Source organism: Aspergillus aculeatus (assembly GCF_001890905.1).
Source record: "Aspergillus aculeatus ATCC 16872 unplaced genomic scaffold ASPACscaffold_1, whole genome shotgun sequence".
In the NCBI taxonomy this organism is placed as follows: domain Eukaryota; kingdom Fungi; phylum Ascomycota; class Eurotiomycetes; order Eurotiales; family Aspergillaceae; genus Aspergillus; species Aspergillus aculeatus.
This window is the reverse complement of record NW_017962976.1, coordinates 2,785,350-3,040,894: the sequence shown is the minus strand read 5'-3', so window position 1 is coordinate 3,040,894 and position 255,545 is coordinate 2,785,350. Positions and strand designations below refer to the sequence as shown.

General features: G+C 52.0%; 76 protein-coding genes and 6 non-coding genes across 82 annotated transcripts in view; 36 read left to right on the top strand and 46 right to left on the bottom strand.

The window, feature by feature from the left end:
* The window catches only part of ASPACDRAFT_1878204 (RINT-1 family protein), a 3,197-nt gene extending 2,395 nt beyond the window's left edge, over positions 1-802 (bottom strand). The window contains exons 1-3 of the mRNA XM_020198130.1: positions 600-802; positions 269-516; positions 1-212 (exon numbers count right to left, since the gene is read on the bottom strand). The exon at positions 1-212 is cut by the window's left edge and continues 94 nt beyond it. Of these exons, the coding sequence (XP_020061515.1) occupies positions 1-212; positions 269-516; positions 600-749 (610 nt within the window). The 5' untranslated portion in view covers positions 750-802. The remainder of the gene's footprint in view (positions 213-268; positions 517-599) is intronic.
* A 201-nt stretch (positions 803-1,003) lies between these two features.
* ASPACDRAFT_56565 (putative DNA ligase I) lies at positions 1,004-3,508 on the top strand (the record flags this gene model as incomplete). The annotated part of the gene is made up of 1 exon (XM_020203143.1): positions 1,004-3,508. The coding sequence occupies one exon, from the start codon at positions 1,004-1,006 to the stop codon at positions 3,506-3,508; it is 2,505 nt and encodes an 834-aa protein (XP_020061514.1).
* An 802-nt stretch (positions 3,509-4,310) lies between these two features.
* Positions 4,311-6,137, bottom strand: ASPACDRAFT_110464 (uncharacterized protein). Its single transcript, XM_020195480.1, has 2 exons — positions 5,827-6,137; positions 4,311-5,738 (listed from the first exon to the last, which is right to left on the bottom strand). The coding sequence occupies exons 1-2, from the start codon at positions 5,884-5,886 to the stop codon at positions 4,728-4,730; spliced, it is 1,071 nt and encodes a 356-aa protein (XP_020061513.1). The 5' UTR covers positions 5,887-6,137; the 3' UTR covers positions 4,311-4,727.
* Positions 6,138-10,840: 4,703 nt separating this feature from the next.
* On the top strand, positions 10,841-13,461 carry ASPACDRAFT_20590 (zinc metalloproteinase family protein; the record flags this gene model as incomplete). Its single annotated transcript, XM_020198958.1, has 5 exons — positions 10,841-11,149; positions 11,212-11,307; positions 11,376-13,116; positions 13,168-13,294; positions 13,365-13,461. 5 exons carry the CDS (start codon positions 10,841-10,843, stop codon positions 13,459-13,461), a joined length of 2,370 nt encoding a protein of 789 aa, XP_020061512.1.
* Positions 13,462-20,164: 6,703 nt separating this feature from the next.
* Positions 20,165-29,760, top strand: ASPACDRAFT_38741 (grainyhead-like protein; the record flags this gene model as incomplete). The annotated part of the gene is made up of 6 exons (XM_020200496.1): positions 20,165-20,255; positions 27,123-27,177; positions 27,266-27,400; positions 27,518-28,039; positions 28,090-29,384; positions 29,441-29,760. 6 exons carry the CDS (start codon positions 20,165-20,167, stop codon positions 29,758-29,760), a joined length of 2,418 nt encoding a protein of 805 aa, XP_020061511.1.
* A 7,530-nt stretch (positions 29,761-37,290) lies between these two features.
* On the top strand, positions 37,291-38,175 carry ASPACDRAFT_38740 (uncharacterized protein; the record flags this gene model as incomplete). Its single annotated transcript, XM_020200495.1, has 4 exons — positions 37,291-37,360; positions 37,413-37,472; positions 37,535-37,561; positions 37,628-38,175. The coding sequence occupies 4 exons, from the start codon at positions 37,291-37,293 to the stop codon at positions 38,173-38,175; spliced, it is 705 nt and encodes a 234-aa protein (XP_020061510.1).
* A 257-nt stretch (positions 38,176-38,432) lies between these two features.
* On the bottom strand, positions 38,433-43,148 carry ASPACDRAFT_74692 (CLH domain-containing protein). The gene is made up of 4 exons (XM_020204275.1): positions 42,773-43,148; positions 42,689-42,715; positions 39,276-42,633; positions 38,433-39,100 (listed from the first exon to the last, which is right to left on the bottom strand). Exons 1-4 carry the CDS (start codon positions 43,115-43,117, stop codon positions 38,796-38,798), a joined length of 4,035 nt encoding a protein of 1,344 aa, XP_020061509.1. The 5' UTR covers positions 43,118-43,148; the 3' UTR covers positions 38,433-38,795.
* A 428-nt stretch (positions 43,149-43,576) lies between these two features.
* On the top strand, positions 43,577-45,012 carry ASPACDRAFT_38738 (RMD1 family protein; the record flags this gene model as incomplete). Its single annotated transcript, XM_020200494.1, has 2 exons — positions 43,577-43,897; positions 43,984-45,012. The coding sequence occupies 2 exons, from the start codon at positions 43,577-43,579 to the stop codon at positions 45,010-45,012; spliced, it is 1,350 nt and encodes a 449-aa protein (XP_020061508.1).
* Positions 45,013-46,240: 1,228 nt separating this feature from the next.
* ace2 (putative C2H2 transcription factor (Swi5)) lies at positions 46,241-48,651 on the bottom strand (the record flags this gene model as incomplete). The annotated part of the gene is made up of 2 exons (XM_020203142.1): positions 46,241-47,895; positions 47,955-48,651. 2 exons carry the CDS (start codon positions 48,649-48,651, stop codon positions 46,241-46,243), a joined length of 2,352 nt encoding a protein of 783 aa, XP_020061507.1.
* A 1,414-nt stretch (positions 48,652-50,065) lies between these two features.
* ASPACDRAFT_74688 (ubiquitin-ribosomal 40S subunit protein eS31 fusion protein) lies at positions 50,066-51,108 on the top strand. The gene is made up of 3 exons (XM_020204274.1): positions 50,066-50,432; positions 50,515-50,795; positions 50,861-51,108. The coding sequence occupies exons 1-3, from the start codon at positions 50,339-50,341 to the stop codon at positions 50,948-50,950; spliced, it is 465 nt and encodes a 154-aa protein (XP_020061506.1). The 5' UTR covers positions 50,066-50,338; the 3' UTR covers positions 50,951-51,108.
* Positions 51,109-51,131: 23 nt separating this feature from the next.
* On the bottom strand, positions 51,132-53,099 carry ASPACDRAFT_110441 (glycoside hydrolase family 18 protein). The gene is made up of 7 exons (XM_020195479.1): positions 52,751-53,099; positions 52,594-52,694; positions 52,270-52,523; positions 52,179-52,208; positions 52,076-52,125; positions 51,967-52,027; positions 51,132-51,903 (listed from the first exon to the last, which is right to left on the bottom strand). Exons 1-7 carry the CDS (start codon positions 52,934-52,936, stop codon positions 51,245-51,247), a joined length of 1,341 nt encoding a protein of 446 aa, XP_020061505.1. The 5' UTR covers positions 52,937-53,099; the 3' UTR covers positions 51,132-51,244.
* Positions 53,100-55,955: 2,856 nt separating this feature from the next.
* Positions 55,956-57,208, bottom strand: ASPACDRAFT_110438 (uncharacterized protein). Its single transcript, XM_020195478.1, has 4 exons — positions 56,943-57,208; positions 56,582-56,816; positions 56,350-56,515; positions 55,956-56,278 (listed from the first exon to the last, which is right to left on the bottom strand). Exons 1-4 carry the CDS (start codon positions 56,953-56,955, stop codon positions 56,150-56,152), a joined length of 543 nt encoding a protein of 180 aa, XP_020061504.1. The 5' UTR covers positions 56,956-57,208; the 3' UTR covers positions 55,956-56,149.
* Positions 57,209-58,781: 1,573 nt separating this feature from the next.
* Positions 58,782-60,012, bottom strand: prs2 (proteasome core particle subunit alpha 1). The gene is made up of 5 exons (XM_020204273.1): positions 59,909-60,012; positions 59,777-59,836; positions 59,572-59,666; positions 59,300-59,512; positions 58,782-59,230 (listed from the first exon to the last, which is right to left on the bottom strand). Exons 1-5 carry the CDS (start codon positions 59,913-59,915, stop codon positions 58,844-58,846), a joined length of 762 nt encoding a protein of 253 aa, XP_020061503.1. The 5' UTR covers positions 59,916-60,012; the 3' UTR covers positions 58,782-58,843.
* Positions 60,013-60,221: 209 nt separating this feature from the next.
* ASPACDRAFT_74682 (WKF domain-containing protein) lies at positions 60,222-62,072 on the bottom strand. The gene has a single exon (XM_020204272.1). It carries the CDS (start codon positions 61,888-61,890, stop codon positions 60,511-60,513), a length of 1,380 nt encoding a protein of 459 aa, XP_020061502.1. The 5' UTR covers positions 61,891-62,072; the 3' UTR covers positions 60,222-60,510.
* Positions 62,073-62,236: 164 nt separating this feature from the next.
* On the bottom strand, positions 62,237-66,308 carry ASPACDRAFT_110431 (tubulin gamma complex associated family protein). Its single transcript, XM_020195477.1, has 2 exons — positions 64,660-66,308; positions 62,237-64,604 (listed from the first exon to the last, which is right to left on the bottom strand). Exons 1-2 carry the CDS (start codon positions 65,930-65,932, stop codon positions 62,728-62,730), a joined length of 3,150 nt encoding a protein of 1,049 aa, XP_020061501.1. The 5' UTR covers positions 65,933-66,308; the 3' UTR covers positions 62,237-62,727.
* A 328-nt stretch (positions 66,309-66,636) lies between these two features.
* Positions 66,637-69,381, bottom strand: atfA (bZIP transcription factor atfA). The gene is made up of 3 exons (XM_020204271.1): positions 68,916-69,381; positions 67,346-68,495; positions 66,637-67,282 (listed from the first exon to the last, which is right to left on the bottom strand). Exons 1-3 carry the CDS (start codon positions 68,947-68,949, stop codon positions 66,979-66,981), a joined length of 1,488 nt encoding a protein of 495 aa, XP_020061500.1. The 5' UTR covers positions 68,950-69,381; the 3' UTR covers positions 66,637-66,978.
* Positions 69,382-72,535: 3,154 nt separating this feature from the next.
* Positions 72,536-74,310, top strand: ASPACDRAFT_74679 (ArsA family ATPase). The gene is made up of 4 exons (XM_020204270.1): positions 72,536-72,623; positions 72,704-73,144; positions 73,218-73,807; positions 73,877-74,310. The coding sequence occupies exons 2-4, from the start codon at positions 72,758-72,760 to the stop codon at positions 73,923-73,925; spliced, it is 1,026 nt and encodes a 341-aa protein (XP_020061499.1). The 5' UTR covers positions 72,536-72,623; positions 72,704-72,757; the 3' UTR covers positions 73,926-74,310.
* Positions 74,311-77,130: 2,820 nt separating this feature from the next.
* ASPACDRAFT_56551 (eukaryotic translation initiation factor 3 subunit E) lies at positions 77,131-78,553 on the bottom strand (the record flags this gene model as incomplete). The annotated part of the gene is made up of 2 exons (XM_020203141.1): positions 77,131-77,353; positions 77,409-78,553. 2 exons carry the CDS (start codon positions 78,551-78,553, stop codon positions 77,131-77,133), a joined length of 1,368 nt encoding a protein of 455 aa, XP_020061498.1.
* Positions 78,554-79,043: 490 nt separating this feature from the next.
* ASPACDRAFT_56550 (mitochondrial 54S ribosomal protein mL49) lies at positions 79,044-79,837 on the top strand (the record flags this gene model as incomplete). Its single annotated transcript, XM_020203140.1, has 3 exons — positions 79,044-79,203; positions 79,338-79,714; positions 79,787-79,837. The coding sequence occupies 3 exons, from the start codon at positions 79,044-79,046 to the stop codon at positions 79,835-79,837; spliced, it is 588 nt and encodes a 195-aa protein (XP_020061497.1).
* Positions 79,838-81,102: 1,265 nt separating this feature from the next.
* ASPACDRAFT_21185 (putative ARID/BRIGHT domain protein (SWI1)) lies at positions 81,103-84,051 on the bottom strand (the record flags this gene model as incomplete). Its single annotated transcript, XM_020199007.1, has 1 exon — positions 81,103-84,051. The coding sequence occupies one exon, from the start codon at positions 84,049-84,051 to the stop codon at positions 81,103-81,105; it is 2,949 nt and encodes a 982-aa protein (XP_020061496.1).
* A 2,345-nt stretch (positions 84,052-86,396) lies between these two features.
* Positions 86,397-87,202, top strand: ASPACDRAFT_49400 (sugar O-acetyltransferase; the record flags this gene model as incomplete). Its single annotated transcript, XM_020202245.1, has 3 exons — positions 86,397-86,540; positions 86,679-87,029; positions 87,095-87,202. The coding sequence occupies 3 exons, from the start codon at positions 86,397-86,399 to the stop codon at positions 87,200-87,202; spliced, it is 603 nt and encodes a 200-aa protein (XP_020061495.1).
* ASPACDRAFT_110411 (Zn(II)2Cys6 transcription factor) lies at positions 86,978-89,504 on the bottom strand. Its single transcript, XM_020195476.1, has 7 exons — positions 89,246-89,504; positions 88,795-89,178; positions 88,423-88,730; positions 88,224-88,354; positions 87,532-88,168; positions 87,095-87,478; positions 86,978-87,029 (listed from the first exon to the last, which is right to left on the bottom strand). The coding sequence occupies exons 1-6, from the start codon at positions 89,256-89,258 to the stop codon at positions 87,431-87,433; spliced, it is 1,521 nt and encodes a 506-aa protein (XP_020061494.1). The 5' UTR covers positions 89,259-89,504; the 3' UTR covers positions 86,978-87,029; positions 87,095-87,430.
* A 2,242-nt stretch (positions 89,505-91,746) lies between these two features.
* On the top strand, positions 91,747-93,529 carry rpt3 (proteasome regulatory particle base subunit RPT3). The gene is made up of 6 exons (XM_020204269.1): positions 91,747-92,005; positions 92,060-92,101; positions 92,159-92,257; positions 92,310-92,596; positions 92,675-93,338; positions 93,393-93,529. The coding sequence occupies exons 1-6, from the start codon at positions 91,848-91,850 to the stop codon at positions 93,409-93,411; spliced, it is 1,269 nt and encodes a 422-aa protein (XP_020061493.1). The 5' UTR covers positions 91,747-91,847; the 3' UTR covers positions 93,412-93,529.
* A 526-nt stretch (positions 93,530-94,055) lies between these two features.
* ASPACDRAFT_110400 (uncharacterized protein) lies at positions 94,056-96,085 on the top strand. Its single transcript, XM_020195475.1, is given in 6 exon segments — positions 94,056-94,457; positions 94,543-94,693; positions 94,753-95,407; positions 95,459-95,474; positions 95,490-95,499; positions 95,515-96,085. The coding sequence occupies 6 exon segments, from the start codon at positions 94,356-94,358 to the stop codon at positions 95,745-95,747; spliced, it is 1,167 nt and encodes a 388-aa protein (XP_020061492.1). The 5' UTR covers positions 94,056-94,355; the 3' UTR covers positions 95,748-96,085.
* Positions 96,086-97,066: 981 nt separating this feature from the next.
* On the top strand, positions 97,067-99,683 carry fcpA (protein-serine/threonine phosphatase; the record flags this gene model as incomplete). The annotated part of the gene is made up of 3 exons (XM_020202244.1): positions 97,067-97,314; positions 97,409-97,495; positions 97,559-99,683. 3 exons carry the CDS (start codon positions 97,067-97,069, stop codon positions 99,681-99,683), a joined length of 2,460 nt encoding a protein of 819 aa, XP_020061491.1.
* Positions 99,684-99,939: 256 nt separating this feature from the next.
* On the bottom strand, positions 99,940-101,091 carry ASPACDRAFT_74670 (uncharacterized protein). The gene is made up of 3 exons (XM_020204268.1): positions 100,921-101,091; positions 100,556-100,833; positions 99,940-100,362 (listed from the first exon to the last, which is right to left on the bottom strand). The coding sequence occupies exons 1-3, from the start codon at positions 101,076-101,078 to the stop codon at positions 100,259-100,261; spliced, it is 540 nt and encodes a 179-aa protein (XP_020061490.1). The 5' UTR covers positions 101,079-101,091; the 3' UTR covers positions 99,940-100,258.
* A 1,035-nt stretch (positions 101,092-102,126) lies between these two features.
* On the bottom strand, positions 102,127-103,753 carry ASPACDRAFT_110393 (arginase). Its single transcript, XM_020195474.1, has 3 exons — positions 103,266-103,753; positions 102,570-103,153; positions 102,127-102,515 (listed from the first exon to the last, which is right to left on the bottom strand). Exons 1-3 carry the CDS (start codon positions 103,350-103,352, stop codon positions 102,212-102,214), a joined length of 975 nt encoding a protein of 324 aa, XP_020061489.1. The 5' UTR covers positions 103,353-103,753; the 3' UTR covers positions 102,127-102,211.
* A 150-nt stretch (positions 103,754-103,903) lies between these two features.
* ASPACDRAFT_110390 (glutamyl-tRNA(Gln) amidotransferase subunit PET112) lies at positions 103,904-106,241 on the bottom strand. The gene is made up of 4 exons (XM_020195473.1): positions 105,708-106,241; positions 105,575-105,651; positions 105,369-105,510; positions 103,904-105,313 (listed from the first exon to the last, which is right to left on the bottom strand). The coding sequence occupies exons 1-4, from the start codon at positions 106,045-106,047 to the stop codon at positions 104,055-104,057; spliced, it is 1,818 nt and encodes a 605-aa protein (XP_020061488.1). The 5' UTR covers positions 106,048-106,241; the 3' UTR covers positions 103,904-104,054.
* Positions 106,242-107,546: 1,305 nt separating this feature from the next.
* ASPACDRAFT_56541 (uncharacterized protein) lies at positions 107,547-109,187 on the top strand (the record flags this gene model as incomplete). Its single annotated transcript, XM_020203139.1, has 3 exons — positions 107,547-108,633; positions 108,695-109,079; positions 109,145-109,187. The coding sequence occupies 3 exons, from the start codon at positions 107,547-107,549 to the stop codon at positions 109,185-109,187; spliced, it is 1,515 nt and encodes a 504-aa protein (XP_020061487.1).
* A 1,504-nt stretch (positions 109,188-110,691) lies between these two features.
* On the top strand, positions 110,692-112,403 carry ASPACDRAFT_1878187 (Zn(II)2Cys6 transcription factor; the record flags this gene model as incomplete). The annotated part of the gene is made up of 3 exons (XM_020198129.1): positions 110,692-110,827; positions 110,898-112,245; positions 112,344-112,403. Exons 1-3 carry the CDS (start codon positions 110,730-110,732, stop codon positions 112,401-112,403), a joined length of 1,506 nt encoding a protein of 501 aa, XP_020061486.1. The 5' UTR covers positions 110,692-110,729.
* Positions 112,404-113,394: 991 nt separating this feature from the next.
* ASPACDRAFT_49393 (uncharacterized protein) lies at positions 113,395-116,091 on the bottom strand (the record flags this gene model as incomplete). Its single annotated transcript, XM_020202243.1, has 2 exons — positions 113,395-115,804; positions 115,868-116,091. 2 exons carry the CDS (start codon positions 116,089-116,091, stop codon positions 113,395-113,397), a joined length of 2,634 nt encoding a protein of 877 aa, XP_020061485.1.
* A 794-nt stretch (positions 116,092-116,885) lies between these two features.
* On the top strand, positions 116,886-120,707 carry ASPACDRAFT_1852092 (uncharacterized protein). Its single transcript, XM_020197232.1, has 2 exons — positions 116,886-117,095; positions 117,155-120,707. The coding sequence occupies exons 1-2, from the start codon at positions 117,006-117,008 to the stop codon at positions 120,557-120,559; spliced, it is 3,495 nt and encodes a 1,164-aa protein (XP_020061484.1). The 5' UTR covers positions 116,886-117,005; the 3' UTR covers positions 120,560-120,707.
* A 106-nt stretch (positions 120,708-120,813) lies between these two features.
* On the top strand, positions 120,814-122,106 carry ASPACDRAFT_1852091 (putative mitochondrial methylglutaconyl-CoA hydratase (Auh)). The gene is made up of 2 exons (XM_020197231.1): positions 120,814-121,261; positions 121,345-122,106. The coding sequence occupies exons 1-2, from the start codon at positions 120,906-120,908 to the stop codon at positions 121,913-121,915; spliced, it is 927 nt and encodes a 308-aa protein (XP_020061483.1). The 5' UTR covers positions 120,814-120,905; the 3' UTR covers positions 121,916-122,106.
* A 2,665-nt stretch (positions 122,107-124,771) lies between these two features.
* ASPACDRAFT_20752 (LipA and NB-ARC domain protein) lies at positions 124,772-129,388 on the top strand (the record flags this gene model as incomplete). Its single annotated transcript, XM_020198971.1, has 4 exons — positions 124,772-125,080; positions 125,185-125,818; positions 125,906-126,043; positions 126,279-129,388. 4 exons carry the CDS (start codon positions 124,772-124,774, stop codon positions 129,386-129,388), a joined length of 4,191 nt encoding a protein of 1,396 aa, XP_020061482.1.
* Positions 129,389-130,356: 968 nt separating this feature from the next.
* ASPACDRAFT_74664 (uncharacterized protein) lies at positions 130,357-131,099 on the top strand. The gene is made up of 2 exons (XM_020204267.1): positions 130,357-130,661; positions 130,738-131,099. Exons 1-2 carry the CDS (start codon positions 130,454-130,456, stop codon positions 130,965-130,967), a joined length of 438 nt encoding a protein of 145 aa, XP_020061481.1. The 5' UTR covers positions 130,357-130,453; the 3' UTR covers positions 130,968-131,099.
* A 514-nt stretch (positions 131,100-131,613) lies between these two features.
* ASPACDRAFT_110378 (uncharacterized protein) lies at positions 131,614-133,434 on the top strand. The gene is made up of 2 exons (XM_020195472.1): positions 131,614-132,183; positions 132,271-133,434. The coding sequence occupies exons 1-2, from the start codon at positions 131,690-131,692 to the stop codon at positions 133,256-133,258; spliced, it is 1,482 nt and encodes a 493-aa protein (XP_020061480.1). The 5' UTR covers positions 131,614-131,689; the 3' UTR covers positions 133,259-133,434.
* Positions 133,435-133,823: 389 nt separating this feature from the next.
* Positions 133,824-136,861, bottom strand: ASPACDRAFT_110377 (uncharacterized protein). Its single transcript, XM_020195471.1, has one exon. It carries the CDS (start codon positions 136,685-136,687, stop codon positions 134,036-134,038), a length of 2,652 nt encoding a protein of 883 aa, XP_020061479.1. The 5' UTR covers positions 136,688-136,861; the 3' UTR covers positions 133,824-134,035.
* Positions 136,862-137,355: 494 nt separating this feature from the next.
* Positions 137,356-138,537, top strand: ASPACDRAFT_38709 (uncharacterized protein; the record flags this gene model as incomplete). Its single annotated transcript, XM_020200493.1, has 1 exon — positions 137,356-138,537. One exon carries the CDS (start codon positions 137,356-137,358, stop codon positions 138,535-138,537), a length of 1,182 nt encoding a protein of 393 aa, XP_020061478.1.
* A 244-nt stretch (positions 138,538-138,781) lies between these two features.
* atg11 (autophagy protein ATG11) lies at positions 138,782-143,524 on the bottom strand. The gene is made up of 3 exons (XM_020204266.1): positions 143,395-143,524; positions 143,117-143,228; positions 138,782-143,041 (listed from the first exon to the last, which is right to left on the bottom strand). Exons 1-3 carry the CDS (start codon positions 143,460-143,462, stop codon positions 139,271-139,273), a joined length of 3,951 nt encoding a protein of 1,316 aa, XP_020061477.1. The 5' UTR covers positions 143,463-143,524; the 3' UTR covers positions 138,782-139,270.
* A 416-nt stretch (positions 143,525-143,940) lies between these two features.
* On the top strand, positions 143,941-144,846 carry ASPACDRAFT_38707 (centromere protein H; the record flags this gene model as incomplete). The annotated part of the gene is made up of 3 exons (XM_020200492.1): positions 143,941-144,118; positions 144,215-144,386; positions 144,477-144,846. 3 exons carry the CDS (start codon positions 143,941-143,943, stop codon positions 144,844-144,846), a joined length of 720 nt encoding a protein of 239 aa, XP_020061476.1.
* Positions 144,847-148,741: 3,895 nt separating this feature from the next.
* On the top strand, positions 148,742-149,211 carry nhp6 (high-mobility group nucleosome-binding protein; the record flags this gene model as incomplete). The annotated part of the gene is made up of 4 exons (XM_020200491.1): positions 148,742-148,802; positions 148,854-148,949; positions 149,003-149,124; positions 149,179-149,211. 4 exons carry the CDS (start codon positions 148,742-148,744, stop codon positions 149,209-149,211), a joined length of 312 nt encoding a protein of 103 aa, XP_020061475.1.
* Positions 149,212-151,668: 2,457 nt separating this feature from the next.
* On the top strand, positions 151,669-153,830 carry ASPACDRAFT_1884717 (uncharacterized protein; the record flags this gene model as incomplete). Its single annotated transcript, XM_020198378.1, has 8 exons — positions 151,669-152,120; positions 152,153-152,578; positions 152,627-152,704; positions 152,758-152,990; positions 153,041-153,158; positions 153,212-153,316; positions 153,366-153,544; positions 153,605-153,830. 8 exons carry the CDS (start codon positions 151,669-151,671, stop codon positions 153,649-153,651), a joined length of 1,638 nt encoding a protein of 545 aa, XP_020061474.1. The 3' UTR covers positions 153,652-153,830.
* On the bottom strand, positions 153,814-155,285 carry ASPACDRAFT_110357 (CCDC174 family protein). Its single transcript, XM_020195470.1, has one exon. The coding sequence runs from the start codon at positions 155,090-155,092 to the stop codon at positions 153,932-153,934; it is 1,161 nt and encodes a 386-aa protein (XP_020061473.1). The 5' UTR covers positions 155,093-155,285; the 3' UTR covers positions 153,814-153,931.
* Positions 155,286-155,823: 538 nt separating this feature from the next.
* On the bottom strand, positions 155,824-157,539 carry ASPACDRAFT_38703 (heme-dependent oxidative N-demethylase family protein; the record flags this gene model as incomplete). Its single annotated transcript, XM_020200490.1, has 4 exons — positions 155,824-156,054; positions 156,165-157,000; positions 157,230-157,374; positions 157,429-157,539. The coding sequence occupies 4 exons, from the start codon at positions 157,537-157,539 to the stop codon at positions 155,824-155,826; spliced, it is 1,323 nt and encodes a 440-aa protein (XP_020061472.1).
* Positions 157,540-157,872: 333 nt separating this feature from the next.
* On the bottom strand, positions 157,873-158,684 carry ASPACDRAFT_74654 (uncharacterized protein). Its single transcript, XM_020204265.1, has 2 exons — positions 158,507-158,684; positions 157,873-158,414 (listed from the first exon to the last, which is right to left on the bottom strand). Exons 1-2 carry the CDS (start codon positions 158,570-158,572, stop codon positions 158,127-158,129), a joined length of 354 nt encoding a protein of 117 aa, XP_020061471.1. The 5' UTR covers positions 158,573-158,684; the 3' UTR covers positions 157,873-158,126.
* A 776-nt stretch (positions 158,685-159,460) lies between these two features.
* On the bottom strand, positions 159,461-162,436 carry ASPACDRAFT_56528 (putative DUF221 domain protein; the record flags this gene model as incomplete). Its single annotated transcript, XM_020203138.1, has 3 exons — positions 159,461-161,683; positions 161,746-162,294; positions 162,356-162,436. 3 exons carry the CDS (start codon positions 162,434-162,436, stop codon positions 159,461-159,463), a joined length of 2,853 nt encoding a protein of 950 aa, XP_020061470.1.
* A 2,177-nt stretch (positions 162,437-164,613) lies between these two features.
* On the bottom strand, positions 164,614-164,686 carry ASPACDRAFT_t20. The gene has a single exon. It is a non-coding gene; the product is annotated as a tRNA-Thr (tRNA).
* A 91-nt stretch (positions 164,687-164,777) lies between these two features.
* Positions 164,778-164,850, bottom strand: ASPACDRAFT_t19. The gene has a single exon. It is a non-coding gene; the product is annotated as a tRNA-Thr (tRNA).
* A 1,449-nt stretch (positions 164,851-166,299) lies between these two features.
* ASPACDRAFT_t18 lies at positions 166,300-166,372 on the bottom strand. Its single transcript has one exon. It is a non-coding gene; the product is annotated as a tRNA-Thr (tRNA).
* Positions 166,373-166,988: 616 nt separating this feature from the next.
* ASPACDRAFT_19765 (fructose-bisphosphate aldolase FBA1) lies at positions 166,989-168,264 on the bottom strand (the record flags this gene model as incomplete). The annotated part of the gene is made up of 4 exons (XM_020198893.1): positions 166,989-167,549; positions 167,606-167,908; positions 167,970-168,080; positions 168,157-168,264. 4 exons carry the CDS (start codon positions 168,262-168,264, stop codon positions 166,989-166,991), a joined length of 1,083 nt encoding a protein of 360 aa, XP_020061469.1.
* A 1,488-nt stretch (positions 168,265-169,752) lies between these two features.
* Positions 169,753-171,895, bottom strand: ASPACDRAFT_74652 (RCC1 domain-containing protein). Its single transcript, XM_020204264.1, has 3 exons — positions 171,490-171,895; positions 170,841-171,346; positions 169,753-170,768 (listed from the first exon to the last, which is right to left on the bottom strand). The coding sequence occupies exons 1-3, from the start codon at positions 171,734-171,736 to the stop codon at positions 169,902-169,904; spliced, it is 1,620 nt and encodes a 539-aa protein (XP_020061468.1). The 5' UTR covers positions 171,737-171,895; the 3' UTR covers positions 169,753-169,901.
* A 572-nt stretch (positions 171,896-172,467) lies between these two features.
* On the bottom strand, positions 172,468-177,365 carry ASPACDRAFT_49386 (bifunctional saccharopine dehydrogenase/ubiquitin carboxyl-terminal hydrolase; the record flags this gene model as incomplete). The annotated part of the gene is made up of 11 exons (XM_020202242.1): positions 172,468-174,403; positions 175,672-175,953; positions 176,013-176,101; positions 176,140-176,219; positions 176,270-176,366; positions 176,419-176,594; positions 176,653-176,679; positions 176,738-176,978; positions 177,040-177,056; positions 177,128-177,208; positions 177,305-177,365. The coding sequence occupies 11 exons, from the start codon at positions 177,363-177,365 to the stop codon at positions 172,468-172,470; spliced, it is 3,087 nt and encodes a 1,028-aa protein (XP_020061467.1).
* Positions 177,366-179,505: 2,140 nt separating this feature from the next.
* On the bottom strand, positions 179,506-180,747 carry ASPACDRAFT_38697 (uncharacterized protein; the record flags this gene model as incomplete). Its single annotated transcript, XM_020200489.1, has 1 exon — positions 179,506-180,747. The coding sequence occupies one exon, from the start codon at positions 180,745-180,747 to the stop codon at positions 179,506-179,508; it is 1,242 nt and encodes a 413-aa protein (XP_020061466.1).
* Positions 180,748-182,021: 1,274 nt separating this feature from the next.
* Positions 182,022-184,825, top strand: ASPACDRAFT_38696 (putative RNAPII degradation factor Def1; the record flags this gene model as incomplete). The annotated part of the gene is made up of 2 exons (XM_020200488.1): positions 182,022-182,322; positions 182,403-184,825. The coding sequence occupies 2 exons, from the start codon at positions 182,022-182,024 to the stop codon at positions 184,823-184,825; spliced, it is 2,724 nt and encodes a 907-aa protein (XP_020061465.1).
* Positions 184,826-186,918: 2,093 nt separating this feature from the next.
* ASPACDRAFT_t23 lies at positions 186,919-186,989 on the top strand. Its single transcript has one exon. It is a non-coding gene; the product is annotated as a tRNA-His (tRNA).
* Positions 186,990-187,229: 240 nt separating this feature from the next.
* ASPACDRAFT_49385 (uncharacterized protein) lies at positions 187,230-188,485 on the bottom strand (the record flags this gene model as incomplete). The annotated part of the gene is made up of 2 exons (XM_020202241.1): positions 187,230-188,354; positions 188,420-188,485. The coding sequence occupies 2 exons, from the start codon at positions 188,483-188,485 to the stop codon at positions 187,230-187,232; spliced, it is 1,191 nt and encodes a 396-aa protein (XP_020061464.1).
* Positions 188,486-189,172: 687 nt separating this feature from the next.
* ASPACDRAFT_49384 (RTA1 domain-containing protein) lies at positions 189,173-190,127 on the top strand (the record flags this gene model as incomplete). The annotated part of the gene is made up of 2 exons (XM_020202240.1): positions 189,173-189,344; positions 189,424-190,127. The coding sequence occupies 2 exons, from the start codon at positions 189,173-189,175 to the stop codon at positions 190,125-190,127; spliced, it is 876 nt and encodes a 291-aa protein (XP_020061463.1).
* A 139-nt stretch (positions 190,128-190,266) lies between these two features.
* Positions 190,267-192,241, bottom strand: ASPACDRAFT_74646 (OSBP family protein). The gene is made up of 4 exons (XM_020204263.1): positions 192,076-192,241; positions 191,623-191,948; positions 191,517-191,571; positions 190,267-191,456 (listed from the first exon to the last, which is right to left on the bottom strand). The coding sequence occupies exons 1-4, from the start codon at positions 192,142-192,144 to the stop codon at positions 190,662-190,664; spliced, it is 1,245 nt and encodes a 414-aa protein (XP_020061462.1). The 5' UTR covers positions 192,145-192,241; the 3' UTR covers positions 190,267-190,661.
* Positions 192,242-194,352: 2,111 nt separating this feature from the next.
* Positions 194,353-196,007, top strand: ASPACDRAFT_20596 (putative MFS transporter; the record flags this gene model as incomplete). The annotated part of the gene is made up of 3 exons (XM_020198960.1): positions 194,353-194,773; positions 194,811-195,049; positions 195,120-196,007. 3 exons carry the CDS (start codon positions 194,353-194,355, stop codon positions 196,005-196,007), a joined length of 1,548 nt encoding a protein of 515 aa, XP_020061461.1.
* A 520-nt stretch (positions 196,008-196,527) lies between these two features.
* ASPACDRAFT_1862124 (uncharacterized protein) lies at positions 196,528-199,098 on the top strand (the record flags this gene model as incomplete). The annotated part of the gene is made up of 9 exons (XM_020197792.1): positions 196,528-197,033; positions 197,089-197,128; positions 197,198-197,677; positions 197,725-197,849; positions 197,898-198,092; positions 198,145-198,383; positions 198,454-198,510; positions 198,611-198,694; positions 198,781-199,098. Exons 1-9 carry the CDS (start codon positions 196,787-196,789, stop codon positions 199,096-199,098), a joined length of 1,785 nt encoding a protein of 594 aa, XP_020061460.1. The 5' UTR covers positions 196,528-196,786.
* A 449-nt stretch (positions 199,099-199,547) lies between these two features.
* On the bottom strand, positions 199,548-200,516 carry ASPACDRAFT_56517 (amidohydrolase family protein; the record flags this gene model as incomplete). The annotated part of the gene is made up of 1 exon (XM_020203137.1): positions 199,548-200,516. The coding sequence occupies one exon, from the start codon at positions 200,514-200,516 to the stop codon at positions 199,548-199,550; it is 969 nt and encodes a 322-aa protein (XP_020061459.1).
* Positions 200,517-201,394: 878 nt separating this feature from the next.
* ASPACDRAFT_56516 (BTB/POZ domain-containing protein) lies at positions 201,395-202,316 on the bottom strand (the record flags this gene model as incomplete). The annotated part of the gene is made up of 4 exons (XM_020203136.1): positions 201,395-201,408; positions 201,467-201,977; positions 202,035-202,161; positions 202,225-202,316. 4 exons carry the CDS (start codon positions 202,314-202,316, stop codon positions 201,395-201,397), a joined length of 744 nt encoding a protein of 247 aa, XP_020061458.1.
* A 621-nt stretch (positions 202,317-202,937) lies between these two features.
* On the top strand, positions 202,938-205,980 carry ASPACDRAFT_110316 (putative beta-N-acetylglucosaminidase). Its single transcript, XM_020195469.1, has 4 exons — positions 202,938-203,080; positions 203,145-203,267; positions 203,336-205,390; positions 205,484-205,980. The coding sequence occupies exons 1-4, from the start codon at positions 203,045-203,047 to the stop codon at positions 205,859-205,861; spliced, it is 2,592 nt and encodes an 863-aa protein (XP_020061457.1). The 5' UTR covers positions 202,938-203,044; the 3' UTR covers positions 205,862-205,980.
* Positions 205,981-206,620: 640 nt separating this feature from the next.
* On the bottom strand, positions 206,621-208,808 carry ASPACDRAFT_20392 (uncharacterized protein; the record flags this gene model as incomplete). The annotated part of the gene is made up of 7 exons (XM_020198943.1): positions 206,621-206,846; positions 206,902-207,016; positions 207,066-208,072; positions 208,146-208,236; positions 208,302-208,327; positions 208,400-208,663; positions 208,726-208,808. The coding sequence occupies 7 exons, from the start codon at positions 208,806-208,808 to the stop codon at positions 206,621-206,623; spliced, it is 1,812 nt and encodes a 603-aa protein (XP_020061456.1).
* Positions 208,809-211,104: 2,296 nt separating this feature from the next.
* On the bottom strand, positions 211,105-212,997 carry ASPACDRAFT_110314 (uncharacterized protein). The gene is made up of 5 exons (XM_020195468.1): positions 212,923-212,997; positions 212,706-212,870; positions 211,743-212,638; positions 211,535-211,689; positions 211,105-211,482 (listed from the first exon to the last, which is right to left on the bottom strand). The coding sequence occupies exons 1-5, from the start codon at positions 212,938-212,940 to the stop codon at positions 211,253-211,255; spliced, it is 1,464 nt and encodes a 487-aa protein (XP_020061455.1). The 5' UTR covers positions 212,941-212,997; the 3' UTR covers positions 211,105-211,252.
* Positions 212,998-213,519: 522 nt separating this feature from the next.
* On the top strand, positions 213,520-216,739 carry ASPACDRAFT_110311 (uncharacterized protein). The gene is made up of 7 exons (XM_020195467.1): positions 213,520-213,876; positions 213,943-214,045; positions 214,106-214,270; positions 214,333-214,394; positions 214,451-215,165; positions 215,343-215,400; positions 215,460-216,739. Exons 1-7 carry the CDS (start codon positions 213,627-213,629, stop codon positions 216,381-216,383), a joined length of 2,277 nt encoding a protein of 758 aa, XP_020061454.1. The 5' UTR covers positions 213,520-213,626; the 3' UTR covers positions 216,384-216,739.
* A 764-nt stretch (positions 216,740-217,503) lies between these two features.
* On the top strand, positions 217,504-219,376 carry ASPACDRAFT_49376 (uncharacterized protein; the record flags this gene model as incomplete). Its single annotated transcript, XM_020202239.1, has 3 exons — positions 217,504-218,542; positions 218,595-218,935; positions 218,993-219,376. 3 exons carry the CDS (start codon positions 217,504-217,506, stop codon positions 219,374-219,376), a joined length of 1,764 nt encoding a protein of 587 aa, XP_020061453.1.
* Positions 219,377-220,221: 845 nt separating this feature from the next.
* ASPACDRAFT_38684 (F-box protein) lies at positions 220,222-221,064 on the bottom strand (the record flags this gene model as incomplete). Its single annotated transcript, XM_020200487.1, has 1 exon — positions 220,222-221,064. The coding sequence occupies one exon, from the start codon at positions 221,062-221,064 to the stop codon at positions 220,222-220,224; it is 843 nt and encodes a 280-aa protein (XP_020061452.1).
* Positions 221,065-221,704: 640 nt separating this feature from the next.
* Positions 221,705-221,776, bottom strand: ASPACDRAFT_t17. The gene has a single exon. It is a non-coding gene; the product is annotated as a tRNA-Ala (tRNA).
* A 473-nt stretch (positions 221,777-222,249) lies between these two features.
* ASPACDRAFT_t24 lies at positions 222,250-222,349 on the top strand. The gene has a single exon. It is a non-coding gene; the product is annotated as a tRNA-Thr (tRNA).
* A 1,237-nt stretch (positions 222,350-223,586) lies between these two features.
* Positions 223,587-225,392, top strand: ASPACDRAFT_1852063 (uncharacterized protein). The gene is made up of 2 exons (XM_020197230.1): positions 223,587-223,875; positions 223,932-225,392. The coding sequence occupies exons 1-2, from the start codon at positions 223,642-223,644 to the stop codon at positions 225,234-225,236; spliced, it is 1,539 nt and encodes a 512-aa protein (XP_020061451.1). The 5' UTR covers positions 223,587-223,641; the 3' UTR covers positions 225,237-225,392.
* Positions 225,393-225,659: 267 nt separating this feature from the next.
* On the bottom strand, positions 225,660-227,368 carry ASPACDRAFT_110305 (DUF2855 family protein). The gene is made up of 2 exons (XM_020195466.1): positions 226,188-227,368; positions 225,660-226,100 (listed from the first exon to the last, which is right to left on the bottom strand). Exons 1-2 carry the CDS (start codon positions 227,187-227,189, stop codon positions 225,777-225,779), a joined length of 1,326 nt encoding a protein of 441 aa, XP_020061450.1. The 5' UTR covers positions 227,190-227,368; the 3' UTR covers positions 225,660-225,776.
* A 448-nt stretch (positions 227,369-227,816) lies between these two features.
* On the bottom strand, positions 227,817-229,016 carry ASPACDRAFT_38681 (uncharacterized protein; the record flags this gene model as incomplete). The annotated part of the gene is made up of 2 exons (XM_020200486.1): positions 227,817-228,383; positions 228,519-229,016. 2 exons carry the CDS (start codon positions 229,014-229,016, stop codon positions 227,817-227,819), a joined length of 1,065 nt encoding a protein of 354 aa, XP_020061449.1.
* Positions 229,017-229,295: 279 nt separating this feature from the next.
* On the bottom strand, positions 229,296-231,284 carry ASPACDRAFT_38680 (uncharacterized protein; the record flags this gene model as incomplete). The annotated part of the gene is made up of 4 exons (XM_020200485.1): positions 229,296-230,335; positions 230,403-230,632; positions 230,692-230,927; positions 230,991-231,284. 4 exons carry the CDS (start codon positions 231,282-231,284, stop codon positions 229,296-229,298), a joined length of 1,800 nt encoding a protein of 599 aa, XP_020061448.1.
* Positions 231,285-233,600: 2,316 nt separating this feature from the next.
* ASPACDRAFT_1852060 (oligoribonuclease) lies at positions 233,601-234,747 on the top strand. Its single transcript, XM_020197229.1, has 2 exons — positions 233,601-233,672; positions 233,767-234,747. The coding sequence occupies exons 1-2, from the start codon at positions 233,625-233,627 to the stop codon at positions 234,280-234,282; spliced, it is 564 nt and encodes a 187-aa protein (XP_020061447.1). The 5' UTR covers positions 233,601-233,624; the 3' UTR covers positions 234,283-234,747.
* A 204-nt stretch (positions 234,748-234,951) lies between these two features.
* pgmA (phosphoglucomutase PGM2) lies at positions 234,952-236,980 on the top strand. The gene is made up of 3 exons (XM_020204262.1): positions 234,952-235,119; positions 235,182-235,483; positions 235,554-236,980. Exons 1-3 carry the CDS (start codon positions 235,067-235,069, stop codon positions 236,864-236,866), a joined length of 1,668 nt encoding a protein of 555 aa, XP_020061446.1. The 5' UTR covers positions 234,952-235,066; the 3' UTR covers positions 236,867-236,980.
* A 72-nt stretch (positions 236,981-237,052) lies between these two features.
* ASPACDRAFT_110300 (Gfo/Idh/MocA family protein) lies at positions 237,053-238,915 on the bottom strand. The gene has a single exon (XM_020195465.1). The coding sequence runs from the start codon at positions 238,783-238,785 to the stop codon at positions 237,091-237,093; it is 1,695 nt and encodes a 564-aa protein (XP_020061445.1). The 5' UTR covers positions 238,786-238,915; the 3' UTR covers positions 237,053-237,090.
* Positions 238,916-239,371: 456 nt separating this feature from the next.
* ASPACDRAFT_38676 (uncharacterized protein) lies at positions 239,372-240,922 on the bottom strand (the record flags this gene model as incomplete). The annotated part of the gene is made up of 1 exon (XM_020200484.1): positions 239,372-240,922. One exon carries the CDS (start codon positions 240,920-240,922, stop codon positions 239,372-239,374), a length of 1,551 nt encoding a protein of 516 aa, XP_020061444.1.
* A 5,387-nt stretch (positions 240,923-246,309) lies between these two features.
* eb1 (microtubule-binding protein BIM1) lies at positions 246,310-247,992 on the bottom strand. Its single transcript, XM_020204261.1, has 6 exons — positions 247,837-247,992; positions 247,666-247,737; positions 247,541-247,575; positions 247,403-247,480; positions 246,849-247,333; positions 246,310-246,784 (listed from the first exon to the last, which is right to left on the bottom strand). Exons 1-6 carry the CDS (start codon positions 247,848-247,850, stop codon positions 246,728-246,730), a joined length of 741 nt encoding a protein of 246 aa, XP_020061443.1. The 5' UTR covers positions 247,851-247,992; the 3' UTR covers positions 246,310-246,727.
* Positions 247,993-248,187: 195 nt separating this feature from the next.
* On the bottom strand, positions 248,188-250,903 carry ASPACDRAFT_110293 (F-box/WD repeat-containing protein). Its single transcript, XM_020195464.1, has 2 exons — positions 249,418-250,903; positions 248,188-249,365 (listed from the first exon to the last, which is right to left on the bottom strand). The coding sequence occupies exons 1-2, from the start codon at positions 250,416-250,418 to the stop codon at positions 248,393-248,395; spliced, it is 1,974 nt and encodes a 657-aa protein (XP_020061442.1). The 5' UTR covers positions 250,419-250,903; the 3' UTR covers positions 248,188-248,392.
* A 1,762-nt stretch (positions 250,904-252,665) lies between these two features.
* On the bottom strand, positions 252,666-253,814 carry ASPACDRAFT_1884693 (dihydrodipicolinate synthase family protein; the record flags this gene model as incomplete). The annotated part of the gene is made up of 2 exons (XM_020198377.1): positions 253,728-253,814; positions 252,666-253,674 (listed from the first exon to the last, which is right to left on the bottom strand). The coding sequence occupies exon 2, from the start codon at positions 253,671-253,673 to the stop codon at positions 252,666-252,668; it is 1,008 nt and encodes a 335-aa protein (XP_020061441.1). The 5' UTR covers position 253,674; positions 253,728-253,814.
* A 542-nt stretch (positions 253,815-254,356) lies between these two features.
* Positions 254,357-255,545, top strand: part of ASPACDRAFT_49371 (Gfo/Idh/MocA family protein) — a gene marked incomplete at both ends in the record, with an annotated part of 1,516 nt that continues 327 nt past the window's right edge. The window contains 4 exons of the mRNA XM_020202238.1: positions 254,357-254,380; positions 254,444-254,606; positions 254,689-255,387; positions 255,456-255,545. The exon at positions 255,456-255,545 is cut by the window's right edge and continues 1 nt beyond it. Coding sequence (XP_020061440.1) covers positions 254,357-254,380; positions 254,444-254,606; positions 254,689-255,387; positions 255,456-255,545 — 976 coding nt within the window. The remainder of the gene's footprint in view (positions 254,381-254,443; positions 254,607-254,688; positions 255,388-255,455) is intronic.

Below are 255,545 nucleotides of genomic sequence, written 5' to 3'. Positions count from 1 at the left end.
GGTCCATCGTTCCTTGGAGCCGCTGCGAGAAATGGCTCTTCATTTGCTCTCTAAGCGCCGAAACCAACTTCCCCACATAATCGACCAAGTGAGGGGCGGCCCCTTCTGCTGCCGGCTGGGCCTCGTGCAATGATCGAGAGATGTTGCGAAGCCGAGTATATGATTGAATCGCCAACCTGGGATCACTTCCGGTGTCCTTCATGGTTTGCTGGCTGTATCCAGTTTTAGCAATCGAAGCACAGAAGGCAACTTGAAGCTATTTCCCCACCTTAACTCCTCCGCTTCCTTCAACACAGCCATGTAGCCCCTAGAAATCTCAAGCCTCCGCAGCTTTTCGATACTAGCCTCGAACCGTTTGGCCGCGTCATCGCTGGAGTCGGATCCAGTGATTGTTTTCAGGCGCCTGTCAATATCCTCTTGCTGCACGTTGAATGCTTCGGCTCGCTGGCGAGTGGCTTCGGCGTGGTCGTTGGAGGCCTTGGTGGCATTGGAGAGAGCTTCTTGTGCTTCGGCTAGCTATTTTGAGTCCTACGTCAGCATAGTAAAAGGCAAGGTGAAGTATAGTATGGCCGTTGAAGCAAAGGGGCTAGGCAATGTACCTGCTTGCGTTGCAGCTCATGCTGGGATCGTAGACTTGACAACAAGGAGTCGAGGCTCTCTAGATCAGCAGAAACCTGGAGTTTATCGTTCAAGTAATCCTCCACTCTTGTCCTCTCATGCGATGACAAGGCAGATGCAGAAGTGGCCATTGTTCGCGAAGTGAGATATTGTTTTTTGGAGAAGTTGGCGGGGGAAAAAGTACAGCGTGGAGTCGCAAAGTGGACGGCCGCTACGGTGTCTCCAACGGAGAATTAGCGGCGGGAAGCTCTGGACTTCCCGCTGCCCGTTCCGTCCAACTAACGTCATCGTTTCCCTCCCGTAGCTCAAGACACTATGAAGCACGTCGCAGCACCTCAAACTCAATGGCTTCTGCTTGACAAGACCTTTGTCCTCGGTTTAAGTGATGGCCAGTCCAGCGAAGAAGCGTAAAAGGGATGACCTCGAATCCTCCGCTCAGCGCAACCGGAGCATAGCCTCATTCTTTCAAGGTCAAGCCAGCAAGCAGGCGGAGAAGACCCAGCAAGCATTGCAGACTCCAGCTGAAACTGAAACCCCAGATGAACAGACTCTATCTGACGAGGCTCTTGCTCGCAAGCTTCAGGCTGAGTGGGACCAAGAGATTGCCGCTCCAACATCGCAGGTCGATACTCCCACTAGCGAGCCTACGCCGGCGCCTCTAGACTCGGAGGTTACCGACCTGAAACCAATCACTGGACAAAGTAAAGGCATACTATCTCTTCAGTCATCGACGGGAACAGAAGATACAGTTTCTCTGGCTGTACCATTCGACCAGAGCCCCATCACATTTGACGCGGCCAAATATGCGCAGGAGCTGAAGGGGCACTGGGCCGCGCAGGGAGGCGACGCTACATACGCGCTTCTTACCAGAGCTTTCGTTCTTGCGAACGCAACAACCAGCCGTATCAAGATCGTGGATACTCTAGTCAACTTCCTTCGGGCCTTAATCGAGGGCGACCCTTCGAGCGTTCTTGCCGCAGTCTGGCTTGCGACGAATTCAATCTCACCACCGTACGATGAGATAGAGCTAGGCCTAGGCGGGTCCTCGATCTCTAAGGCTTTGAAGAAGGTTTATGGTCTTAACAGCCAGGGTCTCAAGTCGCTTTACGACAAGCACGGCGACGCAGGCGACGTGGCCTTCGAGGCCAAGAAGAGGCAGAGCTTCACCTTGATGAAGCCCAAGCCACTGAGGATCAAGGGCGTGTACCAAGCTCTTAAGAAGATTGCCCTGAGTAAAGGAAGTGGAAGCCAGGAGGCCAAGCAGAGGATAGTCGAAAAGCTACTGCAGGACGCTCGTGGTGCAGAAGAGAGTCGATACATTGTCAGGACACTCGTCCAGAATCTGCGCATCGGGGCTGTCAAGACGACAATGCTTATTGCGCTGGCCCGAGCCTTTCTATACTCCAAACCAGAGGGTGCTGAGTTTGCTGTCCAACCTCAACAAGATATGGCGCGTTTGAAGAAAGAAGAACTCGCCGAGGTCTACAGCAATGCAGAGGAAATTGTCAAGGCATCCTATGCTAGACATCCGAACTATGACGATCTTGTACCATGCCTCCTCGAAAGCGGCGTGACAGAGGAACTCCTTGTGCGCTGCGGACTACAACTACACATTCCCCTCAGGCCGATGCTAGGCAGCATCACGCGCGATCTATCAGACATGTTAACCAAGCTACAAGGGCGAGACTTTGCCTGCGAGTACAAATACGACGGACAACGCGCCCAGGTTCATTGCGACGAGGCGGGTAAGGTGTCCGTCTTCTCTCGCCATCTGGAGAATATGACCGAGAAGTACCCGGATCTCGTGTCTCTCGTGCCCCAGATCCGGGGCGAAGGAGTGTCCAGCTTCATCTTGGAGGGCGAGGTGGTTGCAGTCGATCAGGACACGGGGGATCTGCAAGCCTTCCAGATCCTCACCAACCGCGCGAAAAAGAACGTCGACATAGGATCTATCAAAGTGAATGTGTGCTTGTTCGCTTTCGACTTGATGTACCTGAACGGACAACCACTGCTGGATCGCTCATTCCGCGAGCGTAGAGAGCTCCTACGGAGTCTATTTGTTGAAGTGCCCAAACGGTTCACCTGGGTCAAGAGTCTCGACGCCACATCCGCCGATTCCGAGGCCGTCCTCGACTTCTTCAAAAGCGCCACCGACATCAAATGCGAAGGCATCATGGTGAAGGTGCTCGACAACGTCCTCAAATCGGACCTTGAGCCGAACGGTACCACCGCGCCGCCCATTGACCCCGCCCCTGGCGAGAAACCCGACCCCAAATCCTCTTCGACATCCAAAGCGGGCGGAGGACGACGCAAAGCCCTGCTGTCGACCTACGAGCCCGACAAGCGCCTGGAATCCTGGCTCAAGGTCAAGAAGGACTACAGCACCTCCTCGGAGACGCTGGACCTGATCCCCGTCGCCGGCTGGCACGGCAACGGCCGCAAGGCGAAGTGGTGGTCGCCGATCCTCCTCGCGGTCCGCAACCCGGAGACAGGCGGCCTCGAGGCCGTCACCAAGTGCATGTCCGGCTTCACCGACAAGTTCTACCAGGCGAACAAGGACAGGTACGCCGAGGGGTCGCCGAACGTGATCTCGCGGCCCAGCTACGTCGAGTACTACGGCGCGCCGGACGTCTGGTTCGAGCCGCAGGAAGTCTGGGAGATGGCCTTCGCGGACATCACCCTCAGCCCGACGTACCCGGCCGCCATCGGCCTGGTGAGCGAGGAACGCGGCCTCAGTCTGCGGTTCCCGCGCTTCCTCAAGGTCCGCGAGGACAAGTCCATCGACGAGGCGACCACCTCGGACTACTTGGCGTATCTGTGGCGGAAGCAGTCTGAGAAGAGTAGGTTGGAGGGGGAGCCGCCCGCACCAGCGGACGATGCTGATGAGTAGAGATCCACCTTTGGCGACATACGACATAGGCATGACCTAGAATATCAAACCAGCTATTTGGCGTAGATGAGATGATGACCTTCTGTTTTGGGAATGAATATATACGAGTACGGTACTCTAGACACGAGCAATTCCAACCAAAACTCCCCCCAACCTCCCCAATATAAACAGCCATAATACCTAGCTAGGACAAATACTCGACAGCTCCAGCCAAGCCCGCAATCTATCCCAAAATTCCTCTTTCACCTTTCCAGAAGTACATACTCCAAAAAAACCCCCCCAGGCAAAACCAACATCACGTGCCCGCCCACGGGCGCGCGTAGATCACCAAACCACCCTAACCCGAACAAAGCAAAGCTCGCCAACGGCCTAAGGCTAGCAAGCCCCATTAACCCCAAACTAGTCTAGCGCCGACGCGAAATCAACGCGACAGCTTGCTCCTTAACGCGTTTGCGGCTGACGCGTTGATTACTTTTTTTGTTGGTTCCCGTGCCGTGGCCTGTCTTTGCCTTTCCCCGACAACGCAACACCGAGGCAACGCCCTCGCCTACGAATACGATGCTCGGCAAGAAAGGAAATCCTGCGTAGACGTCATTTGTTTCTTTGAAGGCCTGAGTGTGGGGGGAGGGGGGGGTTTGGTGGGTTTTTTTCCGTCATGTCTTTCGTCTGGTTTAATTAATGTCTGCGAATGGGTTCGTGGATACGTCATCGATTTTCTACTAGCTAAGTTCTGGATTGCCTATCGGATTTGATTGTTCTTGAGGTTTCTGTCTCTGACCCATGTGATAAGGACTTTTTTTTTATGAATAGTCCATCGTCAGTGAATATGATGAAAAAAAAGTAATCCAGTGGGAACTGGGAAGCCATGGTATGGTAAGGGAGGTCGAATATTCACCGATGGATTGGTAGGTCACATGGTTCTGTTTTTCGCACACAAAGAAAAAGCATAACCAGGGATCCCTTGATCGTAATTGCGACACAAGAAAGAAAGTGATATGGAGAACAGGGAAGTAATTTCAGACATTTGTAGCCCGGTATGGTTTCATCGAGTTAAAGGGGGGATATGGAAGCAGAGAAGGAGCAACACAGCAAAAGGGGGTATGAGACTAGGACAAAAATAGGGAAAATGTGAACATAACAGTCATCAAGAGTCGTAAGTATTAAGCCCGAATTGCAGCCATAATTGGAAGCGGGCATATACATCCAATGGACGATGGGGCTACGGTCGCAACTCCTCCCCGAGTTGCAAGACAGTCGTCGGTCCCTTTGAGCGGATTTTGGGGCTATCCGCCCCTGGTGGTAGCATGCTGTCCAGGTTGGAGCGCCTGCGGTCTTTATTAGCCAGGGGGGTCCTTGACGGCCCCCCTGGTGTGCGGCCGCCCCAGGCTGGCTGTGCTGGACTCGGCGTCACGTTCACAAAATCAGCAAAATTGAATTGTTGATTTGGAGTGCCGAAGCTGGGAAAGACACCACCCCCGAGGGTTGGGGTCAGCGATGGTAAAACGGCATGCTGGCTGGGGGGTGTCGAAGGAGGAAAATCTCGGGCCTGGGGCTTGCTGACACTGGCTGGCGTGGGAGAGTTGGCAAGGTATAGAAGCAGATCGGCCCCGTCCTCATGGCGTAGGTTTCGTTCGTTGCGGGACGAACGGGTGTGCTTGGGAGGGGGAGTGCGCGGGGGGGAGGAGCCCACCATGGAGCTTACAGCTTGGAAGCTGTGGACAGGAAGATCTGGATCATTATCGTCCTCAGACGGCGGAGGATATGCGGGCGATGAATATTCTGGAATCGTAGCTGAATCTGGCATGAAAGGGAGGTGGAGCTGCCGGCCTGCTCGGTGTCGGTTGAAACCCGGAGACGATTCAGGCAGATGATATGAAGCCTTCCAGGAAACTCGGGGTGCCTTCACAGTCTGCTCGGTGACTGAGTCCGACCGTAGACGTTTCCGACTGGCTGACAACATCGGCTGCATCACTCGAGAGTCGAAGGTTGCTGCATGTTTGTTGCGGGACGACCTGGGCAACTCCTTGGAATAGGACGGATTCGGCAAGGGCGGCGGAGTCAAAGGCGTCTCACTACGACCGTGGGAAATGTCTGACGAGGAATCCGATGGCTTGTCACTTCCCAATGAAGCCTGTCTTCCTCCGTTGACGTTGGGGTCAATAGCATGGAGTCGACCATTCTGGTACTTGACCTTGGCGAGGCCGAGACGATCTTGGAGGTTGAGGGACACCTACACACAGAAGAAAGCATGCCGTTAGTTGGTGTCTAGATAATGATGCAGAGGAGCCGTCCAACATTGGAGCTGGTAAATCACATACTTGGGCAATGTCAATTTTTCGAATCGTTCGCTCAGCGGTGGGCGGATGAGTGAGGGCCATTGTTCTGTAGTAGTCTTGACGACAGCAGATGCACCGGGGATTTGCTTGCAGGAAACAGGATTGGATGGGCGTGGTCACAGACCACTCGGAGGCTAGTGAGGATGGAGAGGGAGTGAGCCTGGAGTGATGACAGCAGAAAGACAGGGCCCCAGGTCGGTAATGTTCAAAGCAAGGCCGGCTTGTGACAGAGTTTCAAGCCGGAAGAAGCAAGGCTGGGCTGAGGAGTGGAAGTCTGGGAAGTAAAAGAAGAGGGGACGAAGGGCTGAAAGAACAAGCAAAAGATGGAATCCAATTGGAGGAAGATCGATCGTGTAAAGCCCAGAGAAGTTTAGTCGGTTTCGATGTCGAAGTTGGTTTAGTGAGGAAGTTTAGTCCGTAGTCCGGCTTCAATTGGAGTCAGCACCAACAACAACTGAGATGGATGGATGAAAGGACTTCTAGAAGCTGCAAAGCTTCTTGCTGACGGTCAAATTAATGGGAATTCAATCGAATTAGTGAATGAATACAGTCACTGTTCCAGGTGAGAAATTTGCACTGGAAGGTCTCTGGAGTCAACCGTTCTGTGTCGAAAATTCAACGGGAGGAAAAAAGAGAGGTTTTTTTTTTGGAGAGCGGGTGGATAAGCGCCATTCACTCCTCCATCCTCCCAATGCATCCATCCCTTGGCTCGGCCTGGCAACTTGTAACTTACATCAATACAACACAACCACTATCGTCAACCAGCAAGTCTCTTGTACTCTACCTGCAAGCAACAAGAATAGTGACTGGCAATTCTCAACTTCTGATTGTCTACATTGAACAACACTGCACAAATCACCGCTTGGTTAACGACATACTACGTTACGGCCTTTCTGCTGATTTGAATTCATTCTCTCTACCAAGGATTGCCCTTTTTGAAGCACTACTGAAACCCGATGTCAATCTCTGAAGCAACGAGTGAGGATATTTGGTCAATCCACAGCCAATGGTACAGTACCCGTTGCGCCCATCGGAATGTTCCAGGACTGCAGTCGTCGCCAATCTGATCAGTTCAATATGCTGAAAGAAAATCTTCCGATCTCTCCATCCATTCCTTCCAGTTCCTCCCTTCGTTCTCCCGCCGCCTGCCTAGATACATACATGAGTAGACTCTACCTAGATGTCCAGCTGTCAACCCCAGGCTGCAGGCCCTCTGCTGAACCGGGGTAATTGACCATAACTAAGTATGCTGATGCATCGATGCCAGGTGGGCAAACACTGTCTGGTTGCCATGGCCTAGCCGCTGTCTCCGGCGCCCCTCCGCTCTTCAGGTCCCTGCCGCACCCACCGAAGGGGTTCTATGCCCTGCGCTCGGTTTCAGACCATAGCCATCTATCAACCTCCGTACAGCGGAAGGGTCCGTAGAAAAGATCTAAGGGTCTGGAACTTGGTAAAGCCCTTCTGATACACAGAATAACAACAAGAGTCGGTAGCATCTATCATGGTGGCTGCTCACTCCCCCGACGGGTCCCACTGTCCGGCATCTGTGGTTGAATTTGATATCCAGCATGTAGGGCTCCGCATAGTGACACCTAACATTCTCCATCAATTCTTATCCTTATTCTTATCCCCGGAAATGTTCTTGCGCCATTGCGGGTTTTCCGCAGGCGGAGAATTTTATCTGCTGGTTACTATCGGTTAGGAGTTTATATACCAGAAGAGTTCTGTTCTGCATGGGGCTCCAGAATATGAATCGTCTCAAAAGAAAGCAGGGTTAAGGCTGATGGAGACACCGGGGGGACTAAGGTGGTGGAGTGCACCCTGTTGTCCTGCAATAATCAATCAGGTCGAGCTCTCACGGCAAAGGCCCCCAGGGAGGGACCCAGATAGGAAGAGCTACTCGGAAAGCAAACGAGGAGAAAGAGTACGGAGTACGGGGGCACAGCCGCTGGGATCACAATGGGAAAGAAACAAGGAACTCGCGAAACATGACGTGGACCTGGTCCGGAACATTGGATTTTGCGAATAGCAGCAGTAGCACCACCATCGCGGAATCGGAGCCGTCTATCAGCAACTTAATGATTGAACAGCTGTCACTTTGGGAGCTTCACTGCAATCCATGTGTGCATATAGAAGAAAGGCGGTAGGGCTCGATAGTAAGGGCAGATTGTTCTTTGTAGACAACCACTTGTGTTGTATGCACACTCTGACAGCTGAGGGTGGTGAGGGCGATGGAACAACACAACAATGGGGCTGTTTTCTCAACGCCATGATAAGGGACAAATCTGTCGTTAATTAGGCCGTTCACGGTGGGCTCTTCTCAACTTCTTTGAGACTAGCAGGACCAAATCCAGGTTCTGGGATGGATCTAGTCTCAAGGCTCCATGGAGGCTGGAGCTGGGGGCGCTCCTGGCGCCAAGCTCCCTCTTACCGGCAGGCGCCATCCCGTCTAAGTTGGGTTCACCAGCTGAGGCTTGGAACCGCAGTAGTGACCCGGGCGAGCAACGATGCCTTACGAGTCACGACAGACGGGATTTGCAGAAGGAAAAAAACAACAAAAGACAAAACAAAAGAAACGCTCCAGGAAATTGAACAGTGCGACATCAATGTCTGGAGCTGAGTAGACAAGACTTGAGAGACGAGGTCGTTAGTTAGCCCTTGTGTAAGTGGGGAGGAAATCAGGGGAATAAGATAGGGGGATAGCAATTGTCTCTTATCTCGCTGTGAGACTTTGAGGTATTTAATAGCTTTGCATAGCTACTCCGAGGAAGAGAGGGAAAAGGGGAAGGGATCCAGAACCTCCCTCCCTTTCTGCGGGCTGCATCCTGCATCCTGATAACATTCTGATTGTTCAGTACAGTTGAGTCCCAAGGTATGTGCGCCGAACGGCAGCCAAGAAATATCAACCACCATCAAAACACCTACTGCCGTGCCACTCAAACTGTTCTGCCTGCCGGCGTGGTACGTACAACGCTAGCAAGGAAGATCCGAGATCCCTGCGATTACGCTGCAGCTGCTGCTTTTTTTGCTCTTCTGCGCATCACGGATTTTCCATACCGACCGGCTCCTGCTCAGTCAGGCCAAAGCGATATTTTGTACGTACATAAGCCTTAACTGGCCGACCGCTCTCGGCTCCTATATCGATTCTCGGAACGGTAAGATAGCAGCAGTTTGCGTTGCTACCACGGAACTGCAGCAAGAGGTTGAGGATAAGACCGAAAGACAAATATAGCAGACGATCGTCTAGCTAGGCTCCACCGGACCGGGATGGTGAGACGGTGATGCTAGGAAGACAGCGAGTGGTTAGTAGTTAGTCCACCCTCCACCGTAGTTTAGTCTGGTAGAGACCACTATCTCACGTTCTTAACCATTCTTTCTGCACTTATGCTCCCTCCCCCTGTTGGCCAGTGGCATCCAGCCTACGTAACACACCCTTGTCTATTCGCAACGAGCCCCCTCTGGCTGCAGCTTGGCTGTGGCCCCTCCCCTCCTCTCCTCCTACCCCCCCACCTTAATCGCCGATGGCAGCAAATACTTGTGATTAGTATCGCTATTTCTGACGGTCTGCTATTCTCCTTTAATTCGGGGTTATCGACCTTGTACCCATTTACAGGGGCACTTCTCGGTCTCGGTCGCTATCGGCTTGCATTCAGGGACCACCGGGGCAGAAGGGCTCAACGCCAGGGCTCAAGGGTCTGTGGTTCTCTGCGGTTCTGCAGCGTGGCACTGAGGATAGCATGTCGAGGTGAAACAGACGGAGACAGCGAGTTCAAACCAAAGCCGAACAAGCTTTTAGCCGTGGTAACGGAAAGGGAATGGGATCTGGCTCTGACCGGGAGTGATTCAGATAACCCGGTAGGAGATTGGCCGTTGCAGTTCTTTGTTTTTTCCTTTTCTTTTTTTTTCCCCCCTCTTTGGCTTATTTTGCTTGTTTTGCTGGACCATTTTGCGTGTCTCACATACCAATGACATAACTGACTAGCACAATGGCTGGCGATTGTTCTCTTTAGTTTTAGTTCCAGGCACTAATCGACCCCATCCGGCTTTTCCACTTCTCTCACTTCCAATCTCTTTTCTTCATAGTCTTACTGCGGAGTACTAGTATCCCGTCAATACTGTCTGTCCCATAATCCATTATTCTCCTTAGTTTCCTACCCCCAAGAAACCCAAGAAAAAGAGAGCGAGAGAGAGCGAGAAGAGCGATAGACGCAACCTAAGCACCAGCTACCAGTTCCATTCGTTGATTATCACCCAATTTCCCCTTCTACTTTTATTTCTACCCTTATTTTATTTTTACTCATATTTTTATTATTTTTATTATTATTCTTATTTTTTGTTGGCCCTCCTTTACACCAAAAGTCCCTCCTTCCTTGGTCAAGCCAGCCTCTGGTCTGCTTCTTGTTCCTAGTTTTTCCCTCTTTTCTCAGCTTCTCTAATCTTTTCCCCTCCCCGCCTTCGACTTGGCTGATGATTTCATTCTAGTTGACCCCATTGTTGGTCCTATCTCCCCTCGTTTCTTCTTCTCTTTCCTGCTCTCTTTCTCTCCTTCTTGTCTCTCGCTTGTTCAATTATTCTCCAGACCAACTGTCAATCTGTGAAGTACCGTTAAACTTCCAGAAATTCCAGTGATTGCGGGGTGCTTATTCCAGTTGTTGATCAATCGCAACCGCAAACGGTTGCTTTTTCCCTAGCTTGCTGTCGGGACCATCACCGAACAGCGCAGAGCAGCAGCGTGTTAGCCCGCGCAGGAATCCCAGCAATTATACTCAGTTTGACGACAGCACATCGGCTTGGAAAATTGACAGTCGTTCGTTTATCCCTGGAGAATCTCTAAACCTCTCATTGGATGGTCGCAGAAGAAAACATCCCCCAAAGCAGTGAAAGCAGAAGAGACAGACCGGCCAGCGCTGCTCAGCCTCTCTTTCCCTTCCCAGTATACTTCCTCGCCCTCCTTCGACCCTCTTGATTCAGCAACAACCAAGAAATATCGTCCACCATGCCGTTATTCAAGACGCTACGTCGACGCTCGAAGGCTAGCTTCACTACCACTAAGTCGCCGGAGACTAAGTCGACCGAATCCCAGTCTAATGGCGATGTAACTCCGGGGCAATCGTCATCAACGCTTGAAACAGCTTCATCCAGCTCCCTCACGCCTCCTTCCTCGATCAAGCCTACCTTGTCATCTCCCAACCTTCCGTCGCTGAGTGAGAGCAGCAGCACACCCAGCGCAATCTCACCCCTTGCCGTGCCGCCACAACGACCGGGCCCCCTCACTACTTCTTCTTCTCAGCGGAACAGCGCCTATGTATGTGATCTCATATCTGCGCGAGGTAGACTTGCTTACTGATGGTCCGGGATCCCTATTAGTTTGGTAGTACTATGTCTGTGAATGGAGTAGGACGGTCGCCCACGCCTTCTTCCCCTTACGCACCCCGCATCATATCTGTCTCGGAAAACTCTTGGGTAAGTGATATGATCTCTGGTGGACCGTGAGTGGGCTCGAGGTCTGACTTTCGGTGGACTATTCATAGGTGCACCACAAGGTACTGCTTGTTTACGGTCAGGTTGGAGATCCGCGACAACATCCGCTGGACGGAACTGTCACAGTCTACCATCACCAAGATAGCTTCCCGTCGACCTCATGGCCTGTCACTTCTTCACACTTCAAGACTTTGGTGCATCTAGTACCCGGTCCCAATCGACTGCGCTTCGAATTTGTGTCGAGCAAGCATTCGTCCGGTAGCTCGCACCAATCGGTTCATTCATCCTGGATTTGCATCAACTATCTCCCACTGGTCAATGCTCCACCTTTGCAGTTGGTGATACTGCTCGGAAAGGATTCTGATGGTACCTTCGACACCCCGCCAGAGAAACAACAACGGGATGGAAATGGCCTCGAAACCGCTATCCAAAAGTATCGGATGGCAGCATACCTGTGGCAAGCATTCACCGGGGAACAAATGTACCGCAACAATCTTGGACGGCGCTGTTTCCGGCTTGAGGATGAGTGGCAATTGGGTACGTCAAGTCGTCGCGATACAACTACTGGCCAAATGCGAAACGAGGCCAAAATCCACGTTGTTCGGACCGACAAGACAGTCGCGGAACTTCGGGACCTCGACATTGCGCAGCAGCACGGCTCTGCTACTCAGAAGGATGAGCTATTCCGGATCGCGAGAGATGCCGTGAAGGACTACTTTCACCTTCAGCCAGGTCAGAAGCAGTATGTCTCCGTGTTGCTTCTCGACTCACACTGGGACACGGGCTCTCAAGTGATCACTGGTCATGCGGCCCTGGGCTCCGACTCCGGGGATCTCAAGCTAGCGATCTTCGGCTCCCATAGCCTCCACAGCTACCCGTCTAATATGGAAGAAGTCGTGGATGCCTTCACTGATTGCACTAGAACAAACACCGACTTTGTAGCTAATGATTGCGGAGAGGCTGGATCCAGCTGGGAAGCTGCCAACATTGGTATTGGAGCGCACCTTCATGAGGTCGGTCACCTCTTCGGGTGTCCACACCAAGAGTCGGGCATCATGCTTAGGGACTATGTCCGCCTCAACCGGTCTTTCCTCACACGCGAGCCCTTTTCCACCCGAACGAAGACTCAGGGTCTTAAATTGTGCTTACCACAGGATGAATGTGGCTGGCATCGACTTGACGTTCTGCGGTTCCGGTTCCATCCCTGTTTCCGATTGCCCAGCGATGCTCCTATAGGTTCCGATGACAGCATTCAGGTCTGGCCCGTCGAGAACGGCAAAATTGTTCTCACGGCTCCATCGGGAATCGCGTTCATCGAACTCTATGCCGAAGGTGACACCGTTTGCCATAACTTTATTGAGTATATGAATAGTGAGTCGAGTAGCAACGGGCTTCCAAGGCAGATCACCGTGACGGAGACTGAACTGCGTCAACGCGTCTTCGGCAATGATAAGGAGAAGAAGAAGAGCGTCAAAATGATCATCTACTCTGGAGCTCTTGGCAGTCATACGGTGGAGTCGATCAGTACTCTGAAATCGAAATTGTCCCTGGTGAAACTACCTAAGAGCCATACCGGCTACAAGGGTAGACAACTAGGACTTTCTCAGCTGGAAGGCAGCCAACCCGAGCAGCTGTTGTTGGATTGTGCCTTCATCTCGACCAAGCTTTTGACATCGGTCCGGATCTACCACGGTGCCGCAGTCAATGGACTTGAATTCTTCTATGAAGATGCAACGAGTCAGCTCTTTGGCAACAGAGAAGGGAAACCTGGCGGTGATGATTTCGTGCTCGGTAAATATCCCCGTATCCCACCTAATAGACAGGCGCTAATAAAGAAACTAGATACTCGGAGAGGGGAGATTTTGCTCGGTTTCTATATTCGGGCCGGCCACTGGATTGACGCTATTGAGATCTTGACCAGTCAAGGGAGGAAATCTGGCATGTTCGGGAATGCCCAGGGAGGCTCAGGGTAAGAATAGCCCTTCGCGTGATCTCGTCGCTTTGGATTGCAGTGCTTTGGGACTGACAAGTTGGCATAGACACACTTTAATACCTCCTTTGGGATACAAAATCGCCGGAATCACGGGATCCAGCGGGTCCTGGATTGATGGATTCTCACTAGTCATCATGCACTGATTAGACATTGTGTGATGACCATGAGATATCTCACATTTCCTTGCTTGGGTTTGCGGGCCCAGGTTACCCAAACGGAAGGGCAGCTGGGTCCCTGCGACTGACCGATGCAGTGCCCCAATGGCCGGGTCCGTGTCTCGATTACGAGCGACTGTTGCTCCTCCGAATACATTTCTTTCACGCCTTCAGTTCGATGAACAACGCAGGATACCCATTTGAATGCGTCTTTTCTTCACCCTTATTTATTTGTGTCTGGATGTGCTTGCAAATTGATCTTCTAACTAAATACCCGAGGCGGTGACCATGTTGATCCCGCGAGTGGCACTATCCGAGTTTTATTGCATACTCCAGCCCCATGTTGCATGTCGCATGTTGCATGTTGCATTTCATCTGTGCATGTAGAGGTGCAGATCTTCCGACGCTGTGCCTTTGCGTTTTCTTCTCGTGCCGTGCGGTTGACATTGGGCGGCGTCCAGGAGTTTCTGTGGCCCTGATTCTGTTTTTCTTTGTTGTTAGTGTTCTGCTGCCTACTTTGGCTGGAGGGGGGTTACTGGGCTATTATAGGCCAGTGCGCGGAGAGGAGGTATCCCATGAGAAGAGCAGGACTTAGAATCATGGGTGTTGATAGATAGTAGGACATACCTGTTAGGAGAACATAATTGACGTTGGCCCGAGGGCTCATAGATAATCACATATTTGCCATTTTTCGGCTATTTGATATTGTTGCTTGGTAAGATTGAATGTGTTGCGTCAATGACTAGATAGTCTCCATATCATCCATTAAGCAAGAGCAGCAACGTGAACATAACTTGAACCTGAACTAGCTCGATGATGTCCACAACATGCTGGACAGTATCACAGGAAGGAAGTCTGCCTACCTAAATAAGTAGCAGTCCCGGTTTACTTACCTAGTACCTTACCTATGCAACCATTGGCGCTCTCTCCCCCAGTTAAGAACCTACCCCTCGGGGAGGTTCGTGTGCAGCCTCAACGACCACGAGATAATTCCGACTCGTCCCGGGGACTCACACTGTTAATCTGAGTTTCGCACGAATAAACTTTGTACTGTATCCTGTACTCGAACTGATGCAAGCCTCCGTTCGTTCCATCCATGCATGAGGAGGACTCGACTTTGCTACGCACACCCCCCCGAGGCCTACCGTGACTACTACTAGTACTATCACTGTAAGGTAGCTAGGCCAACTCCTTCCCTTTTCTTCTTCCAGTGGGATTTCACGGTCTATCATGGCGGGGGAGACTACTTGCCACGGGTTGAGGCTGAAAGAGGAAGAGCAGCCAGCCGGTGGCGAGAAAGTGATAGGGTTGATTCTTGCGCGATTTTGTTTTACCTTTGCTCTGCTTTGTTTGGATCTGAAGATGAACAATGACGGCGTGATGTGAGGTTCGACAATGGGGTACATACATACATGTACACAGAACGCCCGGTGGGCGATTTCTCCGGGAACTCGTAGAAGGCAGGGATCCGGGATGGTCTACTGTACATCTTAGGTACTGTACCCTGGGATCATGACTGGGAAGGAATGGGGGTGGCTGATGGATGGCTGATGGATGGCCGATGGATGGCTGATGGATGGCTGCAGCTAGCTCAAAAGCAAACAAACCACCACCCACCCACACGCAACCTTGTAAGGACCTTGTGATCGCCAGCTACTACCACTACCACCACCAAACGGCTCAACGGCCAGGTACAGTACCATCTGTCGACTTTTCCTTATCCCACAGAGTATATGCATACACAGTACGGTCCTTCCTTACTTTCCCCCTTCCCGTATCCAATCTCACCGTTGATCTTGGAATTCCAACCACTGCCATTGCCACTGCCACTGCCACGGATACGATACTCCCACCCCCTCGGGTCCCAGATGTCAGCTGCCAGCTGCATGAAGGAAAGAATGGGAATCGGGCCCCCCGGAGTCTTGGGATTTATTTGCTGTTGATGTTATTTAACCCAAACCAGTGGTTTTCCCCTCAGTAGCTGTACGAGGCAGGAGGTAGACTGGAAGGGAAGTAGACTAGATAAAGTAGGAAGCTTCAATGTCACCTGCCTGGCCTTTGTTTCTGACTTTCGGGCTCGCTTCCGAAATAAGCACCTTACCCCCGATTCAAATGGTTCCATGGGATTGAAGGAGGATGAGATGGGAGTTAGATCTTTGGGGAAGGGGAGGAAGGGGAGGAGGATTTGATCCGATTGTGTGTGTGTGTGTGTGTGTGTGTGTCTGGGTGGTCGAGGGAAAGATACTTTACTTAGGAGTTCCATTGAGATGGAGTTCCAGTACTGTATTCTGTTGGTGCCATGCTAATACTGTAGTGGTAAACCACGTTCCAACGACAAGAGGGCGGGAACGGATCCATAATCCCTAGCTCCTGATTGGGATCTAGGAGTGATGATGAGGATACTTGACAATAACTTACTGCTATAAGAGAAGGCCTAGGCTTGTTGAGGATTTTCTCCCGCGGGAGGTGTATACATGACTTCATGAACCGAAACCGATTCAAGGTTGCTACTACTATGGGTTAGGTACCTGCCGGGGTGGTTCGTCCAATCTCAGCTCCTTCGGAGGTCTTTTCCTGCCGGCCACTCAGGCAAGATAAACCTTCTTCGGGGGCGAAGTCCTTTGTACCTAGATTTGTGGTGGCCCAATGCTGGTTGTTGGTACAGTACCAGGGTTCGTAGGTCGGAGGTGTCACCGTGAATGAATTTGTGCTTTTTACGGGTCGAGGTATCGGGGGTATGGTGGTGTTGCAATCTGCTGGTCTCAATGGCGTTTATCTTTGCATTGACGGTATTTTGGGGAGGATAGTCTTGCTTGGTACAGATGAAGGAGGTGGAATCTTGGGTGTTGTGACTAGTAGGATGAGACTCAGGTATACCTAACTTGACGTGATGGCCGGCGTCAACTACAACTCACCATTATTTTCACATAGTGCTTTGGGGCCAGGACATGTTCAATTGCTAAGAGAATAATGAGATAATTTGGAGAGGAACCTATTCAAAAAAAAAAAAACCTGATATTATGTCTGTTATTCAGCATTCTGATTTCTAAGGATGGATACCATTCAAGTAAAAGTCAAGTACTGTACCCTTCGAAAGCTACCTACAATATCATGCAACAAGCTCATAGATGGATTGGTTATTTCTCTAACATTGTACAAACAGCGAACACCGACATACAATAACTGCACCAGGCTGGTGAGCAGATATGGAAACCCGAGTCAAACGGGAAGCCCTACACCCCCCGACCCGACACTCTGGTAAGCTACGTCCGTGTGTAGAGATGAGGGGGCAATAAAGATGGGGGGGAGAGGAAGGAAACAATAGTACCGTACAGATATTACTTTACTTCCCGTTTCTGCCCTTTTCTCTCGAAAAAGGTACTGTATGTACCTGTATCTGTACAATGTTTCAGACAATAACTGATTGTCTATTGCATCTATGGTAATCTGTTCATGTGTACACAATCTTTCCTCTCCCCGATCAAATGGCTCAGTTGAAAGATAAGCTGGACGATGGTAGACAGTGGGTGCGAGGCTGGACTGGCTGAAGTGCCATATGACTGTCGATATGGAAGATAATAATCTAGTTTATGTAGTTCATGAAGAAAATTCCATTTCCATTCCACGCAAGGGACGTACACATCCAAGAGAAACAAAAATACAAGGTCGTGGAAACCCACCACAAAAGCATGAAACACACACACGCAGTGAGAGATACTGAGTAATACACAAAGAGATTTGATTGACTCGTAGTATTGAAAAAAAGCCAAGCAGGAAAAGGAAAACCGAATAATTCCCTCCCAGGGGAAAAGGCACAACAACGCTAGTTCGATTACTATCAGACGCCACAGTGGAAATTATTTTTGGTTTTGTGCTCTTGTCTCTCGGGTGTGAAGTAAGATTATTCGAATTTTTTCCACTTCTTACATGAGTATTAATTTAGTTTGATCTGTGATCTGCAGAATGTGGGTTTCGTCTATGATATCACTGATGAGAGAAAAGTGTGTAACTACTATGAGTACTCGAGTAGTTACTACGAGCATCAATGCACTGTACAACTATAGTGGATTTGTTTAGCCTAGTTGATGCAGAAGGGCTGAGTCTCTTAGTAAGCAGTTCGGTGCTGGTTAGTAAGCCGTAAAAAAAAGACTGTTGCCCCAAAGGGACAAGACAGGTAGCTTACTTAGACTTAAGTACAAGTGGAGTTGATAAAAAGTCAAAGAGATGAACATGTGCTAAGTTAGTCAAAGTGTAAGTTTTTACATAGCACTGCTGCTGCTGCTGCTGCTAACTTCTTACTCTCGACGGAAGTACTCTACGTAATTGTTCAACCATGGCTCGATATACTCCGTCGAACATTGCCCCCCCTTCTCCTCATCAATCTCGCATAGCATACCTCTTTCCAGAAGCAATGGCAACACAGACGAGCGGAAACCGCCCAACAGCATACAACGCCGTAAGTAGAATTTACCTATCTGTTGTCTTGGACCTTTTCTCCGCGGGAGGATACGTACGTACCTACGCCTTAGAAGAGAATTCAGCGCATTGCCCCTCTCATTTCTTCTACATAGGACAGGTGATTTCAACACTTTCATTCGAATGAGGCGAAGATAATCCCCCCCCTCCCGTCCCAATTCCGACCACCACCACCACCACCACCACCACCACACCCGTCCCTCGCCCCTCGGAATTATCCCCATACGGATTTTTGAGTTCATCTTGGTGATATTCAACGGTGTTCGGGAGGGGGGTGGTTAGATGGACCTGGCAAAGAATCCCAGGCCAAGCTAGATAGCATTAGGCATCTCCGTTCTTCGACCTTAGGTACGAGTAACTCAGCCTGAGGAAGGAGGGGCGGGGAGGGAAGCAAAGCGGCAAGCCACCACCAGCACCACAACCGCAGCGACCACCAATTTGTAGATCCCGCCTATCAATCCATAACATTTCTTTTTCATCGTACCTGTCACCACGCACTGCACCTTAACTGACACAACACTACGCAGTCCACAAACCCCCCCAAAACTCCCACGACTCATGATAGTCCACAAACCCCCCCAAAACTCCCACGACTCATGATAAGACACACACACACACACACACACATATACACGCCTAACACGCGGCTGCGCGCGACCGGGATACCGGGAGAACCTATTTAGGCCAACCCAAACCAAATCAACCCAACCCAGCTGGCCCTTGACCCTTCTTTTCTGTCTTCTATCTCCTCTCCGGGAGGCAAGAAGATCGAGATAGATTAATTTTGACTTTCCTAACTCATTCCCCAGCTGAGCTTTTTCCTCGCCGTCTCTCATCATGTTCCTCTTCTTTGTCAGTACGCAGAGTTAGTAACGGGAAGACTTGTGGCAGCTGCTTCGTCTGGAAGCTGCTATCCCGGTAACTATCTTCCCCTCCTTCCCCCCCCCCAAGCATCGCATTCCCCTCTTCCTTCCCTCCCGCTTCTCAGAAGCTTTTTATTATGGTTTCGAAGGTGTCAGATGTCAAACGTTTCAAAATGTCAAAGAAGGCAGAAGGGAAAAAAAAAGGCGCAACACTTGGTGTAACACGAAGACGACCCCCCTCTTTGAATGCGCGCGCGGGGAGCGATAATCGAAGAGGGCGCATGAGGTGGTTGTTTTGGTTTTCCGGTTTTGGTAATCGTACATACTTTCAATCGTCAAGTGCAGGAGGCTGCTTCATCCTTCTCTTTTTTCCGATTTTTTGTTTCTTGGTGAGGAACGGGGCAAGGTAGTCAATTACCATTCCTTTGGAATTCATGATTTTTGTTTTGAAGGAGAAAAGTGCAGAGCACACGGCTTTGCGTGATGAGGTGGGGATGGCACATCCCATCTATGAGGCTTGTCATCCCTGCTCGCGATCTCCTTTTCCTGGACCTGACCTTTTCCCCGCCGAGTAATGACAACGCGACTTTAGAACCCTCGTCGAGTTTACTGTACTGTACTTTACTTCTCTGCCGTGTCGGACGGCAGAGAAGCGGGCAGTGCTTCTATGGTTTGTTATTCGATCGAGGGCAACAGGTCAAAGCCTTACGCGGTAGAGATGCGGTTGCGCTAAGCGGGACGGGGAGATGGGATGGATGGATGGATGGACCTCGGATGACCTTGGATGGACCTAGGATGGGTAGATGTCGGATGGGATCGATGGAAGGGATGAAAGCGGGCGCAGGGTTCAGGTCAGTAAGATGTGTGCTGTCGGATGGTGTCGAGTCAGTGAGAGATGGAAGAGCTTAACTAGCTCAGCTAAAAGTAAAACTCCTAAGCACCTGTATATTGTCTCCAAAATACGATCCTGTGTGCGTCTGGAGATCATTTTGAGAAGCAGATGAAAAAAGCGCTGGGATTGGCGGGTCGAGGAAGAAGATGGACTTGGCATTATCATTGTGGATAGAGTGGATAGCACAAGACTCGATCCTTCTACCGGAACTGTTTTGGTTGATGGCTATTCGTGGATGTTGGAGGTAATCATAGGAGATAGTCGGTGGTTAGTTAATTAGTGTATGTGATGGTTGACTAACCATGACTAGCTTAGTTCAGAGGTAGCAGCAGCAGAAGCAGCGAATTTGTCTGAACGAATCATGGGAAGGAAATTCATCAAGGGGAGGAGGGATCATATTCATAATGGCATCAGATATAAGGGGAACAGGTGCGAAGTGCGAAAGGATTGAATGTATCTCATGCCTCATAGCAACCGCGTCTTCCCCCCTCCCCGGGGTCCGCTGCAGCGGGAGATGAACCGGTTGTTTAACTACCGGCACTTTGTCAGTGGTAAGCTAGTCAGTTTACTTAATATTCTTTCGATTCCTCATTGGGATGCGCGACCGGGGGTGGCGAGGGTGCTTCCAGATTGAGTGGACAACTTGTCTATCTAGCTCAGGGCAGGCTTACTTGCCTACCTGAGCGAGAACGTATGATTATTATCAATTGCTCGAGTCGGTTCAGTAGCTTTCGAGAACGGAGGCAACAAAAAAATGGATTACCGTAAAAAGGTACCATTTTGTTCCATCCAATTCCCCTAGCACTGTGCTAGCAGTTTTCTGTTCTTTTCTTTTTCTCTTTTCTTTTTCGGTGCGGTCAGTAAAAAAGCAATCTTCCCTCTCCTCTTCATCAGATACCACCTTTTTGTCTATGATTGTGGATGGGTTGAACACACATTCTGTCTACGTTTACTGTACGGAAGTAGTAGTAGTTTTCGGGCCACGGACGTATGTTGTTTGGACCCGGATAATATATGCGGGTTGCAAAGCGATAACTCTTCGAAATGAGTTTGGCTAGCCATTTTGGGAGAAGACCACCGGGTCGGGATCTGGATCTGATCATTGCTCGACAGAGAAGAGGTATGATTCACTTGTCATACCCCATTTAAAATATCCTACGGAGAATGGAATTCCATACGGCTCTTTGTTCAGCGAATGGGATGGACCCTTTGCGCGCAACCCGGTGCGCCGGAATCGTTGTTCGCCTTCCAGTGGGTTAGTACTCCTATATTAAGTAATGGCTAGCTTGGGCTGAAGGTGATGTCATCGAATACATGCTTAATATGAGTACGGAGTAGATGGTCCCCAGTCCAATAGGTGTGTGGGCTGTGGAAATGTGTGCGTGTGGGTGGACATGGTACTCTCTGTTAGTGGCACAGCTGTGACTGCAGGCAAGGACTAGCGGGTGGGTGTGGATGTGGATGTCGTGTGGTGTGGGAGAACCGAACCGTTTGTCTTCCAGTTCTCTCTTTCCCTCTTAGATTTCCGTTCCTGTCTCACTCGAGATCTGTACCTTTAGTATTCCGTACATACCGTACATACATACTACTAATGTAGTGGTTAAGGTACTCTATGTACAAGTACTGTACCTACCACGATAAAGTGCGGCGCACTACACCCCTCCAGGTCAAAACTATGATCTCCTTCTCCCCATGGGATATCTTTCATCGGACATACACATGCCGATTCCGGCCAAGCCTCCCCGAACTGCACCTCGACGGATGAAGTGTGAGTGTGAGGGAGATTTCCGGTAGGGCTAGCAGCCAGTAGCAACCAAACCTCTAACCTTGTGTGTATGGGTCAGACATATACCTTACTGCTACCTCTGCTCCTTTTCCAAGGTATCGAACATGCCGTATACGTATACCTATCCCAGTGGTGCCTTGGGGGAACTGTCGAGAGCATTTCCAGTTGCCTGTCGCACTGGACGCAGTAAGTGAGGCTCTCTGCGCGCTCACTTGCTTTGCTGATGCCGGTTTATGTGGTATATATCTGTATGGTGTGCGGGTTAATCTGATTGTCGCTTCGCTTTGCCGGTCGGGGTAAACATATATATCACAGCGGCCATCGGCTCTTCCAAGGAAGACTTGCATTCCCACCGCGAAGAGTTTCCGTGCAAAGGCGCATAATCCAATGAGTTGTCTACATACATCACTACAATAGCAAGAGTGTAGGTCCTAGCAGTCGATCATGGCTGTAATATGATGCGATCCCGCCTCACCCCTTCCCTACGTATATGATCCGAGTGTATGATTGTCAGGTAATAAGATGACAATACTTGGGCTGAACGTCATGCTCCAGATAGTGGATCAGCTAATTTCACCCCTTTCATATGCCATAGGCATTACAATTCCGAGGGGGCGATAGTCTGAGAGAGTCTAACTACATACAGATATGTAGGTGATACTCCACTTAGGGCTATGTACTCAGTAGAAGGTATGTACTAAGTATGTACTCGGCTACGGGAACTATTTGCCGTTCTACCAAGTAGCTACTTCAGTAGGCTAGGAGCTCACCTCATAAATATGAAGGCTACCTATGATGTAACTGATCCGGGGCTCTCCCGCCCTCAGCGGAGACCTGGCCTTGATAGGCCATGAATGGCCTGGCCGACCGGGTCAGTCAATCGCTCCCCTTGAATCGGATCAAAAGTCCAACAAATTAGATCACTTGTTCAATAGATTTGATCTCACTAAGCAATACACTTCATGGGTCCGTCCGAATATCATTTCCTCTTCCCATTCCCCTTAATCCTTCCGTCAAACTTGTCAGCTGGAACGCCAACGAACCACTCTGATGCTTCGGCCTTAGTACCCAGATCTAGAGAGAGCGACACGAAAGGGCGGGTGCGGCACGCAAGCACAGACAAATGACGTAATGTTGCCTGCCTCGCCTAGAGGACGGACACAGTTCGAAGTACCGTGGACTGTGGACTGTCTTCCATGGGTCCGATCCATCCACGGGCACCCGCCCGTCTAGGTACGGGTGTCGGACCTTTCGTACATGCTCTATCTAACCCATCGCACTCAAAAAAAGTATGACTGCGGGGACTAACCCAGCTCGGTCTGGTTTACTAACTGTCGAAGTACCGGCTACCGTCCTAGTCAACTAGTGAGTACCTACCTCGTACTAACTTACTATACCTCACTAAATACCTCCACGTACTGTCATTCTCAATACACCTTCGCTATCACAATACACAATCTCTCATGTAATAAGCTTCTGGGGAGATCCGTCCGATGTGACCGGAAGCGCTCTTTCTCAGGTCTCTGATTGGCGGGTACTGACTCCAAGCAATCCAGACCGTTAGAACGCCTAAACGCACTTACAATTCCCATACAATCCACTCCCGATGCCGTACACAGTTTGTTACAGTGTCAGAAAATCGACCCCGTGAGGGAGGAAAGGGTGGTGGATTATCAATGTTTTGCGTTAATGTAGAGTCAGGAGGGCATGCAGACTTGGGTTTGAGTTGCAGCATGCTTGAGAAGAAGGAAATAGCAATTGAGGAACAGAAAAAAAAAGGTTAGCTGCAGAAAAACAGGCAACGTAGGGAAATATAGCACCACCATATGTCCGTGCTTCTAGGGTCGAAGCATTGTGTCATAGCCATCATCTCTCCGTTGGATACGGTTTAATTAGAATATGGTTCAATGCTTGACCCCGTGCACGACAGAATAAGCTCCCGGTCCAGATCCGACTCCATCACTCTCCATCCTAGGCGAGGTCGGACGTTTCACTTGATCAAGACAAACCTTACACTTGGGGGTGTTTATCCACCCTGCCTTACCTACTACTACTCTCTAGACGGAACTCATAGGTTTCCTCCACTCGAGTCGTCTGCATTGCCAACCAATAACGCGATGCTGTTCCCCTCTCTGTCTTACTACGGCTCTTTTAGACAAACCTGCTCATCCCTCGCAGCGTCGGGACTCTCTCCACGAGTCATTAGGCTGATAGTGGATGCAGATTGTGAGACCGATCATAGCTTAGGTGTCTCCGCTTTGATGTTCTATCATCGATTGATCGGAAACCGATGTGCAGTGGAACGCCTCGAACTTTTTTTTCCCTCTTCTATTTTGACCTGAGTCGCGCGCTCGTATCATCTGGCCCACGGCCGTTTTTAAGATTATGATTGAAGATCCATACTTAGCTTTTCAAGAGGTCAGTCAGTCTCCAGGCTGGACCGTATACCTGCCTACTTAGGCAGTAGCTCGGCTTTTCGCTCTGTTTTCGACTCTCAATTGAGTTGTTGGCTCCGGTCCCCACTGTAACGGGCAAGAACGGAGGCTGGAAATGGGGTCCTTCGCGGGTGGAGGAGGAGGGGCATTGGGAGCAAGCAGTAGGAGAATAAAGATGTTTCTAGATATCTCTTTCTCTCGAGTCTCGGGACGGTCGTGAGGTTGCTTAGACGGAGGGTGTCCACTGACTGGGGTTTTCCTGGCCCTGATCCCGACCTGGGATAGAATTGGAACGGGCATGCTGCACCGAACGCGATCCCCCAAATCTCTTTGGTATTCTATCGCTTTCCGGCCACATTGAAAGCGCTTCGGGTCAACGTGGTCCTGCCGGTATGTTCCATGGCTTTGAGACTCCATACAAGCTCCATTGCCTTATGAATAAGTAGTATGCACGGAAGTCCACCGGAAGAGACTTAACTTTATGGTTGCTGGAGTAGGTTTGGTACCGCCAATAACCTTGAATGTGTACTACCAAGAGACTCGAATATCCACGACTGCTACCACTAACGGCAGTTACTTACTTTGTACCATGCGCTGGGGCATGTGGCAGCTAGCTACTTTAGATCCCGAGGTCGTTGGTAGGGGTCGTAGACCTTTTTTTTTCTTTTCGATTTCTTTGATTTCGAAGTTAGATTGTGCTCAGCAACCTGCTCACACCGAATAACTATACCCTCAATGTGTACATCACTCTCCGCCTGTACAGATACCTGGCTCACCGCGCGCCTTTGAAGATCAAGCTAGAGATCGTGGCTGAACCGGGCTGCGCAGATAGGGTCTCAGGGAAGAGCAAATCTCGGTGCAACTTAGGGTATAAAGGAAGTCAGTTAACGCCGACTTTCGACCGCCCGCAGTATCACGAATCGCAATGGCTCCAGCCCTTGGGGCTTTCGGGAATGACGTAGATCACCTATCTTCCAGTGCTTGAAGAAATCGGGAGATTGGAAGGGGAATGGGCCGAATGGCACTCCACAAATCTGGTATAGTTCTGCCGTATAGTAGACTGAACACGGTATTGAAGCGATAGGCGCAGAGACAAAGGGCGGGCACCAACCTGAACAGTGGACAGTGGTCAGTGGGACACACTGCTATGCACGCCAGAGACAAGCCCGACAAGTGCTCGTCATGGAAGGATCTGACTATAGTAGTTTATGCTTGATTTGGCAGTTGTCAGTGCCTTAGCACTAAATAAACAACTAATGGATATACGGATGTTCGGAAGTCTCTTCTCATCGGGGTAGTAGAAAACTGCCTCGCAGCTGGAATCTGCTTGTCTTCTTGTTGCGGGTACTGTTACTGCTGTTATCCCACTTCCTGTTTCCCTTTTGAGATATAGATATCGAGACCCGAGGGAGAGGTACAAGATCTGAATAGACTTTCTAATCTGCTACCTACCTACTTCTCAAACGTAGTATTAACCATGGACATATACCTATACCTCTCCCATCTATCTGGCTGACAGCGAGTGCATCCGGTATGATACAGTACTGGTAAAATAACAGGAGCTTCGGGCGTTACCCAGCCCAGGTACTGTACCTTGGTAATACCACCGGAAATTACCCAATTACCAGACCGGGTCCACTCCCACCCCTCACAACATCCCCACTGATTCCTGGGTCTTCCTCTGTTTGAAAACCAATCCTAGAAAACCCATTTATCTAATAAAAAATTGTATGGAACGGTAAAGAGTAAGAGAGAGAAAAAGAACACCGCAAAGGACGCGCACATCAGCGAGGAAAAGAACTCCAGACGAGATCGGTGGTGAAAGGGACGAGTGGGCAAAATAAGTTTCTGGAAGGTTTTGTCTCCATACCTTTTCACCTTTATGGATATTTATTTATGAAAAGTATTATTATTATTGTTATTATTATTATTATTATTATTATTATTATTATTATTCTTCTACTTCTAATTTTCTCAAACTGCATTTCAGAATAATATTTTTTATCACTCAACCAACCGTTATTATTGCACGTCACCACGTCTTTTTTCCCATGTGGCCCCTTTCTCTTCTTTTATTAATTACTATCACATTCTTTCCACAAATCCTCCGAGTTCAAAAAGTCTTCTTGATCTCTTTGGACGGTTGTTGGACTTAGTCAAAGTCCTTCAGATCCTTACCCTCGCACCATCCATATCCACCCTACCCTAGTATATCAATTCTAACTGGGGGAGCTTCGTCTTACCGTTTGGTCCCAAGCGCTCTACCCTCTTCAATCCTCTTCTCTCTCTCTCTCTCTCTCTCTCAGAGTCCTCCTACTCCATACTTAGTAGTACTTATTTACTACGGAGTACATTACCTCCCCTCCTACTTACACTCACTACCATTGCCTTTTCGTGTCTCCCCCTCCCCTCCCTTGGGCTTCTCTCTTTCTCTTTCTTTCTCACACACACTTTCTCCCTCTCTCCCTCCTACTCCCACCCACACCCACACTCCAACTATTTCCACCACCATTTGTACAGTTGCTTCCAGCATACGTATCCTTCGCCTGCTCTTCTCGAAAAACCTTCCCCTCTGACAACGTTCGGTGCCTGTCCTCATATGACTTGACTTATCTGAGTAAGGAGTCTGTTCAGCTATAAATCCGATACCTTCCGGGTTCCGCTTCTCTTCAGCAACACTCGGACTTTCCCCCCTCAGAACTGTTCTCCGCTCTTCGCGACCCAAACCAAACCAAACCAAACCAAATCAGACCAAATCAAATCAAACCACCCCCTCCTCCTCCCCTCCCCAGTCTTGCCCGTCCGTCCGATCTCAAAACAATTATCTCTTTCCCCCTCTTGTCCGTGGTAGTCTTCGGGATTGCAGTCAATCATTCCACACTTGCGACCCGTGAATTGTGATGTGATACCTTAGAAGTCGGACTTTTGCCAACCACAAATCCACCCAAACACTTTGTCTAGCCACTATTCTGGCTTAAGTTTATCGGGACAAACTTACCATTGTCTCCTGATAATACCACCACGGCGCCGGACTGATAGTCGCTTTCTGATCCGAATGCCACCTCAATCTACGACCGCCTCGATTTTTCCCCTTGAATTCCATATTCTCGATTAATTTACCGGGCAACATACAAACAGAGACACGAGGACCAAGATTCAAACACCCCAGAGAGCAGCTTGACATTTTAAAAACCCAGGCTATAATCGAAAGGCCTTGATTGCGCTGAACCGCTTGATGATGTTTCGCAACAGGTATGTCGGCGCGGATTATTGAACGTGGATGGTGCGCCTTTCGGGCTGCGAGTTGTGCTCATGCTTACCAATAAATACAACCAAACAGAAAGAACTCCCAGAAGCCCGATGACGAACTCATCACGAGATTCCAGAAGACTTTCCAGGACGTTGTTCCTCCAGTCACCAGCCGCAATGCCGCGCGTTTCGGTCAGGTCCCCGTTGGACCGATTACTCCCGCTAGGTGAATACACTGTCCCTCGCTCACGAAGATTCAGCATCTCCCGCTGGGATTCCATTGCCCATCGGTTCATGAGAACGCGTCACCAGAAAACAAGCTAACCCAACAAATTGATTACAGATTGAGTATGGACGGTGATCTGAAGCCCAACGATATCACACCGCGAGCTACACACGACATGCGCTTCGCACAATCATATGTCGACCCTAATGCAGTATCATATATCAACCCGATGAACCCCCATGGGTACTATACGCCGAACTCTGGGGGATTGGGAGCTGTGTATCACAGCCAGGCGGGAGACTTGCATACCCCTGGCATGGGTTTAAGCATGATTACCCCCCTGTCACTTCCCCAGCAGCTGTCTGCAACCACCATCAACGCCGATCCTTCAACCATGGGTCTCGAACACTTCAACCCGCATTTTCTCCCATCCCACTTTCATAATCCACAACCATTTGCTCAACCGGCGACCTTTGCACCTGGTGCATTTGTTCCAACCGATACAGGTTATGATGCCATGGACGAATCTGTTGACGGGATGTCTCTAAACGATGTGGATATGCATGGTAATGCTACCACGCAATTCGTCCCGTCGGTGATTCAAGACGACCAGCTCAGCATCCACAACTCCGGCGAGAGGTAAGCTAGAACCCTCCCATTGGGCGAGACGTTAGATCTAATCGGCGCAGTTTCCGCTATCATGTCACTTTGCGTGCTCCAACGGCTATGATCAACCACCAAGCCGAGATACCCGTCACATATCTTAACAAGGGCCAAGCATACTCAATCTCTGTTGTCGATTCGACGCCGCCACCGATGACCGGGCAACCGTTGAAATATCGGACCTACATCCGTGTGTCATTCCAAGAAGAAGAGCAACGAGCTAAGCCAGGAGCTTGCTGGCAACTGTGGAAGGAAGGACGAGGTTCCAATGAGGCGCATCAACGCGGTGGCAAGCTGCAGGCGGTTGAGTACGTTGATCCGACTCAAGGAGGCGTGGAAGACCCGAAGAACCGTCAGATTCAGATCGAAAGTGCATCGTTCGACGGGTTCTGCGTGACTTGGACTGCGAATCCGACGACCGGAATCTCGGACTGCGCCATTTCCGTCCGCTTCAACTTCCTGTCGACAGATTTCAGTCATTCCAAAGGCGTGAAGGGTATTCCGGTCAGATTGTGCGCGAAAACCGAGATGCTTTCGCCGGATGAAGTAGCGGCCGGCTCAGCCAAGGAGCCAGAAGTATGCTATTGCAAAGTGAAACTCTTCCGCGACCATGGAGCCGAGCGAAAGTTGTCCAATGACGTCGCCCATGTCAAGAAAACGATCGACAAGCTTCGACAGCAGATTACCCAGGCCGAGTTAGGAGCTGGAAACTATGGCAAGCGGAAGCGTAGCAGCGGCTCAGTCGCGCTCAAGGGCGGCGACCCCCGTCCTGCCAAAATCACAAAACACAAACGGACATGGTCCATGAGCTCACAGGATGGACCCGGCAAGATGTCATTGGAAGATGATTTGCATGCGAAACTCGCACTTATGCAGGACATGTTCACTTCGACCCGGCCAGTGAGCATTTTAGGACTGCGGGGAGAGGAAGAGGATGATCCGGATCTATTCCCGGTTGCTTTGCCGGAGTCGCGCGAATTCATCAAGAGAGAGAACAGCCGCAGCTCTCGGTTCAGTGTCGATGGAGCGTCTCTGCATGCCGTATCGCCCACCAGCAGCAGCGTCTCACTAAACTCACCCTGCCACCCGCCGAACTCGCAGTCCAACCTCTACTACGACTCAGGATATCATGGCTCCATTAACAACTCCCGCGAAAATTCGCGCCCTTGCTCAGAAGCCATGGGTGACAAGGTCCTGTTGAAGCATCCGGTCAAAGTTCAGAAGGTCGCCGGTAATGATAACCACGTTCCTGTGGGGTATATTGAAGCAGTCGACATCGATCCAACCTACAGGCCCCCAACCGAGCGGCCCGTGAAACCAAGTAAGTTCCGCAAAATATGTTCCGTACTGGGCCACGATGCTAACCTGGAAAACCAGTCGCATGCTTTTACGTCCGATTTCCGCGGAATGATCAGCCTCAGGATGATTACTACCGGGCTGTCTACCTGACGGAACGCACTGTGCGAGACCTCATGGAGAAGATATCGATGAAACAGCGGATCGATCCACGGCGGATCGTGCGGGTGCTCCATGTCAAGCAAAATGGTCTTAAGATCATGGTCGACGACGATGTCGTCCGTGAACTGCCCGATGGCCAGGACATGGTTGTCGAGATCTCCGAGACGTCCACCTTCGAGAGTGCGGCCGCAGCAGGCGCCGAAAGCGCTAAGAGCGTTGAAGTCAAGTTGAGCTATTAATATGTCTTAAGTTGATGGAGACATTCACGAGCCTCTCAAAAACCTCATGCACGTAAAACCTCGTCTTTCAGCTTCAGTTTTCCTTTCTCCACCCTTGAATTGCATCAATGCGTTCTTGAGGTGGTCTTTTGACTTCATTTCCATTTTCTCCCTTTTAAGGGCGCCTGGTGCGTGATGAAAAGGTACATTGCATTCACCCTTGAGTGATATACTTTTGCCATTTTTCTTGACTTCATCGGAGTTCGGGGGCTGTCTTTAACTTACTCGTCATTCATACTACCCTCCAAGGTGGAGGGTGGGGGGCGTTGTATCAGGGAATAATACACGAGTTCCCTAGCAATGATACCCAGGCATCTTCTGCATCTTGAATTGTTTTGTCGCGACTCTGTGCTATATGGTTTTTATGATATCCTAAATATGTCATTTCTCCGACAACGTCTTCTGGGTTTGTTTTTCATTTTGGGAATACACGACCTCGCATTTCCTCTGGTTGAGATTGGTTGGCTTGCCTTTTTTCGAAGATGTGGTTGAGGTATGAGGAATACGAATAGATACCCTGTCCATTTTTGTCGGAAGTATTTTAACTGTTTTAATGGTTGATCAATTCCTCTGTGTGTTATCTCCACTCCTGCTGTTTTCTGGTAGATGAAAACAGCTGTCTGATTGGTTTCGACTTTGACGCCTTGACTTTGAGGGGTGTTTTACTCCTGGGATGATGGTTCTCGTATTATCATTATCATCTACAAGACTGTCCCCCCCTGTTTTTTCTTGACTTGCGTGCTCCTGTTTGCTAGACAGGGTATCATCATATATGCCAGAGAAAGAAAATAAATAAAATACTATACATGGGACCGAATGCTCGGAACGGACGGATCTCCACCGTCCTTCTTTTCTAGGTGATTCCATTTTGCAAGCACCAAACAATTTGGAGCCATCGGGATCGAAAGCCCAAAAAGCCGATGGGAGGAATACCGGGCCTCCAGGCCAACGACCAGTCGGGAGATCAGAGGGGAACGTCGGGTTAAACTTTTCTAATTCGGGTATAGATTGATATTACCGGAGGAGCCAGTCTACTGACATGGCGGGCGCCTCCTTTGTCTTAGGGTAATATTACCGTGCATAGTGTAATGTAGTTTCCAGATTCTAGACTCCATCTGATAGTTTTTCGACAACATGCGACAGCGACAGCCCGATGACATCATAGCCCCATCCTCCCCTTCCTGTTCCCCCCTCCCCCGTGTGATGTGGGATATGGGGCTCTTTACCTTCCTTCCCATCGGACCATCACCCGGTCGGTTCTGATAGCGTGGGAAACTGGGGACGTTTAACCTAAATCGTGAACCTCACGACAAAACCCCGATCAAAACTTCAACTTTTTGCTTCCCAACGGGGGCTGGGGATTTGCCGGCTTGGCCACCCGGGGCACTTTTGTTTCTGTTTGGTTTTGTGTTGATCGGAATGTCGGCCCCGAATGCCTCCCAACAAGGAGTTAGTTGAGATCGAGAATTTGTGTCTGGGAGGTAGGTCAAGTTGTGATACTCCATACTCCATACAAACCCGGCAAAAGTCTTTCTTCAAGAAAAAACTTGGAAACTGCAACACTCACATTCCCTTTTCTCGCTAGAGGGAATGTGGACGGGCCTGCACTTCTTTCTCGCCCTTCCCCCCCTCCCCCCCACTATCGCTATCGCTATCGCTATGCTCTTGACTCCGTCGGTCTGTTGTTGTTGTTGTGTCTGAATGGTTCGATGCGTTTCTTTTGCATTGGGGCTGGTTGGGGTTGTTGTATACTTCGGGGGTTCTCTCGGCTATTTACCGATGGATGAGTTATAGACTTTGCCCTTAGCCTTAGCCTTAGCCTACTGACTGTACGTCAAGTTTCTGTACGTGTTGGCGCTTTTCTTTCTCTGGGGTTGGTACCTATCTTTATCGACTTGGGTGCGTAACTACGTATAGTACTGCAAGAACGGGGGGGAGGGTACGTTGTCGAGGAGGGGATTTTTGAGGTCGTCACGGTTTGGATTCTTACTTTTGTGTGTGTGTGTGTGTGTGTGAGGGGTTGTTTCTGGGGATCGGATCGGATCGGTGGGAGGGCAGGGCAGAGACGGGTGATCTATAGACTTTCGGGGTGTTTTCGATGTGCTTTATGAGGCTTGGGTATGGTTTATGCGGATTGACCCGGGGAGAGGGGGGTGAAGTTAGGGATTGGAGGTGGCTACCTAAGTGACTAGAGGTAGGTAGGTAGGTAGGTTGGTTGGTTAATTTGGGCTAGGGGGTTGTGCTTTAGTCTCTCGTCTTCACTCCCCTCTCTCTCTTTGTCTTGCTAGGGGGTTGGTGCGTGTGTGGCTTTGGGTATGTATGTATGTATGTGTATGTACATCCAGCACAAGACCGAATCTAGACTCATCCATTCTCATGAAACCACTCACAGTACGTAGGTGTACACTGTACAGTACCTACTTAGGCCTCAGGGTCACTCGACTAGTCGACTAACTTAGTGGCCGTTGGGGAATGATTCGGGATGGGGGGAGGGGACAAACTTAACCGAGAAGAAGTATAAGAGATAAGGTACGGAGTACCGTAAATAAAAACCCATCGAAACACAGATCCGTCAATCGGAAGACAGGATTTGAGGCTGTATACCGAGTTGAAACGGGGGAGTGTGGACCTTCTCAGCAGAAGTAAATCTTAGTTTCTTAGTTTTATGGCTTTGAACCTTGGAGTCAAGCTGGTCGGTAAGGCTGAAATTGAGGGGTGGGGAGGGAATCGAATGGAATCGAACGTTTTGATTTTCGGATGGTCTCTTGCGGGACTAGACTAGACTATCATCTGGGAAATTACTTTCAGTAAGTAGTCATGCAGTTTCAACGCATGTTGTCCTTCTCAGTAAATCCTGGGTAGGTATCTTGCCGAAGGGCTTTTTCTTTTGCATGTTGAGTGGTCGAAAATGAGGTTCTAGACTGGCCTCCCGTCCGTAAATAATCGGTGGTTGATGGGCTTCGGGTGCGGTGTGTACACACAAAAAAAAACTCGCGGAGCCACTAACTGGTTGATGCACTCTTTAGTCCCGAGTCCGTTGTCCTGGAGTGGAGAACTTTCTGCGGTTTTAGTGCATGTCTCAGGGAGGGGACGCGGCGCGCTAGAGTTGCGGTTTGCGTTTGCGTTTGCGTTTGCTGAAGTATCGCTTGGACTTCTTGGCTATCAGTATCTACTCTACGGAGTACTCGTAGACTATCTGGACTACTACGAGTAGCAGGACTGTGGGACTGGGCGGGCTGGCTGGCTGGCTGGCTGGGTTACTTGTCAGTTGTTGAGGGAGAAGAAAGGTCGGAGATCGGGGGAAGCTTCCCGACTTGATCGAGTAGATCCAGAAGTTCATCCAGGAGATGCTCGCGGGTATGTTATGCACCTTCCTGATCGAAGTTCGGTGGAGGAGGTGGATCGGTTCAAGATCATCCCGGTCTATAACGGATGTGTCTTATGGAGCTGATGGTTCTGCGGCCATGTCCTTGTCGATATAGATTGTGTGGCTTTCTTAGCTTTTATTCCTGAGAACGGACGCCAAAGGGGTTGGGGGTTGGGATTAGCTATGCGACAACTGGACACTCTTGCTCCGACCATGTGCCGAGGATGTCGATGGCGTGACGTCATCGCCAGGGCTGTTCTCTTTCTCCACCTCCCCTTCCCGTCCTCGGTACCATATTGGTCACTGTTTCAATTTGGCTTTGCCATAGTGTACCACACGTTGACTCGAATGTTGTACTGGTACTGGTAATGGTACTGGTTACCACCCCCCCCCCCTCCTCCCTTCCTCGGGGACGGACACGTACTGTATCCTAGGTAAGTACCGAGTCCCGAGCCTCCATTCGGGAGAGGGGATCAGACCAAGCCAAAAGAGAAAGGGCCATCCCACCAATCCCTGTGCTCGGAAACGATAATGCCGATCTCGTGGAGTAGCACTTTTCTTACTCATGTACTGGTATGTGTGTAACTCGTAAACAAATGCATCGAGGGGAGGGAGGTCTAGTTTCGGAATTCTGCGCTTGGGGGCGTCTGGTTCGATGCGAGGGGATAGACGATCGTGTCTTTCTTTTTTTTCTGTTTACGGGGTTGAATTTCTGGTTCGTGTGAGAGGTTTGAGGGGAAAGGGATCTGAGCGGACCGTGTTGGTTTTACTGTACTCTAGTTTTATCTTCGCGCAGAAAGAAAAAGTTCGTTTGGGGACTATTGGGGCTAGGGTTACATGTATATGTACACTGTACACACTACTGTCGATACAACGATTGGGTCCACATCCAGATGTTAATGGTAGCAGTGCATTGGAATTGGAATGTGTTCCCTGAGAGAAATCCGGATTTTACTGCTATGTACAGTAGTACTCCTGTACGGGAAGAAAGAATAGAAAAGGAAGGTACTCCGTAGATTGAATTCGCAATAAACCAAAAAAACCAAAAAAGAAAGATAATTTTGTTCCGTCTGACACGTCCCTCCTTCCCCCTCCCCCGATCTCTCTTTTGTCCGCTCCTCCTCCGAATTGTTTCTCACCTCCCTAAGTCCCGGGGCCTAAGTCCCGGGATGGGAAAAGATAAAACAGATGGGAGCGGACGAGGGAAGGGGAAATTCCAGGCCCCGCCCCCAAGAGGAGCGAGCGAGGCAGCTGGACCTGAAAGTGACGTCATAGACTCGGTAGGGGGGAAGGAGATCTGGCCCGTTTGCACCTCGGAAATGTACGATGTCGTCATACTCGCTCTGCTAGTTCCTGTCAGGTTCCTTGGAAATCCGGACATAGTGTGCTGCAACCCACCGATTTTTTTTTTCCTCTGGGAGTGGGCTTGGTGTGCTTGGGTCTCGGCGCTGACTGAGAGAGAAAATTGATCCCCACTCCACATACGGATCGTGCCGATGTGTGAGGGATGCTTTTTTGTCTCCACTTGTGGTAATTCTGCTCCAATTTTAGCGCCGTTTGGTCTGCAGGAAGGGGCGTATTGGCGGTATTCCAATTACATACCATGCTTACGCCTTACGAACGCCGAACCGCTGGGCGGTGGGTATCGTTGGTATCAGCTCGTATTGTCTTGGCCGGGGGCGCCCAGTGGTGCTGGAATGAATGCCTGAGGGTTCGGGACGACTCCTCATGGAATGAGACATTGGGAATAAAGGCATGAAGCAGCTTTTGCTGTCATGAGGCGTGTTGTGTTGTGAGGCAAGATCGCGCTAAGTAGGGGTAGTGATCATGGAGTAGGATCTACTCGGCAGTCGGGAGGAGTAATCGACAGGGGAACAGAAAATCAACTAGCCAACTAGTTCGTGGTGAACCAATCAGTCAGCCGGCGCCTATCGATTGTGTTGATTATTCTTTGCTAGGGCTGCACCTCATAGATCCGAAGGGGGGAGGTTATCAATCTATCGGAAGCATCGGACACGAGGTGGTCGGTTGTCCGGGAACCACAGCGTCGGAAATCAGAGTAACTTTCTTGTCAGGTGGTGGTAACGTTCCTGGCGGGTTTGGACTGCAGGTACCGGAGAGGGTAGGTCTCGTTAGGCTTTAAGGTTGATTTTAAACGTGCGTGGCGAGACGTCTGGGGGGATGGGGGGCAGAGGAGACCGTTTTGCCACAGGAGAGCGTGGACTGTCAGACTCTTCTGCTCGATCTCTGCTCGATCGTCCATTGATTGGTCGATCGGTCTTGGGGATAGTGACACCTGCAGCCGTGGGGACGGTAGCTTATCTGCAATAACCTCCGCAGCTAACGTTGCTGATCTATCGCGGAAGCGATTGGATATGTCGTTCAAGAGGGAGGTTTTTTGGAGAACAACGACGAACGATCCGAGGTCACTGGTCATAAGGGTAGGGGGTGAAGAGAGGAACGATGGTGTCTGTATAAGAGTGGGTCGCCCCCGTTACTGCAAAGGTCTGTCACTCGGAATAGCTTCAAGCGTCGGGGGGAGCTCCGAAAGGTGAGCATTTTGCTGCGTGGCGGCGGGTTGATGCATACCCTTTCTTCGGAAACCACCCGCCTTCAGAAAGGCCGACAGAACCATGAAATGTTGTTCCTCTGGTGAGATTATCGATCGAGGCGTATAGCACTCACATTCCTGCGGCCGGAACAAAGAAGGCAGATCGGTTGGACCTCAGGGTGATGGGAGCGGTGCCGACAATCAGCCCCATGCATCCAGCCGCCAGAGCTGATACCCAGCCCAGCTCGAGCAGCTGGACATTCTAGACCGATCCAGGCTCTCCGTTTCTTTGTGATACGAGACTAGCTTGAAACCTCGTTGAGAACCGACCAGCTATTCGCTAAGGAAAAGCTTTCCGGGTAGCATGAGACGGAGATGGCTGCATATTGTCATGTCATAGCTGTCATAAACAGTGGGGATTAGCGGCGACGGTAAGGAGGGGAAGGGACGAAGGGTACGAAAAGGTACGAAACCTGTGGACAAGATGACGAGTAATCGGGAGAACTGGTAGGTTTCTTGCCGATTGCTCCGAGTAGCTTGGCCTGAGCCACAGGGGGGGGGGGGCACGTTGCCAGAATAATCCGAGCAGAGGGGAAGACAGGATGAGCCAGACTCACCAGCCACCGCTAACGTACCGTTGGGTACTGTTGGTTCTTCTGTTCGGCAGTGCCTGGTGGTTCCTCGTATAGTGCAAGTGGCAGGGTTCTTTGACCAGTTTGAGCTTAGCTGCCGTGGAGCTCGGCTGCTGTTAAGCTTATTCTTTCCGATCAAATGGAGAAGTACCCTTAGAATAGAGGTATAACTTAGGTTTCATCCAGTGACTTGTATTACCGAGAAGTGAATAGTATAAGCAGAGAGTAAAGCGTAGAGCTATGGACCTAAAGTAAAGCACAGTACTTTTGACCTATCGTGGAGACCACCTGCATGTGCACTGACAGTGCACTGACAGTGCATTTGACATCTGCAAGTGCTCATTCTATAATTATCTCTGGATTGCATGCACAATCACTACCTGCTGGTAAATGCTGCAAGTACTGTTTCTCAGTGCAAAGCGCTGAATGCACTGTAGAGACCGCAGTCATCCCGTACATCTATACATTCTGATGCGGTTTCAGTCAACAGGCCACACCGTCTACAGATGTTTCTTGCGCTCTCCTCCAGCCAGAACCAACATTGGCTGCGTGTCTTGGAGTGGATGAAGGCATGTCTCGTACTGCTGGCTGGCCATTGGTCGCCTCCCTCTCTTTGTGATACTCACTGAGCAGGTGCTTGGTGCCCCTTTCCTAATTGAGATCACCACGATAACACACACACGCACATTCACTGCGACACCTGACTTGCTGCTGTGGTTTATCTTCTCTCTTCCTCTCCTTCCTCGTTTTTTTTCCTTTCTCTGTTCTCTTCATCGTCTATCTCTTCTTTCCTCCCGCCCACCCCCCGTCCCATCACCTCTCACGCTCGCTACCTCCATCCACACTCGTTCCAGTCTATCTCAGCCTCCAGGCTTGAATCTAGATCACCTCGCTCGTTGACTTCATCCTTCCCTCAACCCTAAACTTCCCTTTTTATCAAAATGTTCGCACCTTTCAAGTTTGCGGTCTTGTTGACCATCTGGTTCCTCGCGACCCTGACTCTGGCTTCCGGTAAGTGCCCTCTGACCACCTTCATCAACGGTTTTAGCTGACACTCTGTCAGAAACCTTCGGTGCCGTTGGAACAGTGCATGACGATGAGTCCTTCATTGCCATTCCTCTTGGTAAGTTAACACTCTCAGAAAGAAGCCTGAAGTCAGCTGTTCTGACCATTCTACCCCCGCAGCCATGCATGAGCACGATCCCCGCGACGGTATGTTTTCCGGACTCGTTCGTCCAAAGCCTTCAGCATAGATTCTAACTCCCGTCCTTCTCATAGTGACCATCGTCAAGACCATCTGTGAGACTACGACCTCGGTGATCTCCACTACTGGTCCCGCGAATCCACCCGCGACGGGCACCACCGGGCTCCCTCCTGCCAACCCCACTAGTCAGGCTTCGAGTCACTCGGAGACCCAGAGTGTTCCTCCCGCTCCTCCTACTACTGTGCCTGGTACTGTGGTGCAGCCTCCTGTGACTTCGAAGCCCGAGGGAGTTTCTCCTACCTCGGTGCCTGGCACTACTGGACAGACTTCTGCGCAGCCCCCCGTGACTTCCAAGACCGAGGCAGCTCCTAGCACAACCTCAAACACCAAGGAGACTGGAAGTCTGCCCAGCAACACCTCTCACTCGGCTTCCCCTGTCTCGTCTAGTGTGCAGGACGTCACCCACTCTGTTACCACTCTGACCACCACCCACGGTACCTCCTCGGCCGCCAGTGGAACTCACACCACCGCGCCACCTTCGAGCGAGGCTGCCGGTAATGGTGGCCTGCGTGCTGCTCTTCTGGCCTTCGCAGCAACTTTCGTTATCTTCTTGAGTATCTAAGGGGTCCTTTCGATGCTCTAGTGCTATTTCATCAGCGGCTCATACGCTGGGGGACTCGGGCACGGACACCCCGTGTGACTGAGCCTGATTCCCCCTTGCTGTCGGACATCTTGTGCTTCTATTTTCTCTTTATTTGTCTCATGTCGGGACGCAAGGCGTAACGTTTGTCGCTCCCAGGATTATTTCTGCTGTTACTTGCTAGTTGAAGCGGTTCGTCGCCGCCTAATTTAATTTGAGAAAAAAGTCGTCAGTCCTGGACGTTGCTCGCACAGTAATTGCTTGCTACCATGGGTATCTCCTAAATAATAAACATACATGGCCTAGGCGTGTCGTCTCTTAGAAACCATACTGATGAGTTGACGTACTCGACCAATACCACCTCGATCATGGCTACCCCTCCGTTCAAGTAGCTGTATGGCGTTAGCAGTGTGCAGCTGTGAAGCTGCAGACACTTGCTTGACGTCAGGATCGTTGTCTCAGTAGCCACTCGCCCCCACCTGAAGCCAATCCGAGCCAAACGGCATACTCGAGTCGAGAAACCTCACCGACCCCTCATTCAGGAGGGGTTTATCCCTCATGCACGAGACTAAGACAGCCTACCTACCTGCCTGCCTCTACGCCTACGGGTCCGAATCCCCGATGGCATCCAGCTCCTTGGCCAGCGTACATATGCGACAGCCCTCACCGACCCGGTCGCGCAGCAACCGCGCGGTCGTCACCTTGGGGCCGACCGTCCTCGAGGTCGCCGTCGAAATGTCCTCGAGGGTGATGGTGCGCGACGGTGAGAACGGCCGCGGCGTGTGCACCGCCGACCGGCTGTAGGGGGTGGTCGGACTACTGTTGTTCGTGGACGGCGAGGCGGTCTGGTGGATGTGCGAAAGGTGGAAGACGTGGCCGCAGGCGAAACCGACGAGGATTTCTTTTTCTGTTTGACATGATGAGACGTTAGCATTCTGTGTTGGTTTGTTTCCCCTTCATTTGTTTCTATTCCTCGGGAGGGAGGCTTGGTGCTTGGTAGTGGGGTCAATGGAGAGGGAGGGTATGTTTGATGGGAACTTTTAGGTACAAGGTAGGTACAAGGGGTTGGTAGGGGTATGTACCATTAGCGCGGAAGGGGCGACTACACCCTGCGCAACAACCGGCTGGGGAGGCGGTAGAGGAAGATATGGAAGAAGCTGATGACTGTGTGGGTCCTGCTGCTGCTGCTGCTGCTGTTGCTGGGATGGTGGTGTTGGTGGATTTTTCAGTGACGGTGTCGCTGGTGGCGGCCGCGGTGGCAACAGCAGCAGAGACGGTGGTTCCTATCGTGCCGGCGGTGACGGGCCGCTTGGAGCCTTCCTCCTCAATGATGTTGAATTTGATGCCCCGGCGCTGGCCGCGGCGCAGGGTGTCCATGCCGACGGCGACCTCGCTCTGGAGGACCTTGGCGGCGCCCTGGCTGATGCTGGCCTGGAGGTCGTGCTCGCGGATCATGCGGGTGAGGCCGTCGCGGAGCCCCTCGATCTCGAGGCCGCTCGGGATGCGGCGGACGAGCTTGATGGGGTCGATGGCGGTGCCGGCCTCGACGAGGAGGCCGTGGATGAAGCGCGGCTTGTCCATCGAGTAGTCGAGGAGGTCCTCCCAGAGGTCGGGCTCGTTCTGGGCCTTGGCGAACTGGATGGCCTGCGAGACGTCCTCGAGGTCGGCGAGGATGAGGTTCAGCGCGCGTTTCGTCTGGCCCGTCTTCGAGAGTAGGTAGATGAGCTCGGGCGTGAAGTGGCGCGTCTCGCAGATGTTGACCGCCAGGTCGAAGGCGTACGCCGTGCTGGTCTGCAGGAACTCCATGAGCAACGGCCGGTCGTAGTCGGCGAACAGCTCGACGGCCATGTCCGCGAAGTTGTCCACGAGCGCCTTGCCTTCATCCGCCGCGAGCTTGCTGGCGGCGTCGCGGATGTGTGCGAAATGGCCCCGCCGCGGTCTGGCGACGCCGTGGGGCAGGGATTCGCCGCGCCAGAGGGCTCGGAGGTAGAGGTAGAGGTAGAGAAGCCGGTTGGCGGCTTGGAGTTGCTCGACGACGAGATCCGGCCGGACGATGCCAGTGTACGCTTCGCTCACTAGTAGCTTGATCGGCTCTGCCGTGAGCTCCTCGAGCTCGGACATGGGGGCCGACTTCAGCTGCTCTTTGGAGACTCGGATGAGGATGAACGCGGGAATGTCGTCCGTCAAGGTGTCGAGTAGACGGTGGTCCCGGATCAGAGCCATCGCCGTGTCGGCGTCTTGGAGGCGGATGTAGCAATGGAGCGCCTCGCCGTAGTGGCCGCCCGCGAGGTACAACTTGGCCAGACACTTGGACAAGATCCGCCAATCATCCGTCTCCGTGGTCAACTCGCTGAGTTGCTCCTCCACCGCTGTCGCGACGTTGTTCGCGTCGAAGAGGTCGAACGGCCACTCGTCGACCAGCTCGCTGAACTTGGGCCGGTTGTGCTCCACGTAATGACTGAGTATGGTCTCATAGAGGTTCGCAGATAACGGTGGGCGCATGTTCAGGGGCAGTACAGACGAGATCTCGTCCCATTTATCTTTCTCAACGAACTTCCAGGACCAATGCTCCCATCTGTGTGTAGTGTCGAGCGCTTTCGTGCAAACCTCCGCGGCTTCAGGCCACTGATCTTGCTCGACCAGCTGTTCGATCCACAGTTCCCCGATGCGACGCTTCTCTTGCTCTGCAGCGGATGCGGCCGTTCGAGCAGTTGTGGTGATGACAGAAGCTGCATCGTCGATGAACGATTCCCCAAAGCTTCCTTGGGATATCGAAGGCGTCCCGGGTATGGTGTCGTTTATTTCGCTCCCGGACCCGGCTGCTTCGGGATGTTCCTGGAGCAATGCCCATGCTTCCTCGTATTTTTCATGTGCATCCAACCAGGCCAACCGATCCGTAAGATCTCTCTTCAATGCAACCACACAATCATACGGGCTGTGCACCAGAATCTTGGGTCCGATACTCCCTGCCATGTCCTGGATCTCTTTGGAAAGAGGCTCCTCCGCGGGTACTCGTCGTGAGGCAAAGATGCTCGGTGCCCTACTGGAGCCTTTGTCACCACTGCTGGTAGTACTGCGGATGCTAGCTCCCGAGTTGAAAAGCCGCACCGGATAGAATGTAGCATCCCAGAGACCGTTTCCTATAGTCTCCAAGGCTCCCCGTTGCGAAGCAGGTACGCTCGTTTTCCATGGAGGCAGGATGCACATATGGTAGTCTGAAGAAGTGAGCGTCTCAAAGCGACTGGTCGAAAGACTATCGGCACTGAGCTCAGTCTCCGTTTGGAGATCAATGATTCGAAGCTCTGGCTCCAGGCCTCGAGGGCGACGACGCGTTCCAGTTTGACGGCCACCATGCTTGCTGCGGTCGTCTTCGGGTGACTCCTGTTCTGCTTCCATGTACGCAAGGACGACCAGAAGTTTCGGTGTGAACAAGGAGATACCAGAGATGACACAGTCGGTGCGAAGAATTCTGGTTACCTCCACCGATCCAATTTTGTGATCTCTGTTATTCTTGCTTGGTCTATCGGGGTATACCTCAATGACCCAGACGGTACCACCCCACCCCACGACCAGCTTTTCCACTTTCTCTGTGACGATTGTTGGACCGGTGGGTGCCAAGCTTTCAGTATGAGTTACGCCTCCCTTGGTTTGCAGGCTGTCATCAAGGTCCAGGGAATTTTCGTCCACCCACTCAGCGTGTGCTTTCCACACGCTGGCCATTTCCTCCCAGCCGGGACGATTGGGACGATCGATATGGCTGATGCGCTTCCAAGCGAACTCCGCGTCAGACGAATCGAGGTGCAGGTTTGATCGCATGATCTTGATGCCCTCCTCGTTGACCCACACAACATATTTACCCGACAAGGACCACTTGATCGTGCTGATGGCACCTTCGCCTCCGTGCAACACGGTGTCCTTCCCAGTGTTGGCCCCGAGGCCTATCGATCCAAGCCAGCTCGAGGCGGCGGCAGCAGCGCCGCCCATAGTCGTCGAGTTTGTGCTCACACCGACTCGGCCACCGACCGTCAGGATAAGATCACCCGCTCTTCCGCCCGACAGATATGTCCTATCACTCTTGTACTCCGGCGACAGTGCGACGGCTTGAACGGGTCTCCCGAAGTTCCGCAAAAGGACGTCTTTCGAATCGAGCAAAGATGCAACGCAGACATTCCCGTCGATAGAGGATGTCGCGATGTATATTGAGTTGGATGGCGTTGACGGGATGGCCGGCTGGTTTGTTCTTTGCCTGCCACGCAGGCTAGCGGCGCCGGAGGATAGTTTGGAGGAGGCGTGATCTGGGTCATCTGCGAATCGGCCAAAATACTCGGGTTTCACGTTTGGTAAAGGAGGAGGGTAGGGCGAGATGGAGACTGAAGTTATACTCGCAGAGTGTGCGTGATACACACGAAGAGAACGCAATTGAGGTACCGACAGTACATGCTGCGGAGCTTGTCAGTGTTCGCATGATCCCGACCCCGGACAACAACCAACTCACGATGTTCCCATTATGCGAGCCAATTACCTAGACGTTCACTTAGCATGCTTTCTTCTCGTCGGCTCCGGTGTATAATAATAATACCATCTTGTCTCCAGCAGCTAGGAAGGCGCTTGTTGCATCTCCGTTGCGATACACCGCCCCAAGGTGCTTGGTCAGGTACGCATACTTGAGACGTGGTTCTTCGTCCTCGTCTTCATCCGAGTCGTCATCGTCATCGTCATTGTCGTCTTCCTCATGGTAATCATCTCCAGCTTCGGTTTCGCTTTCTGTTTCTTCGTCGTTGTGGCCGTGGTCCGTCTCGTCCAGCTCAGCAGGCTGGGAGCGGTGTTTCCTGTCCTCGGATGTGGTTCGGCTAAGGTGGGAGTCGGGAGGGTGACCGTCCTGGCGGACAGTCCCGGTTGCCTCTGTCGCGCCAGGCGCGTCCATGGCGAGAGCCTAATGCGGGAGCTGTAGCTCTGCTCTGTGAAGACTGGAACGCCTGTGTTGGGGAGAAGCATCCCAGATTCCCAGCCCAGCCGCGGCGGTCAAGTGGTAGACGGAGCTAGAACCCGGTCGGGTCGCCCGCTGGAGGAGTATAGGTAGTACCCCCGTACCCCCGATCGGGTTAGTCGCAAGTTAACCCATCATCATCATCTTCTTCTTCTTCTTCTTCAATGCTTCGACCGCCCTGATGAGTAAGCTCTTCTCCCCGGTTCGCTCATCATTCAATCAATAATCGATCGTTGTCAAACAGTCAAGCATTGCATTATTAGGTCCCACCCACACCAAAACCCGTCGCAACGGTCTGGTATGGCACTACCCACTACTTAGCGACACAATCCCGGTCTCTCTGGCTCTGTCATCAGCGGCGTTAGCATGTTCGCTCGACCCTATCATGTCGGTTCCATGAGTTATTGGCCCTCGGTGGCTGCTAGGTTCACGCAACAGCCCCGAAGCCAATATCTGCAAGCCTCGCCTTTCTTGGGCGCTCTTTCTCGACGCGAACACACTTTCTCTACACATGCTTTTCTCGCGCAGAAGCAGACCAGAAATGGCGAGATCGCCGAAGAGCAACTCCAGTTCGAGGGTCAGAAGCAGCGAAAGAGGAGCAGCCGGACGCCAGCGGCACAGACATCGCTGCGGCGGGTTGCCGTTGAGGCGCAACGGTCCAAGGACGGGATTTTATCGAAAGCCCAACTCAGGGAGCAGGGGTTATACACGGTCAAGGTATTTTATTAGCTCTCCGGCCCTCCGTCTTGCCCCCCCCCCGGGTTCATGGTTTCGCTAACTTTTTTTATCTCTGGTGTATAAAGACAATCACCGCCTACGCCGTGGCCGAACAGTTCGACATCCACCAGGTTCGCGAGATTCTCCAGTTAAAAGGCTATGAGCCGGACCCCTACGAGACCGGTCTGTATCCGCAGGTGGTGCACGTGCAGGTGCCGCTGGACTCGATCCGGCGGGTGAGCAACCCCAACGCGTCGGACCTGGCGCCGGACGAGGTCGGGGATCTGTTCGTCTTCCCGTCCGGGACGGTGGTGGCGTGGTCGCTGCCGGAGGCGTTCACCTCGTTCCTGGCGACGCGGACGCTGCTGGCGGCCGCGCGGGGCGCTCACGTGGACGAGCTGGAGACGGAGGACCTGGAGTACGTGGAGGATCCGCAGCGGGAGAACAGCAGCATCAAGGGCGACACGATCGTGCTGGGGACGAAACCGGCCCTGAGCTTCGGTGCACGACCGGACAACAACAACAACAACCCGGGAACGGCCTCGGCGCGGCGGCAGCAGTCGGTGGATACGGTGCTGACCAAGGTAGCCTTCTCGTCCGGGCTGGCGCGGAGCACCAAGCTGGCCGTGCTGGAGTCCCTGCTCTCCAACTACTTCGAGTCCACGCGCACCATCCCCACCCTGCTCTCTCAGGGCTCGCGCCTCCCCTTCACCCGCGACTTCATCCTCCGCAAGACGGGCCAGCTCCTCAGCGTGCGCGCGCAGCTGAACCTCTACTCCGAGCTGACTGATTCCCTGCCGGACATCTTCTGGGACAGTCGACATGAACTGGGGCTGGAGGGGTACTATGAGCAGGTCGGGCGGGCGCTCGACGTGGGCATCCGCATCAAGCTGCTGAACGAGAAGATGGACTACGCCCAGGAGATCGCCAGCGTGCTGCGGGAGCGGCTCAGCGAGACGCACGGCCTGCGCCTGGAATGGATCATCATCCTGCTCATTGCCGTCGAGGTGGGATTCGAGGTCCTCCGACTATGGAAGGAACGTGTGCACGAGCAGGAGAAGGACAAGGAGAAGGAGAAGGAGAAGAAGCAATCCAACGAAGCTGGTTCGGACTGAGGGGGCTCAGCATTGAATACAAAGCCCCCAACTCATGTACTGTACATACATTATGACAATCCAGCTCGACTACTTATGATACCCTCAACGCGGACTCCACTCTCGTTGTACAACTTTGCGAATATGGCTTAGGACATTTTCTCCTAATTGCATACAGAAGTACTCGTACGAGTAAATGGAATACACGCCAAGGTGGGTGGATCATCGCAAAGAACCATAGCAATGCCGCCTCCTTGGCCCAGCGCACGGCCCGATGAAGTAATGAGCTATTACCACACTGGAGGAGACAGAATAAGCATCAAGAATTAATAAATTGATTAGTAGATTCGTGAAGAAATCTACGGTAAAGTAAAGTAGCTTCAGATACACACAAAATAAGAAAAACGAGTGTCTGAGGTCTTTTCGTGAAATCTCGCATTAATGCCTCAAGAAAAAAAGAAATTCCCATTCCATCCCATTCCGCATACACAAAACAAGATGAACAGAGAGGTATTGTGGAGCACAACGGAATCAGAATAGCACAGGAAGAAGAGAGAAAAAAGGGTAGAGGAACAGAGTTTCGTTTCGAGAGATCAAATCAAATCAAATCAAAATTCGAATAAGGGACACAGAATCTTAAGGAGGTTTCTCAAATCCACAAAATAGCATAAATCTCAAAGGTCACTTCGGAAAAATCCACACATAAAAGGCATTCAACAAAAACGAAGGGACGATCTGTAGAAGAGAAACTCCGTAAATTGGCAAAAGGGCATATTTCCACAAGTCCTGAAGGGGGTGGGTGGGGGTTGGTCGTACATGGGTTTCGTTTGCAACGCATCAGATCATAGAATCAGGTTTTTTTGCAGATTTCGAAGAGCGAGAGTCGGTCGTCCGGAATAGACACGAAACAGGAAAGGAGCAGCAGCGAAGCAGAACATTTTCTTTTGTCACAGGTAAAAAATCAATCGAAGTGGTTCAGAAACGGAGTCAGAGGTTAGAGGGGTGGAGGGGTTCTTCGTGGGAAACATTGTACACATATGTTCGGGTCGTCTCGGTCTTTAGATAGGTAAGGGCAAAAGGCAAAGGGGTCATATCTTATATGCATGGTTCCAAATCGTTCAGTCCTAAATCGTCAAGAGTCTTGTTGCACATAGGGCGTTAGCCTGAGGTCATCGCGTCGTCAAATTGCTGGTTTGGTCGTTATAAATTCACCTCGAGATCGTGATCGTAGCTGTCGTCTGTATCTTTTTCAATCCATGAAGAATTCCTTGGTCACGGCGTCGGCGGCTTGCTCGTCCACTTGGAACTGGAAGAAGAAATCGTCACCCATGGCAGGCCCCGAAGGATAGGCTTTCGCGGGGAAGAGGTCCATTCCGGTCTCGAAGGTCGCCGTGTTCACGTAATCGGGGAAGGCGGCCATGTCTGTCTCAGTCAGGTCACTGAATTCTTGCTTAGCGAACGTCGCAGTCGATTCTTGACTCATGAAGATATCAAGCTCGGAGCCAGCGGACGAATCGGTCAGAGTTGGGGCGGAATGCGGGGAAGAGAGACCATTGGTGACTGAGCCGGTACCATCGGTGTAGGTACACGACTCGGGATCTGACAGGTAGGGAAGGCTGGAGTCGGACATCAATCGGTGCAGGGGTTGCTTGATCGGCGAAGGCAGCATTTCGTCCTCGGTGGTAGGGCTTAGCGATCGGTGGCTTTGGGCCGGAGACGGCTTGTTCCCGGTGCTGTGGCCTGGAGACGCGGGCGGTGTGAAGGTGAATACTTCCGGAGGCAGTGAGTAGTTAGGGTTGCTGAAAACCGGCATTTCCTCCGAGGGGCTCGACCCGTGAAGGCTCATACTTTCGAAGACATCAGACGGAGGGGTGCTGCGCGAGGAGTCGGAAGCAGAGGAATCAAAAGACCCCTTTTCGGCGATACGCTGACGGGTTCGGGCTGCTTTGTCCTGTCTCTTATCCATCTCGGGCCGATGTTTCTTGGGACGACCACGCTTCGTAGTCTTGCGCACGATGCCCTTGTAGCCACCAATGCACATACCACGCTGTCGGTGTCGCGTCAACGCATCGTGTCTCGCGAACACATTACCGCACAGGCATTCGTAGGGCTTGTCGCCGGTGTGAATCTTCGCATGCCGTTTGAGATCGTGACCGCGGACAAAGCACTTGTTGCAGTGGTCGCATTTGTATTGCCGATCCCCGAGGTGGGTTTGCACATGCGATTTGATGTTCTCTTTGCGGCCGAAGCGACGTTCGCACCCCGGGTGCAAGCATACCCATTTGCCGTCTTCAGGGTCCGGGCCGTGGATATAAGACGCAATCTCGTCGATGGTGACACCGGTTTCTTTGATTGATGCCTGTACGCGGGCGTCTAGGTTGAGGCTATCGATAGTTGCGACCCGCGGCGAGAGCTTCGGCTTGGCTGCGGTGCTAGGGGTTGCGCTCGGTGTCTTCCGGTGATTCACACGGTTGGGGGTCGCAGGATAGATCGGGAGCTTCTGTGCCTTTCCGCTGCCATCCTCAGGACATGGCATGGCGGCGAGCTCTGGTGACGAAGCGAAGGACGACGAGGCTGATGACGACGAGGCAAACGGCCCTTGCGACAGACTCTCAGACTTAGGAACTTCGATGTTAGAACCCTGCTCAAAGTCAAAAGTATCAAAGGTATCCACTTCAAAAGATGCTGTAGTAGGGGGAGAGGGCATGTTAAACTTCTGCTGGGAGAACGTAGTTCCGACTACTCCTTGGAGAGACTTCGCGCGTTGCATGTACGACGCCTGCGCGGAACCGGACACGGAGAGGCTTTGCTCCTTAGTTGGGGAAGGTTGAATGTCCGGATTGTAGTGCGCAAGGCCCACTGTTTGCTTGAAGGGGGTGGCCGCAGGTGTGATCTGGCCATATTCTGCACGACTAGTCAGCCTCGAGCCATGTTGAGATGGACAAATATCTTCGGGGACTTACGTCCGTTGCTAAGCTTTGGCGCATGCACTGGGTGCGGCTGACTGATAGCAGGTGCTGCCGACAGTCGCCGTGCGTCCATTACCATGGCATTAGCTTGTTGCTGCTGAAATGCTGCAGCGATATTGTTCTGTTGGTAGACATCCCAAGCTCCGTTGTCCAAGATTTGGCCCTCCAAGGACGCTTGACAAGACAGTTTCGCATCCTGGAGGTGCTGCTGCTGCTGTTGCATGAGGTTGAGCGACATGTTCATTGGTTGGCTTTCGACCTTGATAAAGTTTGCGTTCATGTAAGGCATGTTTGATTGGCCTCCTTGGCTTTGACGAGCGGCGAAGGATTGCAAGTCTTCTTGAGAGAAAGCCTGGCATTCAGCCATCATGGGCATAGGCGCGGGATGGTGGGGGAAAGTTGGCTGCGCGACTTGGAGAAAGCGGTGGTCTTGAGCGGGTGCCAACATGGTTGGGTGCTGTTGCGGTACTGTTACGTTAGTAGTGATGGTACCATCTTGCATGGACTGCGATCGCTGAACGCGCATAGCGCGCGCATCGAAGCTTTGGCCTCGGCGATGAGCGTGAAATCGGTGCATTGCCTGTGCGGGAAGAGTTGGAGGTTTAACGGCATCAAGAGCGGATGGCGTTGAGATCTGTCTCCGATGTTGACGATGTCGTTCTTGATAGTTGCTGTGCGGCGTAGACAGCATGATGGGGAAAGAACTGGAATCTTCGCGCGCTGGTCGCAATTGTTGAGCCGATGACTTGACCGACTTCTTCTGCAGGTTATAAAGGTGTAAGCCTGCTGGGTCAAAGCTAATGCGCGAGCCATAAAAACATCATTCAGCATAGGAGTACCAACCTCTTCGCAGCGCTAGCCAGAAGGCTGGGCCAAGCAGATGGTAGTAAACCGCCCTGGAATTGTGTCAGTCGGTGATTTCTTGAAGAAAGGAACTCACGCGCGCAGAAGTCTAGGTGTTTAAGCTAGGGCAGGACAGATGGAAGAGACGGAGAGAGTTTCAAAGTATCAAAGTAGACTGTGCGTCAGATCTATGCAAAGTGGGTTCTGGCGGTGGTCCTTCTAGATCGTCAATGCAGTGGAAGATGCAGCCGAAGCAGCCTTCTTTTTTTTTGTATAGATTCTAGAGCTTTCCTGTCGCGATTGCGAAACAGTCTTGAAGCTCCGGGGTTAACGGAGGCAGGAAGGCTGGGGAAGAGACAAGACAAAGGATGTCTAAGGGTATTTAGAGGTGGGAACCAAGGTAGGTGGATGGAGATGATGAAGCTATCCCGATCCACCGACCACGGTTCAGATCAACAAATGGCGGCGTTGGCGTAGCAACGCGGCTGGGTTGAGGCGTCAGGACAACCAGCGCCCCTTGGCATGGAAGCCCGCCAGTGCAGTGGATCGCGCCCTGGTCCGAACGCACTTTTAGCACTTTTAGCATCTTTAGGCCGTAAGTTGATCGGGCCCTGCAAGGAGCCTGTTTTATCTGCGATCCTGGGTGTGTTCCCCTGCGCGATCCAGAGTTCCAGACGCCAGCTGCACCGCGGTTCAGCTCCCGATGGCAGTTCCATCCTGTCGCGGATCGAAGCCGCCTGTGGGCAGTGAGGGTTCGAAACATTATTACTGAGTACTTCATTGACGCTCCCTATCTCTGCAATAGTTCTTCAAATAATTGACGCCAATCCTCCTGCGCTTTGAATGATCATGAGTAATCTTGCAGCTGAGGCAGGGTGAGTGGGGGGGAGGGGGAATGCTGACGGTGATGACGATATCATTTGTGCTTCGAAACTGAGTGGAGTGGATAAGCTGGATAAGCTGGATATCGTTTCCGGGGCTTTTGCCGACGGGAAGATGCCCCCCAGCGGACTGGGCGCCGGACCTTTCAGGCAGCAATGACGCAGAGCCTGGAAGAGGCTGGGGATCGAGGACAGTCACATGACAGAAACCCAGTCACATGACTGTGAGTACCCGGAGGGCGGATTATCCGATTACAGGAGCACTAACCCTGAACAGGAAACTTTAGTCCACGTGATCGCACAACCGATTTTAACGAACGGCCTCCACCATAGATATTTCTCCTTCACGATCGTCACTGAAGGTTTAGGAAGACAAGTCTTGTCGAGGTTAGTTGAACGCCCCCTACGCTTGCCTTGAAAGAGATGCGATTACAGGACGTTCATCCTCATTCATGCCCCCTTTCTGTATCCCCTTCGTTTCATCTCGCACAGTGCAAATCTTGTTTCTGTGTGAGATGATTCGGGAGGCGAAAAAAGAAGTCTGCAGGATGACGAGGGGATGAACTTGTTCTGGAAAAATCTCTTTTCGCAGAGGCCATCCCCGGACGAGGCACAAGAACTAACTGTCGCCCTTGCTATCAGACCTTCATCAAGATGCAGATCTTCGTCAAGACCCTTACGGGTAAGACTATCACCCTTGAGGTGGAGTCCTCCGACACCATTGACAATGTCAAGTCCAAGATCCAGGGTGAGTCTATCAAAAATGATGCGCAATCCTTTTTCCTCGCATAATCGAAGGACAACATTCCTAACATGTTCCCCCAATCTAGACAAGGAGGGTATCCCCCCGGACCAGCAGCGTCTGATCTTCGCTGGTAAGCAGCTCGAGGACGGCCGTACTCTTTCGGACTACAACATCCAGAAGGAGTCCACCCTCCACCTCGTGCTCCGCCTCCGTGGTGGTGGTAAGAAGCGCAAGAAGAAGGTCTACACCACCCCCAAGAAGATCAAGCACAAGCACAAGAAGACCAAGCTCGCCGTCCTCAAGTACTACAAGGTCGACGGTGATGGCAAGATCGAGCGTCTTCGCCGCGAGTGCCCCTCCCCCGAGGTATGTTTTACATCTTTTCCTATTACTCTTCGGTCCGGTTGACTAATTTCCTTTCTCCAACACAGTGCGGTGCCGGTATCTTCATGGCTGCCATGCACAACCGCCAGTACTGCGGCAAGTGCCACCTCACCTACGTCTTCGACGAGTCCAAGTAAATTGGCCTTTGACAAGTCGCCTATCTATCGCTCCAGCTGGATGTGCTTCGATTTTCTCCGTGGAACTACGACAGTGAAGGTTGCAGGGTTGGATATGTGAGGTGTATGGGACGTGTGCGTTATGATCGTTCCATAGTGACCTTGAGACAAATCAAATGAAAAAAAAATTTCCAAAAAAAAAATCCCATCTAAGCTATGTAGAATCTGTAAAACTATGTAGAACTCGTGTATATGTCCAAAAGCAAGTCAGACTGGGCACCATGTTCTTGTCATATGGTGCATCTCTACGGGGCTTCACTGGAAACCGTTCTTCAGGTTGTCGTACTTGCTCTCCGGGTAGGACAGTGCGTTCTGCGACTGGTCCAAGGACGAGAGCCCGCCCACACCTTCGACGAAGGTTCCGATCAAGCTACCGTCCGACTTGTTCGCAGTCTTACCTCCCTTATCCCCGCTAAGCTCCCACCACATCCCACCGCCGAGCTGCTTCTGGTTGATATAGTTCAACTTCTGCTCTCCCACGGCGACGGTGTCGTACGAGATCATGGTGCGGGCGCTGGAACTGTAGCTCCAGGACGCGCCAATGCTGGCATCCACGTTCTCAGTGGCACCAGCCTGGGGCAGCGCTTTGTAGTCCCAGACACCATTCTCCCAGCTTCCTCCTCCGACGCCTGAGAAGGCAGTGCCGGGTCCGTCGGTGTTGGTGAAGGCACGCCCATAAAGGGGCATTCCCAGCACCAATTTTGCCGATGGCACGCCGCCGACTTGGGTGTAATAGTTCACGGCCTCATTGGTCGAGAAGGGGGTCGATGCGGGCTTGTCAGAGGAAGGATATATATTGGCTTGGTGGCCCGCGACGGTGTCCCAGCTCCCGGCGTAGTCGTACGCCATCAGGTTGTAGAAATCCAGATACGGCGTCATCTGGGACAGCTTGAGCTTGGTGTAGTTGTCCGGTCCTATAGAGGGTCAGAGATCAGAGACTGCCTCCACTCGGGACTATGGTTATGGTTAGTACTTACCAGCAGGGCAAGCGATGGTCAGGTAGAACTTCCTGCTGGCACCTGCGGCGTTGTCCAGCGCCTAGGGCATTTAGCATACATCATTCGTCCACTGAAGCGATGCACTAACCTCACGACATTTCTGAAGGAGCAGAACCATGTTCTGGGCCTCGGTATCGTCTACCTGTGTATCAGCACTATACCTTGCACGTATCAGAAGCATCGAAACCAACCTTTCGGATACTCCCAATCAATATCGATACCTGCAAAACATGTCATCAGTAACTCTGTCATGCCACCAGGAAGACGAGAGAGGCTAGATACCATCAAATCCAAGGTCTGTGACCAACTTGGTGGCCGTTGTAGCGAAGTTGGCCCGGTTAGCATCCGAGGCGGCTGCGCCAGGGAAGTTGGACGAATAAGTCCATCCACCAATGGACAATAGCACCTTCAGCTTGCGGTTCTGCTGCTTGAGCAAGAACAGCTGCTTGACGCAACCATAGACGTTAGTGCCGACGTCGTTCCACGAATCAGTGGGATAGTGCTTCTCAATGTCCGACCAGGTGTCGGAAAGGTAGCTGATGCATACATCAGCGGGGTTGTTGTAGCGGAGGAAGTGGGAATGATAAATGGCAGTTGGCAACTCACACTTCGCCAGTTTCGGGGCGAACATTGGCAAAGGCATAGAGTATATGGGTCAATTTGTCCGCGGGGATATCCTGGGGGTTGTAGTTGCGTCCGTAGATCGCCTGAGGAGGGATTAGCATCGTGATTACGTCCCATTTTGAATAGGCAGTAATCTTACCCAGTTGACGAAGTATGCCACCGACTTGAGTCCGGAAGACATAGCTGGTGTTGTAGTATTTACAAGAGTACTTGTGGAGTTATGATGCAGCGGAGGTACTGTCTGATTGTCGCCGAAGTATCGGAACGAGAAGATGAGCACAATGGTTAGAATGACCAGGAAATGAATGGATGCAGAGAAGGCCATAATCTGCAGGACGAGTTCGACTCTTAAATAGTGCTTGCACTGTAGCCTTGTCAACGAGATGGTCGTTTCTTGTAGCCTCCGGGGGGTAAGCAGTTAAGGCGTTCTACCATCAAGTGTGACGTTGGTGGATCGTGAGTTTTGGCAGCCTCCGGGGATGATCCCGCTGCGGACGCCTTGGCCTGGCGGTCTCGTTGGACGGTTAGTAACCGACTTACTTTACTTTACCTACCCTACCTACCAATAAGTCATGCCACTCAAGCCCGAAGACCATCCCAAGGTTTACTAAAGGATTCTAGGTTTGAGATTCCACTACCTTAATGCTACCTACCCCTTCCCCGGTGATGAGATGCTGCAACCTTGGCTCCCATGATTCGCCTCCTCAACGACTTGGACTTTCTTTGATCGCCGTCATGCGTCTGGATCATGATGCTCAGCTCATCCGGTCCATACTTGACCAGGCGGCTCAAGACCCCGAGCCTTGGACTATCAGATTGGGAGTCTTCCCCTCGAGGATCAAGACCTAGGTCCGGATTCGCATGACAGATAACCCTTTTGATCCCCATCACTTGAGACTCTGTGAAGAATTTTGACCCTCGGCTAGATTCGCTTATTCGCGATAACAACCAGGGGTGCGAAACTCAAAGTCGACCACGCGGGGATTGCAGCATCGCATCTTCTCCAGACAGTGCATCCGTCACAGTACAGTTGGCAGCATGGCAGAGTCATACAGGGCATGACTGCAGCCACAGTTATACAGCATGATCGAGGCATAAGGATCCTTGAAGAGCCTAGCTTGAGGATTTAATTCATTTATTGCTGGCGTTTTCAAGAAGAGCTTATCAATGGGCCCTGCACATTCATGCTTATTATTTTGTTTACTTTTAGCTTTGGATTCATGTCGTCACCCGATCCGCCAGCGCATTTACATAAGCCGGCGCAGGCAAGCCACTTTGTTCCACCTGCCTAGCCACAGTTGCACCGCCGCCGGATAGACACTTCTATTCTTGGAACTGTTGATTCGAACCCAAGTCCTTACCTCACTTCTCTTCAGTGACTGAGTAGATACTGTATGATTTGATAGGAATTACCAGTGAGAGTGTATCCGTGGCATGCTCACGAAGCGAGGGCAGCACTCAATCCGTCCTCCGCCTGTCTTCGACATCCACATTCCGACTTGGATACATCTCATTCGACACACAGACGGCACGAACCGGCGTGAACGAAGGGGCCAAATGAATGCCAAATCTGGTATTTGGTTCCTAGACAAACAGACTTCCCCATTCAAAGCCCAAAAATTGAGGGTCATTCAACTTCAAGGACTAATCCGGTGATACGCTAACATTCTGTGTCCCAATGACCAGAGGAGAAACACAGTGGCTAAACCCCAATAAAGGTAAGCATACCTCGCGAGTCGCCACTCACGAGCCGACTTCAAAGAGAGAGATATTCGTACCTGCTCAAAAAACGTAGTCCGTATACCGACTCGCGCGCACTTTTCGCCTCCCGGTTGAATATAAAGAGACCAGCCCCCTGTGCATGATACATATCTGGGAACGAAGAGATCGATCTCAGCAGCAGTGCAAGGTGCATCATGCATTGAAGCAAACATAGGGGTTTGCATAAGGGCATCAGGAAGAAACCACCTACGGCAAATGGTTGAGTACAGAAACAATGACCAGTGACCATGGACAGGAAACAACGTGGCTGCCACATCCTAACCCTCGTGGCCATCCCAAAACCTGACCTGTAGTACTGTACTGTCCTGTACTCATGCCAAACATCCTATGACAAGAAAAACACTAACGCCCTGACAACGTCTTCGCAAATTCTGCCCATCAAATTCCCACCGACCGACAGCCCCAACCCCATCCCAGCTGTAACCCGCTACAGACACACAACATACAACAAGCAAAGCAACGGGACGGGAATAAGTGGATCTCTCTCCCTCACAAGTACAACCTCAGCTGAACCCTCCACCTGCCCGCAGCCCAGCAGTGTCCACCCCCACTCAACCCCATCTAATTGGCCACATCAATATTAACCTCCATTCCTTTAGCAATCACGATTTGCACGGCCACACATCGGCTGGCATCACCTCCCAAAATCCAATCAGGGAGAAAGAAAAATAAAGAACAACGCACCATGCATCACTCCCGTGCTAAAAAAGATTCTCTGTAGAAAACGGCAGCGGCACACGGGTGAGGCCCCCGTTCTCAGCCCTTCTTTCTGTGGGGTTGTCGACTCTGACTCAAGGATCAGGCAACTATTCAGCTGGGATGTTCGTCTTAAGGTATTCCCCGACTCCACGGTTCTAAATGCACGTTCGGTATCTCCGGCAGAGGAGCCCTACAGATAGTACTGTACATACAGTCAATGGTAAAACACCAACCCCACTGTCCAGCTCTGATGTTCGCCCAGAGATTTTTTGTCGATCGGAATTGGGATCCTGTGTTCAGATTCGGCAGATCGGATTGACTTTTAGAAAGATATTGAAGTGATCGCTTGTTTCAGGCTCTGTACCAAGTACTAAGCACGGTAGGTGATGGATTTGATGCTCTCATGGTGCCGCTGGAGTTGCCCTACTGTACTGTACAGTACATTCATACCCGAACAAAAAGACAGTCAGACATGGTGTTTCCCTGCCCGTCTCCACTTCTAACCGCCGGACCCACTGAAGCGAAACGGAGTTTGCCTTCGGTTCGGAAAATATACAATAAACGATGTCACCATCTATGTAGGGCACTCACTATACCGTGGGCTCAGCATATTCAGCAGCTTTTTCTGGGAAGAACCGAGACGAGTCACACTCGATCCTTGAGTAGGAGATATACTCCAAGCAGAAAGAATAGAAACAGAAAAGAATTAATGCCATATAGTCGGAGTACATCGAGCCGAAAACACACCCATCCAATCAATTCACGTCTAGCGTAAAGCATCACATCCAGGGATATCATAAACCGTCAACACATACTCAAAACACGACAAGAAAAAACCGAGAACCAAAAGAAGGTAAACTCATACGTTCCACACAAAACAGCTTTTCCTTGTCGAAACCCATCGATTGCAAGCGACCAGCGCTGAGCAACAATAGAGAAACATGCATCCAGTGGACGCTTTCCAACCGGTACTGTAGTCCCGTGATTATCGACATCATCGTATCCATACACCACTCAAACTCGCTGCTCTTTCACAGGCTTTGACATAAAAAAAATCTCATGAATGAGACCGAATCCATTGAAGGATCGTAGGCAGAGAAGGGTCGTCGTTGAGCCAATGACCCGCCCGGGTGTCGGCTGCCCGGAGATCAGCCACCACGTGCTGTTCGGTCACTTGAGCCAGTTCCTGTGCGCAACGATGGTCAGTCAGACTGAATACTACCCTGAATTGCATCAAGATCGCAAAGAGAAACTCACAGCATGGAACGTGTTGCTGGCGTTCTTCAACTGAGCCGCGTGCTGCGGTCCCGGCCGCTGTCCACGCAGAATGTTTTGGCGATTGATGACCCATCGTCTGGCGGCCGCGACCTTCAAGTAGATGCGATGCGCCTGGAATCGTCTGGCGCTAGCGTCAAGGATGACTCTGAAAGTTGATGTCAGAGCTTGGCTAGGCTCCCGAGAGAAGGGGAGAAGTAATATATCTGCATACCTGCGCAATTCCGCCTTCTCGACCTCGACGTTGCCGGCATGGGCTGGCGTCGCGCAAGGGTTGTAGTTGGATGACATCAAAGCCTGCGCAGCAGCCAGACCGTCTCGGATCACTTTATACCCCTCTTCATTGAACTCATCTGCCGGGGCTTGGACATTCTGCTGGGAGATGTGCATGAGAAGAGTCCGGTAGTCGTTGATGATCTCCGCCACTCGGAGGGCGCGAGCTTGGTTGACTGCGACACTCGGATTGATTAGCCTTTCTTCTTCTTCTTCTTCTTCTTCTTCTTCTTCTTCTTCTTCTTCTTCAATGGTGTTTATTCCTTCCACGCATAGCTGAAGGGAACGATGGCAACACTTACGTCCGTCAGCCATGGCAGTAGTGGTTGTCTCTGTTAATGTTTGCGATATAGTAGCCAAGGAATGGCAAACGATTGGATCTTCAAAAGACTAAAGGAATCAAGTGGATACAGCCACAGTTGGACGCCTGGCAGGAAGAAGGCCAAAAGAAAGGAGCAAGCCAATTGACTGAGCGCTCGAGGCGAAGAGGTCGTTGGGCCCAAAGGAAGAAGAGCGTTGGTTTCAGATTCTACAGTCCCATGGCTGAGGAGGCGATATCCTTTTAAGCTTATTATCCTCACCATGGTTTCAACGTCGCAATGGGGGGATTGCGCTGGAAAGGGGATCATCATCGTCATCCACCCACCGTGGCTGGCTGCACGCATTGGGAAGCCGATGGAGCAAGGACAAGACATCGCGGCGAGAGATGGCAGCTGGAGAACAACAGCCATAGTGGAGCAACGGCAGGAGCCAAGCCCATGAGAGCCATGTGTCGGAAGCGCTTGCAATGTCTGGGTCTCCGATTTGGAGCGAGGGCTGATATCTAGTCTAAGCGTGGGGACTATGCAGCTGGCCCTGGAACAGGAACCCAGCCCTAGGCTGATGGGGCTTGCATAAGATCATGCATACTCCGTACTTGGGGGGAAGAAAAAGAAAGGATACATCCGACCCAGAAGCAAGAATTCGGCAATATCCACATGAAAAACCGACAGTGGAATTTGAATTGAGGCCCAATTGACTAGATGGAACCTGATTAAAAAAAAAAAGATGGAATTGTAGAAAAGAAAGAATACTACAGAACCCGAATTTAACCCCACTTGTTTGTGGCCGAGCGAAGAATTTGGTATGACAGAAACACAATAATGGATTTACCGGGTGTAGACAAGACACTAGATCTCGGTAACAACCCGTGCAGTCAGATGTGCAATGTGCACAGATACACTGACTCGGTGGGGAAAGCGTCATCGTGGCATGTTGACTAGTGAAACGGTGGTGAAAGAGACTCCAGCTGGGAAGTCCTCGCTTCCTTACGCCACACTTCCAGTAGTACAGACCCAGTCGGAGTCATCACCCTCGGAGATATGGTTAAGATGGGATAAGTGGCTGCAGCAGTAATGGCTCAGGACAAGATATCAGCCACCGACAACCGTTGGCGCCGGTGACGGAGTCAACATGTATGCACTATGTGGAATAGTGACAACAATAATAGACTTGTTAGACAATAAATGTGTGTGATAGAGAGAGAAACACAGAGAGGGAAAACTCAATGGGCAAGCCACAATTCCAGCTCAGCCACACACCGGGCAAGAGCTGAAAGAGGAAAAGCAAACCCACGCACCAGCCTCAGGCTCGGTCTCAACTCGACTATCTTCAATTCAAACATAATACGAGTAGTTCTCCGACTCCCCATGCAGATATCGCTCTCGGTGGCAAAAACACATCAAGGCACAAGAGCTTTCATGTAAGCTCGAGCGTCGGCCACCTCGCTTACAACACCTATTCATAGGCGATTCTTACTCCATGCCCCAGTGTGATGCTACTTGTAATCAACTCCCGCAGCGGGGCCGCTGTCGTCTATTCTTCCAGAGAACTGCTCTGCGATATCTCATCAAGCCTGTCATCTTGCAGCAAGGGCCTCAGGTCTATCACATTGACTCTGACCCCTGCTTCCAAATCGCCTCCGTCTGAAAGAAACAAGTGGGACCTCTAGCTTCGCCATCTCCGACTCCGAGTAAGCGCCTGCACGGACGTCTGTCCAAGGTTTGAGATCGACCGGCAGTTGACAAGTCAAGAGGAAAGACCTAGGGAACACATCTACCAGATCGGGGGTTGGCCAATCAAGTTCCAATAGTAGCGTCACAAAAAGTAATATTCATGGATCGTTTGTCTCTAACAACAATGGATGCTTGCTTCCTCAACTCAATTAGTCCTTCTCGCTAATGGCCTGCAGCCGCTCGTCAATCTCGTCCTCTGTCAAGGCACGGAAGCTTGGATCTGTGCCCTCTTTGCCGTCAGCCCGAGGCCCTCCGACAATGCCGATCTCCAGCTCATGCTTCTTGAAGTCGACGCTCAACACATTGCTCAAGGCGGTGATGCCCAGCTCGACCACCTCCTCCCAGCTGCCCTCGGCATAGTCCTTGTTCTTCAGCTTCTTCTCCAGGTGATTAAGCGCCTCCTGCTGCTTGGGGCCGGATGCGGTCGCCTTGTACCCGACATAGTATCCTGCCGGGTCGCACTTGTAGAGTTGGGGCCCCTTCTCATCGTCCACGGAAATCAGGGTCATGGCGACGCCGAGCGGGCGCATGTAAGCCTAAGAAGATGATTGGTATCAGTAAACGTCGCTCCCACAACCCCAGAGTAAGACGATCAAAGCACGAACCCGTTGCGTGTAGACCTGGTTGATATTCGCAAGGCGCTTGGCAAGGACATCACAGGGCATCTCGTAGCCGTACTTGTACCGGAACTCGGCCGCCTCTCCACGGGCACGGTCAACACTCGCTCTGGCATCGGCGATGGAACCGGTCATGACACATCCGACGGAAGGAGAAAGCTTGAAGATATGCGAAACGGAGGAGGGGTCGATCAATTTATCCTAGGATGTACGTCAGGCCATGCTGTGCTTGCGTTCTCAGCCCCACCATGGAAACTTACAGCGACCTTCTTCTGGGACAGAACCACGGCGCAGTTCTTCCCCCTGACACCTAATGAGGTGATATTTGCGGAGGTGATGGCCTTGAAGGCATATTCTAAGCGCCGACGGGAGGTCGATGGTAAGTCGAGTGTTCTCGGAGACCGTTTGAGCGCCATCGGGGGCGGAGCCGGAGGGGGAAGATTTCATAACGAGTGATAGACTTACCAACTTGATACAGACGACCCTGGTCTGAGAAGATGGTGATGTGTCGATCGTAGGCGCTTCCTGTTCACAAAAGCTGTCAGTCAATCGATGAAGTCATTCGAGCCAGCACAATCGGAAGGGATCTGTTTTTACCAGACATGGCGGCGGCGGTATATGTATCTCACAGATTAGATATTCGAGCCGACCGAGCGGAAGGATTGAGAGCAAAGAGAGATTAGGATGTGTAATGGGGGAGGATTTGGGGGAGGGAGGATGAGGATGGAGGCAGAGGACGCGTGCCAGAGGGTGCCTGGCCGAAGCTCTAAGCTTCGGGGCTCTGTTGAGTAAGCTCCAGTCACCGCCTTTCCCATCTCCGTCAATTCGCTCTGCCACCCAACACGAAGTACATTTACTCCCAGCAACCACACAGCAGCAATACTATAATGCTTTCGGAATAAATAGGCTTGATATGAAGGGTTGTAGCTCTTTCATATCAGCTGACGGCTTCTAGATATATACGGAGAGTCTATACAGCTAACAATACACCACGAAAGAAGAAATACAACACCGTAGATCCGACAAAAGACCGCTTTTGTATGGTTGAACCAGGTATCAAGAACTTTTGAGCTCAAAAGTATAGAGCTATAATAGCCACCATATGTGGACGGAATTGAGTTGTCATGCACGTCAAGTAGCGAAGCACAGAGACCAGTCTGTACAATTCAGGTTGAATAACAACATGCAGCATCAAGTGACTAATCACTATCGCTATCACTATCGCTATCACTGCTGCTGCTGCTCTCGTCCGAGGATGAAGCTTTCTTGGCCGGACTCTTGGTCTTTTTCTTGTCATCGCTGTCGCTGTCGCTGTCGCTGTCACTGTCGCTCTCGCTGCTGCTGGAGATCTCGATGATAGCGGTTCTGTTCTTCTTCTTCTTTTTGGCTGGCGTTTGGTTCTTCTTCGCCATCCGTGGGGGAAGCTTGGGCTTCTCGAGATTGAACAGGGCGCCGGTGACAGCCCAGAGGATGAGCTCAGCGCGCTGTCTCTTCTGCAGCCTCTGTAGTTGCGTAGCGTCAAGGCCCTCGGTGCCTTCCAGACCTTCAAGGTTCTCTTTGCCCTCCGACAAGAGCGTCCGGAACGAGGCGACGGCCTTTTTGTAACTGGGCTCAGGAGCCACATCGGTGCTCTCCTCAGCTCCTTCCGTTTTATCCTCCTCAGCTTGCGTCGTCGTCGCCGTTGTCTTCTTCTTCTTTTCTTCCTCCTCCTGCTCCTCCACCTCCACATCGGCCTTGACAACCTCTTCCGCAATCTCCTTCAAGCGCAGCTTGGCACCCTCGCTCTTCAACCCCTGCAGATACGCCAAGAGCGCCGCATTATACTGCGCGGGGACCTGCTCCAGCGACAGCACATGCTTGAACAGATGCGTCTCGCGGTTCTTCTGAAACTTCCACGCCGACCGGTGGTTGTGATAAAGACTGAGGTAGGAGAGGATGGGCGTCTCGTGGATTTTGGCGTCAGCAGCCGTAGCGGAGGACTTGTGGTCCTTGTCCTTGTTCTTCTTCTTCTTTTCCTTCTTTTTCTTCTTCTTATCCTCCCCATCTCCTTCATAATCCATCTCCTCCGCAGCGCCGTTTGCCTCTAATTGCTGTTGTTGCTGCTGCTGCTGCTGCTGCTGCTGCTGCTGTTGTTGTTCCGATCCATCGACCTCCATATCCTCCGCCTCGGACTCTCCGCTGCCATCCTCCAACTTCACGTCCGCCGAGAAGGAGACCCTCTTCTTCTTTTTCTTCTGTTTCCGCTCCTCATCCGCAGCCGATTTTCCCTTGGTGGCAGCATTCGCCTCGTCGACGTTGTCGTCGTCATCGTCTTCCAGACGTCGTTTCTTCGATTGCTTTTTCGTGTCTGCTTTCTCACTCACGGGGTCGTCGCGCTCGTCCGTGCTGGTCTTCGTGGCCTTTGTGGACTTCTTCTCCTTCTTCTCATTCTTCTTCTCCTTCTTTTCGTCCTTGTCCTCCTTTTCCTTCTTGGATTTCTTGTCCTTCTTCTTCTCCTTCTTCTCTTCCTTATCCTTCACCTCCTTAACCTTAACCTTCCCCTCCTCCTTCTTCGCAACAGCCAAATCAGAAGCAGCCATGGCGATCTCCGTCCCAATCCTACTCCTAACCCTCAATCCTCAATTCCTTGAAACGAAACCGAAAACCGCAACCAGTATCAACAATAAAGTCCCGTGATTTCAAACGTCCAACACAAGGATCCGTGTCGCGTAGCCCTCAAAATTCCGATAAAAAGCAAATCAGCACCCAAAATCTGAGGTAGGTACGTTGAGATCGTGGAGGGCAACTGAAGTTGTTGTTTGCGTTGGAAACTTTTTTTGGGGGGGTGGAACGGGGACGGAGGGAAATTTTCACGTGAGGACTGCGTACTTCCGATGGTTCTGCCCACCCGTCCCCCAGGCGGGCTATTAGGTAGGTGGGAGGCTTCGTGGCTACAAGGCAGGCTTGAATGACTTCAGTGTACGAATAGGCTCGTTGTTGGTTATATTCCATGATAAGGGTTGCTTCCTAATGCTGTTGGTTGTTGGTATTGTGTTGTACTGTGTTGTATAGTACAGCGATTGATCTCAATGATTGATCTCAATTTATACTCAAGTTAAATGTCTCTTCGACCACCGCCATCATCGCCGTCATCATCATTAAGCTTACAACGGACCTGTGTATGTACATGTACAAGCTTTTGTTTGCTGCTGCCGTGTCACTGTCATCCAACCCAGTTCATAAAAACAAAACAAAATCCGAAACAACCCAATGATATCAACCACCGAACACGATGAACCCATGATCCCAAAATGAAAACGCACAATACCCCGAGATAACACCCCCAGCCGCCGGCTAATCTAGCTAGCCCTTGAAGGTCGATCGCAACCAGTTTCAATGCAGAAGGGAAAAAAAATGAAGAGCAGAGAGGCACAGGATCAGCTGGCACTCCCGCTCTCATTTCCATTGCCGCTCGTTCTCGGATCTTTCCTCTCCCGTCGGGCTGTCGGTTCCTTGAACGCAGATGCCGGTCTGCTTTCTTCCGTCGCGATGGTGGAACTAGCCGCAGAAGCAGCAGCTTCATTGGCGGCAGCCGCCCTTCGCCTCGCCCGATGTTTGTCACGCGAGCTCCCGGACCCGGTGCTCCGGCGTTTCCGGGCCGGTTGATAGACGTCGTTGAAATTCATAACGACGCCAAGGAAGCGCATGTCCACGTCCGGCTGGTATGCGAGGTCGCCCAGAAAGACGTTGAGCCGGGATCGAAACTCGGCGGAAAGGTCGCGGAGACGGGCCTGTAGGGATGCGAGCATCTGATCGTCTGCGGAGAGGTCTCCGTGGTCGGCGAGCGATGAGGGAGTGCCGATGTTGTCACCGCCTAGGTTGGGAGTGAATGCTGACAGAGATGGGGACATGGATGAGACTGAATCTTTATGGGCTCGGGTTCGTCTGGAGGAGGATGAAAGGACGTCGCTGTCAGTGAGACCCCAACGGCCTTGGGCGGTGCGTGTCTCGATTTTCGCGCTCAGTTCTTGTCTCCGCGTGAACTCGGCAACGGAGAAGGAGTAGAGGCCGTCCACGGCGTCTTTGTAGGCCAACATGACCTTGAGGATGTAGTGCAATTGGCTGAGGAAGTCCTCTTCTTGGGGAGTGGTGGTGGTGGTCTTGGGTACAGCAGGGGAGCCCAAGAGGCCCTTGCGCGTGATGGATTCGAGATATTCCTTGTGGGCCCCAATCAAGTCGTCCAGTGTGCAGCCGGGCTTCGAGATAGATGCTTGTAGTTTATCCCAGCTGGCCTCGATGACTTCGAAGAGGATATAAAACTGAAGCTGACAGACAAAATGGATCATCTCGGCGATGACACACCGTGCTCTCTTCCAGTCTGAGCCGACCTTGTCGTTGACGCTACCTAGCACGCCGCGAGCACCTGTCATGCATCGACGCCAGGTGCTTCCCAGGGCAAACTCGACGCGCTTTATGCGCCACAGAAAGTTGAACACTTTCAAGTACTGGCTCGATGCATATTGTGTTATGACCACGTCGACTGGAGCATCAACCTTGTATTCGAGTGTGAAACAGTCCCAGCCGCTCTCGCCATGGCTGTACTCTAACATCCGAGCATCCAGCCGTCTGAGCACGTCTGGGGAGTCGTACTGCGCGTTGGAAGCACGGATTGCATGTTCCAGTTGCGCAGTCAACGTATGTCTGTATTGCGAGTGTGCTGGACGATCAAGATTGGACGCCAGCGATTCCATCAACAGGGCAATAAAATCACCCTGGCCCAACAACATGTACTTCTTCAGCGCTTGAAGGTGCTCAAAGAGCTTGAATTTGTCGTCCATGAGGTAGATCAACCGCGCCATAGTTGTCTTGTGGGCTTCGTCAATTGATGCCTCGAGACCAGCCGTATCGCCATAGTGCAGTTCTTTCGAGGTTTCTTTAGAGTATTCCTCCACCCATCCAGAGTTTCCACAGTCGTAGCGAATGAAATTCAAAGACTTGCCAATTCGGAGGATTTTCTGTGCAAAGTCCTGTGTTATGATCGATGGCACCATTTCTTCGGCGAGCGTGTACTTATCGTCCCAGACAGAAGTCGCGGTTCGACGCGGATCTACATTGGGTCTGGATTCCGGCTCGACCACAAAAAATTCTTTGTATGGATCCGACAGCTCACCGTCGTAGATCCATGACCGCAGCATGTCGTAGAAGGGTCGAGTCACATGGGCGAGAAGCTTTTCCGCGAAGTCACGTACGAAAGGGTCTCCGTGAGAGGTTGAGAGGCCGTGGATCAACGAAATCAGTTGGCCGCCTTTCTTGTCTACGAGCAAGGGATCAGAAAGGTATACTATCATGAAGGAAGCCATGGTACTTACGCTGTGCCTCCTCGACAATCAAATTCATCAACCGTAGCGCCATCGTCGCGTCCCTTGTCCAGACAACACATCGCTTTAGCGTGACGCCGCTGGCGGCCGCGCTTCTAGGGTTATTAGGGTCTGATGGTGAAGCCAAGGCCCTTCGAATCTCTCCTTCCAAGGTAGCGACTAGACCCAGATAGGATTGAAGCTTGTTGGCAAGGGCTGCTTGGAGGCTTTGACTCAGAAGTCCACTTGTCGGACTCCCTACGAAAGCCGATACGCCGCGATACAACAGGCACGGCTCGGCAAGGGAGTTTAGCAGAGAGATTATAGGTACCGGCACAGAGGGAGGCAGATTCAAAATCGTCGAGGATTCGAATTGTAGATTCGAGGAAGATAACCCTTGCAGATTGAAAGGAAGGTCACGGAGCAGTCGCGGTTCCTGGGGTGCATCTGGTTTCGGCTGCTGTTCCGAGTCCGCCTCCGGCTGCAGACCTTTTGGCTCTTCGAGAGGATGGTCTCGTACCCCTGTATTGGCACGACTACGCGTGGCCCGCACATCTCGGGATCTTGCCGCTGATGCAGAGGTCTCCGGCTCCAACTCCGGCTCCCTCTCCGACCCTATCTCTTGCTGCCGTCTCAGCGCAGCTTGCCGCTCGATTCGCGCGGGAATCTGCGATGCCGAAGAGCTGGCAGCAGGCCCGTCCTCGTCTGAGATTTCCGATACCCTGGGCCCGCGGCCCGGGTTTATCCTCTGGTTCTTGAACAGGGGACTTTGCAGGTGCACCGGCTCGAATTGAGGACTTCGGCTTCCAGCCTCAAACCCATGCTCTTCATCGTCATCCGTGCTCGAGAGTCGATAGAGGAGATAGAGGATCGCCCATTTTTGAGACAGGACCGGCTGGGTCAACAGGCGCGAGTAGAGATTGGAAAATCGAACCGCTTGTTCGGGGCTGTCGTTCTCACGTAGAAGTTTCCGCTTGATGAGGTCCACCGCGTTGTTGACATTCTCTCCTCCGGCTAAGCTTCCGCGGCGGTTGACACCATACGTCGTGGGACCGGACGGTGATGCTAGGTCACTCGAGGTGCTGGTGTAAGAATTGATGATGATCCACGAGCGCTCGAGGTATGTTTGGTGTCTTCTTTCTTCAGCTGCGGCCAAGGCCTCCTCCGCATCGCCTTCGTACTCGCCCCGAAGATCCGAATGCGACAACGGGGGGGTGAGGGAGTCGACGAGCTGCGAGAGCGCGTCATCGATGCGCCGTGGTCGTGCGGGTTGGCGGGCGGACATGGTTGGTGGTATGTTCTGAGATTGCCTGATATGTGTCGTGGCTGTCAATCTGGTCTGTTGGAGCCCACAGGTATAAATGCAATAGTTCAATAAACTATTCACTCGGAAATAGTTGGGGATCGGCCTGAGGACGGACGCGGCGAGAGGTGGGAGGTATATGCTGCACAGTTCCACTTTACTGGATCTTTGCCGAGCAACGCATGGCGACCTACACTAGTGTAGGCAGCCGCTTAATGGGAATTATCGCATGAAATCCAGGAAACTCGGCGGTGTTGAGGAAAGCGCATTGAAAGGTTGCCTCGACCGCGTAGAAGGAACATCCCCGATGGGGGTCAGTGTGTTTGTGTTTGTCCGGTTTGAGTGGTTTGCCGCGTCTCGCCAAGCCCTCCGTCGCTGCCCGTCTTTATACTCTATACGGAGTACGGAGTACGGAGTACGCATATCTTGACTCATGATGAAATTGGGTTTTTCATAGTCAGTCGGTACGCTTTCTGACATGCTACTAGAGCACAATCATCATACAGCTAGACCTGCACCTGGCAGGTATCCAGCAGAGCGAATAAGAACTACACTACAAAAAAGGTACAAACTCAGGAGACAGATGGCTGGCTGCTTTGAGAGTAGTTGGCGAGGGGAGAACCAGGAATCAAGTCAAGTCAATTCAAGTCAATTCAACCCAATGCGTGGTCTGTTGAGAAGTAGATGTCTCAAATAGAAATAGCATCCATGTCATTGTTCCCTAGTAAGACACGCTAAAAAAGGCAGCAATCCCAAACAACCCTAACGTTAACCCATGAAAAAGAAAAGCCCCCGGTAACCCCGAAGAAACCCCTTTTTAAAGCAAAGCAAAGGTAGAAGCAAATAAAAGAAAGAAAGAAAATATAAGAATAAAACAGAAGCATGGGACACAAATGGCCAACAATACAGAGCTTAGAAAGAAGCCGGGCTGGACTGGCACCGATATGGCATCTGCTCTGTGCTCTCTGCAATGTTTAGTGCGGTCCAAGAGCTAATCATAGAATAAAATCAATCGTGTACACGGCTCATTATCGTCGGAGCCCCTGGGCAGGGATTGGCGGCCCTTGCATTCCCATTTGACTTGGGATATTGTATGGGTGAGCATCAAATCCGGTCGCCATGCCGTTCATCATTAGAGGGCCGAGACCCTGGGCTTGCGAGACTGGGCAGTCTTTATGCGCAAGCAATAGAGTCTTGAGGTTGACAATCTCTTCCCGCAGCTGAGTAACAGTGGCGGTAAGTGCATCGTTCTCAGAAGTGAAGAGTTCAACCTTAGCCTGAAGGTTAGCGAGCCACTGCTTCTTTCGTTGACGACATTTCAGTGCCGCGACCCTGATGCTGCCTGTTAGCATTGCCGGTTGAATTGGATGACGGATACCAGAGATTCTAGCTCACCTGTTCCTTTCCAGGAAGTTCTTTCTCTTCTCTTCATCAGTCATCTTCTTCGTGTCTGCCGTGCCCTTCTTCTTCATATCGTCCTCATCATCATCCGAGTCACCGATATCCGAAGGAGGTTCGGTACTACCACTGTTACTCGTTTTAACTTTCTTGTTGGCTCCCTTGGGTGCATCCTCAGCCTTGCGCCTGTTGTTCGCGGCGGCACCTGTCTTGGCAGCAGTGGCCTTCTTAGCCTTACCCTTGGCAGCAGGCTTCGTTTGTTCGCCTTGCATATCAGAGGCATCGCTTGACGACCGGCCGCCGTGGGCCAACCCATTAATGTTCTGCGAGTTTCGTCTATCAGCGCCAGCGTCAAGAGATTGTTCATTGGACTGAATGCTCTGTGGCTGAATTGATGTCTGGTTTGCAACCGGGAATTGGTTAGGGTTTGCCTGTCCACCCTTGGCTAGCATGAACAGTCCATTAGCGGCATCAGCAGCATCGTGGTGACCAAAGGGGTCGGCTCCCGCTGGCTGGCTTGGTTTAATATCCATGCTGGAGGACTGTGATGCTGGGTCGGATTCAACGGCTGGATTAGATGTGGGACCATTAAGGCTATTCTTCTTCGCAGCATTCAAAGCAGTCCGGTGGAACTCGATGGTGGATGGCGTCGCACCACCACTTTGCAGCTGTTGAAGGAGTGCCTGGGAGTTTGGACTAGGGGCAGGGAACATAGAGCCTCCTCCACCAGGAGTCAGGCCAGTACGGAGAGAGGATTCGTTGGGAGTAGGGAATCCCCGGCCAATGCTATCAAAGTAATCATTGGGGCCGGTCGGGCCGGCGAGCATGGCTGGGCTAAGAGGCCCAGAGCGCAACGAGTTGGACCAGCCGTAACCACCGCCGGCTGAGGTAGTGCCAGGCAGGGCAGGAGAAGTGAGGGCTGCAACAGGAGGAAGTATGGATTTGCCTGGCGTTTCGCCAGAACCACCGCCACTGAAGGACTGCTCGAAGGGATTGGGCTCCAGAGAGAAGGGATTATGAACCGAGTTGAAGTAGTCGGGGGTATCAGTAGCACTTGTTATGGCTGGTCGCGGAGGAGGCGCCAACGAGGTTTGAGAATCTACATCAGGCTTGGAGTCTTTGACATCCGAAGACGGCGCCCGGGAGTCTGTCGCTCAAAGGAAGATCGCGTCAGTAATGCAGCCAAGAGGGTAGATGAAGCCCAAAGCGCGACGATGATAGTCAATAGGTCAGGGGTGTGATGATGACATTGATGGTTAGGATGCGAACGACGAAGTTGTGTTCGCATCGCATGGACGGGTAGGGATCTGAGGGATCTGATAACGATAGCCATCGATGACGCCAATTGTGAGGTCATCCCGATGGCGAGGGCGTTGAACAAAACATTTGAGGAACAGTGGCGTACAACCAAGCCCAAACAGGCCAAGACTTAACAAGAAGAGAGCATAGGGATAAATGCAGAGTACAATAGCGATTTTGCATAAGGCAAAAGGTAAAGGTACTGCGAATACACGCGCACACGGAGGATCAAAACCCATCATGACACACACACGCACACTCGACTCACCTTCGCTCTCGATACCAGCTTTTTTCGCGTCCATTGGTGATGAATTACGATGCGAAGGATTATTCGGCAAGCTGGTCGAAATTGTCGTAGCGACGACCGCAGACATAGTCTCTGAGGGGGGTGGTGGTCGGTATATTAAAAGCGAGGGAGTCGGCAGGTGACTTTTGGGGGGGGGGTCGGGTGGTGGACGGGCAGGGAGAAAAATAAAAGAAAAATAAGGGCTAAGAGCGAGCGGATGAAGTGGCAAAGACCAGAACAGATGGCGACGACTAGAACAAGGATAACAGATACAGGTAGAAAGAAGAGAAAGCAAGGCCTGACGCCGACTCTCTGGTCAATCGACTTGTTGTCGTCCGGTTGTTCAGTCGCGAAATAGAGATTGGGGATGGGAAGTACTGTAGTTCAACCCGAGGAGGGTCACTGGACTGGCGTAAGTAAGATGATAATAGTAGTAGTTGATGGTGGTAGTATGAGTAGAAGGTGGAAAGGGAAGAAAGAAAAGTTGTGACGTAGGCAGGCCCGGAGAAGTTTTAGTTTTAGGGGAGGGGAGGGAAGGAGGGAGGGGAGGCGGTCGAATGTCGTGAGCTAAGCCTAGCCTAAAATGAACTCGACTATTTTTCTTTTTTTCTTCGGTCTTATTATTATGTCACGCCCGGAACCATGCAACCCTGAACTACAAAAAGCCCACGGGTACCAGCCAAAGTGCAACCCTCACCAATAATGAAGATAATCTGTTTCTTTTCGGAGATTCTCTCCTTTTTTTGAATGGATACTTGCTTTTTGCGGCCATCATTCTTACAGATTTTTGGATCTATATCTACTCAGCCGTTCTTTCTGGAAGCCTTTTTTTGCCTTCCCTCTTTTTTTTATTACTGTATCTGTCTCCGGGCAGATTCTTCCAAAGCCTTCGGAATAGATTATTGATGGCCAACGGGAAGAAAAGGGGACCCAGAGGGAAAAAGGACCAACCGAAAAAAAGAAAGAAAAAAGTTGACTAGACCAGGGAAAAAAAAATTGACTGGATGATTATGCAGGCGAATGCTGGCTGGCCCTTACTTGGACAGAAGAACTTGGGTCTTGGAGATGGTGGGCTCTCGGGAACACTTTTCAACCAATGTGACGAGCGGAATCCGGGTGGACATGATCGTTGAAAATGACGGCGGAAAGACTGGCGAGTTTAACAACCGAGGACAAGGTCTTTTTCCTACACTTTCTCGCTGTTTCGGCCTCGGGTTACAAGAATGTTGCTTCGCTATCCAGGGGTAGAAAATAGGTTGGGGGGCGGTAGGCACAAGATGTGCAACCACTTTCCACATATTCTTTATATTCTAGTTCCGTACTACGAGGTGCAACAAGCAGGTCAGAACTGACTGACTTGACTGCAGTGACTGTGGCAGAAGCAGAAGCAGCAACAGCTAGCAGCAGCAGCAGAAGAAGGGGGGTTTGAGGTTTGATTTGGCAGCAATGGATGAGATCACGGTGACGACGACAGGAATTTTTCCTTCGATGTCCAACTAAAGTCCGCCCCACTTGGCTTCCTTAGTTCAGCCACTCACGGGCCCGTTTGTGAGCCCCCGCCCAGGCGAACGAATCATGAATCGGACGCTATGTTTGTCCGGCTGCAGGGCGGTCAGGATCTGCGTCGACTCAGTGGTCGAGACTGCAGTCGAGGGTGACATGAATCGCCGGCATGAATGGATGAATGGCTCATTGACGGCCCTCTTCCCAGGGCTCAGGATTGGCTCAAGCAGGTTATGCTTCCACAACACCACCACCACCTCCCCCGGGTCCCCTCCTCTCCCCTTCCATCTCCGGCTCCAATTTCAACTTAACCTGTTCTGCTGGTTTCAGGGGGAATCTTCTTCGGGACGTTGAGTGACACATCTCCTCCATGATTGGATCGTCCTCGATGACGCAATGCCCCGGAACATTCGTCCCGTGGATTTCGTCACGTGATTTAATTGTCGCGGTATCTCATTGGCATCGAAACCGGTTCGGTAGGAGGTCTTCATTGGATTGCCACCCCAATCTCTGGATGGGTGATCGGACTCGGCCAGATGGTGTGAGCCTTCCATGCCGAGGAGGAAAGACTTGGGAGGAGGAGTAAGTTTTGGAGTTCATTGTGTCTCTCCACATGGAGCCCCAACAAGGGCCGGCCAGAACACACCTATCGATAGTCGATAGTCGATAATTGATAGTCGATAAGCCGATCGCTTTCCGAGTTCTTGCTGTGAATATTTTGTGGCCGTTCATGCTCAGAATCATTCTTGTTGTGTCCACTTTAGACTTTTCCAGGTGGCAGGCACCCTCCCAGAGCCGGGTCTCCAGGTGCGGGAGGCTTATTCCCCTTAGTTTCCCCCCCAAACGGAGCACAGGCACGCAACTGCATTTTATGCAAAGGAGAAATGAGCTAGCAAGGCCGGATAGCCCAGGATGCATGATAGATCCATGGCGCGTGTTTCACCGAGTACTCATACATCTTACATACATTGTATGGTAGACTCGGCTATAAGTCACAAGGCATTCCGTGTCAAAGTGGGAACAACACCAATTGACACGGATTGTTTTCCATAGACTATTTTGGGGGGCAAACACGTGGGTCCTAGTCAGACGATGTTCAAAGATGCAGCCAGTGGTTGTATTGGATTCTCTGGTGGAGGTATTAGAAATTACTCTAGCACCGGATCTTGCAATCCGCCTATAGGAAGGTATCACGGCTGGTCCATCATTCAACGATTGTACCTCTAAATTCGCGAAGCATTCTTTTGCCATTTGACCTTGGAAGGAGGTAGATCATGATGCAGTCGGATATTATCAACCGACGTCCAAGCTACACCATCGCTCATAAACTGTACCACTACCAGACCGGCTGATTTAAAAGTACTGTACAGGTACAGATACAGGTATTGCGAGATAGAGCTAGACTAGCAGTCTTTCTCATAGGTCCATGGCCTCTCTGCTTTATGCTGAAACATGAGTAGGATGAGCAATATAATATGTGATCCACGGCATGTAGAGCCCTAATTTACGTGGAGGATGTTGTGGTGATGAGGTGCTGAGGTGCTCCGTGCTTGCCAGCGCTACTCTATTTAATGCACAATGCACTAACTACACTTGGAATCACATTCTTCTCCAACTGTAGGCCCACCAGACATCTATGCAGTTTGAACCTCAGCTTTGATGCCATCTATAATAATTCCACGACTTGATAGCATGGGTATGAATGATCAAGTGCCAGTAAAGAGGGTCTAGCCGTTGCAGAGGGACCCAATCTCCGACTCATTCAGGGGGTGTGTCATTCTGCGGAAGGCGTCTGAATAGGGGATGGGCTGCATGTCGCGCGGAGGGTGATTCGAAGCGATAGGGACCGATAACTCTATACAGACTACATAACTTGCTGCGCGGGGATGTTGCGGCGCCTGAGGCAGAAGACAAGGTAAAATGACCCATGATGGCTCTAGCACGTAGCACGTGGCACGTGCCGCTTGAGCAACTGCTGAAACGAGCTGAGACAAGAACCGCCTGCTGTCTCTGGCGCTGTACGACTTTCACGCACCATTGTTGCTGTATAGAAGTACCTTGCCTGTCAATTACCTACCTCAACTACTAGCGTGGGGTGACGCAGCTCTCCTTACGAAACTTCTCGAATCCCACCGACCGCCTTATCCGAAGGTTTCAGGACTCTGCGGGGAACCCGTAAGTTACGTGGTAAAGTCCAAGCTCCAAGTCAACACTGCAAGTCGTAAAGCGCTAACTAAAGCTTACTCCTTTTTTCCTCTGATCTCCAGACAAGATACACAACCAAACCATAGTCTTGATCTTTTCCCTTTTCGACCCCTACCATGTCCTCCGCTGTCGTGCATAGCGACGACCTCATGGAGCCCACGCTCCAGTCGGTCGTCAACCAGAAAACCTTGCGCTGGATCTTCGTCGGTGGTAAGGGAGGTGTCGGCAAGACTACGACCTCCTGCTCGCTTGCGATTCAGCTGGCCAAAGTCCGCAAGTCCGTTCTGCTTATCTCCACCGACCCCGCACACAACCTGAGCGATGCCTTTGGACAGAAGTTTGGAAAGGAGGCTCGACTGGTCGATGGCTATACCAATTTGAGCGCCATGGAGATCGACCCCAATGGCAGTATCCAGGACCTTTTGGCTAGTGGTGAAGGCCAGGGAGATGATCCTTTGTCCGGGATGGGTGTGGGCGGCATGATGCAGGATCTGGCTTTCAGCGTACGCTCCACGCCCCATGGCGTTTGCGCGCATGCATCACGGAGCTTACATTGGTTAACGATTGGTTCACTAGATCCCCGGTGTTGACGAAGCCATGTCCTTCGCTGAGGTCTTGAAGCAAGTCAAGTCCCTGTCCTACGAGGTTATCGTTTTCGACACTGCGCCTACCGGCCACACTCTCCGCTTCCTCCAATTCCCCACCGTCCTCGAGAAGGCTCTCGCGAAACTGTCGCAGCTGTCCTCCCAGTTTGGCCCTATGCTCAACTCCATTCTGGGCTCCCGTGGAGGTTTGCCCGGCGGTCAGAATATCGATGAGCTGTTGCAGAAGATGGAGTCTCTCCGGGAGACGATTAGCGAGGTGAACTCCCAGTTCAAGGATGCCGACCTTACCACCTTCGTCTGCGTCTGCATCGCTGAGTTCCTGTCTCTGTACGAAACCGAGCGCATGATCCAGGAGTTGACCAGCTACAACATCGACACCCATGCTATCGTCGTCAACCAACTGTTATTCCCTAAGCAGAGCAGTGCGTGCGAACAGTGTAACGCACGCAGAAAAATGCAGAAGAAGTACCTTGAGCAGATCGAGGAACTCTACGAGGACTTCAATGTTGTCCGGATGCCTTTGTTGGTTGAGGAAGTAAGAGGAAAGGAGAAGCTTGAGAAGTATGTGATGACCCAGCAGTGTCCGAGTAGCTCAGATACATTGAACGTCGATGCTAATTCATGAAACAGGTTTAGCGACATGCTTGTGAACCCATATGTTCCCCCGGAGGGCAACTAATGGTTGTGGAACAATTCTTTGCATGATATTTTGCTGCAAGTATGCCTTTTGTCTGGATGAGTCACGAAAAGATCATAGACAGTAATGCAAGAAGCGTTTTGGTGATTCTGAATATTGATTTTCCCTTCTTGAGCTGGGGAATTGTACTAGCTCAAGAGGTTTGTCTTCCGCATCAGCATGTTGATTTGGATCTCTGTACTATGACTCTACCTTCTGCCTGCAGCTCCATCTATACTCTTCGATAAATAATGTTCATTTCTTTCGCTTCGACCACGAAATCTTAGCAAGCTCGATGAGCAGCCTGACGTCTGAAGAGTCTTAAGTGTCAATCTGCCTATGGCCCTTTGTCGTGTCGCTCACATGTGAGCTTCTTTTGCTGACAGTCTACCTACAATTGAACTTGATTCGTCTTGCAAGATTCCTGCATTTAGGAGCAATGGAGCCCCTCATGGCTGGCTCGATCACTGGATGGCTGGGATCTGAAACAGCCATGAGGCGGTCAGCCGTTCGATTGCCAGAAACCGCGTGCTTGACTCACCGCATGAAAGAGATGGAGTAATCCAGATCCTAGGCGTTGCCGTGCTGCTTCGACCAGCATCACGACGAGGAGGACATCTTGACAAGTGTAAGAGGCTAAGATACCTGGTTCATACAGCGACTTCTTACAAGAAACCCCGAGTAATATAGTTTGAAAACAATATCAGGTGACGCCAGTGTAAAAGGGAAAGCAACTGCCCCTCATCTGTGTCCACTGAACGCCATCGTCAGAAGATGCAATCGCTATCGAGACTTCTATAGTACACCCACAGGGACCAAAAGCGCCTGGCCCAATCCACCAGAAATCCCCTTACCAATCGAATCCTACACCATGCCACAATCCACCTGAAGCGAATATCAAACTCCTGGAGCCACGGCACCGAATCCCAAAGCACAATTCACAGTACTGTACATGCATAACCGTCCTGTCGCAACCACATCTGAACTGCATGCATAATTTTTGACACTGCAGCAACATAAAAGTCAAACAAGCAATATCCCACTTGGATAAACTGAAACAATTCCCACCACGCATAAGCTTATGATTGGTGGGGGGTCAAGTTCGCCAGGTTGATCTGTTTTCTTTGACAGACACAGCCTCACTTTTTGGGGGGGGTGGCTCGCTGTTCAGAAGAAACGGTGTAGGAGAGGACGGTGGTGGTTGGATGGAAAGGAGTGAGGCGGGCTTGCTTTTTCTGTTCGCTACGGGACTGCTTAGCAGTGATAGTAGGGCTGTCTTTTTCCTCTCTCTCTCTTTCTCTCTCTCTCTCTCTGTTGATTTACTCCATATATTTATCGGGTTTGTGGCCTTAAGAACATATACGTGCATGGCAGTTCTCACTCTCGGGAATTGATTGCTACATCTGTTGTTTCATGAACCCTATCTGTAGTAGAAACCATAGCCCCATAGGTTAAGTATATACAAAGGGGTGCAGGAAAGCGAAGCATTCACGCAGACAGGCCCAGAGATGCATGACAGGGCTAGCTACAACCCAGCTTAGCAACGACCGATATTTCCCTTGCGTGATCGAGGAATTGGGACCTGCCTACAAATATACAACGGAGGCGTGTGCTTTCCTCGTTGGGAACATACAATAATTTTTGCAACTCATTCGTTCTTCACGGCTATACATAAAAACCCCATATATACCTCCCAGCCAAAACACCATACCCAGTATACACGCACAAATCCCCAGGAACCAACAATGCCACCCCAAGAAACTCAACAATACTGGCTCCCCGGCTACGGTCTCTCGCGCTCCGTCGTCCTCAGCCAGATCCAGTACTTCCTGGGCCCAGCGGCAACTGCGCGGCCGTATCTCTACCAGGTGTGCCACCCAGCAATACTTCACCTTTTCCCACTGATATATGCTACATATATACATCATATATATATATATATATATATAGCATGTCTACCCTTCCCAAAACGCACATAATTTAACTCGAATACATACATAATATCCAAAGCCAAAAACCCCAAACCCCAGTTCCCAACAATCAACTACGGTACATGTGTTGATCACAGATTCCTCTGCAGGGCCGAGACGGCTACCTCATCACCGGCGTACCATTGACGAGGGTACGTCATGCCTCTAGCGGGAAACAATAGCACTAGAATTTCCGAGGAAGACCATCATAACTCTTTTCGCAAGAAGTATAGGATCAGATTGACGACCTCGCGGCTATGTCCAGGGAATACGAACGGCAGGAGTCGCTTCGTATGGCTGGTGATAGCATTAATGGGAGCTATGGCTATAGCAGCTGCAGCAGTAGCAGCGGGGCAAGTCCGACAGCTCGATGTTCCGGGGGGAGAGAAGGGGAGGAGTCGTATATCAATGAGATTGTGTGGATGAGGGGTGTCAGTTATACTGATGGTTATGGTGAGACGGGTGGGCGACAGCGCATGAGGGGGCTAGGGTCGAGTCGGAGGCGGGTGAGGTAGTATACTATACATTCCTAGGGTCAGGTGGGGATGTTGGTTTGTGGACAGAGCTCTGACTGTATGAGAATAAGAAGTGAACAACCAAAAAAATAGATCTAGATTCAACATTCAATTCCATCATCTCTATAGATCATTCGTAACTGCATAGACCAACCAATCACAGGAGGCAATAATGGGCTGTTCCCCCGGCATCAGGAGATTCAATCATGAGCGAGACAGAAGCTGAGGAGCGATTGGTACGGTGTACCAGTCATCGGCTGCGTCCCCTCTGTCCCTTCTTTGATCCCCGAATTGCCAATCCTTTACAGAAGATAAAAGTTGTCACGGTGGAAACTTCGACAGTACTTCTTTTAGTTTTTTTGCTTTTCTTCCAGGTCGGGCGTGGATCATCACACCAAAAAAAGGCTCACCTGAAAGCATGTCGACAAAGAGATACATAGGGGGGGAAATAGACAGGTTCATGGGGAAGAGAGACATAAGCAAAAAGAGGTAAAAAAGAAGAAAGACATGAAAAGTGGACCACCTGAACGCCAGCCTGATGCCACTCTGCTTGGTCCCATCATTTCAGGAAGCCCGCCGCACTTCGGCGGGAAATACTACTAACATGAAGAACCATTAAGAGAAGGGTAAAAGGACGAAATTCTTGTTTCAGAGAAAACTTCAAAGAAGGGTTGTCATTTATTTCGCAACGGCCGCGCTATAGGATGCATTAGACTATATACTTCAAAGGGTTTCCTCGGATCGAACGTACCTCAGAACTTGTGTCCGGAAGAAGGCACCCTTGGTCTTCTCAATAACCTGCTGGTAAACCGACTGAGGGGGGTGGTTCATGATAACAGTGCCCTCCTTGTAGTCGATCTTGGCATCGACTCTGGTGTCGCGGATCAGGTTGACAATCCACTTCTCACCATCGTCCTGGTTCAGACCCAAACGGGTGGACAGGTCCCTACATTCCGGGTTAGTCACATCATTTCTTATATCCGCTCTCTCGTAGCACGTACTTGATATCAATGCGCTGGTGGATCTTGCAGTAGCTCTCGGAGATGAGGTGACGGGCGGCCTCGACGAAAGCATCGGCAGCAGAGACGAGGAAGAAGTCGCTCCGCAACACATCCTCGGCCTCACCCAGCTTCTTCTGGGCCTCCTCGAAGTCGAAATCAACATACAGCGCCTTGACGAAGTCGGTGATGGGGTCGGAGTATTCGTAGCCCTCCTGGCGAACGACCCGGATCAGATCCTTCAATTGCTTCTGGTAGACGCTGCTGCTCTTGTGGGCGCGGTTGCGGTTGGTGATGACGGCGGCAGCGAGGTACCGCAGGATCCAGGGGCAGCTGGTCTGGATGGTGTTGATGTAGGCGGGGGAGAAGAAGAGGTCGGTCAAGACATCGCGAGCGGGGTCGTAGTTGAAGAAGGGGAACAGGGACCAGGTGATCAACCAGGAGCGGTTCTGCAGTTGTCCCAGGGGGTTGTTGAAGAGACGGGTCTCAATGGAATCCTTGACCTTCAGAACCTCCTCCATCGCACCCTCCCAGCTGGTGGTCAGAATCTCCGAGGCGAGCTTACCCCAGGTGGCGGAGGCAACCTTGTCGTTGTCGGTGGACAGGACACGGAACTGGTAGAGGAGCTCAGCAGCATTGCCGTAGCTACCGCAGCTGTACTGGAAACGACCATAGTCGTAGAGGCTGTTGACCATCTCGATCGTGACACCGTGCTGCTCCTCGAGGAACTTCAAGTTGGCGACCTTGTCGCTGCGCAGGTTGCCCACGACGCTCTCATCCTGGAGGAGCTCGGTGATCTTGGCGCTCTGATCCTGGTAGTGTTGCAACTTGGCGAGAACCTCCTCACGCTTCTTGATGAACTCTTCGGGGATGGAGTCGGAATTGTTGATTTCCTTCCAGAGGTTGGCGACGTAGTCGGTCATGTTGGTGTGCTTGAGCAATTCATACTTGGCACGGATGGTTTCCCGCTCGTCATCCTGGCCGCCGGAGCTGAATTCGAGAAGAGGGAAAACCAAGTGGCGATCGAGGTAGGGGATCAACTTGGGGAGGAGGTCATATTGGTTGGCGATTTCTTCAGCGGTCTTGGGAGGGTGGGCGGCGGCACCACTGAGAAGGGTCTCAGCGGAGGGAGGGACGTTGGCTGCCATATTGTTATAGAGAAACAGCAGCTGCTGGAGAGTGGTGGTGGGGGGGGGAGGAGGGAGGGGGAGGGGAGGGGGGAGGGGGGGGTAGGAAAAAAAAAAGGAGGAGAAGGGTGGAGGAGATAAAGGAGCAACAACGAGAAGATCTCGAATGAGGCTTCTGGCTGGGCAAGACAGACAGACTGAGGCAGACAGTCAGAGTCAGTGTGCGGCGTCCATCTTTTGCGCTGGCGAAAATGTGGGCGGGAGGGCTGGTTGACGCGCTAGTCTCTTCTGGGCCTAGCCAAAGGTCTCCGCGCCGAAGCAAGAAAATCATCGCTTTTGCTTCATCTTCTTCGAGATCGTATGTTCTCGTCCCTCATCCCTCTCCCCGCTTTCTTCTCTTATTTACCGCTGGGTTGATTCTCGAACTTCCTCAGGTTGGATTCTATTGTCTGATCTTATCTACTCATACCTCAAACCCGCCGAACTCCTCTTCCCACCCTCCAATATCTCGATGGCATCCTTCCTCCAGTCTCTGCCGGTGTGCACGGCTGTTCGCAAGCAGTCAACTACTGTTCCTTTCACCCTTCACAAAGCCTCACAGTCCATGGTCTCCCTGGGACCCCGTAGCTCTTACTCCACACTGTCTTCCTCCGCTAGTCTGACTTCTGCCCGTAAGTTCGCAGCGCTTTCCGTCTAGTTCCATGCATCGGGGACAGTAAGCATGCATAGCTATTGCTTCTGCCCGGCACACCAGATAAACCAGAAAGGCATTGCATGTATACTGATCCCATCCCATGACATCCAGCCCTCCGCTCCTCTCAGCGTCTCAATGTCCGTTCCACCTCCGCACAGCAATGTCGCACCTTCATCGCTCAACTGAACCGCCGTCAATCTCAGACGCTCAAGGAGAGCACGCCGACGACTCCGCAACCGCCCGCTAACCTGCAACTCACCAACCTACCCTACTTCATTCGTCGCACCGCCTCCAACCTCCTTCCTGTATACGTCGACACCAAAGCCGGCGGCACCAAGCGCGAAACCAAGTTGCAGAAGACGGAGGGTGATCTTGATGCGTTGAGATCGGATCTGGCACAGTACTTGGGTCTGGAGTCGGGCGACCCGCGCGCCCCCAAGAGCCCCGAGGTGACAATTAACCGTCTCAACGGTCACATCATCGTCAAGGTATGGCACAGCACCCGTTATTCTTTCTCAAGCATGGACCCAGGGATCGGACTGACGCAACTATCATTTCAGGGCTGGCGGAAACGGGAGATCGAGCGTTTCCTGACGGAGCGCAACTTCTAAGCCTATCAATTGAATGATCTTAGAACGGTTTCTGGATCCTTCTCGCTTCTTCCTCAAAATACGAATGTCAATATCTCCTTGTCCACCACTGCTTGGCCCAGAACGACAGCAGCACTAAATAGCACGCTATCACATCACAAGCAACTCCCATCGACCCCCGGAGCGGCAAGGATCCAAAAGAAACAGATCACCAAAAAATTCAAATCAAACACCGTCTCCATGAACCGAGAATCTACTACAAAGATAAGAGTGGGAGAGAGATGGCACTCAAAAGCAGAATATTTATCACAAAGGGGAAAAGCGCGAGCTATATGCGAATAGTCCGCTAATGATGGTTGGAATTTCCCTTCTCTTCTCGGTCAACTAAAGATAACCACCTAACACTTATCATCGTCGAACCACCTCTCATCATTTCACATTTATTCCTCTACCAAGTTCCTCTTCTTCTTTCTCTTCGTTATCCGACTACACAGTGTACTATTTCTCGCTCTTCATAGTACTTGCTCCAGGTGTTTCGTTTTCGCATTTCCCGCTTCATCTCCTTTAACCCGTTGCGAACTACGGAGCTATCTTCTGGCTGTTCTGTTTGTCATTTTCTGGCGTGATGTGTGTGCTCTGTTTTCTGTCTCCGTTGTGATCTCCACTGTATTCTCTGTCCAATGATGTGAACGGCTTTGGTGTTTCCACATTAGTCTCTTGTGACATAACTTAGTAATTTTTTCGATGAATCACTCGGGTTTATCTTGTTCTTGTATTGACTCGAATTTATAGAGTAAACTTTATGGCATGATTGGAACCATCGGTATTTTGGAGTGGTACGTGCGGACAGACCGCCTACGCTGGCGGTGCTTCCATCATCAAGGTACACGCTCAACGGAATCGCAGCTTTCCCCGGAGCTACGCTTCGAGTCGATCCTGGGCCGACCCACTTCAAACACTATATATGGTGGTGATTGTGTTCATTTTTTTGACGCCCGAGGGTATTGAACATTGTACAGCGGTAAATCACACAAGATACACACACATTGTCAAGTCACGCCTTTCAGAAATCTTCCCACCGGCGCCAAACGAGGAAAAATTGAATAGATGAGGAGGAGGGGGTCAAGGAGGAAGATCAAAGCTGATGCAGATATAGTTTACTAAAAAGTTGAATAGAAGACATGATAGAAGCAGACATCAACAGGGGGCATAACTGAAGCTGGTGCCAGGCACGCGATTCTCGCCACGAGGCAAGTAGCTTGAAACCTGGCTCAAAGTCTAACCTGTCACTCCGCAAGTCGAGCGTAGGTGAGCAATTGCCGAACAACACCCGGGTCGATATTGGGCATTAGCAACGCGCCTAGCAAACTCTCCTTGCGAGGAACGATTCCCGAGGGAAAATGCACCGTCGAATTGGTATCTGCTAGCTTCGACTTTTCTGCGAGCCGGCGAAGGATGGCCAGGCCTCGGTTAATGATTGAGCGGTATGCTTCAGCTTCATCAGCCTGACCTCTTGCAGCATGAGACTGTCGGGTGTTGGTGGGGGGAGGAGGAGGAACACGCTCAGTGCTCAAAAGACATGACAGTCGAAGAAGGTGAATAGCAAACCCGTCCACTGATTCGAGCCACGTTTTGGCAGTAGGGCCATCTGCATACCCTGAAAGAATGTCGGCCGCCAACAATCCTTGCATGAGGAAGACCTTTCGGAGATCTGCAATGGCTAGCGGCTTGCGGGGTTGATCAGGGATCGGACATATCGCGAGGCCAAATGCACGGGTGAGCAGTTCTTGTTGATTCAAATTGCCCTCGCCAGAGAAGATGGCTCGGAAGAATGTCCGATTTGGCTCATCCCGCGCCAGAAGCTTGGCCAGACTGTCAACAGCCGCGGGAGTGTACTTGTGTACAGACGGATTGTATGATGTGAACATGATGCCTTCTGAACCAATCACTGGGCCCGGAAATGGGGCGAACGACAAAAGGAAATGTAGGAGACACAGAGCTTCTTCCTTGCTGGGAAGCTGAATGGTATGAGCAACGTTGCTCAAATAAGTCACAGTGTCCTTCATAAAATCCAAAGTGTTCTGGTGTGTCCGTAGCAGCATATTGCGAGTACCCAGGTACCGGATTATCGTTGACATGAATTGGACAACAGGAGGCGTCGACAGAATTGCAAAATTCGAATCTGAGAATGAAAAATTCCGCAGTATAGTCGTTATGCAAATGAGCCTATCAACAGCTCGATCTAATTCGTAATCAAGGCTTCCGAACTCAGGCACGTCGGCCAAAGATGTCCATTCGGACTGACAACCACGAGTCACTTCCTCATATGAGGATAGAAGCATCGAGTCCGAAACCTCAGGAGAATGTTCTGCAAGGAACTCTGCTTGATCTTCTGCGCACTCTATCAGGCTCTCTACCAGGTCGTCACAGTTATCCAATGAGACTTGAATTGCAGGCTCTGACGAAACGGACGCGAGGGTGTCCAATGCCACGCGCATCTCGGCATGAATCCCAGACTTGATGCTCATGGTAAGGGCGTGAATGTCGATGACCCCAAGCTCAGCAAAAGCAGGAAGATTCGGCTTTAGCCTCGTGATGTCTTCTCCAATCTGATACATCTCATCCACCACTATGGGACCATGGAAGTTGCTTTCAGGAAGCATCATTGGCTTGAAGGGATCTTCGATAGGCTGTTTGAGAGGCATATTAGAAGGCTGATCTACTGGCTCCGGTTTACCGACAACTGATATCGAGCCTTTGCCACGCTGCGCAGGGGATTGCGCGGGGATTTGAGTGCTAGAATCATGCGGCGTTGGGGGCGGCTGGGATTGACGCGATATGCTGAGGCGGTGCTGGTTCTGTTGTTTGCTCTGTGTTTTTACCGGCGTTGGAGTTGCGAAGCCATTTGCAGCATTGTGTTGTACATTATTCGGACCAGGAGCACTACCAGGGGAGGGGTGCCCCATCTGTTGTGGAGTTTCGAAGCCTTGAACTGGCTTTCCCGCTGGCGACTGTAGTTGCATGCCCGAAGGATCGCTAGGCTGCCGAGACAACGACGACTGCTGCATTTGCTCCGCATATTGCTTTTGTTGGTTACTGAGGAAGGCTTGTTCGTACGCTGCAAGGTTCCGCTGGTAATGTTCCCGAATTTCTTGCGCAGCCATCGGGACCTGCATCGGGGGAAATTGGAGCTGTGTGGCGATAACTTGCCACATATTGGTGGCTGTAATCTTCTTCGACCCTCCAAGCTTCATGACGGTAGCGTAAAGTTGGACAAGATTGATCGGACGACCACACACATGTGGGTTAGGATCCAAAACAAGATTGCGCGACATCATGAACTTCTGCAGGGACCGCATGAATCCTTCCGGGTTCATGGGTTTCGCCATGGTCTGCTGCATTTGCCTGATAGCTGCCATTTGCTGGGGGTTCGCCATCGCGTTCATCCCAGCTGCCATGGGTCTCCCGGCCATGGCAGGATTCATTACCATTGGACGGCCTTGTTGTTGCATCTGCATGGCATGCAGACGTTGTTGCTGCTGCGCGGCAATTGCTTGTTGATAGCCTTGTGGCATGCCACCAAAATGAGCCTGCATTGGCGGTTGCACACCGGCGGTCGTCATTGCAGGCGCGGGAGCAAATTGAGGACCCATGCCCGGTGGAAACGGCTGCCCTGGCATGAACGTGTTATTTTGGGGTGTATTCACCCTGCTCGGATGATCCGACTGCGTCGGAGACATGTGTGTCCCTACTTGAGGGCCTGCTGGTGTGAATGGGCTCGGGGAAGCAGTTCCCATCCTTTGGATGCCATGTTGATCGAAGTCTTGCATGATAGGCGACTGGGTCACATTCGGAGATGCTCCTTGTTGGAGATGCTGATATGGAGTGGGATGCGAGGGAAATTGCGGCGCGCCGTTCGCAGCACCTTGATAGCCAGGGAACGGCACCTGGTGAGGGGTTTGCGAACGGGAGGCAGCAATGCCGCCAGGAGCTTGCCTTGGCGACATTGACATACCATCCTCCGGCCGTGGCCGCTTGGAAGGAATTACCTGGTTCGGGTTGTGGAAGCCAGGCGAGACATTGCGAGGCACGCCGTTGAACATGCGCTGGTATTGGGTCGGGTCAGGAGTGGGAGAGGCTTGGAGGAATGCCTGAGAAGGATCAATGGTCGCCTGGTGAAAAGCACCATTGTCATGGTTCGGAAGGTTCAAGGCGTCGGCTGGCCAGGCATTCATGTCGAGTAGTTTTACCAACCCATCTGCGAGGCGAAGCAAGCTATCAGAAAAATTGACACAAAGATTGGGGAGCCATCATCAAGCCGCGACGAGGGGAATGGGGATCTCAAAGTCATCATGACCTCCATCAACGCGAATGAGGGAGACGATGAGTGTCGATGAGATGATGAGGAGGGGGCAGACGCGTCAAGCTTGGTGCAAGAGCTGGCAGAGAGTCGCGCTTCACTCTGCGACACGAGCAAAGCAACAACCACACCTCAGCGTGCAATGAGGGGGCAATGGGGGAGAATGATGGTGGGAAAGGTAGTGAAAAGGGGATCGAATAGGTTTGAAAATATCAAGAAGGAAAATGGAAAGGGACAGATAGGATGGATGTACATACCGACAAGGCTGGATAACTAAAAATGCCGACTCACAAGCGGATGGAGGCCGGGTCCCGAACAGCAGTGGTTGGAAAGGGCCGGCGAGAGATTGCGAGGGAGAGGAAGCAGGTCACGGGACCCAGTAGTACTGTTCGGGGGGAGAGAGAGAGTTCTGGGAGCGCGTACCCGGCAGAGGCGAGAAGACTCGGGAAGGCAGCAACAACTGGTGGCTGAGGGCGGCAAAAGGCAGTAAGTAAGCAGAAAGTCAAGTCAGAGGGCTCAGAGCTAGCTTGGCACGAGGAAAGTAAGAGAGAAACCAAGGTCGGAGGGTCTGGACCAGGTGGGTAAAAGCTTCGGGACAGATCAAACAAGAGATGGATACAGTAGACAATAAGATAGCGCTGCACTTCCGTCTAATTCTATGACATGACAGCCTGGAGACGGAGAACCATAGACAGAAGGAGGGAGGGCGTTACAACGTGCGTGGTTCAAAGTAGTTTCCGAGGAATGGCGAAAGGGTGGCCCGTCCTTCTTTAGTGCGTGGCCACAGTTTTGGAGGAGGGAGGGGAGTGGAAGAGTGTGTGAAGTGTGTGTGTGTGTGTGCGCGCGTGTGGGAGCAATTCCAATGGCTGGCACCACATAATGGGCGGGCAGGGCGTACCTTGTTCAATGTACCTAGTCTTGTAGGTACACTCACCGTACCTTGGAAATTTGGTAATTTATCTTGGATCTTATTTTAGAATTTCAGGGTAATTTTTGTTTTTCGCAATTTGGCGCTGAAAGAGATGGACGAGATATGGGGAAGGGGGGAGAAGAGGGTCTGGCTTTTTGGGTTTCCTTCTGGAAAGGTGGAGTTGCGAAGGAAAGACAAGAATGGAGACAGGACGTGGAGAGGGAACACAGAAGCGACACCTCAGGACACGAAACGGAGGAAGAAGAGGAAGAATAGATGAGATAACGAATGAGAAGAGAGTGGGAAATCGGTATGAAGCGTGATGTATGACAGAGAGTTGATCTTACTACCAGCAATGAACAGCGGCAGCAGCAGCAGCAGCGAAAAAAAGGTAGCAGTTCAATGCAGTGGAAGGAGGTGGCCAAAGTAGAAGGCGGTCTTAGACGGCAGAATACTTACCCGGGTCTGTTCCACTTGGTGTTGTCTAGCTACAACAAAGTAACTACTCAGCAATATAATTTGTCGGACTGAATATCTGCAATACCTGATTACTGACAATCAGTTACGCTTTCCCAAACATGACAGAGATACCACCAGACCGGCATGTCGGGATTGTCAACCAAGGTACCAACTAGGGACTACGGACCTAAAAGATTTTCTGACGTATTAACAAAATGAATGAAACTCATCCAGCATCCCATACGCGTCTACTGTATGTCATCAACCTAGTAAGTTAGTTACTCAGTACTCCGTAGTAAAACTAAGACTAAAATTGATCATGACAATAAATTTTCCCGCCTTCATGGCTTGGCTTTTGGGTCTTGTTGAACGTTGAACGAGGGGACATCTCATGGCCTGTGCGGAGGATCAACACCCCCAACAATGAATTCCCCACCCACTACCTCGACTTGTTTTGTGACTTCAAGGAGTTTAGTATCTACGATAGTAACTACTATTTAACCTTACTTACACCTCTGTACTCACATTACTTAGTACTTAAACACCAACGGCGTCCGCAAGCGCTGCCAAGCGAGGACCTGCCATATTGGGAAGGTAGCCCAACTGGCCGGGTCGTACCAGCACAAGCTGGCTGTTTCACCCATCTAGTACAGGCTAGGAAGAGGGATCATCGTGAAGGATGACAACAAACATGATCCCTTGGGGAGTCAACTATCAGCACAAACATCTTCACGGATGCCAAATGGGAAAACTTATAAAGAGCATTTCCCTTTGCTTGTCTGAGCATTCCGCTTCGACTAAGCACCTCGAATCATTTCTCATCTACATTACTTAATTGACTCTCTATCAAGATGGCAACATCTAAAGAATGGCAGAAGATGCTCAACGGTGAGCTCTACTGGGCCTGGGATGCAGACCTGCAAGCCAACCGCCAGCGATGCAAAGAAGCATGCGACAAGTTCAATCAAGCAGGTCAGGTATCTCGACGTCATAGGGTGGAACTATGGAGAGAGTGAGAAGCACCAAGCTCATTCGTCAAAATGTTCATTCCTACGAATCATCAAGCTGACTTGGTACCATAAAGTATTGTTGGTGACACTCGTCCTCTCCCCCCAGCCCTCTCCGATCCCCAGGAAGACGAGAAGCTTTTCACCGAGACGGATCCATTCGTGGACCCTCCGATCTCTGTCGATCACGGCTTGAACTTCAAAGTGGGAAAAGGCACATTCCTCAACTTTAACCTTCTCGTGCTTGACACCTGCCTCGTCACAGTCGGTGAAAGGGTGCTTTTTGGTCCTAATGTCTCTATCTACGGCGCCATCCATCCCATGGACCCCGCCGTGAGGAATGGACTTGAAGGCCCTGAAGCTGGCAAGGAAGTGCAGATCGAAGATGATGTATGGATCGGAGGTAGTGTCATAATCCTCGCTGGGGTCACGATCGGGCGTGGATGCACTGTGGGAGCTGGAGCTGTTGTAACAAAGGCACGTGGATCAGCACGACTCCGAGTACAAGACTAATCACTGACTCTTGATGGCTCTTTGTGTAGAGTGTACCACCGTTCCATTTCGTTGCAGGAAATCCTGCTCGAATCATACGCAAGATAGAAACAAGTATGGATCCTAACCAGCAGCCAAAAGAACTTGGGGCGGAGTGAGACAGACTATATCCACATCGGTATCTCTCTATGATGATCACAATCGCGCTAGATATTTTCTCATCAATCAAACCATATTTACAGCACGCTCTCACTGTTTCAGTGAGTGATGTCTGAAGAACGTTCCAGTATGACCACTCCCACAAGCAAGATCTGTACAGTACACAACCAGTGCGTGCCATATTGCTAATGATCGGGCTCGTCTACGCAGTAGGTTTACCCAGTTGATCAGAGTATAAGATAGTCATGTGGCCGCACCAGCCCGGGAGCCTGTGTCTATATGCGTCGGTGAGCTTGGAATGAATGGGGCCCAGGGAGAGGTAGCTTACAAAGGTCGTCCATGAAATGTTCGTATCATCATCGGGACTTTGAGCCGCCCGGGCATCCCAGACCTTTTTCAACAAGTCGTTCGGTACTGGGTTCCGAAACTCAGACCTTCTCTCAATTTCGCGCAGTCGTCCCAGAATATAATACCGCGAATGAGGTGACAGACAGTCCGCTCCGGCCATGAATAGAGGTAACACGACAAGCTCTATAACTGAGCAATCGGACGAGATCATCGCTGTCGCGTCGAGGATCTTTATTACACATTCCTGTATCTCCGAGTCGCGAGCTGGTCTATGCGGATCCATCAAGCGTAGTATACGCAACACACACGCAAACTTGTGGGCTTCTGCTATAGCCATCCATAAGGGATCCGATGTGGGATAAGTCCTGCAGTGGGGGTCCCACGAATAGAGCTTCTGCTTGGCCAGGTGCAAGGCAAGTTGATACTCATCCCATGATAGCCAGCCCAGCATGTGCTCTTTTGACTTTTCCAATGCATCGCCGATGATTAGAAAGATTTCACGCGGGACTCCATTGACCTGCTCGAACATGTCATCGCATGCATATGCGACCAGGTCTCGGACGTCCTGGGAAAAGCACATCCGTTCGGCGCCAGCAAATGCTCGGACGATGTCAAGCCTGTTGTTAGCCGTCAGTAGGATCGGCACGGACGCTCGCGGCACGGGTGACAAACCAAGCCAAATTCCCTAGAAAGAAGACCGCTCGCTGTCGACGGCCATTCAACCCGTCGGCAATCAATTGTTTATATACGGACATGGCTCCTGTGATATGGATCCCATGAGAAGACACCCCTGATTCGCTTATCTGCATGTATATCAGATCCAGTGTTTGAAGCAACAGCCATGTTGGGTCTTCCGACTGGTTGAGCTTACATCGTGGAGTAGCAAAAGTTGGATTATAGCGAGGACTGTGTCCTGTTCCTCTTCTCGCAGCGACGTCCGCTGACTCTTTCGAATCTCCCCACTCAACGCGCGTATTGCTTTCAGCCGATATTCCACGGCGGTAGCTTCGTGCATTGCTTCGTCCCCTATGAGTCTGCCAAGATGGGAGGCAGATAATCCTAGAACGGCATATAACAGGCCGATCTGCTTCCGTGCTAAAGGAAGGATAAATGCTCTATATGGGTTGTTGTCATCATCCCCAACCTCGGCAATCTGATGAGGACAGATGACTTTGTCGTCTAAGAGACACTGTTAATGTTTCCATTTCCCGAAAACATCGGCTCCCAGTAGGGATGGTCTTACAATGCGTCAATAGCCTCTCAGTGAGAGGTAATACGAGGACTGTGCTAATGTCATCTGAAAGCTCTGCCAGCGGCTGGTTGGAATCATCGGAGATAGATGATTCTTTAGTGGGGGATCTCGGGCTGTCTCCAGCCATAGCCACCGAAGTCGATCCTGTGACACCGTCCGATAGCCCTTCTGTTGCGGAAGACTGTTCTCTGGTCAAAGCTCTGTTGCTGACAGGTATACGTGCCCCTTTCCACTTTCCTCGACTAGCGATACCACAAAATCTGAACTGCTCTGGATATCCTCCGCATACCAACCCTTTGGAGATACAACGTTCACAGCTTGGTCGACCACGATCGCACTTGCGGCATTTTTCCCGGCACGTCAGGCATGCCGGACCTGCAGCAGTATGTGAGCAACAGTGGTAGATACCTCAAGAGGAGATCGCAGCTGGGTGCAATCATACCAGCTCGTGGCATTCTGCCGTCCTCTCATGGGCGTTCACCGTACGACAGTTCTTTCGCTGCTGTCCACGCGACACCAGGAGTTCAAAGCGATGACATCACCCGTATAAGCCACAGAACCACATACGAAGTTCTAAGAATGATCACACAGTCTGTTGATGGTGGTGTTCCTTATGTGGGTTCCCGTCTTCTTGTTTCACAAGGGACTGATGTTATCGCCCAAGTAAGCTGGGTGATTTACCCGATCAAGGTACTGGTGGGGCTGTGGAGTGATGACTAAGGACCTCTCATGCACCCACTTTCAAGCACGACTGCTGAATAAGGCACTGCGCAATTTCTACTTATCCAGCCGCACATGCAATTTGCATCTGCATCGATTTGTCTGGTCCACTGCAGCTTTGGGCTATTCCACTTGCTACAGAAACTAGGATTTTACGGATATAAGCCCTCGGGGTGTGGCAATTTTCCCATGTCTCTGCTGGGGGATCAGCGGCCGGATCCGGAAACAGCCTTGGTCGAATACGAACCGCAAACCAACAACTTGGAAGGAACCATGACATTAATGTTCTAGAAACGCTAGTGAGAAGGGTGATGCAAAGATGCCACTAGCAGGATTTACAAATTCGGTCGATCATCACAATGCATTTGGAGCTTGCATTGCAGGGACCAGACTTATGCACCCCGTAAGACGTCTCGCTTAAGTATGTAATCATGCTGATCACATCTGCTTGATATGCAGACCTTAAATTATCAGTGGGATGAGTATTACTGTAGTCGTCTGACTTACGGTCTAATAGACTGACATGATGCTCAGCTGAAATCAAGATAATACTCATAAATGAGCGAGGTTTAGAGCATAGAAATCTGAATTTACTACAGCGGACCCAAGCCAAAGAAGATCTCTCAGTACTATGCATGAGCCATGTCAGGGTCTCTCAATTCCAGAAATACAAATCATACAGCTGGGCTGGCCCCAGCTTGGAAGTTCTTGCCAATACTGTCCAGAGTGAACTGATGGGAAGTTCGCTTAAGCAGGTAGTAAGAGGCACTCAACACGGCCTAGAGTAAAAGTAACCATTTGTGACTATTCGAAGAGCTGCTGTAGATCAACCGGACATCCACACCATGATCATGATAGATTAAGGTCACTTAAACCTCTACTAGGCTCGTTGCAGGAAGGGCCGGCCTTGGCTCGGATTTGGATTAGCTTCACCTGGACTAAACGAACAGGACCAGTAGTCTAGAGGTATCTGGCCGGTTCGTTCTGCTGGGGTCGATCAATCGGCAGCTTCTTCCTTAAAGCCAGCAGGTTGATTAGAGTTACTTCGCGGAGTACCTATGGCGGTGTCCAAACTTATACAGGAATCGTTTGTTAATGTACTTGGTCGTAGGCTCTCATACGAGCCTGCTATATATAGGTTCGAGGTGTGAACAATATACAAGACTTAACGAACTTGTACATGATCCCAGAAGCCCTTGTCAGTTTTCTGCAAGAATGATACAATGATTGCCCTTGTTTTTCTGCTGCGACTTGGTCGATCTGAGCAATATCTCATATCAGGTTCGATGTAAGTTCGACGTGGCTGAGATGGACACGGACTGAAAAGCATTCATGATACAAGTATGCTAGACGATTGATAAATAGCCCCTGCTCTCGATGAGTGGAGTGATTCAGGAGAGCCCTGGGACTTGCCGAAGGCCTGAGGGTACATGGGTACCTTTGTATCTCTGTGGTAGGATATAGTATTCTTTGGTGTTGCTCTTTACAGAACATATTCCTTGCTAGGTAGGCTGAGTCTTTCCCGATGGCCCATGTCTGTATGCTCGCGTCTGTTTTCAAATAATGAGGTTGGCCAGATGCTGTGATGATAATATGAGATAGAAGCACAAGAGCTCAGTATATTGTAAATCTGCTACTATATCTCAGTATGCGGGGTCTTCGATGCTAGTGGATCGATGACGATTTCTACTGCCTTGGAAAGATCTCGGGAAGATGTAAAAATAGGTAACTCGTGACTACATGGCTGATGTTCGCCAAACTGACGAGACCTGGACGCTTGTTCAAGTATCTGCGCTTTTTTTGGACGATCAAATTCTCTAGCCATAAGAAGATGGACGGCATCGATTTTGTAATGTCAGAGTGAATTGTACATATTCTGATACGCAACGACCGTGTCATTCAACGGACTCAAAACATGATAGATCCGGTATTAGCTATGGACTTTAGGGTGTGAGTAATTTGTGCTTATGCTTTGAGAATCAGATAATCCAATTTGGGTGTTGATCCGAGATCCAAGACAAAAGATTGTCTATACCCACAGCGAGTACTGTGCTTGGCACTTGTAGATGGTTGCTGAACCGGGACTGACTGCGAAAGGTCTGCCTGAGGTTGCCACCGGATGCTTCTAGCTGACTGATCACATGACCAGGATCTGAGCTTCGTGAGCCCGGCTAACTGTCATCGACGCAATAGCTTCTAAACAATCAAGTTATCTTACAGCCCGCATCTAACGACTTTTGCTTCGTTGTGACCATATCGTCCCAAGAGACACAGCACCTTCATTTTCAGACTTCAACTTTCTGGTTCCGTTTTAGACATTCGCCATGGGAGACGTCGCCGTGGAGACCCCGGCGAACAACGTCACGCCTCACACCAAGGCAGCTCCATTGGACACCATCCCCAACATAGACTCGCTGGAGGGTACCGGAAACGACGGTGGCGATGAGTATGCAACTTTGAAGCGCTTACAGAGACACTTGGAGTACGTTTCGCAACCGCGTCGATGTCGCCCCAGCACGTATTGACCCTTGCCCAGGTACATTCAGCTCCAGGAGGAATACATCAAGGATGAACAAAGGTAAGGCATCCTTCTATCGCATACCGCATACATAATTAACGATGAATCATCCTACAGGAGCCTGAAGCGAGAGCTTGTTCGTGCACAGGAGGAGATTAAGCGGATACAGAGTGTTCCCTTGGTCATCGGCCAATTTATGGAAGCAATCGATCAGAAGTATGATGCGCCAGCAATCTAAGAATAACAGTACTGACTCTTATTCAAATAGCACCGGTATTGTGCAGTCATCGACCGGCTCGAATTATGTCGTCCGCATCCTGTCTACCCTCGACCGCGAGAAGCTCAAGCCTTCATCCTCGGTCGCCCTCCACCGTCACTCCAACGCCCTTGTTGATATCCTCCCCCCGGAGGCAGACTCCTCGATTGCTATGCTGGGCGAGAATGAGAAGCCAGATGTTACATATGCGGATGTTGGTGGTCTCGATATGCAGAAGCAGGAGATCAGGGAGGCGGTCGAACTGCCTCTGACGCACTTCGACCTTTACAAGCAGATTGGTTCGTCTTTCCCTTTTGATTCGACCCCATTCTTTTGGTGCAGCCACAGACTTGGGAATATCTCTCTGACGGAACCAGGTATTGATCCCCCTCGTGGTGTCCTTCTGTACGGTCCTCCTGGTACCGGTAAGACCATGCTTGTCAAGGCAGTGGCGAACAGCACAACCGCCAGCTTTATCCGTGTGAACGGTTCCGAATTCGTGCAGAAGTACCTCGGTGAAGGACCTCGCATGGTCCGTGACGTTTTCAGAATGGCCCGGGAGAACTCCCCAGCTATCATCTTCATTGATGAAATTGATGCCATCGCCACCAAGCGTTTCGACGCCCAGACGGGTGCCGACCGTGAAGTTCAGCGTATCCTTCTGGAACTCCTGAACCAGATGGACGGTTTCGAGCAAACGAGCAACGTTAAGGTCATCATGGCTACCAACCGAGCGGACACTCTGGATCCTGCCTTGTTGCGTCCGGGTCGTCTGGACCGCAAGATCGAGTTCCCGTCCTTGCGCGACCGACGTGAGCGCCGGTTGATCTTCACCACAATAGCGTCCAAGATGTCTCTCTCCCCTGAGGTCGACCTGGACTCGCTGATTGTGCGCAACGAGCCGCTTTCGGGTGCGGTTATCGCGGCTATCATGCAAGAGGCGGGTCTCCGCGCCGTTCGTAAGAACCGCTACAACATCATCCAGTCCGATTTGGAGGATGCCTATGCTGCTCAAGTGAAGACTGGACAGGAATCCGATAGGTACGTTTTTTTCCTTGCTGTATTTCTGTCTGGCTAATGACTAACCAACGCTAGACTCGAATTCTATCGGTAAATCAGGTATACAAGAAGCGCTGGGTTTGAGTTGGCCATGTGTTCGCAACAACAATTAGGCTGGGTCTTAGCTGTAATACTGTTAGGCATAACACATCAAGACAATGATTGACGTATCTAGGGATTTGTTGACGTAGGTCGTTCGAGTAGATATGAATATTGTTATTACAGCGATTCGACACAGCATATGATTATCAGTGTACAGCAAAGCACAGCACCCAGAAGGGGAGCTACCGGAGCTCCACGGCAGCGTACCTGTCAGCTGCTCACCCGGACAGGCAAGGTCCCGGGCGCGGACTTACGATACTCGGATACGGGTACAACAGGCAGCAGGCCAAGGCGGTCTTACATCATCACTCTAGCGGCAGATAGGCTGATAAGAAGCGGTAAACGGCGTTGGGGAATAACAATCGTCCTCCTCCCCCAACCACTGTCGCCAATAATGGTGGTTTGACAATGAGATAAATGGGTGTAGTTAACTGCATATCTTGAATCAAGATGTTTAGTCAGAAGTGTTGATGGGATTCCTGAAGATAGAACACTCAAACTTGAATTCAGGCACCGCAGCTCTGCTGGCGCTAATTACCTTAATCCATGAGAGATAAACCCCGTGATTGATGATCCCCTTGCCAATGACGCAGCCGGGGCAGCCAGCCATTGGCTGGCCCGCAGCAGGAGAGCCTGAGGCGGCGTGAGGTCGCTCCGCAACCAACCAGTCACTCGCATCATCGCCCTTCCTCCCATTCCCCCCCCGGACCTGACCGTGACCTCCTCTCTTCCTCGCCTCTCTCTCCGTCTTTCACCTCGGGTCTCTTTTCCTCTTCCCATCTCCCTCGAACTTGGTTCATTCATCGACATCTTTAATTCATTCTCCTCACTCCCGTTCTTTTCCACCTGCCGTCATTGTCACTCTTTGAGTCGTTCCTTCAGGTGTCGCCGTCCATCATGAAGTCCGTCTCTTTGCTCACAGCATCTATGCTGCTGGGCTACACCTCCGCCGAGGTTCACAAGCTCAAGCTCAACAAGGTCTCCCTTGATGAGCAGCTGGTAAGTACACCATCAAGGCAACTGTTGGCCTTGTATTCAGATCGGCTCTTGTTCCAACTCGGAATCGCTGACCATTTGAATGAAGTCTACTCATAACATCGATGCCCATGTTCGCGCGCTGGGTCAGAAGTACATGGGCATTCGCCCCAACATCCACAATGAACTGCTCCAGGAAACCCCGATCAACGACCTGAGCCGTCACGATGTTCTTGTCGATAACTTCATGAACGCCCAGTGTAAGTCCCTATTCCATTGGTCTCCAGGGTGAGCGGCTGCTTATCGTCTTCCGTGACAGACTTCTCCGAGATCGAGCTTGGTACCCCTCCCCAGACGTTCAAGGTTGTCTTGGACACTGGTAGCTCCAACCTCTGGGTGCCTTCTTCGGAGTGTGGCTCCATTGCCTGCTACCTTCACAACAAGTACGACTCGTCTTCGTCTAGCACGTACAAGAAGAATGGAAGCGAGTTCGCCATCCGCTACGGCTCTGGCAGTCTCAGCGGCTTTGTTTCTCAGGACACTCTCACCATCGGTGACCTGACCATCAAGGAACAGGACTTTGCCGAGGCAACTCAGGAGCCTGGCCTGGCCTTCGCTTTCGGCCGGTTCGACGGCATTCTCGGATTGGGTTATGATACCATTTCCGTCAACAAGATCGTTCCACCCTTCTACAACATGCTGAAGCAGGGACTTCTGGACGAGCCCGTCTTTGCTTTCTACCTTGGCGATGCCAACAAGGAGGGTGATAGCTCCGAGGCCACCTTCGGTGGTGTTGACAAGAGCCACTACACTGGTGAGCTGATCAAGATCCCTCTTCGCCGCAAGGCCTACTGGGAGGTCGACCTCGACTCCATTGCCCTTGGTGATGACGTTGCCGAGCTTGAGAACACTGGTGTCATCCTTGACACCGGTACTTCCCTCATTGCTCTCCCCTCCAGCCTTGCTGAGATGATGTAAGTTCCTCGGGTGAATTGTCCACGGAAATGTTACTAATAAGTGCACAGCAACGCCCAGATTGGTGCCAAGAAGGGCTGGACTGGCCAGTACACCATTGACTGTGCCAAGCGCTCCTCTCTGCCCGATGTGACCTTTGCCTTGAGCGGCCACAACTTCACCATCAGTGCTTTTGACTACACCCTTGAGACCCAGGGCTCTTGCATCAGTGCCTTCATGGGCATGGACTTCCCCGAGCCTGTTGGTCCTCTGGCCATTCTGGGTGACTCCTTCCTGCGCAAGTGGTACAGCGTCTATGACCTTGGCAACAGTGCCGTTGGTCTCGCTAAGGCCAAGTAAACGAGGGGTTCATATAGCGTATTTTCATGGTATGTACGCAAGAAGGAGGGGATGATATCGCATATATTAGCTCGACCCCCTAGCGCGCAGTAATCATTGTTATTATGTTATGATTCAAGAGATGGGTCAAATTCGAACCCAGTTGTTGCTTTAGTCCAGGCTCTTTCCCACAGATCAATGTGTACTGCCGTGACTAGTTTCGTAATCATCGTGTATGAACTTATACCAGTACAATGAAAGCACGATTAGATCGTGTTGAGATATAGCATCTTACGGTAGAGTTGGGTGGTCTTTGTTCTCTTTGTGCAACTGGATGATGACGAGGTCTGGGCCGGGAGCCGGTGGTTTTGACGGAAACCCGAGAGTCTCGCCCCCCCCGCACAGGCCAATTCCAAGTTCGAAGGTCAGCCAAGCGGCTGATGGACCGACGCTTGGCACAACCACAACCACTCTCTCTTCCCTCCTAGCTCTTTGCTGTTGCTGCTGCTGCTGCTGCTGCTTGCTGCAAAACTTGCTACTGCTCCTCTTCCTCCAGTCCAGCTATTTTTTGGGGCGTTCTTCTTGCTCCATCTCCCCACCCGACTCACCCACCCACCCACCACTTCCACTTCCTTCACCACTGACCAGACTTACTCAGTACTTCCTTCCCACTCTCGTGACCTCTCCTCCTACTTTCCCCTTCCACCTCCCCCCTCATGCAGCTTTCTTGTTCCTGATCGCATCCCCAATCACCACCCTCTTTCATCATCATCAATCCTCGTATTCTGGTCATAAATTACCCTTTTGACGTTCGTCTTGCTAGCCTTTTTCAAACCGTGGTTTGTGTTTCGTCGCGTTCGATTCGCGTGGCGAACCATTTGCGACCAGCTGATCCATAGAACTGACCGCGGTTGTCTCTTTCATTCAACCCCCGTCTTTTGACCATCACAGCTTCGGAGCCTTTTCTTTGTGCTTTCGGGTTCGACCTTCTACCTGCCTACCCACCTACCTGAATAGTACATATAGTACGGATCCGAGCAATCGTCTCCCCGTCGCGTCTCTGGATCACAACAGAACCCCAGTTTACTCCGATCCTTCCCTCCTGCCTCTATCCTTCTACAGCGGCTGCAGCGGTTACCGAAGGCGTTGTCTGGTTTTTTGTTGCTTCGGGCATGGCTTCCTAGTTCCTTTGCTCGATCTTTCTTCCATCGCGATCTCGTTTATCATTTGTTTTACACACCACCCTTCCTTCCTCGACTCTCATAATTCATGAAAAGGAGGGCAAAAAGGGTTGGTTGATTTCGCTACCGGACAGAAGATTGGTGTGGGCTCCAATATAAATGCTTGTTCGGTTACCATCCAGCCTGCACTACCCGATCACCGTAACGTCGTTGCTCAAACAGCCCGGCGATGCGGTGGAAAGGGAGGATGCGCTGTTCTGGTATGTCTACCAGACCACCGTCACCGAGGGTGACGGGCTGGGAAATAAAGTCGAGGTGAAGCGCAAATTTCCGACCAAGTTTGAGTCACCCGTCGATGGCGAATTGGTTCAGTGGAGGATTGCAAAAGGGGATGTCATCAATGGGCCGTATGTCACCATAATGAACTGGAAACCCACGTTTCGAGGTTCGATTGCTTTCACATCTCGGGAGCTGAGACTGACTTCATCTGCTATGTTCCAGGGTCGATTTCATGGTGGTCGATGAACCATGTGCTCACGAGGTTCAGTTCGGGGGACTTTGCGCAGAGTGTGGGAAGGATATGACTGCGTATGGATCCTAAGCGCGCGTAAAAGTTAGGCTGTCAACGGATTGCTAATGTTTGAGTGATAGATCCACCTACAACTCGGATTTTCAAGATGTCATGCGCGCGACGATCCCGGTGACCCACGAAAACACCGGTCTGACCGTGAGCGAGAGAGAGGCGACGCGGGTGGAAGAGGATGCAAAGCGCAGCTTGTTGTTAAATCGGAAGCTGTCCCTTGTGGTCGATTTGGATCAGACGATCATCCAAGCAACCGTTGACCCCACGGTGAGGGAATGGATGGAAGATAAAGACAATCCAAATCACAAGGCTGTCAGGGATGTCCGCGTGTTTCAGCTTGTCGAGAATGACCCGGGAGCGCGTGGAGTATGGTACTATGTCAAGTTGCGGCCCGGGCTGGAGTCTTTCCTGCATAACATCTCGGAGATGTTTGAGCTGCATATCTACACCATGGGCACTCGGTCTTATGCGCAACATATTGCTGCTATCATTGATCCCGATCGTAAGCTGTTTGGAGATCGCATTCTGAGTCGAGACGAGAGCGGCAGTCTCACAGCCAAGAATCTACATCGGTTGTTCCCTGTGGACACTAAGATGGTGGTCATCATCGATGACCGCGGGGACGTTTGGCGCTGGAGCCCCAATCTCATCAAGGTCGTGCCGTATGACTTCTTCGTCGGCATTGGAGATATCAACTCCAGCTTCCTGCCCAAAAAGCAGGAACTGGTCTCTCCAAGCACGCCGGGCGAGAAGTCTGCGGCCAAGACAGTAAAAGCATCGCCCCGTGAGCACAATGCTAATGGAGCTACGGGCAGAGCAGGGGATCAGCCGGAGATGTCAACATTGGAGCAGCTAGTGACGATGGGCGGAGGAGACGACCCTCGCCTACTGCAGGAACAGAGCGATGCACAGAATGAGACGATCATGCATCAAGTTGAAGATCGACCGTTGTTACAGAAGCAGAAGGAATTGGATGCAGAAGAAGATGCCGCTGAAAGTAGTGATTCATCAAGTAGCATGGACGACTCACCGGAGATGAACAAACACCGACATCTTCTTCTGGAGGACAACGACCGGGAGCTGTTTGATCTGGAGGTTCGTCTTGAGCAGGTGCACCGCAATTTTTTCGACGAGTATGACCGGCGGAGATCACGAGCGCTGGGAGGACGAGTGGCAGCTTTGCGCGGCGAGAAGACACCCTCAAAGGAGAAGGATGTCGACTTGAAGCTAGTTCCCGACGTCAAGGACATTATGCCGGCCATTAAACGCCGTGTTCTCAGTGGTGTTGTTTTGACCTTCACAGGAGTACTTCCTCTTGGCACAGATACACACAACGCAGACATCTCGCTCTGGTCCAAGAGTTTTGGTGCGACCATCAGTACGAAGATCAATTCAAGGGTCACCCATCTCGTGGCCGGACGGAACCGCACGGCTAAGGTTCGAGCTGCAACGCGGTACCCCAACATCAAAATCGTGAGGACGCATTGGTTGAGTGACTGCTTAACACAATGGAAGCGTTTAGACGAGAAGCAATATCTCCTGCCTGTGCACCCAGATGATCGCGAGCCGCCAATTTCGCCAGGCCAGGAAATGGAGAGTTCTTGGCTGTCATCTGAGGAAGGGACGGGGGTCGCTGGCACGGAGGAGGACGAGCCTGAAATGACGGCCGATATCTTGCAATCGTCTGGATTGACCGAGATGTCACCTATCGGGTATGACGCCGACCAACAAGCCGCCATCCACGAGGAATTGAAAGAGTTTCTGGGCAGTGACGACGAGAGCGAGAGTGACAGTGATGCCTCCTTCATGGAAGATGCTCCCACAACGGCGCCCAGCAAGAAGCGGAAGCGTCCGGAGGATACAGAAGATGAGGACGAGGGAGGAGATGACAAGGGAGACAGGGCGCAAGATGCCGGAAAACCCCATGGCTCGCGACTCGCGCAGCGGATTCGGCGGGTGTATGAGCGGCCCGGCACCGCACTCTCCCAAGCAGTGTCTAGTGCAGCAAACTCGGAATCGCCCAGCAGTGAACCGGAGGTGCAGGCCGATGCGCCTTCGGGGTCCCAACCAGCGGGCACGATGCCGGCTCCGGAAGAAGAGGATGATGAGCTCGAACGGGAGATGATGGCGGCGTTTGAAGATGGCGATTACGACGCGACGGCCGAGGAGAAGATCGCGGAAGAGAACGGTTGACATTAGTTAGCAGCTCTAGACGTTGTCTTTGTTCTGTGTGAATAGGCTAGCGGTCATACTACGCTATTGTCATCATTGATAGGAGCATTTTTGATTCGAGATCATGCTGGCAAGGCATAGCGAGGGCGTTTGTGCGCGATTTGCGTCTACGGGGGGGTCAATCTTTATGGGGGTGTGACATAGGACTCAGATATAGGGTTTAGGTTTTTCAAATTTGAATGTGTATTTGGATTGAATAAGGTATCGGCATTAATGTAGACTAGGTGTCTTTCGCAGATGGACATATGACTATCGACCAGTAGGAAGAGAAAGACAAAAACTTAAAGGGGAGAAAAGGAAATAAGAATACACATAAGGTAGATTGTTCATACATCAGAGCAGCCAATGAGTCAAGTCATGCAATCATCTCACATCCATCACATCAATGAGAAACATCAAGATCCTAGTCATCCAATCATAACCATCACCAGCATTTTCTCACCTGCCCTCCTCGCACAACTTCAAGTTATACTATGTAGAGTACTAGGTAGGTCCCCCCCAAAAGAAAGGAACCAATAAAAAGGAAAAGGGAAAAATCATCGATAAATATCCCGATGCACCTGCCACGACATGATCATCATCCACGCATAGAAGATGGTATTAATCAATTCGAACGCAAACGCCGTTCTCCAGCAATTACCTAAACACCAAGTCAAAATTAGCCAGTTCCTTTTTCTAAAACTTGTTTGGTTGCGTAACACCACCACCACCATCACCACCACCATCACCACCACCATCACCACCACCATCACCGCCACCACCCAAGAACAAAAAGAACATCCGAATAAACTGGCTTTTTCAAGGGTTTGCATGGGGACAGGGTTGACACATACAGATTGTACTCTCGGTCAACCACGCCAAGGTCTGGAGATTATCGCCGGTGGGGTGGTTTTTGACCAAAATAAAATTCCGGCAGTTGCTGTCGACGTTGGCGACGACACCGTACATCTGCAGGCTCGTCTCGATCAACCCGGTCAGCCACAGGGCGAAGAGGATGAAGCTGCCCACGAGGATGATGCCCGGTAGGAGGAAGCGTTGGGCCGTGAGGACGTAAATTAGGATGATGAAGAAGAGGCCGAGGGCGGCGGTCACGGTCATGTAGGGGAAGAGCCTTTTCTTGTTGTTAGAGGTTTCTGGTTTGGAAGGTGGAGTAGTGGTTAGAAGGGAAGGTGGGGGGGGGAAAGGGCTGCACACTCACCATGGTATATCCAGATGGAGCTCGTTCTGGACGGACATGAACCAGGCGAAGATGCCTAGACAGATGGCGTTGCCGGATAAGACGATGATTAACCAGATGTTGAGCTGGAGTTCGGGCCAGTGGTAGCGGCGGCGTCGGTAGATGCGGACGCCTGCCATTTTTGGGGGGGGCTTTTCTCCAGCTTTGTTGGTGGTGGTGGTGGTGGGTTCTGGTAACTTAGTGGATGGATGATGGGCTTGGGCTTTGTTGGTCGTTGCTCAAACTCTTAGTGCAGTGGTAGGCTGCGAGGGTGTTGGTGGAGAATCGTGTTGATATATGAGTTGATGATGTTGATATACACACGGTATACCGTTGTCGGTTGTTGGAGGGCTGGGTTGGATTGGGCTGCGTTTGTTCGTGGCTGCAATTTGCATACGAATCGAACAATACACAGATTGCGAGGTTTGATCGTCTGGTAAGTTATATGATGAAACACTCATGCGATGGGGTGGTTATATTTAGCTCCTCCAGTAGTTGCGCACTCGCTGACCGCTGCTCAGCTCTCCACCCCAGCTTTTGATGATGATGATGATGATGATGACGGTGTGTGGAGTATACTTCAAGGGCAGCAATAGGGCGGCGGGCCACCTCAGTCAGTCAGGCAGAAACCGCCCACATTCCCTTGCAGGGCATTCGATTCGATGGGGGTAAGGTCCAGACTCCGTGGTTGTCAGTGCATGGAACGTCGGTCTGGATAGGCGTCACCGAATGCTGGTTACTGGGGAATGATTGATGGGAAAGTGGGCGAGTCAATTGGGCTGTGATGATGATGATGATGATGATGATGTTGTTGTTGATACGGAGTACTTGTTGCGTCGTTGGGCGGGAGTGGGCCGGTAGCTTGGATTTGCAGGTGCAGTAACTTAACAGTAACAATCAACAAACTCAATATGATTCAAACAGACAATCTGTTTCAAGACAGCAGAGGTGTCAAGAGACTAGCTCATTCTTTGGCGTCGGAATTGCAGGAAGGTGGAAAGCTGAAGGACAGACAGATCGGGTTTGATCGAAGCATATGGAATTCGGGTGGCTGGAAATTCGGTGGCAGGGAATTTGGCGCTTAAGTTAGTTAGCTTAAGCCTTAAGGTCCAGTGCGGAGAAACTCCATCTATAAACATTTCCGATTTCCGGACAAAACACATACACCGACCAATCGTTTAACAAAGTCATTATCATTGCATTTCATGTCAGTCTAACCTTTTCTCTATAGTATACAGAGACTATAATCTATGTCAGATATAAGTCTTTCGTTCTACAACAGGGTATCACCCAGAGCGCTGCGCACCAGCGAGCAGCCCGTGCGGATCGTGTCGCTGGCGCCCGCTTCCTCCAGACTGGGGTTGACTTCCACCAGGTCCATCGCCACCAGGTTGCCGGTCTCGTGCACACACTCGGCGATGAAGTCGCCCTCGCGGAGAGTCAACCCACCGCGCACAGGGGTGCCCGTGCTGGGCGCCCACTGGGGGTCCAGAGCATCGACGTCGAACGACAGGTGAATGGGAGTGTCGTTACCCACGTGCGCCAGCGCCATCTCCACCACGCGACCGATACCATAGCTGTGGATTCCATGTCAGACGAAACGAACCAACCACTAAGAAGAGCAGACTTACCGATCAACATCGTGCATGCTGAAGGCCTTGATGCCGTGCTCGCGCAGCAACTGCTTCTCGCCGCGGTCGACATCCCGCAGACCAATGTATACCAGTTTACGGGTGTTGACAATGTGCTCATCCTTCAACCAGCCGAAGATGTCGGGACGCTCCTCGCGGGCCAGGCGCGTCAGGAAGGCCATGGGCATGCCGTGGATGTTGCCGCTGGGGCTCATCTCAGGCACGTTGATGTCGGCGTGGGCATCGACCCAGATGACCGCCATCTCGCGGCCCAGACGCTCGCGGATGGCCTTGGCGGTGCCGGAGATGGTGCCGATGGCGATGGAGTGGTCACCACCCAGGGTCAGCACGAACTTGCCCTCCTTGGCGTGCTCATAGACCTGGTTGCTCAGCGCCTCGGTCACCGCGCTCACCGCCCGCGGCTTCTTCATGCCGCGGTGGTCGGGGTCCTCCGTGGGCATCTTGTCCTCGTAGTAGTGGACCTTGTCGTCATAGTGCAGCTCGTAGCCCAGGTCGTCGCGCAATTGATCGAGGAGTCCGGCTTGGACGAGGGCCATGGGAGCAGCCTCGACGCCCATCTTGCACTAAATTCCGTCACAGCGTTCCCGGTTAGTCTTGCTGTTGCTTGCGCCGCCCGCTAGACTCGTAGATCGGCGGCGGCGGCGGCGGCGGGACTAGAGTGAGGGGAAAACGTACCTGACCGCCATTGAAGCCAACGGCCACAACACCCAGCTCGTTGGGCTTGGAGAGGAAGCGCTGGCGAATAGTGGAGGGAGAAGTCATTGCGTATGTGAGAGATGAGGAGGGAGATAAGCGTCGTAGGAGAAGGAAGGGGGAAGGAGAGAGGCGTGAAAAAGAAAGAAAAAAAGTTCTAGAAGAGCGGGACCCGCGCTGATGAGATAAGATCAAATCAAGAATCAGGTGGGGAATCAACTGGAGCCGGGCAAGGAACGGGTGGACCACGGGCAACAACAACCAACTGGCAACAACTGTTCAGGGCAGAGCAAGAGGCAGAGTGAGAGGCTGAGGAAGCGGAAGAATAGTGAGAAAGATTTCGAGGAAGTGAAGAACAGTGAGATGATGAAGAAAAAGTCAAAGAACGCAACAAAGGCAGGGGGTATTGGAGCAGTTTATAAAACCTGGCCAAAGGGTGGTCGTGGGGCATTGTGATCGCTAAGACCTGCTTTTAGGGATCAGGACTTCCCCTAAGTACAGGTCGAGGAGAGATGCCCGCCTCGGCCTTTCAAAACCATCTCCACCCCCCTTTCTATTAGCAATCGTTTTCGGACTCCGGTCATTCTCGGGCTGGCTTACAGCTATTATCTTACTGATAAGGACAGATCACTTATGTTTGTGGTTAAATCCGACGGGTATCATCATTATCGTCATGCATGAGCGGGCTCAGCTCCGCGGACTCAGCTCCGATCTAGGATCTAGCTACGCTGTACATACGCACTGTACTCATACATCGGCACTACTATACATCTATTTCGCTCCATCCAGGATCAGTTCCCGCAATATTGTATCAGCCTTGGGCGCCTCCACCCGCCCTTTCTCGCCCATGCGCATCATCTGTCCTACAAACCAACCCAGTTTGCCCGGTTGGTTCTTCTGTCGAATCTGCTCAACCATCGATGGGTTTAGTGCAATAGCTGCCTCCGCCAACGCGATGTATTCCTCCCGCGACAAAGGCCGCAGCAACAGATTCTCTTCCTCGAGCAGCTGCGGGATCGAGCGCTGATCCCCGTCAAAAACCAGAGCCAGCACCTGCTTGGCCGTAGGACCAGTGATGAGCTTTCTTTGCAAATGGTCAAGTAAAGAGGCTAGAGAATTGGCGGGGACGGGCTGTGAATCCCAAGCCAGTTCCGCCTTGGTCAAAAGGCCGCCCAGTTCGTGCAGCACCCAATTGCCAGCCAGGCGCGCCAGTGCCTGCTGCGTCTTCGAGTCCGTTTCCGGGTGCTGTTGGCGCAGGAAGTCCACGACATCCTGATAGTATTCTAGTCGAGCACCGTCGTCCAGCTCTACAAGTGGCTTGGCATCTTCAATAGTCAGCCCATATTCCGCTCCAATTAATAGACTGAGAAGCGCATCAGAGCCTGTTGGCAGTGTCCGTCTGAGCTCCGAGATCAAATCCTCCCCAATATAGACCGGAGGGAGGTCAGGATCCGGCATATAGCGGTAGTCAACCTCTCCTTCCTTGCCACGCAATCTGCGCGTCTCAGTGCTGCCAATGGTCCAGCCACGGGTTTCACCTTCCACCACACCACCGCTCTCCAAGACAGCTATCTGACGATTCTTCTCGGCGATAATGGCGTCCTCGACGGCCTTGAAGCTGCTAAGATTCTTGATCTCCGTACGCTGTCCCAGACCTCCGATCCCGCCATACTGATGGTTGCCAGCAACGTCGCCCCTTTGGCGGATGGAGACGTTGACATCCGCCCGCAAACCACCCAACTCCATACCGGTCATAACCGCACTGCAGGATTGTAGGATCGACTGAATCTTTCGCACACAGGCCGCCGCGGTGGCCGGCGTGTGAATCTCGGGCATTGTAATGATCTCGATGAGTGGGTGGGAGACTCTGTTGAAGTCGAGCAACTGCGTCGAGGGAGGGTACTCCTGAGACTTGGCCGTATCTTGTTCCATTTGAATCTGCTTAATGCCGATGCGCACGTGGTCCCCATCCTCCGGGGCGATTCCGTCATGACGGAAGAGATCCACATAACCATTCTTCGCCAAGGGTTCTGCAGGACATTAGTCCGCTGACGGCTGAAGCTGCAGCTTGCGTGACAGTCTTACCATAGTACTGCGTGATTTGATACCCGGCAGGCTGGTCTTGATAGAAGTAGTGCTTTCGATCGAATTTGCTGACTGGCTGGATGTCACAATTGAGAGCGATGGCGGCGCGCAGGGCGGGGAGGAGGGTTGCGATTTGGAATTCCTTATTGATTATCAGGTGTCAATGGTTTGATGCGGCGAGCATGTGGTAAAGGAGTGGAACAAACCGGTTGACTGCCGGGAAAGGCGAGATCGAAGAGAGCTACATTGGAGTTGGGGAGTTCCGCTGATGAGGTGGGCGCTTCTATTCAGAGCAAGGCTCAGTCGACTGTAAGTCCTGGAGATAATGAGTTCACCCACTGGAAAAAAGTTTGGCCTCGGTGTTCAGCTGCGCGTGGATCTCAATTCCCACTGTCAACTCCCATTTCTGGCGAGATGCTTCCTCGTCCTCGCGAGTCTGTCGTTTGCGCGCCCTGAGCGATTTGGCGTCCTGTTTGAGCTGCTTGCGCAGAGGCACCCGAGCTGTTGACTCAGGGACTGCCGCGGTCTGAAGGGATCGTAGGGGAGAAGCGAGGGTGGCGGAAGGGAGAATGGATTGTTGAAGCTGTTGCTGCGGCGAGCGGCGAAGGAGATGAAGGCATTGCGGGCAAGTGAAGGAACGAGTGGCTCGCGGCCCTTGACGCAGCCATGGTCGCAACATGGTGCTCTGGCAGAGAGTATGAAATAATGGCTGCGTTGACGCAGATAACTCACTTGTCGATCAGTGGCTAGTAATTGGGTCTGAATGGAGAGATGGGCACCAATTGGTGGTTCTTTCACTCGGAAGAAGATAGACGGAGCAACGATGATACACGATAACTACTATACAATACAGCGGGTATAATACAGTAAGGCCGACGGCGGTGGACAACTCACCGCTTAATTAACAATGCAGATTATTTTCCTTGGAATGAAGTCTTTCAATCCTGAGCTTCCGATTCGCGATGCACTGGAAACTAGAGAAAAGAAGTGTGTGTGGCAGCAACGCCTTGCTGCATGTCATGCTACAGAATGCAGCGTCGGTCTCGCAGTGCAGTTGAGTTGAAACCCCACCAATACAGTCCCAGCTTTGCAGCATCGCTTCATACACCATCCTCATCAACAACATCATCTTGGGAGATGAACTGCATAGCTGGAGGGGGGAGATAGCACAATGGAGGGGTCAAGGAAGGAGGGGTGTGTGTTCGTGGTTATCAGAGTAGACTCAGCAACGAGTCGCCATCAGCCAGCGCAGCAGCAACCTAAGCAGTAGAAGTACTCCGTACGTACTGTACTCCGTAGTTGAGATGAAATGCAAGGCAGATGATGAACTTCTTCTTCCCCACACACCAAAAAAACTACTTGCTATTTTTCTCTTTTCTTCTTCCACCCTCCCCTCTTCTCCTTCCTATAATCCCATCTTCTCTTTCCAGTCCCACCAGCTTGTTATCTTTTTCCCTTCATGTAGAAGCCATCTCTTTTACACACGCCCGTACTCCTGCTTGCCTTGACGCCCCCCCCAGCTCTATAAGCTGGAACCGCTGGGGTGGACGAATGAGAGTCGCTCCACGATCGTCGCAAACATCTAACAATCGCCTACAGCGCGGTCTGATTTGATCCCTCAACTGGGGTCGTCGTGTTTAAGATCTGTCTCAGTTCGAGTTATTCCCTGTCACTTCCTGCCGACGGGGCGCATACGCATTTATTGGGGTCTGGAACGCCTCGCTGACGGACCATTCCGCGCATCTACATCCATCTAGATATCCATTTCTTCTTACTTTACTATCCTGTCACCTCAGAGCTACAAAACCAGTCTCGATCTTCAGCAACTTGCTGAGCATATCTCTATCCAGAAAATAGCCAAACCTTGATCATAGAAGCAGTGCTCTGCATACGGCAGTCTATCGATCCTCTACACATTCTGTGCTACATTCTCGAGTTTCCCCTCCGCCCGCCGCGTCGCCTGACTGGTTCTTGTGGCCCTCCCTTGATATGCCTCCATTGTTGCCCCCTCCCACCAAATTATCTCTGAGAATTCTCGAGCCTGCTAGTTGTCTCACTTTCGGCCCCAGCTCTTCCATTGCATTGCTAAAGGGTATAGTTAGTGAATAAGAGGGCTTATCATCTACTGCTCTCCGTCTCGCATCAGTGCTCTTGTGGTCGCGTTGATTTACTTCCAACATGCCACTGTATGGCTCGTCCAGTCGCTCGAAGAAGTCAAAGAAAGATGGTAGCAGTAAATCATCCACGGCTTCTGTTTTTTCGGCAACTTCTCGTTCCACAAAGGCTTCTAGAGCGTCTGGGGATCGGCCGCAAGTAGCATCTCAAGATCCATCTTTGGTCTCGAAGAACACCGCTCCGAGCCCGGCAAACGTCTCGCGGACGCATACTTCTGGCAAGTCCGCCGAACCTGAGCGGACCGTTCCGAATGTTTTTGAATATCTAGACGAAGATGAGTCCACGTCAGAAGAGGATTCCTCCGAGGATGACGACTTCAGATCGCGTCGAGTGTCATACCCATCATCGTCTAGCGCCCAATCGAAGACGGCGTACGTAGGGTTAGGGCGTCAGAGCACATTGGCTGCACTTGGTGCGGATACACGCAGTCGAACATCGTCCACTATGTCCAAGGATTCAATTGACTCCCAACCATTGCCGACTGCATTTGATATCGCTTCTGGTGTGCCATCATTACACAAGATGAAAAGCAAAACATCTTCTCAGAATAAGAAGCCCAACAACATCCCCGCCGGCATATCTGCAGGCTCGAGCTCGCCTGAGAAACGGAGCTTAGAGCTCAGTCCCCGACCCGATGCCTTCTATTCGCATCATTCAGCCAGCCAACACCGGCCGCCTCTACCACCATCACCGCCACGAAGCCCGGAGGAAGATTCTCAACGAGGCAATCACAAACGCAGTCGTAGCACGAAAACATCACCACCTCCCTCGGGCTACGGCCTCCTCGCCTGGCGTCTGAGCTCATCCACCGACAACCAGGAGCCTCGTCTCCCACCGCTCTATCGCCGATTCGAAGATCTAAACCATCGGGTGCTTCTGCATCTCCAGGACGAGATTGCACAGATGGAGGAAGACCTTCGTGTCCTAGACGAGTACGATCAAATGCATCGGGCGGCTACGGCCGAACAAGAGGGTACCACGGTTCTCCCAGCTTCACGACGTATGGACGTCCAGGCACAGGTTTACTCTTCCCTGCATTACCGCAAGGAAGAGCTGCTGGGCGCACTGGCCCAGAAAACCGAACAATATAGTAAGTCACAATAGACAACATCATCGTTTCCACCTCAGGAGACACTCATCGTAATCCACAGATAATGCGCTCAGCGCATACAGCCGCGTTCTGCAGAATCTCCCGCCTGCTGAAAACAAGGATATCGAAACCTACCGCACCTGGATGAACGAACGTAACCCCATTATCGCTGCAGAGACGCGCTTTCTTGACCATACTAAGGATCTGGTTTCTCTTGCCCCTCGCGCGATTTCAGCTTCCCGCGCACGATCCGTGTACGCTGCAATTATCATCGCCTCTGCAGCCGTCGTCCTCCCTCTGCTCACTTTCAGCATGATTGCTGAATTTTCCGGTCGTCTTCTGGTGGTTGCCGTTGTAGGCGGCGCCGCTGCCGCCGTTGCCTCCACTCAATCCACGGGAGCAGACCAGCTCGTCGGCTCCCAGGATGGATGGCGATCCGCTTCATTGTATGTTTCTTATACATTCCGTGTTGTTCCACTGGTGAAATCATCGTCCTAACTTATAACCTTAGATACTTCGGTTTCATGGCTACAGCGGCTCTATTTATTCCATAGTTTCAACAGATACAGACTTTTGGGTGTATATTCACCAGCTTTTACCATCTTCTAATGACTTTACGAATCTTCTTGAGGCAGCGTGCTACTGATTCATGGATTAATTCTGCTCGCAAGTATATTCTTATTGCTTGGATTTGGCACAAATTGCATGGATGTTGCTATTGATGCTTGGTGTTGCATCAAAGACTCACTTTCGAAAGACCTCTCCCCCCGTGTCAAGCTTGCCACCACAAATCAAGGTGAGGGTGTTACTCCGGTCTTCTGGGTCCCTGATTCAATGTTCCCTTTTTTGGCTTGAGCGACTGGACTAGATGCTTTGTACGTATTGTGAATGATTAAGATGATGTATACTGCATTTTCCCAAACTGGAAGGCGATCTGCTCTTGTAAAAGGTTTGTGAATAGTAGTGGTCAGTACATCTATACACCAGTCGCATGTCAAAGTTTACCGGAGCTCTGCCAAAGAGTTATTAAACGTCATATGGGCAAGGGCTGGGCCAAGCAGGCGATTCACCACTGTCATGTGTCTGCACAGAGTGAATTGTACCGAATTGAGTGACAGCACAGACATTCTAAAATACCTCCACAACTTATCTGCCTGATTTCTCTAACATTCAGACTACCTACCATCACCTCTCTGTTCTCTACCAGGCGTTAAGAATTCCTTGACCCCGACTTGTTACTACTGCTTCAACTACTTACTATCTGTGGAGATCTTAATCTGTATTACACCTCTTCAGGTCTGTTCGTCTCATCAAGAGAGATCGTGTCGCCGCACGGATTCCTGACTGGTATTGCTCTGATGATTCGCTCGGTTCAAGCTCCCCGGTCCATCGCACCACCAACGATGGACAAATGATCAATTCGGACAAGATTACAGCCTTTGCGAACTGGGAGATATAACTCTGGATGCAGTGGTGCCAAGATGGAGTTTTGTATCTGGTCTGGGACATGGATGGTAGTGTGTGGGAAGATCAGGAGAGATACTATGTATTCGCTGTTGGGATGTTTGTCTTTTTTTTTCCGTCTCGAGGACAGATGGGTCTTTTGTTTTTTAAGGGACCTCTCAAGTCATTTCGTGACAGTCGATAAGAAGAAAGACTTCTATTGATTTGTTAGTGCTCTTGAGTGATAGTAAAATGCTCACGTGTTGTGTTGTATCGCGGTAGGCCCAGCTCGATCTGGCTAAACTTATCATCTTCTCCATTTTCAGCTTCTCCATATTCCCCAACTGCACCATTCATTCGAAGATAAGACAACGTATGAGGTCTACCAGCCTTATTATTCCTTCAGTTCTCCACATGGGAAGTCACAATGTGATCGTCGAACGTTGTACTGCAATTGGTCCACGTCCACAAGTGCCAAAGATGTCGAGCATCTTAGCGCATCCTCTAGGCAGAGTAACCGGAGTCTAGTCATGACCGGCGCTGTCAAATCAGCGAGGCTGCAGCTGCTCGAATATATTAATCGTCTAATTTTATTTCTCGGAATCTCCCCCTTCACAGACTTCTCTTTCGCTCTCCGTCCCTTAGAGTCAAAAATGCCCGCCATATCGAACTCAACATATGGAGCCCCCACCACCGTCCGACGGCGCATAGCCCAAACCAAGAGATCTCGAGCAGGCTGTCGCACTTGCCGGTAAGCTCGAACATGCCGGCCACAACCCCGTCCCGATCGTACGCTAAAATGATCACACTCGGTCCGTCAGTCTCCGCAAAGTCAAATGTGACGAAGCTCCTGGGGCTTGTCAACGATGCGTGTCGACCGGCCGAGTCTGCGATGGCTATGATATGCACCGGCTGCCTGTTGCCACGGGCAGCAAGACCATCGGTGCTGTAAAGCCGCGCCTCCCAGCGTCGATCTCCAGCAACCTATTCAAAGCAATGACATCGGACGAGCGAAGATGCTTCTCCTACTTTCAGAACCGCGAGATCCCCGCAAATCTGATGTTCTTTGATTCGGCCCTATGGAAGCGGCTCGTGCTGCAGATGGCCCAGGCGGAACCCGCCGTATATCATGCCATGATCGCTTTGAGTGCCGTGCACATGGATACGGAGATCAAGGATGTCTTAGTGTTACACCCCGAGGTACCGCCGGACAGCGCCTTACACCTCTTTGCCCTCGAGCAACTGGGGCGCTCCTACGCCCTGCTACAGCAGCGCTGCAGCTCCCAGGACCCGCAGATCCTCCAGGTCACTTTAGTGACCTGCCTGCTGTACACCCTGTTCGACATGATACAGGGCCAGTACGAAACGGCGTACACGCATATGCAGAACGGCGTGCGGATCCTCAAGGATGTTGGGCCCTTCAAGCGCCAACAGGACCCCTTCACGGCGAATGACCTCCCGGTGGAGGGATGCCTGGTCGCGGGCTTTGCCTTCCTCGACATCGGCTTCATCCACTTCGACTTCGGCGGACCACCGCGCGTGCACCTCAACGAGGGGCAAGACTTCGAGCGGACCGTCCTCGCCCGACAGGGGTATATCAGCAGCCTGCAGGAAGGCCGACAGGCGTACAACATCATCGCCAGCGCGCTCTTCCAGTTCCTACCGCAAGCCTGGCATCTCTCGGATGCGGACATCGCCGCCCAGTACCACCGGCTCCAGCCGCAGCAGATCCTCCTCCTTTCGCAAACCGGCCGCATGCTCCGGGTCTTTGAGGCCTACGCCGCGCAATCGGCTGGCCGTCTGCGCGCGCCCGAGCAACAGGGCCTGGACATGCTCATCTACCACATCCACGCCTTCCTCCTGGGCCTCAGGATCTGCCTCGTGGGCAGCAACCGCGCCGCCCGCGCCGCCTACACGGCGGACTTTGCCGCCTTGCTCGCCGAAACCGAAGCCCTCATGGCCCGCGTCCCCGACCAGCCCAGCGTCACCCTGGACCTCGGCGTCCTCCCGCCCCTCCACCTCATCTCCACCTTCTGCCCCGACTACCGCCTGCGGCTGCAGGCGTTCCGCCTCCTGCAGACCTGGCCGCACCGCGAGGGCCCCTTCGATTCCGACCTGACCGTCGGCCTCGCCATGGAGCGCATGCGCAAGGAGTTGACGCTCATGCGCGCGACCGACTACGCCCACTCGGGCTATTATTACTACAACAGCAGTAGCAATAGCAGCAGCAGCAGTAGTAGTAGCAGCAACTACGACGGTGACTCCAGCGATATGACGACGCCGCCACCGCCAGCCGGCGAGAAGCCACTGACCCCGGCGGAGATTGAGGAGCTTCTCGCTGCTCTCTCCGGGGAGGTGCATCGCTTCTTCGATACGGTGGACGCGCCAGCCGTCGCGGCTCGGTGGGCTTGCTTCCGTGTCTTCATGGAGAGTGACCAGACTGTCATGAACAATATCGGGTGTGCTGTCGCTGTCGATCCCCCCCTCCAGGAGGATTCCGCGGGCTGATTGTCTTGTACTAAGTAAGTTTGTGTGGGTGTGGGTTTACGAACATAACTATGTAAATGGGTGAGTAATACAATTCATTGATCGGAAGGGGTGCAAGCTAGCCAGCCTGTCATTGCACCAAAAAAAAAGAAAAGTCCGCTTTCCAGATCCATAATGAGCGGAGTTCCAGGCTGGAAACGGAGTATCCTGACTTCAGAAACGAACATTGGAAGGCTCGATACTTAAAAGGTATGATATTTCATGTTGGAGGGTTTACATTAGTTAAGCTCGGATAAGTAGTCTTAGGGGGAAAAAATGCCGAGTCGCAGTGAAAAGTACCGGGGGGAATTCGATAAGGAAGACAATGTAGAAAGAGAAAAAGAAACAAGTTAGAAAGTGGATCCGAAGTCAGACAGCCACCCCGTGAGATATACGAGGTTTTTTCCTCGGCATTGCCCCCTGATTCCTCGTGTTCTCCGCGAAATCTGAGAGAATAAGCAGCGAGGAAGAAGAATGGAGATGGTTCAAGATAAGAAGCAGTGGAAAGACCCCAGAGAATTGAAGATAGAGAGGAGTAAAACAAAAAGGTGATTATCATCTTCGCTGCGTCCATGAAAGTGAAGGCCTTTTCAAAGAATATAATTCCTCCAGTTTAAAACGAGTTATACATTGGGTTGCGGGTGCGGATTTCCTTTGCCTAACATATCTGGTGTTAACATATCTGGTGTAGAGCAAGCCACGTTCAATGTCGAGGGGCTAGCTGCCTGAAAGGGGAAGATAAAACGACATTGCCACATGATTCTTCATTCCCTTCGCCAAGCTCTCCTTTACTCATGAGGACGCCGGGGTTCCGTTCGGCTTCGGGGTCGGCGTGTCGCCTGACGGCTGGGGTGTTGTGGAGCTGGGCCGGTTTTGCGCATTCGCCGCTAGCTGAGCCTTGTTTCGATCCATCACAACAGCCTGCTCAGGAGCACTCCGCGCGTAGGTAGCCGCAGCAGCAGAGTTCGAATAGCCCCCTGCTGGTGGCGGGGCCTGGTTAGACGGGTTGTTGCCGTGATGAGGTGGCTGTTGCTGATGCGGCTGCGGCTGCGGCTGCTGTTGCTGTTGCGGTATGTATCGCTGTGGTGCTTGCTGTGGATTCGTCGGACCCGGAGGTATACTGTATGAGGCTCTTGGGGTTGCGCTAGGCGTCGTATAAGGGGGTTTTTGAGGGGATGCGCTCCGGCCGGCTGCCTGGGACGCGTGGTAAGATCCGGGCTGTCCCGGGCGAGGAGTGTAAGGTTGGGGGGATGCCTGAGCGGGAGGTGGACCCTGTGATCCTGCATATGGATGGTAGCCATTCTGCCCTGGGCGTTGCTGATACGGTGTGCTGGGGTTGCCTTGGTTAAATTGAGGTGCCGGTTGAGAATAGCCGGGATGATAGCCAGGCCTTTGCTGAGGAGTCGCCGGCGGGCGACCTCCCGCATACTGCTGCGGCGATGCTGAAGTATACGGAGCAGATGTCGAGTTCTGTCTTCCTGCAAAGTAGGGTTGAGCTGCTTGTATGTTGCCTTGAGGTTGAGCCCGTGTATTAGCGCCATACGCTCGTTGGTTGTACTGGGCCTGGTAGCTGGCAGCTCGGCTAGGTGTAGAAGTTCGATTTGCAGGAATAGCAGACGCGCGCTCCTGCTGCATGGTATAGTCATCCTTCTCCATCGTGCCTTGGTAATCGACACCCTCAATCAGAATCTTCTGGCTGATATTGAGATCAGCTAACTGATCGCCGTCCAGCTTGGCAACAGCATATGGTGGGAGAGTCGAGACAAGTGCTGCTAGACTCGATTTAAGTGTCTCGTAAACGCTTCGCTCCTCATCCGATGGCGTGTCAGTCGATCCAGGTCTTGGTGCTACATCAACGTAATCTATCCCATGGATTGCACCACTCGCGGGTGCCAAGCTGCGAATCTTTTGATACGAACTGAGAGTCTCTAGAAGCTCGGAGACATCATGTAGTAGATCATCCATCTCCCTAGAGTTCTCATCAATAGACTCACCCGAGGTCTTTTGGCTCTGGGTGATGTTGTCTGTCAAGTCGTCTGGGTTGAATGATTTCACCATCTCCTCCAAAGCGCTCTCATCGAGCTCGCCTATATTGCCCGGCTGCACGGTTGATACGTCATTCTCATCTTCTGGGATTGCCATCGAGACAAGGGTGTACAGGCGTCTAGCTCCACGCTTACTCCACCATAACAGGTCTTTCGAGTCGGCTTGAACAACAGAGCCTGAACTATCGAATGAAGGGGCAAAGGAAGAATATACACCTTGCCAGAGCGCAATGTCTTCGTCTGTAGATGGCATCGGGTCATCGGGAAGCTTTTCGTCCTCGTGGTGCTCTGAAGACTGCTGCTTCTGACGACGACTCCAGTAGGAGGGGGATGAAGTGACCCCACCGTACTGCAGCCAAGAGCCAGCAGGAAGTCTTGCAAGACAATAGTTGTTGCGGTCACCCAGAAATGATTTGTAATTCGTGATGGATTCGAACGGGTCAATCCAGCCACCTGAAGCATGACGAGGAGTAGTCCCCGTTTTGCGCGGTGCTTCTAACTGAGGCAACGTTGCACGTGGTGCGAATACCTCGCCGAAAGTTCTTTTGGGTTGGTTTGATTTCGCTTCCAAAGTGATCGGTACCACCTTTGTGGCCGTGATCCCGTTGGGAAGGCCGCCCTCAGGCAAGGGCGCCTGCACCTCGACGTACTTGTCTGCGCCTGGATCATCTGATTGTAATGGGACCTTGACTGTCTTCTGTAGACTCGAGTAGAGCTGTTTCGGGTTTGCCGGATTTCCAAACAAGGTCAGAACCGCACTTTCATTCCGGATTTCAACGTTGGACGCAGTGGTTTTGATCGGGGCTTCACCATCCTCTGATGCTTCGGTTTTGACAGTGGTCTGGCTCATCTGTGCTTGACGAACCAAGCTATTCAGGAGCTTCTTGAAAGCAGCAATGCGATTGACGGTTTCCGTAAGTGGGGTTCCGTCGGCAGGAGCAGCAGTCGCCTGGGCTTTGTTTCTCTCAATCACTGCTGCAGAGGCCCTTTCGATGTCGCTCAAGAATTCCGAGAGGGTGTTATAGCGATCCGACGCGACCCGAGCTTGTATACTCGAGCTTTCGTCCTTATCACCCAAGACCTTTGCGCGCTTCGAACGGGGCTTCGCCGGCGACGATGGCAACGGACAGGATAGAAGATGTAAGTCCGAATCGTTTCTGAATGAAGGCCAATGATCAGTCATCTCTCTTTGGTTATCACCAAGTGGGCTTAGCGCTCACTTGCTCAAAATCTCCACCAGGTTTCGCAAAGTCTCCTGCAGTTTGGCTCGTTCCTGCGATTGCGCCGCAGCGGCAGTGGCATCCTGGGCGGCCTTGTCGTCGTGACTCGAGACACGCTTTCGTTTGCCCGGTGTTGCCAACGTGGATGGCTCAGGGCTGTTGCGAGGTTGTTCGCCATTTGTGAGCGGCACTGCGGCCGTCCCTCCGCCTTCATCGGCACTCATGATGAATCAGTTGCGCCGCGATTCAAGTATTTTCTCGGGATGGCAATTGAGAGGATCGAGGCAGTTTCCCTTCAAGTCGTTTGTTTGTTTGTTTGTTTGTTTGTATTTTATCTTCTGGGTTCTTGCTCACTTGAGAAAGTGCTGAATGTTAGAGGACACGGGATATACGGGATATTCAGAGCGCAAGAGTGAACTTTTGATCCCTTGACCGGATTGAATCGAAGATGAGCGTTGAGTGAAGAGGAAAATGGAAAGTCAATGAGTCGATGATTGAGCGATTCAGAGTCCCCGAAGTGGATGCGCCAATGGATATTGACTGGACCGATTTAAGGAATAGTGCGCAAGCAGGGGAGGATCGGGACAGTACTCGACGCATATGTCCGCGCTACCGCGTAAGGTAAATTGAACCAAAGTGGGTGTAGGGGATTTTCGGCGCCAGTACGGTACGTACAGACTGCAGACGGGAAGAGTCAATGGTGGTTTAGCTTGGCAAAAGAAAACAAAAAAAAAAGAAGAGAGCACGATTGCGGGAATTAAAGGATGAACTCTGGCTCCATTGAGAGAGAGAGGAACAAGAGGATCGACCGAAAGACCGAACAGATAGACGGACGGACAGTGAGGAAAGAGAGCGAGAGCGAGGGAGGGAGAGAGCAGAGTGAGAGCGAGAGCGAAAGCGAAAGCGAGTCTCCGCCCGCCGCCCTCGGGACTTCTGCGCGTGACAGTATCATCACGTGATATTGGTATTTTTCCCCAATGGGATCCTCCATCCAAATCCATGTGCTCTGCGCTTTCTGAAGTTCCACTCAGCTTCGAAAATTGTCTCCGTCTCCTTCACTTTCACCTTCGCTCAAATAAGCAACACTCGCTTCACGACTACTACTGTTATAGCTCAACTCGATGACCTTTCTTCATGGATGTCATCGGTCGTCAATTATGTGTCGAGCTGCTCGAGAGCTTTCTCTCTGAGAGCGGCGCAATTGCCCAACAGCTGTACATCACCGAAGGTACCAAACAATTGAACAAGAAAATTCCGTAACCTGTGCTGAAGCCTTTCCCTTTACAGGCGCCAACCTATAACGGCTACCGCTGTACCTTACCCCCTACCAACCCAACATTGGCCTGTCCTATTCCAAGATGTGGTCTATCGGTTCGGTACATACACACACACCGCAAGCTCGGATCTAAGCCCGATGCATTTGATCAAAGCTCCCAATCAGTGCCTCAAGAACCGGGCACTCCTTTGCCATGGCTGAATCCTCGGTTTTGGAGGGAACTACGTCTTCAGTCATCCTTGAATAGAGCTTTCGTCGATCGGCGTGCGGATGATGAGCGGGCCAACACTGACTCCTCCAGGTCGACCGTCGCAAACGCTGCAAAAAACGGGGAAACTACACATGGAACTCAACGCTCGCAAAGAGGAGCATCGGGTATACGGAAGGATGATTCTTGTGAAGATTATGGGTATGACGCACCAGGTCAGACGGGGACCGAATCCACTCTCCGGTCGACGCCTCTCTCTTCTGCGAATCGTGATGGACTGGACATCGACCGACCAGACACGGTTCAAGACTCGACTACAAATACCAGAGCAAACCCCCACAGACAGGCCAAACGCCTGAAACGTTCCAATCCGTGGGGTTATGCGCCTGATCTTACTTCTACAGAGTACTTAATCCTCTCCATCCATAAGGCACACGACCCAGAGAATCGTCATTGGGCGTGTGAAGAAATTGATGATCTCCAGCTTGAATACAGTCAGGCGGCTATGGTACACTATAAAGGCTTCCACCGCATAACATTACAGGAGATTGTCGCAGACTACATACGGAAAGTGAGTCCCCTACTGGACCGATTTGGCGTACAATGCAAGGAACTCTTGGATCCCGGTCCGCAGCACTTCCTCCAGTACTCAAAAAAGCTCAAGGGGCTCCATGAGGAACTGGAGCGTGTGTTTTGCGAAGCCAATATCGAAAAATTGGCCTCACGAGGATATGCTGCCGCCGATGTTGTGAAGTGGGCCTGGGTGCTTAAGAGCGAAACACCATATGAAGCTTGTCTTCGAATTTTACTAGCCGATACCGATCAATATTCAGCGCAAAGCTCTCCGTCCGGGAGAGTCCCGCCATTCATTGCGCTACTCATTCTACGCCAGGGTCTCGACGTCAGAACGTTCAGATTACTCCTTCATTACTCTCTGGACCTCCTCACCGGCCAGTATGTTCGACTCCCAAATAATCTCTCGCAGGACACAACGACCAAGCGCATTTCCAATGAGAAAATCGTCTTTGGTAAAACAAAGCCGCTGATTAATTTTGAAATGTGCTCAACCTTCGTTATTCGCTTGCTACACCATGCTCGTCAATTGTGGCCGGAGGCCCAACTTGCCATTATCCAGGCTTTTGCGTTCTATTTGAATACGCTGGAGAAGAGTCGCCCAAAATATAAGCGCTCTGAGGATAAACTCCATGCGCTATTGGTCGACCGGTGTAATACTGTACTTCGCCTACTTTCTCTTCCCTCTCGACGTGAGCCATTTTTATCTGTTTCGTTCCAGCAGCGTGCACAGCTTGAGCTTCTTCGAGCTATGGCTGCATTTCAGCCGGCCCTGCCGGTCACGAAACGGGGCTACCAAAGTCTGGTCGCCGTACAGCTTGCTCATAGGAAGACAGAAGCCGAGCGCCAATCCGCGGAACTCAAGGCCCCGTCGTGGCCGCCTTGGAAGGAAAACAAGTTAGGGTACGACGTCGATCGGGGACTCCAAGGCAGGAAAAGTCGTGCGATGCGAGTGCTGGTCCAAAAGCTAGAGGCGGGATATTCTTCCTCCGCATGGGATAATATGTCTCGTATCCTAGCAGGCTGGGATACAGACGGAAGCCCAACAATCCAAACCCGGTCCTTCGGGCTGTCTCGACCGGAAATTCTGGGCCGGTTTCCAGCCCACTCCGACCATTACAAGCTTTGGGAAGCACGAATTCGTGCTACAAGAACTGTCCGGGAAGCCTGGGCCTGTTTTCTTTCATATCAGGAGAAGGGGTTGCGTCCACATGGTGCTATATACGCAGCGATGGCGGAAAAGTTAATACAGCGCGACCGAACTAGTAGCAGCGACGACAATAGCATGGCTCTACCAGGTGATGGACTAGAGGTTTTCCCGGAACCTTTATCCGCCAGGGACCTGATCTATGTGCCTTCTGAACCACCTACCTTGAACAATCTTCTGCATATGATGCTCTCTCAGAGTATCCGGCCATCTGGTCGGTTTCTTGCCTTGCTGCTACGACATGCCCCAACTTTTCATGCCGGGCTGGAGTATCTTTGTTGCAGCAATTTGACGGATGAGCAGCTTGGGGCTTTGTGTATCGATTGGGGAAGCGACTTCCGTCATCCCAATTGGCTCAAGACGGGACTGAACGAGCTGTCGGATTTCCTTGTCGCTTCGTTCGTCAAGTTCCTCTGCAGCTTTGGCAGTCGAACGTATTTACCCCTGCTACAGCCTACCCTGCCTCCCTCGGATCTATTTCCTTTGCGGTTGGAAGGAAAAAGGATGTTGGAGCCACTAGTCTACCAGATGAGAAAAGAGCGACCCGTTCCCTCTGGCGGTCATCGCAGGGCGCTGCCTCATGTAATTGACCTTTTACGGGCGCGAGCCTCACAACCGCCACAAGCATGGATCCATGTTTTGTCTGCCGTGATCGAGCGCAGCCCGCATGGATCCAGCGCTCCTGCTAAGCCGGTGGCGGCTTGGTTCAAAGCTCAGCTGCTCATGAGATGGATGGACCACCGCCAGATCGACACTGGCCTGGAAGGATTCAATATACTCTGTCAGGCATTCTCACGCGTCCTGATGATCAGGAAATACCATGCTGTTATGGAAGAGGGGTTGGACTTTGTTAGCAAGATGGCATTATCAGGTCAACTTGGTCTGCATGGTCTTGTCCTACCACGACCTGAAGATGTGGTATCAAATGGCCTCAATTTTTTGAAGCAACAGTTTGACAAGTGCGTTCTCGGGGACCCGCAGCTTTCCTCACTTCTCGAACACAGTTCCTCGTCAATCCAGCTTGCCACCGACTCACAGGTGACTTTACCGCCGATGTTTCATGTTCCATCTCCTGCGGTTCTCCATCTCTTTGTTCGCACCCTTGGGATTGCTGAAGACTCGGATGGATTGCTAAGCCTCTTGCGGTGGATGAAACAGCACGAACTTACTTTGAAGGAGAAGTACGACCAGCTTTTAAATGGAGATCGGATGATGCGCCGTGTCATAGTAGCCTTTCGAGTGTTCTTAGAAGGATCTAGGAAGGGACGGCGCACCTCGGTTCAGCAGGAAGATGGGGATCACATCGATTCCACGAGGTTGGAACTTTCAGATTCCCATTTACAGGAGGCCTATGAAATCATTACCTCTTCGCAGGTTTGGGGTTCTTGGCCGACTGATGAAGAGTTCAAGAAGTACATAGCGCAGTGAGAACAGCTGCACGGAGGCGCATGGTGAGGACGCATCGCTGCAGGTCGGGGATTAGTATGCCAGCGCTATTCATTTCTAATGTAAATTACCCACTTTGAATATAGCTAGACTTCTGTGTGACTACTTCTAGAGACTACGTCGGACAAACAAATGAAGTACTGTACTTTCACAGAAAATGAAATAATTAGTAAAGCGCTTATTCGCGGTTCCCCGCAATTTCCGTTTGCCTATTTCCCCACACCTTCCCGTCCTTCTCCAACAACTTTCAAGTCTATCTTCAACCCTTCCATCATCCTCCCATGAAATTCTCCAGAGGTTACCATCTTGATATCTCAGTTCAGCGACAATGGCACCTCGACTCCCCCAACCTATTACTACCCTTCAAGCACTCTCACGCGCCGCTCCACTTTCAGTCCGCATCACAGTTGCCCGCTTGAGTACCAGCAGCAGCGACAATGTGATCCAAACTCAACACGTCCCGGCCCCAGGCTCCGGGACCATTCGCGTTCTTCTTCTGAACCGGCCCAAGGCCCGGAATGCCATCTCTCGCAGCCTGTTGGATGGTTTATCACAACACGTCAAATCCATCGCGGCCGAGAACGGTCAAGGGCCGACTCGAGCCTTGGTGCTCGGTAGCAACGTGGATGCCGCGTTCTGCGCCGGGGCGGATCTCAAGGAACGTGCCGGCATGACCAGAGAGGAGTTTGTCCCCCTCCCCCTTTCTTCCCCAGATATCCAAGCTTCCGGTCTGCTAACCCCCTCTTTCCATTCCACCTCATCCACAGAACGAGCCAATTCCTCAGCCACCTCCGCCAAACCTTCACCGCCCTCTCCACCCTCCCCATCCCGACCATCTCCGCCGTCTCCTCCACCGCCCTGGGCGGCGGCCTCGAGCTGGCCCTGTGCTCGCATTTCCGGGTCTTCGGCTCCTCGTGCATGGTTGGTCTCCCGGAGACGCGCTTGGCCATCATCCCCGGCGCGGGCGGCACCTACCGCCTCCCGCAGCTGATCGGGGTGCACCGCGCGCGCGACATGATCCTGACGGGCCGGCGGGTGTCCGGGCCCGAGGCATACTTCCTGGGGCTGTGCGATCGGCTGGTGGAGATCCTGCCGGAGGAGGAGAAGCAGGAAGGCGTCGCGCGGGAGAAGGTGCTGCGCGAGGGGATCAACCTCGCGCTGGGGATTTGCGAGGGCGGGCCCGTGGCAATCCGCCAGGCGATGAAGGCGCTGGATGGGTGGGAGCAGGGCGAGGCGGCGGAGAACGAGGCGTATGAGGGGGTGATGGGCACGGAGGATCGGATGGAGGCGCTGCGGGCGTTTGCGGAGCGGAGGAAGCCGGTTTTCAGGGGGAGGTGAGGTGGGTTAGTATTTCTCACTTTGTGAAAGTGTTATACACTTTTTGTGATGCTGAGGGGGTTACTGCTGAAAGAGGAGGAAATTAGTGTTGGGCGCGTGATGAGATATCAAGATCACTACCATCACGTTTGAGGTAAAAATGCTAAGTGTGTTAAGTTGTAATTCATCTAAGGACTCTCTAATACTAACGCATGGGTTGCTTATTCTTCTATACTGGTTGGTTCTGCGTCTTCCGCCGTCTCAACACCCCATGAGTTTACTTTGCTACTTTCCCTCTTTTTTGTATTTGTAGTTTGAACTGCTGCTAGAGGTCATTGAATAAATACTAATATCTGGGTCAGATTACTTATCAGAGATGAATCATAAAAGCCCCCTACACCAATATCTTGTACATTGTGTATCAATATAGATCTAGTCACTTCTATAGCCGGGTTTATTGACATCTACGTATACAAATTCACACGCTTTGTATAATTCACCCTCCGTCCTGCCTACCTGCCTTGGCGTCGGCTCTCGGCTACCTTGACAGTCTCTCCTCTCTCTCTCTCTCTCTCTCTCTCTCTCTCTCTGCTTATAGTTGAACTAATGGATTCTATCATCACATATTTATCACCGCCAGCACCGACGGTAAGGTTTAAGGTCGATTAGTACCATATTTATAGTAGTATGGTTGAATCGCGCGTCTTCATTGCCCTACCATCATACATGAACAAGGCAATGCAGATTGGGATTTACTTGAGTTGGTGATATTCTCAGTTCAATTCTGACTCACGGCCTTTCAAAGTAGTGCAATACAGGACTCGAACTTCTAAGTCGGATTTCTTCTTCCTGCGCTGCTGCGCCTTCGGGGCGTTTGATCTGCCCCGGGGAGGGAAGGAGGGAGACTGCGTGCCCGCCTCGGGTTGGCGACGGTCAGCTGGGGGTGCCCCTCGGAGCTGGATGACGGGGGGTGTCTCAGTGGCAAGTGAGTACATCTACTGGCGCTAAGGTATGAGGGGGTTTATTCTCCATCAGTCGAGTTTTGAGCTGACAGAGAACATGAGCAGGTAGAGTGAGCAAGCGGACAAGCACCTGGGGTGGGGGAGGTGCGGGGCATCGACGGACTGACCCTCAGTATAACTTGGGGTCGATCATTCAGGATTCCTGGTTGGCATGAGGCACGCTCATTTTATCTTGGGTGTGTATGATCTTCCTTTCAGAGTTAAAGCTTACCTATGTAGACGGGCGTGGGATTGTTTGAGCTTACAGTCTGGTTAATCTGCGTGAGATTCCGCTTGTATGTGATAACTGATAGTTTGGGTAAATGATTACCCTTTTTAAAAGTAAGTCATAGCTAGGGCAAGCCAGACTTAAACATTGTGTAATCAACAAAATTAGCAAACTCATTAGATTATGGTCATTTTCGACTCTACATATGATGAATGACCCGTTAGTAGATTGATCTCAATGTAGTAGACCTACAAACTGTCCCATTCTTAACCCTCCACATACTCTCTCGCTGCTGTGTGTAGAGGGGACTGCCTCGCGGTCAATAATCATACGTGGCCTTGCACTAATCAAAGACCTTCTGGTCGGAGAAATAAGTACTCGTAAAAAAGGGTCTTTGAGTTAGTGCTTACGGCTGGCAGCTGGGCTTACAGGGCGCCAGAACATCCTTCCGGAAGTTAACTGCGCACGCAGAACTGCCCCTTGTTTTGAATACGAATGAATGCGAAGGGTTTCCGACTGATCGGTGAATACGCTACATCCTGAGATTGCGATACGGTGGGAAGGAGACAGCCAGGTGTTGTGTTTGACTGGTCTTCAATAGTGCTTGATATGTAGTCAAGCATTTCAAATGATGCTTGGGTGAAGTGGGGGTGGGTGGCAGTTGGTGGCTACTGCAGAGTACGCTGTAAGTCACTGCCTGTCCAAGGCTACTAACTACTACGACTTTGAGTCAACCACCAAGAAAATCTGCCTGGAAAACAAGACCACTACAAATCATCCACAGCAATCAGCAAGCAACTTAACCTTCCCGATCGGACGGATGCCAAAACCTTGAAAGAGTTCCCGTGGTTTTCCTCAGGGGGAGTGACCAGTGGGAGGTCATGCTGCCTGCCTCGCTGACTGCAGATCCGTGACACGAGCCTCGGGGCTGAGTCTTGCAGCTTTACTTGCGAAGAGTCCGACAAGGCTGAACAGTCACCATTACCTACAAAGTGATTTCCTGCCTGCCTTAGTACTAGTATAGTACTAGTACTAGTTTTGACCCTGTTTTATCATACATGGAATGACCTATCATCACTTCTCTCTCAAGGATCGTGGTCTCTTTCCGTAGGGAGTCCCCGTTTCACCCATCCATCGTTCTGTACTGTAACTACTACTTATAACATATCAACAACTATTGAAGACCAGTCAAGCGCCGTGTGTATTGAGTTGACCTGTTTAAGATTGTCTCAACCTCAGCAAGATTAGCACAGCAAGATTAGGAAGTTTGATTGCCCTGGAGACTTGTAGGGGTCTTGTTCTGCAGTAGGCACCATCTGCCACCCCGGGGGCCGGGCAAGTCATCCGCCTTTCTTTCTCATGCTCCTTCCTCCCCAACGCATAAATAACTTATTGTTCCCCACACACACACACACACACACACACTCTCTCTCTCTCTCTCTCTCTCTCTCTCTCTCTCTCTTCTTCTTCTTCTCTTCTTCTTCTTCTTCTTCTTCGTCCTCCACTACCATATACGCTCGCTCAAATACTGAACCTTCGTATCAGGCATCCTACCTTCGCTTTCTTCCCCCTACAGGCAATCGAGATATCGTCAAACGTCCAAGGAATCTTGACGTTTCGACTGTCTCACCCTAAACACCCTAACCCATGGCCGCCCTTCCCGCTCGGGTGAAGGAGATCGGTCTCAGCGAGGTTCACCGTTCTGAGGAACCGCCCCTCGTTGATATTGTCTTCGTGCACGGCCTCAACGGCCATGCTTACAACACCTGGGCTTCCAAGAACAATGGCATCTTTTGGCCCGCCGATCTCCTTCCTGAAGTCCTCGGTCCTAGTCGCGTTCGCATCCTAACGTACGGATACAACGCCAACGTCACGGCTTTCACCGACGGCGCCTCGAAAGACCGTCTTCATAATCATGCAGAAACGTTGGCCTCGGGCTTGGCCGCGAACCGAAATGTGAGTGATATCACCCCTTCTCATTCCCTCCTTCGTCTGACTCGCACGGAAGTCGTCACGAAAGTCGTATCTTGTCCCAAGGTATACATATTGACCTCGTTCAGCTGCGGAATTGTTCGGAAAGACCGATAATTTTCGTTTGCCACTCGCTGGGCGGCCTGGTCGTCAAGCGCACCCTGATATACTGCCGGAGCGTGAACAACGAGAAGATCCAGCATCTCAGATCCGTATACGTTTCCACGTACGGCATCCTGTTTCTCGGAACACCCCACAATGGGTCCGACGTCGCAAAGTGGGGCGCGCTTTTGCAGAACATCTGTAGTGCTGTAATGCCGAAGAAGTTCATGGAATCTTCGCCTCACTTGGTTAAGGCCCTTAAGACAAACAACGAGACTCTTCAGAACATCAACAGCCTCTTCGCTGATATCACTAGCCGCTTCCACATCTACTTCTTTCATGAAACCTTGTCCAGTGACGTCAAGGGCACTCGCGAGCTGATCGTCGACGAGAGCTCTGCAGCGCCTTACATGGAAGGTGTCGAACGGATGGGAATCGAAGCTGATCATAGCCATATGTGCAAGTTTGACGATGAGGGCTCTCCTGGATATGAAGCTGTGGCAGAGGCTCTCTTGCGATATTCGCGTGACGCCCCAGCGACCATACATGAACGCTGGATCGAAGAGGGAAAAGCGCGCCGGCTCATGAAAGAGACCATAGCCCGGGAGATGTTTGGAAATGGTATGTGATCTCAGTCAATTGCCTTCGCGTAATTCTTTCACTTCGTTCTTACCCAAGCGGCCGCCAAGAGCTGACGATGTACGATAGTTGACGCGGAGCAACTGGGAAGAAGCGCCCCGGACCTTCGCACAATTGGTAGGCCACACATGCTTCCTGGTCCCCATTCTCCAATCACCTGGAATCAGTACGAGGTCGAAGAGCCCCCGGAACCTTCTTTCCCTTATAGTAAGCATTTCTAGGCGGTGCATCGTGCTGAAGGAATTCGTGGAGGGGCGGTAATTGTCTTCTTCGTCGTCTCAATACTTTCGTCTGTTTCTCTGCTCCATGTATCCTAGTTGCTTCATTTTTGCCATGGACACATTGTCAGTCGATAATGCTGACTATGTCTCAGGTAACTCTGAATTAATGGTACTCCCTTCTGAGAGAAGACGCTCGGTTGTATCAGAAATGGCGATGGCAGAGAGCACCGAACTTGCTATGTCACGATCCCTACGGGCAGATCCGCTGTTTGTGGTCCCACCCGGGTTCCATCCAAATGCAACATTTGTAGGCATGAAGAAAGAGCTTGAAGTGTTGCATGCGCGTTTGTTCAAAGCCAAGAAGAGAGCGGAGCGTCTAATGGCTGTCTTGATTTGTGGAGGACCCGGGACTGGCAAGTCACACCTTGCACGACAATACGTGTGCACCCATCGAGATATCTACCCAGCGGGGATTTTCTGGGTCGATGCTAAGTCACTGGAATCAACCTACAAGTGTTTCTGGGATATGGCTCAAGCGGCTGCACTGACGGATGGGCAGGATTTCCGGTACCCCGACACCAACCCATCTCGCAAGTATGTAGACTCGGTGAGGACATGGCTGCAAAACCGGGAAGGGTGGCTCATTGTGTTCGACGGAATCAGCTTTGCGCACGAGCATGATATCAACAACTTCAAGCAGTTCCTCCCGTTCAATAAGAACTGCAGTATTATCTACACCTCAGTGGATAAAACCTTGAAGAGGAAACAACGTTTGTACGAGCCATATTGCCTTCAGGTGAAGCCACTCGAGCCGGAGAACGCATGCAAGCTGCTTTTTGAAGACCTCGGTATCAGAAAACCAACTGCAGGTCAGATCAGGAAAGCCACAGAACTGGTAACTCACTATGAGTGCCTGCCACTCGCTATACATGCAATTGGCCACAGGCTTAGCGCCACGTCAAAGCCAATTGAGCGATATCACATCAATTCACATTTGACAGACGAAAAGCTGGCAGAACCGTTTCTAAGCATCATGCACGACCTAATGTGTCTGGGGCACTGGACGGCACTCAACCTGATTAACATGCTTTCGTTCTTTAGTCACCATATCCCGGTTGGTCTCTTGACCTTGGGTCTCTCAGCACGTATAAAGCAGAGGGCTGGAGTCATCACCCAGAGCAGAAGCGGAGAAACGGGGGATCTTGACACGACGATCGGAATCTTGATCCGGTATGGCCTCATTGAACGAGTATCTGACTCGTACCCGCTGCACCCCAAAGCTCTGTCGCCCCAGGCAGAGAGAGACAATGTGCTGGAACAAAAGTCTGTGGTACCGGACCTCTCTGAGTCGCAAACAGAAAGCAGTCAGGAAGCCTTCTTTTCTTCAGTTTTGCAGAATGCAGGAACGATTGACGTCTTGAAGATCCATAGTGTCGTTCAGGGGTTCTGCCGTGATGAGTTGAAGATGATGGATGAAGAAGAGCGGAGGAAAGCCGCCGCCACAAACCCAAACGCTCCGGAGACTGGATTGTATGATTCATGGCTTGTCGTGGTATGCGACGTACTCAGCACCTCGTACACGAAAGTCCAAACAAGAAACGAAACTGACGGCTACGGACTTGTCAAAGATTACCGCGAGTTCGAGACTCATGTGTCGAAGGTGCTCGAGCACTTCCCCAGACGATCTGCCCGGGAGGCAGCTGCGGTCCGTCAGGCGCGGGAAGACATGAAGATATTGAAGAGGAGTATTTCCAGGGAGATAGATCGGATTTCACCAAGGTCTGGTTCGATCTATAACCAACGCTCGGTCTTTGATCGATCAAGTAGCTCGTCTTCATCGGTGCCTGAGTCCGCCGCTGAGGAATTGCCTGGTTGGCTTGAACCAGCATCGCCCCAGGTGGAGTCTCCGCAGGAGGCCGCTCCGCGCCCGCAAAAATTCAATCTGAAGCCTTTCCTCCCACACATATTTCGTCATTCCAGCCAGGATCAGGCGGGCAGCGCTCCTCCAATCTCGCAAACGGGTGAAGCAAGCGAGAGGCCTGAGTCCAATTCATCCGAAGTGGTATCTAGTACGAATACGTCGGATGACCGAGGCTGGCATCTTGTCAAGAAATCTTCGAAGCCCCCAAAGCCTGCTGCTAACAAGCCTAAACGGCCTAGTTTACCGCATCGCATTCGTGGCTCTCAGCCTGCGGCCCCTGTTCTCAAGGTCTTCCCCGTAGAGGGCATATCGGGCAAGCCTGGAGACCAAGACCGTAGCAGCTCTCGGACCTCGGCGTCGGAGGCGTTGACGGCGGTCACAAAAATCGCGCGCCCCCAGATGAACGGCAGGCAATTTGCAAGTGCTCCAGGCGATTTCACGAAGAGCTTGTCGAAGGAAAATGATTCGCCCAGCTACGCCACGATTGCAGCCAGACAGGCGCAACATATCACTGAAAAGCCACGGTCATCCTCGATTCCTAGTAGAAGCCGGCCAAGGTTGCAGGGTCTGCAGGATAAATCCTCTGAAGAATCACTTTTCAATCGTTCGAGCAACGTTATGTCTTCGAAGCTTCCAATGACCTGTTCGGCATATAGTGAGCCTGATCCGGCGTATTTAAGCCATCAGCTAAATGCTCTAGAACTCGGGGCAACGGCCAGTCGATACAGAGCGCCCATGGGCACGTCTTTCAGTGGTGTAGGGTCTCCAACGGGCGATATGTCAGCAAGCACACCTTCTATGACATATCTCGCGCCGGGCCTGCCATATGAGGGCAACATCGATATATCAGCAGCACGTCGACTGAGCACCACACCATCGACATCAACAGGCCCAGTTTCCCATCCGTCTGCGATCATGCCCGGAACATCGCCACCATTTTCAGATGTGCACGCTGGATACATGTCCGAGCCGGCCCCCGAGCCGATGTCTCGTGATATATCCGCGAAGTCACAACAGTCCTGGGCCACCGACCCAGTTCCTTATCCCCATCGATGGGCCCCGGTTAACATCATTCCACCGATCCCGAAGTTGGCACCACCGCCAAGGCCAAGTAATTTTCAGGCAGAGCTTTCGTACGCAGCGGCAGCGGCACATCTCCGGACTTTGGAGCCTCTAGAGGGTCCCGTCCCCTTCGAGCCTGTATGGCCGCATATGAATGTTGACAGCAGACCACAGTTTGGTGGGCCAGTTCAGTATGCAGCAGCAGCAGGGCAACTCTTGCCTGGGTACCCTGCAACTTACCACCCAAACCTCTCCGGACCTCTACTCTCACACGAGATCACCATACCGATGGCGGAGCCGCGCGGCGGGCGAGCCCGGAGTGGGAGTTCTCCTCCACGACAAGAATAACCCATAAACGAAAACAAGATTGAATAAGCAACAACGAAAAGTACTCTCAGGTTATTTGGCGTCAGGTTTGTCGGAGTTATATTGCGTGAAAACAGCATAGCAGGGGGGGGGAGTGGAGGGATCGGTGTTGACATGTATCAACCCCGCATGTGGACGGAGTCACGCGTCTGTGGATATTTGGCTTGTTGATTCATTTTCATCATTTTCCGGGCAGAGATGACCAGTTTTGTTTGAGAATGTATCATCAATAGAGCGATGCCACATTGAGCAAATAATAAGATGCAGATAACGTGATGCAAATACACACGATTTCACAGTTTCATCGGCTTCAGAGATGATTTGGATGAGGGGAAGGAAGGATGAAAGAAGGCGCAAAGGGAGAAAGGTGCGGGGAAACGGGAACATCTCAGCTACACCGCCTTCTGGATCCGAAATGCAGGAGGCAGAAAGTAAGAGTACTTTGTGCACATAAATTACTTTATGTACAGTGCTGAGACGTACAATACCAGCTCTGTAGCCAGTGAGGAAGCATGTACTGACTATGACTATCTTGAGCATGCAATTTATCAGGCTACATCAGAGATAGAGCCAAGCTCTAGCACTTAGGGCTAATCTAAGTAGACTTTCTTCATAAGTTGTTCTCTAACAAAATAATCGGACGTACTCATACTTAAAGCAAAAGCAAATTCTGCCGGGACCAGACCGGGCGGTGGGATTTGCGGGGGACCCACTGCGGAAATGGGCTAAGCCCAAAACGAGAGGGAGTACGAGAGGTGGCGGGCGGGCATCGACGTAAGAGCGACATAAGAGAAGAGAAGCCGAGCCAAGCTGCCCAGTGATGCTGCCAACCATCCATCCCGATGACGTCGTTCAACTGCCATGCCTCAAGTTTATAAGACTCTGGTCGCCAGCATGCCTCCAGTTCACTGACAACTACTCCGAACATTCACATCTGATCATCAGCCTCAAAAAACACCCTCAATTGGTACAATTACTACCATCACTACCACGACTACTACTACTCTATACATACATCTCAACATACACCTCATACAATATTCCACCATGTCTTTCATCGCTCGCATCGCCCCTGTCGCTCGCACCGCCTCCGCGGCTCTCAAGCCCACTGCCCCTTCCATCTCCATCGGCGCCACTCGCGCTCTCTCCTCCAGCGCCTGCCTGAACAAGGGTCCCGTTGAATCCGCCAAGGACACTCTCAAGGCCGCCGACCGCACTGTTTCCGATGCTGCGGTGAAGGGTATTGAGGTCGGAGGTACGTTATTTCAATCCTTTTCCTTTCTTCTCCCTATCCGAAGGGATTATGCTAACCCGATTGCACCCGCCAACAGAGACCGCCGCCGAGAAGCTTAAGGGTACCGTGGGCGCTGCCTCGGGCCAGGCTCAGGCCAAGACCGGCGAACTGCAGGGTGATGCGGCCGAGTTGGCCGGCAAGGGCAAGGGTAAGGCCGAGGAGGCTTTGGGTCAGGCCAAAGGTGCTGCTGGCCAGGCTAAGGGAAAGACGGACGAGCTCCTGGGTGAAGCCAAGGGCAAGGCTAAGGAAACTGCTGGTCGGTTCTAGATGAGCATCATCTTTTGATTTTATTGCGCGTGGTTTTTTTACTTGTTCCTTGACAACCACCTTCACTGGATGATGTGATGAAGATACGCTAACTATCATGGGCCTTGTGATTGTATTATTATTATTCTAATGAAACAAAGGAAAGATTTCTTCATAATTTTTGTGACTTTGATAGAGTATGATAGGTTAAGTGATTGAGGGTGGTTAGTGGCTCGGCGATGATGTAAGGCCGCATGGCTTTATCGCCTATCGCCAGAAGGATCGGATCCAACATTCTAAATAAGGAGTTTCCGGGGTCTCGCAGAACTGTAATTCCTGTGCCATGTGAGCCGGTTTTGAGTATACGTTTTACAACATATAGGTTATAACAATTACGCAATCAGAAGGCTTTCAAGTCGTCGGTTCTGATGACGCCAACAAAATATTTACTTGTATCTGGTTCAGGGGCCAGATGTGTTGTGCATAAACCGTGATCCATGATTTGTTATCCAACTGCCCCTCCGATCATGAACCGAGGCATGGTTTTTTGCCTCTGTTCCCCTTATCGCCCCTTCCCCACTCGGCTGTTGTTGCTTCCTGCTACATACCTCTCTTTTCTTTTCTTCTACTTTTTTTTTCTCTCCTTCTCGATGTTTCCCTGTTGTGGCGGTTTCCCCTCCTTATCCTGTCCTCTTCACCTTCCAATCATTGCTACATCGTCTTTCCTAGTCTGAAACAACACAATGAGGAATTTCGATAACCCTCTCAGTGTGCTCAAGGCCATCCTTGTGCGCATCCCCCTCGTACTCAAAGTCATCTTCCTCCATGCCATTCGCCTCTCCCCAGTCAAGGACAAGCAGGATCTACGCACCGAACTGACCGTCGCCATCATCCGCTCGCTCCTCAGCTTCAGCGCCTCCATTTCTGAGCAGCAGAAGGCTAGCATGCGCGACCCGGGCATCAAGGGTCCCATGTGGGTGTCCAAGGTGACGTTTCCGCAGCCGGAGATCGACGTCCAGGATGCAGTCGTGAAAGCCATTGAGGCTCTCAGAACGGGCGATGAGACCTACGATTTGCCTGGAGTGGCACCGGTCGAGGCAGAATGGACGGGCTATCGCAGTGGCGTAAACAAGAACGCCCCGCAGCCCGACATCTCTGAGGAGGCCAAGTATGAGGAGTTGAAGAAGGAATCGAAGGAAGACATGGTCATTCTCTACTTCCATGGGGGGATTTACTTGTGAGTTCTCCCTGTCTTTTTTTCCTCTCCATGACCACTGAAGGATCAATCGTATCATTTTGCACGAAACTCACCGCTCAATTCCAGCCTTATGGATCCCTGCACGCACCGTCCCACCGTTGCGCAACTCTCCAAACGCACTGGGGCCCCCGTCCTCTCCGTGCGCTACCGTCTCGCCCCCCAGCACCCCTTCCCTGCCGCCCTGACCGACGCCCTCGTCGCCTACCTCTCCCTCATCTCCCCACCCCCGGGCTCCCTCCATGACCCCATCCCTGCCAACAAGATCATCCTGGCCGGCGACTCCGCGGGGGGCAATCTCTCCCTCGTCCTCACTCAACTCCTGCTGACTCTCCGCCGCGTTCAACCCACCATCCGCTTCCACGGCCGCGACATCCCTATCGCCCTCCCCGCAGGCGTCGCCACCTCCTCCCCCTGGTGTGACATGACCCGGTCGATGCCCTCGGTGGCCCATAATGCGATCTATGACTACCTGGATGCGCCGACATCTACGCCCGCCACAGACCCGTTCTTCCGGCCCCTGGTAGTCCCCGCCGACGACATCTGGCCCGTGAAGCCTCCGCGCGTGGACCTGTACGTACACGCCTCCTCCCTCCTGCACCCGCTCGTCTCTCCGATCGCCGGCGACGCGGAGCTCTGGGCCGATGCCCCGCCTGTGCTTCTCTCCATCGGCGAGGAAGGCCTCACGGACGAGGCGCTCGTGCTTGCCCGCAAGATACACCGCGCCGGCGCCCCCATCCTCGTTGAGCAGTTCGAGGGCATGCCGCACTGTTTCGGCGTGGTGATGCTGGATGCGCCCTCGGGTCGGCGGTTCTACGATGGCATGGCGCGGTTCTGTCGCGATGCGGTGTTCCACGAGGGGAAGGCAGTGAAGGCGAAGAGCGGCGAGGTTACATTCATCGGGTATAAGTTGCTCTCCGAGAAGGCGATCCCTGTGGAGAAGGCAGTCACGCTCTCGGACGAGGAGGTCGAGGAGCGGTTGCGCGTGAATGCGCAGTGGCGGTTGGACGGCGAGAGGGAGTTGCAGAGGGAGTGGGCGGACAAGGCCAAGTTGTGATTTTTCCTTTCCCGCCCGGACACACCATCCATACACACAACAACCTTGATTCCCCCCCTTACCTCTTTCTCCATTCTCCATACCCCCCACCCCTCTAAGGTGTTCTTATCAATTCTGCCCAATTGATCTCGTGGATGATGTGACAGTTAAGGATTGACCTCTTCCGCTTGGCGTGCTACTTGATTTGTTAATGTTGTTCATGGTTCAATACCCTGTTAGAATATTTGCGCTTATCATAATGAACACGATTGAATGTATTCCGCTCAGATGAAATAGTTGCTCTATGCACGAAGGATCTTAGTGTGTACGTACTACCAGGCACTAGTATCTAGTCTCCGACTAATTTAGTACGTACTACCAGAAAGGGGAAAGTAGACACGGGTTCGCGCAGATCCACGATAACCTTAGATAAGAGCCCGTGGATATTGTAGTCTACTGCACCGGCATGGCATGCGCCTCCCTCGGGATTCAATCCTACACATACTCATGTAAATAAAAAGCGGCCGCCGGATTAAACCCTGACCAGCTCAACTATGCTACAAAGCGACACGGAGAAGAGAGTTCAGGCCGAAATGATTCTCAAGTATGTAGTAGCGATCTTCAAGAAAAATAAAGGCTAATAAACTGGTAGAGCTTCCTTCCTCCCTTCCAATACTAAATCATGAGTCATATTCCGGCCCCCAAAACACCATGTACTGGGAAGTAATGTGTCGAATAATGGATGTCCTAAAGAAGCTATATGACCTAGGGGTGACCTGCGACCTGCTTGGAAATAAACTAAATAATCTCGTCATCATCCATAGACCCGTCGTCGTCCCAGGAACCAGATCCAGCATGGCCTCCTCCATGACTCTGGCTGGGGTTGCGCCCACCCCCATTCAAGTCTAATTCCGGAACGGCTTCGGGAACCACCGGTCGCTCGTCGTCCCTTCCGGACCACAACTTCGACGGCGAGAAGAAGCCGCCACCACCACGGCTTGCTGCTGCTGTGGATTGGGCGAGACTTACAACGCGGGTTCCGTGGATGCGGATCTCGCCCGACAGGTTCAGCGGCCGGGGGGGCTCCGCAACGAAACCGTCCCAGAGGCCGAGGGAGAGGGCGACGAATCGGACTGTGGCAATAAGAATGGCCCAGACCGGTGCGAGTATAGACGAGAGATTCAGCCAGCGCCAAAGCATTGTCGGAATCACATAGGGGAATTGAGGTGCATCAGGCCGGAGACAGTTGCCCTCGCAGACGTTCGCGATGATGGGGTGGCAGTAGTAGTCGCACATGGTGGTTTCGGAGTATAACCAGGCCAAGAATATGAGGAGGCACCATCCGAGGCCGGTGGGACGGACGCGTCGGGAGATGGGATCGCGTTTCCAGAGCCGAGGAAAGGAGATGATGGTGTAAACCCGACCTTCAGTCTCCGCCTGGCACTTCGCGCAGATGGTTGCTCGTGAAGATTGTGAACCCTTGGATGAGGGTGCGGTCAAAACGCTGGCGTCGCGCGAGGCTTGTTCCTCAAGGCTCTTCAATCCCGATTTCACCTTTTGTATGTTCTCCGCCAGCGACTTCAGCTTCTCGTTCAGGCGATCTAGATCCACGGTCTCGTTATCTCCGGAGCCTGCAAGCTCAAGTTTCCTCAAAATAGCCTTCTCGTACGCAGCATCCTCCTCTTCCGCAGTAGCATTTTCACTCGGCTTTCCCTCAAGAAGTCCTTGAAGGGACTCGATCGTATCGTCACCCACGTCGAGTATCTCCTTGTGAGCTTTAAAGTCCTGCAATACCGTCTCAAGTGCGCTCTTAGGCAGGTCTGGCTTGACCAACGGTTTTTTGTTCTTCGGCTTGGCCTTCTGACTTGCCTCCGGTTGCTCTCCTTGTTTGTTTCCCTTCTTCGGTTCTTCTTTTTGGCCTTCTTTACTTACCTTTCCGATACCTTTTTCTGTCTTGTCTTCCTTTGGTTTGTTCTCTACCATAGGTTCTTTCTTGACAAAAGCAGGCTCTTGTCGCTTTTGTTCTCTGTCTTCATTGTCTGTCTTAATTAGAGCCTCCGACTCAGATGGCTCTGACACCTCGCTAATTCTGGATTCTCGAGGCAGGAAAGATGACGCGTATCGGTGATTCTGCGGTGGCGACGGCACGATGTCCCGCGACAGTTCTTCGGGAAAATTGTCAACTCGCTCAGTCATCGGAGTATCAATCCAAGCACCAGTAACGACTGGCGTCTTGTCGTAGATCCGTGGCCTTTGTTGAACTTTCTGAGCTTCCGGGGTTTTGAACTCATCGGTATTTCGTTGCCCGGGGCTCTCAGTCCGTGACAGTTTCCGGAGTAGATCCTGTGAGTCCCTCTTGGTTGGGCTTCGTTTGGTGAAGGTCGAGCTCGGATATAGAGTGATCGGTGTGTTGGGGATCCGTTCGCCCTCGGTCACTTTCTCGGCTCTCTGTTCCGAAGACAACTTGTTCTGCGCGTCAGACAGAGGGACCCTGTCGTATCGTCCCGTAGAGCGTTCTTCGACTATGGTCCCTCGTTCCAAATTACTTTGTGTGCCCCGATCCGCCCCCACCCTCGAAGGTGAGGGGTCTTTCGACCTGTTCGCCGTGGAACCCAACGGAAGGTTGTCGCGTCGCGTCATAGTTCTCAGCCAGTCACTTCGATACTTCGCCTTGGATCCCCAGCCCGGAGGTGGATGGAGCGGGGGCCTGGGCTCGTTATCATCGGCTTCCACATCCATTGCCCCTCCCTGAAATTCTCCCTCTTCGTCGCGTCGCTGAAGGTTTTCCGAAGTCAAGGCAGCTCGAGTCCCTGCATTGCTGAGAACAGGTGACCGACTGGATGTAGCCCTTTTCAAGCGCCGCTCGTCCTCGACACGGTCCACCTGTTTCCGGCGGGAAGATTCGTCCGGTACGTCGTTCAAGAAGTCCGGGCTATAGGAGGTGAACCAGTCATTTCTCTTCCTCGCCGACGCCGACGACGACCCGCGACTACGGTTGCCGCGGAGGCTAGCCAGCTGAAAGTCTGCATCCAATGGGTCCTCGTCAATGAGGCTACCCGCATCGTCAATTTGGCGGTACGTTTCCGCGAGCTCGTTCGGAGGGTTCGATACCGGAGATGACAGGAGGAAGGGATCTCGATTTCGTCCATACGAGCCGTACCCAGCGGATGCGTCGACAGCTGCAGCTTCTCGGTCCGGCATACTGTCAAGACGTGAGGCGTACGCGAACGCACCTCGTAAGGAATTGGTTTGGCTGAAGTTCCGGCGACGACGGGGCGAGTTGGATTCGTAGGGAGGGCTGAGGTCCAGAGACGCGTCGAAATGGTCTGCAAGATGAGCCTGGCGAGCTCTTCCAAAGGGGGAGGGATGCTCGTCGGTGGGTTGATTGTGGCGGTTGCTGCGACGCGACAGCGAGGGCCGGTCGCTCCTGCGTTCGGGGGTGGAAGGCATCGTGACAAAACAGACAAAACACAATCAAGCAGATGCCCTCGGGGGCGGGCAGTGGAATTTCGGACAGTGCGCTCCGATCCGACTAACACACGACGTGAAGCGGACGGAATGCTGCAGTGAATGAATGTATGGAGCGAATGCAATTAATTGATTGGCAACTCGACGAGACTCGCGCCCAGGAGTTCGTTGCGGTCGCGCCCCCGATCGGGCTTAGTGGGCTATGGGCGTCATCTCCGTTTCTCCCCTCCTCCTCCTCCTCCTACTCCTCCTCCTCCTCTCCCCGTCTCCCCGATTCAGTCATTTGATCATTCATAAATCACTAATCTCCCTAACAAGCCAGTCAATTTAGCTACGTCGGTTCACGGCTACTGATCAGGTACGGATGAGCCCATCACACTCCATGATCTTCCCCCCTCCTCCCTCGAGACAAGTGACTCCGAGAGCGTTTGAACTAACCACATGTGACCCGGTCAGGCGAATCGACATGCTCTGTTGTTAGCTTCCTACTTTTATCCTTTGCGCCTCCTCCCCCCACGCTATCAGCCACTTGGAAAACTATAAAACAAGACCGGGAAATCCGCATGCGCCGGGCTCAAGAGTCCTAAACTCCCCTCCGAAGCCTCGTATCCCTCCACCTCCAGCAAAAGCACGAGCATTCCAAAAACAACATGGCCAAATCCGCCCGACGAGGCCCCAAGGCCAAGGGCTCTACGACAACATCCTCCTCCTCGGGGTCCGGCACATCGACACCAGCCTCTCAATCCGCGGCGATGCCTCTGCCTCCGTTCACCAAAGCCCCGTCCACCCTCCTGCCCCTCCTCTCCCCGCTCTCTCCGCGCGAGATCTACCTCATCCACATCGACACCACGCCGATCAGCCAGAAGAAGCAGGCCTTCGTCGTGCCCGTGCTTATGAACCTCGCCATCGTCGGCCTGCTCGCCTATCGGGTCTACTCCGTGCGCCACATCTACCCGGCGATGTTCGCCTCGCTGGTCGGCCTGACCACTGCCCTCTCCGTCGACACCGCCACCCTCAGCTGGGGCGATCTCTCCGGCCTCCTGCTGGGCCGGTTCTTCACCGTCCTGCTCGACTACTTCCTCGTCACCGTGCTCCTGCCCTGGCCGATCCGGTTCGTCTTCGGCCCCGTCCAGTGGCGCCGCCGCGTCGGGTTCCGCGACCGGGAGATTATCGTCCGCCGGAGCCAGTCCGGGCTGACCCAGGACCTGAAGCGCGACCGCTGGATCCGCGAGGACGAGGAGACGCGCGACCGGATCGTCACGGCCGTGACGCCGGAGAAGGTCCGGAAGACGGGCTACCTGCTCGTGGACAAGGACTGGGATCTGGACTATGAGGCGATGATTGTGGCGCATGAGATGGTCGACGGAGGTCATGGCTCCCCGGACAACAAAGAACAGGCCGTCAAGCTGGAAGAGTTCCGGACGGCGGTGGTGGTGAACACGGACGCTCACGGGTGGTTGGTCTGGCGGGTCGATGTTGAGAATCAGAGCTCCGTTCCGGATGCAGATTCTTCTGCCTCGTCGTCGTCGTCGAAGAAGGATCAGAAAGGCAAAGGGAAGCAAGAGACCAGCGATGACGCGGTCCGATCTGCCCAGCGCGATCAGATCATCGAGTTCCAGCAGAAGTTGACCGCCATGGGCAAGGAGGACCTGTTCTACCGGTGGGTCGAGCTGATTCAGTACGAGAGCACTCAACCCGGTGGGTTCACGCCCGAAAGGCAGGTGTCGGCCATGAAGCAGGTCAAGCAGCTTTTCGAGGAGAATGATGTGGATTTCGACAAGTTTTGGGAGGACGTGGGTGGGATGGAGGAGTTCACGGAACAGCTAGATTAGTTATCCTACCCCATTTTTGTCCTTTTCTCGTGCGCTTGGGGCTTTACCATAATTATTCGTTCTTGTTGTATTATAGACTGGGTTTTTCGAATGTTGCAGGAGAGAAAACATCTTTGTTTACGGAAAGGCTCGAGGCATCGGGAGCATCGGTGGTGCATGGCGAGGCGTGGCAATCGGGCTTACAGGGCATTTCTCGCTCCCAATCTATTTCATTTAAATCAAACATGTTTGTGCAAATGTTTTTAAATCAAAGTCCATAGCAACGTGCCTGTGTCTAGTTTGCGCCGGCTAATTAAGACAGATAAAGCAAAGAATCGAAAGCAAGCAAGATATCAAACATGTGAGCCATTTCCATTTCATAGGGTATCATATCAGGCCTGGATCTGCCATCCCATGCGTATGTTCCATGTTTCCGAAATCACCACCCTCCAATGACTCAGCCTGCTGTTTCTGAGCTGGGACTTTTAGGCTGCATCAGCTCACTGGCGACCATGGCTCTCTACACGGTAGTTGACAGACCACAACTTCTCCCAGGGACGATAACGTGAGGTTCGCCGACTAGCCGGCGTATGAATGGACGAGACGTCGACATCCTCCAGCCGCACCGACGAAGAGGAACTTCTAGCGCCAGGGATGAACGGCGGCTGTGGACGGAATGAAGTATCGGGGATCTGGCCCGCACCCTGTTGCATCTCGTCAGCTCCCAACCAACCAACCCACCGCAGACAATTTACTATCTCCTGCTCTGCGGATCCTGGAGTGGGTTGCGGCGAACCTCGTCGGCATTAGACGGTGCCTCCCGTGGTCGTGAGCTAGTAGCCACAGCAGCAGGTGCATCATCCTCAGCCTGCCGGGCCAGATCTACGGTGGATTCATTGCCGCGCTGTGACGGTGTAGAGGGTGCCTTTTTCGAATTGGAGCTGTTCCGCCGACTATCAAGACTTTTGGATAGAGTCTTGGCGACATCCCCGCCGGCGGAGGTGCGCTTCAGCCGAATGCTGCCCTTGGCGTCGACGTGCGCTGGAGCAACGGTGCTCTTCCCGAGGCCTGGCGTCGCGGGAGCTCCAGGCTTCTCCTCTGTAGCATCGAGAAGGTACCAACGAAGACCATCTGAGAGTTCGAAAGGATTCTCATCATCGAAGGAAGTGCCGTCGCTGACTTCGGTAATAGACCTTCGGTCAGGATTGGCGCCATTCAGCGATTTGGAGAGATCCACAACTCGTTCTTCAATCTTGGTGATGCGAGCGAGCAGCCAGTCTCGAGTCTGAAGTTTGTGCACGTCTTGCTCACGCAGGAAATAGTGCGGTGCGCCGACATTGAACGCCGCCCAAGACCGAATTGCTTGGTTCCTCGTCGGCAGGAATAGAGCGAGATCGCCTTCCTTGAAAGACCTATACGCAATCTTGTCGTGAGCTTCACTTTGCACCCGGTGATATTTGTCACGATACCCGCGAGCCTCCTTCTGCCACTTCCGGGCGAGGGTCTCAATGTCCTTGACGCGCTTAACGATGGCCTCGCCAAAAATGTCCACATCAAATTGGTACAAGCACTCTATGAAAGCCATAAACCTATCGGTCTCTTCCTCTTTGGTTTCGGCGTGCATCCAAGTTAGGAGACTCGCGTCTGGCTTCACAGAGACCACTCCGGACTGGCTAAGACTTTCTCCCGTGACAGACATGATATTGACTTTGGAAGATCTTTGCACAACAATGTTTCCGTCTTGCCGGATAATAGTAAACCCAAGTTGCTCGAGCATGCGTTCCAGCTTCTCAACCTGCTCGAAAAGCTGCTTAGAAAGCTGCTGGGATCTAAGCCCGCATGTTTCTGACCGTACCGTAGCCCGTTGCTCGGCTTCTGATATCGCCTCCACCTTCTTTCTCCAGGTCGTGACCTCTTCTTCCGATTGGCGAGCTAGGATCTCGACCTCGGCCAATCGTTGAGAGAGATTGGTGAGCTTTCGTTCTTCCTGCGTGACTCGCTCTCGGAGAGCATCAGAGCCATTTTCACCGGCGGCAAACTGGGTTTGAAGTGCAATGAGTTTTGATCGCTCGTCTTCCAGCTCAGAATTGACGATCTCTAGCTTGGATCTTTCATGTGCCAGCTCTTCACGAACGTGAAACAAATCCGCTTCCCGTGCGTCTGCACGCTTTCGCAACTCTTCGGTGTCCACCTCCATCTGGTTCAGGCGCTCTTCAAGCTCTTTGTACTCTGCTGCGGCCTGCAGAGCATTCTCTTCTGCATTCTTTGCATGGATAGAGAGCCCTTCAGAAAGCACCTCGATTGCCTTGGTAATGTCCATGGATTTGGCTGGGACAGAGCCGCCGGGAGATAGATTCATAAAAGCAGCTTGTAGAGAGCTAAGGTTTTCTTTTTCCAGCTTCTCATTTTCTGCAATTATGTTCTGTAACTCAGTTAGACGGAGACCAAGATCATTGGCCACGTCCTTATCAGATTCTATCTGCTTTAGTAGTTCAGTGGCTTTGCGCGATTCCTCTTCGGCGCGAGCGTGAGCCTCTTGCAACTCGGCTTCAAGCAGGTGAATACGCTCATCAGTGTCCTGTTTTTCGTGCTCGCGACTATCCAGATGCCTATCCAGCTCTTCTTCGACCTCCTCGGTACGTATCTTCAGCCGTTTTAGTTCGCCTTCGAGGTATCTTCGCTCCTCGTCAAATTCACGCTGTCGGGCTTCAAGATTGCCAATTAGATCTTTCTTCGTCGACTGCTCTTCTTGAATTTTATCAGTGTTCGATTGACGTTCCGCATGCGCTTCCTTCTGCAGCCGCTGTACCGTGTCCCGTTCTGCTGCCAACTCCGCTTCCAGATGCACTATACGTTGAACGAGCGCTTTTTCCTCGGGTGATTGGTTGGAAGACATCCGTCGCGAGGACACAGATGACCGCCTCGACAACGTATCAGGGTGAGGTGACGCAGGCGAGTTGGGAAAGTCTAGGGAGAAGTTTCCGCTAGAAGGTCGACTCATGTGACTCTGGCGATGCAGGAGGTCTTCCAACTTCCTGATGCGACTCTCGGAGCCTTTCAGCCTCTCCTCAAGTTTTCCCTTTTCGTCTCTCAGGCTCCGAACCATGTCATCGCTACGCAGCAAGAGGGAGCTTCGACTGAGATCAAAGAGACTACCTTGTTTAAAGGCCTTGGATCTGCGGCGCTGTAATCGGGTAGGGGCATCCAACTCTTTGTAAAGCTGGCTAAGTTCCTGTACCAATTGAGCCATGCCAGTCTTCGATTTCAGCTCCTCGATGTATGACTCAATCTCTTTTCTGCTGACAACTGGCCATTCGTACTCCTGACCTCGAAGGTTGACTTCAATACCAGGCGTCGAGGTGTCCGAAGTCGATAAAAACTCCCCCATATTCTTCATCCACTTCTTCCGTCGCCGCTGCTCCTCCTCGCGAAAGACTGACATCTCTTCCGCTAGGGTCAATGAATCATTTTTCATCTTGTCGCTGAACTCGCGACGCCGCGCCGCCTCAATCAATACTGAGCCGTAGATCATGGGCATGTGGAACACGGAGTAAATAATGTCAAATGCGTCGCTTCGAAAATTGAGGTTGTTGATCTGAGTCTGCACATCAGCCAGCCGGGACTCGATCGACGAGATGAGCCGCATATGACTAGAAGCCGCTTTGATAGCGGCGTTATTCCGATGGACAGCTTCTTCCAGGCCAGCCTGGAGTTCGCTACCGATGTCCAGCAGCGAGGGGAGTAGATCTTTCGTGTGACTGAGCGCGAGTCTAGATATATTCGCCAGCGCCTTTTGATTATTGGATAGAGCCAGGACATGTTCGTAGTCGGATTGGATCTTCTTAGAGATAGTTTCAACTTCCTGCAGCAGACCATCCACACCACCAACACCGGCAGGGAGAGCATCATCCACAAGACGTTGTGTATCTGCTGCGATTGTACCAACGTTTTTCTCAATATTGCTAACTTCCTGTGCAAAACGCGACGACTCCTCCGGGGCTTCCGAGCCAGCTCTCTGCACTTCTTCCACATCCACATAGTTGCGTAGAGTTCCCATCAACTGATCTTCACGCTTTGTGGGCGTCGACGGACGTCCTAGAAAGTTGAAATCCTTCCGAGCCGGAATGGTTTCCAACGATGCAAAGGCCTTCCTCCAACCATCCAACGCGGCATGTTGATCCTTCAACAACCCGTTCGCCCATGTCTGTGCTTCCTGGAAGCGATGCTCCAAGGTCCCCACGTGAGTCTTAAGGTTTTCGAGAGCTACGCCAGCTGCTCGGTTGATGATGTCTGTGCGCTCATTGTGTTCATGAATCTGTTTATCCACGGATGCGCAGCGCTCCGTGAGACTCAGGGCCCAGTCCTTCCTGGCACTATATAGAGACTTCCATGCTTGTAGATCGTTCTGGTTCGTCAAGGTATCGGGAGGGTTCTCGGGAGTCAGTGGCTGTGGTGGAGGCAGTTCCGGAAGCTCGAAAGTGGTTGGCTCGCTGACATAGCGTCTATCATACACAAAGATCTCGGTCTATCGATCAAGAAAATCAACTCAAGTACATGTAGTATTCATTTTCCATTGTGGCTGCTGAAACTGTATGCGTACCTCCGTGGCAAGTGTTTGGGCCTTGACATTCTTTCCCCGGGCAGTCATCAAGATCTGCCTTTGGGAGGGAATCGATGTGTTGCGAGTGATCCATGTTCGCAGTGCATCCGGGCTGAATAATGAGTTCGATAGCGTCAGCTCACTGTCATATTATCGGAGCCACCCAAAGGCGTAAGGGACTGGAAGTCCGAAGGGTGACAGTCGAGCATCCAAAAGGCGGTGATGGTTGGAGATGAGGAAGGAAGCCTGGGTAGAAGGCAGCAGTGACGATAACTTACGAGGCCAAAGACACCGGATCAGCGAGAAAATGCTCACCAGTGTGAGCTATGTAGATGTGCAAAGACATCACCTCCTCACCAGGTGAGCAGCGGAGAGAGAAGTTTGGTCGAGAACGTATTCGAGGGGGGAAGTTCAAGGGAAGGAATGCGGGAAGGAAGAAGATAAGGGAAAGAGGAGATGGAGAAGACGAGGAAGGAGACAGAAGGAGCAGTAAATGAATTGTCAGTCCGTCTGACCGTTGTCGGTAGTCAAGCAAAGCAGCCAGACATACATAATAACAAGGTATAACGGAGCTAACCAAATAATCTCAGAAGCTCACTTGGTGTGCATGAGTAGTTCTACACATTTGACAAGGTGCCCCGGGACCGCCCACCGCACGGCCGGGAACTCCACCGCCCTTAAACCCAGCAGCATCTGGACGCTCGTCGATCTCCAACTAGACTTTCCACATCCCCAATTCGAAGGGTGAGCGAGACGAACGCTGGGAAAGAGAACAAGAAGTTTGGAACAAGTATACTACTGTAAATCCCACGAGGTCTTATTCCATGACTTCTGCGAACCTTCGTTCCCTCCCTCACCTGGGCCCAGGTGAACTGGCCCTGTTAAATCTTGCGACCGATGATCCACGCGATACGGTATTGTTGTCGGACAAGGAGGCTTTGATCCTGCAGCTCTATCACCAGATCCAGGAACAGCAACTAGAAAAGGCACTACTAGAGCAAGGTATGTATGCACGCATGAATTGTCCCTTTCTCTCCTTCCTTTCTTATATTCTTTTCTTAGTATAAGTGCTATTCATGCCTATTGATGTTTCAACAGACACGGAATTGCTCTCGGGTGACAATGCGGAAGAGGAACTAGCCAAAGCAGAACGTGAGCTGCTGGAGGCGAGAGCCACCTACACAGTCAGGAGGAAGGCTGTGGGAACCGTTCTTATGACTGATCCTGCCCTAAAAGCTGTTCATCTGAAGGCCACCACTCCAGCTGAAAGGTATTTTTGTCCCTTCGATATGGTCTTCTATGCTTCACCAGCCCTGCACTTCATGCGTTGACGTTCCCTGACTCCGCTAATATACGATAGGGCCCTTCATCGGCTGATCAACCGTCGCGATGTGCTGTCCACAGTACATGAGAATTTGAATGCCATGCATACGGCGTCGCTCCAGAAGCTTACTGGGTTGGAGGTAAAGAATCTACAGCTCCACCAGAAGAATCAAGAACTGGTCCGCGAGCTACTATCCCTCACAGAGGATGATGAATCCTGGAGGGAGGATCTTGATGACCCGGAGCTCAAATCACAGCTAGAGCAATTGGAGGCAGATCACCGCAGAAGCAAAGCGAGATGGGAGGTCATGAAAAGCATCGCCAGCGCTATAGTTGTTGGGAGCGAAGTGAACTGGGCCGAAGACGAAACGCTCACCGCCCTGGTTCTAGATGAGTCTGACGATTAATGTACTGTAACTACGAAGAAGAGTAGAGTGGTTTTTCTAGCGTTTACTCGGGTCAGGCGTTATGGGTGGAAAGGATTATACCCTTGATGAATGGTGGATCGACAATCGAACAGTGCCAGATGACGGATTATTTGGGGTTCCATGGCTCGCATTGGACTTGATGATCGATCAAAATGATACTTGAGTACATGATGACTGAGCAATTGGAGTCCGCTCCGCACGATAGCAATCGATCAATAAGAAACGGCAGGAAGGTCTTAGAGAAGTCTGACGAAGTTGCAATGCTCGACCTAATTATTGGGGCTGAGAAAAAAGGCGCGAAGACCGAACTGAGTGGTGTGACCCACGTGACATCATGGCCCACCGGCCGAAGGCAAAGAAGCTACTAAGCCTTCGTCATACGGTGGGTGGGCTAGCTAGCCAATGCTTTGTGGTGGCAGCAGCAGCAGCAACTTGATGCTTGAATATGGATGGGTAAGTAAACGGTGACCCCAAGCCGATAAAGTGAGGGAGCCCTTGCAGCAGACAAGAAACAAAGGACAAAAGGGAACTGACAGCTGGGTTGGCGGTAAGTTAGCAGTCACAGCTGCAGGTAAAGCAAAACGCCGCCAAAAACTGGCCAGCCTAAGTCTTGCATGTGAGCTGAGGAGATTTGCTTAGAGGAGGGGGGGTGGAGGAAAGACAGAGAAAGATCTGAGCAAACCAGAAGAGAGCCCGGCGTTTCCACCTAGAACGGTAGAACCAAGCAACGGAGTCAATGACCCCTCACTATGGATTGAGAATTACTGAGAGGGCAGGGCGCAGCTGCCCCGATTACAATACATACTTTAGGTATTGTTAGACGTCGTTGGGAAGGTTGTACATAGTACGCGGATCCAGTATTTTGCCGATACTGTAAGTTTTCAATGGGTGTTGTTTGCAGTGCGGAATGCGGTGGCATTTGCACCGGTACTGTACAGGACGTCGCTGGAAGGTCTTCCTCTCTCTTATGCAACCCTCAAGATAGATCACTGCAACCCGCTGATATTGTTTTTTTTGGGTAGCGACAACAACCGCCAATATTACCACAGGCTTTTAGTGAACAAGCTTGAGGATTTTTGCCATATGACCGAGAAAGTCGTACAATTGGGGACCTTAACCCATTATGAGGAAGAGAAAGAGGAGTCCGTATCTTCTACTGTACGCTCGGGCTCCGCCTATTCCAAGCTTGCTGGTGCGAGAAAGGAGATTCTCTAACTATACAGGAATTTCTTACAGGACTTCACCAATCTCAGTAGGATGTAGCTGACCTGACTGGGTAGTAGCAGTAGCAGCAGCAGCAGCACTGGTCTTGAAAACCGGGCACAGAGCAATAGATGATCGCCAAGTATGAGTGGTTTGTGACTGGTACAATAGCCAACTGAAGGGAAGTTGGCACTAATACTTGAAATAGGAGGTTCCAATCAATAATACTTACATAGTAGGCGTACTTGTTTAGTAACTCCGTCTCCCTGGAATTGGCAGAATAATTTTTATGATTAATTTAGTTAACAATAGTGCTCCTGTTATCACCTCTACATCACAGTTGCAGTACTCATTCCGCCGTTCATTGGAAGAAGCGGCCTACCCTCGAACAGGAGCACTTCTTAGTGCCACTAGACTCTGTTTCCACCTCCAGCACAGCAATGGGTCAGCCATCGTCCTCGTCTCAGTCAGAGGCATATCCAGCGGCCTATAGAAAGTGAATTGTGCAAGGAGCGCTGTAGGGTATCCACATCATACGACTTCTATATAGCGCTTGGTCCATGTAGAGTAGATACATCGAGCATCAGAATGCCTTTGGGGCAGTGTTTCTTCGGGGTGAATAGCACAATAATAATAATAATAATAATAATACTACTACTACTACTACTACTACTACTACTACTACTACTACTACTACTACTACTACTACTACTACTACTACTACTACTACTACTACTACTACTAGTAGTAGTAGTAGTGATATCCAGGGCTGGCACCAGTTGAGTTGACAAAGTCTTGACTACTCTCGATAACTTAGCGCCAGTGGATTGAACGCGGGAGAAGGGTGAGAGCTGCGCGCAAAGAGCATCCTCGTCTAATACTCTGCAGGGCTAGATCTTACTTACCCTGAGGGAAGCAGGCACAGGATTTATGGCAGGATAACGCGGAGAATTATCGACGCGGATGTGATCTCTTGGTTGAGATCGCGCCAGCTCGGCCGTGGTTCCTTCCACCGAGGTACAGTACAAAAGACAGCCCAGGTCATTTCTTTGTGCAGTGGTCAGTCACAAACAGATCGAAATGGTCCAATAATGCAGCTGCCTATGTATATGTGAACTTCTTTTTCAAAGAGATGGAAGCCCGAAATGTGTTCAAAATTACTAGCTATTCAGAGACTCGCCTTCGCAGATCCTCCCCAGAATAGATGTACCGACGAAGGAACTTCCTTCAATGGCGCGGCATTTGAGGGCAGTCGCGGTGTGAAGTACGACTGAGCGCTGCCAGATTAGTAGCAGTTGTTCCCTGAGCGCCTGCCCCGGATGTACGATACTCACTGTACTGCCCCGGTAGCTTCCAGTTTGCAGTATGGTAACTTGTCCGTTACTATTGGAGTGGTAACTATCGGATACACCATGGAGCAACCTCTCTTTCCATCGTGTTACGGCTATGTATTTTACCCAAGGTCAATTACCCACCCATAGTGGCGCACAATGGGGTATGAGTAGTGTACGGTATTAACTCATACTGGGGGTAACGGTGGAGCTGCATCAGGTGCAATGCTCAGCACCCACCTTTTTTTCTTCAGTCGGCAACTGAAGCATGGATTGGACCATGGGAGTGGGAGTCATTTAGATTTGCTGAGAGGAGCACTGCAACCCTGAAGGATAAACCACTCAAGTTGCCCAGACAAAGCGTGAAAGGTCAGCCAGAATGTCGCAGCGGAGAATCGCAGGAGGGGAGGAGAAGAAAATGACAAGACATGACGGGTATGGAACCATACGGACCATTCTCCAGTAACCAACCAGCCAGTCGCAGCCGGCAGAGAGCGGTTGTTTCCCTTGCTGTGCTGCCCACTTCCCCCCTTCCCAAGAGTGAGTGAGAGTGAGGTAGGAAGAGTAGGTAGGTAATGGCCCGCCCGCCTTCCCGTCTCCCTCTCTCTCTCTCTTTTCCTACTACTACTACTCTCCCCTCTCCCTCCCTCTCTCACACTCACTCCCTCACTCACCACTCACTCACTCACTCTACCTGCTCTCCTCCCATACAATTCTCTCTCCCCATACAAAAAAGTACTGCATATAACCGCATCGGTAGGTTCCATATCAACATTCCGCCTTTCGAGCACTGTTTCTTCAACACCAACACAAATTGAATTTCTTCCTCAATCCCGTTTTATTCCATCCTGATTGCTTTTTCAAATCATCATTTCCCTTGGTTTTCTCTCCGGAGTTGCGCGATCTCGCTGTCGCGCCCTCTGCAACAGCACTCTTATAGTTCCTAACAGCCCTGAGCTGCCCCAAAGCTCTTTTAATTCCCCCACAGTCTTTCCTTGCCAATTCTGTTTCCTTGTCGTTCGCCTTCTGCCTGACTTGGTTGTCAGGTAAGTCACAGTTCTGCGCGACTTGCCCTCATGGTGTCGTTTGGCTTGCGACCGCGATCGTTCTTGTTTGGGCGCGCGCAAACCACGGGTTGACGCAACACTTCCCTCCACCTTCTAGCTTACGCGCTCTACAATTCCCCTCCTTACTTGTCTGGTTCTCTCTTGCCGCCGTTCTGTTTGCATCAAGTCATCTGTCTGGCACCTCTCTGCTGCCCTTGCGAGCCTTTCATCCGCCAAACTCAACAATCCCCAACCTTCAAGCTAATCTTCACGTCTGCAGACTTCATTTTCAAAATGCCCAAAGAGAAGGCTACTCGCAAGACTAAGGGTCGTGGTGTTGAGCGTAAGAAGAAGGGTAAGCATCCACCTCTTCATCGATAATGCTATGACTGACTTGTTGCTCTAGACCCCAACGCTCCCAAGCGTGGTCTCTCCGCCTACATGTTCTTCGCCAATGACAACCGTGAGAAGGTTCGCGAGGAGAACCCTGGTATCTCCTTCGGTACGTACTGCTTACTATGTCCGCGATGGCACCTGTCGCTAACAGTCCTCTAGGTCAGGTTGGTAAGATGCTCGGAGAGCGGTGGAAGGCCCTGAGCGATACGGAGCGCCGCCCCTACGAGGATAAGGCTGCTGCCGACAAGAAGCGTTACGAAGACGAGAAGGCCAGCTACAACGTAAGTTGCCATGAACTCCGTATCCTCTGAAATATATTAACCGTGTTGGTGTAGGCTGCTGCCGAAGAGGATGAGGAGTCCTCTTAAAGCTCCCCAGTCCCCTAGGTCTTATTGCGTGGACCCAACGGCGTTTGTGTCTTTTCTCGTGTGACGTGTATTTGTGGCTTTCTATATTCTATTATCTATTCAACGGCTTCTGGTACGGATGACGGTGGTTGTTTCCTCTCCTGGCTTTTCTGTTCATGAAGGATATCAATGGGAAATGTTTACTGTACGGACTGGCGGCTTTCGGACACATTTGGCTTGAATAAGGGAGTCCCGGCGCTGAATCTCAGAGCTGGAAGGAAACCTGATTTGAGCGTCTATGATGAAATATCGAAATGAAGCTGCAGAAAGTGTGAGGCCAGCAAAGACTGCTGTATAATAGCTTAATCAACCGCATCCTCACCTAAGCGACTCTGGATCCCGTCCCCTTTTCTCTAATGTGTTTTTCGATCAGTCTAGTGATGAATGATTGATTTCCTGTGAGGTTATGTAAGGATATCAATCCAGATCTAGTACGTAGATTGCTTCCATGGGGGAGTGCTCTGCTATTTCTGGAAGGACTTTCCCTTGCAGGAGTTGGCCCAAGCTCCCGGCGGTGACGCGGGGCGACAGCTTGTTTACGTGTTCGACGCGTCCAGTTCTCCGATAAACCCGGGGGACTAGAGCCTTGAAGCCTTGGAGCCTGAATTATCTTCGTGCCTCAGGCCAGTGAAAGCAACGGCATGTGTCATGTGGACCTGATGTTGTGAACGAGTCATCTCGATCAAAAAGTGCTGGTTAACTTATGGCTCGGCGGTCAAGTCTTCATATACTTAGTGGATGCTTGGCTAGGAGTATATTTATGTATATCTGCCCAAAGCTACGGCATATCAAGTCAAGTATATATGCCTGACACGGGCGTTTGTCAGAGATAACTTCAATATAGTCCTATGCAGTACAGTACATACTTCGCTGACTACAACCACACTTGCCACCACTTGTTCTGCTTGGAAGTATATTGTCCATCTCTTCCTTAACTCATTTTAGCTGCTAATGTTATCTTCGAAACATAGTTAATAAAATTATCATTCTTGGTATTATTCATAACTACCACGCAAACAGTAGCTATTGACAGTCACGCCTGTCTGATGCGAATGACATCAGGCAATCATTCTGGACGTGCTCTCCAATATCGATCTACTTGACAGCACCGTTGAAAGTTCAGGATGCAGTGCAATGAAGCCGTCGGCCCCAAACTTTAACAACGATTAGATTTCCGAGTCTTCTTCCTCGAGGATCCCGTGACTGCCAGGGTTCTCGGAGTCCTCTCTCTCTTCTTCCCTAGTAAGGTTTCTGTTTCCCCTCATCTGCAAGTCAGACAGACAGACACTAATCACTACCGTGGTTAATTGAGTCGCTCCGGCGAATTTTCCTTGTTGACAAAGTACTCTGTACTATGTCAGTCATGGCCAATATGACATACAGACAGACTGAGCAGTATCCTCTGCACTGTTTGCTGCAAAGGGTATGAAGGCACTCCTTGTCATCTCTTGCATCGAAAACTCCCATCGCCTGTGCTCGTATCACCACAAACCCCCCACCAGGATAAAGTCACACCACGGCCTTCTCGTCGTCTTCCTCCTCGATTTTCCCCTCCACCATCGCTCCATCCCGCCATGCATTTCCACCGCCCGTTATTGGCTTTTGCGCGTCGCCGCCGCATGAACACGTCAATGGTCCCCCCCCTCTCTCCCTTTGAGGTCGGAGGCACGTTACAATCGTTAAACAAGACAGACAATCAATTTGTCGGTCTGTCGGTCTCAGGCTTCTTCTTCTGACCTTCTGGCTTCTGGCTTCTGGCTCCAGTGCCGGTCTGTCCGTCCGACAGAGAGCCGCAAACTAACTACCTACCTAGTAACTATGGGCTGCTGCCATTCCGTCCGGCAACAAACTAGACTGAACTTAGCCCCACCCGCGGGTGATTCTTGTTCGCATTCCTTCCTTTGTGCGGGTGATCGAGATCAAAACCCTGTCTGACTTGAATTCGACCCTCTCTTCTCTCCCCTTCCTGTGTGTTTACGCGCTGGTGCTGGTGCTGGTGCCCTCTGCGTGTGGTGCAAGTTGCACCTTTGCCTGGTCAATCCTTGGGCGAGACTCCAATCCATTCATCCATACCTACTGGTCTGCGTCCATCTATCTGTTTGGTGAGACTCCAGCCGACATGCCTCCTAGGAACGATCCCACCGATAAGCGGTTCTCTTTCTGACTCCAGCATTGCAGTCTACTGAGTTGTCTCCCACTGCCCCTCTCCTGGTGTATCTACTACCCTATCACGTAATTCTCCTGGGGCGCCGTTGATCTTCCTTACTGCGATCTCCATATAAATCGTCAAGCAGCTATAGTCAGCCGCGTGTGTCTGTCTGGTGGGAGTCTATCTCTTCCTTTCCTCTCGACCTCAACCATACAACGAAGGATCCCCATAAGCATACATGCATAGCCTTACCATAAGTGACCATCACTATGGCTCTGCGTACATCTGCCGACAATGCAGAGGACGTGGCCGCTGGCTTTCGTCTTTTCCGCGACCCCCTGCCGGAGCATTCAACGGAGATCACCAGCCTGATCGCCGATCTCTATGCAATTAGCACCTCCCTCAAGAACCTCGAAGACTTGGCCCGCAATCGCAACTACCGGCGCAACCTGCACGCCGTCCAGCCCGACCTAGAACTGGTTCGAGCAAGCTTGAAGTATACGCTCGAAGATGTTGTCGACTTCTTCGGAGACCTGGAGGCGCGGAGAGGCTCCAGCCGGGAGGTCTACAAACGGACATGGGTTGACCTCTGTACTTTCTTCCGGGAGGAGTCGCACGACTCACTGTCTACCCGTCTAGCCAAGTATAAGGCCTTTCTGTCCGATTTGGAGGCTCTAATGAAGGGGTTCGTTACTCCACGTGGCTCTCTCCGGAAATGCAGGTCAATTGACAAATGCGTCTGTAATCATGTAGTAATGCACCCGATGATCGACTGATGTCCTCTCTGCGACGCAATCTCAAAGGTTTGTTGGTGCAGCAGGAATCCCAGGTTGCGTCGCACCTGGGCTCCCTGTCTCTGAGTTCTCCCTCGTCGAGCAGCAGCAGTAGCAGCAGCAACACCAGTGGCGAACCCGGCAGTCCAGTCAATGATCGCAGACCCCGCACCCGACGATCCTACGAGCGAGCTCGTCCGTCTCACCTGGGGCCCCAGTCGCCCACCTCCGCTTCATCTGGCACCTTCTCGGATATCCCTCCCTCGGCTCCAGATGCACCGGGCTCGCCCTCCACTACGACTGCCACGAGCCAATCGACCAATTCCAGTGTACTTGGCGAGCATTGGGCGAGACGGGTGTTCTTAGATGATCACCCGCAAACGCCTATCCCCTATATTGGCGAAAGGTGAATCCAATGGCTTCAGTAGTGCAGACATCCGCTAATAGGCTGCAGCTCCAAGTGTCTGGGTGAACCCAAGTCCAATCCGAAAGCATGGCTAGAGGGCGAGGGATTCGAGGAGCTTTTACAGTTGTGAGTTGCACATGCGCCTGATCTCGGTCGATGGAAAGACTGACGGACGGTAGAGCATTCAATAGCGAGACGGATCTCAGAGTATGCTTCTATTTACGAGATGAAGACCATCGTGCACGCATTGTGTGCAAAGCACGCCGTTCTGCGCGGTCGAACGAATATTTCATCCTGCCCTTGAATATGCTGGAGATCGTCCGTGTCGGATCCTGTCTACAGTTGTGCCGGCGCCGTCGTGGGGGCAGCGAACTGGTTCTGTGGGCCAACCTCAAATTCAGCACCATCGAGCGTACGTGTGATAAATGGGTGTTCTACTGGGCTCTACTAACGCAAGAACAGAGATGGTGATTTTCTTCTGCACCTTTTTGGCACTTCGATCGCAAGATTCCGGGCGTCCTGTGGCTGTGGAGAGTATCCGCGATTACGAGCTGGCGCAAGAGGAAGAACTCTTTGGAGGGTAAGGTCACCCCTGTTCAGTTGACGGCGACAGGCGCTAATCGAGCCCGCCAGACAAATTGTGGACGACGATTTCCTTCATGCATTGCGTGTTTACCGGGACGAGGTGTCCGGCGCTGTGCGGCTCCAAGCATCGGTCCACAAGGGGGAGTTGAAGCGGTAAGTCTCGACGAGTTGTGCCATACGGCCGTCTGGCTGAATGATCTAGATCCCCCGTCTGGACGGCTTTTATCACAGACCACATCGGGACTCGCGGCTGGATTCGCCGTACTGAGCCTAAGGTTGTGGTGTTGAAGGAGATACGCCGGAGTCTCTTCACGTTCCCTGATTATACACCCCCTCAGACAACTCGGGGAGAGCATGTCCTGAAATTCACCCATCGTTCAGGTACGTACCAGCGATCATTTCATGTGTAGAAGATGTGTAGAAGATGCTAACTCTGGTTAGATGCGCAAGGATTTTATGAGACTATGACTGAGCTCGCACATGGATGACACACATGCTGTCAAAAGAAAAATGGATACGATTGATGACTGATGATTGATGACCACTAAGAGTCAATCCGGAGGTTTCCTGTTTGTTGTCGGAATGACCGTGACGGTAGCATGTGCTATATATACATAAAGCTGGTCTCAGACCAGGCAATGATACCCTTTGATTACTCCGTGGACCTGAGTTCTTTTAATGTCATGAATTATTTAAGATTTCGATGGGTATCTCTAGAGAAACAAACACGCAACGCCAGCACGAATGCGAAATTTTGGTGGAAGTGATTCATACCGCGCCGACGTCGCCCAACCCGGCCAGGAACATCTCGGCGCGCCTCTTGGACCTCAACTCGTCCACCTTGACGCGCCTCCCGTTCCTCGCCTCCTCCCTCTTCGCGCGCCGCTGCTGCTTTTCCTCCCTCTCCCTCTGCGTCTCCTCCCTCGCGGCCCGCAGCTCCTCCATCTGCCGCCTCCTAGTTTCCTCATCCCTGGCGAAGGCATAGAACCCGGTGCCGCGGTTCCTGACCTCGGCATCGGCATCGTAATGGGTCTCCTCCGGCGGGGTCACCGAGCGATCCCGGCGTTTCGCCAGGTAGGCCATGTGCGCCGCGACGTTCGCATCCGGGTTGAACGCCTCGCTCTGCACGGTCTCCCCATAGATAAGATTCTCCGGCCGACGCGGCCGCCACCTCTCCCCAGCCTCGTGACGGCCCCGATCCCCATCCTCCTCCAGCTGCTGCTGCTGCTTCTTCGCTCTGGCCGCCTCGGCCGCCTCAGCCCTGGTCCCGCGCCTGGTCCGCCCCAATTCATCCTCGTAGGAGATAATCGACGCATCATCCCTGTCCCCCTCCCTTTCCTCCTCATCATCCTCCTCACCCTCATCACCAGAACGAGAATGCATATCCGCCCACTTCCGATCAAAATCCACCAACCCCTCCCTCTCCCTCCGCCTCAACCTCCTCAGATATTTCTCCCCTTCCCCCTCCCCTTCCCCTACCCTATCACCATCGCCCTCGGAATCAGAATCACTACCACCGAGATACAACCCCCTCCTCAAATCCTCATACACCCTCGCCTTCTCCTGCATCCGCCGCTTCGACCGCTGCAGCACCGCCTCATCCACCCTACCCCCCAGATCCCGGGTTCGCTGGTGCACCTGCGCAGTTGCACCGGACAGTGTCGTCGCATCGCTCTCGTCCACAACAAGATCCTGCGCCGCGCGCTTCTGCGCCCCACGATTCGGGCGGGCGAACAGGCCATCGGATGAGTCTTTGGATTTGGAGGGGCGGGGGCGGCCGGTTGACGTTGTTGAAGATCCCGGATCCCGGGCGGCGATGAGGTTGGACAGGGTGGTTGTGAAGGCTAGGGTTGAGGAGGAGGGGGCGGCGGATTGGAAGGCGGATTGCTTTTTGCGTGGCGGGTGGCCGTAGAGGTTTTGGTTGGACATCTTTTGCTTCTTCTTCTTCTTCTTCTTCTTCTGTTTCGGGGAAGGGGACTTGGTGTTATCGTGGTGGTGGGTTGTATGCGGGTGGTTATGTTTGTCGAAAATAGAGAGGGTAGGGAGGTAACTTGGAAGCAATGTTGAGGGCCGCGGTGTTGGATAGTAAAGGATATCCGATAAGACCTACTACACCTACTCCGTACATACAAGTAGACTTAAGTCGCGAAGGTGCTTGGGTCCTCCGCGGAGTGCACTATTCCTAATTGGGTGGAAGATTTCTGCCACCGCCAAAACCTACCACTCCGCCCCTCCTTTTTTCGGGGCCTGTTCATGGCCAATATCTGGATTCCGGCTGCGAGGTCGCAAGCGTTCTGCCGTCGGGGCGGTGTATAATCACAAGTTTTGATTGATTGGGATAGGACCGCCTTTTTGACCGCTCTATGCGGCAGACTGGTCGCGACCTCGCAGGCCGCAGCAGCGATTTCGGTGGTGAACAGGCCCCGGAAAAAAGTGGGGCAGAGTGGTAGGTTTTGGCGGTCGCAGAAAATGGTCCAGATGCCTCGGTTCCCCATTCCTGAGGAAGTTGTATGATGCTCGGCACTACACTCTACTTTTTATGTATACCAAAGCTGCAGAAGGGCATTCATGACGGACAGTATCTGCTTATCCAGGCGACGATAGCTCTATGCTTTCTACTCTCCAAGGAGTCTAGTATGGGCTCTAGCATTTAGCCTGTGTCACCCCCGCAGATATGCCTTCACTGCCACCCCCCAGACCGCCCCCCTCTTATACCACCACATCTCCGGCACACTGCCCCCCTTCAACCCATCAATCGCCTGCGCCAACTCCTCGCCTAATCCTTCCTCCTTGACCGTCCGGATCGGGTAAGTATACGTATGGAAGGTGAACACCAGCGCCTTGGTCTTGGGCAGACGATGGAGCGTCTGGCGCTCACAGCGCAGGAAGGTCTACAACCGAGGTTAGCAGCACATCTCATGCCCGGATAACACAACACAACACAACAAAAAACAACGAGAGCCGACATTCGGTAGAAAAGGGGTGATTGAACAGAACATACATCATCAACATTCAACTCATCCAATCCCATCACCCCATCATCCCTCCCGCCCTTTTCCTCCCCACCATCATTCGTAGTATCTCCATGAATGCCCCCGAACGCAGCAAATAACTCCGTCCCCGTGGTCACACTCCAATTCACCCGCTGCACGAACCGCCCGACCTCCAGCCTTGCAAAGAATCGGTCCATACTCTTCTCCAACTTCCCCTTGTACCGCGGCACGGGGTCGTGGATGGCAGGGAGCGTGCGGCCGAGTTTCTCCCGCGTGTCGAATCCCGCCGGGTAGAAGGTCGTGTACGCTTGCAGGGTGTATTCGTCTTCCTCCGCCTCTTCCTCTTCATCACCACGGGGTGGACCCACTCGCGAGGTAGGCAGTAGAATTAGAAAGTCCTCGTCCACGACCGTTCCCAGCGTGGTGAGGGCTTCGCGTGCGGAAATAGGGCATCTGGTCGGGAGGTTACGATTGGTGATTCTGTTGAGGAGGTACTTCGGTTTCGTCTCCGTCGTCGCCGTCGTCTCGGCTAGACCACTTTCCTCCTTTGCGTCACTCGTGCTGCTTGCTGGACCTAGATTGCTGCTGCTGCTGCTACTGCTGCTACCAGGAGAGTCGACCAAATCAAAGACCCCCGGATACCTGGTGGGGAGGTATACGCCGAGAACAAACTCGTAGAGCTCGCGGACGGCAGAGTGAGCGAGGCTGCCCTCTGTTTCGGCGGTGGGTGTGACGCCGATCACGACGGAAGGGTATTTCGAAAGCAGGGACTGGCGGTAGGCGAGTCGAGATCTGTAGGTCTTGTCGATTGGGATGAGGGTGGAGATGTCGAGGTTCGAGAGGGCTGTTTTGTCGGGGGTGGATTAGTTTGTCGTATCATGATGGGGAATGAGGTTGGTCTTGGGTTAATGACAACAACAACAACGGGCCATAGGGGATATAGTCCATTATAGATCGGGTGGGTGCGTTGAAGCGAGGCGTAGAGCGTCCCTAAGACACTGCCCTGTGCAACAGGAATGGGCGACGAAAGAGGACAGAGAAAGGTTTGCACGGGGAGATTCAGAGCTCCATACCCATTGTGAGATGATACTTCGCCTTGAAAGGCCGGAACTGCAGTGGCTCGGTAGTCTCCCAGTCGAAGGAGTGGAGAGGCTCAATGGGCGGGTACCCAGCTTTCTCTGCTTCCGAGACGACATTATCAATGGAGTTTGGCTGGCCCTGGGCATTCTCCAGTTAGTTCCAATATCACGGTACATAATCAGAAAGACATACTCGGATGAATCGTCCAAAGAGCCAGAGGGTGAGTACAAGGAAGACGATTGAGAAGGGATACCGCTCGACGTATAGTATGCTGGCATCAACGGTTGATGTGAGAAGGTCCATTGTCCGACCTCTTGGGTAAACTAGTATTTCTGGTAAAACCGGCTGAAAGAGGAGGAAGAATTGAGGAGAGATGTAGGAGAGGTGCGAGTAACGTGCACTGCAGTACTCCGATAGAAGTACTTCCACGTTATCATGCGGCAGCCCCGGGCCCAGATAGTACAGTACCTTATCCTCCCGACTCATGAATGGCATACTATCGCGGGCTGCCATTGGTGGGGATCCCCGCTGTATGCTGATTGCTCAACCGGCCGATAGTACCTTAGTCACGATAGTAACTTGGAACCTGATCATTTATATTAGGACAAATTGATATACGGAGAAATAAGAGTACATACAGGGTATCAATATACACAGACGAATTTCAAACATGTCGCCAGTCACTTTGTCCATACATGCAGACCTCCCTCCAACTGCCACCTGAGCACAGGCATCCATCCACCTTCCCTTCCACGCGATAGCCAATCGGCAGTCAGAGAGTTCATCCAAGGCAGCATAAATCCAAAATTCGACAAGACTGAAGGAAAATAGCCTCACCGGGAGGCGAGCAGAGCTCTCGCAACACAGAAGCGGGGAGACGCCAAATGCGCTCAGGTGTCCTCGTCTCCCTCATACCTCCGCCCTCTGCTTCGTAATTTCTCCACGCTTGCAATCCCCCCATCTCCGATGTCATTGACTATGGCCCCCGTCCCCAGCCCCAGGACCCTAGGCTGCCCATCCGGCCTCTCGTTCAAGCTCGGGGCTCGCGGTCGCTGCTTACCCCTCGCTCGTCCGCCGATGAGGGGGAATTCATATTTCACCATCCGCCATATGTACAGACATATGTCGAAGACCAGTAATGTAACCCAAGGGAGTATAGTGACAAAGCCGAGAAATATCTATGGTGTGACCAATCGACCGTTAGTGGTAAGCTTGGAAGAAAAAGCGGTAAGCAAGGAGAGGGAGGGGGTAGGGGGCGGGTGAGACGGACAAAGACTCGCACAAGCCAATTTTCAATATAGAGAAAGTCGGGCGGAAGAAGTGAGTACCATGCCATGGTGGTGTATGTCAAGGCTTGAAGTTTATTATGGGTAGGGATATGGATTGTTGTAGAAGAAAAGGAGAGACGCGGAAGGTAATGGAAGGTGGTGTATTGTTCGTTTCAATCGATTGGTGGTGGTGAGGTTGCTGGAAGGCCGGCGAGCATCGGGGTGGGTACGGCACGAGTTGGCAAACAGGTACAGCAGTCGCCAGGACTTGTCCGCTGGCTGTGGGTTATATATTCCCTGTCGACTGGGGTATGGCGAAGCTGTTTGTATTCGATCACAGGGAATCCGACGGCACCCGGAGTCCGGCTCGGCACTTAGGAGTGGTGGGCGCAAGCAGCAAGGTACGTGGGCCGATGGTCAGTTGTTGCAGGAGAAGTCGGTCGGGCAGTCACGGAGCTACCTTGACTGGAGATGAACAACCACATTGCAGCCCCGTGAAGCAATCGAAGCTGGTTGGTGTGAGAGAAGAGAGAGGGGAAGTTGATGACGGATGATGGACGAAGCGTGAGGGCCGATGAGCTGCGGGTCTGGCCATTAATTGGTCAGCACCCTTGGTTCCTGAGGAGCCTTCCGGGTTCCTATCTGGTATAGTACGAGTAGTTCCATGCACTAGCTATTTGTTATTACTGTGTTATTGAACAAAACACATCTCGTCCACTTTTGCATGTGATCCGGAAATCCGTATTGACACACAAATCTTCTAATCATGTAAATATGTACAGCTCTTGCTCAAATGTTTAAACAAAACAAAATAGTCGTGGGCGCGTTGCTTCCGCTACTCCTGCCTCCTCGCAAGAGGAAGCCCAAAAATCCCATCCCAAACTCTAATATATCAACGATCTAGTAATCGTTGTCGCTGCAAAACAATTAAAAAAAATCATATCTGCACACAGCGTCTAGTGTGGCATTCGGTAGTGCTCATACGAGGTGAAGGTAGGATCATCCTGCTCGACAGGACCGTAACCTCTCGTCCGCCAGCGGTCCAATGGCGTGGCCATCTCCGGAACTGCCGGCTGTTGTGCTTGAGCAAGCAGCTCCGTCTCACTCTCGTTACGCTGCTGATAGAGTCCGCTGCCTCCTATGGGTGCGGGAACACGGAAGGCAGGATGGATGTGGTCGTAGGCGGTCGGATCGTAGCTATCGTGCGGTTTCAATCCGGAGAGAGACGGCACCGATGGGGTCGGGGACGAGGCGCGCGAAGAGGTGGGCGACCACTCACCCAATGCACTCCGGGGCGTATGCGAGCGTTCGGTAAACACATCGTCCGGACGACCATAGATACCACCGCCAAACTCGTCCCTGAAATCCGGCCGGTCCTTGTAGTAGGAGAAGTCTAGATGATTTTCGGGGACGACTTCGAAAGGCGCCGGGCCCGTAGCGTCCATCATAGATTTTCCCGGGTGGGCCGTCGACATGGCATCCATGGCAATGTCTGAGTATTCACCCTCGGCGTCGGCAGTTCCCAGACGACCGCTGTAGATACGCTTCAGCGCTTCCGCAGCCCGGGCGTGCACCATCGGGGTAATGAGGGGCTTGTAGAGGGCGGGATGGCCAAACTTGGCGTTTAGCCGCTCAGATGCCTTCTTGTTCGGTTTGCTGACTGCCAGGGCCTCGGCATCCGTGAGGTTTGCGCGGTTGTAGTAGGTGATGTCAGAATCGAATTTCCTCATACAATAATACTTGAAGCCGAGCATCATGAACGGCAGCGGAACCACACAATAAACCATGGTCCAAGTACCCTTGGCTTTAGCCACAAAGGCGATGACGGTGTTGGACAAGATAACCGCAAAAACCATGCGGTTGAACAGAACGCGCCAGAATTGACCGCCGGACTCGGTCTTCGTCACAAACACATACATCAGCATGTACTTCTTCATCATTGCATCCAGCCCAAAGTAGAGCGCGGTGACGGGTAGCACAATGGGCTGTAGTGTCGCGAAGCAAAGCGCGACGGTAGCGTAGAAGAGGAAGTAGTTGTAATACATGGCATACTCGAAAGATGGCGGAGCTGTCCACTCAATAGCCTGGCGAGGGGTAGGCGAGAGGAACGTCTTGGAGAACCATACCCAGAAGACAGTAACCAATTGAACCAGATCAATGGTGGCACCCAGATTTCGCTGCAATAAATAGGTCACCCAGAAGGGAGACACGTTGCACAGGGCACTCACGATCTTCTCATAGAACTGTCCATCCTGGATGGCTTTCCAAGCGTTGTTGTCGGTCTTCTGGGCATCGATGACAGCGGAGACGAATGTCCAGGCGGCAGCGAAGAGGGAATAAACGATAAGGTTGTTGAATACAAAGAACGAGTAAAGCCGGCCAAGCACATGACGCTCGCGAGAGGTCTTAGTGACGTCGCCCGCCCGAATTGCCAGCCGTCGGAAGATGACGGGCAGAACGAGGTAGACAAGAGATGTGATGGCGGGAGACAAGATACCCTGAACTGCGGCCCAAACCTTGGGATTGGCATCGAGTGATGTCTGGAATGCGGGCCACACTAGACCCAGGTTCGAAAAATTGGACAGAAAGATAGCAATCAATCCGTTAGGCACGATGTACACGAATGTCAAGAGCGACACCCAAATCGCATTGAGGAATCGTTTCCACCTCCGTGCGCCCTTGGACAGAGGGAGGTTCTCCCAGATCAGATCGTCTGGGCGAGTGGCCAGGGCGATAGTCGTGCCTTGAGGGTGCTTGTTGCGTGCGTTATATGCCACAGCGTGCGCATGCTCGATCATATCCCAGCTGACGAAGCCAAAAGGCATGGCGTTGCGTCTATCTATAGAAGACCGAACATGTCGGATCTCTTCTTCCAATCGCTGAATACGACTTGTCAAGTAATCAATGGCATCCACCTTGCCGCTCGGGTGCTCATTTCTATCTTTCCGGTGCGGGGTCATGGTCGGACGATTGGGCGGGAGTCGATCGGGTCGCTTGAGATACTTGGCCAGCACGGATTCGAGTTGTCGCACCGTTTCGTCGTGTTCCTTGATCAGACGGGGTAGATCCTTCACGTTACGGCCAATGGCGGCTCGGGGGAGGGCAGCTGTCGGGTTGACTTCGTCCGTCAAACGCAGAACGCCTTCGTCCGAACGTGCTGACGGTGGGATATCGGTGATCTATTGTATAACGTGGTTAGTGAGTTTGTCAGTGAGAGCTGCTTCGCGGGACCGTCACACACCATCAGTGTACGCGCATGGAGACTGCGCTGATAATCGGCACTCTGAAAGTATTTTCTGCGCAAAGACAAAACGCCCTTGTAGTTCCGCCACAAGAAGAAGACCACGATGATATCGAACAGCCAGGCGCAAACAACCTGACCCCAGATAGCGTCGGTGCTGACATAGAGCGGGGTCATCGTCGCAAAGGCGCCATACTGGGAGACGGTGTTGCCTTGGCTCTGCGTGAGGTTCAAAGGAATCATGACACCGCAACCGATGATGCTCAGGAAGATGAAAATGTTCCGGCACATTTTGGCAAATCGGATAAACATGGTGGCATCGAGCCCGACACAGTCGACTAGATCGGGCTCTTTGGTGCGCACCACGGGCTTGAGCCAGGCAAAGAAGCTCTTTCCCACCGGTGGCGGGGTATGTTTTTTGTCCGCATGCTTGACTTTGGGCGCGTAGACGAGGGAGTGACGAGGTCTGAAGAGCGAGAATAGGAGGGCAAGGAGGACGCTGAAGGCGGCGGAGGTGGCCAACGAGGCCCAGACGGCGTTAATTTGAAACTGTTGTGCTCCTTAGTTATGCATCGAGGAAAAGAGGTTGTATAGGGCAAGCATAACATACGGCGGATTTGAAAGGATTCTGGATGAGTTTGAGAAATTGATCCGTGGAATCGTCGCGCCGCCAGAGAGCGCTAGACTGCATGGTGTTTATTGAAGCCGAGGCGGCATCGACGGAGCGAAGCCAAGGCAGAGGAGAGATAGATGGCGGAGTGAGCGGGCGCGCGACAAGGAAGGATAAAAAGAAGCGAACGACTGTTGCACGGCAATCGACAGGAGGAGTGAAAGTGAGTGAGGCGAAGAATGTGAAACCGAACCAGGAAAATCAGAGATGGGCGTGGGAAGACGAGCAAGAGGAGAGAAAGATAATCAGCGATGATGGAGAAGTGGATTCGCGTTTGGAGGCGGGTCTCGACCACCACCACTAGTCGCCCTCTAGTCTAGCAATTGACAATCTGCTCTGAACGACAACGCTGCTGAGGGATGGGTTTCTCTTGGATTCGAATTGCAATCCAGTGGAGGATTGAACCTTGACTTCCTGGGGGATGGGGAGGGAACAAACGAGCGTCAAGAATGGACCGGACTGGACTCTCCCTTGACGTACCTCCAGTACGTATCAATAATTCCACTTCTGACAGTCGGGGGTCGAGATGCGCACTGCATACGTTGACTGAGTGGAGCCGGATGAGTGTTTCTCACTGGTACTTGTAATGTGTTAGAACTTAGCGCACTACTGTTTAGAAGTGGTACATGTACACTTGCAGTCTAAAGAGTACTAGTAGTGCAGAGTACTTGTTTCTCCTGAGAATCAAAATTGAAAGGAGTCATGCACTATGTAAGTTATCTATCAGATTGTTTCTTGCTCCTCGTTCCTCCCGGACTGCACGCTTTGTTTACCCGCCCGACGTGGTTCAGCGTCTCAGACGGATCCAAGTGAGCCCTCAGGGCGACCCAAAAAAGCAGCCAAAGAAGAAAAATGAAAACCAAACAATGAGAGTAACTCCACTGGGGTTTCTATGGTTGGATGAGGATGCAAGAGATGGTCGGGCTATTATCCTGGTGGACCAACCAATGCGGGCCTAGGGTAGCATGTCTCAGACCCTCGGGTCCCCCGGTACGCAAAACTCGGTTCTGCTGACCAACGGGACGTTGATTACCATCGGCAAAGCCACGCTCAATCCTTCTTTCAGCCACTCCTTACCATACCCATACTAACCTATGTACCACAGTGTGGCTGATGTGCACCCCATTGTGGCACACCGCAATGAAATGTCGAGAAGAAAAAAGACTCGGGGTCCAATCGAAGTAGGGTCTTGCTGTCAATTGCCGGCAAATGGAGTCATCTGCTTCTATTCTTGGTCACGGCAGTCAAGCCACAGGACCCTTCTAACGGCCTGATCGGATGACTACTCTGCCTAGGTAATGTTTTCACTCGGACGAGGATCATGATGAAAACACTAAAGTTGAGTTTGGGCCAGCTCCTCTCCATCCCAACAGATCATGGCATTGACTTGTGCTATGATGTCGATAACACGCTTCTTACCATGTTCGTACTCGAGTAATATCTTGACGGCTGGAACCCCGCATCTGCTCCGGTCAACACGATATCTCAATCCGCAAGTATAAACTGAACTCCGATGCATCACCCGGTTTTCCTGCACACCGCGAGAACCTACCCCAGTGCCATTGCCCCATTTGTAGAGTCTGCGGGTATGGTCTCCATTTGGGTCATATCTGCGGGCGGACTGTGGGATATCATGGGAGGGAACATAGGTTGTCACGCAGTTGTTCGCATCCCGGTGACCTTCCCCGACTTGCAGAGAGGCACGTGTTGTTTGCATCTGCACCTCGACTAAGTTACTTACAGGCCATTACACTCTTCATGCCCTGAGCTTGGAACTTACTTGAACTGGAACTGGGTGAGAAGCAATCAACCTTCTCCACACGGGACAATTACTGCAATGTGAGCACGTCTGCTTTCTTTGGCAGGGAACGGCACGGCGGCGGCCATGCAGATCCAAGGGTTGAACATGCGTATCCGCTATCTACACGGCATGGAGGGAGTTACTCGTTTCTAAATTTAAACGTAGGCCTCTGTGCTAAGAACGGTTGGCTGCCGCTATGCTGGGCGCTAATGGCAGAAGACAACAGGCCGATCTCATCATCGGTTGAGGACTTGTGGAGTAAGTATCCATGGGTGATGACGGAGGTTGTCTTAGGCATGAATAGCGCTAAGAGCGCAAGTGAAACCGTCGGGCAAAATCATTCATCAGGGTAGAAAGCCGGATGAGTTTGATCATGAGATCAAAAAAATATTAGCTTTGCTCACACTCGGACTCGAACCGAGGATCTCAGCATTACTAGTGCTGCGCTTTACCATCTAAGCCATGCGAGCTGCTTGGTTGAGCTTGCTTTTAAACTTGCTTGAATGAGTGTGCGTCACAATTAGTCGGTACAGGTTTGACGAAGAGCAAAAAGTTAACACCTGCTCACACTCGGACTCGAACCGAGGATCTCAGCATTACTAGTGCTGCGCTTTACCATCTAAGCCATGCGAGCTGATTGGTTGAGCTTGCTCGTAAACTTTGTATCCATATTCTAAGCTGATTCTAGAAGACCGATCATTAACTGGAACAAATGACCTCATCGTGCATAGGAGCATCATCCATACTACATGAGTAGTCAGATGGAACGTATTATTGTTTTGACACCCAGGTACAGGCTGGTAGACGTTCCTCATATACTGGGAATGTACCAGTGCCTCAATGGTTCAACTCACCGCAACTCCATTGCTGTTTGACATTATCTATTCCCGGGCATTGTGCTGCTTGTCATACGAGACTCCGATTCTATCATCATAGTGGAGCCTATGATGAATATACACAGCGGGCACGGGTATGAGGTTAGTCTGCCATGGCCATTTGGTGCATGGAGGCTGGCCAAAGACGACCCGAGCGCAGCCTCCGTAGGAGCGGTGCTCTAGAAATCACGAGAAAGAGATGCGGCAGGCGAGACGAGTCAATACCAGGGCTCGTCCCTGAGAAACTGGGTGCAAACAAAGAACCCGGCTCACCATCAGTATATCCCACAGGTACACGATCCAGGCACAGCTACGGCGCCTTCCAGACCGAGTATGACCAGAATCACCAACAACACTGAAGAACACACGACACTATCGCCGGCGTTCCCTCTTTCCCAGCACAATGAGCTTCACAATCCACGCCAATTCTGGTGACTCACCTTCAGGATACTACAATGTCAAGCTCCGTGTACCCTGCATTCGAGTTTGGTGTTAAAAGGAGTCATGCGCCGGCGGCCATACATAGTATATCACTCGGGGAAACACGAGATTCACCCCATGTCTGAGCTAAGTTGAGGTATGACGACCAGCTTGCTAAGCCTCATCTTGTTATCCACTCCAGACGAGCCTGATACTACCCACCTGAAGATGTTATAGATGGGGAAGCTGTCATAGGAGGCGCTTCTGGAAACAAATGCGCTCTGATCAATAGTGCCGCTGAGAAGCGTCTACTTACCCATCCAGCTGAGTCGGGCGTGGAATTCAATAAGAATCCCATCGAGCTTGCTGGGACGGGACGAATTGAGCTGCATAGGGTTCACCACGATGCTTTGAGTCGTGGTAGAACAGGGTATATACTTCATCGGATTGTCTTTCCATGGCGGGGCCCACGCGAGCAAAACACTGTGGCGTACAAAGAGAAGATCCCGGTGTTCCGGATTCACCACAGTGTATATTTTCGTGCCCAATTGACCCATAGAATACATATACGTGTCAAGCATATACCAATCTTGATAGGCTGCTCCAGGATTCCGACGCCCCTCTCCGAGCCGATCACGCTACCACCCGACAGCAAGAAAGTAGACAGATCAATTAGCATCAACCAGACAGATATACACCGGGACAATCAAAGAGAGAGAGCACCCCGAGCACGGTTCAGTCCCAACCCGACTGGAAACAAAAAGACAACCAGCAAAAATGAATACACCTGCTCACACTCGGACTCGAACCGAGGATCTCAGCATTACTAGTGCTGCGCTTTACCATCTAAGCCATGCGAGCGAGACATGTCACATGCTCAGGTTTGGGAACTTATATGCCCTAGCCCATATGATCAATGTGCCTGGAAGAATTTGACTTCAATATTCAACCTTGTCAACGGTGCCGATCTATCCACGGTTCACTCTGGGGGAGAAAAAGTCGAATTCCCTTGACTGCTGTCCTCGTTAGCACTTCTACCACCATCAGTTCAACAAGGGCTGCTCGTACAACCACTTGAGAGTCAGGAACGCGGAGGGAGAAACGCAGACTGTAACTTGGCTCAATTCAGTCATGCAAACACGAGGATACCTGACATGGTTGAGTCAATATCTTATCATAGACAAAAGAGACAAATCGTAACAGATTTATACAAGCTCTGCAGTCAGCCGTCGGAAAGTGATTATTCAGCCTACTTCACAAGCCATGAAGCTCGACTACATACATCGTTAACTCCAACCCTGTGCACATCAACCAATCAACACCGCACCACAAATCCATATTACGCTCACTCAAACACCTCCCCTTCCCCGTCGAATGATGAATGAAGAAATTGTTTTGAATTTATGTACTTGGTATCTGGTTTCGTCAAATCCGAAAACACATCACATCAGAGAAACATTAATAAGCTTCTTTTCGTTTACAGCTGACCAGCAGTGTTGAAGTCCTCCAGAGCGACCTGGACACGCTTGCTCATGGTCTTCTCACCCTCACGGACCCAGACGCGGGGATCGAAGAACTTCTTGTTGGGCTTGTCCTCGCCATCGGGGTTACCGACGGTGCTCATGAGGTAGTCCTTCTTGTTCAGGACGTAGTCACGGATACCGGTGAGGTAGGCGTACTGCATATCGGTGTCGAGGTTGACCTTGACAACACCGTAGCTGATGGCCTGCTTGTACTCCTCCTTGGAAGAACCGGAGCCACCGTGGAAGACGAAGAAAACGGGCTTGTCCTTCTTGGAGCCAGTCTTCTCCTTGACGTAGGCCTGGTGCTTCTCGAGGAGCTCGGGGTGGAGACGGACGTTGCCGGGCTTGTAGACACCGTGAACATTGCCGAAACCAGCGGCAATGGAGAAGTAGGGGCTGATGGGGGCGAGAGCGTTGTGGATGGCGAGGATGTCCTCGGGCTGGGTGTAGAGGGAGTTGTTGTCAACGTCCTCGTTGTTGACACCATCCTCCTCACCACCGGTGATACCGATTTCCTGAAGCAATTATGTTAGAATGCATGAAGTAACACGGGAGTTCACACAATACTTACCATCTCGAGCCACTGCTTCATGGGGGCAGCACGCTTAAGGTACTTGGCGGTGGTCTCAATGTTCTCCTCAACGGACTCCTCGGACAGATCAATCATGTGGCTGGAGAAGAGGGGCTCGCCGTGGAGCTTGAAGTAGCGCTCGTCCTCATCGAGGAGACCGTCGAGCCAGGGAAGGAGCTTCTTGGCGCAGTGGTCGGTGTGGAGGACAACGGGGACGCCGTAGGCGGGAGCAATGCTGCGGATGTAGTGAGCAGCGGCGATACCACCGGCAATGGAGGCCTTCTGGCCGTCGTTGCTGACACCCTGGATTACACAGTCAGCCTCTGCCCGTCTGGATGATGCACAGGACTCATGAGATACACACCTTGCCAGCGAAGTAGGCAGCACCACCCTGGGAGACCTGCAGGACAACGGGGCACTGCTGGTCACGGGCAGCCTCGAGGACAGCGACAACGGTGGAAGAGGAGGTCACGTTCTACAATGGTAGACGTGGGTTAGCTCTAAGCTGCTTTGAAGCTCTGGGAAGGCCAGTTCTGGCCTGCAATACTTACAATGGCGGGGAGAGCAAAGCCCTTCTCCTGAGCGTACTCGAAGAGACGGAGGACGTCATCACCGACGATGACACCGGACTTGCGGGAAAGCTTCTCAAGGACACCCATTGTGATAAGTTTTGAAGTCTGATGGTTTACTAGTTAAGGCGATGAGTAATGTAGAGATGGAGAGATGAAGATTGGATGGGAAGAAGAAGAAGAGAGAAAAGAGAAGAGGAAGAAGAGGAAGAGAGGAGAGGAAAGAAGGTTGAAATAAATTATGATGGGAATAGCTTTGGACTAACAGGCCTTTACCGAGCGACGAATACGGAGCTGGAGATTTAAATCGGGCAGGGAGGGGCAACGGGTGAGAGTACAAGGTTGCTAGGGAGAAACCACTCTGAGAGGACGATGTGAGAGGAGGGGGTGGGGAAGGATGCAGTGCAAGGGAAAAGGGTGGGTGGGTGGGCAAGAGAAAGAGAGGGGCACACAGTTGAGTAGAAGGCAGTAGTAGTGACGAAGTGTGTCATGGAGGGGCACAGGTTCGCAGTGCTCGAAGAACTCACCGGCTGGTGGGGAATGATGTGTTCAGTATGAAATCAGTGCTCAATGCTGTTGGCTTGTAGTCGAGCAAGAACCAGACGAAAGAAAGTCACAGAAAGAAGAGCTTGAGGTCGAAGAAAGGGATCGAAACAGCCCCTAAATTACGGTAAGTGAAGTCAGGTTCAAGGTTCTTCAGAATTGAAACGTAAACCGGACAATTGAGGTCCGATGGATGATGAATTTGATGGATGATGCTTCCATTCTGAAGCCGCCGATGACGCGCGCTGCGGCCTGCAGGTCTTCTCCATTCCTGCCTCATGTCTCAGGCCGCGGCCGGCTTCCCGGGAATCCCCGCGTCCCTCCCTTGACATCATCCCGGCCCGGCTTGTTCCACTTGCCTGTCCACCCTGCAGCTGGTCTACGAGTGATTTCTTCCCCTCGACCGGCTGGTGTCTGCTTGCTTGCAGCTCGCAATGATGCCCAGTGATATTGTCGTTGTTCTAATCGTGAGCCTTCTTGAAAGATTGCTCATCCTCATGCCCTCTAACTACTTTGACTGCATACAAGCTGAACCGTACTGCCGTGTCCTCCAGCAACACAACACCGGCTATAGCTCTTCCCCCCAACCCCTCCGTAAATCGGGTATATCATTCTATTCCTTCCCCCGGCTCTCCGTAATTCTTTCGTGCTTCCATCTATCCATCGGAAAAATCGACGGGGAGAATTCCTCCGGCCATGAGGTGCTGACATATTCCAATCAATTCGTCCTAATTCTGTCCCCTCTCCCCAAGGGCCTAGACTGCGTTTACCCCAGTCCAGCTGATCTGCTCGAAACCAGCGATATACGGAGAAATAAGCAAATAAAGGGCCAGACGGGAGTGGAGAATCACCTCGACGGCCCCGGGTTTAGCCATAAGTCGGGGAGACTGCCGACTCCCGAGGAACGGCTTCTCTATCTATGGACCTGGGCTTGGGGTGATCAGGTACTAGAGCAGCATAGCGAGGATGTACACTCTCGAGGCTACAGAAGACATGTATGCTTAAGACGAAGAAAAAAACCAGAGAAGCAACGATGCTCAGCAAGATCAGATTGTTTTCAAACTGAAATAAAAAAGATTCCCATTATCGCGACATCACATTGTTAGTAATACAAGCTCTTCAAAAGCCAGTCCGTCTAGAAAACGATAACATGAACACCCGCCAAATTTACATAGCTACTACTTTCATGCCTGCTCGCCGTTCACCTGCTGCGGCGAGGCTTCGCCAACTAGCATACTGAACTGTCCACCGGCCGAGGCACCGACCAGCTTCTTGCCGTTGACATGCTTGTTCTGGAGAAGAGTTGGTCGCTCGACTTCGTCAAGCTCACGGTGTCCGGCCTGGCGTTGAACGTTGAAGCCCCAGCTGTACGCCTTACCATCCTTGGTGATAGCGAAAGAATGATCACTGGAGGCAGTGGCGAAGACGATGTGCTCATCCTTGATATCGACCAACGGCGTGGCCTTGGTCAGGATACGAGGCCGGTCATGCTCATCGTGCACCAGATCATCCGCAGGCATATCTGCCAGCGCCAGACCAAGGGCCTTGTTGTCGACGCGACCCCAGGTCAGGCACTTGCCATCTTCCGTAACGGCGATGCTGTGGTCCTTTCCACCACAGATGCTGACGATCTTGTTAAACTCGCGGAAGGACTTGACCTCAGTTGGGTAGAGAACCACAGCATCACTCTGACCCGCACTCATAGGAACAGCAGTCTGTCCAAAGTTGTTCGAGCCCCAAGCGTGCACATGGCCGTTTTTGCGGACAGCGAAGGAGTGGTACGAGCCGGTGCCGATACTCACAACTCCTGAGGGCAAGGCACACTTACCGGGAACGAGACTCTCCAACTTGCCGTGCAAGCGGCCGGAGATTCTCCGTCCCAGCTGGTTCTGTTCCTCGCATCCCCAGGTGAAGACTTGGCCGCTGGAAGTGAGCGCCATGAGATGTTGTGCACCGGCAGCAAGTTCGGTCACTTTCTCGAGTCCGGGAATCAGGATCGGCGTGCGCTGGAACTTGGTGTCAGGGGAAAATCCGATGACACCGTTGCTTCCCTAGGTAATTGTAAGTACGGAAAAATGCAAGTTGTACTGATTTTCCCCAAGAGACTTCGAAGGAGAACCTACTCTGAAAGTACCCCAACCATAAACCTTTCCTTCCTGGGTGAGAGCAAACGTTGCGCTGTCAGTGGCTGCCAGTTGCGTGAAGACAGTGCCCTTGGGGAAATGAGCTGAGTCCACCGCCATGGGAGTGGCCTCCTTCATGTTCAAGTCGACCTCGTCATCGTCCGAATCGGAATCCGACTTGTCCTCCTTGTCATCCCCGTTAACGCCGTTGGTCTCGTCGACCTCCTTCTTCTCTTCCTTGGTATCACGCCCGAGGGTTCCCTCATCGTTGACACCCCAGGTGAGAATCTTGTTATCATGCGTCAGAGCAGCCGAATGGACACCTCCCACAGCCAAGTAGACAACACCGACGGTGTCTGCGGCGAGCTTGGGGTTGAGGACGGGGCCCGGGATTTCCGATTTCTTGGTCGCGTCTCCAAGACCGAGCTCACCGTAGCAATTCGTTCCGAAGACGTAGACGTCTAGTCGTTTTGTGGGAGGGTGGTTGATGATCGGAGCAGGCGCTTCTATTATGAACACAAAGCCAAGGAAAGGGCCCTCCTGTCAGCTAGGATGATCGGGGCCAGCGACAATCATCCGCGCGAAGGCGTGTGCGCGCGCGCGCGATAATAATGTTTGATGACCTGAGGGATGTTTTGTTCTCACTCACCTTCCTTCTGTTTCTTCTGGACGCGCGCAACTGGAGCGGAAGCCTCATCGTCAGACTCAGCAGCCTTTCGTTTCCGGCTGGCAGGCGCAGTAGTAGTTGTAGAAGCAGCCGCCACCGCCTTAGTAGGTGCTTTGGACTCTGTCTTCTTCTGGGTTTTCGTAGGGGCGGTAGCTTTGGAGGATGTGGCTGTCGCTTTGCGACCGTCGGTGGAGGCGGCGGCTCCGCGGGTCGCGCGTTTGGGAGGCATGGTAAGTTGAGAAAAGAGAAAAAGGAAGAGAAAGTTCTGCTTGTTCTTCTTTCTAAACTAATGCAAAACGTCAGGGATGATATTTGAGCGCAGTTGTGTATTTTGTAGCGACCTGCTTCAGGGTTTGAATTTCGCTAATGTAGGTAAGTTATGTGTGCTCTCCGAACGTTATGTGATGGACGGGAGGAAGTGGGAAGCAAGTTAGTTAGCGATGGGGGTGTGTTGTGTTAGTGTTGCCTGACTGGAACAGGTCAAACCACAATTACTATTATTATTAAAAAAAGATAATAATAAATAATCACAACAAGACCTGGACTTCCCGACAACCTTCCATGCACTTTACCCGGTAGGTCCAGGACTTGAATTCTCGGATCCACCCGCCTTAAAGCAGGGCAAGCTGCCATGCCCGCCGGCGCCAATCATATGTTGTAAGTGAGCGGAATGCGGTCGCGGTATGGATGACTAAGTAATTGTTTGACTCTGGGGGACGTGAGTGAGTCTTTCCAAAACAGATACTACAAGGCCATTCAATGGGTTATTATTGAGACATCAAGAAGTACTATGTACTCTCGTTATGAGCTCTGGTCCAATAGATCATGTACCCGGTAAGAGTTATGACCATCACCCCTTGTGGTACTACTATTCCAAACTGGTATCCATCTTTCTATGGATATGTCCAGTATGTACACCTGCGAGACCTTTATTCTCTATGTATCTTCGTTGCACCCAAGCTATGCACTAGTATCTGGCCTTTCCAGCTCATAGAACAAGAGATATACCTCTTTCTGCATGCCCAGAACATCTGATGTTTTACATTCCTTGACCTTCTCGTCTGAGATGCGCCACCATCTATCATTTTGCTTGCGACGACGGCGGTGCCGGAAGCTGGAAGCTACTGAGGTCTCTGCCGTATGTGTTGTTAGCTGCGTGCCTTGATCACTGGTGAGAGACGTTCTCGAGAAGGTCTTGCTCCAGCGTCCACCATCATTCGCTGGACTGAGTGGATCAGAAACAGGCGACAGGTTCTGCTTAGATGTTGTTGAGCGAGAACGGTTGCTCTGGAAAGAAAGCCTCGAGCTCGATGTAGTAGGACGAGTAGTCGGCGATAAGGGGGTGTTCGTTTGGAACGATGCTTTAGACTCCTTGCTTGAGGTGGAGCGGGAAGGAGCTGGGGAAGATTGCGACGAGTGACTCGGTGGTTCTGAAGGTGTCGAAATACTGAGCGCAGAGGGCTCAAGCCCGGAAGACTGACGAGCTCCGAGCCTTGGACTGGGTGCCTCAGAAGGATTCTCACTGGTTGCTCGACTCTGCGCATAGGAGCTGAATGCATCGGGGGTCGAAAAGGGGGCATAAAGATGATTACGGCGGAAAGACTCGTAGTGCCCACTGTTATGACTACCCTTGTGGCTGACAATCGCCAGCAGTCGGTACCATTTCTGACTCAAGATACCGCCTAAAGGAAGACGTTCAGGGAAAGACACCTTCGCAGCATTCTTGGATGAGCTGCTCTGATCAAAGATGGAGCGGGAAAGATGAATGGCAATAATCTTGGGGAATGCGACGATCCGCATATGTCGTGCGATCTTTCGCTTTGGAGCAAGCTCTGAAGGGGGCAGACTGACCCCTTCTAAGCTACCTTCGGGATCTGTGGAGATGGCGGTCTGTATGCGCTCAATCTCCACCTCGAGTGTTCTTCTCTCCTCACCCGAGCGGGCCCTGGTCAGATCATGCTTTTTGATATCTAAAGCATGCTGCAGTCGGCACCGGTCACACTTGAAGTCATCGATATACTCGGTCTTGAGTAGACCATCGAAACAGGCGCTGAGTGTAGTTGAGCTCTTCTGAGGAACCTGCAGCGTCAAATTGACGAACAATGTCTGGTTCGGCTTGTATTTGTAATGACAAGATTGGCATTCGATTTGAGACTCGAGCTTCCCCTCGAAAGGAAAGCTGTGTTCATTCTCAATCTCCTTGAGCTTAGTGTCGATAATTGCTGGGAGACCATTTGGGGATCCGTCATCGATGCGCACTTCGATGTCCGTTGGGCTTTTCGCTGGAAGCTCATTATCCGAGTCAGCTACCTGGTTAGGCTCGCCTATGCCTTTCGCTCGCAGTCGGGCCTTGACCCCTGCGTGGTATTCGTCACAGAGCCTCTCGGCTACAATTTGGAGGAATTCCTGCGCGTCTTGTTGACTCCGGCTAATTCGTGTCCGGTAAGCGTACTCAAGCGACTGAATGAATGGTCGCGCAGATATCGTTTTCTTGTATATCGGACGCTCGTTCAGGCGATCCAGCATCTCCTTGAGCGCCCTAGTGATGGTCCCTTGCTGCAATTCTCGTATTTTGTCCGGTTTCCCATCGCGTGGGATCCCGCCTAATGGTGGGAGGAGACTGTAGATCTCGGGACCATCCAACTCCCGTCGATGCAGTTCTCTGATCAGGTAAACTCGCAGCTCCCCGAGGCCGGCAAGGGCCTGCAGCACGGAATTGATGAAGCAGTCATTGGCAGGATTCGACAACCCAACGATACTCTTCTTGCGACCGCTGTCGCTTGACTCATCTCCATCGATCGTGTAATTGGGTCCGAAAACGTAGAACAGGGCGACGGCCGCAAGAGACGCCCCAGCCGCATATGCGGCGACTGTGGTTGACTTCTCCTGCATCACTCTTTTGAGTGAGGTGGACTGGGCACAGGTTCGGTCAGACCGGATTGCGATATATGTGCAGACTATCGAGGTCGATGCTATGGCCGCTCCATGGGACAGATGAGCCACGGAGGGTGGACAATCGAGTGAACACAGGCAGACGGATTGTCACGCCAAGACGAGTCTTATTGAGTTTTCCTTCGACCTTCCAACTAGGCACATATATGTACAAGCGGGCTGGCACTGTTCGGGGGGCTCGAGGATGGAGTACGTTCGCTTCTCGGCAGTTCTAGTGGGATACTAATCGTCAGCTGTCTTGCCCCCCATAGACCGAGGGATGTGGAGAGAAAATGGGGTAAGGTTTAGGGCGAGGGGGGGAGGGGGGCGACAATCAGAGTGACAATCTCACCCAGGCCGAGTCTAGTGCACTGTAATCAATTGACTACACTGCATAATAGTACAAGTAGTCGTTCGGTATGCTCATCTCAGTACAAATGCTGCAATGCAGGTTGTCCCGGTGCAGGCAGGAGGCGGCAAAAGCAATAAAGCATTGATCCTCTTGCTGGGTTATCTCGGAGGTTCTTCAGCGCCGAGCGCCCCGTATTTCTCGTGGACCCCCAATGTTGCCCGACGCAATCTGATTTCCCCACAAATGGTATCCAGAGCCCATCGCCCCTTAAATTCTGGCTCGTCAGTGGTGAGAGCAGTATTGAATGTGAGGCAAATTAATAGGTTATGTAGCCCCCTAGCCGGCTGGACAAGGCGAAAGCCTTTGAAGGAAGAACGTCTGCTGATAATGTGCAGATCCCTTGCTGCTTCCACTGTACGGTCAAGATTCCTATTAGACGGGTTCTTTGAACTTATAAGCGAATCAATCATTCACCCTTTCCCCTTCAAAAAATGTAAAATTGAGAATATCTGGTGCATGCGGCTTGACTCCATGGACAGAGGCTTGGGAATTGAAGTGATGGTGTTGTTTGACCCCTGAATCGGCAGGTCCAACTGAATTCTAGCCTCAGGCCACCCGGTCTCCATGTAACATCCAGTGCCGAGCAAGCGTCTCCCTTTAATATGGCACAGTAAGATGGTTCTAGAATCAAAATATTCAAAAAAGAGCAAGTGGTTTAAATTGCTTTTAGACCTGTCTAATTTTATGGCATGACGTAAACCAGACGACAATCCATGACATGCAAAACAACCGTAATAAAGTCCAGCAAAGGCATCACAACAGGTATACAGAATGACTTTGAAAAGAAAAGTCGGCAAAAATTCACACCAAGGTATATCTACGCGCGGAAGGATTCAGGCAAGGTAGCGACCTTCTCCTGGAAGAGATCCTCGGCCTGCTTCCAGACGCGGGCATTCTCCCGGTCCTTAAGCTGGAGCAAGCTGGGAAGCAGAGCCTGGCTGAATTGCTCGGAACTCTCGCGGGGCAGGAGAGATGGCAGGTGGTCGATACTGATCACACTCAAGGGAGGACCCTGCGTGCCAGCCGGCAGGGTGACAGGTACCGTAGGCTTGTCAAAGGTAGTTGTGATGTCGTACACGGGGATAGGGTTGTGGGGGTTCGTGCTTTGCAATACTTATGTTAGCTGGAGCCTTTTAATGAGACAGGCGAGAATCAAACTTACGTATCAGCGCTCACGTCGCAGATGACTGACAAGCGGCGGTTGGGCGTGGCGAGAGTTTCAGGTGTAACGAAGCTAGATTCAACATTAGCCTTCAGAAGAAAGGTAGTTTGTGGATACATGGAAGGACTAACGGAGGGATAGGAGAAGATAGGTAAATGCAGTTGACGAAGATGTCTGCGTCTTCAATGATTTCCTTGAAAGGACCACCTATTGGGACGTTAGTAGATGATCAAGGATTGTGTTCAAGTGCAGCATACCCTTCTTGGTTTCCGCCATATCCCACTGGATGATGTCAGACTCAGGGATACCAACATCCTTAGCCAGCTGCACAGCGCCGTTACCACAACGACCAAGCTATATTTTGTTAGATGTCTCCTTTGTGTACCAAACCGAGGTCAATACTCACAGCTCCAATCACAAGCACCTTAGGGGAGCGGCCGGACTGCTTCTTTCCAGCTTCCAAAGACTCCTTGACAGACTTGATCAGAAGATCCTGGTTGGCATAGGGTTCCTCTCCAGGCAGGGGCTCGCCCTCAGGGTGAGTCAATTGCCAGGCCCAGTTCTTGACGGCCAAAGCGGAACCTGTATAGATATATCAGTTATGAAGCCCGGGGCGAATTCCATCCATAGATGTACTCACCAGCATAACCAGCAGACCATCCAAAAGCTGTCACACAACACTATCAGTCAGCTGCAATAACCACGGAGTTTGTCATGAGTCATACCAGCTACTCTGCGTCCGGATTCATCCTGGAGGAACTCGAGGTCCAGCAGGACACCACCACCCCGGGGCCACCGGCTCAAAACCTTCTCCCAACCACCCTGCTGCTTGTAGCAGTGTGCGAAAGAGATGTGAACGTGCTCAAGAGGGAAATCATCTTCAGGCAGCTCCTTGAGACCCAGGACGTAGGCGTCCTTAGGAGCATCCTTGACCCATGAACCCTCCTCGACAAGAGGCGCTCCGACCTTTACCAGACAGGTGTGAGATTCGCGTCGCAATGAGAACCGTGTAATCAGACTCGCATACCTTGGCAAATTCCTCATCTGAAAGAGCACGTGATAGATTAGAGATTGAGTCCCCCAAAGTTCATTACAAGTACGTGAGTTAAACTTACCATCGAAGATGCGCTGAGTAGAGCGCTCAACAGTCACCTCATACCCGGCGTCGATGAGAGCCTTGCAAGTGGTGGGAGTCACTATACAAGATTAGTATGAGGTGACGACGCATATGAAAGTAAATCGAGTGCAGCTTTCGCCAATTGAGTCTAACTGCAGGATAACGTTGTACTTACAGGCGGAACGAGCCTCAGCGGGCTTGGTTTCAGCGCGCAGCCAGATCTTGTTGGACGGCATGATGATTTTTTTATTTGTTCTTGGGAGTTGCACGCAATTGACGTTAAGGAGTTAAGGATTAATTTCTAGACTTTCCAGCAAAAGAAAATAAGTTTATAGCTACCAGGCCTATGACACACACTTGCCCCCTACGGTGATGGCGGGGTCGAAGAGTGTTGTTCCGTTCCGGGATGTGACTCAGCGACGATCGAGCCGATGTCGGCGATTAGCAGATGAAACACGCTATCATTGGACTGAATTCGATGGGCCTGATCCAATGACCCCAATAGTGTTATAATGGGGCTTTGTGCATCTAGTCTAGCAAATCAGCTCTGTTATGATGACAAGTGTACTCCGTAGTCACCCTGCACCCACTTGCGCCGAGCCGGGACAACGTACGGTATGAAATGCCGATACTTGAGTATTGGATATGCAGTTTGCGAAAGTAGTGTAGCAATGATGCCTTCTAATGGAACGACCAAGGATCATTGCTACCTGAATATGGATGCTGTTTAATGATCTAGCGCAATGATTATGGTGTTGGAAACGACACCTTAGCCGATCGCATACTCTGTTAAGGTTGATTATTGCTTAACATTGACCATGTCCACATACACTTTGGGCACAGAATTTCACGCAGGAACAAAAGTAGCAGAATCAAGACTGGTCAATGTCCAGCACGATCATCGCCGTGTAACTAAAGAAGACTTTCCCTTTTGACCGCAAGATCAGTTCCTGATAGTGGTAGGTTTGATTAAGAAGCAATCTTGGTACGACTCCGCGTTCGGCTGCCAATGCCATCCGTGGGAATGTCCCTGTTCGGCGCGTCCTTTCTCTTTTAAGCCGACCTGCTGAGATCTTAGGCTCGTTAGCAGGCTGACTCGATTTTGTAACCGAAGGAGCCGACAGTGCGTCCTTGACAGCGACATGCTGTTCCTTCGTCTTCTGTTTCTTGGACGTATGCTCTGGTGCATGCTCGGAGCTTGATTTCATAGTATCAGCTTGCGTCGAGCTTGATGCATGTTCACGCTTTTCAAACTTTGCACCAGTGCTCCGCAGCTCGGATTGTCTCGCATCGCTCAGCTTTTCAGCCGATGCTGTTGGAGTTGTAGTAGTCTGATCACTTTGTTGCGTTTCTCTGGAGAAGTTCATCCCATCGCCAGCTTTTCCATGTGCACCGGATTTACTTTCGTCGTTACACTGCCTCTCATTCATAACCTCCTTAAAGGTTCCATTGCGGTTCGCTAGGGGTGGGGCATCGTTGACGGAGGGTTTCTTTTGCACCAGCTTCCACAGTCCTGGTCGATTCTGCAGTAATGACGTCAATGCAGGAGCAGATATTGGTCAATTTGAGTGAACACAATCGCCGTAATATCAAACAGAGACCCACAGCCCAGCTGCGAATATGCAGGCATACCATAAGGCGTAGAAGTGTTGGAGCTGATGGTCCGTTCGGAAACCATAGCTAAGCGTGCGACAAGGAAACAGCTGAGGTGTGGTAATGATGGGCCTACCTGATATAGTACCCAAGATATGCAGAATAATCTGATCTGAAAGATGGGAAAGGATCGACTGTAGGCAGAGAAAGAATATTGCGATTGATACTCAATAGATCAGGGAGAGAGGTGAGGTTGCACGGTGACATTTGCCGGAACAATAAGCGGCGCTTCCCCGTTCCACACGGAAACTCAATCTCGGTTGCCCGCATTCCGAGGCTCTGAAGGTGACTGGGCCTAGAACTTGAGCTGAGGAGCTCATCATCAGCACATGTCCGATCGAAAGAGTTGGGGGAACCAATGAACATGATTCAGCGGCTTGGATCACGGAAGATTAATAAGCCTTGGTGGTCGATAACGACTAGGTAGTATTCAGTAGTTAGCTGCACGAGACTGATGCAGCGCACTCTCCATAGACAAAGCAGAACTAGGATTGGTTTGCTCTCTCAAAGGGCTGAGCCATTGATGAACGGAGTAGGTGTGCTGATTTCGAATGATCGGGAGCAAGGACGTAGTGAAATAGATGTAGTCGAATGGATCCTCATGATCTATTATCGAAAGCCGAAATTACTACCAGCTTATCCTTGCACCCATGTGTTTGCATCGGCGCAAGACGTGCGAGTTCTCCTCGGACAGCGTGTCTAGCTTTTTTGTGCAGAAAGCCATCAAGCGGGCTCGAGGCGTGCCAACTCAAATTGAGCTGATTGTACTTCCTCGGGGTCGAGATGCTGTGATATCGTCTTCTGCATATACTTTGCCAGCCACGTAGCATGCACAGTCCTATTTTGATCAAGCAGGATGCGAAGGGCTGTGAAGCCAGCACGCATGAAATGCTCCCGTCTCACCTTGGACCATGATGCGGTCCGATCCTGTGGGAGCGCTTGAACATAGAGAACGTAGGGTCTACCATCCGGCTGCGTGGGATGATGCATACACACACAGGCATGAAGCAACGAATTGGCAGCCACGGTGTTGATGATGTGTACATAGTTCTCATAGAGGTTTGACTCCACGCCACCGGCATGTTCCGGTTCATTCTGTATGATTTGTTGGCCGAGATGGCCCCCAGCAGAAAGAAGGGTTGCCTTCCAGAACTCGTCGTCTATTATCGAAGTCTGATCAAGAGTAGTGATGCTACCGGCGGAAACGTACAGTCGCATTGCGGACTCTATTCCACCCCCGTACCGAGCCTCAGCAAGCACGAGGTCATTCAGAAGCCCACCGAACCAGATCCGCGCGTCTTTCTTCTTGAGCCGGAACGTTTCACCTCCAAGGGCGTCATGCTGTGCTAGCAACTTTAACCAAGTTGAAGCTACGTTTTGCATATTTTCAGCAACCAGAAATTTGGTAATGAGAGGTGTTATTTGCGGCAGGAACAACAATCGTCTGGACTGCGGGTCGGAGGCAGACCACCAGCTGGCAATTCTTGATGCAGTCCTGGAATCCCTCATTGCCTTAACAAAGTCATCGCCCGACTTCTTGCCACTCAGTAGGAGTAACTGAGATACCAGACAATTGCTCAAAGCAGAGGAAGTGACATTGCCTGCGGCGGCCAACTCTTCGAATACCACCATGGGTTCTTTTGCCAGTCTGGCGTCCTGACTCGGGTCCTTGACCCTGACCTCCTTGCGGGGTTGTACTCGGAACAGCGGATTGTCTAAGATTGATTGGAGATGTTTGTCCGTCGCATAGCTGGAGGACTCGGGATTCTTCGGCGGATGGTCCTCAGAGACTTCATCTCTATCGAGAGTAGGGGTACGGGCGGCAGGATACTCGCGATCGAGTTGACGCCGAAAGGAGGATGTAAGGGCATTGAGGAGTTGTTGCGACTGCCGAGGAGTCCGGGGCAATGGGGGATGAAGGTTCTTAAGCCAGGGAGCGTAATTTAAACTTGGCGTGCCTTTCATGGCGTAATGACGGCTGACTGGAGAAGAATTTGTGACTCGATTAAGCAAGTTTGGTGAAAAACGACGCAACGGACAAGAGTCAGCAGCAGTGTTCTATGCTTAGACCCAGAACGGCCGAGGAGATGCGTTGACGATGGGCCAACATGACATATTATGGGCTAGTCAAAATGAGGCACCGATCATATGGGCGGTTACTCATGGCAAACGATCATTCGACCCAAACTGACGGGCGGTGAGCGAGGGCTGCTGCCACCTCACCACGCAATTCGCCCCAAGGACCGATGGTGTAAGATTACAGAAAGAAATGTACAGGTAGTACTGAGGTATCATGGCTGAGATGTAGCACCAATAGGCCATCGAGCTAAAGAAGGATGATATTCATGCCTCGGATCAATGTAAGACGGATTGAGTTGTCTCAGAAATTGTCAATCAAATGAATTGTAGTTGTCAATAATGCCCCCACCTTAGTTACCAAGTACGAGTACTCGAGTAACTTCACTATAGTGGATGACGAAATTCACAAGAAGTAGGCTAGGTAGTTTACATAGTGACAAGCTTACCCCGACATAATTCATCATTACAGCAGGGCTGCTGATAGGTACGGTAAGGAATTACGTCGTACAGTATGGAGAAGGTATAGTAAGATCATCAGCCACTGATAAAGCTGTATCTTGCCGAGCTGCGCCCGACGGATCTGCATGTACTGTCATCTTACTGTTCTGGCCCTGTTTCGTCTTGTCTTCCGCCCTCAGCAGTCCAATACTCACTCACTCACACTCCCACCCCCATCCAATTCCATGAACTCGATCTGCTAAGCTAAACTTTCTGCACCTCCTACCTACCAACCTACCTGTACTCTTTCCCCCTTCAACTTTGCCCACCTATTTTTCCCTCTCTTTCTCTCTCTCTTCTCTTTCTCTTCCAAAGAATTTATTTCCTTTGGTGTGTGTCAACTTTGTTCTCCAGCCTCTCGTATTCTTTTTCTTTTTCCTTTTCTAAACTTCTCCCCTTCATCAAATCTCTCAAGAACTCCCCGACTCTATTGGCCCTTGTGTGCCTTCTTAGTGGTTCTTGGGTGCTGCTGACCTCTCTCGTGAGGCTGCATCTCCATCATTGCTACCGTACACTAAATTACGACCTTTTACCCGCTTTTTCTTCCCACTAGCCGCACCTTGTTTTCTCCCCTTCGACTACCTTGGGTCACTCTCCATTCTCTTTCTTCCTCCCTTTACCATCTCTCGATACGGGAGATTCACAAATAACAACTACACGATATGTCTGAAATTCAATCAAGGCCTTCTGCCTCTCGTGGCAGAGTATCTGCCCGTGGCGGTCGTGGCGGCTATAGCTCCAGAGGTGGTCGCGGTGGTAGCAGATCCACAAAGGCAGACAACTCAGAGGGCGCACCCGCCACATTCGAAGATGAAGGAGAAATCGGCCAGATGAAGAAGAAGTACTCCGACACCCTGCCCATGCTGAAGGAATTGTTCAGCGATTGGACCGATGAGGATCTCATCTTCGCTCTCGAAGATGCTGATGGTGACCTGGAGGCAGCAATTGATCGCATCAGTGAAGGTCTGCTCTTTTCCCCGTATTCTAATGCCTCGCTACTCGCTTTCGGTCAGCCACTGACATTGGTTCGTGTCTCTACCTAGGCAATGTCTCTCAGTGGGGTGAGGTAAAGAAGAAGACCACAGACCGCAGCCGTCCTAAGCCCAAGGAGGTACAGAGCACCCCGACCGAGTCAGTCATCCCCTCTGTCCGCGGGGGCCGTGGACGCGGTGGGTTTGAAGGCCGGGGCCGTGCTCGTGGAGATCGGGGCCGTGGTGGTCGCGGTGGCAGGGCTGGTGTTCACACTAATGGCGCCCGCACTGAGAAGCCAGCTGTCGCTACCAACGTGACCGATATCCCTGCTACTGCTGCTCCCGAGCCCACCGCAAACACCAAGACGGAGAACACTGTCGATGCTGAACCTGCAGCAACCTCCGAACCCGCCGATGCCCCGAAAGACAATGCCCAGGACGTTCCTAAGCCCAGTGTGGTCCCCGGAGGAGCGAAGACGGGATGGGCTAGTTTGTTTGCTAAACCCACGCCCCCTCCCCAGCCGAAGAAGCCTGTTGCTCCCGCTCCTGCTCAAGCCCCCGAGAAGCCTGCCGCCGCACCAGTGGAGGAGCAGAAACCAGCCGAGCCTACTCCTGCGCCGGCTCCTGCTCCTGTTTCGGCTCCTGCACCAGCTCCTGTGCCTGCACCGGTTCCCGCTCAGGCTCCTGTTCCTGTCCCTGTTCCTCTCCCAGTTCCAGTGCCTGCACAGAAAGCTCCCGAGCCTGTCATCCCTCAGACTCTGCCTACCGAAGAACCAACCACCGTCAGCCCTCCTGCACCCGAAGTGCCCGCTCCCAAGGACGATCTGACCAGGAACAACCTCGCCCAGATCCCCGACGTCTCTCCTCCCGCCCCGACCGCGACCGCAGCTAGCACTGTGGGCAGCACTCTTGAGTCTACTGCCAATGCTCCGGTTGCTGCAACCCCTACACGTGTTCCGGCCAGCATCCACCCCAGTAGTGCTCTGAAGCACAGCACTCGCACTCCAGGCACCCAACGTCGTGTTATGGAACAGCAGGAGGCCGTGGTTATGCCAGGCAACCACGCCGTGGACCGCGCGGCGGTCCAATTTGGCAGCATGGGATTGAATGGCGATGCTGTTGACGTTGATATTGATGAGAACAGGGAAGATGCGGAAACCCGTGCTCAACCTCCTCAACATTCTCCCGTCGCTCCTCGCGCCTCTTTGCCTCCTTCCACCCAGGCCCAGGCTCCTACCGAAACCCCTGCAGTTGCCCGCCCGGCTCCGGGACTTCCTCCCGTGCCCCAGGTGTCTGCTGCCGACAACTCGTTTGCCGACTTCTCTCGCTACACCGATGCCCACAAGCCCTATGATCCCTTCACCCAGCAGGTTTCGCAGCCCCAACCTCAAGTTCAGGAGCCATTCGCCAACCAAGCTCCTATTCAGCCAACTGCCACCACCGGCAGCGAGTACTCGCCATTCTATGCCGTTGACCAGCGTCTTCCTTACAACTACTACGGCTCCTACGGCCAGTCTCAGGATGCCACTGTGGCTGCCCAGAGAGCAGGATTTGGGGTTTCTGGCGCCGAAGTGCAGCCGCACATCCCCACCACCCAACCCCCCAGCCGCTACGGTCATGTCGAGGCCCCCAACAGCGGTCACACCACCCCCAACCCAACCCTTCCGGGCGCTACTCAGACACCTACGGCTCAGCACATGCCAGGCCAGGGTGCCCATAACTACGGATACGGATATCCCTACTACTCGAACCCTCACTATGCTTCGTACATGAGTGGAATGAACCAGTACGGCAGAAACCGTCCGATGTACGATGATGCTCGCAGATACGACGACCACTACATGCCCCACAGCAACCAGTACGGCTACGGAAGCCAGTATGGCCCCTATGGTGGCAAGGGTGGAATGTACGGTCAACCCCACGCCTTCTCTTATGATCACACCTCCTCCCCCGCCACGGCGGCTTCTTTCAATCAAACCATCCCTGGCCGTGACTCGGTCTACGGTCGTACTGGATCTGCCCAGCCATCGGAGAGCCAGCAGTCCGCTGCGGCAGGCTCAACTGCTTTCGGAACCGGTATGTCGGACGTCTTTGGTCGATCCCAGGGCAGCTTCGGCCAGAACCAGCCGATCACCCAACAGCCTCCTGTGACGTCCGAGGAGACAAAGAGCTTCGATACTCCTAAGGCGGCTGGACCCAGCCCCTCTCTTGCGCAGGCTAACCGCCCCGGTTCTGCCACGAACAGCGCCCCGGGTCAGCCTCAGGCCCAGAGCGGCCTTCCCCCGCTGCAGGGTCAGCAGGGTCAGCAGGGCTTTGGTGGCTACCCCCACCTGAACCCCCAGTACGGCGGCGGCTTGGGTGGTCTCGGCGGTCACCAGGCGGCCGGTTCTCAGACCCACCACCAACCCACTGGCTATGGTAATTACGGTGGCGCAGGCTTCGCTAACTATTATGGCAACACACGTGGAGGCTGGGGAGGCAATTACGGTCACTAAGGGATTATGGCGTTACATCTTAACTGGTGATCAAATCTTCATTGGCTCTTTCCTTGTTTTTCCCTTTGCTTTTTATTTTCTTTGCCATTAATCTTGGGGTACGGCAAACCCCGGTAAGGAAAATATCTCATCTGATATGCCACCTGTTAACACATTTCCCTTTTTATGTTCTCCTCACGTGTGTAATCTGTACTCTCCACGAGAGCTTGGCTGGTTGCTTCTTTGGTTGATTTCCCCCGCGGGGTTGCACTCACGATGTACTGAATGGAAAAAAAACGTTTGCTCTCTGTGTTTCTGATGCTTTGCTCTTTTCTCCTCTCATGGTCCCCGACATCTGCCGATGTCCTTCAACTGACTCTTGGTGGTTTCCCTCGCGAATTTCCTTTTTTTTTACCCCTCTACATTCAACTCGGTGTCTGGCCTACGAAAAAAAACCTTTCCCGCTTAAGCTCTTGCTCTTGTCGACTTTGCATACTTTTTCGCTTCCTGTACTACTTCTTTCTTGGGGTTTGGCTGGGACATCATTTATGCAATTTGGCTGGATTAGGACACAGGATGGGGTTTCGAGAATGCAATGAATCGAAATGGGACGGCGTTTGTCACCGGGGATTTGATCTGATGTATGAAGTAAATGGGCAATGTGGGCAATGACGGGTAACACATATATGTGCATTATGGTACAACGGAAACAGCGAGCTTTGCTTCGATCAAAAAGAGTTTCATATGTCAAGTTTATATGAGATGTGCCCACCGGGGTCTTGTAGGTGGAGGGTTGTCGTACGCTTACGGTCTGTACTATTGATGCACGGTTATCCTGCAGGCCGTACCATCCGAGGTCTATCCACTCAGCAGCTTGACACCATTGAAAGTGTATCCCGGACCTCAGATTCACATTGGCTTGCTTGTTTGCTCACTCTCGCCCTCCCTTATATGAAGAGCTTCATGGCTTCTCGGCCTCCGCTACGTTTTCCTCTCCCTCGCCTCTCTCTTTCTCTCCTCGTGGCCATCAGCCATCTCCTTGTGTCGTCCTGTTTGGTTTCTAGCGTCTTATCTATATCCCCCGTTTTGTCTAGTGTGCCTTACTTTCTTCCAGACGTCGCAGAATGCCAATCCGCACCGCACTTGGCATCACACGGGAGATCGCGCAATCGACCCATATGAACGCGCACTTCATATTGATTTCGTGTCGGCATCTATTCAGTAGGCACCAATTGATTGAAAGTCATCAAGCATTATCTTTTCTCTCAGTGACACAATCTTGGTCTCCCTGTTCGCATGTTGGGGCTTTGCCTCTCTAGATCAAATGTAGGGATATTGGGGGAGGGAAGGGGGGTACTTGTAGGTACACTTTGCTCTCATCACTTCTTCTACCTTCTTGCCGTTGTCTTTCCTTCCCGGTAGTCACTTGTTCTGGTTTTTGTGGTGGTTGGGTCACTGGTTGAGATGTAGTGCTTCACTTTGCACATTTTGTGAGTGTTCGTATCTATACTTAGGACGGGGTTCAGGGGGCTTATGGGCCAAGGTCTCTCTCGTTCTCTATCGTTACACCGCTGGTACATTTGAGGTCGAGGTCGGTGGTGGGTGCTATGCAGTAGTCGGTGCAGACGAGATGAGGTATTGCTAGGCTAGTGGTTTTGACTTTGGGCGAGCAGGTACCAGCCCGTCACAACTCACTCCTGGTCTCTTTGGGGATCTTTGGTTAGTTTCCGGCTGTATAGCGATAATATTATTTCTACTCTTCATATGACTCCGCGAGTGTAGGAAGTGATTAGCGCCCTGGCTGACGTAGCAAGTGGTTCGGATGACTCCCAGTGGCCGTGATATATACTATGGTCAAGAGCACCGTGGAACCCGGACAGCTGACCTAAGTGCTCTGGATGCGGCAGTAGCCTGGGTGGGACTGGGGTCGGGGCAAGTGAAAATACCGATTCAATAAGAGGAGCCCAGCCGTCCGATCAGGGAATGGACTCAATAGATGTATATAATGGCTATTTTTTTCGATTGATCACCTATATTGGGGAAGGTTGAGTTCTTGGTCTAAAATATGTTTTTAGATTATATTACACAAAAGCGATGCCATTACCACAACAATAGGTGCTGTGGTCTAGTGGTATGACGTCACGTTGTGGCCGTGCCAGCCCCGGTTCGATTCCGGGCAGCGCCACTTTCTTTTTTGTGTTTGTTTTTTTGTCATCACTTTATCACAGACTACGCTGGCGACTAGTCTACGTACCTTCTTTCCACCTCAGGTCTACCCAATGAATCCCGCCGATCAAAAATGAACACGAACGAAAAGAGGGACATGTTCCCTCGTGGTCCGCCGTCAACCATAGAAGGGGTATATCTACACCTCACAAAACCCGTACCACAACTAGACATATATACAATGCAGAAATCGTACTTTTCACCCCTGAGACTCCCTTAGTACCTTACTCGGCCACTCCAGCCATGTCTCCCACTGGGAACCCAGATGCGCCTGAATGGTCTCAATCAAGAATCGACCCCCATCGCCAAACGCCCATACATGCCGCGCCTGATGCAGAAGCACACCGTAGGACGCCAAAATGACCAGTGCCTCTGGGCGGCGCAGCTCCAACATCTCGATGTACTCCACCTCCACAATGACGGGCCACCCAGTGATCCCGCCGATGAACTTGACCCCCGGATCAGCGTCCTTCACCCCCGTCGCATGGATTGAGACCTGTAACGCACGCACCGCCTGCCGATAGACCGCGGTCGTCTTCTCGCCCAGTCGTGCCGCCTCGATCAGATCCATGATCCGCTGGCACTCGGGCCCCAGGTCCGCATCCCACGCGAACTTCTCCTGCCCGTACTGGAGCATTGGCTGCAGTATCGACCCGCGCAACGCCTCCCACGCCTCCGAGGTGATGGCCCGCACGCCCCGGTGCAGTTTGAGATAGTGCACGAATTGGTCGAGGAAGGCATCGAAGCTGGACTTCTCCCGGTAGATCACGGTGTCGCAGAGCATATGCAGGCCGAGCGTGGACGAGAAGATAAATAACGGGACACAGGTCTCCTGCGTGACGTCCCGGCGCTCCTGCCCTAAGATCTCCAGCGCGTGGGTCTGGAGCTGGGCGGCGTGGCGGCGGTACCGCTCGCGCTCAGCGGGCCGGACTATACTAGAGTGCAGAGCGCTGAGGGCCAGCAGTTCATTGATCAGATAAGGGGTCGATATCCCGACGCGCATGAGGTCCGGGGACAGGCCCCCGAAGAAGGCGGTGTCGCCGAGGGAGGGAATCGTCTCCGTGACGAGATTGAAGAGGAGTTCGGCGTGAACCATGTTGACGGGCTGATCCTCAGAGCATGTTGTTGTCACCGGCTCTACTGCAGGCTGCTCACCAGGAGGCTGTGGTGTCGAGGGACCAACCCCGGGACTTGGCCAGGCGTTGGTCGGAGTCGAGGCATTACTTCGTTCGGATCTGGTCGTGCTGCTCCTGAACCGATCTGCGTATTCGCAGACACGTTCCGAGCTGCGGCAGTTGCCGCATTGCGGATGTTTCTCGTCGCACTAGATGAGCAGCGTTTAGCCGATGTGCATGTCCGTGGAATGTTTCTGTGTAGACTCAGACTCACTTTGATATGACGTCTTTTACATTCGAGACAGCCATTACGCGATTTTCGGTGTGTCCTACGCGGCATGACTGTCATGTTTCCGACGCAACTTTACATCATCCAGAATATACAGTTCGTCTATGCAGTATCTCCTCTGGGGATGTTTGGAAGGGTGGGCAGTTGGGGGGGGGGAAGGGTCGTGGGCCAACAACGGTGAACTATCGGACCCGGCGACGTCTGCCGATAAGCTTAAAAGTTGAGGCTCAGGCAGCAGCCGAAATGAACCTACGAAGATGCAGGCGGTCTATTTTTATCACATCAGAAAATCAGGTAGAGACCTAGACCCAAGGACGAGCAGACGAGGAAATTTGATGCTGAGCTGAGCAAAGAATAAGATGCGATTGTGCACGGGCATCCCGAGTCCGAGGTCATTTCAGGGACCTGCCTATTTGAGCAATACGCGTATGCACAGACCATCTCTATCATTTTAGACTAGATCGGGTAATATGATCGGTAGCCAACCGTCTCCTCCAGGCTCCATGGCCGACGAACCACTCTATCATCCTTTCTATACGCGTATTCAACCCTCAGAAATTTCCACTTGCGCTCAAACTAACAGCAATGCTTTTGCGGGGGTTCAGCTCCCTATAAGTATATCACAATGACCGGCCAAAGAGCCAGAATGCGCCGATTCTATCATCCCAATCACTCAGACGTACCAAATCTAGCCGATCGCTATAGTTAGCCGGGTGTGCATCGGGTCCCTCCCACAGTATGGCACAACTCAAACCCTTAGAAGGAGGCTATTACCTCTGGACATACCTGCCTTCTATTCCAGCGGCCGCGATCTTCGCCGTTCTGTTTGGACTGGTAACCTGTTATCTGTTCTTCAAGCTCTTCCAAACTCGAGCATGGTACAACATCTCCTTCAGCATCGGCGGTATATGTAAGTTCCCCCTCTCATATCCCATACAATCCAACAACCCCCGATGACAACCGTTGCTTACACGCTTCTCCCACAACAGTCGAGATCGTCGGCTACATCGTGCGGATCCTGAACTACTCCAACACGGCCTCGATCGGCCTCTACGCGATCCAAAGCGTGCTCATCCTGCTGGGCCCCGTCCTGTTCGCCGCAACCGTCTACATGACCCTAGGCCGCATCATTCGCAGTCTGCCCCGGCGACTCACGGCCGCCACCGAGCCCAAGGCCAGAAATGTCTCGCTCATCCCGCCCAAGTACCTCACCAAGCTGTTCGTCGCCAGTGACATCCTCTCGTTCATCGTGCAGGGGAGCGGCGTGGGCCTGATGGTACGGTCGACAGGCCAGACGACGGCCAAGGCGATCACCGTGGTCGGCTTGCTGATCCAGGTGATCATGTTCTCGTTCTTCATCGTCGTGGCGCTGGTGTTCCACCGGCGTGTTAAGGCGCAGCAGCAGCATAACCAGCAACAGATCCGGCTGGGCCAGTACGGCCGCCCGTTGGATCGCTTGATGTATATGCTGTATGCGGTCAGTGCGCTGATTTTGGTCCGGTCGATCTTTCGTGTCATCGAGTACGCCATGGGAATGCATGGGTATATTCTGACGCATGAGTGGACGCTGTATGTCTTTGACAGTGTCTTGATGTGGTCCGTGATGGTCATTTGGGCCGTGGGGTTCCCCGGGAAACTTGTGGAGGAGAAGTCGGGGTATGAAGTGGAGATGGATGAAGAAAGGATAGTATAGGCCTCCTGAGGTGCGGTGGTGCTATTATTATGGGTAATGATCTGTTTCTTGGTTTCGGTGTTATGAGTCTGTTTCTCATTGTTTCTCTCTTAGAATTGTTAGCGAGAACAGAGCTTTACTCGCTATACGAGTCGATTTGCTTCATGAAATTCGCCTGCATTACTTATCAATAGTCTGGAAAATCAGGTAACAATAATCGCTCGGACCACTGTTGTGACCGACTGGATGTTAACTGGATGTCAGGATTCAATTCATTTTCTGACGAAGGCCTGTCCTTCAAAAGGTCGACGTGCCCGCGAACCAGAAGCGGAAGAGTAATCTGTCGGCTTGGTCTAGGAAATATCCAGTTCTCGCTGTTGTTCTATATACAGATACCAAATCCCCCAAAACAGAGCAAGGAAGGAAAGAGAAAACGAAGAGAAATAGAAAGAGAATGCAATCTATGATGGTAATCATCCCTGCTAATTCCACCACCCTATCCGACCACGCAGACCAAGGGAGAACTAGCCATTAGCTTCGCAATGAGTATCCTCTTTATGCAGTGACACCCAGGCCCTCGCCTCCAGTTGCATGGTAAGGTGGCTTGGCGTCGGTTGCCTTGGCCGAGTCAAACCGCCAGACACCGCCTGTCTTGTCACTCTCCAGAGAGGTAAGGCCGAGCTTGGGGCCAAGCTGCTGGAAAGCTTCATCTTCGCTCTCGTTGACACGCTTGAAGAACCGACGCTCCCACTCACGACCCTCCGACTTCTCAACCTTGCGCAGCTCACGCTGGGCATTCTCAATCTTGGACTTAGACACGGACACAGCGTCCATATCGCCCCGCTCAATGCCCGCCGCCACATCTCGCCAGGCTCGCCGGCTCTCGTAGAGGTCTTGCTGGTCAAGTGGTGCCAAGGTCAAGGGGGTGGTCTGCGTTTCCTTGACTGAGAATCTATCCACCTCGTGCTTCCTGGAATCCTTGATGACGAACGAGTCCGACCACTGACCGTCAATGGTGTACAGGGGCTTCTTCTCACCCTCGCTCTCCTTATAGAGAATGGCACTGAAGGTGTTCTTCTTGCCGCTCAACCAACCCTTGCCAGAGTAGTCGATCTTGGCAATGTAACCCGTGCTGCTGGCGATGCGGGTTGTCTTCTCAAGCTCGACGAACGGCGTACCGTAGATCAATGATTCGATGTGCAGGGCGGGAAGAGTGATGAGATATTTCTCCTGCTGGGAGGCATCGTTCTTGTCGAACCCGGGGGGAGTGAGAGTCAGAAGAGCGTGGCCGATTTGCTTGATCTGGATGGTGCTGGAGAAGGATGCCTTCTGGGCGTTGTATCCTTGGAGCTGGAGGACGCTAATTAGAACTTGTAACTAGGGAATTGATGTAAATGTTTGGTAGCTTACTTCGACACCGTGCTTCTCGTTTCGGATGGCGTAGGCAGTGGCAGGGGGGTGATGGCTGTGGATGGTCAACATAGCTTAGAAAGAATTGGGAGACATGGCTACATACCTGACCTGCTCACTGATCAGGCTGGTCTCACCAATCTCTGCATCCGAGTCCCACTTGCCCAGGAACAGCTCTCCAAGGAAGGGGTTGAGAGGCTTCTTCTCACTGCCGAGCTTCTCACTGCGGCTGCAGTATTGTTGGTGGAGGGTGCTGAGGAACCACTTAAGGACAGCCAATGCTCTCTTTTCGGGATCAGCTTCTTTGGCAGGAGCCACGAACAGAGCAGGGTGTTCGGCCCAGTAGGCGGAATATTCAGTCAAGGAGGTGGAGGAGAGGATGAAAGGGGGTGCGGTCAGGGAGGAAAGGTCTCCATTGAAGGAAGCGATCGACTACAATCGGAAATCAATCGGTTAGAGATGTCACTGGTTTCTGACAAAGTGTCTCGATGGCAAGGGCGGAAAAATGAAGCGGCATACGACGGAGATAGCAGATAGCTGCGTAGTGTCTTCTTCATACCTTAAGGAAACTTGTCCACGAGCCTTTGCTCGAGGCGGGAACGCCGCTATGTGGATCCTTGGAGCTCATTTTTTGGACGAAGAAGAGGAGGAAATTAGATGCAGATGAAAAGGAAACAAACCACCAAGGTAAGTAGTGGAGATATAAATCTTGGGGAAGTAGCCAAGAAAGTAGCAATAGGGTGGGGGATGAGAAAGTTGAAAAGAAGAGAAGTTAAGATGTCATGGGGAAATTGAGTGGGTTGGAAGAGCAGGAGGGGAAGGGGGGAGATTCAAGACTATCCGCTAAACCCGATACAAGCCAGCCGCGCGCAGGGGTTAGATGCGGTGCGGTGCAGTGGTTGCCTCGACGTCATCTGGGGTGGCTTGGGCCTTTTCCAGTTGTCGAGTTCCATCTTCCTCGCCTCCCCCTCCCATCGGATCTGCTGAACAGAACCACTCAGACATTCACATCCTCTACCATGCGATCATTTGTGGCTGAACTCTTAAAGATTCTCCCCTATTCACGAATGGTGGTTCACTCCCACCTCTTTCCCTGCACGCTTCTAAGCTTCGTTGCGGAGAAATCTAGTACACCAAGTCCCGCCATTCGCTTGTGTCCTCCGACCCCTGCTAGCCACCTACGAAGCCCTCGCAAAAGTGAGCGGAGAAGCAAATCGAGGATGGATGAAACTCAAGGAAGGAAAGATGTCATACCGCATGGCCATCCGAATTACCGAAGACGGCTTTATCCGGCCCATGAGGTGTTTTTCAGATCTCGCTGCATGCTTAGAGTTGACGGGAGACCCGGTAGAATCATGCTTCTCCCAAGGCATTTAAATCTCTCGTAGTGAAGTTAATTGTCACCATCCGGTGTATGGCATCAAACTCGGTTATTTCGCACCCTTGGGGTGCTGCCTATTTCGCTCCATCTACTCAGGAATTATATTGCACGGGAATCCGTACCATACATACAGTACATACTAGGTAGTATGTGAGCGCAGGCGGGGATGCTGGCTGGAACAAACCGAAAACGGAAGGGGGACAACAACCCGGCCGCAAAACCTTAAAAAGAGGCCAGTAAAAATGCCTGCTGGTGGATCTCCATCCTCCCTTTTTTCAGGAACGCGCTTGGACTACTCCGACCTTATCGTTTCATGGCGCCATGGGAGACGAAAGAAAAGAGGAAGCTTTGACGGACATGACAAGGCCTAGAAAGCTTGAGATAAGAACTCTCACATGATCATGGTCTTTTGCCTCTCATATCATCAATGCTATGACCCGTGAAGAGAAGACCGATCCGGGTGTACGGGTAAGATCGACAACCTGGATTCTTCTGTCCCTAATCTCCGAGGAAATCTACGCTACCTTCACCATCAACTACTTCGAGACTAGGTGCTGATGATGTGGATATGATCGTCTGGACCGAAAGTCCTCGTGAGAAAATGCTTCTCCTGAGAACTCTCCTACCCACCCCATGATGGATCACTTCCCCTCCCTGGTGAAATGACTCGCTCGTTACGGGGGTGTTCGCATATTGGCTTACTCAATCAATGCGAAGAAATGTCTCAAGGAGAGCTTCCGCGACGAGGTTCTTGCACTACCTGAGCCATGAGACAGGGCCACTCCGGCATCATATGCTACGTACGGGATATGTCTAAGATTCTCTCTATTTACAGTATGTTTGTCGATCATGATCCTCAGTTCCTGCTAATATCAAGCTTTAGGTCCCGGCTCCGATCCTGGAATTATACCTGATTCGGTGCTATGAGCGTCCCCAAGGGCGACGGTTGTAATGGATCCGCAATTGCCCAACTTTCCGTCCGATCCAGAATGAGGTTTTAGATCGAGCAGAGTTTCTCTGACCATTTCCCAACGGGGAGATATGCGGCCCCGTGCGCTGCTCAGGGCTAATTCAACGCAATGGTCTGGCCCATTCATCCTGATAAGCAGACAGAAGGCCCCACTGAAGGTTGGAATAATGCTTTTTGCAACAGCACTTAGCAAAGAAGAAAGAATCATCACCCATAAGTCTTACGCTTTTTTAAAAAGCGTATGGCTCCTTCGTCGCTGCAGGACCCATTCTGATGATTTCAATCTTTGATGAACGAGAGTGTTTTGCAGTCCTGTCCTTTCCTTGACTATGATCCCCTAAGTTGATATCACGTTATCTATATCTCAAAACCCTTTCGCTCCTTACCATACCGCTGCATGTTTGCAGATTCCGTTCTTTATTGACGACTCATGACATGTATTGCTGCACCCACCGCTCCTTTCATTTTCCTCCCACAATAGTACGATGTTCGACAAAGATTCCTTACAGTCATTCTCCTTGGAGGTCGATCCATATGAATGTCAGCGGTCTCACAGGCCTCGATCAGATCGGGATTTACACCATGGATCATCTCAAGCCCTGGTGCAGGCCTCCAGCCATACTTCAGATCATCCTTTGTCCCGCGTTGAAGATGACAGCGGAGTACCTCAAGTAGCTCATCTTTCACCTGCACGGCGGATTTCGATCGTTATTATGCTCTCGTACTGTGCATTCCTTGCCCCGATCTCATCCACCGCCATTTTCACGGCTGTGGCGGACCTCGCCAGAACATTTGATACCACCCAGGATATCATATACGCCAGCAACTCTCTCTATCTTGGATGCATGGGAGTTTCCGCCCTTATTTGGGGCCCTGCAAGCCAAGTCTGGGGTCGCCGGCCTGTAAGTGCAATTGAGACTGTTTTGACTTATGTGCTAACAAGCGCAGCTTCTCATCACAAGCTCAATCCTCTTCTGCGCGTTCACCGTTGCCTCCGCCTTCGCCCCAAACCTAGTATCCTACTTTATCTTCCGAGGATGTGCCGCATTACAAGGCACCTCTTTCCTCGTTATTGGCAACGCCATTGTCGGAGATATATACGAACCAACAGCCCGAGCCTCCGCACTTGGCTGGGTACTCTCAGGAAGTCTCACCGGACCTGCTCTAGGTCCTTTCCTCGGCGTAAGTGACGACCGACTTGCGCCTTTCAGGATGAAAAAACAATTCTTAACACAATCTCTCTCACATACAGGGCATAATAATGACCTTCCGCCCCTGGCGCACAATCTTCTACCTCCTCTCCGCTCTTAGCCTCTGCGCAACCGTCCTAATCATAACTATCCTCCCAGAAACAATCGCCCACAGAGCCAGCCCCTCCCTCCGTGGCCAACCGCTCCGCACTCAAGCCCAACAGCTCTGGTATCAAACTTCGCCCTTCCGGATCCTCCACCTAATAATCGCTTACCCAAACATACTCTGCACCGGCCTCGCCGCAGGTGCCCTGGTGTGGAATGAATATGCTCTTCTGACTCCGATCAGCCACACCCTCAACCCACGCTTCCACCTGACCAGCTCCATCGAAGCCGGGCTGTTGTACCTCCCTGCCGGCTTGGGCTACCTGATGGGGACTTTCTTCAGCGGCCACTACACTGACTGCATCGCCCGCTACTTCATCCGCCGGCGGCAAGGGCAGCGTATCCCCGAGGACCGGCTCCGCTCCTGCCTGCCCTTCATCTGCATCGCCAGTCCCGCCTGCGTGTTGATCTATGGGTGGACGGTGGACGCCGGCGTCGGCGGCATTCCGCTTCCAGTGGTTCTTATGTTCGTTCAAGGCATCGCACAGATCTTCTGTTTCTCCAGCTTGAATACGTACTGTTTGGACGTAATGCAGGAGCAAGGGCGGAGTGCGGAGGTGGTTGGGGCGAACTATGCCTTTCGGTATGTGTTTGCGGCGCTGGGGACGGGAGTGGCGATGCCGGCTATCAAGGTGGTTGGGGCTGGCTGGTTCAATGCGATTTCCGCTCTGTTCTTGGTTGGTGCGGGGGGTGCGGTGTGGTGGACGGCTGTGTTTGGGGCGGGGTGGAGGGAGGCTGTTGATCGGAGGAAGGGGCAGCAAGCTGGGGAGAAGTCAATGAGATAGGTATTTAATAAGAGAATAATATGGACGATAGTATATGTGACATTCATGGATCCCAATTATACCCTCCTTCCTTGACCAGCTGAAGTACAATTTGCCAAGAGCTTCATTTGGTGATTGAAGGCCAGAAACTGGAGAGAATGGCCTGGATAGCTATTTCCACATAAAAAGAGTATATGTACAAGACAAGCTGGATCTATCGAACAAGATTGTCAATCTGAGTGACGAAGGTCCTCCTGCTTGGGGTCGCCGATTTTTAGCTAGTTCTTCCGGTAGCCTGATGTAATTGAATCAATTCTTCATCTACTTCCTTGATCATTAATGAGTCTATATTCTTGTCAATTTGAAGTTCTTGTAAGAGTTCACAGGTCAGGAAGGGTAGACCTAAAAAGGTAAGCCGAGGTGCTAGCCCAGCTGGAGCAGGAACAGAGTCTTGTGATGTTTGATTTATTCGGCTATGAAAGCTTGCTTCTATAGTTTACACCTCTTGCTTCCCCATTTTGCTTCCAGGAAATAATATATGTTGGCGGTAGACCACACTTGATTATATTGGATACAATGAATTTCAAATTTACAGAAAACAAGACAAGTCAACTGCAGGCGACGAGCTAGGATTGCCCGAGGCGACTCTGCGGGGTTAATCACAATCAATCAATACCTGCCGGTCGTGCATCCTTGTTCGGCATTCCTCATCCCATCCCTCTTCTTATCTCAAGAATTCCCCATCAATTATCAATTGGTGACAGCTTAAACATACTATTATATCAGAACACAAGCTCAGGATGACACGCTCGACGCACCGCATAAGTTCACGAGTCTCCTTGACGAACGCCAGAAACGAGAGCAGCGCCGAACGCGATCCCAGCTCCAACAACAAGCATACCGACCACGAGGCATCTACACCCTTATCTCCAGAGCAATCATCTCAGAGTACAGCCGAGATTGAGCATGTTTTCGGAACAGAAGACACGTCCGAACAGCCCACAACGACTCGCAGAGAGCTCTGGTCATACTATCTGTACTACAATGGTAAATCCTCCTATCGCCATACGCAGCAACCCATCACTAACAGCTCGCATACCAGGCGATAATGGAGTTGGCCCTGGCTCTTACACTCAAACACTGTTTGTTTACCCCATCCCGCTAAGCTGATCATGCCCCCCAAATCTTGAGCTAATATCATGTTTCACCAGCTTTCAATGGGCGCTCAATGGTGCTGGGTGGCAGCCAGGCACTAACCCACGTAAGCCATGCACAAATAACTCACCTTGTGTCGTTCCATGGGCCCGGGGAACTCGTTCTGTCTCCTCTGTTGTTCTGATTGCCAACGGGCTGAGCTTCATGTTCATGACTGTGACATTTGTCTGGCTCGGAAGCGCAGCAGACTACGGCTCCTTCAGTCGCTGGTTGCTTTTGGTCTTGACCGTGATTTGCTGGGCCATGCAATACGCTATGATGTCCATCCGGCACCCCGATCAATGGCCTACAGCAATGGGCCTTTACGTGATCTCGTACGTTGCATATGGCGCAACACTAGTCTTCTATGCAGCCGTGTTTCCGAGGCTCGCGCGCCATATGCCGCATGTCCAAAGAGCCCGCCAGGACTTGAAGGAGGAGAAGATCAGCCAAAGGGAGTACGACGCAATTGAGTCACTGGAGCGGAATCACATCAGGTATGGACGCACTTTGTATTACTGAGATGGCAGCTAACAGATACTAGCAACGTTTCGACTGCACACAGCAACATCGGATACTTGGCAGTATTGGTATTGAATCTGAGCGTACTTTTGCCTCTTCAAAATCATTCTTTCTCGAACAACCTTGCGCTTTGCTTGACAAATTCATGTCGGTCTCCTACCCATCGCGTTTGAAGGTGGATGCTGATCAAGCCAGACTGGGTGATCCTGGGAATTTGGTGGTTTATCTTCCAGCAGAAACGCCCCGGCCCTAGGATCCCTGAAGGATCAAGCTACGCGACTATTGGTTTTAAGCAAATCTGGCTCGCGCTGCGTAAGGTCCGGTCCTTGCCGCAGACCTTTCTCTACTTCGTGGCATACTTCCTCCTCGCAGATGGCCTTAACACCACGGGTTAGTAAGATTAAGTCTGCCTAGTTTCTGCTCGCTGAGTTCTCCGCCATAGGCACCCTTGTCTCGATCATCCAAAATGACTTCGTGGCATTCTCCTTCATCCAAGTCACATATCTGGGCATAGCCCAAGCTGCATGCTCAATAGCCTCCACATTCGGCTTCTGGTACATCCAAAACTACTTCAAGATCCGCACAAAACGCATGTTTCTCATCACAAATTTCTTTACTGTTCTCATTCCCTTCTGGGGAATGCTGGGTTTATGGACCAAGCGCATTGGATATCATCACCGGGTATGTCCCACATCCAGAAGGCATCCTTCAAAGCAAAAAGAACACTAACAAGACGCTCTTATACCTTCAGTGGGAATTCTATCTCTACAATGTCATCTTCGGCCTGTTCCAAGCCCCATACTACGCCGTAAGCTCCCTCCGCCCCTGTCCTAAGAGCCCCGAATGTTCCGTCTCTGTGGTAGAATCAACGAAGAAGAAGAAGCCCACTTACATATTAATTCCTTCAGTATGCCCAAACCATGATCAGCGATCTCATGCCGCCCGGCTACGACAACATGTTTTTCGCTCTCTTCGGAATCACCAATCGCGCGGTAAGAACCACCATCCTAGCTCCTCTCCTAAAAGCCGCCCACCACATATTACTGATGGCTGACTCTATCATGGCATGGGCATTTAGTCCTCTATTATCGGTCCGAATGTCGTGCAGGCCATCATCAATGACACCCAGAACAACTGGATGGGGTTCCCGTTTTTGTTTGCGATTTGTGCGGCAGCGATGGTGGCGATTATGTTCGTGGACGTGGAGAAGGGGAGGGAGGATGGGAGGCGATTCGTGGAGGAGCACGCTGCTGTTGCTCCGGGTTCGGACTTGGGAGGGGCAGGGCGAAAGGCTGGAAAGACGGTCAAGGGACCTGTCAGTATAAATGCGGAGGTTGTGGGGGAGGCAGAAGGGAGCTCGAGGGAAGGGGGAGCTGGTAATGATGAGGCGCGTTGAGCAGAGTCTAGAGTCTTTGGTGCACACTGCACACTTGGTACAGACATACTACGCGTAGAGTTCATTGGTGTCAAGCGAATATTTGTATCATGGAAGACCTGAGAATTGGGGTTAATTCTAATAGTATCACAGGCTACAGTAGGAACTAGTATAGAAAGCTGCTTTGTATGAAGAATAGCACCAGGAAATCTTATGTACTGTACAACGCAATCCGGCAGGAATGCGAGTCCAGGCTAGTGGTGCATACATACCAGCAGACAAAATATATTAATTTCGCATGTGAATTACTGTATAGCCTTGTTCAACATTATGTATTTACGGAAAGAGGCATGGCACGTAGGGCCACCGCATCGCGAGCTGCCGCCAAATGGCTTTAGCAATCAAGATGAATGAGTATATTAACCAACCAACCAACCAACCAACCAACCAACCAACCAACCAACCCTCATTCACGACGTCCTTGCTTTAACTCCCAGTAGGTTTTCCGCATTCCGATAGGCAAATAACTCCAGATCCTCGCCAGCGATGAGACCACTTTCCTCAATCTCTTTAAAAAATGCCAGACCTCTCTCATTCGTCGAAAACGGATAGTCAACGCTGTACAGCACATGCTCAATCGAGGTTGTCTTCAAGAGACACGCCAACGACGTCGACGAGAACATGCCACTAGTCGTAATCCAGATGCTGTCCCTCCAGACCTCCCGGAGACTCCTCTCCCTGCCCCATCTCTCAGCCACCGTGAACACGCGCTCGAGCTGGAAGGGCAGCATCTCGCCCATATGGCCAATGACGATCTTCAACCTCGGATATCGATCAAAGACCCCACTGGCGTAGAGCCGGAGGACATGCAAGCCCGTCTCCGTGTGCCAGGCCCAGCCGTAGGCACTCAGCGCCAGCGCGACCGAGTCGTCATAGTTGCCCCTGTAATACTCCATCATGGAATCGGCGGCGAAGGTCGGGTGGATGTAGAGCGGCACATCGAGCGCCTGCGCTTTCGCGAAGACCGGCCAGAAGCGCTCGTCATCGTAGTATTTCCCGTCGGTGTGGTTCTCGATCAGCGCACCCACGAAGCCCAGCTCCTGCACGCAACGCTCCATTTCCGCGGCGGCGGCGGCGGCGGGCTCGCTCATCGGCAGCATCGCGAACCCGGCGAGTCGGGTCGGGTGTTTCCTGATGGCGGCGGCCAGGTCGTCGTTCACGGCGGTGCAGAGCGATGCGCTGATGTCGCCGGGTCCGTGCGAGATCACTTGGAGGGATACGCTGCCACTGTCGAGGTCTTGGATGCGCTCGTCGTCCAGCGCTTCCAGCTTGCTGCGGATGTGCGGGGGAAACGCGGCGTAGTGGGCTTTGGCTGTGGGGCTTGCTTCGCTCACTTTGCGCGAGATGTAGTGTTCTTCGAGGGTGATTAGTGGTATCATGGTTGCGATGCTTGCGTTGGATTTTTGAGTCGTGGATTGGAAAGTTGTGCGTGTAGCAACACGAGTTGAGCTTGTTGAAGTGGGTTCTACCGTGGTCAAATACTACATGATGCTAAGTCCGACCCGAGTAAGTCCGGGTGGTGAGAGACGGTCGCTGTGACTGGCAAATATGGGCCAGTACTGGCCAGTCTCTGAGACTTAGTCCTTCAACTGTGGCTAGTGCCATGTAGGGGATCCCTTAGGTGAAAAAGGTGCTTGGAGGTGGAGTATAAGGGTCGGAGAACGAGGTCTCTTATCGCCGTTAAGCCCCGTTTAACTCCCTAGACATTAGCACTCGCTTAACTTGATTCAGAATACAACTAAAAAATTGTTGAAGAGGATGATGTGACCTCACTGGCATGGATTCAAGGTCTAGAAGACTTGTCCGGACTCTGTGCCGTCACCGGGCTAGAGTATGCGCCAGTTTGTCCTCAAGTACTCCGCTCGATATACTGTAGAGCACCGTTTTGGTAGAACATGTGTCGTGATTACTCGTGATTGATCTATGGTGTTGAAGCTTTACAATGATCAATGTTCTGGTGAAGACAGCACATTTTCCTGGATGTCAATTATATCACCTTTGATACTTGTTGATGCATTATCTAGATTTGCCTCGGAGAATACTAACAAGAGAGAACAGACAGGGAGGTGTGCTGCTCAGTGCTGGAAACACTTCAGTTTCGGTGTTTTGCCACCAATCCTATCTGTATCGCAAGGCTTTACTCGACTGTCGTCTGCAACAATGGAATTTCCCCACTGAAATGGTACCATCTTTGAAACTACCGGCTCTTTTTTTTATCAGTTCAAGACAAGCTCAACAAGATAAGGGTTCAAGCAGTTCAAACAAATCTCACTGTCAAAATAGAGTGCAAGATGCTAATAATCTCCACAGGATGGGCATAATCCCCCACCTCCCCACCTCCCCAACGGAGTAGTCTTCCAGTGATATTCGACATAGCACGTGTTGCACCGAAGCATTGTTGCTGGCTTTCTGACCTCGTCTCTGGCCATGGCGTGGACAAGATCTGCGGCAAACCCTGTAGTTTCCTCTAGCGCAAGCCGAAAATCCTCGCTAGCGTCCAGTTCCTTGATGTTCCCCTTGGCAGTCTTCACAAGAATGTCTCGGAGACCCCTGTCTTCCTTAATGGACCGCTTGTATGCCTCTTCAATAGCAACTGGAAAGTCGTCCGTTTGCCAGCACGTCTCCACGATAGACTTGAACTTCTCTCTCGCGCGGTCCTTCAGCTGGGGGACCTGATATTTGTCTGCGACCTGATACACCTTGACAGCAAATAGCATAGGTGACTCACGGCCTTGGTCGCTGCCGCTGCTGTCGTACTCATATCCGTACATGAAGTGGAACATTGCTTCTATCGCGCGGGGTTCGTCCTCCTTGAGACAAATCTCATTCATACCTGATTCCTGGAAGTAGTTAGAGTATGTTGTTCTGTGGCCGCAAGATTTCCATTTCAAGCCTACCAGCCCTTCACCTTCGTAGAGACGTGAGAAATATTCGGACTGCCCGCAGACGACCAGCCAATGAACCTTGAGCTCTTGGTCCATGGTGTGGACGGTTAGGTCGGAGAACTTTGATGACGCGTAGTACCTGTTTTCATCAGATTCTTGCCCTCCATGAAATGCTGACGGGGTGACCGAAGAAACTACCTACTTCTTGATGCTGGCCAACAGATCCCCTGGCTTTTCGGCGTCAACATCGTCCTCAAACCTAACAGACTTCTGAGCCTGATTGGAGGGGGCCATTCTTGTAGCTTTATCCAGGAAATGATAAAGAAATAGATGGTTGATCACTGGGCTGTTCGCCTGTAAAATTGTTTCTGGAGGGAGATGAAGAGGTGGGTGTCGGAGTGAGGACAATTTTATAGCGCCCCGAAAGTGTTCACTTGGTGAATTATTGACTCGGCCTAACTGGCGTAACTAGGCTCCTCTTATGAGCCACCTCGATGAGGGAAGCCTTGTCTACTGTAAGCATAAAGCTACACAGTTCTTATCAAGCCATCTCGACCAGAAACGTAGACCTTGATCCACCCTAGCTCCTGACTCAAGGTAATGTTGAGCTGCCTTCTGATCATGTTTTTATATACTCGTAGAATCTATATAACTGGTCTTCTGAAACCGACGTATTATTGGATTCTTACCCTAGACAGAAGCCCTGACGGCTTTTTAGAGTGACAATCGGCGAGACCTTCAAACTGCCGCCTAAGCGAGTGCTTGAAAAAAATCCTCAAGTATAGGAATGTGTTTCGCATAGTATTAGACGGGTGGGGTTCAGGCTGGGACTGGCTGGCAAATGAGACCAATAAGATAATCGGTTTTCGTTAAGGCTGCCGTTCCCCATCGATTCTTCCCCTCATTCCACTGCATCCAGAACCTTCAAGGTTATCCTTTCGTTCCCCTGTTTTGGGAGTGCTATCTGCTCTGTACTCCACTGGTCCTTCAGATTTCACTCCATCAATTAATCGCTTAGTGAGATGTCGTCTGCAGATTGGCAGAAGAAAGTCGGCCAGGTAGGCTGTCCTCTTAGCCAAGCATAGGATTACAGTAGCCGGAAAATAACTAACCAAGCTCTAGCTATTTGTGGTCGGCTTCCATGGCCTGGAACCTAGCGCCGAGATCAAGACCTTGATCCACGAATACGGAGTTGGAGGCATTGTTCTCTTCAAAAGAAACATTATCGACATTGCTCAACTACGGGTAGGCCCGCATTCTTGAATCATGAGTCGCAACCTGCTGGCTAATTCCAAGCCCCCGCCCGCTGCAAGGCTCTGACGGATGCTCTGCAACGAGAAGCACAAGTAGCTGGTCACACTCATCCCCTCTTCATCGGTATCGATCAGGAGAATGGATGGGTCACCAGAATCTCACCCCCAATGGCCTCTCAGCTCCCGGGGCCCATGGCTCTGGGTGCTACTAACTCAACCGATCTTGCATACAAAGTTGGAATGGCAACAGGACAATTGCTGAAACATGTCGGCATTAATATGAACTATGGTCCTGTCTGTGACATCAACTCCGAGCCATTGAACCCCGTCATCGGCGTACGTAGTCCCGGCGACGACCCAGAATTCGTTGGCCGTTTCGCAAGCGCTATCGCACGGGGTCAACGCCAGCACAGTGTCATATCTTGCGTCAAGCACTTTCCCGGGCATGGAGATACTGCCACCGACTCCCACTACGGGCTTCCGGTGATTTCCAAGACGCGAGAGCAACTGGAGAAGTGTGAGCTCGTGCCATTTCGGCGAGCGGCAGCTGAGGGGATCGAGGCTGTTATGACCGCACATATCTCGCTACCCGGCCTGGGAGATAGCAAGCTGCCGGCCACCCTCTCACCAGATGTGCTCAGTATCCTTCGGGAAGATATGGAGTATGATGGTATGATAACCACGGACTGTCTGGAGATGGACGGAATCCGCGCGACTTATGGCACTGAAGAAGGCGCCGTCCTTGCCCTTGCGGCTGGAAGCGATAGCATCATGATCTGCCACACTTACGATGTCCAAGTTGCGTCAATTCGCCGTGTCTGCGAGGCTGTCGAAGCAGGTCGAGTCTCCATGACCAGGGTAGAAGAAGCGTACCGACGTGTAACCCAGCTGAAACAGAAATCTCTAAGATGGGAGGAAGCGCTGAACACCGATAACGCCTTTGAATCGAGGTTCCGTGAGATCGACTTGCAAAATCGCGAGCTGGCCGACGCTGCCTATGCCAAGTCAGTGACCATCGTTCGAGACACGTCAAAGACTCTACCAGTCTCAAGGTCAAGCAAGGTCGTTTTACTCTTCCCCGGCGACGAAACTCCGGCTGGCGGTGCAGTAGATGGAGAAGGGCTTGGTCGAAAGGGATCGTACAAGGGATCCGTATACCTTGATGCTTTGAGGAACCACAACCCAACTGTCACCGAGATCCGCTACGGAGCAGCGGGCTTGTCCGCGGAGGAGTGGCGCAATGTCGAGACTGCTGACGCCGTTATCCTCACCACAATCAACGCGCGTGAATCGCCATTCCAGAGAAAAATGGGACAAGAACTGCTCAGCCGTGCTCGAGCACTGGTAAGCATAGCGGCCTGCAACCCCTACGACTTCCTCGATGACCCTACCATTGGAACCTACATCACCACGTACGAGCCCACTCTTGAGGCTTTCACTGCCGCCGCAGCGACGATATTCGGCGCCGCGACGGCAACCGGCAAACTCCCAGTGGGCACCCAGAAACCGCGATTATCCATCGAACTTTCTCCCCTCGACAATTCCGAAGACCTCAAACAAGTGCACACCGTCTGGAACACCTCCCTACCCACCTACCCTCTGCCCCTCGAAAATCTCCAGAAACTCCTCCCTCAACCCCACGGCCGCCACTTCCTGGCCCGCACCGGCAACACGATAGTCGGCTTCTGCCTGACCTACTCCCGCACCACCGACGACGACGACGACAAGAAATCCGCCTACCTGTCCGCGATCGCCGTCCTCCCGGCCACCCAGTCCCAAGGCATTGGGAGCACGCTCATCCAAGAAGTCATCGCCTGGTACACGACGACGCAGCAGATCACCCGCCTCGACCTCAGCAGTTCATTCCCGCGCTTCTGGCCGGGCCTCCCCGACGACCTTGCACCGTCAGCCACAAGATTCTTCGAGAACCGGGCCTTCATCTTCACGACCCCGCCCCCGCGCCACGTCGACCTCTACCGGAGCATCACTGACTTCCAGCTCGAGGAAAGGCACACCCGCAAAGCCACAAGCCAGGGCTACACCTTCGCCCCGCTCCAACCCGATCAATATGAGGAATGTATCGCCGGGCAGCGGAAGAACTTCTCACACAACCAGGTTCAAGAAACCCCTTTCTTCAATCCCCTCTCCAAGACATAACTAACACAGCTGTGACTAACACGTACCGTACCAAATCATATTACATCACAGGCCTGGGTCCAAACCTACATCACGCTCCACCCGCAAACCCACCCGGACAGCATCATGACCGTCTTCAGCCCGCAGGGCCATCAGATCGGCTGGACGCTGATGCTCGACCCGTCCTCACCTTTTCTGCAGATACAATGGGCAATGCCGCCCGTCTGCGGGGGCGCTGACTCCCGCACTGGGCTGATCGGGTGTGTGGGCGTGGACCAGGAACATCGGGGCAAGGGCGTTGGGGTGGCGATGCTGGCCCATGCGCTGGCGCATCTCCGGAGCCGCGGGGTGCAGGGGGTGATGGTCGACTGGGTGGTGTTGGAGGGGTTCTATGAGTCGGTGGGGTTCGACGTGTGGAGGGGGTATCGGCTTGGGTCGGTCCGCATATAGGCTGTTGATTTTGGATTTGAATTCGACCTAGATAATGTCGTTGGTCATTTACTTAGCATCTGGATTCAGTGGCTCAGTGGCTCATTGAATCACAAAATAATAGAGCTCATATAGTTGGGACTTTTCCCGATGTTCCTCTTGTGGTGCGCCGAATGTCGAACGACCACATGAGAGGGACAACAAATAAGGGGTGTTTTCCGAGAGGGAGGGGGATCCGCTCCCCGCCGGAATTCTCTTCCGAGGATTTTGACTCCCTGCATCTGCCTCGTAAAAATCCGCCTTTCTCTCATACAGAGCTGTACGTTATTTATGATTTCTTCTCGAGAGAACAGTGTGAAATAAAGCATAGAAAAGATCCCATCTTGATGTTACAGTAGAAGACCCGAACAACTTCTCGAACACACGTGAACCACCGTATACTCGGAAGTCTATATGACATCTCGAGCATGCGTTATGAGTCAGAATTCCATATCAACTGTACGAATGGCTCTGGATTTTCTTTTTCATGAAGTCAGATTGACTAATCATTGATAGTCATTCATTTTTAACTAACGTATTACATGACCTCTCATAATGGTAAAAGTGATATTTCCCTCCAGATTCAGTCTGACACATTTAGGCCCCGTAGACTCCGGAAGTAAATATTACAACCACCGAGGGTTTCCATCTTCACAAAGGAAACGCGCTGCAGGGGATTCGATCGAGCAGGATGGATGCGAGGAGCAACGACAGGTCTGCTGTAAATCGCTCTTTGGCAACCTAGCTGCTGGTCGCGAGGTGGTCGAGCTTGTACAGAGGCTCAAGGTGAGCACTGCGACGGCGGAAGATGTAGCGATTTATCCACCATGGGAGCACCTGGAACAACTGATAGCGCATGTGTATGGCTGTGGGCACTCCGAAGATGTAGTCAAGCTCTTCGAGAGTCCGCTGCTTGGTCTCGGGGACCCAGAAGAAGATCATAACAAACGCAGTGATATTGAGGGCCCTAAGATGTAATGAGTTAAAAGCTAGATTCTTGGGACATGCACGGAGCGACTTACGCGTAGAACCCGAAGGCACCAGTCGGGGTCATCACTGCAAGCATGCGCGGGAAGGTGATGGAGAGGACCGAAGCCCAGCCCATATTGATTGCCACACCCCAGGACATTCCAATCTCTGAGAAAGGTAAGCATATAATGATATGTATATATTGATGAAGACTTACCTCTATGGGACAGTGGAAAAACTTCGGCGGAGTAGGTGAACGGAACAGGACCCTCCCCGGGAGAATAGAATGCCGCGAAGATGAAGACAAAAAGCGCAATACATGCCAGGTGAGCAGTAGACTCTTCCGGGATGTAGAAGCAGAAGCCGGCAGCCAGCAAGGTCCAGGCCATGTTTGGGAAGGTGAAGAGCAACAAAGTTCTACGACCGAAAGTGTCGATAGTGGACACAGCGGGAAAGGCGAAAAGGAAGTTCACAAGACCAAATCCCCAGGAGGCAAAAAGAGCCCCGGTAACACTGGCCCCTGCCTGTTGAAAGACAGTAGACGAATAGAAGGCGACAATGTTGATACCACACATCTGCTGTGCGATCATTACTGTGAAACAAGCAAGGGTGGCACGCCGAATCCGGGGAATAGTGAACAGTTCTCCGAAACGATTGATGTAATTACCCGTACCAGAAATGTCCTGCTCGATCTTGATCTGAGCATAGATGTAGTACAGATCGCGTGCAGCCTGCAATTCGGTATTGCGCAAACGACGCAGAGACTGATATGCATTGCGAAGCCTGCCCTTCTTGATGTACCAACGAGGGGATTCTGGACAGAAATAAACCCCGAGAAGCAAAGGCACGGCTGGGATAAAAGCAGAGCCCAGCTGAAGTCTCCACGAGATATCACCTGTGTTCTTGACAGCAAGGTTTGCCGAGCAACCAAGGAGAATACCGAAAGCTGTCCATAGCTGCCAGCACATCACAAGACCGCCACGGATAGTAGCCGGGGTGTTCTCAGCACAGAACACGGGAATAGTGGCCGCTTTGAGTCCCATACCCAGCCCCAACAAGAGACGGGTAACGAAAAGCTGGGGCCAGGTCTGAGCACAGGCTGATCCGATCGGGGAAAGAAGACAGAAAATAGCAGAAATGAAGATGGCGCCACGGCGACCAAGAAACTTGTTGGCAGGGTCAGACAGCCAGCAACCGAGAAAGGCACTGGAAATGAACGGAGCTCTATTTGAGACGTAGGTAAGCTTCTTGGCTTTTGTTTATAGTACAAAGCGCAGAAGGGCTAAGGGCGACATACGCATTGATGAGACCAACAAGCCACTGGTTTCTAGCGGCATCGGGACCCTCCTCAGGAATTCCCAAAGCAACGGGGAAGGAGAGATTGGCACCTTGGAGGAGCCGACCAGTCAGTCATAGGCTGATAGAAAATATGTGATCTACAGCCATTACTTACCATTACTTCCAGTTTGATCCCATCCCCTGAATTCGTGTGTTAGTCATTTGAACTTCAATGTTGGGTGTGAAGTGTTTCTGTGGGATGCGGTTGCTTACTGAACAGCAGCTCCAACAGAGCAGAGAACGATGCTGAAGTACAAAGCACGAGGCTGTGTCCACTTGTGTTCTGTCTCGTTGCGGACGGCAGTAATCTCCTCATCGGTCATATCAGGCACAGAAGCATACATCTGAGGGTCGCGTGCCACGAGAGCACCCTTTCTCAGATTAGGAAGAATCTCAGTCAACTGAAACTCTTCAGCAAACTGTTCAACATCATGAATCACTTGAGCAGGAGTCAAGTCGGCAAGGGGATTCTTGATCCTAGTTTCAAATTAGCAGCTGCAGTGTGGATCGTAGTACCACAAAATATCAGGACAACTTACTTGGCAGTGACATTGTTATTCAGATTGATGTGCTCAGCAGTGCCCTTCTCCATTGCTTCAGGCTCAGTACCAAGGCTGTACATCTCAGTCAACATGGGAATGATATAAGAAGTCAGCTGGGATACAGGACCACCGACCTCTGGATAACCTCCGCATCGACCGACTGAATCTGAGACCCTTCCTCCTTGGCCATAGTTCTGGTCAGGACTAACACAGATGTGCTAGTGTCTTGAGCTACAGGACTAAGGCAGGATGAAGATCGCTGATACGTAAAATGTGAATAGAAAGGAGAGAACTATTTAAGAGAGAAGAGAAGAGAAGAAAAAGAAGAAGAAAGGAAGGAAAGAAGAGAGAGAAAGGAGTGGTGGGGGAGATGGGAGAGATGATGAGAAGAGGAGGAGGAAGAAGAAGAAGAAGAAGAGAAGAAGAGAGGAAGAGAGGAAGAAGTAAGAAAGAGGAAGAAAAGGGAAGGCGAGACAAGAAGATGGTAGAGGGACGGACAAAAAGTGCAAATGGTGAGAGGGCGGATCTGACCCCGGCGGGTTGGTTACATTCACTACAGCTGCTAAACACCCCCCCCTTCGTGGGGAAGAAACCACGGGGCTAACGACTTTACCTTTTAGTCTAGAATTCCTGGTGGTGATGCAGTGGTATGAATTACTTCCAGTGACCCTGCTAAGGTTCTGTGTTTGATAGTGCGCCTATAGAAGAAAGAGACACTGTCTTTATCTCCAACGAACTGAACATGTTGAGCAGATACAAGACTTCTCAAGGCAAACAAAGAGTATAGACAGATTCTTAGAACATTCAAGTCAAGTGATGTCGATCTGACATGAAAGATCAACCCACCCCTGGCTTCCCCAGGTCTCTCGGACAATGGTTCCAGACCACGATTACCAGTCGGAAGATATCTAGTTGATACTTGGCAGTGCAGTGTCAGCTGGGTGTCTGGGGGAGGTGACATGCTTTATCTGACGGAAGAAGTACTGTACCTTACTAGTATGCTGTAGACACTCATCACAAGAAACACAAAGTCCGACCCAATGACTCTGCTTTGAAACTACGTCAACGTACGGCTTGCCACCATGAGCCGCCCTCTTTGCTTTTTGCTAAGAACTGTCGCTTTGAGAACGTATCAAGACATAGTATTCGTCTCTCCTTTTTTTCTTTTCTTATGGATCAATGGTCTCGTATCCTCACTACTGTGATCTTTGCGCAAATCCTCAACTCTATTCGCCATGCGAGGAGGATGGCCGCCTCCCGTTGTGACACGAAAGACGACACTCGAGTCTTGCATACCAGAGACTGGCGGTGGATCAGATTTCTAGCAAACCACGAAATTGGAATCTGACCAGCAAGGTCTCTATCTTTTACTTCCACCAATCCTGATGCGAGACTTGCACAGGAACTGGTGTGACCCCGAAAGACTAGACCACTGATTCGGTGGTTTCCCCCCCCTGCACGATGGTCCCCACGGGGATACACAACTGCTTCAACACGACACGGTTACGACCAGCTAATTTTCGAGCTCAACTCTTCCAAGTATATGCTCTTCCGTCCCTTCCATGACTGGCTAACCATTATATCTACTATCAGGATTGCCGTATGCTTTGGATTTCCAGTCTCTGGATCTACCTCTTTTGACGTCCCTCGTTCGGACAAACCCCTTCTGGTTCATTGATCCAGACTCACGTGCAAACCCAAATCCGTGGCCCATCAAAGAATCCACAATGACAGGCCACAGACTCATCGAGGCCGATCCAAGGTTATGGAAGCGGGTCTCAGAACAGTTCTTTATCCAACAAAGGCTCCGCGGGAGGCTTGCAGGGGTGCAGTACAGTGCAGGCCACGCACCTAGCCGTTTCGAAACACGAAGTGTGTGTCACTGGATCAAGTAACTCTGGATCCAGGGTCGTCTTGGAAGGCATCAAAGCCTGACCGCTGGATGATGGCAAAGTGCTTGGCTTTTAGGCCGAGCGCGCCCCGCGTGCCTTTGATCGTGTGTCAGAACTGGTCGCTGTCGCGAGTGAATGCTTCAAAAAAAGTGCATTATTGTCTGAGTGATTAAGTATGGTGGGCCCAGTACCTTTCAATATCTCAATTCAGAGAAGATGACCAAGCCTGCAATGATTCAAAATAAGGCGAATTAAGCTTTCTCCGATGCTCCCGCCCAGGGTTATAGCGCCATGCAAGCGAAGCTTGGATAGGCTTAGATAGGTCTTATTGGCGACATCCTCCGCATGTCTCGAAGTTACGATGAATATATTGATATTATGGTATTAATAGCTAGAACTAGATGACTTTAGCCTATCGATCTTGCATCACGAAGGCCAGATTATGGGAAAAGATCAGGGAAGCTAAACTCTAAAATCTTCTTGCATGAAAAGTTGCTCAGATGCTAACTGCAGTGGCTATTGGCAGTGATCTATCTAATGGTAAATAAATATCTACGGACATCTATCGCGTCATCTCTGTGTAAGGTCAAGCGTATACAACAGGACTTTGATAAAGAGCAGTAGAAGCAGATTTATACTTGAGGCCGTAAGATGCTGAGAGCACCTCCAGCCAGATGAAGACTGCCAGTCACGAGGATCTGAGCACCGCCTTGTGCAGCGCCGATTCTGTTGGCCAGTTTAATCGCGCCCTCGATAGTCGCTTCACTCGAGACTGAGGCCTTGGCATCACGTTGTCTCCACAGCGAACTATATATGGAGCACATATCTGGGAATGGGGTCTCCGGGATTTTGAGGGTTTTATCTATCATGGATGTCAGCTCTGGTCCAGCCAGCGAAGTTGTTGCGGTACTCGCCTATTCTGGTGGTTCCATCTTCCCTCTCTTCGTACGTGGTAAATATGACATATTCCGGCATAGCCCGCAGCTCCGCAAGCGCCTTCGCCAAACACTCGACAAGGTCAACCCCGTCACGCTCCTCTGAGAAGTGACTGAAAATCAGAATGCGGCCTCTGTTTCTGGGGTCAGCGCATTTTGTCCGACTACGAGAAGTGGTCCCACTTACAGATTTGTTGCGGGCGTGTTGGTGTTTGAGACGAACCACGCAGCCGCTTGTCCGAGACTCAACGTGTTATGAGCCCCATCTATAAACCACCGAGATGCTCCATCCTCGATAATCTCGAACCTCCCAGCCCATTTGAAATTTTCCACAGCGCCGGCAATGTCTGACTCGTCTAATGTATGCTCTGACGCTTTGAGTTTTAGCCAGGCTTTAGTTAGCTCGAGAGCCAGAGAACAGTTCAGACGCTGCACAGGGATACTAAGAGTCTTATCATTGACCGGAAGCGAGTCATTCGTCGACACAAACGTCAAAGTGGTCTGCCTCTCAGCAGCGCGAAGGCGCAGCACCTCGGCGGGATCTTCCTCCTGTGAGACTGAGAACGCAGGTGCGCCGGGCTTGAAGATCCCGGATTTATGCCAGGCAACGTTCTCAATCGTGGGGCCAAGCTGCGCAACATGATCCATACCGAGAGCAGTGATAGCTGTCACCACCGGCTTCCGAATGACATTTGTGGCGTCATATTCTCCGCCGTGGTGCGTTTCGAATATAGCCGCATCAACATTCTCTCTGATGAAGGTGTGAAATGCTAGAAGCGCAAGAAGCTGAAGATAGCGTGGCTGTCTCGCAGAAAGAAGACTGGGTTCTGGACTAGGAGCCTCGAGCCTTTCCCATACTTCGAAGAAGTAACGAGTGAATAGCTCCTCCGGTATCGGCTGTTCGTTGATCTGAATCCTTTCGCGGATGCACTGCAAATCAGGCGAAGTATAAAGTCCGACCTTCTGAGGGAATCCGGTGCGTAACCCATGGGTACGAAGGAAGGAGCGAGTGAATGCACAGGTGCTGCCCTTGCCTTTGGTTCCGGCGACATGAACGATGTTGAGGCCGTTCACATCGTTGTCCTAAAAACATTCATGTAAGAAGAAACCATTATGGCGTGATGAGATGCTAGCAATGAATAGTTTTTACCGAGTGCCCTAATTTCCGCAGCCAGTCTTCCATCCCAACCAAACTAGGCACGCCCCGCAATGCTTGGTTGTCAGTCGGGGTCGCTGCATCTTGGTTTGTCGGCGCCAGCGCGGCCGCTCTTGGCCGAGCTTTTCGTCGGCGACTCTCCAGGAGTTTAAGAGCGTTCTAACAATGCTTCAGAAGATTTGAATAGAGAAAAGGTATTGACTGGCCATACCTCGTAGCTGCGCTTCATATCTGCAGGGGCCCTGATATATGCCGGCTCTGGGGAGGTTAACATCAAGAATCAGGCTCATTTGCCCCACGCATCTTATCTCGCAGCCCATGTCGCCGACGCCGGTCTCTCGGCATCGGCATCGGCTTCTCATTCCTGAGGCATCAGGGCACGTGACCGTGGAGGCAATGCCATCGAAAATCGATTCTAGCTACCTTATTGCTCTCGCATCCTGCTAGTTCAGATGATCAAATAGTGAGTTTAAAGAGAGTGACCGTCAGACCGACATGTGAAGTTGAGAGATAGCCCAGGTTCCGTGCTATGTACACCTCGGAAACAAGACAACGCATGCGCCAAGTCTGTACTTGTTTGACCCATGACCATATATCTTTATTAACTCTCATAGGGCGATAAATTTCTCTTCAATGAGAACTAAAGTTACTCGGGCAGCCCAGTGTCGATCTAAGCCGAAACTATGAGACATTTCATATATCGAGACACACTGCCAGGATCGCGGGCTTGGATGGGACACTTCCACAAACGGTTAGATTCACCCTGCAGTGGAGTATCACGTGGCGGTCTGTCAAATACTCCAGGCTGAATTCCGAGACAGATGGTTTGAACCAGATAAGGACCTCTAGCCAATACTGCTAGTGCTTTATTTTGCATAATGCGCATTGCAATGCCTCTTATATAAGGTGTTCTATATGTCTTTCCTACCGATTACGGAGATAACGTCCGCACAGGCTCTCCTCAGAGCAGGAGAACCGTTTGTCCCATTTTCCGAGTACACAGTCCAGGATATCGAGAGCTTGTCGGACGACCAGGCCCATGAGTGGCTGAATCGCAAATTGCAAGAAGGAAAACCCTTCGTAATCCGCGGATTCAATACGACTAGCAAATGGGATAACTCGATCTTGAATAATGGAACCTTGGCCGCCTTGTCAGCCTCGAGAGGTATGTGGCGGTCGAGCAACTACCTCGGGAAGTTCTGCAGCTTACAGGATGATCTCGGTACTCAAGCGATACCGGTTAGGAATTGCTCTACAGGGCGGGATATAAAGCTGCGACTGCAGGAGATCTTGTACCAGGCAGACCACCCACCCCCGAGCATTGGACGAGATTTGTATGTGGTCTATTATATCCTCCAGGGTTAGCTCCATCAGCTCACAGACTCGCTTCGAAGCCTCTACGCCAAGGATCTACAATGCCCGAAAGATTGGATTCGTGCATTGGACTCTGTTCTGCCGCCGTGTCTTAGGCATTTGGGCACCCTTGATCTGTTTCGAGTACTGCCAAAGGAAATTGCTCCAGAGGTTTTGATGGCATATGTCGGTACTAATAATTCGTTGTAAGTTGGATGTCAGTGTCTTGCCATGCTGTTCGATCAGCTAACAAATAGACTACGAATAGCTCTGGCTTTCACCGATGTTTCAGTGGGACAGCTGCGCTGAACCTCCTTATCGAATCCCAAGGTAATACACACAACCTCTACCATCCTTATACGCAGAGATTCTTAGCTCGCAATTAGGAAGCGGGCATGGGTCCATATGTTTTGGCACGGACAAACATGCACAAACCCAGTATGATGCTTTCATGGAAGAGCTTGGAAAATCACCTCATACGGACTGGGCGAACGTCACAGTCACCCAGCTAGGTCGTGCGAAATTCCCCATTTATGTCGCTGATCAGTTTCCTGGAGACTTGGTTGTCTTTCCTCCTGCCACTGCTCACCAGGTCTGGAATGTCAATTCTCTGGTTACTAAAGTGGTGTGGAACATAATGCACAGCTCTTCGCTCACCTATTTCTTCGACTATATCCAGCCCGTTTATCAACAGCTATGTCATGCAGATACCGGCCGGGTGCCTCTGGTTCTTCTACATGCACTTAAAAGCGAGTCTTGCCGGCCAGAAGACAATGCTCTTCTTCTAAGTCTCTTCCAACAGATGATCGAGGATGAAGACATTGAGAATGAACTAAGTGTACAGTTGAAGCTCATTGACACGCAGGGTGCGGTGGTCGAATGCAACTTTTGCGGCCTGACGATCTGGAATCGTCATTTGCATTGCGAGCAGTGTGGAGATTTCGACCTATGTCTTAAGTGCTTCGTGTCTGGACGCAGCTGCAAACACTTCAGCAATTTTATTTGGGCTGAACTCCTTCCAAAGGCTTACTGCAACAATGTCATCAGCAGTGCGCGAAGCAAGTTAGGTGCACAGCGGACTTCAAGTCCCCCGCGTACAAAGTACGGACCCTCGAACATTCTGGGTTTTGAACACAACATTTCAAAGAAACACCACCTACCTTCATTACGGCCTCCTTCTCTTTCTCTTATTTCTATGCAACCTTTTACATTCACCTAGCCTCCGTCTCAGACAATTCACAACCAAGTTTGTTCTTAGCTAATGGTTGTTTTATTCAGTCGAAAGTCTTTGGGAACACTGGCCGCAGCAGCAGCCACTGCACGAAAACAGTCTACGGTAAATCAGCCTCCTGCAGACCTCACCAAGGTCTAACGACTGGTTGACAATCGGAATAGGAACGACTTTGCCATCTATGCCGTGATAGTCACTCGGTATGGAAAGGAATGGCATGCTCACGGTGCGATGCCTTCTTCTGTTTTCGCGGGCTCCACAGACACTTCGATATCGATTTGATTCCGTATCTCAGAGATGCAGATTCTTGGATCTGCCCGAAGTGCTCGCAGGTGTGCAACTGTCGGTGTTGCCACTTTGCCGAGCCGTATCGTAGTAAGGACAAGCCTGTGCGAGCCCGGGTGAAACCAGTCGACCAACGAGGGCGCATTACCGGCTTCGTCGATAATGTATTTGACCAGAGGAGAGGTAAAAGAGCGGCCCAGAACGCATCTCCACAGCCATATAATGCTTCACAGAGTGGGAAGCGACCGAAAACTCATTTCAACGAGGATGCCATTAGACTAGGACAGCAGAATGATGGGCCTCATGCTTCCCTCGACATTCGGACCTATGAGTCGGGGGGAACCCAACAGACCAAGACCTTGACCCACATCAGGGACAACCCGGCAGAGCAGACGGAGCTAGCCTCTGTGCGAATCCAAGCCCCAAAGGGACAACTTCGTATCAGTGACCTAGTGGAAGACCGTGATTCAGATCGAGCGCAACAGCTTCCGCGCGCATTGCATTCCCATCATTCCTCTATAGCGTCTACCACACCAGAAAACAATCCATACTCTTTTACAGGCGATATCAGCATCGCCGCTCTCGAGAGAAAGCTATACTCGCTACGCCAGTATGCAGAAGAGTTATTGGACCTATCGCTTGTTGATTCGCATGCGAAGCTCCTCGAAAAGGTCGCCGAGATGCAGAAGCAGGTGGAAGAACAGAAGCGACGAAAGGCCGAGGTGCTTTTCAGCAACCTCCACCGAGACTTTCCTGATCTGGCTAATATCGCTCGAGAGGAGGCGCGACGACGAGGGTTTTAGAGACAACGCGCAAGTTCCGTGACATTTGTTGGAACGAACATGGCGAAAGAGGCGGACTAGATCATAGACTGTCCATCGGAGTTATCTCACCAACAGGTCTTTTGGCCCTTTAGAGTAAAAATGCAGAGAGAGTAGTTACGGGAAGGTCACTCAAAATAGTTTCAGATATAGTCCAGAAAATCGAGAATCGCTTGCTTAGTATCGTGATTAAATAAACACGACTGTTCTGACGTGGAAGACAGCATACATCAGGTTGACATCAGGGAAGACGAGCCAAAGGGGGAGGCGGAAGTGATCCAAGGAAGCAGGCGGAGTTCCAGCCGGCGGTGATCCTCACCTCTCACCTCTACCTCTCCAGTCTCCACATTCATCCCTCCTCCTTCCCTCTCCTCAAAGGCCCTCTCTTCCTGGCCTTTGCCTCTCTCTCACACACTTCTCTCTCCCCATCCTTCCACCACCCAACCCCTCTCTCCTTTTTTGTCCTGCTCCACACTCGTCGTTTGGTCAATAAGGCCAAGTTACTTTGCTGGATATCTCTCTTTAATCGAGTTCGCCAACACTGAACCGGAGTCTTTCCCCAGGAATCAACCATATTTGGTATGTTTGGATGGTTCCTCCCACTCCCCAGCCCACCCACTTATTCTTGATCGGCGTCAACACCCGTCAACCCCCCCCCTCCTCCCCCCTCCCTCTCCCTCTCCCTCTCCCTCCGTCTCTGTCATCATACTGCACGGCTAATACTATATGCCTGCGTTGCGCAAAGCGATAAAATCCCTAAGAAATTCGAACGCGATCGGCCCTTCCCTCATCTCGAGCTTGCGCTAGACTTGAGCGACAACCTCGGGGCAGCCGTCCATCTCCGCGATCTATCTGTTTCGGTCATTCTATATCCCCGCCGGGGGCTGGCGGTAGCAGGCACACACGCCGAACTCACTACTTCGATCCTGACCGCCTCCACAACACACGACCAGCTCACCTTCGCACAATCACACGCGCGCCCTCACCCCTCACCACTTTCCCTTCTCCCCCCTCCTTTTCTCTTTCATTCAGCCTGGTTTGACCCTATTCTTCGACGACTCTCTCTCAATTCCTGTGTTTACTGCTATCTTTTTGTCCCGCCATGCCCTGCTTCAAGGGTCTCGCCGTGAGTATACACACTCCGGATGGCCCGATTTCCGAATACTCGATCCAACGTCAATCTCGAGCTTCTCGCATAGCTTGCTACATTCCGGTACCCCCTCCAAAGCTACCTGACTCCGGATCGGGCCGACCAGAACAGTCGACTTTCGCCATCTCCATCACACTCCTGAACCCCGGTCAAGATGTCCCTTATTCTGCTCCAAAACCGACATCCGACAACCCCGCACCCAGGCCTAAAGTTGTTGGAGGACTTCCCGGCCCGACCGAAGAGCGGGGGCAATACTCTAGTATGGTGATTCCCTACAAGCCGTTAACCAATTCGCCAAACGAGACGGTCGCTGCATACATCTACTTCGACGGCCGACAGAAGGAGGAGGTGGCTACGCTCCTGCGGAGAGGCGAGGAGACTTGGGTCAACTCTCGATGGGTTAGTGTCCCGGAATCCGAGGGCGGCGGTCTGGCCGAACGGGAGTTCCTGTTCCGTGAGGTCGGACTGGAGAGATGGTTGAATGGTCTAGACCTGGAAGGCAAAGATGCGGCGGCCAAGATTGAGCGACGACGACAGAAGATGGAAAAGCGTCGCCTGAAACGTGAAGAAAGCGGCGGTATGGACACGGATGCAAAGTCACGGAAGGAGAGAGACATAATGCGCTACGGAGATAATTCGAAATCCCCCCTGGAAGATGTCTCTGATGACGATATGTCATTCTCTGATTCCGATGATGATCCGATCCCTGAGTCTGCAGGGCAGATCAAGGTGGCACTGTTTCGTGTTCTGGCTTCTGGTCAGGTCAAACGGGGAGAGTACTCGCCTCAATTCGATGCGCACGATGACGACGATGATGTCTCAGGCGGCAATGACAACAATAACTGCGCATCGGACGCCAACGTTGACCACACCACGAGCTTTGCGAAGCCGAAAACACTCGACCCCAAGACAATCAGTACGCAAACTGTGACGAGCATTGATGCATCTGATAAACCCTACGCTACCTTCACGTTCATGTACCGCGGAGAGCGTAAGTCATCACCCGGTTCGCAAAGTAGCCGTCGAAACTAACTTTGAACTAGGGCAACTTCAGAAGATGGGGATCCTCAAGGATGCCAAGGCGCAGGAAACTCCTGGGTCTGTAAAGCGTCGGTCGATACAACCAGATTTTTCCAATCTTGGCCCGCTCAAGCCTGGCGGCACCGTTGGCTTCCTGAAATTCCGAGAGAGCACAGAAAACCATAAGAGAGGAAAGAAGGGTAGCAAGACTGTTGGCGATGATGACATGGATAGTGATGACGATGACGAGAATTCCATCCTCGGTAAAGCAGACGCCGAAGAGGGCAAGGACGATGATGTCCATCTGTCTCCGGAAGATCTCAGGCAGCAGGGCGAGTTGGCGGAGAGCATTCGTAAAATTAAGGTGAGTCAATCCTGCTTCGTGCTTCGTCTCTGTTCGCCTAACTAACACTCATTTCAGCTCAAACGGCAGCACTCGTCGGCGTCGCTTGCCACTAATACTCCTCCGACGGACACTGGAAGTCCTCGAGCGCCCGGAGAATCAGCCCCGTCTTCTAATCTTTCCACAACACCTCCCATTGTACCGCCGTCAACTGCCGCTGCTGAAACTCCCAAGCCAGCGGCTAACGCGGTTGATGGTCAATTCATCGGCAGCCCTCTAAAGAAACAGCGAGCTAGCGTATCACAAGCGGATGAAGATGTGATGCGTCGACGAATGGAGTCAGGTTTGTCGCACGAGATCAGTAACGATAACCCTCCAAACCCCACTGGAACTACAGCGGCTAGTACGGGTGTAAACCATCCACCGCATGATTCCATGGCTACTGAGGAAGAAGAGCTATAAGCTCGCGACCTCCCAGAGTCCATCCTCATGTTTACGTGCTTAGATGGTCGACATCACACCGATCAGACGGAGGAAGATGTTTGAAATCTTTATTTTCCTATACTTATTTGAGGGATGGCTTATCATCCTTATCATTCTTTTGGGTAGCCCTCGCTTATCCCGCATCGAAGGGGTTGGACAGGAATACAGTTGGTCATGATAGAACATGACCGTTGACGGCTGCTTTCGCTTTTTTGAGATGTGTGGTACACTATTTTGCTAGTTGAGATATCTTCATGGCGAATGAGCTGGGGATGGGCGGAACTATTGCTAGAATGGAGCATGAGGTACGTGCTGAGTGGAGGTAATTGTTATAGACGGAATGAGTTACGCAAGTTGCACGCTGAAAACCTCCTTTTTGCTGGAGGCGGAGATTTGGAATAACTGAGTTCCCTGTCAATAAGCAGGGCTCGTAGGGTTCGGACTATGGCAAAATCTGAGAAAACTTCTGAATGATAGACACCCTGACTCAGCCCTCATTATAACCGAATAGTAGCAACAAATCTGATCTTGTTTTGTTGAAACCATGCCAGTCTTCCATGTGCTCCAGTCTCACACCGTACATTAGCCACTATTTGCTGCGACTCGGTCACCGCGCGGTGGACCATCTGCAAAGGCTACGGTGGAGTTGTCTTATGATCCCTCCACAGGGTCCAGGCAGCATGGCCTCTTAACACATATGTCCTTGTCTATCCGACAGTGCACACGAATTGAGCTTCATACCAGACCGTCAAGTTTATTCCAAGAACTGGCTATGTTTGATGATAAATCACCTTCAACGGCAACGCCGCCTCTTGGCTAGATGGCTAGATGGCCCCATCGCGTCTCGTAGGCTCCTCATCCCCCGCCCACCAGCGCCTCTGGCTTTCCCTCCATGCTATCTGCGGAGGCGGCTTTCCCATAACACATTGCACGGTCTCAGTCAAGAGCACGATCATTCCACTCCTCCTGAGCGCACTGCGCAGCATCCGAATATCTCGCTTCCTGATGCGATGAAACATATCACGGCGAAGCCGATAGTCCTTGGAATCCCACAGAACATCGGCATGGAAAGAGGTGCGGGGGACCTCCTCCACCAGCTTCCCCATTCGGAGAGGCTCCGTCGGTGGTCCAACTGTGAAGGGGGAAAGATCTTCATCGCCATAATTATCGTTATCAAGATCATCATCCTCGTGCTCGTCCTCGTCCTCATCATCATGCTCGATATAAGGCAGGCCCTTAATCGAATACCCACCTCGAGAATGCCTTCTCGTGAAAGAAATCAACCCCCGGATTGGGGGCTGCTGCACGAGCATGCGCCGCCAGCTGGCTTCTTTCCGGATGAAGGACGCCTTCTGGTCGGGTTGCGTCAAATCCCAGCGGGGGTTGAGGCCGTCGCGCCCGATCTTCTCCCGGTACTCACCATCAATATTATGAATGATGAACCAGCCCGGGAAAATCTGAACCAAGAGCGGGTTGCGCTGTGGTTGCGGTCGCTCCCAGTCTGGGATCAAGAAGAGGTGCTTTTGCAGGGAAGGCGTGGAGATGAGGTCGTGCCATGCATGACAGACGCGCTGAGCAGATGTCAGGAGGGACTGATTATCCACATGAAGAAGAATATTTTCGAGGACTTCAACGGTCGTGAGGGCTCTGGTCTGGGCGGTTGACATGGTGGGTTGCAAAGCGGAGAGCCCCGCGTTGTACTTGTGTATTTATTCATGTACAGATGGGAGATCAACTGGCCCAGCCATAAGGCTACCTAGTAAGGTAACTTATGGTCATGTGACAAGTTGAGAATAGTTAGTAACTCAAAAAAGCTAGTAGTGGTACTTCCAAGGTTCATAGTAGTTGCTGCGAAACGGACAGTGCCTAAAAGAGACAGCGTTGCCTGAAGAGATGGTTGGTAAAGCATGCCATGTGAGGTGTACTTTCAACGGGAGAATGGTCGTATTGCAAATTGGCACGAGTACCACAACCCGTACTGATTCTTTCCTTTCACCTTGTAGCAAAACCATTAGGACACACCTAACCTCAAGCACCGCTCCCGGCAAAACACGCATAGGGCATGTTTAATAAGACCGCGTATGAGTGCCAACTGCGGGCGAGAGGTAGGCTAGACTGGACACGACCAATTTCATCTCTGCCCGAGATTAAGTACTGTACCGCCAGCGAAGAAGACATCACATAAAATGGCATCGCATTTCTTACTGAATACAAGAAACGGCGGCGTATTTCGCCCCCAGATTTGAGGTTTGTTATTAGTTGACCCCATTGTTTCTGAAAAAAAAAAATGAAAGAAACCAAAAAGAATGGACTTGGGGGGAATCGAACCCCTGACCTCTCGCATGCGAAGCGAGCGCTCTACCACTGAGCTACAAGCCCATGTGACCATGACTCATCATGTTATCTTAGAAATATATTCATAGTGAAGACAACCCAATCCATGGCTTTTGTGCCTTCGCGCTGGCTCATTTCCTTCTACCAAGCCAATGTCGCTATAAACAATGATATAGACGCTTTCCCGAGTTTCCTACAGTACGGAGAAACGATGTTCGAAGTGACTGCCCAAAACTCGCATAGTCCCCACTATGTGGGTCCCCGGGTCCCCCGGCAGCTATAGTGGAGATCCTCCTGCATCCCGTACTCCACTCTGTACCCAGGGGTCATAAAGCCTTCCCTCCACAATAACCACGTGCAAGATCCTTCCATGTGTATCTCGTTAGATAGCTACAGCATCAAGCTTCATATTGCACTCTTTTGACTGCCAGAATGTCCATATACCAGCGAGAAACAGCCCAAAGCATCTTACGGCCGCTGGGTTATGATTTAGTTGCCAGTGCTACTGTACAACAACAGCCGCGGTGGTGTAGTGGTATTAACATTGCAGAGCCCCCGTACTAGCCTTATGCTAGCGGTGTGGAGTGCAGATTCTGGGTTCGAGTCCCAGTCGCGGCAATCTTTTTTTTGCTGGCTTCTGAGGCTGTAGGATGTCATCACGGCGTCTGATACGCACTCGCTGACGGCGGGGAGGGCTGGCTCTACGATCTATACACTAAAGGCTATCACGGGACTGCTGGAGTGTGTGGAGCAACGGCTTCAAGGGACCTCTTGCTAAGTATCAAGAGAGCTTCGGGAAGGTACGGTTAGCTCGATCAGGTTCTAGCGTGGTGCCTTTTGCATGGGAGCGAAGGTAAGACGATGCCAGCACATTGTTTGTTTATCTCGAGAAAAGGAAGACCTATCTGTTTGTCTGAGATGGATATTGTATTAGCGTGTGTAGGCTGGGAATAAATCACAGATCTTACTGAAGCTGTCTTGTTCGAGCAGAGCTATCTTGATACCGAGATATGGTTAGATCAAGGGGTAAGTTAGCCGGGCCTAGACTGAACAACATGCAAGTAGGGAAGGTGCGAGGGGTGCTTATAAGCTTATGTAGCACTAGTTGGCAGCTGGAGACACATCTTCCTCTCACTGTCACAATGAGGCGAGAAACACAACTATCTACCACTGCAAGCTTTTAGGGTCCTGACTTCGGGGATCAGCTTGAAGCCACTGTGAGCCTCTTATGATCATCTACCTAGTCGATCCTCAGGAACTTCCGTTTGAGATAACAAGTCGCAGCAAGGCACAGCAAGTTGCAGATTTTGCAAGAGTATTCCTGGTTGAGGCGTACATACACAAATACTACGATTCACTTCAAGAGGATCATAGATCTTTGATGTCAGCACGCCTATTTTGAGATGGACTGTTCTTTTGACCCATTATTTCCTCCCTCATATATCGCTCGACGCTCATTTAGACTCTCTATACTCATATTTACGAGCTCCTGTACAACCCTACCTTGAAAGTACAGCAATCTCTTTCAGACCTCATCATGAATGTCTTGAAGCGTCGCCAACTTCGTGTCACTATGTCTCTGTGAGTGCGCAGCTTACCCAGTCCAGTGTTCACCTCCCTTCAACTGCAACTGACACTAGTCCTGATCTTAGAGCACTTAGCGGACCTCGAAAGTGCTTATGGAATGGAAATTTCAAGGGCCGAGCCGGCCGACTGTCAAAAGTGTAGCGAGTCCAGCAGCCAGCCTCGCTTTGTGGGGAACCGGGCCGGCTCCACTCAGCCACGGGCTGTACAAATCTGTAAGCACTAATCCGACTAATCACTAAACTTTCTGGTTTTTTTAAAAGTGAACGTTTGCACACTTCTGCTCGATCTCTCTCCTTTCACCCGTTAAATCCTCAATCGCAACAATGGGGATTCTCAATCTCTTTGGCAAGGCAAAGCCCCCTCAGCCTGTAACAGTACCGACCGACACCATCGTCCCACTCTGCTTCTGGGATGGCCGGCCATATCAACACAGTATCTGTCTAAATGTCTCTTACCGGTTCGATGACGTGCTCGATATTAAGACACTTGATCAATCCTTGACGCGACTACTGCAGCGCGGAGATTGGCACAAGCTAGGTGCACGATTACGACGAAATGTATGTACCGTACCGTTCCTCTGATGAAAAAATCACCTAAGCTGAACGACTTTCAGAACGCCGGGCAGCTTGAATATCATATCCCGCAAGAATACAATCCTCAGCGACCAGGCTTCATCCTTACCTCTGAGAAATATCCGATGAAAGCTGCTGAGCATCCTCTAGCGTCAAAAATCCCCACGGCAACAGATACACCCCGTGTACTCGGCACAGCAGGTGAGGTCATCCCCCTCTATCGCCATGCGCAAGCGCCACAATGTCTGGATGATTACATCTACACGGACCGACCCCAACTCACAATCCATGTTGCCTCATTCACCGACACGACCATTTTGACAATTACCTTCCTGCACACCCTCATGGACGGAATGGGTATGTCCAGCTTCTTTGCAGCATGGACAGCTGTACTCCGCGGCCAAGAGGACCAAGTGCCGACTTTCCTCGGATTGGACACGACTCCAATGCAAACTTTGAACAGCACGACCTCTAAAGAACCCTTCGTACATCAAGGCCTCTTACTGAAAGGAATTCACTTGATTATCGGTACCATGTATTTCCTGTGGGAGTATTTCTGGCAGGGTCCGGAAGAGCAGCGTATTCTCTGCATCCCCGGAGCCTTTGTCGACGGAGTGCGAAGTCAGGCAATCCAGGAACTCAAGACCACCATCGGAGATGCCGCTAATCCCCAAGCCCCGTTCCTTAGCGAAAGTGATGTGCTCTTAGCGTGGTGGACCAAAGTGGCAATCACAGCACTGAGCCCGGCTCCAGACCGCTTGCTCGCGTTGATGAACATCTTCGACTTCCGCTCTCTTGTCCTGCCTCCAGAGCTGACTGAACCCTCGAAGAACGTCGCCGTCATCGGAAACGCCACATTTCAGGCTTACACCTTCCTCCGGGTCCGTGAAATCCTCGCCATGCCGATCAGCCAGCTGGCCGCGCAGATCCGCCACTCACTAGTTCAGCAGCGCACCAAGCCGCAGGTGGAAGCCCTGGCAGCGGTGATCCGAGCGTCTACAGAAGCGAATGGGGTTGATGCGACGCTCTTCGGCGATTACAACACGCTTCTCATGGCGTGGTCGAATTGGCACAAGGGCCGGCTCTTTGAGATCGACTTCTCGGCGGCAGTAACATCGATTGGTACATCAACAGCAGAAGGAGAGCGGCGACGCACGAACTCGGTGGGGCGGCCTTCCTATATCGCCGTGAATGGATCTGTGAGCGGCCCCATGCCGACGAATATCGGGCCGATGATGGGTAAGGATGCGGCGGGGAGTTGGTGGTTGACTTGGACCCTGCCCCGATGGGCATGGCCTGCGGTAGAAGAGCAGGTGCATGGGGTAGAAAAGTCGAAAACTCCTTAGCATGATGAATGTTGCAAAAGAGTCTATAGAGTTAATAAGAGGGAAGGTTGGTCGGGATGTTATACAGCTATATATGCCGCGCTGGAAGCAAATCTGTATGATGTTGTTGAGCTATGAGCTCAAGGTCCTATGGAATTATCAAAATTGCATTTATGGATTAATTAGAGTCTGGATCTCTTGATATGATAAGCTGCTGGGCTAAAACATACTATCGTGAGCCTGGAGTTTGAGGTGCGTTTGGGCTTGTGGAGCGACCGGGTCAGGAGCCGGGTCCTGCTGACAGAGGCCCTGGGCCCTCGTTGCCTGGGCGCCGGCCGGCCGCTTCGCTGGCTCAGATAGCCTTTCGGAAACTAAAGTTCTTGCAACCATCTGCTAAATGTATGCACGACGTACAATCTGTACAGCGTTCAAATCAAGCACAGAGGGTATTGTCTACAGACCGATGATTGGTCCGCATTCCCGGTCCAGATCGTCTCTTTCTTACCAAGCTAAAGAATAGATCAATTTTAGGTCTCTCCTCTCTGGGTAGATTCGAACGCTTCAGACATGGCGAGCCTGTTTTCCATCATACAGACGGTAAACCAAAGCCTCTTCGGGTTTCAGCTGACTCTTGCAAAGCGACTCCCAGCCTCCCTCCAAGCCCTGTCCACCAACAACCCCTCTGCCCCAGACCAGACGCAGATCAGGGGCAGCGGATTCCCGATTGACCAGCCAGTGATTCCAGCGCTCATCCACTTCATCGAAGAATCGCTTTGGATCTACAACGGCCAGAGCCGCTTCCATGATGGATGAAGTGTTGAGCTGAACGATACCCAATTGGGCAGCGACAGTGCCCAGGCCAACGAGCTCTTCCCCCGTATAAACCTGTGATTCTCTTCAGGTTAGCCTCTTTCCTTGGCGGATCAACCGAGGAGCGCAAATAGTATATGTTTGTTACAAGGTTCGTCTTACCTTCTGCTGGAGTCCCACGCCAATGAAAACAAGCTTGGCGGCCTTTAAGGCCGGATTATTCTGGATCAGGCCCAACACCTGCTCAACCCCGCCATCTCGACTACCGAAATTGATCAGGACGATCTTGGACGCCTGCTTGCTGGCCAGCCACTCCTCCGCCGCCGCCCCAGCGATTTCCGAGTAAGACACGGTTTTGGTGGGGAACGGCGGAGCGAGCTTTCTCGCTGCGTCCGCGATCGCGGCCGGCGCCGAGGTGATCTGAAGGAAGGCCAGGGGCCCCGTCCCAGCCGGCCTGCAGGCGAGATTGTGCGCGAACGAGCGACCGGTCTTCGTCGAAGCGCCCAGGCTGATGACGACGGCGTGGGAGAGGTCCGCGTCCTCGGCGGCGGTCCACTTCGCCTCTCCCCCCTCCGGAGACGCGCCGGGAGACGGATGCAGTGGCGGATGAGCCGCGGGGTCCGGAGTGAAAACGTACTCGCTGAGGAGATACCCGCAGGTCCAGATCGTCCGCACGGCGCATTCCCACCCCAGGGTCTCGGGGTCTTTAGTTGTCGTTTTGTCGACCACGGAGGTGTACTGGTTGTACAGCCAGAACAGACTCCGGCGGTGCGGGGACACTTCCGTCCAGTGACCGTCGTGCGGCGTCCCGGGGGTCAATTGGAGGTCCACCGCGTGGCCGGACGCCGGCCAGTATCCGAAGATGGATGTTCCCGCCGGGAGTTCGGGGATTGTACTCTCGAGAACGGTCGCGTAGCCCCAGGCGGGCACGATCCCCCAGGCGGCTGGGTCGTTGTAGGGGGCCGGCGCGGTCTGGGGAACTGGGTATGTGTCCCACCACTTCCAGGCGCTGCCAAGCATGGCGTAGGTCAGGTTGTTGGAGGTCAGGCCGATGAGGGAGGCGTGCACCCGGACGGAGGAAGGCGTAAGTGGTTCCGTCGGCTCGGGGAGCTGGAAGGTGGCATGGTGGTCGGGGTTCTGCTTGGAGATAACGTGGACATCCATGGTGATGATATCTATTGGCGGAATGAGTTGGTGGGTGGCTTGGGAACAGGACAGACGAGGGGTTTCGAGGGGTTATATGTCGTACGGGATGTATAGCCTTGCTGATGGGGCGGCTGAATCCTGTGAAGTGGCATGGATTAGTGTAGTTAGTGCTTATGGTTAGTGCTTGTCATGAGAACAATCATTTGTTGTTTCGTCTGAAACTCGGAATTAGCGGGAGGTTCACGTAATGCTGAAGACACCCGCATTAGTCTTTCTTCTGGAATCAGGCATATTCTCCTGAGTCTCCATTTTCAGAGTAGAGTAACGGTAGCTATCACTTGTATTAGTACCGTTGCCTTTCATTGTCCTATCCTGCCCCGCTTGGCTGTCCGATCGCAACACGATCCACTCGCCTTCACTTCGCTTGCTTCAATTGTATATTGCCATCCTACTATGAAATTTCCAGTCATCCTGAATCATCACCCATAATTGCTGAGCTATCTAAGAATAAAGACTGTGTATGCAAGTGTGACAGGCTGACATCTCAATAGACCTCTATTCATTATCCATGTCTTATACTAAACACCTCTAACTCTATGCTAACTACCAACATGACCCAGCAAAACCGACCCCAAAGACCGAAATTCACCTCTGCGGCTCATCCAAAGTAAAATACACACTCAAACATTCAGCAGAAGCAGGGGTGCCCAGCTCCCCGAATACCGAGACACTCACCACTTTCCGCCGTCCCAATTGCTCCCGATGCTGTGCTATGAACCAGCCGGTGGCGCTACCATTCGGGGTCCCCAGAATCGCCATCCCTTCTTCACTACTACCAATGCTAACATCCTCCACTGGGAACGTCACCACGCGATCCCAGCCCCCCAGCGACTGGCCCGCCCTCGCCAGCGCCCGCCTGAGCACCTGTTTGGTGAGTGGGTTGCTGACCCCGGCGTGGAAGATATGGCGGATGGAATCGACTGGCACGCCCGCTTGCTCGGCGAGGCGCGTCCACATCAGGAAGGTGATATCGGACCACTGTTTGAGATGGATGAGCCCCGGCGGGGCCGGGCGGGGGCTTATGAGCCCTCCTCCTTCTTCCTGAAATTCTCCGGCTCCCATCTTCGCGACCCCCATCGGACTCATCAGATTATCGGCGATGATGATGCCACTGGCTGTGTTGTAGAGGTTGCTGTACCACGCTCCGGTTGCCTATCACGAAACGCCATCAAACGCAGAACCCTGCAGGTCAGCGATCAAGGCGGCCCTTCGTTTTATCTGATAGATAGACAGATAGATAGGCGAGAGAGACGCGCACGCAGGGAAGGAAGGAATAAGAGCCCTTACAGGATAGGTCATCCCATCGATCACGGTGGGTTCCGTGTTGGATATACACACAAACACGTTATCCTCGATCCGGGCATGGAGGTCCCGCGCGAACAGTCGAGCAAATGCCTCCTCGTCGTACATCGCCTGGGCATACTCTGGCATCCAGTTCCAGAGCTCCAGGGCACGGGGCTCGGTCCAGGGGCTGGCGGCGGGGATGCGGCGGTGCGGCGAGAGGGTGTCCAGGTAGGCTTGGAGCTCCGCGGTGGTGGGCATGGAGAACATGCGCACGAACGCGCGGCCTTTGGCTGCCGCGGTGTCCCATGTCGTCTCGTCGCTGTCGATTTCGTGCTCGAGGGTGAGGATCCGACGGGTTGGATGGGAGGTCTGGTGCTGCTGTCGCTGATGATGGTGATGATGATGGTGTTGCAGGTATGAATAGATATTCGGGAGGGAAAGTCCGTATATGGAGAGGAGAGCCTTTAGCTGGGCTTCGTAGTGGGCTAGATATCTCGACATTTTGAGGAATAATATGTTGTGTACGATCTAAGTGAAGGAGTGAGTGAGTGTATGTGGGTTTGAATATAAGTTCTTCGTCGGTGGGAAGGAATTCCATATTCAGGGAAAGCACTGGGGTAGACACAGCCCAGTGCTGTAAGGCAGGTAGGGACTGGACTGTATCGTACTTGTTCTATTATGTTTACTGTGCTAGGTACGGTCCTTGAGTATGTATATATAGTATACGGTCAAGCGGCCCGGGGGAACGAACGACCCAGTACACTCACCACGTGGACGTATCTACACATCTGGGTAACACTGATATCTCCCATCATTCCGATCCCAACCCACCCCCTGATGCACCGTGAACATGTTTTCTGGGTCTACCTCTTTCTTGATGCGAAGGAGACGCTCATAGTTTGCCTTGCCCCAGAACGCACCGATGGGGTCCGGCTCAAACGGGTCGGCTTCGTTTTGATAAGCACCGGAATCGGGCGTGAATTCCCGCAGAGGATCCATGGCGTGGGAAACACTCTGCCAGACTTGTCGTATGAGCTCTGGGTCCCTCATGCTGCTGTCAATGGCACGTATGTGAAGGAGATGCCAAAGCCCACTGCGCCATGCCGGCGTAACTGATGATGCCCCGGGTCCGAAGGATTCATCCTCCTTTGGTAGATTCTGCGAATACAGCGCTGGAGCGACGAGAAGAACCGCTACTTGAGGTGCAGGGGGTGTTGGTAGAGTATCGTTGAGGACCACCAGTTGGGTTATAAGCTCAGCCAGTCGAGCCTGACCCGTTGTGTTCTGGAACGACGTTCGTGGGATGATCCGCGACGAGACGGCGGTGGACACCTCCGACATTTGTACGAGAGGGTTCGAGGTGATGGGCTCCATGAAGTCGAGGAACCCGGCAACCGAGGAGAGGGTTGCGCTCGAGGTATTGAACTGGCGAGCAAAGTCCAGCACCGGCTGCGCGGACGCCATCGCGGCCGAATGGTCCAGCAGAGCTGTGGCTATGATCAAAGCGTAGTCTGTTGAACCCGGAGTCAGGAATCCACCCCATCCCTCCGCAGCCCATCGCTCGGCATTCGCAATTATTAAGGATGTGAAATCTTTTGCGGCGGAAGAGTAGGGATCCAACCCGGTCAAGGAAACATTCAGGACTTCCATTGGTCGATCTGGATGGACGAGGGTGCTCATCTCCATCACGACGCCAAAGGTCCCGCCGCCGCCACCGCGCAGCGCGAAGAACAGATCAGAATTCTGGCATCGAGTTGCAGTGGCATATGTCCCGTTGGCGAGTACGACTTTGATTTCTTGGACGTTGTCGACCCCGAGACCTGGCTCACTGTCAAACTCCCACGCGCGCAACAGAACTGTAGATGAACGTGCGAGGGTATCACTCACCAAGTTCATTAGCCATCAGCCCATGCCCACCACCAGTAATCCATCCCCCCGCGGCTCCGACACTATCGCAACCTCCTCCCACGACCCGATATCCCCGTGCATGCACAAAGTTATAGATGCCTTTGAACTGTTGTCCCGCCCCGAACTTGATCACATCTCCCGTAGGGGCCGAACAGCCTCCTGGAGTGAAATTTTCAAGGAGCTGGATGGGGGGTTGGTATGTATGCGTCCTAAGAACTAGTCAACATTCCCCTGTCTCAGGGACAGCAAAGGAAAAGAAGAAACACACCACAGCGCAAGAGAATCCGGCGCTGAGCTCCGACCCTTGTAATCATGACCGGTGTTCTTAATGACGAGTCGGAGTCCGTGAGATCTGGTGAAGTTGAGAGTGGCTTGAACGTCCTCTATTCCTCGCACCTCCACGTAACGCGGAGAAACACTACCTTGCTCGCAAGTAGTATTGGGTGGTAGAGACGAAGGGATGGGGCATGATGCGCCGGTGGCTTGGCAGGTGGACCAGACGGACTATTTTCCACACCTTAGCAAAGTACAATTACCGGTTGTGAATGAGTAGTGATGGTGTCTGACGTTGTGATACCAAGGAAACTCGTTCGACGCCAGAGTTGAGTTGAGAAGAAGCTCTTGCTCAGCGGTGCACTGAGCGGCATCTAGTGGTTGGGTTGGATCGTGACTGGATGAATAGCACGGGCTCATCATTGGGGCGCCTTCGTGGAGCCGTCCGACGACAGTCGCGTTAAATGCGTTCCAGGTCGCTGCGCTGATACTCGATAATGAAGCCCATGTTTGCGGGTTCGATGACTGTGCCCGATTGGCGAGTAAAGGAATGGCAAGAAGGATAGAAAAGAAGCCTTGCCTCGCCATGCTTAGTTATAACCACCAGTTATGTACAGTATTTTACAAGCTGAATTAGCAGCTTGCTATTTCCCCCTTGACACATGCTGAGAAAGTGAGAAAGTATACATGGGACATCGAGTGCCTTATATATTCTCTTCTGGTATAGAACACAAGTGGACCCTTACATGAGACGCAAACCTAGATTTAGGCGATGGACTGGTGTGTGGGCTTATATCGATCGAAGTACCCCAAAACAGCAAAAGGAAGTCCAATAAGATGACGTCGAAGTGCATGAAAAAGGTCAGCTGAGTCTTATGTAGCAGGAACGTACATATGACAGGGAGACCTTGATAGCCACAAACAACTGATGTCAGGGAAAAGCACGGTGTGTCTGGTGAAAGTCAGCTTGGAGCCCCAACTAATCGGCCCGCAACAACAAGCCATCTCATGCAGAAGATGACAAGCATGGACATATTTTTAATCGCATATTTCAGGTAACGGCCGTGGGAGGTTTACCAGGCCAGCTGTCATTCTGACTGTGTTGGTCTGCTATGCCAGACCGAGCGACTTGATTGTCGCGTCCTTGGGCCTCGGTAGTTCAGGCGATAGCTTTTGCACCCAATAAATAAACTGCAGGCTCTGCGGCGAGATCAGAAGTCCGGCTATTTTCGACTCAACTCTCAATTTGAACTGCTCTGGACAGTCACAGATGCAGCTTCTCAGACCCTGGCAATAGAGGCAAGCCGTCCGCAATGCTTAGCTCGTAACCGAGTAACAAACCGGCGTGCAGCCAGGGCTGCAATATGTCAACCAGCAATCTGAGTCCAGTCCATACAGAAACCTTTACCTAGGCTGGATATACACGGCATTTCTCTTCTCGAGGCGGTGCTATTGGCGGTTCCACTGGAAGCAGGCAGCGCTAGGTTGGCTGAATTGTTGGCAGTCCTTTGACTTGTATCTGCTGACTCGGACTGCGACTCAGAGATCTTGGTTGTAATGTCCATCCAGGATAGAGCTTCATAGCTATGCTCCTTTATCTCTTCCTGGAGCAGGCTACCACTCAGTACATACACAGTACCTTGATATCCGACTTGTAAGGGGGCGCGTTCTTTTTTGGAGTTCAGAAACTCGTCTCGCTGTGTTGGTGGTATCTGCGGATCAAGTACTCAGGATCACTGGCAGTAGCAGGGACCTTCACGGTCAAAAGATGTGTAGAAGTGATGGGCAGAGACGCGGCAATGTCCTTCTGTATCGCGAAGGATGCGACATGCACCGTGTCGAGGGCCTACCGTGTCGAAGGTTTTCCGTGTACCTGAATCGCCCGGTTGCAACGGGGTAGTGCTACATCTTAAGGTATACCAGGCTCGCTGTTGCATATCAAGTCAAGTTGCCGGTTGCTGTGCTGAGTGAGGACAGCGCGAGTCACTTCGGAATACGAACCATCGTATCAGGAGCAAAGCAGGAATCTTTTGCACACACTGACCCGGAAACACTGAAATGCCAGGAACTTCCTTGAGGGCAATGGAGGAAGTAAGTGTAAAGTCGGAGCGTGGCGACGAGGTAATTGCACCAGGCATGAGTGCCGATATTGTACGGCGGTGGTATGAGCAGTACGAAGGCTTCTACAATGAGAAGGCTGCCTGAGGAATGGGTTGACTTACGGCCGGGGACGCATCTTCAGGAAAAGGTCTCTTTTCGATAGGTGCAAACAGCCATTGCGAAGAGGACCTTACAGATATAATCGACAACCAATGACAAGAGATGTCACTTAGTCTCGATTTGCGAATTCACCCTTGAGAAGTGGCGAGACAATCCCTTCTGGCGCCCATACTTCATTTGACAATGATTCAGATATCCCGCTCGATTCTTCACGGGAGGGGGCACAATCATACAATAGTCAAATGCGGAAGAGGCGGGTCACACAGCACACACGATACTGGGGATTCTGTTGACAAACAACGCCTCCACTGGAACTCGTGGATTGTTGTGCTGCTTCCCTAAGCGTGCACTGATTGTAAGCATTCGGCACAGGAAATGATTATTTGCTTCATTACGCGTCAATTGAGGCCAGACTTTGTAGTAAGACGTGTCTATGTTTCCTCTATACAGTGAGTTAGCCACGGAGAAAGAATGTATGCTGGGACATTTGGAGAAGTCGATCGCGGCAAGTCGGCCGACCTCGCCGCCTTCCGCCGCCGGAAATAATGATTTGAGGCAGCTCCGGCGGCCCACTTGCTGCTGTTGCTGCTGCTGCTGTCTGCCATGACCTTTCTACGAACACTTCATTCAATTTCACTACACACTCGGAGGCAGTTCTACCAAAAGCCTCTATTCCCTGTCCAAGTTCTTCGAGCCCGAAACCATACAATGCCCTTGACACGCTCCACCGATCCCCTGGTGTGGATCGACTGCGAGGTTCGGGAACCTTCTTTGCAGCCTGTCCTGCGTTGTCTTGAAGCCACGAGCCTCATCCGCTGACGCACCCTGTCTTCTTGACGGACGATTCTAGATGACCGGCCTGGACCCGGAAACCGATCAAATCCTCCAGATCTGCTGCTACATCACCGATGCCGACCTGAAGCTCCTCGAGCCGCAGGGGTTCGAAACCGTCATCCATCAGTCGCCCGCGATGCTGGCGTCCATGAACGAGTGGTGTATCGAAACCCACGGTCGCACTGGGTTGACGGCCGCGGTGCAGGCTTCCACCGTCAGTGCGGAGTCGGCAGCGGCGGCGTTGCTGGAGTACATTCAACGGTATGTGCCGCAGCCGCGGACGGGGTTGTTGGCGGGCAACAGCGTGCATGCGGACAAGGCGTTTCTGGCCAAGGGACCGTACCAGAGCGTGTTGGAGTGGTTACATTATCGGATTGTAGACGTGAGCGCACTGAAGGAGATGGCGCGGCGGTGGGGATCGGATGAGTTATTAGCGGCCGTGCCTGCGAAGAAGGAGGTGCATCTGGCGCGGGAGGACATTCTGGAAAGCATCGCAGAGATGCGCTTCTATCGGGAACGGCTGTTTAGATAGCCTCTGGGAGCTTTAGTAGCTCTACTACTAGTACTAGACAAGCTACTAGTAAAAGGGGGAGGTCTGTGGGTTTTGGACCGGCGGGGAATGAGCTGAGCTGGCAACAAGAATAGCTTCTATTTAGGGAAGCTTTTTTTTAGGGGGTCAAGAATCATAATTTGTACGGGCGTTTGTACGGAGGAGGGGTAGAGAATGAGGGGAAGGGAAATTGTTAGAGACAATTGCATGGGAAGATGCATTATGATGAGATGATGAGAACTGATGACCGCCACATTATGACACTGCTAACTGTCACCACCACCAACAAATAAACAAACGAACAACAGACGAACAACAAACGAAACCAATCCCACCTCATGCACCACCACCCATACCACCCATGAACGAACGCAATTGCAATCGGGAATTGAAGTGGGGTTTTCTAGTAGAGACTTTGTCTTGCATCGGAGCGGGACCAGAACCAGACCCAATCCCAATCAATCCCAATCCCAATCAATCCCAATCCCAATCCCAATCCCAATCCCGCCGCCCGCTGCTGCTCCTCGCCCTGATCCTGCTTTCTCCTGCTTTCTCCTCTCTCTTGCTACAACTTATTAACTCCCTCTGTTCCCCTCCTCTTCCTTCTCTTCCTTTTCCTCCTCTTCTCAATTTATTCCATTCCTCTTTTCTTTATTTTCTCTCCATCATTTGGATCGTCAGTGAGCTGTATATATCTCACAGCTTGTGCCTGACCTTTTCTAAATAATATACCCCTCTGTTTTGATTACCCCTCCTCCACGTCATCATGTCTGTCCAGACCGTCTCCATCACCCCATTCTCCGACCAGAAGCCTGGAACGTACGTGATACCTTCTGCTGCCCTCTCACCGTTCCGAAAACAGTGGAACTAATAATCTACAGCTCTGGTCTTCGTAAGAAGGTCAAGGTCTTCCAGCAGCCCCACTACTCCGAGTCCTTCATCGCCAGCATCATCCTCTCTATCCCCGAGGGTGCCGAGGGAGCTTTCCTCGTCATTGGTGGTGATGGTCGTTACTACAACACTGAGGTCATCCAGAAAATCGCTAAGATCAGTGCTGCCTATGGTGTCAAGAAGCTGCTGGTCGGCCAGAACGGCATCCTCAGTACCCCGGCTGCTAGCAACCTCATCCGCAAGCGTCAAGCTACCGGTGGTATCCTCCTGACTGCCAGTCACAATCCTGGTGGTGAGTTACAAACCCATTCCTGAGAACAAAAACAACCTGCATCAAGTGACTGACGATGTTGACCGTGTAGGTCCCGAGAACGACTTCGGTATCAAGTACAACTTGACCAACGGAGCTCCCGCCCCCGAGTCTGTCACCAACAAGATCTACGAGACCTCCAAGACCCTCAAATCCTACAACTACGTTGACATTCCCGATGTGGACATCTCCTCCATCGGAACCAAGACCTACGGTGAGCTCGAGGTCGAGGTCGTCCACTCCACCTCCGATTACGTCACCATGCTGAAGGAGATCTTCGACTTCGACCTCATCCGCAACTTCCTCCAGACCCACAAGGACTTCAAGGTTCTGTTTGATGGTATGCACGGTGTCACCGGACCCTACGGTGTGGACATCTTTGTCCGCGAGCTGGGTCTGCCCGAGAGCAGCGCCATGAACTTCGAGCCCAAGACCGACTTCGGTGGTGGCCACCCCGACCCCAACCTGGTCTACGCTCACGAGCTGGTGGAGCGGGTCGACAAGGAGGGCATCCACTTCGGCGCCGCCAGTGACGGTGACGGTGACCGCAACATGATCTACGGTGCCAACACCTTCGTCTCCCCCGGTGACAGTCTGGCCATCATCGCCCACCACGCCAAGCTGATCCCCTACTTCAAGAACCAAGGCGTGTACGGCCTGGCCCGCTCCATGCCCACCTCCGGTGCCGTCGACCTCGTGGCCAAGGCCCAGGGTCTCCAGAGCTACGAGGTGCCCACCGGCTGGAAGTTCTTCTGCAACCTGTTCGACAACAAGAAGATCTCCATCTGTGGTGAGGAGAGTTTCGGTACGGGCAGCAACCACATCCGCGAGAAGGACGGTCTGTGGGCCATTGTGGCGTGGTTGAACGTCATCGCCGGCGTCGCCCAGCAGAAGCCCAACGAGACCCCCAGCATCGCCTCCATCCAGAACGAGTTCTGGCAGACTTACGGCCGCACCTTCTTCACCCGCTACGACTACGAGAACGTCGACAGCGACGGTGCCAACCAGGTCATTGCCACTCTGGCCAAGTACGTCGACAACAAGGACTCATTCGTTGGCTCGACCGTCTCCGGCCGCAAGGTCGCTGACGCCGGCAACTTCTCCTACACCGATCTCGACGGCAGCGTTTCCAAGAACCAGGGTCTCTACGTCAAGTTCGACGATGGCAGCCGCTTCGTCGTCCGTCTGTCCGGCACCGGTAGCAGCGGTGCTACCATCCGTCTGTACATTGAGAAGCACGAGAACGATGCCAGCAAGTTCGCCCAGAAGACGGACGAGTACCTCAAGGACAACGTCGCCCTGGCCCTGGACCTTCTCAAGTTCAAGGAGTTCATCGGCCGCGAGGAGCCCGATGTCCGCACTTAAAAACATCTGCACATATCTACTATCTAAATTACTTAGTCTATACGAGCCTACGGAATCAAGCACGTTGTTTAATATAGCGATAGCAAAATAATAAATCAGCGCAGTAGCATTTTCTCGTGATCATCATAAGCAATCATTAATTATGTTGGAACTAATAAGAAGCCATAAATCATAGCTCGGCTCTTACCCCCCCCCCCTTAACCATCAGCAGCACCGAATAAAGATCACCGAGACCCCTGCAACTTCCCCTCCCACCACTCCGCCCACCTCACCACCTTCTCCTCCCGCCTCGCCTCCTCCGCCGCAAACACCACCGCATGACTCCGCACCGCCTCCTCCAACGTACACCCGACAAACCGGCTCTGGGCCTTCTCGGCCGCCCACCCACCATTCACCACCGCGTCCACGGCCGCCACGAACCCGCGCGCCAGCCCGTAGTCCCCGCCACCGTGCGCCTTCTCCTCCTCCGGCGGCTGCTTCGGCACGTCGATGACGGTCGTGGCCCCCGTCGCGAACCGGAAGAACTCGATCCGCCGCCCGTCATACGCCAGCTCGCCCTCGGTGCCGTAGACCCGGCCGCGCCGCTCGCACTGCCTCTCCGTCGGGGCGATCATATGAAACACGGCGGTTTTGGCGGTCGCCGTCGCCGTCTGCTGCTGATCAAATTGATCATCCCATTTGATGGTGACGATCTGGTCATCGCAGACATTGTTGTCGGCCTCGTAGACGCAGTGGCCGTAGGATGGGGGCCCGCCTGGTTCGTTCCGGGAGAGGGGGCGGGAGGCGCGGAGACGGGCAAGGAGGTGCGCGGAGGCTGCTGCTCTTGCTTCAGCGTTTATGTTTGTGGGATTGGGGTTGGGATCGGAATCGGGGGAGGCTTCCGAAAGAGCAAGGTACGGCGCGACGACGTCCTCGATGTCCGGACACACGATGTTGACGGGCCAGTCGAAGTCGCCGCGGGCCACGTGCCGCTCGTCGTAGATCTTCACGGCGCTGTATTTGCAGTCGCGTTCGGCGGGGCAGGACAGGCAGTTGGTTGCGGCGCCGGCGGCCGGGGGTTTGCGGTGCGGTTGGAATTGGGTGAGTGAGCCTGTGGAGGTGATGGTGCGGGGGTGGTGCGGTTGCGGTTGCGGTTGCGGTGTCGTTGTATGTGCTTTTGTTTCTGTGGGTGCAGAGAGGAGCCACATGATGAAATCGATGTCGTGGCAGGATTTGGTCAGCAGCGAGCCGTCGCCCGCGGGCGTCTCGCGCCGCCAGTTGCCGCGGACGTAGCTGTGGGCGAAATGCCACCAGCCGACGGGCTCGCAGTGTTCCAGGGAGACGATGTCGCCGATGACGCGGTCGGTGAGGAGCAGTCGCCGGAGGAGGATGTTGTGCGGGCTGTAGCGCAGGACGTGGCCAATGGAGAAGATGGTGGTGGCGGTGTGGGGTTGCAGGGCGCGGTAGACGCTGAGGCAGTCGGTCAGGGAGAGGGCGAGCGGCTTCTCGCACAGGATGTGCAGGCGCAGAGGCGCAATGGCGTGAATGATCTCCGCGTGCGTCTCGTCGAGGGTGCAGATGAAGACTCCGTCGACCCCTGCGGCTGCCGCGGCTCCAATAGATGAGGGTTGACGGATGGGATTCGAGGCCAGCTCGCGACGACGGACCTCCCAGGCGAGCCAGTCGCGCCAGTCAGCAAATTCCTGCCCCTCTTGGGGGTGATTGTTGGTGCCCCAGATGTAGTTGCGACCGAATTGGCGACGTTTGAAGGGATGGGGTTCGGCGACAGCATGGATGATCCCCGCGGTGGAGCTGGTCACCGCCCGCCCATACGCATTTCCCCGCGATCCCGCACCGATGACGAGGAACCGGAGCGGGCGGGGAGAGGGATTGGCAGCAGGAAGAGTGGAGGATAAGAGAGGGAGGGCAGGCTCTTTCATTTTGGCTCCGATGGATGGTACGTATGTATGAGTAGGGGAGAGGAGGGGGTCCAGGGAAGGGAAGTCTATGACTTCTTTATAGTATGAGTAGGACAAATGCTGAGAAACCCCGACTGCTGGTTGGTCCACGATATCTTATGTCATCTGCCAGCAGAGCAACGATCGACAGCCATTGACAGGTAACTCTAGAAAACTAGTAGAACTACCTTATAGATCAGTCAATACCGACAGGTTGTCCATTAATTAGAAATTAACAGGCAAATGTACATTGAGCCCCCTTCAACTAAACAGAATAAGAAAAAAAATGAATTGGGGTATCCATATAAAGAAAAAAAAGAAAACAGGCTAGCAAGTAGTGCAGAATCAAGACGTGTCTCAAAAGACCCAGCATTCCTCCGTCGCGGTCTCCGAACTGGCCAAACAACATCCCCCTTCTTTCCTTGCCGGCCAGTCATCACCGAGCGTCCAACGCTCACCCAAGAACCCATGTACAACTTCTCCAGATTTATGTACAGAAACTCAAAAGCATATATGCACCGGGTGGAAGACGACAAAAGGCCGTCCACCATTTCCAGGCGAGCGTGGTTTAGATACTTTCCGTGAATCGGCTGCCTCGACTGCCATCGAAACTAGGATGACTTCGACCTAACGCATCTGGCCGTTTGGGCATGGTCGGCGAAAGAGAACCAGACACCTGCACATGCACGGACGGAATCATACGCGGCGCTGAAGGTTCGCTGTTCAGACCACCACTGGACCCCGTCACAGTCCGAGCAGGAGATGGACGGAATTTGACCACCGGCAGAGGCTCATCCGCTTCTCGAGTATAGCTCGTGTCTAGGGGCATGCCATACGGTGTAGTCAACGGGGGCTGCGAGGGAGGCGACCGCGGGATCACCGGAGATCCTGGAGCGGCATAGGTAGAGCTGGGCTCAGATGCCGTGGGTGAGGTCTGCTCGACGCCGCCACCATACCCATCCCCGCCCGAATGCAGCACTGAGGGGATTTTCCGGCCCGAAATCTTCTGAAAGCCACGTTCGCTACTATCGGAGCACACCGAGTCCGTCGTACGAGTGGTCATGTGCGATTGGCGCCACCGCTGCATGAACGCCGGAGCAAAGTACGAGGCGGTAAATAACGGGTCATTGCTGGATCGGCGCGAAGTCATTTCTGCCGAGCGGGTAATGGATCCTTCGGTAGTGGCTGTACCAGCCATGTCCGCTGCAGGAAGAGCATCACGTGTCTGAGGAAGAATGGCCCTCTTGCGTCGGCGCAGCAGAAGCCAAAGCAAGACAACAAACACCATGGCACCCGCTACTCCCCCAACTACACCGCCAGCTATCTTGCCTTTCGCTTGAGTGCTGAGACCGCCAGCAGCGGCGGCTGCGGTGGTTGCCGATGGTGATGGCCCGGTGGCAGTGGCGTCTGCTCCTCCCACTGCGCCATTCGTGGCCGTCCCCCAGGCTCCAGCGTAGGAGGACGTACCAGACCAAGAAAGGGATGTCGTGGCCGTACCAAATGAAACGTGAGAAGTCGTTGTGCCGGTTTGATAGCCGTCAACATAGGACACACTTGAACTTGACGTGGTAGCTGTGCTGGAAGTCTGGGTCGAAGTTGCGCTTGAGTCGGTGCCCGTGCTTGTCGGTCGAATCGGGGTGGAGGATGCCGGAAGATGGGTCGAGGTAGCGCCAAAGAGAGGAGTTGATGTTTTGGACGGATTCAGACTGGACGCAGGAACGGAGGTGGACGGCTCAGTGGCCGTGGTCACTGTAGGAGTATCTGCGGTGGGAGAAGAATACGCTGGAGACGCGGTCGATTGCCCGTCGGCGGATCCGGTTGCCGAAGTTGGTGCCGTGACCGAACCTGACTCCGCCGACAAGCCAGATGTCGTTGCTTGAGTGGACTCGTCAGATGTGGCGGAGGGGGTTTCTGTTGTGCTCAGCCCCGTTGTCTGTGAGCCAATATCCACCACGTTGGACACTGTCGCAACAACTGTCGTCTTATCGTCTGAAGATGTATTTGATTCCTGGCGTTTCAAATGTTGTGATTGCCCGCTGTTTTGTGACTGCTGAGTCTGACCCTCCTGACCGATCGCAAGCTCGTCCCCCATCCCGGACACCACATTTTCCTGCAACATCGTGGTCGGCAAATCTTTGGCGTCTGGCTCCCGGCCTGCAACTCCCATCCCACCTTCGTCTGACTGGTATCGTTTCCTCATCGATCTGTTAAATCGCGTATGCCCAGTTCCATGATGGGCCATTCTGCCTAAGCCCCTATTGCGCGCCGACCCGCCGATATCTCACCTCAATGATATACTGCGCAGTGAACCTCAAATACAGCCGTGCTGAAATCCTCTACCACAACTGCCCACTCTGCCCACTATATCGACTGAAACGAGAAAGTAAGGATATGAAATAAGGTTGTCTGCCTGCGAGACACGCGACTGCTCAGTGAAAAGGAGTGTGATGGCGAAGGCCGTTCGAAAGTCGGTTGTTTTGGAAGTCGAAAGAGCGTGGAGAAGGAAAACAAGTGACGAAATTCAGTCGATGAATAATGAAAGACACCAGAAAAGCGACTGCGATATCGAATGCTAAGAGAGCGACTGTCGAAAAACGATGTGAAATGCTGCTGGTAAAAGTTCCGGACAGCGATGATTTGTGAATAGCAATGAGTGGACGTCAGCCGGGACAAGCAGCCGACAAAAACCGGTGGAATAGGACAAGATGAAGAGAAGAGAACCCGAAAGGCATAGACGCAGACCTAGTGCGACAGGCTGACCCTGATGTCAGTATGTCTGACCAAAGCAGCTCCATTGAATGCCGAGATAATTGAAGGGGAGAGAGAGATTCAGCAGATGGGTTGAATGGCCTACCTGCAAACAAGAAGAAAAGAAACAGCGGAAAGTCACAATCGTGTGGTGGATGCAATGTTGTTCCGAGGTTGACCTGATTGTTGAGTGGCTTATTGATTGCGCTTTCCAGTCAGATCCATACTGGCCGAGCAGCAGAGCAATGCTTGCGGGAGGAGTTTTGAGATTGACCGCGGGGCGGCTCTGACGAGGGTCGAAGAAGAAGATGATGATGATGAAGAACACCGAAGCTGAATGGTACTAAATTGCTTTGAGGCTCCCACCGGGCAGAGAGGATCCACGCTAAACCCAAGGTTCCGGACCTAGTCTGCCACCACGGATTCTCGTCGGATATTCGCTTGTTCGCCCCGGGTTCGAGTTCGTGTCGGTCTCAGTTCGTCGGCGGATATGGCGGACACGATACTTCCTTTGGCCTACAATAGAATCGCACTGGCCGCTTTCGTTGTTGGCACTGCTCACTGCGCCGGCTTACTGTACTGCACGAGTTGGGATAGCCCAGCCAGTCCCGGCTGCGGTGGTTGCGTTGACGGACAAGAAAAGGACAAATGAATGGATTCAACGCCTCAGATCGAGAGGCAAGTTAAGATCAGGATTAGATAGGTTAATACGGTGGCTGCTAAGAAGAGAGATCAGATGAAAAAAAAAGATTAAAAAAGAAACAAAAATAGGAGGTAGTCGAGCTTTGAGAGAATTGATAGGAGAGGGGAGGGAGGAGGGGGTGGAGGGTAAGAGGGAAGAGGAGAAGGAAGAAAGAGGAGGGGAAGAAGAATAGTAGGCAAAGCTGTATGAGGCGAGGAAAGAGAGGAGAGAGTCAGGAACCAGGACGGCAGAACAAGACCAGAACAAGACCAGAACAAGACAGAGAAAGCGACAACAGAGACAGAGAGTCAGAGTCTCGACATGACCTCCGCAGGACCCATGGAACTCACCCGCGTGGGCAGGCAAGCCCAAGTCAGGTCTCACTCACTCACTTCACTCATTTCACTTCCCTCACTCGCATTTCGATCAGGCCAGGCCTAAGAATAGGTCTTAGACCTGCAGCGGCGTCGACTTTAGTCGGAGTGGGTGCCGTACCGAAACCAAGCCAGTACGACTATGGGGCAATGAGACCACTAATTTGCTATCTTGCCAATCACCAGCCTGCATGGAGACTCGCAGATTGGACAATTACGTGGGAACGAGGGAAAGGTAATCTGCCAGAAGGCGCAAATATTTTTGCCTGAGTCGATGATTCCAGTCCAGTCGGAGAAGAGATCCAGGTTAGGAGAGCAATAATGTAATGTACGGCGTATGGTGAATCAAGATCCATGATCCGCCCCCCCCCCAATGATCCGCATGCAGACAAGGTTGTAGCCGCAGCCTGCCCATCATCTTTTGCCACTTTTGGGACTTTATTGTTTTTCTTCTCTTTCTCTGCTTGAGGTTCTTTCGAAGTGTTTCTCAATGGGTGTCGATGAACATGATTGCTTTTTTCTGGTAGCTTGCATCTGTTGTTATGATGTACGTAAGATTGAGAGAGAGGGTTGACTCCCGAGTTCCGGTATGTCCTGCCGTGCCGGCAACGCAACTTCAATGCTTGACCAAAAAGGGGATGCCAAGGCTGAGGTTAATAAAACACCGGGCGCTAAGTTTCATTAGACCGTTAGGAAATGAAATGAAATGATAATGGGAGAGAACTTCCATCCATCAAATTGCACGGCCGACCACCATCGCCCGTCACACTGATGATGCCATCCCATTCTACTCACGACGCCAGAGACCCTCTCTTGCTGCCAGAGTTACCCAATCGTGCATGCCGATTCCCGTCTATTGCGGGTGCCGCACATACACTAGCCAAATTCGAGCAGGGAGAGTACGTACTAGGAAAGAGATGGGTCGGGATACAGCAGGGCAACCATCGTCAACCGGGTTGATAAGAAGAAGCTAAGCACGCAGAATTTTCTCTTCGTTCTTTCGGTGGAAGAAAGGACTCTGGATGCTTTGACTTCTCCCAGGTTATATGCATGTATGCGCATGACAATGGGGCTGTTTTCGCATTCATCTGAGCTTTCCCGAGCCATTCGGAGGAGCACCTTCAATGCCATCCGTCCTACGTAAGGGGAGCCCCTTCCCACCCCAAATGTCACCACCAACGCGGCAAGGTACTCGGAGGGGAAGAGTAAGTAGTATGCCAGCTTAGCCAAACGGTCCGGTCTGCTAAGCAGCAAGCCGAATAACTCCAAGGACTCGGTCGGGCCTTATGCAATGCACCTCGAAATTTCCAGGCCGGAGCCAGACTCGCCCACGCGATACGAACTCCGAATAAGCATCATTTTGCAACATATTGTCCTACCCACGACAATTCAAGCCTGAGCAAGCCTGAGCGTAGTGATTTCTCTTAGCTCGTTCCCACAGATTGAGTAATCTTCTAAACAAGACTAACCACTGTAGCTAGTGCAAATTATAATCCCGTCTCGTTGGTCTCGTCCCCCCCCCCCCCCCCTTCCCCCAGGTGTCTAAGATCTCCTGTCCCCCCCGTGCCCTGGTTATCAGCAAACTCCATCCTACCTGCATAGCAGATAGCACGATTCGCGTGCCGTCGATGTAGATGAGATCCTTCGAAAGAGGAGAATGTTTCAGATGACATGTTTCACTCCGGGCGGGAGAGTAACTAAAAAGGACTCGGGCGAGCATTGATCGATTGGTGCTTAGAGAATCTACGTGAGGTTGACATCGTTTCAGCAAGGCTGATAGGATACACATACAACCGACCGATGCAGGTACCGAGCTTAAGATATTCCTGTCTTGCAGGGTGCGTACAAGCACATAAAGAATCTCGAGAAAGTCTCAAGTAGCTGGTCTTGCTTTCCGCCATCATGGACGTAAACAAGCAGTGGCAACCGATCGAAGGGTAAGAAATATCCTCCAATCAGAATCCATAAGATGCATACTTCAATGACAGGAAAACTTGTATACCTACTTAGTAAGTCGACGCCCATTCAGGTCTCCTATTGAGCCTTCAACTTAGATGCTATAATATCATCCCCTACAGTCTTCATTCTTAGATGATCCAGTCCGATAGGCAAGAAAAACAAGCAACTCATTCATATTCAAACATTCCAATCTGGCGATTTCACCCCCCCATTGTGGGACCCCAGATCGACACTAACTTACCCAGTCAGTTCTAGCCTCAGCAGCCCCTGTTTGAGCATACCCGTTCACTTACTAGCCGACATCCATATGTCGAGCTTGGAAGCACCCATTGGTGAGTGACCCGAAGGTTGATGGTTGATGGTTGACTCGCACAAAGTTTCAGGAGACAACATATACTCAGCAATCCGAAGTACTTATTCTCATATTGCAGAAACCTGGTCCGTCCGTTGCAAACCCCAAAACCACAGGACGATGCTGAAACGAAGCATTGACCCGAAATTCAAAAGTGGTATATTCTGAGCATGCCGGAGCCAGAGTCCGGCAGACTTTCCTTCTTCTCTTATAGACTTATCATAGTTAGACAATGTGAATTGGTCATAGGTTGTTCAGTGACACGAAGGTGGATGGAAGGCAACAACAGCTGCCCAGTGGTGTATTTTCTGCCACCGCCTCCCCAAGCTCCTTGGTCCTCGGCTCGTTCATTATTCGTCGGAGCTTGTTTCTGGTTTCAATAGAGCATCAATCGAAGTCCAGGGCTATAGAAAACAGCATTGTCCTGACCTTCAGTTGATCCCGCCATTTTTTTCACGATTTCACCAATCGTGATCAATAGTATCCGGATCAATAACCATCGCACAGCTTCCACAACGTCCACAAAACCGAACAATAACAACCTCTCATCCTCCAGACTCCCCAACCATACCCGTCAAAAACCACCAACCCAACATTATCACTATCACCACCAAACCACAACCACCACTACCATTACAACAGCTAAAACTAAAGCGAAAAAGATCAATAGAGATCTAGACCAAAGCGGAGACCCCATTGACATACCTACCTACGTAATCCCTCCCCCCCCCCCGACCCTGCCTTCGTATGCTTCCGCTCGTAAATTCTAATCCGATTCCCGTGTCTCAAATCTCCACTCCCAGAGCGGAACTATTTATATCCCAGCACTGCACTGCGAGATGACTAGGTACAGGTATCTACTGCCTACCGGTATGTAGTCTAGTCTATTCTATACAAAGGTTCCATGGATCCTTCTCCTGTCAAACGATATCACAATTTTTGATGCTCAGAGATTTACCTTCTTGTCTGTTTGCCTTGCTAACCTATCTTGTGGCCCTTTCTGATCATGATAATGACGGAAGGGGTTAGGTTGGTTTGAGGAATGTGTCAAACTCGTGCAATCCAGGGCCTCTGCTGTAGGAATGTTCATTGAGTGTCTCTGATCAATTGCATGGGCTTGGGAATGAGGGGAAGGGGAGGGGGCCTCGCTGAGATGCCGAGGATCGAAAGGACTCGGTATATATGATCTACCATGCAGGATTCTGGAAGCTGGCGAGAAGTCCGCCCCTCCCCCTCCCCCACGAGTTGACGAACAGTGAGGGGATCTTACGTAGGCCCTAGGTGATGATCGAATACCTATACTTAGATCACTAGGTCGGCTTCGAGAGGGTTACCTCGATATCAGTAAGCAAACTATAAGACGTGGATGGTATAGACACGAGAATGGACTAGAAACAACTGCCGTCGAGATCCATTTCTTTACCAGATACAACAAGTAGCAAGACATGCATGAGAATTGAAGAATTTCCGAAGGGTTGGCTGGCTGCCTGGCCTTTTCTCATCCCGACTCGACTATACAAAGCTTTCTTTAGAAACCTCCCCCCACCTCCCTGTCCATCTCGAATTGGAATGCAAAACACACGTTGTGCCGGTTTCACCCCCTTTTCTCCTCTTACGTATCGTCTCATCTCAACCCCTCCCCAAATCAGGCATCATCTCGACCAATGGTCTAGGCAGAAATTGTGGCAAAATGAACATTGAAAGAAAATGAGAATTAGAACAAAACAAACGTCGTCAAGCGACGACTAAACGCTTGCGCAGTGTGCTATGAAGGGGGTATTAATATTGAGGACCAAGGTTATGACGGACTCAGAATGTCTCCAGCTCGTCCGCGCCGGCCTCCGCCTCAGGGATCTCGAATCCCTCCTGCTCTTATGTTAGCCCACCCTCTCCCTTGATAGAACGCGTGAGTGATAGAGTCAGTTCATACCTCCGTCGAGTATAAGATACCCTGGATGTGTTTCACCAACGAGTCCTCGTCCTTCTCCAACTCGGGGTCTTGCTCGATCGCGCTCTGCAGCAGCAACTCGATGTCCCGGAGCTTAGCAAAGTAGAAATCCCGCTCCTTCTCTAGCCCAGCGATGGCCTCCTTCTGGGTGTTGATCTCCTGCTGCAGGGCAGCGGTGTTGGCTGAGACGGCCGCGACGGCAGCGCGGGGGCGAGCAGCACCCACGGTCGGGGTGGTGCCACGGCGAGCGGCGCTGCCAGCAGCGCTGGAGCTAGTGCGAGAAGCCGGTCCGGACGGAGGAGCACCGGAGCCCTTGCGGCGACCGACCGCATCGTAGTCACCGCCAGGATAGTGTTGGTCCCAGTATCTCTTGGTCCACTGGAGGAATTCCAGGTTATCCTGCATACGGCATTTGGTGAGCTGCTCTACCGGAATGGGCTTGTCGACTTGGTGCTTTGCGAAGATGTCTAGAAGGAAACGGAGTAGATATTAACACGGTTGTCTCGACAATAGCCGGATATGAGTGAGTCGCATACTCTGAAGCACCTTGAAGTTCTGAAGGTAGGCATATTCGCTGTTGACGTTGAACTTTACACGAGACATGGGGACATCCACTATGGAAGACAAATCAGTCAGCTATGGAGAAAAGGGGTACGAGGTTGGGCTGCACTCACTGAATATCGAGTCAAAGATCTGACACAATGCGGCACTGGAAACTCAGGGCATCAGTATATCCCGATCTCATTCGACGGAAATCCTCCACCAGCATAATAGCCGCTTCTTTGCGAGGAGAACATACCCGGTACCGCACTGCTCAATCTTGGTCATGTTCAACTGCAGCAGGTTGTTAAGCCATGCCAGCAGCTCTTGTCTATCCGTTCATCCAATTATGTTAGCCTTGGTCGCTTTCGATCTCGACTGCTGATGCTGCCGTCGCGCATGTGAGATCCAAACAGAATGCTCGACGAACCTCGATTCGCCCATGGTGGGGTATTTTAGGTCGGGGCTTTGGGTTGAGAAGGGTGTGGAAGAACGGCAGAGGAATCGCTTGAATTGAAAGAGAGGTCGTAGGAAGTTGAAGAGCAGTCAACAACGAAGGCCTGTCACCAAATATGTTCAGACTTTTGTTTATTATGAAGAAAAACAAAGGCCAAGTAGAGCAGAGGGGGGAGTGTTTTGTTGCTGTCGCCAAAACCCACGGGACTGAGAGGCGCTAACCTGATTTGGTCCAATCTCAATCGCCGCCTCTCCGATCTTACTTGTCTCACTTAAGCCTTACAAATCAGGCAACAACGCCAAGTCTTTAGCCATGTAAATGAAAGTCCAGAGTCAATGTAGAATTAGGTGACTGATAGAATGGTCGACGTGCTCTATCGCTATTAATGTATATATCAAGAAGCATTCCAGGTAAAGAATCCAAGACACCCAGTATACTCCACCAAGCCAACAGCATGAACTTTTCCCCCCAAAAAAACCGACAACCAAAATTCACGGAGTGAGAACGTCTAGCGACTCTATCCAGTTCTTCACTCTTCTAATAGTTCTATGCCATCTAGACCGTATCCAAAATCCATTATAACGGCACGAGAGTCTTGACTGGTCGCAAGAATGCGCCGGTAATCGGACTTGACGCTGAGCATCCAGCTGGTCGTCCAGCCAGGTAAGTCAATTGACAGCTCACCAGACTGCGCATCAAAAATTTTGACACTCATGTCATAGCTGCCACTGACGATGCGCTGGTTCATGTTGTCCAGGTGCAGCGACCGGACGAGCCCCTCGTGACCCTTGAGCTCGCTCACCATTTCTCCAGTGTTTGCATCAAACTGGTAGATCACATGATCATTACCACCCGTCAAGATGGTTCGAGCATCATCACTGAATTCAACGCAGGCTAAGCCCCGATCTTTGCTGGGAAACTCCTTCACGCAGAGACCGGAGGTGATATTCCACAACTTGGCGATACCATCCCCACTGGCCGAAACTACCAAGTCACCACGGAGCTGAACGGCATTGACAGGGCCACGGTGACCAAGCAGTTTCTTGACCAGAGCACCAGTGTGACGATCCCAAACACAGATCGTGGTGTCCTTGGAGCATGAGACAATATACCGATCATCAAAACAAACATCAAGGACTCCAGCCCGATGTCCCTCCAGACGACGGATCGGCTTGTAGTCATTCTGAACATCCCACACAATGCAGGTAAAATCGGAAGAGCCAGTAACCATGATCTCGTCATCGAACTGCAGACAGAGGATTGAGGCGCTATGGTAGTCCGCACTCTGTTCCATTGGAGCTACAATGCCTGCAGAGCTAGTGGGTGGAGGACAGATAGTAAGAAAGGGCGGTTTGCCGGATGATTGCTGCGTTTGATTGTTGACGGGGCCAATGCCGGGAACATCACCAGGCGGAGGGCCGATGATCTTGCGGCATGGCCATGGGTAATGAGCATCCCAGACGCGAATTGTCCGATCGCGAGAGCCAGTGATAATCTTGTCCCTAGAATGGAGTCAGCAGGCAGGTATTTCCTTGACGGTCAAAGGAGCCATACTCATCAAATTGAGCACAGTAAACGCTATCCGTGTGGCCATGCAAGTAGATAGCAGCGGCTTTGCCCTCTTTCCAACGATGTTCCAAAGCGCGCCGCACAAGGAACATCCTTTTCCAGTCTTGGTCGGGACGGGTCTTGCCCAGACCTGCAGCTTGCCTCTTCTTAGTCGAAAGCCCACTGGGACGATGGTGTCTGTAGGCGTGACGGAACACATGTCGCCAGATATGCCGGGAGGAAGCCTGCTCACTCCAGGCGCGAGAGACTAGCTCTGTCTGCATCAGTGACTCTGGGTCGAGGTAGGAGAACACTTGTGACATAATCTCCGGAGGGAGATAAACCACGGGATCGATCCGCACAACCGCCAGAGCAAAGTCAGAAAGCTCGGAGCGGTCGCGCAAATCAATTCCAATGCCACTTTCCGAGTCCCTGGTTAATCTCGTCTCTGAAGACTTGACCCCGTCGCGCAGCGCTCGGGCCAGTTCATTTTGAGCGGCGGCCGCGGCACGAGCAGCTGCCCCGGCATAAATGTCATCCGGGAAGACTGGAGGAGCCAGGCCATTACCGGGGACGGGACCAGGGACCGATGAACGGCGATCGACGTTGGCCTCGTTGCACCAGGAGTTCCTGGTGTAATCCTCACTTGGATTGGTCGAGTGTCTCGTGGATTTATTGCGGATTGTCACAGAAAGACGACGCCCCAAAGCGCGCAACCCATCCACGGGATGCCGCAGACTGGAGAAGCTCTTCGCTCCGCGGCGCCTTGGGGCGGGTTCAGGAAACTGGTTTGTGTCTTCCAGAACCTGCTCTCCTATGTGATGTTCCTCCAACGCCTGCCCATCGTACCCATCATCGTCCGAGTCGACAACGGGAAGGCCATGCCAGAGCTCGTGATCTGGTCCGATGGTCTGAACCGTCGATACGGTGGACGTCCGAGGTCGAGTGCGGAAAGAAAGCGAGGTACGACGGCGGGAATTGCCCGCGTTGTTGTCTCTTGGTGTCATTGTGTCGAATCTGTGCAAGTTTGTTGGGAGGACGACCGTTCAGAGGAACAGAAGATAGTCACGCGGGAACGATCATCCGTGAGGTATAGCAGACAGATATAACCACACTATCGGGGATAAAACGCAAGGGAGGCTGTGCTGTATCAGGTAGCGCCGACGAGCTGAGGTAATAGAGGACCCGAAGCTGAAAAAGGCGTAGGCAAGGGCGATGATTGAACGAGGGACAAGACTGATGAAGACGCCCTATAAGCCGCACGAACCACCAGAATAAAACCAAAAAAAAGGAAGGGGAGGGAGGAAACGAAGGAGGTAGAGATGGTGATAGGTAGGAGGAGGTTGAGACAGAGAAAAAGAGAGAGGGAGGGCGAGAAGAATCAGAAAAATATGAGACAGAACAGAAGTGATAAGAAAAAAGATTAATCACAGAAGAATCGACACAATAAGAAAGAGACGAGAATGAAATAAAAAAAGATAAGAAAAAGAAGAGCAAAAAAAAAAACAAAAATGAGGATCAGGGGAAAGATGATTGATGAATGACCGGGATGAATGACAATACTCCCGCGATGAATAATGAATGGGCAGAAAACAGGGTGTCAGCGCCCTTGGGGGGAGGGGCGGTGAGACGCCACTTTGTGGATTTGCCTTCATCCGATTGGAAGTGGCGGACTGACACACTGGGTCAACAATGAATTTTTCTGTTCTTCCATCCCATGGTTCCCCATGGTTGTTCTTCTCTCTTTCCCCCCTGGTTAAGGCTGACTGTATCTACTCGGACTCAATGGTTCGGTAATCACTCACTGCCCAGTGTACTGTACATCAGTAATGTGGGGTTTAGGAGGGGAGTGAGTTGGTTTGGCATCGACCTGGCTGCCTAATGGATGATTTGGCAAGAAGGTTGGGATCATGTCCCCAATCTCCTACTTACATGCAGGGTCTTGGTGCTTGTTGGATCGTTGGAGAATTGGCAAGAACAGACACCCATTCCCCTCGAGACGGATTGGTATGTTGGATGCAAATGGAGTGAAAATCCCAAGGTTAGTCTCCCGACCGCCCCCCCTTTTCCCCGATCGACTCCATCTCCTTCCCGCCCGCCCCCGTGGGGTTTGCCTCCGGTTGTGGTCTGGCCCACTGCCCCCAAGTTCAGTGGTTCTTTCACAATGCCCACTTGGCCCGACAATCGGCCATCTTGTGAAGTCGTTATCGCGCTGCAAACATGATCAGGCATTGATCGATTCGCTCGGGCTGCATCACTGTAGATAAGTATTCAAGTCAGTATGGCATTGGGTTGAACTGCTGCGTGAGTCGAAGACCAAGGCCACACACAACAGGTTGGGTACAATCCCTTAAACCTGAACATTAAGATGGCCATCTTTTTCGATTGGCGAGACTGCATGAAATTCCAGGCTATGGCTTGCAGACTCCTGTTCCTGGCTGGGTGTAACCCCCGGGTGGTCTGACTACGTAGCAGTTTTGGCTCTCTGTGTGCTCCGAATTTCGATAATATTTTGGTCTCTTCGCCTCGCTTCATGTGAAATCGGTTGCTGAATCATGCGTACTGATGCGCAGTGCACCATGATTTCTTCGTTCAAGCTGGGATTATCGCAACACAGGAAAGACAATAGTTCAGTCGGATGCTTCTGCCAGACAAGAAGCATATTGCCATCCAGAGCAATACCCATGCTCAATCATTTCATACCACGAAGTACATGTGTATGTATATACAATCGTGATTCGTGTAGGAGTCCACATATCCGCCCTGCTAGAAGTCATATAATAGTTCCAGCATCAATATATGTGGTCAATGCAGGTCCTATTGACAGCCGCATGGCGTGAGATGGGGGCTGATAAGAGCCTTATTAATGCTCAGAGGGATTTATCTGCTTAGGTCAGCATCAACATAAATCAGGAATAACATGACTGGTGCCAGTAGCATTAATTCACCTTGGTATGTATTATGGTCTCCCACTTCCACTTCTCTCACCCTCAACGACTTTCCCACTCGGAGAAAACCCTCCACCAATCAGACCCCACCCGACAGTCATTGGCGTGGGGGTGCCTCCCTCTCGGAATTCGGATAGAAGTCCGGCTCGGGTTAATTCATCCCACTTCACCTTACCCCTCCTCTGCTGCGAAACTGCGAATATTGCGAAGCGCTAGGAATTGAAAAATCGGAAGAGAGAATCAAAGTTTCATTTTCATCATATATACAAAAGGTCTAGAGAAGGGGGAGGGGGAAGAAGACAAAATCTAGGCAACATCCGGCAGCGTCTTTTCCACCTCAATCGCATCCTTAATGCCCTCTGCTACAGCCTGGACCTGCTCTTCACTGAGACGAGCCAAGGGCTTGCGGGGGAAGCCACCATAGCCGTAATAGCTCTGGATAGCGCTCTTGGTGCCGGGGATAGCGGCCTTGGTGAGCACCCAGTCGGCCTTGCTCAAAAGCGCCTGTGCCTCGATAGCTTCCGTGAAGCGGCCTTCGCTCCAGAGGGTGAAGATCTGCACGCACAGCTTGGGGATGACATTGGCCCCACCGGCCAGGATGGCGGAGCCACCGGAGGCGAGGGTCTGCAGCGCAAAATCAGCGATACCGCCGAAGGCGACGTAGGGGTGGTTGGCTTCGGTTTTGGTGTTGGGGAACTTCCGAGCGGCCGGGTTCAAGGGAGAGGGAGGGGTGATGGCGTGCAGGGCCGAGGCGACGCGGGTAAGCTTGCCGGTGTTGGCGCAAGTGAACTTGGTGCCGATGATGTTGGGGTGCTGGGAGATGCGGATGATCAGGTCGGAGTCCATGTCAATACCGGCCACGGCACCGGGGTAGTTGTAGAGAATGAGCGGGATGGGCGACTCGTCGGCCACGGCGGTGAAGTATTCGTAAATGGTCTGGTCATTGCCCACGGCGTAGCGGTAGTAGCTGGGGGGAACAATGAGGGCGTATTCGGCTCCGGCGTCCGCGGACTCCTTGCACAGGGCAATGGTACCCCGGATGCTCTGCTCGCTGGCACCCGCGATAACGGGGACGTTGGAGAATCCAGCCTCGACCAGGGCCGAGCGGGTCTCGCTAATGACGGTCTTCTTCTCGGCCAGGGTCAAGTGCACGGCTTCACCGTTGGAGCCCATGCAGACGAGACCAACGAGACCGGCCTTGGCGAGGCGAACGGCGTGACGACGGATGGTGGGAACATCGAGGTCTTCGGTGTCTGGGTTGAAGAAGGTCATAGTAGGAGCGTAAACTCCGGGGCGGAGGGGAGTGCGGGACATTCTGCGCTTCAGTGTTAGGTAGAGAAAACTCGCCTTGACTAAGGACAAACTTACTTGACAGTTGTGTGAGAGGTAAAATGCTTGAATTGAAGATAGAAAAAGAAGGAGTGCAAGGATAAAAAGTGCGTAGACAGACCGACAGACAGACAGCCTTGAGGGAGATTCTTATAACCCCTCATGTTTACCCCGCGTGTATTGACATGGTAACCGGCCCGTAATCCGTCAACCCCACGGCCGGCGCGGAGCCCATTTCTCCGCCAATCAACAAGTGCCGGCATTAGACTTGCCTCTTTTGGGCGGTTTTGAGCAGACTCGCTTCAAACGCCGATGCAGGCTGCATACACTCAACCTCGATGTCATTGACAGACGTATTACCTGCGCAGCAAGTCTTACAAGTTATGGTCTGTCTAGAACACTCAAATTAAGCCCAGCCATCACGGGTATCTTCTTTCTTCCGCCCAGAACATCATTGATTGATGCAATTGTCCGTACCAGAGATCCCTCCCTCCCTCCTTCTTTCCTCCACGTCGGCTATTGAACCCCGCAGGTCTCCAGTCCAGTGGATAAATCCTCCTGACACCCACTTCTTTTACTGAATTCTTGTTTCTTTTCTTTTGCTCGTTTTTCTCGATCACATTCCTCACCTCTTCCTCCACTTCCTCCCCCCTTCACACTTCACAAAAATGGCTCCTCCCGCTGTGTTGATGGTAAGGCTTCCCCCTCCTCCCTCCCACCGAATGCCCACCAGGAATCCTAACACTGCATACCAGGTAGGAACGGGCGAGTACACCACCGGCTACGTCGGTGGTGCTGCCTCGACCTCTGACAAGAAAGTCGGTGTCGTGGGTCTGACGCTGTTCGACCTGCGTCGTCGGGGCAAAGTGGGCGATTTGAGCATGGTTGGAGTATCCGGCTCCAAGTTCCCCGGCATCCGTACGTTGCTCTCTCTTCCACACTCTCAAACAAACCCCGATTGAAAACAATTTACTGAACCGCAAAACCAAAAAAAATAAAGGCGACCACCTCCACCGCAACATCTCGCAAGTCTACAACAACCTGGACACCAGCTTCACCTCGTTCCCGGCGGACCACACGACGGACCCGGAAGCGTACAAGGCGGCCATCGACGCGCTGCCGGCGGGGTCGGCGATCACGATCTTCACGCCGGACCCGACGCACTACCCGATCGCGCTGTACGCGATCCAGCGGCAGATCCACGTGCTGATCACGAAGCCGGCGACGCAGCTGCTGCGCGACCACCTGGACCTGCTGGCGGAGTCGCGCAAGCACGGGGTGCTGGTGTTCATCGAGCACCACAAGCGGTTCGATCCGGCGTACAGCGACGCGCGGGCCAAGGCGGCGCGCCTGGGCGACTTCAACTACTTCTATAGCTACATGAGCCAGCCCAAGTCGCAGCTGGAGACCTTCAAGGCCTGGGCCGGCAAGGACTCCGACATCTCCTACTACCTCAACTCCCACCACATCGACATCAACGAGAGCATGGTCCCGGACTACCAGCCCGTCAAGGTCACCGCCAGCGCCTCCACCGGCACCGCCACCGAGCTGGGCTGCGTCAACCAGACCGAGGACACCATCACCCTGCTGGTCGAGTGGCGCAAGAAGGACGGCAGCGGCCGCTTGGCCACCGGCGTGTATACCGCCAGCTGGACGGCGCCGCAGAAGGCCGGCGTCCACTCGAATCAGTACTTCCACTGTATGTGCTCCCTTCCTTCGGTAATACTCATGTGGTGAGAGAGAGAGCTTGCTAACATGGACCATCAGACATGGGCTCCAAGGGTGAAGTCCGCGTGAACCAAGCCAAGCGTGGCTACGACGTCACCGAAGATGAGCAGGGATTGATCTGGGTGAACC

Coding starts and splice junctions, on each gene's coding strand:
- ASPACDRAFT_110464 (XM_020195480.1), bottom strand. CDS start 5,886: ATGGCCCTCACTCATCCGCCCACCGCTGAGCGAACGATTCGAAAAATT. Junction 5,739..5,826: donor GAAAAATTGACATTGCCCAA/GTATGTGATTTA, acceptor TTCTGTGTGTAG/GTGTCCCTCAACCTCCAAGA.
- ASPACDRAFT_74692 (XM_020204275.1), bottom strand. CDS start 43,117: ATGGACGCGCCTGGCGCGACAGAGGCAACCGGGACTGTCCGCCAGGAC. Junction 42,634..42,688: donor GCTCGCATAATGGGAACATC/GTGAGTTGGTTG, acceptor CAAGCTCCGCAG/CATGTACTGTCGGTACCTCA. Junction 39,101..39,275: donor TCGCCCCTTCCGCGCTAATG/GTACATACCCCT, acceptor CATGTCAAACAG/AAAAAGAAATCCTCGTCGGT.
- ASPACDRAFT_74688 (XM_020204274.1), top strand. CDS start 50,339: ATGCAGATCTTCGTCAAGACCCTTACGGGTAAGACTATCACCCTTGAG. Junction 50,433..50,514: donor TGTCAAGTCCAAGATCCAGG/GTGAGTCTATCA, acceptor CCCCCAATCTAG/ACAAGGAGGGTATCCCCCCG. Junction 50,796..50,860: donor GCGAGTGCCCCTCCCCCGAG/GTATGTTTTACA, acceptor TCTCCAACACAG/TGCGGTGCCGGTATCTTCAT.
- ASPACDRAFT_110441 (XM_020195479.1), bottom strand. CDS start 52,936: ATGGCCTTCTCTGCATCCATTCATTTCCTGGTCATTCTAACCATTGTG. Junction 52,209..52,269: donor CACAGACCTTGGATTTGATG/GTATCTAGCCTC, acceptor CATGTTTTGCAG/GTATCGATATTGATTGGGAG. Junction 52,028..52,075: donor TCCTTCAGAAATGTCGTGAG/GTTAGTGCATCG, acceptor TAAATGCCCTAG/GCGCTGGACAACGCCGCAGG.
- ASPACDRAFT_110438 (XM_020195478.1), bottom strand. Junction 56,516..56,581: donor GAGAAGGCGGAATTGCGCAG/GTATGCAGATAT, acceptor ATCAACTTTCAG/AGTCATCCTTGACGCTAGCG. Junction 56,279..56,349: donor CCAGCAACACGTTCCATGCT/GTGAGTTTCTCT, acceptor CGTTGCGCACAG/GAACTGGCTCAAGTGACCGA.
- prs2 (XM_020204273.1), bottom strand. Junction 59,667..59,776: donor GGGTCGTCTGTATCAAGTTG/GTAAGTCTATCA, acceptor GTCGGCGCTTAG/AATATGCCTTCAAGGCCATC. Junction 59,513..59,571: donor TGTCCCAGAAGAAGGTCGCT/GTAAGTTTCCAT, acceptor CGTACATCCTAG/GATAAATTGATCGACCCCTC.
- ASPACDRAFT_74682 (XM_020204272.1), bottom strand. CDS start 61,890: ATGGCTGCTTCTGATTTGGCTGTTGCGAAGAAGGAGGAGGGGAAGGTT.
- ASPACDRAFT_110431 (XM_020195477.1), bottom strand. CDS start 65,932: ATGTCCGCCCGCCAACCCGCACGACCACGGCGCATCGATGACGCGCTC. Junction 64,605..64,659: donor GATTGTCGAGGAGGCACAGC/GTAAGTACCATG, acceptor CCTTGCTCGTAG/ACAAGAAAGGCGGCCAACTG.
- atfA (XM_020204271.1), bottom strand. CDS start 68,949: ATGGACGCGAAAAAAGCTGGTATCGAGAGCGAAG. Junction 68,496..68,915: donor AGCTGGTATCGAGAGCGAAG/GTGAGTCGAGTG, acceptor TTTGAGCGACAG/ACTCCCGGGCGCCGTCTTCG. Junction 67,283..67,345: donor AACTTCCTGGAAAGGAACAG/GTGAGCTAGAAT, acceptor AGGCAGCATCAG/GGTCGCGGCACTGAAATGTC.
- ASPACDRAFT_74679 (XM_020204270.1), top strand. CDS start 72,758: ATGTCCTCCGCTGTCGTGCATAGCGACGACCTCATGGAGCCCACGCTC. Junction 73,145..73,217: donor TGCAGGATCTGGCTTTCAGC/GTACGCTCCACG, acceptor TTGGTTCACTAG/ATCCCCGGTGTTGACGAAGC. Junction 73,808..73,876: donor GGAAAGGAGAAGCTTGAGAA/GTATGTGATGAC, acceptor TTCATGAAACAG/GTTTAGCGACATGCTTGTGA.
- ASPACDRAFT_110411 (XM_020195476.1), bottom strand. Junction 88,731..88,794: donor TGAGAGGCTATTGACGCATT/GTAAGACCATCC, acceptor AGTGTCTCTTAG/ACGACAAAGTCATCTGTCCT. Junction 88,169..88,223: donor TTTCTAGGGAATTTGGCTTG/GTTTGTCACCCG, acceptor GGCTAACAACAG/GCTTGACATCGTCCGAGCAT.
- rpt3 (XM_020204269.1), top strand. CDS start 91,848: ATGGGAGACGTCGCCGTGGAGACCCCGGCGAACAACGTCACGCCTCAC. Junction 92,258..92,309: donor ATGGAAGCAATCGATCAGAA/GTATGATGCGCC, acceptor TTATTCAAATAG/CACCGGTATTGTGCAGTCAT. Junction 92,597..92,674: donor CGACCTTTACAAGCAGATTG/GTTCGTCTTTCC, acceptor TGACGGAACCAG/GTATTGATCCCCCTCGTGGT.
- ASPACDRAFT_110400 (XM_020195475.1), top strand. CDS start 94,356: ATGAAGTCCGTCTCTTTGCTCACAGCATCTATGCTGCTGGGCTACACC. Junction 94,458..94,542: donor TCTCCCTTGATGAGCAGCTG/GTAAGTACACCA, acceptor ATTTGAATGAAG/TCTACTCATAACATCGATGC. Junction 94,694..94,752: donor TAACTTCATGAACGCCCAGT/GTAAGTCCCTAT, acceptor CTTCCGTGACAG/ACTTCTCCGAGATCGAGCTT.
- ASPACDRAFT_74670 (XM_020204268.1), bottom strand. CDS start 101,078: ATGGCAGGCGTCCGCATCTACCGACGCCGCCGCTACCACTGGCCCGAA. Junction 100,834..100,920: donor CTCCATCTGGATATACCATG/GTGAGTGTGCAG, acceptor CAACAAGAAAAG/GCTCTTCCCCTACATGACCG. Junction 100,363..100,555: donor GTTGACCGAGAGTACAATCT/GTATGTGTCAAC, acceptor CTTGGTGTTTAG/GTAATTGCTGGAGAACGGCG.
- ASPACDRAFT_110393 (XM_020195474.1), bottom strand. CDS start 103,352: ATGACTTCTCCCTCCACTATTCGCCAGCGCTTCCTCTCCAAGCCCAAC. Junction 103,154..103,265: donor TTGGCTTCAATGGCGGTCAG/GTACGTTTTCCC, acceptor GACGGAATTTAG/TGCAAGATGGGCGTCGAGGC. Junction 102,516..102,569: donor AGCATGCACGATGTTGATCG/GTAAGTCTGCTC, acceptor TGGAATCCACAG/CTATGGTATCGGTCGCGTGG.
- ASPACDRAFT_110390 (XM_020195473.1), bottom strand. CDS start 106,047: ATGTTGCGACCATGGCTGCGTCAAGGGCCGCGAGCCACTCGTTCCTTC. Junction 105,652..105,707: donor CGAGGCCAAACTTTTTTCCA/GTGGGTGAACTC, acceptor TGCTCTGAATAG/AAGCGCCCACCTCATCAGCG. Junction 105,314..105,368: donor TCAAATCACGCAGTACTATG/GTAAGACTGTCA, acceptor AATGTCCTGCAG/AACCCTTGGCGAAGAATGGT.
- ASPACDRAFT_1852092 (XM_020197232.1), top strand. CDS start 117,006: ATGTCATCGGTCGTCAATTATGTGTCGAGCTGCTCGAGAGCTTTCTCT. Junction 117,096..117,154: donor ACAGCTGTACATCACCGAAG/GTACCAAACAAT, acceptor TTCCCTTTACAG/GCGCCAACCTATAACGGCTA.
- ASPACDRAFT_1852091 (XM_020197231.1), top strand. CDS start 120,906: ATGGCACCTCGACTCCCCCAACCTATTACTACCCTTCAAGCACTCTCA. Junction 121,262..121,344: donor GCCGGCATGACCAGAGAGGA/GTTTGTCCCCCT, acceptor CCTCATCCACAG/AACGAGCCAATTCCTCAGCC.
- ASPACDRAFT_74664 (XM_020204267.1), top strand. CDS start 130,454: ATGTCTTTCATCGCTCGCATCGCCCCTGTCGCTCGCACCGCCTCCGCG. Junction 130,662..130,737: donor GAAGGGTATTGAGGTCGGAG/GTACGTTATTTC, acceptor ACCCGCCAACAG/AGACCGCCGCCGAGAAGCTT.
- ASPACDRAFT_110378 (XM_020195472.1), top strand. CDS start 131,690: ATGAGGAATTTCGATAACCCTCTCAGTGTGCTCAAGGCCATCCTTGTG. Junction 132,184..132,270: donor TTCCATGGGGGGATTTACTT/GTGAGTTCTCCC, acceptor GCTCAATTCCAG/CCTTATGGATCCCTGCACGC.
- ASPACDRAFT_110377 (XM_020195471.1), bottom strand. CDS start 136,687: ATGCCTTCCACCCCCGAACGCAGGAGCGACCGGCCCTCGCTGTCGCGT.
- atg11 (XM_020204266.1), bottom strand. CDS start 143,462: ATGTCTTTGCACATCTACATAGCTCACACTGGTGAGCATTTTCTCGCT. Junction 143,229..143,394: donor GATCCGGTGTCTTTGGCCTC/GTAAGTTATCGT, acceptor CTCATTATTCAG/CCCGGATGCACTGCGAACAT. Junction 143,042..143,116: donor CCCAAACACTTGCCACGGAG/GTACGCATACAG, acceptor CTTGATCGATAG/ACCGAGATCTTTGTGTATGA.
- ASPACDRAFT_110357 (XM_020195470.1), bottom strand. CDS start 155,092: ATGTCCAACCAAAACCTCTACGGCCACCCGCCACGCAAAAAGCAATCC.
- ASPACDRAFT_74654 (XM_020204265.1), bottom strand. CDS start 158,572: ATGGCATGGTACTCACTTCTTCCGCCCGACTTTCTCTATATTGAAAAT. Junction 158,415..158,506: donor ATTGGCTTGTGCGAGTCTTT/GTCCGTCTCACC, acceptor GTCACACCATAG/ATATTTCTCGGCTTTGTCAC.
- ASPACDRAFT_74652 (XM_020204264.1), bottom strand. CDS start 171,736: ATGCCTCCCAAACGCGCGACCCGCGGAGCCGCCGCCTCCACCGACGGT. Junction 171,347..171,489: donor CCAGAAGAAACAGAAGGAAG/GTGAGTGAGAAC, acceptor TGTTCATAATAG/AAGCGCCTGCTCCGATCATC. Junction 170,769..170,840: donor ATGGTTGGGGTACTTTCAGA/GTAGGTTCTCCT, acceptor ACAATTACCTAG/GGAAGCAACGGTGTCATCGG.
- ASPACDRAFT_74646 (XM_020204263.1), bottom strand. CDS start 192,144: ATGAGCTCCAAGGATCCACATAGCGGCGTTCCCGCCTCGAGCAAAGGC. Junction 191,949..192,075: donor CGTGGACAAGTTTCCTTAAG/GTATGAAGAAGA, acceptor TTCCGATTGTAG/TCGATCGCTTCCTTCAATGG. Junction 191,572..191,622: donor CTGATCAGTGAGCAGGTCAG/GTATGTAGCCAT, acceptor GACCATCCACAG/CCATCACCCCCCTGCCACTG.
- ASPACDRAFT_110316 (XM_020195469.1), top strand. CDS start 203,045: ATGTCGTCTGCAGATTGGCAGAAGAAAGTCGGCCAG. Junction 203,081..203,144: donor GGCAGAAGAAAGTCGGCCAG/GTAGGCTGTCCT, acceptor ACCAAGCTCTAG/CTATTTGTGGTCGGCTTCCA. Junction 203,268..203,335: donor TCGACATTGCTCAACTACGG/GTAGGCCCGCAT, acceptor GCCCGCTGCAAG/GCTCTGACGGATGCTCTGCA.
- ASPACDRAFT_110314 (XM_020195468.1), bottom strand. Junction 211,690..211,742: donor AACACGCCCGCAACAAATCT/GTAAGTGGGACC, acceptor CCCCAGAAACAG/AGGCCGCATTCTGATTTTCA. Junction 211,483..211,534: donor AGATGGAACCACCAGAATAG/GCGAGTACCGCA, acceptor CATCCATGATAG/ATAAAACCCTCAAAATCCCG.
- ASPACDRAFT_110311 (XM_020195467.1), top strand. CDS start 213,627: ATGTCTTTCCTACCGATTACGGAGATAACGTCCGCACAGGCTCTCCTC. Junction 213,877..213,942: donor CGCCTTGTCAGCCTCGAGAG/GTATGTGGCGGT, acceptor TCGGTACTCAAG/CGATACCGGTTAGGAATTGC. Junction 215,401..215,459: donor CTGCACGAAAACAGTCTACG/GTAAATCAGCCT, acceptor CAATCGGAATAG/GAACGACTTTGCCATCTATG.
- ASPACDRAFT_1852063 (XM_020197230.1), top strand. CDS start 223,642: ATGGGGATTCTCAATCTCTTTGGCAAGGCAAAGCCCCCTCAGCCTGTA. Junction 223,876..223,931: donor GTGCACGATTACGACGAAAT/GTATGTACCGTA, acceptor AACGACTTTCAG/AACGCCGGGCAGCTTGAATA.
- ASPACDRAFT_110305 (XM_020195466.1), bottom strand. CDS start 227,189: ATGGATGTCCACGTTATCTCCAAGCAGAACCCCGACCACCATGCCACC. Junction 226,101..226,187: donor GCGTGGGACTCCAGCAGAAG/GTAAGACGAACC, acceptor AGAGAATCACAG/GTTTATACGGGGGAAGAGCT.
- ASPACDRAFT_1852060 (XM_020197229.1), top strand. CDS start 233,625: ATGCCCTTGACACGCTCCACCGATCCCCTGGTGTGGATCGACTGCGAG. Junction 233,673..233,766: donor TGGTGTGGATCGACTGCGAG/GTTCGGGAACCT, acceptor GGACGATTCTAG/ATGACCGGCCTGGACCCGGA.
- pgmA (XM_020204262.1), top strand. CDS start 235,067: ATGTCTGTCCAGACCGTCTCCATCACCCCATTCTCCGACCAGAAGCCT. Junction 235,120..235,181: donor TCCGACCAGAAGCCTGGAAC/GTACGTGATACC, acceptor AATAATCTACAG/CTCTGGTCTTCGTAAGAAGG. Junction 235,484..235,553: donor TGCCAGTCACAATCCTGGTG/GTGAGTTACAAA, acceptor TTGACCGTGTAG/GTCCCGAGAACGACTTCGGT.
- ASPACDRAFT_110300 (XM_020195465.1), bottom strand. CDS start 238,785: ATGAAAGAGCCTGCCCTCCCTCTCTTATCCTCCACTCTTCCTGCTGCC.
- eb1 (XM_020204261.1), bottom strand. Junction 247,334..247,402: donor GAACTTCAAGGTGCTTCAGA/GTATGCGACTCA, acceptor GTTTCCTTCTAG/ACATCTTCGCAAAGCACCAA. Junction 246,785..246,848: donor GTATCTTATACTCGACGGAG/GTATGAACTGAC, acceptor ACATAAGAGCAG/GAGGGATTCGAGATCCCTGA.
- ASPACDRAFT_110293 (XM_020195464.1), bottom strand. CDS start 250,418: ATGACACCAAGAGACAACAACGCGGGCAATTCCCGCCGTCGTACCTCG. Junction 249,366..249,417: donor TACTGTGCTCAATTTGATGA/GTATGGCTCCTT, acceptor ACTCCATTCTAG/GGACAAGATTATCACTGGCT.